Consider the following 288,358-nt stretch of genomic DNA (forward strand, 5'->3'; position numbering starts at 1 on the left):
ATTTCAGGTTCCTTGTGGCAGCTGCTTGGCCTCTCCCTGCCAATCGAGAAGGATGTGGCTCCCCTATAAGATTTTTGTTGTATCTCCTAGTGATGTTAAAATCTCAGACTCCCTACAGCATTTCATCTGGTGTCAGACAACTACATTTAGATAAATTAATTGAACACAGTAAAAACTAGAGGTCACAGCTGGCCAAAAGCCAGGTTGCCTAATCTAATCTAATCTAATCTAATCTAATCTAATCTAATCTAATCCCATTTGAAATATTTTATAGAATCTCAGCCAGGCTCCAGTTGGCACTGTCATACATCTCCCCATTGTTCTGTATCATCTGATAAGCAGCACATCTTGTGTGCCAGGAGATGCATATACATCATGCAAATGAGTCATGCCATAGATTTCTGCTCTCAGAGGAGCTGAATGCCTTTTTCATGTACTGTTAATTGTATTCTATCAAAATCTCTGTTGATAATGATGAGATCTTAGACACCTACTGAACATATAAAAGTCTGCATATATGTTCCTGAATTTAGACCCATTTTATACAACCAAAATCTGCACTACATTAAATTTCATTTATGCCAGTCTTTTGATAGTTATAAACAGCCCTGCAGAGGGACAGGCTTTCCACCTACCCTTGTCCAAATACACAGATCCAGGAGAATAGCTGGAGGTGTATCCATGTGAGTCAGCAGAGGACAGTGGTAGCTGGTAGCACTCCACACTCACACCCTTGAGAACAGCTGACCCGTGGTTTGGCTTTGTGCTCCACAGTCAGAAAACATCCCTGAAGGTGCTCAGTGCAAAAGTGCTGTGTTTTGTGCCTAAAGACTTGTTAGGCAGCAGTTCCAAGTGGAATGCTGTCCATGATGGGAGTCTGGACTTAGTCTGATGGAAGTAATAGCAGGTGTGGAGAGATCCCTTTGGAAACAAAATGGGCCAGCACAATTTCTGTGTTAATGCAACATGTGTTCTTAGTTTCATTTGCATGAAACCTTTTCTGTCCATGTGCATTTATGCAACTGAAGAGAAAAGCTAACATTATATAAAAGAACACAATGCAGCTTTTGGAAAGCAAAGTGTGTATTTGGGACACAACTGTTCACATCAAGGCCCAGTTGGATTTTTTATAATATGAAGGCAACTCAGTGAAACCAATGAACAATCTTGTTGTTGTAACTGAACCAGATTTATCCCTCGCTGTTTCAATTTTACAGCTGCATGGGGTGCTTATAAGGGTCAGGATTCTGTCCTTTTTTTTTTCTTTACCCTATTCCCCAAAATCTCAGCATTCAATCAGCAAGGTCACAGAATCCTTTGGGGGAAAATACAGAAATTGGCCAAGAATTCATTCTTGCTCCTCTGTTTTTTTTATATTTAGGAGGTACAAGCTTTCTTTGAGCAGCATGAGCACAGTGTTTTTACTTTCTGACACTGAGAGGTTTTTGGAAATGCTTGATGTGATTTGAGTTTACTCTGAGCCTTTCTGTCTGCCTTGAAAGAGTGCTCGATATTTCCAATGAATGTACTTCTGGTGTTTGAAAACTGAATAGTGATAAACACAAACAAGCAAAAAAAAACCCCAAATAACCTACAAGCCAACAGTAGAACACATTCACAGAGAAGGAAAACAAAGCATGGAGGAACTCTGTTGGAATATAATGGTGAAGATGGGAACTACATTAACACCTCTGAGGAGAAACCTTGAATCTTGTTCAATTTGGATTTTTCTCGGGAATGTTTGGGAACATTTCTGTTTGAGTTAGCTTGTTGTAACCTGGAAGAAATCACAGCTTTAATAATATTCATCTGTGAAAATCTGAACAAACTAATTATGTTCGGGCATGCCTGGGCTGAGGTGTTGCCCCAATTTAAGGCAACATTTTGTGGCTTAGCAGTGCAATAGTCACAAACCATAAGGAAACATAGAGGAGACTATTAAGTCTCCTCCCACCAGGAAGAACTGTGTGTGGTCCTTCATCCTACAAATACTCTCAGTTATATGTAGAAATCACTGGAAAATAAAGATGATTAGTGGAGCAAGAGGACTCAGCACAGTGAATGGCAGCTCACATTTCTGGGTCAGCTGGATCTTAGATGTGCCCTTACTAAATTTCATGACTTGTCAAAGCCTTGGAAATTGTAAATTGTGAATGGAGCATTAATATAGAGTGTCTGGGAAGCAGCCAGTTGCCCATGCAGTTGCTTCCCAAGAAATTAAAGAAGACTTAAAATGTTTTCGGAAGTACTTTGGGCAAAGAATAACTTCTGATTGTATATAATGCTGGTTTTTATTGCTGTGCGTTTCTAAGTCCACATCCAAAAAATGGTGTATTTGTCTCCTTGGTTGCAGGAGCACCTAGACAGTTCACTATACTTTTACCAAGATACTCATTGGGAGATATAATTTGTTTTTATTAGTGGTCCTAGAAACCTAACCTGGCCCATAAAACTGTCTAGCTGAAGGATTACACATATATAACTTTATTTACTCTTTTCAACTCTACCTGGCAAACATTTCACAACTGCACACCGTGTTTCAGTGGAAAGTAATCATTGTGCTGCCAATGGCTTAGAAGAGGGTCTCCATGCTCAGCTGTAAATTTACCCATCTCCAGTGAGCAGTTCTGATTAATCCCAGATGAGTACGTGATTCTCCAAAGCCGTGGTCACAGCGTTGCAGATCTGGGACGGAAAACCAGGGGTCACATTTCTGTTTGGAGTGGCACATTCACATCCCTGGCTGCCTTGTGCTTTGCATACCTTAAAATCAACAAATTACTTACCTAACCTGGAAGGAATAAAGCAAAACAAAACAATACCCCACAAAACACTCTTGTGAAATGAGGAAGATTAGAAGCTTGCCCGTATGGCCTTTATATCGGTCATATCTTGCTGACTATTTTGCATTCCTATGCTATTGCAGCAATTTCTAAATATCAAACTTCCTTTTCAGTGGTGTGTGTGGTGGGAAGTTATAAATTAGACCTATAGACAAATACAAATCTGAGGCAGAACGTTAGTGTGGATTATTCACAGCAAAAGAAGGAGCTGTCTTTACCAGAGCTGTCAGTGACTCTGCTATCCCACCCAAAATACTAGATAATGATCTGTAGGAAAGAGATCTGTGCTGGCAACCAGCAGAAGTAGCATTAATAGGTCTTTTTTACTTCCATATTTTAAAAAAATCTTTCAACACAAGCATGGTTTAGTGGATATCTGGGGACTTAAATGAAATATGTCCATTTCACTCACATTGTGGTAAAACCATGTACATCTAAGCATGATCTTTTTCCACCTTGTAGAAGGAAAAGGGCTTAGGAAGCAAAATTCTGCTTTAAGGAGTTAAACCTCTGATCAAATACTTTGTTCCCACTCTGTGTGACACTTTAAGCTGCCTTTTCAGTTTTCCTCTCATTTGAAAATTCTCTTGCAAGTGGGGAGATGGTGCTCTGGTGATTAAACACAGATTTTAGTGGCTTGCTTTATTAACAATGTCTCTGTTTCTGCCAAATGTTGTTGTTGCTTCGGGATTCTCTGGTGTGTACCAAGAGCTGGCACATCTTCCTGCATTTGTTCTGGCACTTTTCAGTCCCCACAGTGCAGCAGTTTGCTGGGGGAATAATCCAGCAAAACGCCCCAGGGGCAGAAATGCCAACCAAGCAAAGCCTGACTTGAGTAATGCAGCCAGCATACTTGAACGGTCCTGGAAAATGGGAACTGGAGTAATGGAATTGAATTTTACAAAAGATACTATTAAAGAAAAAAAAGGTCTGAATTGAGTTCAGTTTTAAAGCCAATGTGAACCTGAGCAGGGAGCAGTGCAGAGCTGCTCCCAGGGCAGGGCAGGAACCAAACTGGCCCACATTTTCCCTGAGAGCATGAACATGATTGATGGCATCTTTCTCACAGGCATTGATCGCTTTCTGCTTAGCTCTGGCTAGTGGGGATGAGAGCTGCCTGCCATCCATTCCCACCCACCTGGGGATGAGGGAGGCAGATTTTGACCTTCCCTCACCACAAAGCCTGAACATCTTTCAGAAATGCAATTGTCCCCATGAGGGACACTGACCTGTGGAGAGCAGGAGGGGTCTGTGCCCATCACGAGTGAGGCAGGAGCACACAGAAGCTCAGGGATACAGACTCAGGTGTAAAGCTGAAAATGGAACAGCTCCATGACCAAGAACCCAAATTTGCCCCAAACACTCCAGAGCAGCAGTGTGGGAAGAGCCATGGAGCACCAGGCTGGGATTTGACGCTTTTGTAGTTTTCCATGTGGAACCTGAGGTCCGTGCTGTGATCTGCAGTGCAATGGGGACATCTCCAACCTGCAAGGTGCCTCAACCCAGAGATGTCCCTGTCAGAGAACACACACCTGGGTGCACTGAAAGCAGCTTTGTCAAGCTAGCTTGGCCTCATTCTCCTGGAGAGACCAAACATGTTCCAGTTCTGCTCCCACCCTAATGCTGGACTTGCAGAGAAGTTTCAATGAGGTCAATTTTCCCCACCTGCAGTATGGGAATTATGGTTCCTGTGCAAAGTGCTCTGTGATCTGCAGCCAACTGTGAACTATTGATTTCTTTGTTCCCTGCTCAAGAGAGCCCTTGCCTCCATTTAAGAATAAAACATTTTTTCTCAGAACAGTAATTTTTTTGCTCTATCTCCAACAAAATTATTTTTTAAATATTATTATATTAATTTTAATTTAACATGTGAATTTTAATTTAATTTTAACATTAATTTAATTTTAATTTAACATGTGAATTTTAATTCAAACGTGAATCATCTTATTAAATTTTTTACAACGCTTTTGCAAAAGCTTTTAAAAGAAATGTAATTTATCTGAAGAGTCACTTTTTAACACAGTATTTCTATAAAATGTAATTTATTTCTTTAGATAAGACAGTTAATATTTTCTTTCTGGTATCCCACTGACATTTTGACACTCTTCTGCTTCCCCCTGTTCTTGGATAACAGAAAACAACACTTAAGAAATTACAGGGGATTTATTTACAGTGAGACATTCATCAGTGAGGTGGCAACAGCCACTCTGGTACTCATTGCAATCACATGAGTTAAATAAATTCCCAAACAGCTGTGATGCCTCCTCTCTCCAGCTGTGCTGCCCATTACTATTGTAAAGATCATTAACAATACTCATGTAACAGCAGACTTGCAATCACCATGCAATGTAAAGTTCCCGGACTAAACTAGCAATTTTCCATCACAATTTAAAATTGTTATTAATGGCAGGGTTTTGCATATCTTAAAATATAATTTTATGCCTAATTTGTCTTCTAATGGCTCCAAACATGCAGTGCTTCAGTAATGACCCTTTGGACCGTGTTCTGCTCTCTTTCTGAATTAATCCTGACAGCTTTCTCACTGTAAGAAATCATTGATTTCATAGTAGTGCGGCACAGATTTCAATCACAGCCTTGAATCTGCATTTAGTTGTCATGACTGCAGCTGAACACTCTTCAAGTGTTTAAGCCCTTCGGCTACCTCAACACCTTGTTAGAAAAGGGCCCACCAGGAATGAGCCATCAAAGCAAAGGCAGTTGCCATGGTCTGGGGAATCACTGAAGCATCAATCAGGAAGCCTTTTTTTCTCCTTTATTTGCTTGTTACCTAGGAAGAAACCCCACTGTTTTTATGTTATTGATTCTTCCTTGATTGCTGTCTCGATAAGCAGATTAAACATTAGCACTCTGCAGGGTCAGGCCACTCCTGCTGCTCATAATTTCCAGTTCTGTTACAAAGATACTGTCAGTTTGCCTCCAACTCCCCGGCACATGTGTTTCACTTTAAAACTGAAATCATCTCACACAGATGCAGATCGCCTTGTTGCCTCCCCAGGGACTGTGTGAATTGGCATCCCCCATCACAACCTCTCCAGCCTGTGTGTTCCCTGAGAGCAGCCACTCAAATTCCACCTTACACCTGCAATACTGCTCCCTTTAGAAAGAACTGCTCTCACTCCACAGGGATATGTCAGAATATAGCTGGTGGAAGCCAAAGGAGTCTTTGAAAAAAGACTTATTATATTTGGAGTTGAATAATAAAGGCTTCTCTGCAAGACTGCAGATTACCAAAAGTCCACTTAAACCAAAATCTCTTTAGCATTCAAATAATCATTTAGACAGGAACTCAGCCACCTAAAGAAACTCCTTTCCACTTCATCATCATTCTGGGAATCAAGCCCTGAGACTTTTCCAACAGTCTACTGGTATAAGACTGGTGTAAGAGGAAAATCAGACACAGAATTTTCAATTTTTTCCAGCTATTAAGTGCCTTTCAGTAATTTCCTTTTTTTGCCATTAATACCGAAGAATGCCACTTCCTCAACCTTTTTAATTCCCCCCTTTTCCATTTGGGTAATGAAAATAGAAGGTAAGACTTATGGCAGCATTACAGCAATGAAATCATATTATCACTGCCTTCAGTTTCCCCTTCCTGAGCACCATGCTTCCTACTGAGTTTGTATATATCTATTTTTTCTGAGCATGGAACATTTTTCTTTTTTTTTTCCCTATTTTTAAACATTAAATATTAAAGGTCTTTACTTTCAAAGTTACTTGCTGGATAGATCTCTTATTCATTAAAGTTCTTTAGCAGTTTAACTGACTGCCAGTAAATTAAGGAAGAATGATTCAGGATTGGGTCAGATCTAAACTTACTACAGTTTAGTTGACTTATAGCATGTTCTTTTCAAGATTATTTTTAAATTGCATTTTTACATCATATCTTTGCTGTTGATGATATGCTGTGGGAGCAGCACAGGTTTTGACTTCTGCTTCATTGACACACAAGAAGCATTTTCCACCTCCTCAGGCCAATTATCTCATGCACTTTCCATTTCAAAACCTACCAACTGAATTCATTTGCAAGGAAATAATCCTACATTAAAGGATGTCCCATGGGTAAAGGCTACTTAGTCTGTGTAAAGCAATGAAAAAATCACAGTCCTTAAATTATAATGTTGGCATTTCAGCTCTTTAGTTTCAGACTCCCAAGAGCTGTTTCCACCTTTTTGAGGTGGAAATAGTAATTTCTATTAAGATGTGACAGCATCTTTCCATAGACAGTGTATCTCAGAGAATTTTTGAGAAATTTGTGCCAAACCTCTTATTTGGTTCAGTTGGTATTGGGAGACTCTCTGATGGTCAATTCTCATGGTTGCTTGGAATCCTCTGTGATAAAGAGTTATATATTTATTTCTTATTGCAAACCCATCCTGATGGGTTTTGCAGTGCACTCTACCCAGAATTCTTGTGCCAATTTAAAATTCCCTGCTGCCATGTGAACAGAATAAACTGTAGCAATGGCATGCAGACAAACGCGTCCCTTTGTTTATTGCAATCGCATAAATCTGTGCGTATTGATACCGGTGCAAAGGTCCCTGATGATCCTGAAAGAGAGAATTTGGGCAGGATATCAATCTCTTATGATCCTGAAATAATGCCATGAGATCTTTAACTTCCACTTGAACAAGCACTAAAGGCAGAGAGATGGAAACTTGGATTAACTTCTTAGCCAAGTGACACCTCTCGCAATGTTTTTGACCCTTACTTTAAAGCTGTCACCGGTTGCCTTGATTTATGGAAACCCTATCCTTTTAAATCCTCCTCCCTCTTATCTCTGCAGGCAGTTTCCTGATTTGCTTTTCTTTCTCTTAGATCATCCATATTATTCCTTGACAGAGGCTGTGTGGAGAGCCACACTTTCGATGGTACTCAGAAAGAAAAATGATTCTCTGTTTTCCAGCCGAACAGAAAATATTACAGATGGTTTTAGTAGTTTCACTCAAAAGACTCCAAGACTTTTTGTTTCAGGTTACAGAAAGAAAAATAATAATTTTTCAAAAAATGCAGGAAAATATCACTGCAAAGTCGTTTTCATCTTACTCTAATTTCACAAGCTAAGTTTCCCAGGAAAATCTGAAGTGCACTGTAGTAACAGGATACCTTTTCCATCATTCCAAAGAGCTTTCGTCAGTAATAAAGAACCTGTTGGGCTAACTCTGATTCACCAACAAAAATAAAAGCAGGCCCCAGCCCCAGAGATTGTCTATACACTAGCAGTGTACAGAACCATGATGAGGGAACAGGTTGGATCATGAACACCCCAATATCTCTGTTATTTAACAGCTGCCATGATCCCTGTTTTGCCTTGTGCCATTTGGTGTTATCCAGACAATACCTGGGCGCAGTTCAAGGGACTGCACATGCCTGTTTCCCATGGGCAGTTGGGGCGTTTTCACCCTGGTGTGTTTTTGGAGAGAAGCAAGAGCCAGTGTCTGAAGTCAGGCCATGCCATATCATCAGGGGTGAGTGGCACAGAATGGTCTTTGTCCATTTTTACAACTCAGACACAGGAGGGAGTGTGCAGATGGAACACAAGGAAAGTGGCAGAACAAGAAGACAGTGGAGTATCAGCCCAGGGGAAGGAAATTTTGTGAGGCATCACCTGGAGAAACATCATCTGTACTGGCATAGCCTCAACTGTACTTAAAAGGAGCTGTTGGTCTAGGTATAGAAATAAATAATGAAGTCTGGCTTAAATGCTGAGAATAGATAATACAGTAGGATTGTTAGGTTTTGCTTTTTAGGCAGAAATGCATATTAACTTTTAAAATTATATGAAACTACCATTGGCCACACAGTTATTATCCCCTGCCCATACTGGTGGCTTTCACAATTTCCTTTGGAGAGAGGATAATCAAGCTAATTTTGCTCTCATCCAAAAAAAAGAGTGATGAGGTGGGACACAAATGAAGCAGAGCACATTTCTGCTACTCCAGTGGTGGCTGATCTGCCTTGTGGAAGCCTGACCTTTCCCAGAGACTCATTGAAACACACCCCATAAAATGTTCAATACTCTCTATTATGTTCATTTTTCTGCCATGGGTTAGGAAAATCTAAAAAAAATGCCTAAAAGGTAATTTTGCAAAGATGACTACTGTTAAGTTAGTTACCATATAACAGCCCTACAGTTGAGATTGGTATCCCCTTTGGTATGTGAGAAACTGTAGAAATAGACTTATAAGAGTTTGAAAATATGGACAAGCAAGTTGTACTTGATGTCCTTCTGAAAAGGCATCCACAAAGGGAATAAAGCCAGAAAAAAAGAGTACAAAATAGAAAGTCAAATATGTCACTTGAATGTAGACAAGTGAGCTCAACAGAGTAATAACTTGAATGACAAAACCATTAAAGGATCAGATCTCCTCAATTTGAAAATAAATGTGAAATAAATCCACCTCCAGCAAAGTCACTTTCCTTGTGATATTAGTATTGCAATGTTTGACAAAGAGATCAAAACTGTCCCACCTTAATTATTTTATATGCAAAACAAACTGGGGAGTTGTGACCAAAAATCTCAAAGTGAACTCATACAGTTTTTAATCTTTCTCTTTCTCTTTTTCTTTCCCTTTTTCTTTTTTTTTTTTTTAACATGGACCTAAATTATATTTTCTTTCCTTTTTTTATTTTTTTAAGTTACTCTGGTGAAGAAGGCAGCTGTAACATGAATGCCAGAACTGTCTGCAGCACCATCTCCTGCTGCTCCAAACGAGCAGTGTGGGTAAGATCACAAACAAACAGCACAATCCCAGTTGGCTCCAAATATCCTGAACTTCCACTCATTAAAGTTGGGCCTTAAAACAATACAATATGGCTTCCCCTAGAGATACTTTTTCTGAGAAAAAAAGAATAATACACTGAATCTTTAAATTTTTTTGCTGTGTCTTGAGACTTCTGTGATGAAGCAGGGAAAGTACAGCATGATTTCATTATGTCTTGACTATATACATTGTGAATATTGACTTTTTTGTCAATTAAAATGTAAACATAGCTTGAAGATTCCACACAGCTTAATATACATGATCAGCACAGTTACTCAGACTGTGGGTATTTTAAGAACATGCCTAGATTTCAGCTATTAGAAGCAGATAATTTTATTTGATGTAATTATTGTGGCTTTCTTATGTGACTTAAAATGTGCAACGTTGAAGTTCTCTTTTTCCCAAACTCAATGACCACAAAGCTATGGGAGAAAAGCATTTTTTTCCACATGAAACCCAAGTTCTTAAGCTCTGTTCACACAGCTGGGCATGCAGAATCAGCAAAGCTCTTAAAAATTCCCCAGGGAATTAATGTGACTTAGTGGCAGGGTAACAATGGGATAGGACTTGTCACAGTCTTCCCAGAGACTTCCAAATAAAATAAAATGTAAAAAATAAATAAAATAAAAAAATAACCATTCAGCCTTCTCTGACAGAGATAGTTGCAATGGTATTAACCAGCAAATTTGTTCAGACTGAAACTGTGACCCTCACTGTGTTTATTGCAATGAGACAACTGCCACAGTCACTGGAAGTGTAGTATGTGAGAATTTTTCATTGTTTCTGCACTAGTTTGTTCTGCTACAGTAGCTGAGGTAATTTAAAGGCCAACTCATGGGAATTACTGCAGCATACATGTTAAATGTGAGCATTATGTTAATATCACAAGCCAGTCTGATTTAGCAGCTCCTTAAGGCACAGTACAAGATGGTCCCTTGTCTCCTTTGAACTGAATATATGTCTTTTCTTACCGTGGGGATGGTTTTTAACTGATCACTGAGAGACATTTTGAGCATTTTACATAATTTTACGGTCCTTATAATCTTGATTCTTTTTTAATAGAGAAAAATTGGCTGGCCTTCTCACGTGAATCATTCTGGTGTTTGGAAAGGGAAAACAGCCAGTAAATGTTACATAAAAACAGGAGGGGAATTGAGTTACAGGCATAACCCCAAAGCATCCAAACCAGTAAAACACATCACCATATTACTCTTGAACAGTGCAGCCTCTTCAGAGGTACTGGATTGCTTCTCCAAAGTCCTGTTTAATACATGATGGACAAGAAAATGACAATTCCTGTCTCGAAGCTGGCTTGACTGGCATCGGTGGAGGGGTCTCCTTTCATCCCACCAAGCCCGAGCACTGAGAGGTCATCCCATGCTTGGTATCTCTTTCCTGCTGTCACAGCATCAGCTTTGGGTTCCTGCAGCCTGTCACTGCAATCCTGAGTGACACAGCCCAGGGTGTTCTCTGTGCCACCCTTGTGTGCTGATGGACACAGCTAGTCCTTGTCCTCTCCTTCTTCCAGACTTTTCTGCAGTTGGCTCAAGTGTGAGGCCCACAAAAGGCTGATAGCAATTACTAAGCCTAGCAATTGCTAAGATTGTAAGGAGGCTGTGAAAAGAGTAGACCTGTAAATTTATTTGTTTTAGTTCCACAGCTGAATAAAAGGGAGAGAGGGAGAAAAAGAAGGTAGTGTTTGACAATGTGCAAATCCATTCAGGTCAAAAGGTTAAAAATTGAAAACCTATTCCTTTGTCCAGCAACCCAACCTAAAAGACAGCCCTGAAAAAAGCTGCTCCTGGAAAACAGCCTCATGTCATTCTGCCTCAATATCCTGTCAGAATAAGCAATCAAACCCTGGGCTGGATTCAAGGTATTTAGGACTTTACAGGATTTTAGAGTGAGGTTCAGTGCATTTCTCTCCTGAGGACATTTGAACCTACTTCGTCCCACTTACAGGAATGCCACAAGTGCAGCATTACTGTTCAACTCTTTCCATAGATTAATATTCAAAAAATTGGACCATAACTATCACTTCCCAAGTGAACACCTAAAAAAGTGTGTGGGATAACCAGTGCTGATGTTTTTATATGGAATGATGTATATTTAAATCAAAGTTCTCAAACAAGAGACTGGAGGAACCTCCAGCATTTCTGATATAAGATTGTCATACTCACTCGAAATCATACTTTGTTTTATTGAACAGTGATTAAGAGTGATGAGGGGATTGCTGTGGGAGGAGAGGGATTTAAATTATTTTTTGTTGGTAGAAACAAAATTTGATCCCATTTCCCAAATTCTGCATAAATTCTATTATTGCTAAGTAAAATGAAGACATTGTTTCTGTTTCTTTTTAAGGCAGACTTAAGAATCTAGCTTTTTTCCTTCCAAACTCATAGAATTTCCTGGACACAGAACTCAAGAGTGCTACCATTTTGCAGAAAAAAAGAAGGAAAAAAATACTCAAAATTACCCAGCTTTCAGAGTAAATCTTATTCTTAGATTTAATCTAAACCTAACCTAATCCAAGCTTCTCAATTTTCTCAGGTTCACCACACACTTCAGGGTCTTTTTACTGTGTTCACACATCAGTATTTTGCCATTTATTTATCCTGAAAATTGTCTTCATCTTCTAATTCTGATTGTATCTATTGATATATGGGCTTTCTGATACAGTGAGACAATAATTCCTATGGAAGGCACATGAGGATTTTTTGGGAACGCAAGAAGGGAGAAATCTGAGGAAGCCAAACCGGAGAGTGACAAAATAAATATTGGGTAGAAGATACTGTTTTTACTGCCTGGTGACATCACAGTCAGACTGTGTTCTGCACTGCATCTGCTGTGATATACTTTATTTGAAGAAATACAACTCCCATGGTACAGTGTTTCCTAAAGCCAAAATTGAATATACATGTAGAATTCACTAAAGAGAGAAGCTGAACAAAACAAATAACCTACAATAAGTAAGTGTTCCTAGACTAAATACTCGAACTGCTCATTTTGGAAATCACTTCTCAAACTAACAGAGACGCAGGTCATGTTTTCCAAAGAGAACAGTCTTGACCTCTCTTGGCTGGGCCATAAAATTGTTGTGGGATGCTATTGTGGAGCTCGTTCCTTAGGTGAGTGTGTTTCAGTTTAGGTCATTGGACTCTGAGATAAAACCTCTCCTTTGGCAGTTTGCAAAGGTTTGGGCTCTTCACAAAGTCCATGCAAGCCCAAAAAAAGACAAAAAAACCCCAAACCACAACCACAACAACAACAAAAACCAAACCAAACAACAACAACAAAACCCAAACAAACAAACAAACAAACAACCCACAAAACAAAACAAAAACCCAACAAAACAAGCAAACGAACAAAAAAAACCTCACCCCAACCTGGGGAAAGGCATTGGCCAAGGTTTAATAATTTCTTTTCCAACTCTTTTCCAATAATTTCTTTTATGAGGGGTAGAAAGGAAGGCTGGAGGCAGAGAGAGAGGGAAGCTTACTTGGGAGGAAGGGAGGCAACAGAGCTAAATGATGACTTATGAATAATAATTTCTTTTGTTGTCATGACATTTTATTGCATTTGGCACCAAATGGCTGTGTCGTTATAGGAATTTATGTTCATGCCTCATACAAATGGAAAAAAAAAGGAATTAACAATTTGTTTCTAAAATAAAAAGAACATACAGGAGCATCTGCAAGGAAAATGACCTCTTTCATTTAGTCCAGCTTTAATAATGTGTAAAAGTAGAAATTTACTGTCCAGCTGGTTTGGTCAAATTCTGTTTGGTTCCCCTGGGCCTTATGGTTAGTCAAGCAGAGGAAGAATCTGCTAGCCATGTTCAAAACTGAAAAAATATGGTTAAGATTTGAAAAGGTTGTTGTGCTTCCAGAGACTATCACTCAGGTTTTTGGTTCTGGTTCTTTATTAATTACAACAATTATCCATCCCTACCAGAATTCATCTAAGGACTCCCTGAGAGCTGAACACTGGGCAGGCTGTGTTAGGTCAGATACACTGATTTGAAGAGCTCCTCAAGTGAAACCAGTGTCTGTGGAGCCTGGGGTGAGAAAACAAGACACCCCACCTCTGTCTAAACTGCATGTTGTGTTTGCCTCTTTCCTGCCTCATCTCAGAGCTGGGCCTATGCAGTGCCTCCACATATTTCCTCCGAAGCTCCTAGGTTGCTCTCAAAGCTGAGTGACAGCAACATTGGCATAAAGAGAGCTGGAGCTGGGGTTTGCTGAAGCAGAGTTCAGTGTCTGTGGGTGTTCTCCCAGCTGGACACTTGTGTGCCCATGGCAACTGGCTCCTTGTGGTGTCCACTTTGTGGTGTTGCTCTTGGATGGCTGGAATAGAGAATGCTTTAACAGCTATTTGCTTCACTTGACTGAGGGCGGAACGGTTCCAGTTGTGTAAATAGCTCCTGGTGCTCTTCCAGTTTTTCTCCTCACTGCCCCATGGAGATGCTTTTGCTTAAGCAGGGCAGAGTAGGAGAAGAAGCTCTGCTGGATTTGTCCTCACAAACCTTCCAGCACATCTCAGGCCTGACCCGCAGCATCCCTGTCAGAACAGCCTGTGCCCCCTCCTTGAGCAAAAAGAACCAATTTTACCACATTAGGTCATGGTTTTGTCTAACAGCAAATTAAGAGGGATAACTTAACCCATGTGACTCCTGGTAGGACTTGGGCCTCCAGAGACAATCAGTGAATATCCCAATCGACTGCACATTTGTCTACCCTTATATGAATCCCATGAGATAACAGTTGCACAAAAAAGGAATATTATCTAATTAACACATGCAGTTGGAATTTGATCTTCCATTTTCCTTTGGAATATCCCAGCTGAAACTGCACTCACATCACTACAGGATTTATGAGGATTACACAAAGAGCTTTTTCCCATGCACATGGTGAGTATGAGTTTCATCCATCAATGCAAGCTTCCATAAGCCCTGTGAATGACTTTGAAATCCTATCTCAAGTGGATAGTGGAAAAAAATGGAAAGTGCACAGAATATAACATACAATGTGTGGATACGATTTTTTTTTTTCTCATGTATAGTTGTAATATGTAGTTTATGAGTGTTAAATTCAGGCTGGAAGGTATAACAACTTGTATAACAATTTTCCTTTGTTTGCTTGATAACTAAACAGCATGGGAATTAAAAATAATCTTTTGATATTCTATGTTGTAGGAATAACATCTGAAAGTTACTGTTTTTAACCAAGTTAAAGGCTTGCTTGCCTCCAAATACCCACAGTTGCAGAGGAGAAGAGTGAAAATTAGTGTTTATAATCCCCTGGCTCCTAGTTTTATAGCCACATGCCTAGATGCTTCTGGGAAAAATGATGGAGAATGGAGGATGCCTGAATTCTGCTCTGATATAAATTCCTGAAGTTACATTTGTTCCTAGAGTTGTGTTAAAATATATTTACAAAAACATTGAAAGCAGTCACTGGTGACTCACAGCAATTGCTCTCCTTCTCCACAGGTACTGGAGTTGGTACAGAGTGTTGGACAATGCAACCAGACAAAAAGTCCATCAGCCATTCCTGCCCAGGGACTATTGTCTGAAACACTTGGAAAAAACCTAAAAAATCACACAGAGAAACAGCCCAAAAACAAAGTGGCTTTTGTCCTTTCATGGCCTTTTAGCTTTGCCAGGGTCTCATTCAGGCCTTTGAAAGAAGTGGAAAATACTCAAAGCTTTAGAGTAGAGACCATCTTTCCTTTTTCTTTCTTTCTCAGCATTAACTTTCCTCTCAAGCCCTTCAGTATCCTTAAACTTCCTTCCTCCAGGAAGTAGCATTGGGAGCAGAGAAAGTGCAGGCAGAAAAAAGGAATATATTCCAGGGGCCACAGAGACAGGATAGGCAGTAGAAGAATAACAAATAGAAGACTATTCATGAAGAGCTGGTCTTTGGCATTCTCTGGCACATCCACAGAGGTGGAAATCACTCCAGTTCTTGGGTTCTGCTCACAACACTGCAAAAGAAAGGCCAGCAGCATCCTCACTATCTTTAGAGGAGCTATCCTAGGGCAGAGAAAGCTGCTAAAACCAAGATCACAAGAGAAGGAGGTTTTCAGTCCAGCTTGTGTCATTTTAATGGAGACATAATTTTAAGGAGTGGTGAGCACTGACCTGGAAAATCAGTTTCTAACTGAGATATCTGAGAGGTAGAACCAAAAATGTCCAGTTAGTTTTAGCAGCTGAGCCTACAAAATGCAAATTCAATTGCTCAGAGAATTCCTAATGGTTATAAAATATCTTGTCTTGTAGGCTAGATACTGATCAGGATGCTTTACTTGAGTAATTTCTGAAAAATAAGACCCTATAAAACATAATATATTTGCTGGTAAAGAGATATTAATTGCATTTGTACCTCATTCTGTCCAGCTGGATTAAGTTCTTGCTGAGCACATAAGACATCTTTTATTTGCTTCTTGTCATGGTAAGAAAGAAGGCATTTAATGCTAGAAAATAGCTTTAAAATTATATAAATCTTTGCAGCCGCAAAAGGACCCACTCAGACTGAAAATCCTTGCTTTTTAAAACAAACTCACTCTGTTAACATATTTCCAGTCCAAATATTCCAAGCAATATTTAACCCTTGTTGTCTTTTCTCCTCTCTTACATGATACCCTTGTTCACTTATTACAGTATCCTTGATTTAGATCACAGCTCTTCACTTTTGGCTCAATGCAATCTACATGTAAGCATGGTAAAGGCTCATTAAAGCAAATAAATGTAAACTTCAGGTCACTGTCTCAGTAACTTTGTATGGCAAGAGAACTGATGCATGTCTTTCATTACAGTGTGATGCATAATAATAAAAATCCCAGGAAAGTTAAATGGGCAAGCCTGGATCAGATATACCCTCAAAAATGTCATCATTCTGTAAACCTGAGAAGCTCAACAGGACACTCTGGATGCCAAAAAATTAATCATTTAAAAGTGGGAGCACAGCCTAGATTTAGCCAAGTCCAGGCTTTAGAATTTAGCAAAATATTCCAGGGCTTATGACAAGGTACCTGAAATATGGATTTTTATCTGTTCAGATTTGCCATATATAGATGTAGACTCTATATTATATTTTCATAATTAAGTTTTTGTAATAAAAATGTTTCTGGATCATATGAGTCACCTAGTTCAAATATCCTCTTAAAGAAATGTAACACCTCAATTTAGAAAATATGGAATATTTTCGTGTCTAAAAAGCTCATTAGTGCTAGAAATTTTTTTAGACTATTCACAAATTGAATTACAGACTATAATTTGAAGAAAAAAAAATAATGAAATGCGATGGAAAAGGATTGGTTTAGCAATTCACTCATACATACCAAATGAAAAAAGACAGGAGAGTGCTGCACCTGGAAACCACGTGTGTTAGAAAAGGATGCTCATTCCAACTCTGGCCTCCGGCTTAGCCCTCTCTGCTTAGTTCTGCTCATCCTTGAGGTGTAACAGCTATAAGCTCCATTGTTAACTCTAAATTCAGACATTACCAGCACTTGTATGATGTGTGGGCAAATTCTATTACCAAATGAGTTGTTTGCTCCACTCCTAGAAAGGATTTGATTATCTGAGTCCTTGCATGCAGTGATTTCCCATTCTCTGTTAGCAGAGGTCCATGACTGCAGATTTTAAGTTGATTTTCAGCCATCAACCAGTTTTGCTCCTTGAAGTCACAAGTTAGTTTTTCTGATATTAATCTGGGTGATATTAATTAAACTTAAACCTTTTAAGTAGGAGCCAAGATAACACGACTACATTCATCTTTGAATGTGAATTTAAGGAACTGTTTGAAAGTACCTCACTAAAACAAAAAAGGAAACATATCATAGGCACCTATACGCAGACTGAAAATTAACTGCCCTGCCAGCTTCTTGTTGGATTGGCCTAAATATTCTTGTATCACCAATTGCTTTTAATATAAACAATTGGATTGCATTTGAGTGGTGTTGCAATGTCACCTGCATAAATCTTTTTTCAGACACTCTTCATGTAATGTGTGCTTTGCTCAGTCAAGGCCTAGAAACAAAGAAGGATTTTTTAAAAACAAACAGGAACAAATTCCAAGGTTGAGGAGATATCCCTCAGGAGTTTCAAAGGAACATATATTGAGTAATATTATCAGGAATTCTGTAGGCAACATTAATTGTTACCATTCCCAAACACGAGAAAAAACAGTCATTGGCTTACAAGAGACTCAAAATCTATAATATTATTCAAGCATGGTTTTCAGCTATCTCCTATTTTCTTTTTATTGCTGAAGTTGCTATGGTTTGAATTTCCAAGCTTTTCTCTGCCACATCCTGTAGGCTGATGTTTTATCCATGTTCAATGGAAACTGATCTTATATGAGCATACAGCTTGGAGCTGAATTTTCAGAAATCTGTCAGCTATTTCAAGCCCTAAAATAATATGATGAGTCTTGGAGTTACAGGGGCAGGTAAGAAACCACCTTATGGCATTTTGCTTCTGTGAGTTGGAGATCCCTTCAGAGGTTCCCTTCCCAAAAGGCCCAAATGTGTTACTGCAAAACCTAAGACCTATTTCATAAAAATCTTGCTCCAAAGAGAGACCCATCCCAGTTTGTCAGGGCCCAAGAATTCATCCCTTGGGATCTTTTCATCACACCTGGGCAATTCCTCACTGTGTGGTGCAGTGAATCTGATAGACAGCTCCCCTTGCTGTCTCTCTGTCAGAGAAGAAATAAACCCCAAATGTGTGAAATAAACCCCAGAGCACAGCACTGCAAGACTGATGTTTGAAAAGCTCATTATCCATTAAATGCATTGCATGTCTTTCACTGGATTGTAAGAATTGGGAATCTAGAGTAATTGGTGTCTTCCTTATAACAGTTTCCAAGGAATTGGTGTTAGACTTTCCTATGAGCTGGGAGACAGGACACAGAGATAGATTACCTTGGACAAGCCTTCAAAAGAGCTGAACCTGGGCCATCACCAGACCACACACTTGTTCCTAACCCAAACAGGTGGAATTCACTCTTTGCTTCCCTTCCACAAAAACAGATCTCCTTATGGTTACACTTGGAGTTCAGCTGCACTGTTACCTCCTCCCAAGGAAGACAGAAGGGTTGTAGCAGATTAATCTGCCTTTTATTTCCATCAGACAAGTAGCTTGACTTTTCAACTGACCTGCTGTGATTTCTGAGTCTAGGAAAAACACAAAAGGTTTTTATTAAAAGCAAAATACTTAGCTTTTTTGAAACACCCTGCTTGGTATTTGCTTTCTACACACTAAACCTGTTTTTCTTTTATCCCTCCATAATGTTTTGATGAAACGGATCCTCAAGCCGTACTATTCAGAAATTGGGCCTTTAAAAACAAATTTTTGATAATATGAGTTTTTAGAACACATTTATATATTTATTTCTCGCATTAGTGTATTTAAGGGGGTGCTTTTTCTAAACCACATGGGGTTCTTTTGGCACTAGTGATGAAGCTGTTCTATGCCAGATAACTGAGGCTTATGAACAAAGCTACTCGATTTAAAAGTTCATGCACAGGTTACGGAAACACCGGTGGTGTGAGCAGGTTTTCTTCGCTTTTCTTTTAAACCTTTAAACACCTCTTTTCCCAGCTAGCTCCAGCTAAGGGGCTTACACATGCCTGGAGAAAGCAAAATGTCTGTGCTTCGGCTCCTCCAGCAGACCTGGCCACAGGTCCTGTGGCAAGCCCTCCTTTGCTACTTAATTCTTTTTACAGGCAGCAGGAATTGAAGGAAAGGAGCTCCTTGCAGCAGCTGTTCTGGGAAGCGCTGGCAGGGCTGTAATCCCCTGCTGAAAGGCTCCCAGGTATTCACTGACTCTGCTCAGCTGAGCAGCCTCCAGCCTCTGCAGCCACACTGAGTCTGCGCTCCTGGTGTTGGTAGCCAAATGCAAAAACAAATCAAAATATATGTCCAGGATCTGAGTGTTAGGCTAAGTAGGAAAAGCCCAGATCAAAAAACTCTACAGTGGGGCACCCAGGAAGGTTCTGTTCAGCTCTTGAGTCCTTTTCAAAACATGCTTGTTTTCTTTAAATTTAATTGCTCTTTTGAAATGTAGAATATAATTTCAAACTAGAATTAGAAACATATTTGCTTATGACTCAGATAGATAAATCAATGGGGTTTTTCCCCTCCAGTTTTTTGTTTAAGTTGAAATTACTTTTCAGCTTCTCTTTCCTAATTTGGTAGCTCTGAAGTTTGGGATTTTTAAAATTTTATTTATTTTTAAGCAATGTTAGAAATAAAGTATTTACTGAAAACCATCACCCAGCACTGGAAAATCACTCTGGAAGGAATTATAATGAAAAATGTTCTCAAAGAAAACACTGAAAAGGAACCAACAAACATCCTACTGCAAGATGAGCAGGAATATGAAAAAAAATTACAGACTTCATTAGACAGATCAGTTCCTCATAATAGCCTAATCTAATAATCAGGCTGACTAAGGGCTTTGTGTCCTTTAGTGAAAAGAAGGTTGTAAGAAATGCTGAAGTCCTGGCTCACTGTATTCTCTCAGACACTTAAGTTCTATATTACAGCCTCTGCTGTATTTTAGTATTGTTATTATTATCAATATTACTATTATTATTGTTATTTTTCATCCTAGGCTTCTTTAACTTCCTTATCCAGGGATGAGAGTTTTATGGATTGAGCAGACAGTGTACCAGCAGCTGAAGTTAAAATTATTCACTTCTTCTATTATAGAAAAAGCAGGTCATTTGGAATGGAAAGCTTTTACAGTCTCTGCAACTGAGATGGGCAAGGTGGCTCTCAACATTTTCCATCCACAGGATAACTAAGATGCTTGGATTTGTCTGTTTGGCTTGGGAATGAACTAGAAGCAGTTCTAATAGGGGCACAAAGATGGCTGAGCTTTCAGGCAATTCTGGAATGCACTGCTACCACATTAATTTACTCAATTTTATGGAGTCAGATCATAACAGAGCATGATGCTGTATATAGAAAACACACAGACACAATGAGGTTGTGAAGTAGCTTGTACAGAAAATATCCAGTCAAAGCTATTCAAACACTACCACTATTTTTTCAGCCTCCCCTGCTTGTTTTTCAGCACAATGTGAGATCTTGAAGAAATGTTCATGGTCAGGCTTTCTGTGCTATTGGAAGTGCTCTCACCTGGCCATGGCTCTGCAGAGGCAGCAAGGCTAAACCACAGGACAGCTCTGCCACAGTCAGTCACAATTGAGAACAAACCACAACTGTGTCCTTGTCAGGGGGGCTGGAGCTAGATGATCTTTAAGAAAAACCTTCCATCCCAAAGCTTTTGAGATTCTATTATTCTATAATTAGTACCTATAAGTATTCAAATTACTTCCACATTATGGTGCTGCCTGGCATTTTCCCCAATTTAATCCCTCTTTCCAGTGTCTGAGTGTCAGAATGTGGGCACGGCACCAGATGAAGTCTGGCCATGACTTGCACCCAGGCACTTTCCCCCATTCCCTGTGGAGCCCCTGTGCCCTCACACAGCTCTGCAGCACCAGCAGCTCTCAGTCCTGCTGTGGGTCTGCTCTGCAGTCTGCTTCTCTTCCTTGCTGCTTTCAAACCCTCAGCATCCAACCCCTCCAGCAGAAAGTTTTATTGCTGCCTAAACCAGTCCTCTCACATTTCGTGGCATGGAATTTTCTCCCATTCCTATCTCTCCAACAAAAGGCTTTCCAATTCTTCCTTTATGGCATCCCCATCTTTCCCCACAGTGACAATGACTTCAAATGCTGTGTTGTCGTGTTTCATTAGCTCACTTCTGGGTTTCTGTGCCAGAGTCATAATGAAAACATTACATTAAGTTAGCCCAGGTTTGATCCTTGAGAAATCCCACTGCAATGTCCATGAGATCCAAGGCTTCTTGTTTAGGTACAGCTTGTCATCTTCCATCTAAACAATGCTTTAGCCAAGTTCCAGTTCTTGTATTAGTTGTCTCCAGCCCAAGAAATTTCCTGTGACCCAGTCCCAAATACTTTACTGAAGTCCAGATATTTACTGCATTTTTCCTCATGGGAAGTTGAAGTGTTTTATCAAAGGAGATTGAGTATTTTTAATAGAAACATGTGGGACAATCTGTGGTTTTATCATATTTTCATTTGACTTTTTTCATTATTTTTTTTAATTTATTACTCCTTTTCTACAAAATTTTCTTCAAGCCTTAAGAAATGCCATTACGATTATAATGGCCTTTTCTTCTCTTTCCTTTTTTCTTTTTTTTACAGTAGAGAATGACAGTATTCCCAGACAACTAGTTTGTTTTAAAAAGGAATCAATACAACAAAATCTTTATGTGAAACCTTGGTTTGTTGGAAAACAAACTCTTTTTGTGACTTAGATTCCATTAGCCTTGGTATATCTTTGTTAAAGGGCATTCCTGAATTTCCAATCCACATCTGGTATAAGTAAGACTAAAATGATATTATAAATTGACAAAAAGCAAAAGACTACAATTAGTGAATTGGAAGATGAAGGATTCCTGTCATAAGAAACTGGAAGTTGTGTAGTCAGCTACATCACAAAAGAGATCATTAGATCAGTGTCAGAAGTGATGCAAAAGATGGCATAAATTAGATGTGGGCATTGGTGAAAATGCAAGATAAGCAAGTTATATTCAGAAGAAGACCACAGATATTCTGTTTTTACAATACCCAGTATAAAGCCCACTTGTGATATTTTTACTTTTGTTTACACTGACAGACCTCTGATGATTTAGCTATGGAATTAATTTTGACCATCACCTCTGATGGATGCTCTAACCATGACAGGCTGCACTCTTCTCATCAGATACTTCACCCTCCTTACAAATACATTGCTGAAAATTATACATGTTCACAAGCATTTGGTATCAATATAGAGCCATTTTTTCCCCCTCAAAACATCCTAAATTATTTTCTTAGAAAATTTCTGATACAGTTCTTTGAGCCCACTCAAAACCTTGAGGAAGATACAGATAAAACAGACCAGGGAGGCACTTTCCAAGCCATCACAATAGGAACTTTGATTTATTCAGTTTGTTTTTCTCCTGATGAGGGCTCATCTCCTGATCTGCACATCTTCTTGCACTGGGGAATCAAGAACTGCCACATACTCCTGGCCATTTTAACTCCTGTTAAGTTGTTTGGATCCCAGAGCCAGATTGGATGGATATCATCTTTCATTTCTCATTCTAAACATTACTGTTCATATGGAATAAGATTTGTTATAGGAGTCCATTTTAGTGGAAGACAGGCAGGAATTAAGGACATCCCCCACCTTCCCTGCCCTTGAAATGTGTGTGATGCCCAGTATGAGGTCACCTGGGTGGAACACAGAGATCCTTGGTTTCATAGGAGCCACATACAAGAATTAAAATGTGAACAAAGCCAGTGCTGCAGTGAAAATGAAATAATTACATTAATCTGCTTCAGGGCAACTGGTGTTGGATTAGAGCTAATCAATTGGCCACGCAGAACACATAATAGCCACTATAATAGGACATCATACAGAGGCAGCAGATGGGTTTCTGAAGAGTAACAAAGAGACTTAGACACCAGATAGATTGACTTTCTTTATCTCTTCACACTTTTTATAAGCACAGAGCAACTCCCTTGGCTGGCATACACTCACTCGGGTCAGCTGAGCTGAGTGGAACTAAAGAGATTTACAAGAGCTTACAGTCAATTCCTTACACCTCTTTTCCCCCTCATTCTGCTTGCACAACTTAGCTTTACTTGCAATTTCAGTCTTTTTGGGCAGCTTCCACAACTTATAAGAGGAAATCCTATGCAGAAGTAATTTATTAAAAATAAATCCTTCCACTGTAAAGGTTTTCTTGGTTGAACATCTCCTACCTCCCTTGCACCTACACTTGGTGATCTATAAATTTCTTCACATGTGAATATGTTGGGGAGGGGGCATTATTACTTCTCTATTTTCTTTTCACATCAAAATATGTCATTTTTTAACATTTTCTCTGGATGCTTGCACATATGAATAGTTCTGCTCACTCTGTTATTATGTGGAAGCAAGAAATGTTGGAGAGAACCAGTCCTATGTGAATAGTCAAAAATGCTTCAAAGTACATTACAGCCCCTAGACATTAGACTCAAATTTCTGAATGAGCCAGCTTGAAATCTAATGTGAACTCCCATAATTCTGCATCTAACTTTGATATTTTTAGCTTTTGTAGAAACTGTAGAAACTTTGATGTTTCTACAGTGACAGTTTGCATATTCAAATACTTTCATTGCCCATGAAATTGTTTTGGGTTTTTTTCATGCTTTTTTAGGAAATCAGGCAGAGACAAAGAAAAAGGATTTTAAATTTGTGATTTTTTTAATCTTTCCCAGAAGTCCTTTGCTACTTCTTTGTATTTCAATCCATCACTAGGAATAGTGAGAAAAGGTTAAAACAATTGAATGTGATTAAAGTCTTCATGGTAATGTAGAAATCACTTTTTATAAAGCTGTCAAAAAAGTACTGACATGCAAAATTTCAGTATTAATATTACAGCCTAAATAATTTTATTTTTTATTTTAACTCAAGCACATTCTGGATATACATATCTACCAAAAGAAAGGGCATCTCTAATATGCATTATGAGCAACAATATAGAGTTGTATACATTTTTGTAAGTTGAAGGCATCTCATCCTCCAGTGTTTAAGGCAAGTAAGAAAACTATTGGACAGTGAAGGGTTAATTCTGAGGAGGACTGAATTCTTTGGACATTAAAGCTGCCACTGGCTTGTACAAAGTGGTTTGTTTTAATTGTTCTTAGCAAGTATGTCCTGGATTGCTAAACATGATTTTAATTTATAATGGTATTAACACAGCAGTTTGTTGCATTGTCACTTTTGGGAAGCATGAAATGAGACATGAGAGTTACCGGATTTGTCTGTGGGCACATGGGAAAGTTTCATCACAAAAATCATTCTCTTGGGACTGAGCAGTTCATACTTGGATTTTTTTTTAAGTAAAACAGGACAGACACTAAATATATCAGTAAATTTCTGGTTTTTATTGGAGCTTCTGTTGGAAGAAGAGCCTAGGGAGGGTGAATTTGAATTTAAGTTCTACGTTTGTTGTTTGTGTTGCTACAGAAAATCCCAAGTGTGCATTGGGATCCCAGTGACAAACCCATGTCCTCACAGCAATCATTCTGTCTGCAAAGCACTTCTCCTTATTTCTCCACCTGTGGGAACAGACTGAAGAATAAATCAGGGAATTGCTCTAACTGCATCAGGAGTGTTGTGTGGAAGTACAAATCCATGAGCAGCATTTCCTGCAGCACAGGGATGCACACCTTGGGCGGGTCTGACCCTGGGTTCTCGTTGCACCCTGGGCATGGTGACAGTGTCCCCACACCTGCACTGCTGCTGTGGGGTGCAGAACTGCTCCAGGTTCCCCTGGACAGCCTTTCCAACACCTCTGGGTGCATCTCATGTCACCAGGGGCTGTGGGAAGGGAGCAAAGCTTCAGGAAAGGCTGAGGGAACTGGGCTTGTCCAGGCTGGAGACACAACCTCATCAGTGTCTGTATCTGAAGGGATGAAGAGGATGGAGTCAGGCTCTCCTCAGTGGTTCCAAACAATGGGACAAGAGGCAACAGGCAGAAACTGGAACACAGAAAGTTCCACCTGAACATGACAAACTTGATTTGTCATGTTCAGGTGGAACCTTCTGTGTTCTTTACTATGACATCACTTACTATGATATCACTACTACTTCTTTACTTTCAAACTTCTTTACTATGATATCACTTTTCTGTGATAGAGACTTCCTAATAGAAACATGATTTTTATGATTTTTTTCCCATTTGTTTAATTCCTGTATATTTCATTTTGACATCCACCACAGCATGCCACAGTCTACACCACAGTTAAACTCATCATTGTGTGAGCAGATGCTTTCCTGTGACCTAACATTGGGTAATTTTTTTGACACTTCACTGTTTCTTGCATCACAGGAAAAAACAAACAGCTGTTTCCAATATGATGTGATCAGGAGTAGCAGAGATGAACTGCATGAAGTACAGATGTGATAAAGAACCTTAAGGACTACTACTATCACAAAAGTAGCTAACAAAGAACACAGGCTACCCCAACACTTTGTATCAGCAACCTCTCCCAGAAATACTCTTTGTTTAAACTAGTCAGGATCTTTTATTCATAACCTCCACTTCCAATTGCTCTGTGAGTGCTTTTACTTGTCAGGAAAAGTCTGTTCTTTAGCATCAGCACTCTGAAATCGCATCACAGGGGCCAAAAGAGCTGGAATATTGGATCTTCTGCGCACTGAGAAGGAAAAGTTCTGTAAAACACATGGAGTGATTTTGAGGTGTGTGGCAGAGAAAAGGCAGGTGGGTGTTTTGGCATCCCACCTGGATGGTGTCAGGGATAGGGCTTGGGTATCCCACTCCAGAAACCCATGCCAGCTGGGTCAGCATGGCAGGCAGAGCACTCGTTCCTGTGGATGTGCTCTCAGAATTGTTTCCAGATTGTCCAGCCTGGCAAAGTGATGCTGAGTAGCATTCAGGCACAGCAAACATCTCCCTGCAATTTTCATTCTGAGAGTTTCGTGTGCCTGACAACAGCCCTGCTGTTCTTCAGGTGGATGTGTCTCACAGGTTTCCTGTGACAAATCTGCACATATGTGAACAGCAGCATTGGCTTTCCCTGGAAATGTTCAATATGTATCTGTTAATAGGATCAGATTTTCTTCACACATTTTACAATCTGTTTATTATACCCTGATCAGGCTACTTTGGCAACAGTGGTGTTCTTGCTAGCAAAACACCCTGCCATTGTGAAACGTGTAGAGATGCCAGTTTGCCATCAGAACGGTTACAAAATATTTTAATTAGGCATTATAGCCAAGAGCTAACCTATTATCTAAGCTGTTTCCCATTCCATGCTCTTGTTGAGTGCTGAGGAATCCACTGTTTTTTTCACTACAACTGAAAGTCTCCCCTTCTGTAGCAGAAAATTCAGTGGCAATTCTCTGTGATAAATAAAGAACATGACCACTTATGTGGTCTTATGTGCTGTCTGAACTGTTGTGATGCTTATTCAATATCCTTACTTCCTGTCCTATACTTAAGGGTTTAGGATAATTGGGTAATTATGTTTACAAGCTGGAAAACTTTGGATAAAATCGAGGCAAAGCTAATTGTTTTGTCTTTCAGAATGAGATTCAGCTCATGGACTAAACCTGAATTTGGACATCTCTGTGTATAACAATGTGCTGAGGTTGCCAGTGTAGTGGCAGCATATGCAGGTATGTATTAGAGCACCTCAAATAACACTTAAATTCCTACATTTGAGTTACTGCTTTGAGTCCAGAAAACTAAAAAAAAGAGAAATCCTAGAAAAGAGGCCTATATTTAATTGTACAAAACTAATACCATGAAACTTGTCAGTTCAAATGAGAAAGATTAGTAAGGTTAGCAGGAAGCATGAAAGCTCCCCAATTATAGCTTGTTTACAGCACAGTTTAAAAGAACATTCTAGGAAATAAGCATTGTTTCTCATTATTTTGATATTTCCTTTAGCATATCAAAATGCAAGTATGCCAGCACAGTGGTCCATTGGGACATAGCAACTCTTGGAGCATTTTAAGAATATTAAATCAAAAAAACACTAGGTTGAATAAGTAAAAACATGCCCTCCAATCTGTTTCAATGGTTTATTTTAAAGCACTGACAGACAGTACTAATTATAGACTTGAAACTTCTTGTGGAAAAAGTTAACAAAGGTATGTTCCTTTCATAAAAGGGCCCAGTTCCCTTTGCACATCAGTGTGCTCTCTGTCTGTGTGTGACACAGTGGGTTTGGACACACATAATCCTCTCCATGAAGATTTCAGGCTGTAGCAGTCATCCTCACTGAATTAGATAACCCTGCCATGCTGCAGCATGACTCCTGCATTTCACAGCTTTATCTGCATTCTCCCTTTATCTGATGGAAGCAGGCATTTTTGCATAACAAAGCTGTTAATTAGTTCTTGAAGAGATTGATAGGGACTTATTTTGTAATAATTAGAGTTAATGCCATTACTCCTGAGGCTAAGGCTGTGCTGGAACAGAGATTGACAAGCTTTGTAGTTAAACAGAGATTCAAAGGCACTCCATAAACAAACCTGTTTTATGAAGGCTTAATAGACATCTGCATGCAAAAGCTGTGTATACCAAGTGTGTTTTGCAAGAACACATCATGTGAAGGAAAAACAAATTTTCAGATGATGTAATGGAATATAATACAGTAATGTAGTTGTATTTCTTACAGGCATGTGAATTTCTCAACTGCATTCTCTCTCTCTCTAATTTTGCATATCTAGTGCTAGAAATAAAACAATTTAGCTTTTCTGTGGAACTCCTAAAATAAACACATTTCTAAGGCTAAAACTCTGCCTTCAAACCCCTAGGTAAAACTGTCATTTGCTTCACTGGGTTATTTGGATGATGAGCACATAACAGGAGGCATCAATAGGTAAGTCAGAAAGAAGAATAATTATCCATACCCTTTAAAACACAAAAATAGTTGTTTAGAACTTCCAATTACTTTTTTCAAGAATAAATGCAAGGCAGGCTTTTATTTAGCACATTTTGAACCACTGCCTATTCACTGGAGAAAACAGGGACCTCAGAATCATGGAATAGTTTGGGTTGGAACTGACCTTAAAGATAATCTCATTCCAGCCCCCTGCCATGGGCAGGGACACCTTTCACTAGACCAGGGTGCTCAAACCCTCATCCAACCTGGCCTCAGACACTTCCAGGATGATGCATCCACAACTTCTCCGGGCAACCTGTCACCACCCTCTCAGGAGATAATTTACTCCTAATATCTAGTCTGTATCTACCCTCTTTCATCTTAAAGCCATCTCCCCTTAACCTGTCAACACAGACCTGCACTAAGGTGTTCTCCTCCAGCTTTCTTCTCAGGAGAGGTGCTCCCTCCCTCTGACCATTCCATGGCTCTCCTCTGGACCATGTCTTGGTTGTACTGAGAGCCCCAGAGCTGGATGCAGCACTCCAGGTGGGGCCTCACAAGAGCACCCTAAGAGAACTGTGAATTAAATACAGAGAAATCATGGCCTCAGTACACACTGGATAGATTAAATTTGTATGACTTAAAAATAGATGTGGAGAGTAATAACCACTGTATCAGTTTAAATCTGATAAAAAATGTGCTCCTAAAATTTTATACTAGAAGAATAGATAATTAGGAATCTGGCCCAAACTTCTCTGACTTAAGAGAAATAAGCATCACTGAAAGTTTTACTGATATGACACTTTAATGTATTTCTTTACTATGTATGATTTGTTTTTTTAATATTTAAAAGTATCTCTGTCTTAAATCCATCTGCAAAGTGCACATTCTGCACATTTTAGATCCATTTGTAAACCTACCTTATCTGAAAAAAAATATTTTTAAGTGTTTTTTTAAGTTCCTTTTCCATGATCTCTGCTTACTTGCTCATAGTCTCTGATATATCATCTACTTGAAAATGGCTGAAACAATGCTTCATGTCTGTAAGGTGTAAATACCATAAAACCAAATTTTTTGGTGCTACACACCTGCTACTCATACAGTTAAAAACTGCAGAAAACCCCCAGAATAGAAGTAGTATGAGAAAAGGAGAACAGGGAGTGACTGCTGGCAAGTAATCACGATATATGAGCTTTGTGGGACATGGGCATCAAATACTGTGCAGGATAAGTGTTCCAGCAATCAAAGGGAGGTATCTATTAACATAAAATTAAACAATAGAACTCATGAAATGTTGTGGACAATCAGATCAAAAGGCACAACTGACCAATTCATGAAAGGAAGGGACTATGGGAGATTTTCTCACATGAAGACACCACCTCAAACTTGAGTAAGCCATTTTAGCTTCAAAGGAAGTCTTTGGCAAGGTTTGTTCAAGTGTGTTCCTGCATAAAAATACCACTTGCCTGCACTTATTTTGCTGTGATCACCACTGCTGGAGACCAGGCACTGATGCAGAAGGGCCCTTGGGCTGTTCCAGGACTGTTTGTGCTGAGGTCCTGTGTCACAGGCATCTTTTATGAAAAATCCTTTCCTTAGGATTTTTCCTCCTGAGAAGCTGAGAGGCCTCAGAAACAAAATGTAAACATTGATTATCTGCTGCTGTGGAATGCAACAGGTGGATCTGTGATTGGTCTCATGTTGGTTGTTTCTAATTAGTGGCCAATCACAGCCCAGCTGGCTTGGACTCTCTGTCTGAGACAGAAGCTTTTGTTATCATTCTTTCTTATTCTATTCTTAGCTAGCCTTCTGATGAAATCCTTTCTTCTATTCTTTTAGTATAGTTTTAATGTACTATATATAATAAAATAATTAATCAAGCCTTCTGAAACATGGAGTCAAATCCTCATCTCTTCCCTAAACCTGGGACCCCTGTGAACACCATCACAGTCCTGTAAAGTTGTTTTTTAAATTTGGATGTGGTTTTCAATGTCTCAAACCAGAAGGTGCCTTCCTGTTCAGATGAGGTATGAAGGATGAAACTTAAGCAGGAAAAATTCAAAAGCAGACTCCAAATGCTGACTCCCTGGTAGTTTGCATGGTGGTTTAAGCCAGCCTGTGAATTCACAGAGCTGTGGCTGTGGGTGCTTTGGGCAGGCTGCACAGATGGCCACTGAGCACTGGTGCCAGTGCAGGAAGCTGCTCATTTAGAAAAGTTTCCTCCTCTCCTTCCCAAACTGGCTAGCATGTGTCACAGGGAGCAGCCTTCTGAAGTCCCATTTTTGCATCCCTGGAACAACTGGCTTGCCCCGACCACTGAGCTATAATAGCTTATGGATCCAGTGCTCCAGCATGAGCCACCTCAAATCTGGTGTTTGAATCTTGGTGCTGGAACAGTGCTTTCAGCTTTGAAGGCAAGAACAAAAGAAAGAGTCTTGAGAGTGTGGAGCTATGAAGTACCCACATGTAACATTTCTGAAGTTAAGCACATTTGTAAAGCTGATCTGTTGCTCAAAGCAGATTGCATTCTTGTACAAGCAGCATTCCCTTCTCCTTTAACTTGAGTACAGCTGCCCCAGGTTTGACCTAATCCAGCTCTCTGGGAAGTTTTCTGTGTGATAAATATGACTTAATTTCAGATGTTAATAATTTCTTCTCTATTTTTTTCCAAGTCTTATTTCTAAGCAAATAATGAACCATTTAAGCTTCAAAATTTTATACCAAAATTCTAGGACCAGGTCATTTTATCATTAAATGAATATAAGGAAGCACATACTCAGATTGAAAAGCTGTGCCAGGAAAGTTCCTATGCCACTTGAAACAGGAAGAGTTTGCCTTAAATTAGTATTCACAGCTACAAAGAGATGGCAGGGATCTGCATTAGGGAACCCAAGCCATCTTTTAGGTGCCACTGACATTCATCAAAATGCCACCAAACCCTGTAGGTGATTTAAATGCCTAGATTAACAGATTAAGGTGTCAGTGACAAAATTACAGCATCATGCTGATTCTTCTGTTATTCATGGACAGAAAATAACTCCAGGCTGAGTCCAAGTGGCTGCATCAGGCTTTCGCTCTGCAATGCCCTTCAGGGCAGATCCTTTTTCTCAGCAGGGAATAAAAAGATGGACATTAGTCTCCCACATGTTATCCTTTGTGATTACTCCACATAACTCCCCATGTGACATCTGAACTGAGAAACTCCAGAGAAGAAGGTTCCTGAACTGAATGTAAATCTTGGCCTGTCCTAGCTCCACGTGAGTGAGAGTGGGATTTCAGCGCCCCCCAGACATCTCCCAAATCTTGTTTACTGGGGAGAGATAACTGGGGCCAGGCTGACTGTCATCCACGGTGAGCTGCTCAGGGGTCTTTGTTTGAAACACTGCAGCGTCCTCTGTGCTGCAGAGCCACAGGTCAGCCCAGGAGCAGCCCGAGAATCTGCATTCTGTGTCAGGAGATGTCTGCTTTGAGGATGTCCAGGAGCAAGGTGCTGAACTCAGGCTTCACCCTCCAGCATGACTTCATCCTCTGCCTTTGGCTGCCTCACCTGCATGGTCTGACCCAGCAGATTTGCTTTCAGCTTCTCTAACTCCATAACACATCAATAAGTGCAATACTGCTGCCTGCCCACACACTCCATATTTCCCAGGTGCAAATTCCCTTCTTCTGAGATTAAGACTGATTTTGTATGAAATACAGCACTATTCATTTGAGGAGCAAGTGGAATATAATTTTCCGTACAACCTGTTCTTGTTTTTGTTATAATTATCTATAAGGTTAATTAAATCATGGGGAGATGAATGCTAGAGGCTTTTCTTAAAGAAAATCTGTTATCTTTCTAAATCAAATGGAAAGATTTCTTTTCAAAACTTCCTGCCAATTGGGAACATGGAGAAAGTTTTACTAAAATTATTTGCAACAAAACCTAGCGTCTTTTTAATTATTTTCTTCCCAAAACAGAGAAAGTCTCCTGAAATCCTGAAACTACAATAAGAAATTAGAAGGAGCAAAACTAGCAGCCAACTCTCTCCCTTCCTTCACACTTTCTGGATGCCAGAGCTATTCCCACTACCCTCAAACCTCTCCCAAACACTTTCTCACAGAAATACTCCAATCTTAACCTGTTACTCCATCCAGAGACAACTCAGCTCCTGCTGTTACCAAGTGCAAACCTGGTGAGAAAAGAAGTGAGCAACACCACAAACACTGCTCGTTCTGAAAACGAAAACATTTTATTTACCTATTCAGCAAACAGAACAAGCAAAATCAATCCAAGAAATCACTTTGCAAAACATTGCACAGGGCAATTCATTCTCCTCCTTGACAGAAGAAAATGATGGAGATGATTTGCATATGAGAGCTGTTCATCATGTGTAGAAATGGTTATAAAAAATGTTGTCAGCACCCTTTCATCTGAAAAAAGGCTGTTTAGCAACAGTGATATATTTGAATACCATGTTGTGTTGCTTCCAGCAGGAGATTCTTTGATCTAAAGAAATTAACATTTCATTTATCAATGCATTAAAAAATGTCCTCTGTAAGCTGCTATGATTTTTCATCTTGCATGTTAGTTTTGGCACAGCATTTCAGAGAATTTTGTAACTAGCACATATGTAATCACATAAAAAATAATAATAAAAATGCAAGGAATCTGGAGACTGAATTCAGGGCTGCTCAAAGTTCTGTTCAGGTCCAACAACACCTTTAGCACATTTAGGGCATGGTTACCTCATAACTGTACCTATATGCAGGTAGATATACAGCTATCCTTACAATGATAGCCAAGCCTTCTACCATGGATTTTTCACCTTTCATTTATTGCTTGAACCTTAAAAACTTCAATTGAATTCATTTATATCAGGTTTCAGTCTTAAAAACAAACTTCCTGAAGAAGTTTATTCCATAGGACATCAACTCCTGTAATTATAGTGATTTAAACTCTATCTTTTATAGTTTTGTATATACAAAACTTCCTGCCTGATTTGCTCAGTTTCCCAAAGGCTGAAGAGCTTGCTTTGTCTTTTATCCCATAATTTTCCTATGGTTTATTTTAATGTAGTTGATATACTCAACAACTCATGCCCTAGAGTAAAATCCCTTCACAGATTCCTTTTCATATGGAGGAATTACATGTTTTTTATGTACATACATTTAAGATATTCAAAAATCATCTTTCTTACAGGCTTACATTGAGAAATAGTAGTCTTTTCTTTTTCCCTTTCAAGGTAAAAAATAAACTTATCTTTTATTAGCAGCGAGCCAAGAACTTGTCCTGTTCTCATTGTGCTCACACATAATGAATATTTTCAATAATAATCTTAATGAACAAGTCAGGGAATTAGTTGGCTGCATAAGTGATTACGATCAGGTCACTTAAAGGGTAAGACAATCTTAAAATTAGTGAGGCACTGGGGAGGGCTATTTAGAACATTTCAAAATGTATATGTTGAGATATTCAAGAAACCTTTTTAACTCCATTTTTTGCTATAAAGAAAAGATCTCCCACTGGCTGAAAAATGACAAACCATCCATATGTAATTTAATTTGTTTTGTATAATTTTACCCATTATTTTATTTGGAATGAAAGACACGAGTTTCCAAGGGTTCTCAGCAAGTCTCTACTTGAATTTCTGCGTTTTGCTAGTGCACAGCAGGATAAATATATGCAGTGTTTCTTTCTCCCTTTAAGTAATGGAGGCAAACAGTGGAATGGAAACATATCCATCTATGAAAAGGGCTTGGTGCAATTCCTTTAGTCAGGCAGGTCAGCAGTTGATAATCCCATTGTGGTTGTGATGACCACAATGTGCAATTTGTGTTGTGTGTGTCCTTCCCTCCCACAGCTGCTTGTCCAATCAGGATTATCAATCAGGACTGTGGTTTAAGTGCCATAAAATATTTTAGAAAATTTTTATATGTTACACAGAATTTTATTCTCATTAATTATCTCTTTCTATGTGACAACGTACAGCAGAAATTCTGAGCCTTACATGTGAGTGTTTGATAGTAGAAAAATAACGTGACAAAAGGCAAAACTGAGATGATGGTGTGGGTTTGTCTGACAAACCCAGAGGATCAAACTGGTATGGAACAAAAAAACATGATGCCTGTGAACACTTCAGAAATGCTTTTATAGGGAGAAGTAATATGTTGTAAATACTGCTGATATTTCACAATTGACTTTCTCTGCTCATAGCTCCGTGAGGGTCTGTGTAGAATTCCAATTCAATAATGAGGATGAAAAGCCAAAGGCAAAAAAATCATCCTGGGGAAATTAATGTTTGTCAAGGTAAAAATGCTTTTGAAGTTCGTGTTTTAATTTATTCTGAAGGCAGACCCCAAATGAACTCCAGCCAAAACCTCTCTCATTGCAAAATGTTGACACTTTTAAAGGATTTTTCTGCTTTCACTTGATATGTCAAGTGGGGTCTGCCCACACCTAGCACAAATTAACCAATCTGTATTGAAACCAAGTTTCTGAAGTTATGGCTGCTATACATGGAAGACCAACACGTATAATATACTTCAGCTCTAACCCACTCCTCCAATGGGAAATGAGTAATTTATAATTTTATTTTAATAAATTATTTCACCACTTGTCCCTTTTTGAGAAAACAGGCTGTATTACTTGGCCTAAGTGGGAGGATATTGTGCAATTCACAACAGAGTTCATATTTTCAGTCCATATTTGCAATGTTTCAGCACAGCTTCACCGAGGTCAGTGCTGCTGCATCAGCCAAGGATCTGCTATTGAGCTGAGCTGCAAATTTAGTGTGTAACACACAGAGACACGGAAAAAAAGCCCAATTCATAAAGAAAAAGCGGGAATAAAGGCTTGAGTCCTTAGTCAAAAAAACATCTCATAACCAAAAAATTTTACAGTTATTGTTAATTTCAATGGCTCACAATTCACTCTTCACTAAGCCACACCAGTGTTTGTTTTGGAGTATTTTGCTATACCAGATATAGAAAATAACACAGCTTAAGAGTCATGGGCAGGGCAAAGTGACACAATGAAACACAGACATAGAGAAATCAGCAGAACTACCTGGCATACCAAAAATACAACAAAAAACTATTGTGTATGTCAGCAGAAAGATTTGAGATGAAAAAAGAGGGACAAATTGCAAATATTTGCCTTTTTAAATTAAAAAGTATATTTGCTTTAATCAAATATGAGAATCTAAAGCACCCACTTAAAATCCCTCTTTCTGATTCCAGAAATGAAAAAAGAGCACAACCATTTAAAGCAAAATGAAATATTTTCCTTTTCTCCTCCTTGCTCCTGCAAATGCCACTTTTTTTCAAGTATTGAAGGAAGGTGCAAAGATTCCTCTAAAAGATACATGCAAAATAATCTGCTAGAAGAAGGGAAGACCTGCTTTGAGAAATATATGCCATTTTTGAATGGTGCTCTCCTTGAAAAATGGTAGAACTGAACCTTAAGTCTACTTTCACCCATTATCTTTCAATATATTTATTTTATATATATATATATATATATATGCACCTCTCATATACATCATATTATGAAAAATGTACGTGCCATTGTGGGGTATCAGTTAAGAAAAATAGGGGAGGTTTTTGTATCACAGTTTCCTTCACAAATTGGTGAGTTTATGTCTGCCAGAAGATTATCTGTTCTTTGGAGAACATATGTAATATGACAGTAGTAAATTCTATCACATTTTTCTTCTTGAGTGTTCATGGACAGGATGCTGCACTTTAAAGGAATTCTGTGGGACTAAAAATTTGAGGTCAGTGGGTCTGGATGTCTGTAACTGAGTAGATATTCTATATTTAATTAAGTGGCTGATCCTGAGAAAAGAATCTGCTGTTCCTCCTAACCTGAAGATGTGAATACTCAAAACTTTGGGAGTCATTCCCCAAAGCTGAGATTAGCAGCTGAAGAACCCATCCTGTGACTCATGGGATCTGAGATTCACAAGTCAAACCTCCCTTGTTTTGCAGGGGAGTAGTGGAATTTGGCTGGCCCTGGGGATTCTCCCTGGTGGTTTCTATCTTGCCTTAATTGCTTTGCAGATTTCTAACCTGCCCACGTCCCCCTTTGGGCTGCACAGGAATGACAGTGACACTCTGGGGCTTAAAAAAATATAAAATCTTGAGGCTTTTTGGTGAGTGAGTGCCATGTAGAGGTGCTGACACAGACAGATTTCTGCAGCAGCCCTGAGAGGTGCTCATGGTGGTGACTGCAGGCAGGAATTCCCACCTTCATCTCTGTCCAGCTGCTCCTTGCCACAGCTGGGCTCTTCAGCTACTCCTGAATGTGGCTGAGGTGTTTGTGCATCCCCAGCTTACCTCCTGTCCACTCAGTTTGTTCTCCCACACGTCCTCCTTCCTCACCTTCACTGCTATTTGTCACTTTTCCAGTTGCAGCCCCTGCTGCAGCATAAATCTTTCAGAAATTGAGTTAAGGAAAAAAAAAACCTATGTCCTAGATTGAAAAAACTACAGATTGCTGAAGATTGCATCTCTGTAATTGTTCTGGCTTTCTGGTGGTTTTTCCTGTGGATTAGAATGAAAATCTGGATCTCCTGATTGTCTCCAGATGAAAGTAAAACATAAAATTCTGTTTCCAGAGTGATCTTCCTTTGATATTTTTGTGCATGTTTGCTTTTGCATTGAAATATCATTATAATAACTTCTGCTGCTATTTTTTTTTTGTGTGTGTGTAGGGTTTGCAAAACCTCTCATTGTTCTATCCCAGAAATAAGTCTGACGTGCATGAGCTGCTTCTCTTGATGCACAGGACTTGATTCTGATGGCCACACATGAAAGGAGCAGAACTAATGGGCATTGTCCATTACAAAAATACCATTTTGATTCATGGTTTGCATTTTGCCTCGTCACTGGTGTGGTATCACAAAACAAGGCTTAGATATTTTTCAGTGAATTACAAGCCAACAGTTTTGGAATATGAAGAATGTGTGCTTGCATAAGCATCCAAAGATCTGCCATAAAGCCATGAGCACAGAACCCATTCCTGCCACAAGCACCACAAAAACCGGGACTGAGTTGCTCCAAATCACTCCAGAAACCACCCAGATCCTTGCCAAGTCTGTTTGCCTTCATAGTTTAATTCTAGGGTCAATAAACACAAAGGAAAGGCCATCAAATGAACAGCATGCATGTAATTTACAATTAGAGCATGCAACTGGTATATCATCAAAATATGGATACAGTTATGTCTCTGGGCTGGATGGAAAGAACCACAAGTTTTGACAACTTGCACCTGCAATATAAATTTGCTGGGTTTTTAGAAAAGTAAAATACTGCATTACATGTACACAAAGTACATATTCCTTAGCTATGGTCCTCTTTTGAAACTGAGATCCTGAACAATGTTGCCAAAAGAAACAGCTTTTGTGCTTTCAGACAGCCAACATCTTATAAAACCAGGCAGATGAATGATGTTATGTGTAAGGGATGAATAAAAATATCAAAGACTGAAGTTCCAAACAGGCTTTGCAGGCCAAGAAAATGGTATTAAAATTCATTCCATAGAAAATAAAAGCAAATAACATCGGGACCAACCTGGGCATTTAGTTCTGCTCCAGAAGTAAAGGCTTGTGAATATTCCTGAGGCAGATTCATCCCTCTTTTTGAGGTGAAACTTCCTAAAGTTTTAGACACAAAACTGCTCTGGGTTTGTTCATTGATAATAAAGGTGTGAGCCTATGGTTTATGAAAGTTTTTTGGTGAGTGGGTATCCTTATTGCTCTTTGATGTTGGTAGTATTCAGAGTCATGCTGTTGTATTCTGGCTTTTGAATTTGGGATGAATCTTTTGCCATCAATGTCAGAAGACTGTATTTCATTCTGACTAAAACCAGAAGAAAGATTTTGATAAGTTAGACTGACAGCCTTCACAATTTAAATGATAGAATTGCATTAACCCCCCTCAACTTATGCTTGAGTTACCACCTAATAATGAAACAGCATGAATGTAATTCCTTAGTGATCTCCAAAGTTATATATTAGTGTACCATTTAAATAAAAAAAATTCCTGATTTATGTTAATGAAAGAATTGAACACAATATTCATCAACAAAGGCAGACACTGCTTTTTAACTTTCTCATGCCAGTAAAATATGCAGGTGAAAATTTCCTCTCTGTTCAGTTATCTACATAAAAAATGAATATTGGTAAAACATTAATATGGTACCATAACTAAAGACTTCAGAAAGAGCTAGATCTATTTATCAGATACTATACAAAAGCACAGAAAAACCCATTCTTTTCCTAGGCTACACCAGATTTTAATCAGAAACTATCAACTGACCACCAAAGGTGCTAAGAGGAATGGCACTACACAGACAGACATCCCCTGTGGGTCAGTTATGGGTGAGAGTCACCTCACCTGGCTTGACACATCTGCAGATTAAAGTTCAGACAATGAGCTGGCACACCATGCTCTGCCTTTGGGGGCTTCCCCAGAGGAGAAGCCATCTGACCTTCCCAGAGCAGGATCACGTATCCTTTGGAGGTGCCTGCTTCCCTTCTTGGACTAATTGGGAGCCTCAGGTGACTGGATCATAATTAATGTCTTACTTTTGGCTTGTACTTGCATGGCTGATCTTTCTGCATGACCAAGGCATATCCCAAAGAGAGGAACAGAAGGGGTCACAAGCTGAAAAATAGGAAGCAAGGAAACAAAAGTGTACTTTTACCAGTATTTTTTTAAATGCCTCATTTAATGAAAATATTCCTCCTTTATCTTATTTTTGGTCTTCTCTAGAAGAGGGCTGCTGTAATACAGAGGGATTCTGGCAGCAATCCTCAGTGTTACAAGATACATCTTGGAAGAATGTAGGAAGCTGGATCAGCCTCTGTCCCTTGGTCACATAAGTTACAGCTCAGTTGTATATTTGAGCTTTTTATGGCCTTGCAGATGCTTCTATTGTGACCAGTCACTTCATTTGTCTCCCTCATTCTATTTTATTGGTGTTTTATTATTTTCTATTGAAATAAATTTTTAATCATGGGGGTTTTTTTTAATTTCTCAACCAAGAGCTTCACAAACACAACAGTGTGATTCTTTGATCCCTTATGACATCCAAATATAGAATAGATGTAAGTACTCCCATGTAATTAGTCCCAGGTAAACTCCAAAGTTATCAGGTATTTTTAGCCTGTTTAGACATAACCCAGAAATCCCTAACATACATCTGGATCTGTTCTGCTTTTCAGTTTTGCCAACAATACATTTATGTCTGGTAAATGGTCTATTGGATCTTATGTACTTCAAGTACCAAAATAATTTGCTGTTGAACCTTTGCCTTCCAAAAATCAGGATGATGAAACATACTGCTACAAAGGGATTTGCTCTAACACTACCTAAAAATCAGTTATCTTGATAATGATCATGGTTTTTAGCTATGGGAATGGTTTCTCCTGAGATTTATCTTCTTTCTAGTTACTTGGCTATTTCTCTTCCTCCCAGTTACTCAGCTCAGGACTGGCACTTTTTCTTATGTATCTGTTCTAGCTCAGCCTGAGGTTGAAGGTTGAACTTGGGGATCATTCACTGAAATTCCTGAGTCAAGTCAGAGATAAGTGATCAAATCACTGTTTTGGCCTTAAAGTACTTCTCTACATAAATGAAGCCTTCTCATCAAACCGACATTATTGTGTAGCTGCCAAGTATCTGAGACTGAAATAATTAATAAATAAATGAATTTCCTTTTTTTTTTCTACTTCCAATATAATTATTTAGCTAGGAAAAAAATAAGCTGATAATATATTTCTGTGCTGAACAAAACTGTTGAAAAGTACCCAATTTGTAGAAATTGCAGTCTTCCTTTTTAATATAAAGCTCTGGTTTATTTAAGTTTGTCAGTAACCTGAAAGCACCTGGAGCTTTGTACTGACTTGGTACATGCAGCATCTTTCTCATGTAAACACCCTTGCTGTAAATGAATGTTTCCAAAAGTGTTTTGGGAGTGCAACAATTGCAGTGCAGCTTCTTTTCTATGGCCTCAGGTTCTGTTTCCATTGCAATCAATGTCCCAAGTCTTCATTTACTAAAAGAAGAAAATTTGAAAGAGATAGTGCTAAAATCCAGCAAACCAAACCAATTCCACATTGCAGTTCTTGTCTGTAGCTTGCTAAGACAGAAGTTATCTCTCCAAACCAAAGTATCAAATGCTGGCTCTTGAATGCATTGGGATCCTTCCCATTTTGGGTCATGTTACAGTCTTCTCAGCTGATAGAGCCACAGAATATATCAGCATTTTATATAGATGCACATGGTTTCAATGATGCTAAACTTTTAAGATATTTTTTGGTTGTTGTTGTTATTTTATTTTTTTAAACCCTAGCCCTGAAGACTGAATGGCAGCCAGGCACAGCCACATCTAGAAATGCTGCTGATGTAAACTGAATAAAATCTAGTATAAAGCTGTATCAATGGTTCATCCTGAAAGTAGAAATATGCAAAATCAATTAACAATCTGTGAGTTCAGTTTGAATAAAATAACTTTCCATCAGACTCTGACGGCAATTTCGTTCAACGAGGAGCACCAACATGTGGCAGGTCTGTTTCCAGGTTGTAATGCTCAGATGAATAGCACCTTTCATAACAGAGTCCTCAATAACCTCTGGACTTGATCCTAAAAACACTTTGTATGTAATTATGTTGGCTTCAGCTGCACTACTTCAGGGTGGGTTTCACTCATTTAACATCAGACATTTAGAAGCAGACATGGAGGCTCCCTCTGCAGTCAAGGGAGAGATATGGAAAACACTGAGGAACAGGTTGTGCTCCTTGCCTGAAGTATTTTTAATTATTTTTTTAAATGATTGGGTAGCTCATCACAGAGGGAGATTGGCACCAACTTCTGTTGACTACATAAAGAACAGCTACAATTCAAAATCTCATTTTTATTTAATAAGCTTATCTGAACATTTCAGTGCATTTGTTTTTGGTGAGGAAGTCTGGGGTCCTTATAGCAATCAGCTGAGCTACACATGAAGACACCCAATCAGTGCAACATTTATCACTGCATTTAGTGCAAACCTTGTTGGTGATGACTGATGTCTCCTGTGGCAGGAAAGTGCCACTCTGCAGGCTGTAGATGCTGCAGGACAATCAGACCTGGATGAGGTTGTAACGCAAATGGGAGTAGCGTGCAAGAAGAATAACCAGCTCATCAAATGGACCAGAAGCACAGCTGATGGGGTGATGGGCTCATGTGCTATAAATCCACATCTGGACATGTGGGAAGAATGGGAGCTGCTCATGTAAAAAGTTCTATTGAATTGTAAATAAATTAAAAATAAAAGCAAAAAAAATAAATTAGTAGTGGTGTTTTTCCCAACAGCTCCCCACAAAATACTTTTCTAATTCAAAATGTAGCTTGCTGTGGATGGTTGAGATACTCAAAATACGATGATGCAGGGATTTTGCTAAGCTTTTGGGATTTGGCTTCCATTCACTGGGATTCAGATGTCTCACTAACCTCCTTTGGCTAGGCTAGGTTTCTTACACAGAGAAACACAAACTTAAACCTTTGAAATTCTCTTCTAGATCTCTCAAAATCCACAACTTCTATAAATATAGGCCTGCCTACATTAGAAGTGGTGATCTTCAAGTTAAGAGCTCCTTTCCTTCAAACTTGTTGAAGATATTGAATAAAAGGATTTAAACAAAATACCAACATAGAACAGAGGAAGCATAGAAACAAACCTGCTATACCAACTTACTGTTTTCACCCTTCTGAAAGTGCTGAAAATTCCCATCTTCCAGACAAATTTCATATTGACTTGGCCAGTAGCATACTGTCTTCAGCTACTGACAGCAATCTGTTCTCACTGAGGAGGCTGTAACAAATTCAATGTTTAAGAGTTTAAGGGAGGTGATCTTATAATACAATCAAAATAGTTATTTATTGAGGACAGTGAACATGAGCCCACATAATGTATGCTGCAAATCACTAAGGCATGTGGTTCCATTTAACACTATTTTGCTTGAAAAGTGATCACTCAGAGGTAAGGTTTGCCCTAAGTTGGGTAGGAAACAAAAATATTCAAGAATAAGTAATAAATAGGGTGTGTTTTGGACAAAGCTATCTTTTAGAGCCATTCAGAGGAAAGAACATTTCTATCTATAGAATCATTGCTTGGATGTTTGTCTTCTGTTAACCACAAGTACATATTTTCACTGGAAAAATGCGACTTTCAGGCATTCACAAAGATTTGTTCATGCTAAGGATAAACAGAACTAGATATCCTGTGTTCTGAGATAAGAAAATGCATGGTACTATTTCATGTCATAGCACTCATGTTTTATTAAAATGAGGGTTTTATAATTCCTATTTCTACAGCCACCACTGAGGGGAAGTGGAGTTCTCTGGACACGGCTCAGAGCTGATTTTATTCTTACCCTCCCCTGCTTGGTGCTGAAGCCCATAAATCAGTACAGCAGTCATTGCCATTTAGGGAGACCAGGATAATGCCTTAAACCAATTAGTTCAACAGCTGATTTCATTGGAAGTAGAAATACAGAAGTTTAATTTATACAAAGCAGAAAAATGAGCTTCAGTTAATTTTTTTTTCATAGAACTGTGGGCTCTCAGAAGCTGATTTTCTTTCTTATCCTAGACATAAGTGAAAATGCAACAAACTTTATTCTTGACATACTATTTGTGATCTGTACTAGAAATTTTTATTCTTCTCACCATATTTGGGACAGATCCCACATGCACCTCATGCTTGTCAAGGTCCTGGCTAAGACAGGGTTAATTTTTGCAGCAGTCAGGAAGGACATGGCCAGGACCCTGGGACTATTGATACCACCTCTTTAATGAAGTTGATTAAAGTCACATACTTTTCTTGTGCCATAGGCCTTTCATTATAAAATGGGCTACTATTCCCTTACTTGACATCTCTGCATCTCTCAAGACAGATATCCATTCCTGACTGAAAAGAGGAAGCCCTGCGAGCACCCACTTGTATAATGAGGCAGGTTATTTTTCAAGGTACAAATTTATCAAAAAGCTGCAACAGTGGGAATTCCATTCTCTTCTCTGGGGCAATTTTAGAAGCTGTTTCTTATATTAAAATTAGAGTCCAAAAATAACTAATGCTTCATTATGGATGATTAGGGATAGGGTAGGGTGTTTTCCAGGTTGTTTTTTTTTTTTTTTTCCCAGAGACACAAAATCAGCATTACTGTGCAGGTGTTACATTATGATTACCAACACTGCAGTAAAGCAGATTCTCCTCTTCCCAAAGTGGTGGAACAGGAAGAGAGTAAAACCCTTTGTCTTTCTTTGGAGACCCTCAAGTGTCAGCCTAGCTGCATCAGCAAAGGGCAATGGACAAACTCTGGCTATTCCTGTGGAGAAAGAGTGCAGAAAAAGAGCCTTTATCCCTGATAGACTGCAAGGTGGAAATTCAATACCTTACTATTCTTTTTCTTACTTATCCTCTTTAAAACACCTGCCTTCTAGTAACTCTCTGGTATGCGTGTGTGTGTATATATATATATATATATATATATATGTGTGTGTATATATATAGTCTTCTCTATACAGTCCATTAATCAATGTAGGTGCCATTATTGGAAGTGGAAATACGACTTATTGTCTTCAGAGAATATTGATCCAGGTTCTTGGACAGCATTTGATTTGAATTTGACTTTATTGCAAGTATGCAACTCCGTCTGCCAATGTGCTTGCACAGTAACCATAGGAATCTAGTGACCCAAGCCTCCCCAGGGAAGCAGATTTGGTGGCTGAGTCACAAACAGGCACTTGAGGCTGACTGGATGAGGTGATTTCTGTATTTCTGTGCCCAGCTGATTGCTCCCTCTTCATCCTTGCAAAGGCTGCTCCACCTCTGGATCCTTCCCTGCTCATCTGGCTTTCCAGCAGATGAAGGTAAATCAGTTCTGGTCTTTAGTGGCTTTATCTGCCACGTTTAACATTTTCTTGTTTTGCTGGAAGCAAATGCAGGGATGGATGGCTGGGAACAAGCAGTGTAAATTGACATTTTATTCCTTGGGCTTGTAAAGAGTGGGAGGTTCCTTGGAAAATTTTCATAGTTGGACATGAATGATGGGACCTTCTCATGAAGGACCTCAGAGTCACCAAATGCAGAGTAGTTCCACTTGAAGTGATTCAGTAGGCACAATTTAGCCCAACATTTTGGAAAACAACCCCTCTCCTTCAGAGATTTAGGCAACACCATTGCATCATGCTGCAGGCATTTCTGTCACTGCTTACAGAAGGAATAATAGTACTCAGCATAAGGATAAACACTTAGAGTGTGGCAGCAGGCTGCTGTCTCGTGTTTCTCACACAGTCTTTACTAAAGGACTGTCTACTTTACCATGACAATTAATTTCACATGAAAATGGTTTTGCCTGACATAAGCCAGTTTGGCATTGCAATGTCTGGACATTGTTCAGATTAATGATTGAGCACAAAATTAAGCAAATGGGAAGTAACAAAAATAGCTGACCTCTCTTCCTCATTTTAGTTATTTATGAAATATCTGCTTGGCCATTTATTTAATTCATGCTTGTATTATTGCCTGATGAGAAAACAAAAATGCAGGTATCTGATGTTCAGCTTCTGGTCTTTCATGCACCAGGTAATTTGAACAGTTGCTCTGGGCACTGGGTGTGGAATTTGACCTAAGGGAAGCCCCAAATTAGCTACTAAAGAAAAAAAAAAAATAGAGAGAAAACCCCCTCACTTTTTAAATTCATGTTTAAAATGAGCTGTATAATGCTTCTTCCATCCAATAGTCAGTGTCCTTTCTGCACAAAAAATAATGGCATCATCCTCACCGTCATTATAATCATCACATCTTCAAAGCATGAGAAGGAACCTTTCTCTTCCTATGGAAACTTTAGACCATTTCTGTAAATTTGGCAGAAATTCCTATTTCAGGAGGCATTTCTAACACCCTGTTAAGAGCAAATGCAGTCCTGACCAAAAAGATCACTCAGAGGGGTGGCAATAACACAGATGCTGAGAAAGGTAAAATTCCCTCTGAGTCTCCCAGTAAAGCTGCGCTTATCTGCTCTGGGAATTTCTGAGCAGTGGTTTAAAATACAATGCCAAGGAATGCATGGAGTGATCATTTATAATGATGTTGTGCAGATGGGGAATGCCTGCTCAGCCTGTGTCCATGGCATGACCTCGTGTAACCTTGTCTCAGAGCTCACAAAAGCGCTCCTTCCCCGCTGTCTGCAGAGAAAAGTTATTTTATCGGCTTTCCTTTAGCCAGCGGCCACAAGAGGGCGGATTTTTTCCTGCTTTCATCCACTTCAGGAAGAGCTTCTATTTAACAAATTAGGTTTTATAACTCTTGAAAGACAAATATTCTCCTATTTATTACACCCCCCCCAACTGCTAAAATAAAACCATTTCCAAAACATTTCTTTTTCTCCCCTACATTTCACAGAGTCTGTAGACTTGTTCCACAAATGAGAAAAGGAAACATTCATGCTGATTGATTTCTTTTTCACAGGAGTCTGAAACATCTCCAGAACACGAAAAAACCAAAATTTTGCAGCATATTTTCTTTTTATCAGGATTCATGTTCTCAGAGGACCTCCAACCCCTATTCTGTAGTTCTAATGTTTGAAAAACACCAAAAAACCCACAAAGATTTTTCTTCCACCAATCTGCTCCTCATTTTCTATTTGTTGAGCTTCTACACTTGCAGAAGGGGGTTATCAGCAGAGTGCCTGTGATCTTCAGTGAATGGGAACAAGGTAAAGCGCAAGAATTATTCTGCAGAAATTCAAAACACAAACTGGGCTCAAATCTGCATCATACTCATCCCAATTATGTTTGTACTAAGCAGTGCCATGTGGACATTCAAGCAATGGAAACTTTTACCAGTGATAATGATGCAAATGTGGAAATTCAGTATAAAATCTCCTTTCACTTTTTCTTAAGGCCTTAAACAGCAGAAGCCAACAGTAAACCTATCTCCAAATTCCTCCCTTTGTCTTTTTGGAATATAAAACTCATGTAGATATGTACAGTCTGTATTTGCATGTGTGGAATTTATAAAAAACAATGTCAGTTTGCTACTGTAGTAACAAACTGTTTAAAAAACGTAGGTAAAAAAGGTGTGAAGTGGACTTTTGGTGAACCTGAAAACCTCTTATTTAGCTCCTGTCCCTGTACACCCAGACCACCCATCTGACTTGTGTGTGAATGGTGGGTGAGGATGAAGTTCTGCTGAGGTGAGTTACGCGATGGAAACTCCAATATGTTTCTCTGGGCTCCCTCGGTTATTTCACGGGAGCAACAGTCGGGGTCTGTTCCACAGCTGAGCTGCCAGCTGAAGCCTTTCAATCTGAGCCCTTCACTGAGGGAAACGCAGCTCTTGAAAGGAGCCCAGTGTGTGTTGTCTGGAAGGGTCTGACACTGCCTGTGCCATGTGTGCAGCGGCGCTCGGCCTGCGGGCAGCACGGCTCTTCCTCGGGCAGCCACAGGAGGAAATGCGCTGGAGAGAATGGTTTGGTGTGGGAGTGGGCTGGTCCAGCAGAGAAATCCTCTCTTAGGAAGTGGTCTGCAGCCTGCGAAAGCTGGAGAACCACCAGTGTAGCACATTCCGGGGGCAAAGCAAATAAATGCGAATGCAGATGTGCCCCTGGCAGCCACAGTTTTGCACACGGGCAAACTCTTAAACGCGCACCAGCCCTGAGCTCCGGGCCACTTATCGTGAGTGTGGCGAGCTGGCTTTGTTTACTCAAAGCCAGTCCCGTCCTGGAGGGAATGTGTCATGGGAACACCGTGAGCGGACCTGGGGCTGCTCCATCCACGTGGGTGAGGAGCAGCAGCCGCGCACGGCGATCCCAGAGACAGCTCGGGATGCTCCTGTGCAGGTGTGTGATCCGGAGCGGGCTGTGGCCCAGGGAAGGCACACGGGCTGGGGGTCCCCGGGTGGGCACAAGGCTGCCAGGATCGGTGTCGGGGCGCTCACCTCGGCGCTGCTCGGGAGCCCCGTCCGGCGGGCCGGGAGCGGGACCTGCGGCGATCGGGAGGTGTGCCTGCGGCGGCTGACAGACACCCGGACACACAGGCGCACTCCCAGGCGGCAGCCCATTTGCTGGAGGGGTGTGCATGTGCGTGCGAGGGAGTGGAAAGGGGTGGCGGGATGGAGGGAGGGCGGCCGAGGGAAAGTCTGACACTCGGCGCAGAAGGAGCGAGACCCTCCGCTGCCGCCGCCGCCGCCGGGGAGGAGCTGCCGCGCTCGCAACGCCTCCGACACCCGGCCCCGGCCCCGGCCCCGGCCCCGGCCCCGGCGCTGTCCGGCCCCGGCAGGTACCGGCCGACCCGCGGCTCCGCGGCCGCTGGGGCACTTTCCGCGCCGCGGGGAACGGGAGGAGGGCGGTGTGGGAAGGTGCCTGCGCTCCCCCTGCCTGTCCCGGACGCTCCGCTCGGCTCTGTCCCGGGGCTGCCCCGGCAGGAGCGGAGCGGTGCCGGCACCTGGCGGTCCCCGGGCCACCTGCCCCGCTGTCAGCGGGAGATGGGGCTGGCTTAGGAAAGGGCTAGGCTCTGCCGGGGTGGGCTTGGGGGTGAAGGGAGAGAAGGAGTTAGTTTTGGGAAGCGGGTGAGGCTGCGAGATGGGAGAGGAGTTGGTGCGCTCAGCCCGGCACCCCTGCTCCTGCTCCGCAGCGGTGGCTCCGGGCTCTGGGAAGGCAGCAGGGCATGCTCAGCCCATGCTCCTCAGCAGAACTGTTGCTTGCTGGAGCGGTGGCAGAATTCTTTCCTTTCTGCACTGTCCTCCAGCATCGCCGTGAGCGCGGCTGCTGAGCGCGCCCATGCCCGGAGCGCAGAGCACCTGGCTGGCCGGTACAGCCCAAAGGAGAGCATTCCCCTGCTCACAGGGACCACCTCCGCTTCACTTTGGGAGTGAGGGAACTCCCAGGGTGGGGAAGCTCCTTGTTTTGCAGCAAATATTGCAAAATGAAAGCTGTTGCTTGTAGAAGGGAAACATTCCTGAGCGCGTTAGGTAATCGGTGACTGTGCTGGTGGAGCGCAGAGCAGCCACCTATGTTTCCTCAAAGAGAGCTTCACTTTGATTTGAACTGGCGCAGCTTGTCCAAGAATAATAGAGATAAATGGGACCAGAAGCTGAGAGAGCAGCAGTTCACACTGTGTCTGTGTCTTTGACAGACCCAGGAAGATGCAGGCAAGCACTTGAAGAATTGTAGCATGTCACTTTCTCTCTTTTACTTGCAAATCTGGGGCACAAGTAAAGAGACTTGATTTTGCTGTTCACCATTTGGAGGTGTTTAATGCTAATGACACGCCGCCTCTCTACCGTTTTTCAAGTCCTCATTAGTTTAATTGATGTGACTTTTCATCTTTGCCTTTTAATTAGTTTATTTAGGTTATTATGGGCTTCATGCAGAAAAGCACATCATCTCCTGCAAAGTGTAAGGGCCAAAGTCTTCTGTCAAAGTTGGGTGTCTAAATAGTCTTTTAAAGAGAAATTGGGGTATTTTAGTCCATAATTGTAAACCTGCTGCCAAACAGAGATACCCAAATTCTGCAGGTGCCACACCTCTTTTTCTTAAAATTTCCAAGACAAGTCCTGCTCTGAGATATCTCATAAATTGAAGCATTTTCGCCTTGATCAGGCTGAGCAGCTTGGCTTCACTTTTAGTTGAACTTTATTTTGGCTTAGACATCCAGACTAGCCTGAGATCCAGGAACTGAATTTGCTTTCCCTCTCCTTAGGACTGGATTGATCCAGCAGGGATTCTCAGGGTGTGGGCAGCAGAACAGGCTCCCATTAGGTGCAGTGCTGAAGCACTGAGAGTTGTGCTCTAGACCGGTGCTGTGATTCCAAGTCTCCTACAGTCAGTGTGTGGGCTCTGCCCTTTGAGTGCTTTAACCAGAAATGGAAATAGCAGCTTCACCAGTCTCTGGTGCGTCTGAAGATACAAGAATGGCTTCTATTACAAAGGCTGGTAGGTGCTTTCAGGACAATAATGCCAAGAAGCGAGAAGTGCCACTCAGTAGTACTGAGTAAGGTGACTGATAATATGAGAAAGATATAATTTCAAGTTATATTCCTGCCCTCATCTTTGTCTTGGTGAGTGGCTACAGTCAGATCCCCAGAATACTGATTCATCTTTTTGACCCCATTCCCAAGTACTGGCCTCTGCCTGCTTCTTTCCCAGCTGCAGGTTATGCCATCAACCAACCTTCCAAAACACTGTAATTGCTCTGATTTTACTCTGCTTTCCAAGGTTTTGGGTTTTTTTCTTGTTTTCTGAGAGGTGATGTTTTTACTGCAGATACCGCTGTGTTCATTACGCAGATTGTGCTGCTGCCTGGACATTCTGCTCATTCTGCTGGGATTTTGCAATTGAATTAAATGAAACAAGGCCCTGGGGGGGACAAAGTTTTAATTAAGCTTGAGTGTTAAATGGAAATAGATGCTGTTCATTGGGAAAGAGTCCTTTAAATTGTTTGAGGATGTTGCATCTTTATTACTCAGAGATTAAGCTGTGATAATTAAGCAGCTAACCATGTAAACAGCAAGATATTGAAAAGCAAAGGCAAAGGATGAAATGCTCCCAGCAGCACCTGTCCTTATTTTGATCCTAGCAGAAGGGATGTATATGCTCAGCCTTTTTTCCATGTCACAAAACAAGCAGAGGAGTGAATGTCCCACACAGTCAGGATCTTTACAGTTTGACTGGCAGAAAGCCATAAACATTGGAGTCACCCTGCGAGCCTGCTGTTAGCTCAGGGTGGCCAAAATAATGATGTCTTTCTGAATTCTTTTTTAATCCCTGCTCTGCTTTCCCTCTCATTCTTTTTTGCTGTTAAAAGTCCAGCAGCTGTAATCTCAGATGTCGCATCGCTGTGTGCCGCTGACACGCTGGTCACCTGTGGATGCAGAGAGCCTGATTCATCAGCTGGGAATCAGCTGAATTCCCAGCACATGCCAGGATTTCTTTGGCTGAAACCCCTGGAGCTGGGATTGGCCAGTGAGCCACCTCTGTGCTCTTTGAGGTTTCCTCCACGAGGGAATCCTTTGGGGCTGGTTAAGCAGGCTTTCCCACCGCGCTCTCTTGGCAGGGCAGCCTGCGGGACTGCCGGAGCTGTGCTTGGCCCTTTGTCTTTTTAACCCCTGCAAAGAGCCAAAGGTGTGTGCTGAATGCCGCTGAATGAGATGGATGCAGGGAACGTGCCCTGTGTTTGTTTTCCTTGCTTTCTGGATTCCCTCCAGCTGCAAACAAGCAACAGAGAGGCTCACAGTACAGCCATGTGCATGAGATGTGAAGTGTAGTGGCTGTACTTAGGTGTGAAGGAAATTTTGCTCTGTGGGTGTGCTATTTTTAACTTTTTTATAGTCCTGCACCTCTGTCACACTTCTCAACAGCTTCCCCCTGCCCCAACATTTCTGTCTGGGTTTTATGTATTTTATAAACTTAGCAATGGCAGTGAGTCATTATTTAAATAATCCCTATGTATAAATCTTTAGTCCTTTTATCTTATTCTTTATATCCTTATGTATTCAGAAAGGCCCCTCTCTGGTATTGTTGGTCTTTTTCCACGTTCTGGAGACACACTGCGAGAACATGCACATGTTATCTGACAGTGGGTGATAGAAAAAAAGAAAAAATCAAAAAGAAAAAAAAAAAAGCACAGCCCTTCTATTCTGCTCTCAGTTTAGATGGATCCAACGTCACATGGAGGGGATCCAGGATGAGTCAGGAAACAGCACTGTGGTCCAAAATTCCACTTTGCATTGCAGCTGGGAGGCAGCGTTTAGCATCATGTGGATTTATTTTCTTTTGACGGGAACTGCAAAATAACTCATGGAAGTCACATAACCTAATGGGCAGAAGAGATAACAGTAAGCCAAGAAGAACCTGGATTCCCATCTGGGTTGAATCATTGACTCAATTGACTATCAGTGTGATGGGTGTGGTAGTTTAAGCTGGGACATTTTACTGGCCTTAACTAAGTCATTGCACTTCCCCACAACGTAACTGGAAAATGTGATTAATGTTCAGAGCTCTGTTGGTACCTGAGTTTCCCTAACAGTTTCCCTGGTCACACTCAGCACAGGACACCGTAGACATTTATTTTCAAACCTAATTTTTCAGGACAAATCCTAAATAGCTCAGAACATATGTGACTAAAGACAATTCATGCTTTAGAGCTTATATGTGCATGGAGACCTGTAATTCTGCACTGCATGAATTTCACACTGTGTTTGTTACTCAGCTTTCAGTAACACTTATCCTTTTTTGTACATCTTTGCATATTTTTCTTCCTGTGCTACTATAAACAGAAGAGTTGCGTGAGCTTTGTCTTATAATGTGGTCAGTTTAAAAGCAAAATAAATAACCATAATTAAACTGTTTCCAATTTAGATGGTCAGAGAATCAGGAGACTTGCAGGAAGCAGATGTTATGCAGCAGAAGAGAGGCTGAAACCTCTGTAACGTCTAAACATACTCCAGTGACGTGCTGGGGTGTTGTTGCTTTCTTATTTTTTTTTTCTCCAAGGGGGTGGACAGAAGAGAAGTTACCAATTTTCCTGGAACATCCTCTTCCAAAAATTCCTGAAGACACTGCAGCACCAAGTCTGATCTCATCTTGTGTCAGCATAACTCATGCCTAAATGCACTGGGAACAGAAAGCCCAGGATTAACTAAAATTATACAAATGTGAGGCTGTCACAAAATGAAAGACTTGGGCCTGTTCTCAGTCTGTCTGTACTTAGTGACTTCAAGAGACTTAAGCACATGTTTAAAGATAGGCTGCTGTGTAAAATGCTCTCTTGAAAGAGTTACTTGCTTAAAGCCTAAGCCTAGAGTGAGATCAAGCCTTTTAAAAATTAAGTGCAGTCTTGAGGGCTGGTGTGGTCAAATAGTCCAGCTTAATCTTGGCTAGAATTTTAAGATTTTGAACAGCTAGATCTAATGGTATGTGCCTACCTAGCCTGTTGTATTCCCCTGGAATTTATCAATGACACACTCCATATAATTGTGGTTACTTTTTGTCTGTCTAAAATCCTTTTTTGGTTTTGCAAGGGGCAGACTGCAAAGAGGGAGTATGTAAAAAATTCTTTCTTAAACAAAAGCAAAAAGTAGATTTTTTTCCCCTTCCACAATGAAGAATTAAAACAATGTCTGTTGCTCTCATGCTTAATGTCAGAATCTCTGCTAAAAAATAGAAAGAAGAAATATGATGAATTTTTCATATGGAACTTATTCCCTGTAATTTTATAATGCATATATGTGAGGTTTTATGAAGGCTTATACTAAAAGGGTTTAGAATAGTGCAATAAAGGAAAAATGCTCATAACGTTCTTGGGTACCTAGAGAGCTCCAGTTTGAGAGAGGGAAATAAAGGGCAATGACAAGTAGTAATAGGCTGCTGCAAGTGCAGTTCCTTTTCTCCAAGATTTACAGTAAGAACAGCTCTAACTGTAAAATTCTCTGTACTGTCATAATCTGTAGCTTTGTAGAATGTAGCATTCTCATATCCATTCTCTCACCTTGTGAAAGAAAGGTTCCACCTGCATATAAATCACCCTTAAATAAATCCTTTACTTAATTTCAGGCGTTATTTCCTTTTTTTTAAGCGGGTGCTTGAAAACCTTTATTAAGAACATAAATAAATCTTAAAAGCTGGTACTATATTGTGTCCTAGTAATACAGTGATCATTTGTTATATCTCTCTGAAGGTCCATTTTTGTTCAATGGAAATCATAGAAGACACAGGAACAAATTGGGCGCTTGTGTTCATTAGTTACAAGCAGTGGGCCTTTTCTCATTCAGAGGAGCTTTTATTAATTTATTAGCTATGTTTTAATAGCATTGGGAGGGGCCTGTGAGACATAATAGTATCATAAAGTGGTTTGGGTTGTAAGGAACCTTGAAGATCATCAATTTCCAAGCCCCTTTCCATGGGACTCCTTTGGGATCCTCAGCAATGAGCTCTCACAGCAGACTGGTATGAGTAAGGGCCAGTCTTTTACTTCTGCCAGTATTTAAAATAAGAACTAAACTGTAAAAGGGTATTCCAGTGGCTCAGGTGCTGAGGTGGCCTGGCAGGGTTTCCAGGTGTGGATCAGAGCAGTGGTGCTGCTGGTGTTCTGGAGCTGGGCTTTCTCAGCCACCTCAGTTCCATTTTTGCGGCGCTCCCTTGCCAGGCCCAGCTGAAGGAGTCTGGCTTTGCGCAGCTGCTGCACCATCTTCAGGGATGAGACTTCTTTTTCTGGATCTGCCCCAGTTATTGTTTTGCTATCAGTGTTGGTGTTTCTTGCCTGGTACTGAGCTACACCATGGAATGAATCATGAGGAGACCAATCCTGCCTGTTCGCAGAGGAGCGTGCCAACCCCGGAGCTGCTGGCTGAAGGGTGTGGGAGAGGTGGATCTGCTCCTTTCAGTATGTGGGGAGAGCTGGGCACACCTGGAGCCCACCCCAGCTCTGCAGGTGTTTCTGAGCCTGTTTTTGAGCTCCTTTGCCTGTTTTTGAGCACCACAGGCACCGAGCACACACAACTCTCTTGTGTGCGCACCTTGTGGCCCAGGTGGTGTGGGCAGGGGTGGCTGCATGTAAAAGCTGAAAACAACAAAAGACAGTTTTATCCTGATCTGTAAGGGTGAACTTGGCTGGCTGAATAGTCAGGTAATATAATAAATCTCTGTTATTAATCTGATTTTTCCCTAAAACTATTTTAATAGGCAAGGATGCTTTACATAACTACAGTCTGAATCACTGTGGTCAGTTGATGTGATGTTTTGTACAAGCTGTAATCTTGTCAGAAGTGAGGTCTTCTCAGACCTCGTGAAATCCAAGGTGTTTATTTTAATTTTGCAAATTGAACTCAAAGCTTTGAAGGCTTTAAGGACAAGCTGACTTGATGTAATTTTTGGAATGTCACCCCCACCTAACTGAGGGGAAAAAAGTAAGAGAATGGGTGCATCTAAGGAAGTTATACTAACATTATTCAGACCCAAGGATCTCTTAGGTGCTCTTTCTAGGAAAAAAAAAAAAAAGGTGCATTTAGCTGTGCTCCTCTGTGCTGTCTATCTTTCTAAGATGAATGTCCTGGGTAATACTGTTTGCAGTGTACAGGTTTGTTTTGGAGTTACGATTCGGTGTTTAGAGTCCTCTAGTGACATCTACAAAAAGCAGATTTATTTCATCTCATAAAGCTACCTCAGCTTGAAAAAAAAGTAAAAATTGGATTTATGGCAAAGAAATACCTTCCCCAGTATAACATCCAAACAACCTGTGCAGCTTCCAGTGAAGTTAAGGGAGTTTTCACATGGAAAGATTTTCCATCCTTAGATAAAATAATTATAAACTGCCTAGGCTGAAGATTGAATAAACTTACATAATAAAATTTAAATTTATGTGAAGAGGGAGATGGGCTGATTTTCTTAAGGTGTCTGTCTACAAATTCATGTCTGTTATTTGGATTTTAGGTGGGTGAGGGTTTTTTTTTTTAAATCCTATTATTTCCCTAAAGAGTTTTACATGTCTAGGTACAGATAATTTGCTGTGCTGTCCTCAGGAGACTGAAGCTGCTGTGTCCTTTGCTTCCTGTGACTTTGCTACAGCTCATTACTTTCCTAAATGGCAACACGAGCACCATTATGGAGCTCGTAACACAGACAGTTATCTCCTCAATGGTACTTAAAATCAAATCCTTCCTACTTGGTGAGAGATGAGTTACTGTGCTTTGGCTCCTTAACTGATGCAATGATGGAAGGATTGGTTTTTTTCTCTATTTGTTGCTGTTGTACATTGATGTGTAAGGATGAAGAATGAGTACTAAGGCACAATACTGAAAGCTCCAGTGCCAATTTCTCTGGTTTTTCACAGCCTGACAGAAAAGCAGAAGGTGTGTGCAGCAAACAGTGCAGGGAGTTCATCTCAATTCAAACATCTGCTTTCAAAGCAAGAGGAAAAAAAAAAAAAAAGCAGAATGCAATTGTTGTCTTTCATTTAAAAGCCAAGGTGAGATTCTGTGGGGTTTATCCTATTTTCCATTTAAAAGCCAAGGTGAGATTCTGTAGGGTTTATCCTTTTTTTTTTTTTTTTTTTTTTCCCTAGTGTGTTGTATCTGTGGTACTGCCAGCATGTCCTGTGGCCCAAGGACCTGGTCTTTCCTTAGAGGAATTGTCCATCCTTACCTTTTAGAGGCAGCAGTTCTCCAGGTGGTTTCAAGTCACAGGACAATCTGCTCCTGCTTCCAAACTCCCCTCTGAAATTTAATCTCAGTTAAACTCTCTCTTGTGCTTTTGGAAAAGCTTCAGGCATGGTTTTCCTATATCGTGTCAATTCCCAGAAATGGCCCTGACAAGATGAAAATCTCTCACTCCCCAGGGGTACTCTGCTCTAGCAATCTGACATGTGGGGTGTTAAACTGTTAAAGGGAGAGAATTCAGACAGATTTCGGGTCTTGTGCCAGGTTTTCAAGACAATGGTAGAAATTCCTTTGTGATAACACTGATATCACAGTCACAGCTGTTCTGCAGTTGGTCAGTGATGAAATATAGATAGCCATTTTCTTAGTGAAGACAGGCTTTACTTCTATTTTTATCTTAGGTTACCACCGTTATTTATGGCTAATAAAATCTGTTCTAGTAAATGGTGTTAAAAAAAAAAAAGTACTTTCCATCCTTTCTGTGCTTCCTTCCTTTCCCTACAAACAAGGTAAATGCCACTGAAGTGGTGTGAGAAAAGCATTTTGGAATGTGTGTGGATTTGTTGTGTTTTATTTTCCATCCAGGAATTCAACATGACACAATGGAAAGTGGGATTTGACATCTCCAAGATAAACTATTAGACAGTCTATAAAGTGCTGCACTCATCTTTATAAGATAAATAGTGTGTAAGGCCAGAATAACTGGGACACAGTGGCTTTGATAACAGGCAGCATTGTTATCTTCAGTGCAAGCATCAGCAGAGATTACAGTGGTCTGTTGTGGTGGCCCTGGGGGAATCTCACAAGGCCTTGCAGTAGGCAGTGTACAATTTGTTTTCATTCATTTCTCAGCAAAATACTGGTTTGATGCTTGGAAAGCATGACCCTGTTTAAATTGTGCTGACTCTCCTCATTCTGGTTTGAGCCACATGGGAGGGGAGGTGTGAGCACAGGCAGTTAGAAAAGGTGAAAAGGTGCTGATGGAGGATGGATAAATTAGCGATTGACAGTGAGCAGACAGTTTGTTCTGAAGAGCCCAGACTCTCTGAGCCTTGTGCTCGGGTTCAGGATCCTCAGTCCGTGTTTCCAGTTTTCTCTCCTAGGTCAGTAGCTTTTGTCCAGCTTGTTTTACTAAATCTCACTGATGGGATCTGGTCTGAGCTGCCCTGACATTATATTATGGAAATAGCACATTATATTATGGCTTAGCCTGTGTGTGCCACTGCTCAGCAGGAAAACCCAGGTATGCTGTAGAGGCTGCAGCAATTGCTCAGAGCTCTTTTTGGACATCTCGTGTTGAAGATGTGACCTCAGTCCCATGGGTGTCTTTTCTTGTCTAGCAGTCATTTCCACCTCCTGCTTTTCTGTTAGCCTGGGAGAAGGTTCCAAAATAGGCATTTGAGATTTTGGCAGTGTTTGCTGCCTAAGCTCTTACCCTTCATTCCCCTACAGATATGGTGCTGTGTGGGATTCTCTGGTGTGTGTAAAACTCTGAAGTAATTTGTTCTTCTGGTGGTTTGCAAGACAGGTTGGAAACCCTGACACAGAACAAACATGTTTCCTTGTTCTGAAGCTGGCTGATTGGGCAGAACTTTCTCATATTGGTGTAGGAGATTTAAATTTTTCTGTTTCAGAAGATGGACAAGGCAGTCCCATGCAAAGGATGTTGCAGAATCTTGTTTTCTTGATATCCCCAGAAACTGAATCTTTTTAGATAATAAGAGCTAGTCCACAAACAAGCTACTCGATTCAATCTAGGGGTAACTGTGTAAGGCTTTGGGGGTCTGGTTAATACCGGAGATGATCAAATATCCCTCTAATAATCAGAAGTCTGAAAAACCTTTTATAATTATTTCAATATCTTTGAATTAATACCTTATTATCTTTCTTGAAAGATGGATGATACTTTACCTGTGTTTCCCACAAGCTGCCCATACTCTGTGCTCATGGTTTCTGAAAACAGAACATGGTTAGACTTTGATAATTCAGGGTTGATACAGGATTGTTTTGATTAGTTAGGGATCAAGGCAGCTATCCTAGAAGGGGGGAACTGCACTTGTATAGTACCAGAAACTGTTTTTATCTTGTCATTTGCTTGAATAATACAGGGCTGACATCTCTTTCTCTACAGAAACTGGCTTTTCTGTTTCACTTTAATGAGATAATTGCCAAAAAAGTCTTTCCAGATGAAAGGAACAGAGTCTGTTTTATAAATTGACCCATATTACAGGCCCGGTGCAAGTTCTGGGCAAGTCAGAGGACATGCTCAGCATCCAGCAGTTCTCCCCAAGATTATTCTGAGAAGCACGTATCACCCAGGGCTGGAGCCTGCTCTGGGCTGATAAAGGTTGTCTGCATGTGGGAGTCAGCTACTGCTCCACTGGAATAACAGTGTGCACAGTGGTATCTGCCCCACACTGACTCTGCATGGCCTGTCTGCCCTAAGGCTGTTGTTCAAATTGAGTAAGTTGCTTCCAAATTAAGTAAGTTGCTTCCTTCTAATACACACTTCTGTGTGATGTGATTGCAGAGCAGCCAGTGTGCTGCTAATTCACATCTTACTGTGTCTGGACTCTCATGTTGACATGCTCCAAATATTTAAATTTTAAGATCTTGGTCATTTGCTTCTCTAAGTGCAAGAGACGTGGTGTCAGTGCTCTGTGCTGTGATGCAGAGTGCTCAGAAGCTGCATACCAGACCAGAACTGTGAAATGAATGTTGCATTTTTACTGATTTTAGTGCAAGATCCGACTCTGTGCTGGTGTTCCTGTGTTTAGTTCACAGTAACACCTGAGAAATCCTGGAATTTTGGTCTCACTGTGCTCTTACTGCTAAGTTAAGATCTATGGATAGCTTAGGGAAGATCAGTTAAGGTGAGAAGGGAGTCTTGGAGTCAGGTTTGATTTATGAGGAAGAATGAAAGGCTTTGAGTGTGCATAACTTGTTAGAGTTTGACAAAGAAGAAGACATGACTGTAAATACTTCAAAAGTTTTATTCAAAAAAACAGCAGAGGATTTGCTTGATGTTAAGGACATTCCAGAGGTTAGGACAGCAGCTCAGGAGACCTGGGGTTAATTCCATGACATATGTCCTTAAGGCAAGTCAATTCTGCTTACATCCCAGCAAATTCCTGAGGGCACCCAACTGCCTCTGCTTTGTCTACATCACTGAGTATTTGTCAGCTGATTGAAAAACACCTAATTTAGACAATTAACTTGGTAAATACCTTTGCAGGGTTAGAACTTGGCCTCTACCTGCCTCAGCTGTATGTGTAAATGAGTCAGAGTTACCATTTATCATAGAAAAAGTGTGAGAATTACAGGTTTGGAAAATATGGATGTTCAGATATTGTGACAATGCAAGTACAGTGAGTGGAAAAGCTAATTAAGATGGGATTTATTTCAGTTGTCTGAAGTGTGAGGTGGTCACCTAATCTTCTTCTGTTTTCTGTATGGGATGAGGTGCTCCCAGGGGCAAAGCAGTGTCTGAGCCAGGGGATGAATTAACTTGGCAGTGCCTGTCTCTACCCTCCCTGGAGGGAGCCAAGACAATGCCTGAATTTTAGATGGTTGGAATTAGGCAAGATGAATGTTATCTTAAGAATATAAAGATCAAATAAAATCAACTCAGCTTGATTTTAAGGAGGAAAAATGTCTTTACTGAATGTGTTTGCTGAAATGTTCTTTTAAAACAATTATATAAACCACCTCAAAGAACTTGTGATTTCTTCCTTTTATTTCTTGTGAAACATTCAGGAAATGCTTTTATTAATATCTAATTACACGATAGAGCTGCCATTTCTCCTGTTTCCTTGAAGCAGTCCTTACACACACTAGCAACATCTCAAGAAGTGCTAGTGTGCTATGCATTACTAAAAATGTTGTATTAATTACAGCCTATGTGTCCCATGTTACCTAACACTACACCTGGAAATCCAGGCATTAATAACTAAATGAGAGCTGAGCTCTTTTGGCAACCCACTTCTGATGGCTCTTGCTTTCTTACTGCAGCCTAAGTGGTTGGAGATACTGTGTTAGCTCTGGGTGGTTGCTGTCTCCTTGAAAAGGACTGATCCTCAGAAGAAATGCAGTTATGGACATTGTGAATTTAAAAAAAAAAAAGTTGGAAAATTGAAGTTGCTCAGAGAAGAGTTACAATAATTTTGAGAGCTCCTATGGGCACCACTGGAGGCCCCTGTGTAAAGCAGCTGTAGGATGCCAGGCATCTGAGGGAAAGTTAGGAAAGTCAGATTCATGAGAAAGACCAGCATGACCTATCTGAGGTCTCTGCTGACCCATGCAGTGGCACAAGTTCTCATTTCAAAGAAAGAGGACCTTAATTAGTTTATCTTGTTTGTGTGACTCGATGTCAGAATCCTTCCCCCCTCTTCGATCACATTCATTATTACCCTGCAGTGACTTTGTGAGTAGTTTACTCTTTTTGATTTGCACTCCTGAAAGAAGAGGGCTGCTGTCAGGCTTTGTCCCTCTTGCTTTGGGATCTCCCACGTCCAGCCTCTCCGGAGCTCACCTTCACAGAGCTGGATTCTGACTTCCCTCACAGCTGCTGGTCACTGGGATGTGTGAGCAATCAGTCACTTCAGGGACAGGGACCTGGTGTCAGAGAGCCCGTGGATTTCCAGTATGGTCCTGGACCAGACTTACACATGGGAATGTCTAAATGTGCTCAATTCGGAAGTGTTTGCAGGAATTTGTATTTATTGTTTTTGCTTGACCTTGCAGACCCAACACTATTGCTTTGGAAATCAGAGCTGAGCAGTCCTAAGAACATAGAGGGACATTCAGGGTTTGCACAGAGGACCTAAACACAGTGGGGATTTTATCTGTGTATAAAGCAGTTGTGACTCTGATCAGGAGGTGAAATAAGTACTCCCTAATGTAAGAAATGCATTTGGGTCTCAAGACTATGAGCTTAAAAGCCCATGTTCAACTGAAGTGAGACTTAGTGAGTTAGGTGGGAGGTGCACCCATTGGTGGCTCCCCAGACAGCCTGGGCTTGAATTAAGACTTGTGTTCCTGGACACCATAAGGACTCAGGCAATGTGTAAGGGAATAAACACACAGATTATGTGAATTGCACTGAGATCAGCTGCCTTCTGGGCTCCCTTGACAGCTCAAAGCCATAATCCTCCTGTGGGTCACTCCAAACCTGTGATTTCACATCACCCACTCTGTGCCCTTATTCAGCGGGCAGTGAAAGATGTTTTCAAGTGCCCAGAGCTTCAGAGATGCAGAGGACGAGTCTGTATGTGAGTGTTTGTCCACAGGTCACTGCAGGTTGTAAAACATGGTACCAAGCACAGAAAGAAACAACAGTGACAGGAGCTGTACATTGCCTGTATATTGCCAAGTAGCTGTTGAGCTCTGCCTGCCACTCTTACTAAGAACTGCCTCACTTTTTCCTCCCTCTGACTGTTTTCTCCATCTGGTCTCATTCAGGATGTATTTAGACTCCAGGCTGCAAGGAGGAGAGGCCCTTGCATCCTACTTGATAGTATGTGCAGCATTATGGGGTCCTGGCCTGGCTGGGGCCTCCAGGCACTGTCCCAGTGTAAATAATGCATAAAAATAGATCAGCAGTGAAACATCGATCAAGGAAACCGTACAGAGACTTAACAGTGATTTAGTATTGAATTGCTCTACTGTCTGCCATAGCATTCCTTCACTAACTTGCTGTAGTTTTCTGAATTAAATGACAGACAATACAAAGCCTTGTATCTGTGGGCAGTGTGCAGGGAGCTGGGGGAACCTGTAATTGCTAAAATCAGGAAGTGGGCCAAAGATGATCTACAGGTATGTGGAAGAACACATCTTTTGTGATGTTCAGGGTTTTATCATTTTTGTTTTGGAGGCTTTCCAAGATTTAATAGCAACCAAAAATTTGGAAGTGAAGCAATCAGAACAACTTTCAGCTGCAGCAATAACTGCGGTAGCCTGAGCCTTTGCAGAAATTTCTTCTCTTGGGAACAGCACCAACTGCTCATGTTGCACCAAGTGAGATTACATTAAGCAAAACAACTAAGTGATGCAGGCAGCTTTTGAGGTGATCAAGTGTAATACACAACAAAAGTAACTATTATTATCACCTGCTAAAGTTAATCTACACTCAGAGCTAGACTATTTGCTATGTATAAAGAACATGAGTTGAAACTGATGAATGAAATTAGGAAGTATGTTAGAGACCAAAGGTATACGTCAGAAATGAGGTAGAACTGTTTCCATTCATTCATGAAGGTGCAGTGATTTGCTCTTGCACAGTTAGAGGTAAATAACAGTTCCTTGCAATCAGTTTGATGGGATTGCAGAGAGGGGTTTGGAAGGAGGGAAGTGACAAGTCCATGGCTACTGAGGATATGTTTCTTGTGAGAGCAAAGCACTGGACCTGTAGCAAGAATTCTCAGATGCTTTTTAAGAGGAATGGAAAGCATTTTCAAACTGTTGATCCACTTAAATTTGATAGATCATTTTGTGTAAGTCCTTTTCTATTTAAAGCATCCTGGAGGTGCAAGCGCCAAGAACTGTGCAAGTGAGATTCCCGATTCTTTCTGTATCAGACAAACTGGTGGCTCCTGATTTCAGTTTCTGCATACTAAATAAAGTCCTTCTGTTCTGCAGAAGTCTTTATAAATACATGTAGGGAGGCTGAGTCTTTGGTTTCCACATAAACCCATGGAAAAGTTTCTGCCATTGCTTTCAGGAAGAGTTAGGCAAACAGCAAGTAGCAGTAGAAGTTGTGTATTTTCTATTCATATCATTCACACTCACACATTGGGAAAAGAATTCCCAGCTCATAAGTGGACTGAAAATTAGAAGAGAAACATCCCCAAGGTATCTGGAGTAGAAAAAAGAAAAGAAGCTGCAGAAGCTCCACTCTAAAAATTTGTTAAAAAAACCCCAACAGCTGGTTGGCAGAAGGGCTTTTCTTTGACATAAAATGCTTCCTGAAATTCTTTCTTCCAAGATCTATACTGATTCTTTTTTTGTTTTAGTTTTTCTTTCACATGAATTAATAAAAAAAAAATTAGCCATCTCATCTGAATGTGACAGGAGATGCTGGCAGTAATTTTGCTAGTTTCTCAACTGATCAATTATTAATCCCTTCTTCTGTGCATGTGGTGGAAGAGAACAGGAGACTCATGATGCACCTTTCTTTGTCTGTAAGCCGCCATCTTAAAAGGTTATTTCCCATTTCCACTCTCATTTCATCATAAGCCTTCTGTCCTCAGTCCTGCAGATCCATTTCCAGCAGGCACAGCAGCACTGAATGCCAGGTGTTTATAATATATAAGCCAGTGCTGACTGGCTTATATATATTATAAAGCTGAGACAGTGTCCATGAATGGGTTCTCTGGCAAAGGAAGAGGTGGTGACGTGTGGCATGAGGGCTGTGACAAAAGCACTGGAGATCAGCAGTGTCCCCCTGTCACAGTCCTGTCTGCAGGGCTTTTATCCCCTCTCTTTGAGGCTGGTATCTCGTGGGAGGTGAGCTAAGCACAGCTGTGAGGAAGTCAGTGAAGTTCTGCTCTAAAGCCAGCAGCACCTTGTGGGATGACACTTGTGTGCACTGTAGTGGGTATCAGCTCTCTGCTGGTTCTTTCCAGTTTTGTCAAAGCTTTTCTGAAAATGCCTTCAGTGATCATTAAAAACCAGCTGATATTTTAGCCTAGCACTGCCTTTAAAAAAAAAAAAAGTTACATTTTCAAAGAGTTCACCTGTAATTTATCTGTCCACACACTAATAAAACCTAGAACCTTCTTCCTTTTTTTATTCCTACCTGATGGCTGTGTTAACCTCATTCTGATGTGTATTCACACTGTTGGAGTATTTTGCAAGGTTTTGCCACGTCTTGTATTTTCCACAGGAATTGCACAATGAAAGGCAGTATTTTCTAGGTGCCAAAACTCGATGGGATGTTTTTCCGGCTGTGTCACTGGCTGATGGCTTTAGTGGCACATTTCCCTTGTGAGTACAGGGACTCTGAAGGCGATCACAGGGGAGGCAGATGAGTTACATCTGTATTTGCAAGTTAAACAAGGTCAGGAGACTGTGCTGGCCTGCTCTGGCCTGTGGTGTCTGTCAGTGTGCTCACTGGACTGGTTTTTGCTCTTGTCAGCTTGCACATTTCCAAACTGCCTGGCTGTGAGCTGGGGGATGCAGGGCTCCCAGGAGACAATAAGGATGAGCCCACTTGGTTTTGAAGGGATGAGTGCTTAGCTGTATAGACAGAGGCTGTGCCAGGCTGCTTTGTCTCAGAGTCTGCAAATAGTGTCTGGCCCATTTTATTTATTGCTTCAAACTTAGACTTGGGGTCTGGAAAGCTCAAGTCCGAGCAGCTCTAGGGGTGATTGTACCATATTCCTGTAATTGGACAGACTTTTCCTCTACTCCTCTTCTGTTTGTTTTATCTTCCTAGATGTAAGCTCATCAGGGAAGGTATTGATACTTGCTCTTTATTTGTAGAGTATTTAGTGCCATGTGGTCCTGACCTGCACAGATTTCAGTTCAAATAAAGGCAGTTGAATCTGCTCTTGCCTGTTTGCTTTCAGCTTGGAAAGTTTTCCCTGGCTATAATGTACTGTTAAGGAAGGAACAAAGGATAGCCTCTTAAGAACTGTAAAACCTGCCTCACTTTAGTCCTGGCTATTTAATTTTGTAGGCTTATGTCAGACCCTTAAGGTTAAAAATGTTTCTTTTCTTGTCTTGGCTTGAAAAGCAAATGGAATGTTTCAAAGGAAAAAAAAAAAAGAGTCCATATGAGGCAGGCCAGAGTGATGCAGCCTTGCCTGTTTTTCTTGATCTGAAATACTGTATTAGCTGGAGCACAAAATGGTCTGGCTACCTCAGTTTCCATCCCATTTTTGGATGGAAAGTTGCTCACCAAACAAGAGCAGAAGCAGTCATTTACTTCTGAAAGGGAAGGTTTTTGCTCATTTTCTTTGCAGGATAAAGTTTTCTTGGTTAGACTTTTCTTCGTCTCTTCCTTCGCCATGAACGCCCCCGAAGCAGCAGAGTAAATAATTTTGGCTTACAATGAACAAGTCCCTGAGATGATAATGAGAAGTGGTGAATAAACTTTCCCTGTCTTGCACGGGGCAGACTTGAACTCTGCTGAGGGGCCGCATGCAGCAAGGTCAGGACTGTGATGAAGTATAAGTTTGGAAGGAGAATCTGCTGGAAAGATAGAATAACCCACTGAGTGATAAGTGCTGACAGACTGGCACCCTGGTGTTTGAAGTGCTTTTCCTTGCGGAGAAGTATGTCTCTGATCCTGTTGTGTTATGGCCAGGCTCAGTCTGTTTTGAAAGCCTATCCTTTCTTCACACGGAGACTCAGAAAGATTCAGGCTGAATGTGTTTAACAGAACTCTGAATTTTGGGCCATGGTTAAAGCCTGGTTTTATAAATTTGATATGGCTTTCCCAAAAGGTATTTATAACAATAATCATAAGCACATGTCAGTACATTTACATTATTATTATATGTTTACAATAATGTTTTTCTAATACTTCACCATTAAGTAACTGTGTTTAGTGTACTAGTTCACAGAGAATAAAAGTATTAAGTTATGATTTCAAAGGAATGATAAAACAATAACACTGGGGAAGTTCAGTCATCTTAACAAATTGGGAGCATTATTCAATCTGTCCAGGCAGGCTCTTGCATGGTTCCTGTTCTTCTCTGTTTCTTTCCTGTGGGTTTAGCTTGAGAATTCTCGCAGTATGGCCACACAGGGAGATAAACTGAAATATGTGAGTGAGACCCAGGGTGGGAGGCAGAAGATTAAGTGAAATGTCCTGGGACCTTCCAGGAGAAAGCTGCTCTGCTCTTTACCCAAACCACAGTGACAGAAGCAGTATCACAAGCTAGTCGGATGGTTTGACTAATATGAGCTTTAAAAAAAACAGTAGTGATGTGTTTTCAGTTCCTTGAATCAGTTCATGTCAGTTACATTTGCAAATGTATGTATATAAAAAGAACAGAATTACAAATTTTGTAAATTAAAAAGGTTGGGAGAAAGAAAAAGTGAGATTTTTCTTTTTTTTACCTTCTTTTTTTAATTTAGGAGTGGGGCATGATCCCCATCCCATTTCCTGTATATCCAGGACAGCAATATTCTGCCACTTTTCAGAAGACTTCTGGTACCTAACACGTTCTGTTCTCTAGTCTGATTCTTTGACAAGCACTGCTTAGAACACTTGGATGCTTTGGAAGACAAGAGCAGGCAGGGGTGGAACCCTCAATAATATACAGGACTAATCAAGCCTCTTTTAACTACTTGAGCACAGAGGGTATATCTATATAGATAATGGAATAAAACTGTTAATATTTTCAACAGTAATAATAATAAATCACTAGACTTGTAGATCTATCATGTTTCAGTGATTTGCAGCCATTCTCCCCTCCATTGGAAACAATCAGATATAATTTATAATTTACAAGTGCTTTTATTATTAGCATCCCAGAAGATCAGTGTCTGCAATTCCATCCCTTCACACTCTCTGGTGTATATGCACTGGGCTGTACTTTTGGATCATGCAATCATGCAAATCAGAAAGCTTGTGTTCCTCAGGACTCCTGAGTTATTCCTGCAGAGGGTGGGCACTGATGAAGAAAGACACCAAGGAAGGAGAAATATTGTCTTGTTATTTTTAGATGAGCTGAGCTAAACATTGTCTTTATTTTTTCTCTGCTTCACAGTTTTACTGTAAGAGGCAGGATCACTTTGTTTTCCATCACATTCATTCCAGCTCTAATTTTTGCAGCTTCTCAGTTCTTCGCCATGTGATCTTCTCAATTCATTTGTGATAGAATCCCTGTTGTGCAAACTGACTTTTTTGTTCATTTCCTCTCTAGTGAGAATACAGGAAGGACATGAACACTAACATCACTGACATAATTTTCTGACAGAGTAGCAGGAGGATAAGAACCTATTACACAACTATTGGAGGGATTCTTTACCTCCTGCAGCAGAGGACCATGCTCAGATATGTCAGAAGTGTTTGTGATTGTTCAGCAAATGGCATTATGTAGTAACAAAGTGACTACATGTAGATTTGGAACTGGAGAAACAAAAGAAATTGTTCTAGTAATGTTTTTATTGACTTAGGAAGCATTTATTTGGTCTGGATATTAAAATATATAACAAGTGTCAGCATAGACCTACATTTTTTTTTGCTGTATAGAATCTGAACCTTAATAGATTAATGAGAAGGTTCTGCCCAGCTCAGGTTGGTAGTTTCACTTCCAGTGGTTACTGTTCCTCTCTGTTGGTTATGTGTGTAGCTTCAAGTTACCAGGCTGCCACCTTCTATTTTTCAGGTACCTGAATTGAATGGAGGTGAGTCTGAGCCTTTGTGATATTATCAAATATTTTTACACTAAAGTAACTAAAGACAAACTCTACTTTGATTCAAATTATCTGAATGAATGTGCTCGCTAATTGTTCTGTCAAAAGAATTTACAACTGGAACTAAGATAAGAAGTGGACTATTTGTGTACTAGTGACCACAAATGTCACCGGTATTAAAGGGTCATCATGGTCATGATCCTTTTCTATCTAATTTAGTGCAGCTTCAGTGAAATCAGTGGACACACACGAACACACACCTTATTGATTCCTTTCTGCATTGCTCTGATAGGGCTCCATAGTGGAGACCTCGTTATGAATATTTATTGTAAATCACTTCTGCTTTCATTAAAAGTATGAAGGTATTCACAAAGTTAATTCCTGGGAAAAGAAGAAGGAAAATGAGAATGAGTAATTGGATAATTGCTGTTTGTAACTGTAAGCTTTGTAAAGTATTGAACATCATTACTGATGCAAAATTATTGCATTTTCATTTTATCATGTTTAGAAATTGCATGATCTTAAGAGGCTTGAAAACCTTCAAAGATACTGAACATGGTCAATATTATTACCATGGGTAATAGTACTCATACCATTCATACCATTTATATATATATGATCTAAGTAGGCATCTCACTTGGAGAAGATAAATTAGTCTTCATTTTTAATGTCATGTGTGGGTCTTCAGAATTTATTTATCTAAATTAGATTCAGTACAAAGCTTTCATGTTTACTTCTGCAACTCATTTGCTCATGAGAATCAGTTTACCTGATGGACACCTCTGGTGTGATGCCACAGCTCTGTGCCTTTGTGGAGATCCAGTTCATCTTTGTAAAAACAGTGAGGCTGTCAGCGTGTAGTTGTTTAAAATAAGCTCCACAGTACACCGATGTGGTGGGTAAGATCATAGTTTACAGATCCACACTGGATTTTAGACGGAATTCATAGGGATTCCTATGGGGCCTGACCTTGGTGACAGTGTTATTGACATAACTCATTTTCTTCTCTGTTGCATAACGGAAATATAAATTACAGCCCTACTAAATAGTCTTTAATGAGGCTAAACAGTCATTGTTAAGTTGTACAACTGTAACTACTACTTTCAAACTTTTTTTAAAATTTACATGCCATTTATTAACAAAATTCCTATTAGGGTAATTTTCCGTGCAAAGAAATGAAACAACTACCATCATGTGCAATTAAGAAATATTTCTAACAGGAGATTATGGAATAAATTTCCAACTTTTGCTTGATGAGGAGTGTGAAAAGGGGAAAAGTAATGTGGGGGAAATTCTGTTTTTTATTCAGACACTTCTGCTTTCACAATTGATATAAAAATTATAAAAAGCTCTATAGAAACTGGAAACTACAATATGGTTTTGCATTGTGACTCATGTTTTCTCAGTATTACACAGCACAAATTTAGGCATCATTTAAACAACAAATAGATTGCTAGTTAGTGACACTGCTTTTGTTTTTCTATTCTTGTAATTCTGAAGAATCACTAACTATTATGGACATTATTTTGCAACAAACTTTGCAGGTTTCTAATTGATCACTATTTTGCTGACTTCTTCCTTTTACACCAAAAAAAAGAGCCATGATCTTTCATTAAAAAAAAAAAGGAAAGAAAAAATACATAGCATGTTCTATTGGCTGATTGTATTGAATGTGTTCCCAGAGATATGTCCAAGAATTCATGTTATTGTACAGTGATAGTTTATAATTAAACTTCTCGTTCCCTGGAGGGCCCTAGTTTTGGCTTCTGCAGAGGAAAAATGCAACGTGATAGATGTGTCGCTTTTTTTCACTTCAGATGAGTGAACAAATGTCCAGATTTGCCTAAATTACTGCCCACATGTAGTCTTTAAAAATCAAAAAACTCAAAACAAACAAAAAACCTGGCAGCTTGTTTATTTGAAGGAATTCTGCCAGTATTTGAAAGCAACATAAATGCAAGAACAAATGGTTCTTAATTATTTTAAAGCACTAATGTTGTATTTATTGGCCTATTGTTTGTGCTAAATTCAGCTGTTTTCATGATGTTTAGTCTTCTTAATACAAAACATAAATACACAGTTAATATCCTGAGGATTTTTAAAATAGATGTTGCCTTGTCAGATGTCTTTCAGAACTGACTTTGTTTTGACAGTTGTGTCACACTGTCTTTTGTTTGGGTATTGTTCCTTAGTTCACACAGGGCAATCACCTCAGCTCTTTCCAACTCTAATAACCTATTTTACCCAGCCCAAAGTGTTCCTCCCTTCCCCTCCTTCTGCAGGTGCTTCTTGCAGGGATGCTCTGCAAAGCCCAGCCCATTAGGGCAGAACGGGGCTGGCAGGTGGGTAAATCAAGATCCACAGCTTGGCTGATGGGGTCACTTCTTGGTTTTTGGAGACACGTTAGCTTAGTACCTCAGTCACACATGAGCTCCCAGCCTGGGCTGTGGCTGACAGCACATCTCTGTCAGAAAGGCAGTGCTGCCTTTTGGTCCCCCTCAGAAAGCTCTGCTTTTATTTTGAATGCTCTAATTTGTGGGATTAGTGCAAAAGCATTTTATAGGCAACATCCTGCTTGGAACCACATGTTGGACAAGGCTGAGCTCAGAGATACACTCTGGGTCGGGGTTAGTCTGACACACAGGAAAGAAGAGAAGGGTTGTTGCAGTTTCGAAATTTTCTGTCCTCCAGCTTGGAAATGAGGCCGAGCCAGCTCCCAGTGAATGTACCCGTCAGTTCATTATTTGCTCCTAGAATAGGCTCTTTGAGAGTTCAGGTGACTTTTTTTTGGTTGTTCTTTTGCTTTTTGGGGTTTTTTTCCCCCCCCCTCTGTCTTTGGGTACACCAGGGAGTCATAACTAGCTACCTCACTTTCTAAATTCAATCACTTTAGAATTAGGTGCTTAACATGAGCACAGAGGTTTTGGCTCTCCTGTGACAGAGTCTGGTAGTGTCCTTGGTTAAGGCAGTGTGCCAGCTGCAGGTATGCCTAGTCCCATTCAGCTCTGGCTTTCTAAATTCAACATCACTTTAGAATTAGGTGCTTAACATGAGCACAGAGGTTTTGGCTCTCCTGTGACAGAGTTTGGTGATGTCCATGGGTAAGGCAGGCTGCCAGCTGCAGGTATGCCTATTCCCATTCAACTCTGGCTGTTTAGATAATGAATAATTGCAGTGTAATCGAAGTGTTCCTCCAGTTTTGAGGAAGACCCATCCCAATCTCTGTGGTATCCCCATCTTAGTCTTGCACCAGCCCATCTGGCCACAGCTGAACACAGACACAGTGATGGTTTGGGGCAGCTCTTGCAGGAGCAGGTGCTGGCCTCGTTTGCTCAGGAGCCATCATCCTTCCTTGGTGTCACCTGCCCTTCCTGTCCCTATTCTCAGCCCCAGCCGTCCCCCAGACCAGGGCTCAGCCTTGCAGTGGCTCGCTGCAGCTTCCGGGCAGCCCCTGTCCTTGCTGCCTGCCTCTTGCTGTCGGGGGTGCTCGTGACAGATGACAGCATTGTTTCCTAGCCTGTTTTCTGGGATTCCTGGCCCTGATCCTGCCCCAGAGTTTGGCAGTTGCCCTTGCTCAGCGTGCTGAACTCTCCATGACCAGCGCGAGGTTTCTGGGCTGCGGCGTTCCCGTGGCACGGCACAAGGATCTGCCTCCAATTAGCACAGCTCCAGACACATGTGCTGGGTTCAGCAAACGCTGTCTGTTTGCTGGGTGATGATGTTTTTCTAGGCTTATGCTTTATTCATAGCATGAGTGACATTTCTGCAAGAGGTGGTGATGTGTCTCTGGGTCTTAGTTGTGTTCTGGTTTTGGCGATACACTTCAAACAGCTATAGCAGTGCACATAAGATAACCTACATATGAGTAAAATTAGAGTGATAACCAGGGACTTTTGTATTAAATTAAATAAATATAGACACTAGGTTTTAAAAACAACAGGGGTTTACTGTGATGAAAGGAATAATTTCCATTCAAAGATGGAATTGATCTTGTTTTTAATTATAATTATATGTTACAGTTTTGCAATTACCATTGTTGGATTACTCATGGGATTAAAATGCACACCTTTTAAAATGAAAGGTAGAAATACAGCTTTTTAAACATTTCATTTCAAGATCATTAGGTATATTATTGCCTCAGCTACAAGACAATTTCATATTTGCTCTGATCCTCTTTGATCTCTAACAGATAGGAAACAGCCTTTAGTAGTCTCTCTTCATAATGTTTCTTTTTCAATATTCCCATATCTTGGACTAAATTGCTTCTGTGGAAGATCTGCAATGGCCCAAATGACCATATTTGAGCTCTGAATTTGTTGTATCTCTCTTCCTGTTTTTTCTTTTGGCCTGTTTTCAGATTAATAATGTGGGACTAGATAAGCTTCATGGAAAAAAAAAAGAAAGTTTATTTCAACATGTTAACCCAATAATACTATCAGGCAGCATCAAACAAAAAAACTGTGTGTTTCTCCAGAGCCTTGAGACATTCGTCCTTTTTTGAAACCTGGAGATTTATATTCCTGTGGGAATGTAAGTGATATGAAGGTCAGCAGATTTTGAGTGCAGCTGTAGTTATCATTAACAGGGGTAAGTATTTGAAGGAATTTTGATATTTCAGCCATGATTTATTACCAAGGGTCTCTTGTGTGAAATATGCCAACCAGAACATAGATGATCATTGATTACTACTTTTGGCAAAAGAGAAGAGAAGAGAAGAGAAAAAAGAAAAGAAAAGAAAAGAAAAGAAAAGAAAAGAAAAGAAAAGAAAAGAAAAGAAAAGAAAAGAAAAGAAAAGAAAAGAAAAGAAAAGAGGAAAAGAAAAAAGAAAAGAAAAGAAAAGAAAAAAGAAAAGAAAAGAAAAGAGAAAAGAAGAGAAGAGGAAAAGAAAAGAAAAGAAAAGAAAAGAAAAGAAAAGAAAAGAAAAGAAAAGAAAAGAAAAGAAAAGAAAAGAAAAGAAAAGAAAAGAAAAAAGAAAAGAAAAGAAAAGAAAAGAAAAGAAAAGAAAAGAAAAGAAAAAAGAAAAGAAAAGAAAAGAGAAAAGAAGAGAAGAGGAAAAGAAAAGAAAAGAAAAAAGAAAAGAAAAAAAGAAAAGAAAAGAGAAAAGAAAAAAGAAAAGAAAAGAAAAGAAAAGAAAAGAAAAGAAAAGAAAAGAAAAGAAAAGAAAAGAAGAAAAGGAAGAAGAATTCTTAAATGCATTATGTTTTTAATATATAGGAAATAAGTTCATAGAAACCTAGAAACTCATACTCAGGTGCTGTGAATCGTAAGAGTTTCTTGTGGAACAAAGCACAGCTATCTATACTGTGTATGTATCTGAGTGTGCATGGGTTGCTTTTCTATGAATCATGCATATTTTATATCTTTAGATTGTTATAAATAGAAGAACATTAAAACCATTTTAAAATTCCTTTACATTGACAACTAGAGGATCAAATACATAGAAAGAAATATAGAAGTGTGGGCACTTTGAGATTCTAGAGTTCTCCTTATTACCAAGCACTAGAGTTTATAATCTCTGTGTTTTAACTTTCCTTGTCCAGTAATACGGACTAGAAAAATAAAATTTTTATGTAGTGTCTAAAAGTGTAGAAAATTAACAGTTTGAAGTACTGCCTTCAGCTTTCACAAATTTCATGGAGAAGTGAAGATTAAGGACATTGAAGGACAGGTGTTCAATAGCTGTGTGTGATTGACCAAAGCAGTTCCATTAGATTTTCTTTTTCCTCTCTCTTTTTTTTTTTTTTTAATAATTTAAGCTGTGCTTTTGCCAAATACCAGTCTCAGAACTTTGCACCCTACACTCTGACAAGAGGCAGCAGTAAAAAAGTGGTGGGAAGAGAGCCTTTAGTAATATATTTTCTTCTTTTGCTGTTCTCCCAAGGCAAAACTTGGAGTCTCTCTGAAACCATTTGCCAGCATTTACTATTCATCTCCAGCCTACATATACATATTAAAATTCTTTTTGAATTGTATTCAATGGGTCATGTAAATAAGTCTGCTGTCCAGCCATTATTCATGCAAGACTCAATGCAACCAAATTGTATTGTGGTTTTCCTATTGCAAAATCTCTTCCTTTTTTTTTTTTTTTTTTTTTAATTTACTAATATTGTGTTTTTCTGAAGGCAGAGTGGATGCAGACAATGTACCTGCCAAAGTCAGAGAGGCTGCAGACAGAGGTTCCAGTTTTAAGTTTTCAGGGCTTTGTGTATTCAGATTCAGGCATTCCAACTTTGAATATGCAGATATATTACAGCCTTTAATCTTGCAAAGACAAAGGTTGTATTGGCATGGAAGAAAATACAGAAATGCACTCTGTAAGGCCATGAAAGAATGTCACTGCATTACAGCAGCCTAACAATTTATCATACATCAGCTGAAGCATTGTAATTGTCTGTCTATGCATTTGAGCTTGCCCTGAGTGAGGTAAACATCCATATGCTCCAGGGATTACTCATTAAATGAAGCATTATGGTTTAGTAATGAGAAATCTCTGCTATCCTTCCATTATTTTCTACTTAAATTACAAATTTCTTCTTCATAAAAGTCTTAATTATGTGATTTGTTGTGTGTGTATGTTGGATGTTTTTCAATTGCTCATGCAGACTGTAGACAAACACATACATGTGTGCACACACAACATTTTCCCTGCTATAATTTGGTATTTCTGGCGCTTTTCAATAGTAGGGTCAAAGCCAAACTGTAGCTACCTCTGGAAAATCTTAAAATAGCTGTAATTGAAAAAGGCAGTGTAACTTTTTTGTATTAAAACCTAGTGAAGACTTTTTTTCAGAAAGTGTAATACTTTTCATCATTGCTTCAACATTAGTTTTTGATAAAGTCATGCAACTTTAGAATGTGTGTATTTTTAGAAACAATTCTGAAACTCATTAGGCAGTAACAGAAATGCCTTTGCATTATTGTGATCCACTGCAGACACTAACTTAACTTGAAATTTGACTTTTGACAGATGTAGTAAAAAGAATGAAATTATTCTGAATTCTAAGTAAGTAAATATAACTAATTTGATCCTCCAGAATAATTACAGTTTAAAATACTGACTTGAAAAGTTTGTTGTTGTAAAATGAAAGGAAGTTTTTCTGATAGCGCTTACTGTTCTAGTTCTGTGAGATGTAACCCTTTTGCACATTTCCTACCCCTCATGATTCACTCTGTTGCTAATGAAGTTATGTTCTGACAGGCCTTTAAATTAATGCCTATGCCTGTATGAAGCACAAGTATGGAGTACGTAAAATACAGTTTTAAGTTTTTATAGTATTAAGTTTTTTAAAATTTGTTTTAAGTATTTATATTTGTCTACTGTTGCACTAGAATCTAACAAACTCAAAGGATGAATCCCTTTTGTGAGCTGTAAATTTCAAAAGTTCTGACCTATTCACTTCATGAGAGTAAAAATTCTCCAGTGGGAGTAAGATGTTCATCATGGCTTAACATAAAGTCCAGGAGTCAGGGAAGTGCCTGGCTGGAATAAACAAGCAGCTCATCCCGTCTGGCATTCTGGCACCAAGGGTGGGTAAGACCAGATGTTTCAGCAGAAGGCATAAATCTTCACAATTTTACCGGTCTGTATTGCAAGGTGGTGTCTCTTACATCACTCACACCCTAAAACATGAAGATTAATGGAGCTTATAGCTCTATTTCCTCATAGTCAGTTTATAGCATAAATCTTAAAGCACATTTCTTAAATTATTCAGTAATTTTGAAAGCAGAAGGTTTTAAAGATACATCATCAACTGATGCAAAAGCAAAACCCTTCACGCCCATGCCGCCTTTATCAAAGTAAAAGATGTGAATATGAGAAAACCTGGCTGTTTCAGTAAAGTAGAAGTGAATTTTACTGCAGTGTGAGAGAGGCAGAGTGAGTGCTTTGTCAAGGAGAGGTGTGACAGATCTCCCCAGCTGCTGGGTGCTGGGGTGCCTTTTCCATCCTACCTGCTGCAGGTATTCACCAGTTCCTGTGTGGGATCCCTGCTGCTGCCCGTGTGGAGCCACTGGTGGCTGTGGAACTGAAGGGTTTGTCTTTCACTGATCTCAGCTCTGGTTTTGCCCCCCCCCACATATTTGCCAACCTTGGCAAATGCCTACTCTGTTGAATTGAACTTTGTTCAAAGCTGATCCTGGATTCTCACCAAAGGTTTCATTGTGAAATGTTATATCTCATCTTGTGCAGTGTCCATAGCAAGATATTTTTCTTTGGCAGCGAACACTTGTTAGAGCTGATGACTGCTATCACCTTCTTAACTTTCTCTTGACCAATTTTCACTTAATTTCCCACTCAATTTGTGAAACAATTATACAAAATAAAGAGGTAGCATGTGTAATGCAACTATATTGAAACTGTTGGATGATCATCACAACTAAATCAGACCTTTCTTTTATTTTTATTACCCAGTGACATCTACTTTCTTGCTAATATGAAGGTGGTGGTGTATGAGGTGAAATTAATACATTATCACATTGCACTGTTGGTATTGGAAGTAGTTCTTCACACTTTGGGCAGCAGACATATAAATTTGCTTGCCAGATGGTGTTGCAGATGCAAGAATTTTACAAGGGCTCAGAGGGATACTGGACAAGTACTTGAAAGTGATATCTACTTGGGGGTTGCAAAATAGACAGGCCACAATAGGCTCAGGAAATCTCCTGGGCTGAAAATAGATGGAGAGGAGGGGGAGCACTAAGGGTGGGGAAATATCGTGTATAAATGTTCTGTAATTATTCCTCTTGCTGTTGGAAAGAGACTACTAGACTGGATGAGCCTTCAGTCTTGCCATTACAAACATTTTTATATTCTTATTTAAGTAACAAGTTGTTGTGTGAGAGGATTTTTCTGGAACAGGAAATGGATGTTGAAGGTGGAGAAAACCCAGAACCGCTTAAATGTAGAAAATTAGTGATATGTTTCATGATCCATATTGCTAAGGAAAGAAAATTGAGAGACGACTTTAATGCTGAAAGAAGATCAAATGTGATTACTTTCTCAGTTACTGACTGCATAGGTTTTGCCTTTTTAGCTTTTATGTTTCACCTTACATTACCACGAGGAATAGATCTTCATTGTTTTGTAGTGATTTTTACTGGTAGTTCTCCAGGTACATCAAGAAGGCATTTTCTGGTCTAGCTGCATATCTCCTACATCCTACCTGCTTCTTTCTGTAGCAGAACTTCAGTTCCAAAACTTGCACTACAGTACACATATACTATTAATAAAGGAAAAAAAGGCTGTAGCTCTATGTCTGCTGAAGATACTCTTCTTTTTCAGAGAGTGAATCCTTATGTGGAACAATTAAAAGAGGCATGGTCAAGTTATAGTTCCTGGGTCAGTTTAGTGACTCATAATATTGAAATTTATTATGCATGTAAGGCATTTATTTTAATCTTGTTTTTTGTCTCATCCTTCGCTGGGGTTGGCCTTGCCTGCTGGATTCTTATCTTTTTATTGTTTTGTGGTTTTTAATGTTTACTCAAGCACTTCTGAAAAACAAGAGTGTGGCTGAGGTGCCTCTAAAGAAACAGAGATGCCAGGGCTTGAGTGGGCTTTTTGAATTCACTCACTCTGCATGTCCTGACTACCAGAACTGAGTTATAACTTGTAAAACTCACCAGAAACAGCTGAATTCCTTATCATCCATAAAATTTAAATTTGCATCTGGCAGATTTTTTGTTGCCAAAAAAGTTTAGGAAAAAAAGTTACGGTTATCATTGTTAGTATTGCTGTTCTTAATATTAATAGGATTAATTAAGAAGATGAAAACTCTGCTGCAGTGGTTTCTTTTGCATATTTTAATGTTTTCATAGATAATATCAGCTCCAGAATTTTATCAGCTGTCTGAAGTTACTGCTTGCTGATCATTAGCATGACTACAACTCATGAGCTTGGAGATACTCTAAAACTACTTAAGAATAAGTTCTGTGAGAAGGCATTTTTCCAGAAAGTCTATCAGTAAAAAAACCTGCTTTTTACATCCTCCCAGCATATTAGTGGTGTGAGACAATAGCAATTTAACAATCATTTTCTTGGTACAAGTTATTAGTCATCTTTGTTCTTTTGAGGAGTTTTTTTCAGGGTTTTTTTTAATTTTTTTTTTGCATTAATGGCACTTCTGTCACCATCTGGCTTAGTCAATTACAGATCTCCAGAATAACACAACTCACAGTTTGCATGTATGTCTCTGTGTTTTTCTAGGGGTGCAGAGAAATGTGACTTCTGTTTCCTAGAAAGGGAGCTGTGAGCCCTCAGCCTGCATTGCACACTACACAGGGAGAATCTGTAATGAGGTTTTCCTGTGCCTCAGGAGGAGCACAAAGCAGCTGGAGTGGGACTAAGGGTCCAGACAGCTGAGCTCAGTGGCGATGGAGGATGGTCAGCACTACAGAGAAAATGTTCGATAGCTTGTCAATTCATGACCCTGAGGTCTGAGAGGCTTCCATTGCCTCAGACAAATGCTGATCCCCATTAATATGAATGGTTGAACTTCATTTGACATCAGTCAGTCCAGGGTCTGAGTGCAAGTACATTATTCCCCGTGCCATTAATGCAAGTCACATACCCCAGCAAGGCAGACAAGGGAAATAGAATTTTCAGTGGTCATTGTTGTTTTGCTTTGCAGTACTGTGTGGAGGTGGTCAATTCCTCATGCTTGATTATCTTCAAGATATTTGTTGCATTTTATAAAGTTCATCTGCAAACTTGTGCTTGTTTCTTAAAAGTGGTGTGCTGTATCATGTAGCCTGTTTGACTGGGTAGAAAGAAGCATGTCATGTTTAAGATAGTGACAGTGATAATCAGCTGTTAGTATCTAATTCCACTTCTTTTTTCATTTCAGTTCATCCCAGAATATCTAGTGAGTACATTTAGCATCAGCTTCCCCAGCAGAAATAGTAGGGACACATTTCCCTACTCAATGTATGTACTCAATGGGGGTACTATGACTCAATGTATGACTCAATGTATGTACTAGTTACTGTATATTCTAAGTTGAATGTATGAAAGGTATTATATAAGTTCTGAAAACTACCTTAGTAGTGTTTTATTCTTCTCTAGACACAGGAATTTTGATTTTGTATTGTGATTTAAATAGACAATAACTAAAAATCAAGGCTCTAGTTGCTTAATTGGTTGTCACATATCTCATTTTAGGGGTGGTCACCATTTAGTTTGCTAAAGGACCCAAAGACTCAGATTCTTTTTGAACAGCCAATATCTAGTTTTTCTGATGATTTATTCATAGCAGTTTGGTTTTTGCAATTCCTTGTGAGGAAATTACCCTTCACAAGATCTGTCTATGTAAGGTTGTTGTATAATGCGTGCTCATTTGCTTAGTTATATTTGTAAGCTCCAGCTGTGCCCATCACTTGCTAAATCTGTCATTGAAGGATTTTGTTTTAAAGTCTGCCTGGCTTTGTTTTCAGATGTCTCTGAATTCCTTCCTGTGTTGAGTCACAGCTGTGAAAAGAGAAATCTCCCTCTTTAATTCAAGGGGTCAGTGGTTTAAAAGCACTAAAGCCTGGTGGGGAATGGCTTAAGGAACGTACTCAATCATTATGATCCTGAGGCTTCATAAACTTACACAAGGCTCATCTGACAGGAAGAGTCCTGGATCTCTTCAAGCCCTGGTTTCTTTGAGGAGTAGCTATTTTACCAGGGAGTGGAATCCTCTGTGGAACAAGCACCTGTGGTGGGACTTTGCCACCTGCTCAGCCATGGCTATAGAAACACAACTTAATCTTCTCCACCACATTTCTTTTTCTAGCTAAGCCAGCGTGGAGCCCAATTCCTTTCTAGTCATTTTTTCCCCCCCCACAACTTAGAGAAATATTTAATGTGGTGTAACTACAATGGCTTCCACTTCTTGGTGCCACTGGGAGATAATAGACTGGCAGGAAGGAGTTCTGGTGTGGATAGAAAAGAGAGGTCAGCCTGGAACATGCAGATGGTCTTGTGTGCTGGCTGAGCCAAAGTCATTGGCATGGTTTGGGTGTCAGTAGTTCATCCAGTGGCATTTTTCACACATCTTGTTCAGACTCCAGTGGGGGAGTCCTGGAATAAATCCCCTTCTTGTCTCACCAGTGCAGCCAAAAGCCTTATTTCACATACTGTGTTAATAATTTTGACACTCAGTTCCGTGCTTAGTTTTCAAACCAGGACCTTGTGGGTGAACTGTACCTGGAAGCTGTGAGATACTGAATTAAGTGGTACAGCTAATGCAATACCTGAGCTTTGCTGTGTGTACTCCACTTGCCCTATGCACACATTGCTATTCTTGATACAGGGCTTTTATTATCTGCCTGTGAATCAGTTCTTGAATTGCTTCAGCTTTTGGACAGTTTCATAAAAGAAAAGTCATATCGTTTTCAATCAGATTTTAATAGTGTGGTAGTTACTTCATAAGCAGTTCAGGTAGATATTGCCCTTACCAGAAGAGTCTTTGGGAAGATAAGATCATTAGAGAATAGAAAAAGTCAGTTGATGGCTTTCAGAAATCCAAGTATAGGCAGAAGGGTGTTGGATGTTGAGCAAGACCTTCAGTGTATGATTCAAAGTTCGATTTTTCATTTGTCCATTAACTGCTAAAGGAAGTAGTAGAAAAATTAGGGTTGAAGGAGACATGAGGAAGTGATATGGTTTAGTTTGTATTTCAAAGGATGGATAACTCCAGCTTTGGATTAGATTGCTTAATAGCTATGTCCAGCCAAGCTTCAAATATCTGCAAAGATGGAGAATCCATGACTTCTCTGAGTTCCTGTTCCAGTGCTGACAATCCTTTTAGGGAATAAAACCTCAGAACTCCCTCGAGATTGAGACTGCCTCATAATCTTAGGGGACAAATGACTGCTGGGGAAAAGGAAATGAGAAGTGGTGTTTTACATCCTGCCATTTTAATATTGGTCTTCTGGTTATGGAAACTAATTGGTTAACCATCTAAAAATCATTCCTTTTTTCAGTTAAATACTGATTCAGCCTTGCACACTGTGTCCTCACTTTGTCTTCACAAGACAAAGGAAAATTATTGTGATTTTAAACTAAAGTGGAAGTATTTCTGTGTTGAATGGGTTAGGTGATGCCTGAATTCTTGGTTTCTTTTTTAATATGGCTGTTTCAGATTCCAGGAACTGTCATGATAACACCCTTCACAAAGCTGCTTAAAAATAGACCAGCAAAACAACTATTGCACCAAATATAAATTGATTTCTGCTGTGACACAAACAGAAAGTTTTTTGAGGGTCTGAATAGATAGCAGCATGTTGTAACCCTTGAAAATGGTAAAACTGATGATCAGAGAACACAGGACTGTTAAAGCTTTGATAACCTGCTGTCTGAACCCACACTGGCAGTGTGTTTTTCCTTACACAGCTCTGTGAAGTTCTTTATAGAAAATGAAACTGTGATTGCTTGTAATTTTCTGCAGTTTGCACAGGCACTTAAATTTAACAAATAAAGCGCTGGAAGAAGTGATGTGTGAGCCATGGATCTCACTGGGGAGCTACAGGTCTGGTGTCCCTGTGGAGAAGGTTGGCTGTGTCACTAGGGGCATGTGGGTACTGGTCCTGCTAGTGTGACCTTATCCAAGGGATGTCATCTCCTTTGGCAGCATTAAAGGAAATCCAGCTAACTCCTAATGACAAGGATAGAAGGTAGAGGATAGAGACATTAAAGCTTTCAAAATGTTTGGATGCTGTGATGGTGAGTACCTGAGAAAAACCCATCAAGAGGAACAGGTCCCCATTGAGTCAGTGACTTGTGTAAGCTCACAAGTGGGATTTTTTATAGAGATTCTGCTGATTCTATCACATATACTCCAAATTTAAATGAAATCAAATCTTAAAAAAAAAAAAACAGGAAGAAAGCAAATGTGTTCAGTCTAACAATAAAATAACTGGGTTATTGGGCCAACAGAGATCACTGCTCTGCAGTGTACACATTCATAATTGTATCACTTTACACTTTGGCTGTACAAAATGTTGATCCAAAATCAGTTGGACAATGGAGTAAAAAAACCCTTCTCCAATAGACTGCAGGCATGTAGTCATGAATTATTAAATCAATTTGTTGGAAGTGGAAATTAAAATCCTTCCGGCATGTCTTTCCCTGTAGTGCAGTTTATACATTAAATTCTGCAGACTGTGCTGTACAGAGTTCACTGACAGTGCATCAAGTAATGAGGCCATACATTGATGAAAGGAATTTTAGGGAAATATGCCATTGGATATACAGCAAACAGATTTGATCAAAGCCCAGCTGCCATATGAAGTACACATTTTTTAACCATTGCTAAACTGTATTAGCCTGAATTCTTTTGAAAATTATGATTTGACTTTTACACAGCTGACAATAAACTAAATAATACTGGCAGTTAAGGAAACATCCTATCAGGATTTGTAAAATAGAAATAATAAAAAAAATGTTTCATTATATTAAAATGGGAACTACAACATGCAGTTGCCTCTGCTTAACATTTGTAACATTCTGTTTTTATCTGAGTGTCTCACAGACTTTAGATACAGCTGTGAGTGCCTGCAAGCATTTACACAAAATTACAAACTATTTGGCAATACATTAATGCTTACAACAGATAATCTAACTAGAAATTTTAGTACAATAAAGCATTGGCTGTGAAATGAAATTTACATTTTAAATATTTATGTAAACGTAAATCTTTGTTCCTTTATTTCTTTCTGCTTTGGGGAGGGTTTGTTTTGGTTGAGTTTTTGATTTAGTAGTGTCTGCTGGGCTGTGATTGTGTGCATGATCTGCAGGCTGTGTTCCTGCACACAGAGTTGGCTGCCTGGTGATGCCTCAGATGTATGTATGGCTGAAATATGTAACATATTGCTGTACAGTGTGCAATAATGGAGCCATACAGCACTGGGAGCTGGCTGAGGTCTGGACTGCTTGGATCAAGGACATGGGAGCCTCACCTACTCCCATCTGTAGATGAATCCATGCAGACGCTCGCTGGCTGTTCCTTTCGGAGTGTGCGCTGTTATCCACCTTGCTGCTGTGTCCTGCAGAGCTGAAAGTCTGGATTTGATTTATCACAGATTTCACCAGAGTGCTGCACTGCCTTCCCGTCAAGCTGGGTTTTTCACAAATCTACAAAAGTCATGGCAGGTCAAGTTCTAGTAACTAACCTGTAGAATACCCCATTGCCACTAGTTACTGGTAATGCCCCAAAAAATCAGCCAGTTCAGACTTCTGGTCCCTGCTAGAGGACTGGTGCTTCACTCCTGCATATGTTGGAAGGTCTCCTATGAAAGGAAATAACAGAGAACGGTTTTTCCATAGCAAAACACTGGCAAGAATTCCTGGAGGTGAAAATGAGACTGTAATCCTTCCTTTGTGTTGGCCAATGTAGGTTTATGTTTCTTCCAGCAGCAGAATGGTGGTTGCAGGGTCAGTGGTTTAGGTGGCTTGACAATGCTGCCTGGGGTTAGTTGAGGCTGCAGCAGCACAAATGCAATCTGCTAGAGTTCAAATGCTCAGGTCTCCCCAAAATGAGCATTTATTTTCTCTGATGGCCATCGTGACATTTTTCTGGCTTTCCAGTGTTTTCTCAAGAGCAGGCCAAGGCTGTTCCACAGGCAGAGCTTCCTGCAAGTGTTGTCTCCCTGTCTCCTTCACTCAAAGCTGAGCCAAACCACCCCAAGTGCTGCAGGTGGTGACAGACATTTCAGAGGAAAATTCTCTGTCTCTCTTTGAAACCCTTCAGACGTCACAGTACTTGGCAGAAAGTGGTTTTCCATCTAGTCTACCTTTTCATTAATGTCTCTAGGAATTTTCATGCTACTGCCTTTTTCTTTTCTTGGATACCAGAGTTACAAAACTCATCATAGAATCACTTTTCATAGCGTTAGTGGTTTTTTTGGTCTGCTGGGGAAACATGCTGTACTTAAAATAATGTAACACTGAGGTTTGGCTTAGGGCTCCTTTTGATTCTTATGTGTTGCTAAATCGTGCCTTACACTGCTTTCTTCTTTGGCTTGTGTTTGGGTTTTGTTGTTTGGGGTTTTTTTTGGGTTTGTTTTTTTATTTTTTGGATGATCAGACTTGTAGGACATTCTCATGTCCTTCTTAATAAAGAGCCTATGGAAAGCTGTTATTATGGACTTAATACCTGAAGTCATAGTTCCTACCCCAAAGAAAACAAGAGGAAACAAGAGGAAAAAGAACCCATAAGAGACACATATATACACCTAACTTTAGAATTAAAGGAATGTTGATATTTCTGTGCGAATATCCCAGCTTCACATCTGACTGGTGGGGCATTTTATTTATGTGCCTACCTCCTTTTGGAAATATCATTTTCAGATGACAAATTGCTTTCCATCCCATCCTTTTTCTTGAACAATAGATAGTGTTTTTGAGAAAAAGACTACAGAATGTAAAAAGCTATGAGTCTGGGGTTTTTAGGGGGGGGTGTTTGGGTGGTTTTGTTTTTTTTTTGTTTTTTTTTTTTTTTTTTTTTTTTTTTTGTTTTGTTTTGTTTTGTTTTGTTTGTTTTTTTGGGTTTTTTTGTTTTTGTTTTTGTTTTTTTTTTTTTTGGAGGAGACACAATCTACAAATAATTAGTGTTAGAGAATAGCATTTGATTTATCATCAGTCTTGGATTTATGTGTTACATGTCTGAAAAATACAATGCCACAGATAAAATTTCTCAGAATCAGTGTTTGTAATGATAGATAACATGTCTGTGTGCGTGGCTGTCTATTTGCCACCTTCTGACAAGATTACTTCTGTGTCTGTGTGAAATCTTTGGGTGTAATCCTGACCTCACTGATATTGACCTGAAAAATATCCTGATATCTTTTGAGGATGAAGTGCTCATTTCCCATGAGTATAATATTAGGTGCCCAACAGTAAATTTAATGGTCAGATAAGTTCTTCAGAGCAATGTGACACAGACCATTCTGTAAAGATTCTACCATTTCTACCAGTGTTTATCTCCAAACAGACCACATGCCTGTTAGGAATGATTCCACCAGTACATTCCCTTCAGAAAGATGCTGAAAAGTATGAAAAAGCTGACAAAATAAGGGAATACCTTCCTTCTTCTCTCTTTTCACTTCGTTAGTCACCATTTTTACTTGAGCTTGAGTTCATCTCAACAAAACATCCAGTGTAATCCTCAAATGTATTTTTTCTCTCTATTGGAGAGCTTTATTTATTATCAGATGGTTCTCTACAATAAGATTTTTTGCTGACTCTGTTCCCTCAATTACATCCTCATTGTCTCTCAGACCCTTCATTTTTCTTTGCTCTATTTGGTTCTTCTCGAGTGGGAATCACAGTAGTGATTTTTCTTGCTAAGTTATTGGTGTTGAATGGATGGTGTGTAAATCCTATGAGGAGCTCAGTAAAAGTTAAAGCCTTTATAGTTTTGCAAACCTCATTGTAAGCTGGGTTATGCTTCTTAGGAGTCTTTGCTAATTGCTTGGGTAATTAACAATCGCGAAGACTCCTCTATGGCAAAACCTCATCTAAACCAGGTACTCTAAGCCCAGTGATTTATGCAACACAAAATGAAAGAAAAAATCACTTACTGCAGGCTCACATAATGTTTTTTTGATTGTACCATTTTCTTTTTGTCCATTAATTTCTCCAGGTGTTGGGAAGTGAGGAAATGCTGATCTGGGGTTTGTGTAAAAAGCGGTATTTTTCTGAATCCTGAAAGAGAACATTTTCTGGACTATAAACAGCACAAAACCTACTTAATAAGTAGGAGAATAGTGATGAATAATACTGTTTACCAGTTCTTGGATGGAGTTACCTTTAACTGAGATTTCACAATGAAGAGAAAAGCATCTTCTGCCAAATAACAAACAGACCATCTAAAGGGTACAAGAACATAGTTTCATTGTGCTCTGGATAAATGTCATCTTTGTTATTGCAGAACTCAGTTAAGAATGTTAACTAAGTCTAAAGATGTAATTTTATTTTTAGTCTATTTGTTTTTCTAAGTTACTAATCTGAGCCATGTATGCTTACAGTTTTCCCTCTTATTAACAAAGACAATTCAATGTCCAGTTTATGATTATAGTACAGTTTTGAACCACACAGTAGACAACTGCAGTAATTTTTCTTTTGGAATCTTTTGGAATTTGTACGATCATTTCAAGGTGAAATATCTACATAATGCATTGGACACACGTATCTGTATACTTGTGGTTAAAATAATGTGCTTTAAATTTCTGTGCATATAGATTTTCCACTTATAATAGTAGAAAATAATCTATTGAAATAAATAGATATTTATCTCTTAAAAAAGAGATGATAAAGCCATAATGTACCTTTCAATAAATATGAATCATAGGTGGGGTGATTTTTGTTTATTCTTGTAGCTGATTAGTTTAAATCTTTTAAAGCAATATATTTTTCTGAAAGGCCACTCATGCTATTTTGTTGATGTCTGGAAGGGACATAATGAACATCTTTTTCTCTCTTCTGACTCCATAGACCAAAATAAAATAAAACCTCAAGATGTCAAACAAGAATAGATGAGGACAAGAAAGAAAAACTCTTTCATCAGTGATAGAAAATTACACATTGAAGCTACATGGCCTAGGCAACTTACTCATTAGGTTTATAATGAATTTATAAGCTGATAGTGACTAGGTTGTTCTAGATTTTCAGTTGTCACAATCTGCAACATTGCTATTAGATTCACTAACACCGAGCCATACCTCTTTATTGGAATATAGAATTCTGAATTTTAAAATGGCTGTGGAAAGCTAGTGCCGGAAACAGGTTTTAAATTATCCTCCAATTCCATAAAGCCTTTTTTAACAGAATTAATTGAGATTTTCATGAATACAGTTTAAAAAGTGTGTGTTTGCAGATGGGTCACAGTCATTTCAGCTCTGGACTTCGTGACGCCAGGAGAAGTGGGAAACTACACAGTATTTGTGCATGCAAGATTTTGCATTTAGATAGGTTTGAGCTGAACGATCTGAAAAAGCTCCCATAAGCACAGAGCTCCTCACTGTCTGTGTGTTTGAGAAGGCTGAAGAGCTCTGTTTATTGCCACAAAGGGCCTGGAATAAATTATGTTTAGCAAATTGGCTCCAGGTTTTCTTGTTTCAGACAGTAGCTTTGGAGCAATCTGCTTTATGGGCTCCACTAGATGTGACCGATTGCGGGGAGGTGACACCTCGTTTTTGGGACGTTTTTGGGACGTGACATGGCACGTGTGCCAGGCAGGTCTGGCCCTTCTCTCCGTCAGGATGGCAGCACACTTGCAGCTCCACTTTGTGTCTTCTGACACTTTAACCCATTGCCCAGTCCCAATTTATGGGCCCCGCTGGGAGGTCCGAGCAGGATGGAGCCAGGCTGCTCAGCCCCTCTCAGCCTTGTGCCTCCCGCCCCTACATGGGGCAAATAAAAGCTCCTTTATTCCGCTGGAAGTGCCCCCGTTTCAGCGAGGTGTGTGCATGGCTTCCTTCCCTGCCAGGTCTTGCAGGTGATAATTAACACAGTGCAGTGCCATTTCCTAGCTGAAGCCAAGGTGGGGAAGCAGCTTTAGCCTCAGTATTTTTCTTTTCAGAGTCTTTTTCCTCATTTATTTTGGATCCGTTCATGGTGAGGAAGTTTTAGAAGGTGTTGGTCCTTAGCTGAAGTATCAAAGAATTAAACAAACCAGTAATTTTTTCCTTCTCTGACCAAATTTGTCTTACTTTTGAGGGGAGGAAGGAATAGGGGAGTCAAATTTGCTTTTAGGTTTTATGTTTTATTTCTGCTCATGGGACTGTTTGCTTCTGCTCTGTGTGACTGTGGGTCTTTTCAGCACAGGACCCTGATTGACATTGCATGTGTTACAGAGAGGAAGGATATTTCGTCAAGATTAATGGCAAGTGAGTTGGCCTCAAGTTCATTAACCTGAGCTAGATTGTTGGAAGGACTCTGTGTGGAAGCTGGAATTGTATTAGAGGATCATCATAAACTAAAAATATATGTGACAATCTGGCCAGATTGCAATGAATCTAAAGACAGGACAGGGTTGGCTCGAGCTCACAGACCAGCTGCCTCCAGTGTAAACTAACTGCCTTGTGAAAGCAAATGGTTTTTCACAGACATTATTCAAATAAAAGGGAAAAGGGAAAAAAGAAAAAAACCCAACCAAAAAACCCCAAAGGTTCACATTAGCAAAAAATGCCTAATTGAAAAAGTGAGGTTGTGAGCTGGGGCCAAAGGCCCGAGTTTGGTGCTGATTCTCAATCAGTTCAGCAAATGACAGTGCATTGACACAACTGGTTTTTTAGTCAAATTTAGTCTTGATTCTTCACAATAATTTGCCTCAAGTAAATGAGCCCCAAATCCTTTGGTGAATTCCCTGTTGGCTGAGGCCCAGACCTTCAGGCCATGACTTCTCAACATACTTGCAGTGAGACTGGCTCCCACTTAATTGCTTCTTTTTGAAGTATGGTTTGTCACTATCATCCTGCTGAAGATGAACAGGACTGGTGTCTCATCTTCATATATTCTTTCCCCTCCTCCCCTCCCCTTCTTTTCCCCTTCTTCCCCCTAAATAGATTTCTTAAAGGCAGTTTAACCCTATGATAGTCTAATCCACATCAGTTCCTTCGTGGTCCACGCTCAAATAGATGTGTTGGCACAGAAGTAAAGGCCTTCTCTTTGGATCTCATACTGTAATAAAGGGAAGGGAAAGATGAAACAGGCATTTCATATTTGTCTGTTTTCTCTCCATGTCATCTCATGAACATGCACTCCCCTTGGCCAAGACCAGTGCATTCAGACACAATGTGAGTGTTGAAGAGGGGACTGGGAAGAAAGAAGCTCAGTGTTCTGCAATAGGAGCTATGCTTTGGGCATTTTACAAATTATTTCCCTTTTTCACCATCATGCTCTTGCACACTTCCTTGTCTTTTACTATTGACAGGTCTGGAGGCTCAGAAAGGCCAAGTTTCATCTGAGACAGATTTCCTCTGTCACAGCTGTTTCCATCCTTTCATGCCAGGAAGGATGAGCTGCGTGCATCAGGAGGTGTTGAATTGGTTCTGGGTGCTGCTGTGGCTCAGAGTTGCCTGACCCAGAGCTGCAGGAGCTTGAATGCCAGACCAGGGGCCCCAAGCTGTGCTGCATCTCTCATGGGCTTGTAAGGAACCTCTCCTTTGATGTCCGTGCAAGTGCTGGCTGATGTGGGCACTAGGATTGCTCTTTTAATCAGGCAGTTCCAGTACCTTTCAGAAAAGAATTTTCATGGCAAGTCATGAGCCATTAATCTCTTGACTAACCATAACATTTCTTTACTCCTTGGTTTTACAGCATTACTCAAACACTGATATTTGTCATTTCACCAGCTGTCCCCCTTGACCTCTAGCATCATGCACTTGCAGGAGGAAGTATCTGGTCTTACAAGTATTTTCATACTCTGACGTCTGTGATTTATTAACCATCAAGTTTTGCCTTCAGAACTCAAGATGCTGTTTAAAATAATTTCATGTGCAAAAGTGGAGTTATTGGGCAAAAGGGATCCTTGATAGCTGGGTACAAAGGACACCAGGATTGCTGTTGCTGTTTTCTTTTCAACTACTGTGCTGTATGGCCTTGAGGAAATAGGTTCACTGCAGCTTTATGGTTCTGTTTTTGCATAGGGAAAATAAGGACAGTGATAATTGCTTTCATTTGTAAAACACTTCAAGATTTATGGAATAAGAATGACACTTACTAAGTGAAAAGTGCTGCAAAGCTGGCTTAGTTGCACAGTGTGCTAACAAAATCTCATATCAGCCTATTGACCCAGCCTGAAACACTCATTAAAGTTTATAGGACATTTTGGTGGATGAGTTGCAGTTATTCTGCTGGAAATATCATACTGAAAGCACTTTTAAATACATCATCTGCATTGACTGTTTTTTTTCTATTAAAACTAAACACAGCTGCCTGTTCCATCCAGTTTTCTTAGTTTATTTATGAAAATTTTGATGGGTATGTACTCACTGTTAACTCTGCTTGTACCCCCATGGCATCTGAGACATTACAGTTCATTCTAGTCACAGCATAAACATAAAATAGCTGTTGTACTGAGATAAAAAGAGTTATAGAACATTAAGATATCCAGTGGACTGGTATGAACTAAGTTGTGTGGTCACTTTAGAATGGCAAATGTTCTTTTTGTGGATACTGTGTTGATTTAATTTGTGCTTGAACTTCAGCTGTGCTAGACGCTGGTGTTTTAAAAGTTTGCATATTTTTCCAATGTCAAAATGTGTAAATTTAGTATTAAAGAAACAAAACATTTTTACTTGTACTGGAGAAAAAAATACTTTTGTAGCAAAGAAATTAAATTAACTGCTCTTTAAAGATAGATCTGGCTTGCTTACAGAATTATTATTTATGCAGTAATGCAGGTCTACAGATGTTTTCCTTTTTTTCTTTCAGATAAAACTTGGGTTGTTTGAAAATTGGAGAGATATTTCACCGTGGTGAAAAAGAAGATACAGAAGAGGAGAGCAGAATGAGAGCTTTGCAAGTGCCACATGCCTGCAGCTTGCTGTCTTTAGTGATGCTGTTCCTTCCAGTCACTGGAACGTCAAAACAAAATATCCCAAGACTGAAGCTTTCCTATAAAGGTAAACTTTTCAGCATTTTTTTCTGATTCTGCTGCTTTTGTTTTGATGTGATATTGCCAGCAGTTCATTTGTATTACTTACCAGGAAAGCAAAACATAGTCCCAGAAATACATAATAGAAGCCTTAAGGATGGATGAATTCTGCCTAGTGATGGTATTAAATTCTGGGGGGGTTTTTCATGTTGAGGCCCATGTTTCTGAAATATAATTTTCTTTTTAAACTATTATTTCTGTTTGGTCCAAGAGGATATTAACAGACTAAATAAACTAGAGGGGAGTGGTACTTGAAACACTCTGTGGTCCATTGGAGACATTTCCATGTGGCTGATGGGAGATTTGTGAGACATGGAGGACATTCACACCTTCCTAGAGTATTAGAGAAAGTCGAGAGCTGCCTCAAGTGTTTCAAGGGGGCTGACATTTATTTTTGTAATTCTTTTTCTATCACTACATTGGTATGTTAAACTCGGCATATGTGGTTTTCTTTGTCCTTGCCTCTTTGGATCACAAAAGCATGTTTTCTCTGTGGAATTTCTTAGTCTTGTGTGTAGTTCTTGTTGAGAATGGTACCATCTGGGGAGTTTCAACACAGACATATTTATGTATTAATGGACAATTTTTAAAAGAAGGTGGATTTCTCATTCCTTTGAATGCAGAGTACACCTCCATAGGCACAGAGATGTGTCAGTGATGCTGTCTTCTTTAGCTAAAGCAAATGCTCTCCAGTTAGTTATGTTTCAACTATGTCAGCACCCTGCCCTTATGGGAGCTATTTCTGCTCTGTTTTTCAAACTTATGTCTTCCTATGCCTTGCAGAATTGCACTCAGGATGGTGTGATGGGGCAGGCTGTAAAGCCTTCATCAGGGCTTATGATACATTTACCATGAGTTTAACACCCAGAGGAATTTACTGAGTAAGCAGAATGACATGCTATTTATTTACAAGCTTCTCTTTTGCTAGATTTGCATGCCACTGTGCATGCTATTCCACTGTGTATAGATGTTTTTGGATGTGTTCGTGTGTGAGAGACGGAGGAAGTGAGATCAAGGGATCTTGACAACATTTTTATAAATTCAGGAAACAGTTGCACTCTCTGAAGCCAATGAATACAGAAACTGAAAGACATGACATGAGTTATGAAAGTTAGCAGTAAAACCCTCCTAACATACAGCCAGCCTTCTCACAGCTAGGCCTGTTGAGATAATTCCCAAAAGCAGCATATACCATATGGCAGTGGCATTTATTGTGGATTTGACACTCACGATTAGTGAATTCCTCTCAACTTCAAAAGCAGATAGCCTTTGGCAAAATCCTGATGGATGCATTTGGCAGGTAAAGAGGGGGAGAAAGAAAAATTATTGAGGTCAACACAGGGAAAAAAAGAAATGGCTGAAATCTTAGTTTGAAATAGTGGCAGAGACCTGCTGGGAGCGGTTGGGAAAATGCCTGAGCTCGTTTAAAAAGACAATGAGCAGATGATTGATATTTAGGCCCTGACCCAAACTTTTATTAGCAACTTTATAAACCTTTCAGTTTGGCTTGAGGGATACCGTTTCCTGTCTGAACTTATCCACCTATATCCCTGTAGGGGGAGAAAATGAACAACAGATACAGATGCAAAATAGCACATAAATCTTAATTTGGACAGGTGTGATGGAACTGAAAAGCCAGAATTTATGAGAATTTATTGTGCCTTGTCTTACTTTTATGGGAGGGTGGAAGGTGTGTATTTTTCCACATGGAGCAAGAAAATATTCACTGCTGTTTTTTCACACTGGTGTATTGTAAATGATACCAGTAAGGCTTATCATAATTAAACCATATTTTTGTTGTTGATAACAGGATGTCAGATGTACTGAATATTTAATAAAGTTGTCAGAATTAAGTCTACCTTCCTTCCCCCAAGTGTTTCAGATAAAGTAATTCCACAGTTTCTGTGAGTAAGATATAGGAGAAATGAACTGTCTTGCCAGTTCTGATAAAATTGTTAGTCATGTCACTGACAAGTCCTGGCACCTCTGTTCTTTGGAATTAAGACTTGAAATATCATTAGGAGGAGAATACAGGATTCTTTCCTTTCTTTGTGGAAAACAGATGAAAAATGGCCACACCAGGCAGCTCCAAAAACCTGCTCACATGCATGTCTGAAGGGAAGGTTTAATTCCATTCAAGGTGCAGTGTGTTTATGGCATATGTCCATCTTCCAGAAGAGCTGAGCATTTGCTGGGGCAGGAAAGCTGAAAGTAAGCAAGATTTTCCTCTGTAGTTACTGAATGTCCCAGCTGCATCAGTCAGTGGTGGATGAGGAAGAGGGGAGAGGGTGGGGTAGTTACAGATATGTCAGGATAACTGCAGGAGTGCTTCAAGAAACCACAGCATGTCACAGCTCCTTTGTGTTCAGACAGCAATTAAAATTTTAGACCTTCTCTTAATGGCAGTTACGGATTTTCATCTTCTCTGGGTTTTCATCTTAAGAACTGGCAATCTGTGCTGGAAATGTTAAGATATTCCAGTGAGTGATGTGGGGATCAATGCAATATCATGTGATGGATTTTCTTTGTTGTGTGCCCCAGTCTAAAAATATGTTCTAAAAAATCATGAATGTATAAAACTAAAACTACACACAATTCAATTGAAATATGTTGTAATACAGAATCAAAGTCATATATTCTCCACCTGTGTTAATGTAATATACTATAATCTTTAAATGACATATCTCATCCTTTATTCCCACATTTTCCCTGATCCGTTAGTTGAAAAATTCTCTTCTTCACTTAGACTTAACTTCTAGATATTGGTTCATGTCATTACTATCCTAGAAGTTGTCTCTGCTCTTGTGATGTTTTTTAGAGTGCTCTCACTGCATAGACCTTACTTAATCTATGTTTCTTAGATACTTCTACAAGTTTGAGGTGCTTTTATTGTTATGTTATAGATTTAATATATGGAGGAGCTAAGAAACTGTCTTCTAATAGAAGAGTCCCATGTTTAGAAAACCAGGGGATGATTTTTGAATAATAGTCCTTATTTTAATACTCTTTGTCTAGCACTGCCTTCGGTCTAAGAGAAACTGTGTATTTATCACTAATGTTCATGCAGCTGAAGATAACCTGTGACCTTCATCCAAACTGTAGAACTCCTCAAACACAGAAGTGATGTTCAGCTTCCCTAAGCAGCACATGCTTCTTTTCTGCTGCCTCATTTAATATCCTCATTCCAACCTCTAGAGCAGATGCAGAAGGTTTTCATATACCAGTCTCATTCATTAATGTCACTTTTAGGACAGCATCACTTACTAAAGAATGGAAGGCTCTGTGTCCTAATTCATATATGTTTAATTCATACAGTGTAGACAGTCTTGTTTCTGTCTACCTTCTGAATAATAATATTTTTTTAATTAATTGAAAGGTACTTGCATACATATTTTCTGAGTGTTTCTCTAGGTTCTGCTTTATAAGGAAGAGTAGAGCACAGCCAAACCAGGAGGTTGATTGCCTTCTAAGGAAAAGAAAACAAAAATTAAACATTTTTCAATTTGTGGCTATCCTAAAATTTCCTTGCAGAATTGCAGATTCCTAATTGCAAATTTAACCCTATTGATTTCATTTACTTTGCTGCTTTTCATGGACATCTTAGTTAGTGTAGTCTTTGCTATCAGTGAATGCATTTATTTTACAAAAGTGTGCACCCTGGTTTATTAGCTGAAGGGGATGCCCCAGCCCAGATTTGGATGTTGGCACCAGTGGCATCCACAAACATATATCATTCCTGTGTGGGAATGTGGCCATGCCCCAGAGCAAGCCTTGCTTGCTGTGAACGGTGGTGACGTGGTCAGATGACCAGGAATCCTGCATTGTGACACAATACATAGGGAAAAGCATGCCTGAAGGTAACCTTTGGCTTTTAAAACAGGATTTACTTAGCACTGTTAAAAACTACTATGGTAGTGATTTAAATCTAATAAACAAGAACATTATTCTCAGCTGATTTGTTTTTCTCCACATTGAATGAATTAAGTCTCAGTCTCACTCCCACTGAAGTCATGGCAAGTGTTTGGCCACTGAAGTAAATTGAAGCAAGATCAAATTCACACTCCTCACTTTTTTCATCTTACATAAGTAAACTAAAGACAGGCAGTTCTTTCTCCTCTGCTGAAGGATGACAGTGCTAAATCATCAGCTCCACATGGAAATTAGCCATGTTTAAGGATTGTTTAGTTTCATGCAGTGTTTTGCACACAGGATTTTCTTCCCCCTAAGAGTGATCCATTCTTTAAACATGGTGAAAAAGCAAACAGAGAACATTATGGTGCCAGGAATTCTTTTGAAAATTTGACTGGATGAGTACACTTGCTTAATGTTCAAAAATGGTCATTGAACATGCTACTTTACAATGTCAGGCATTCCATTCTCTATATTGTTTTTGCTTTAAACCTGTTTCATTTTATAACTGATGAGATGCTTGACTGTTGCATCAGAGCAGTTAGTTTGCTAAGTTTCAGTACAGCTGGCTTATTTCCATGTCATGCATTATTTAATTATCCATATAAAACATAGTTAAAGCTGTACAGCTCCTTGAGCCTCACTTAAACTGTCTGTGACATTGCAGTAATCCCAGTACTGTGATGGGGTGTTGCACAACTATGACTGGTTGGAATGTGGTAAACTGGTGATATGCAAGAGAGCCTAGAAATGAGTTTGCATTTTGCAGCTGTGCTTGCTCTGCTGGAAGAGGAAGTAAAAACAGAAAAATCCCTGCTCCTGTGGTAGTACCAGTAGGTGTAAATCTGAATGCTTATGAAAATCAAGGAAAATGTGCTGAGTGAAGAAGTGATGTTTTCCTCTTCTTTGTTATTTAATTGATTTTTGATGGCTTGTTATGTCTCAGAAAAATCTCTCAGATTCCTTTGCGGAAAAACGTGAAGTGTTTATGTGAGAGTGAAGACCCTACTACTGGAACATTGTATAGTTGCGCAAAAGACTTTGCCTGTTTTGTCTCAAAAATGCTCTCTGGAGGCAGTGATCATTGAGACTTAAAATATACCCTAGCTTGACAGTGGATGGGCACTGCTGTCCATGCAAAGAAAGTCTCTTGTATATGCAGTAAACTAAATATAAATGTGAAGGCATTTAGTAATAGGAAAACCAGAAAATTTCTTACAGACATTTTTTTCTTTTTTTAAGCTAGTGAACTTGAAGGTCAGATCCAACTATATGTTGCATTTTCTGCCATATAATTATCATATATATATAATGTCATGGAGAGCAGCTTCCAGTCACTGACATCAACAGTTTACACAGCAGTTGAACTAAGAATAACCTTGAAGAACTGACCCATATCAACCTTTTAAGTGTAAACTGTAGCTCACTACAGTTTTTATGATTTCATAGTCACAGAAGGGCCTCAATTGGATAAAAGAAGAATTGTGTTCAGAAAATATAGAACTATTCTGCTGAGTGTTCACTTGATTAAATCTTGGAAAATGAGAGGAAACAAAACTGAAAGAGTAATGCTTGGCAAATAATTTTTGCTCCATTGTAAAAAGAAGGAAGGGACAGCATCAAAAACAGTTTCCCTAGAAGAACAGGGGAAGATACATGATAAGTGGCATCAGCTGGAAGGAGGGCTGAAAACTCTTTCTTTGACTGCTTTTACTAATGACATCTGTTAAGCAAACCCAATTCAAAGCAATTTGAGCAATCCCAGCATTGTTCTCATTCTACCCATTATGGGATGGCGTGATCCGCCTGACATCAGTCAGTGTAGCAGTGGACGTCTGTGGTCACTGTTCAGGTTTTCAAGTCACATCCTGTTTCCCTTTCCTCCCTCCCCATTTCTGCAGTTCCATTTATAGATGAATCCCCCAAAGACAGGCTGAGAAATATAATCTCTCCTGTATTCACAGTCCTTTGGAGATAAATACAAAAAGAGACAGCAGAAAGAGACAGAAGTTCCCGTATCAGTCAGAAAGATTGACTAACTCTGAGTGAGACAATTTTGAGGATGGTGGGAGTTACAGAGGTACATCTTTGCACAAATTTGAAAAAACAGACATCCTACTTTCTGAAAATCCTGTCAATAGCAGAATTTCCCACGGTATTGAACCAAAGATTTTGAGAGCTAAGAGGATATTGAAGGGACCCAAATATTGAAATTTAGTTAGTTGGCATTTTTAGGATGGTATTAAATATTCATGTTCATCAACCAAGCAACCTGGATTTCTTTGAGAAAGATTTCTCACTAAATCTGAAACAGAGCATTAGCCTACATGACATCCTGCCCCAAAAGGAATAAGTATAAATACAAAATGATAAAAAATGTCCCCCACCAATATTAACTAAGAGCCTGCACTTATATACCGAGTACATCCATGGGTCGTGTCACCCAAATTTATATTTGCCAAGAGTTGCGTGGCGGGGCCTTTTTGCCTGCTTTGTCAAGGGAAGCTCTGGGGTTGCCAGGTTCCTGAGTGATGGGTCTGCACTTGGTGTCTGTTGGGGCTTTGGGTGGCCAGGGCCATGATGAGTTCCCTGAGCGGGCTGGGGAGGGCGGGCGGGGCAGGCCTGTGATGCGCTCTGGGTTCTGTGACAGCACAGGGGCCGTGTCACAATGGGGGCAGGTATAAAAGACCCCAGCGGGTGCCGCTGCCCCAGTAGAGCCTGGGCAAGCGGTGAGCGCACAGCAGTGAGGAGACAGGGCTGGGGGAGGGCAGGGGCTGCAGAAGGCCTGGGGCAGAAGCTCCGGTACCGGGCCGTGCATTCTGCCCCCGCACCCAGGGCCCGGCCCCGGCGGCAGCGCCTCGCTGAGGGCGCGGTGCTTGCTGGGGCAGCGGTGCAGGCCTGGCCGCCTGCCAGCTGCCGGGGCCCTGTCCTTCCTTCTGCCACATCCCTGCGGCTCCTGCGCCCCATGTCTGTCTCCATTCCGGCCCCACTGAACCCCTTCTGTGTGTCCTCCTGCAGACCATGGCTTTACTGCCAATGATCTTCGTGCTGGTGCAAAGCCTGATCCAGTACCCCCAGCCAGCTGGGGATGGGCTGGATGAGGCCACGCACCGGCGAATGAAGGAGCGTCAGGAGCTGCTGGACCACGAGATGGCTCGGCTGCTACAGGAGCTGGAGGAGCAGGACAAGGGCTGGGGAGCTGTGCTCTCTGGTGCCCTTCAGCAGTGGCCATTTTGGGTCATTGCTGGAGTCCTGCTCCTTTTGGCCCTGTGGTTTACTTGCAGGAGAAGGAGCGGTGAGGCCAGCAACAATGATGTAAATGAAGGTGAAGACAGCGTAGATGGACGGGAAGAATGTATGGAGGTGAAGGTGCAGGAAAGCAGCGATGCCAGTGAACACAGAAGCAGAGAAAAAGACCATGATGGTGGCAAGGGAGAAAGTGGCAGTGATGGAATGGAAGACAGAGAAAAGACCCGATATGCTGGGCATGAGCAAGGAATCCTTTTAGTGGACCGCATAGAGTGGCCTGTGGAGGACCTGGAGAGAGGCTGCTCAGTAATAGCTGAGCTGATGGAGAGCTTGACGCGTGTCTTTGTGGACAGCGTGAGCAATACCCCCTACCCAGTGCCTCAAGAAGCCATCGGGGTGGGCAGTGCCTTTGAGGGTTGGAGTCCCCGTGACTGGGATGGGGTGTACCGTGTGCTGGTCCCACTGAATCCCCCACCAGGGCACACCTTCCACCTGGAGCCGAAAAGTGCAGGGCAGGTGGCAGCAAGGACCTTCAACGTCTGTGTGGAGCTGGTGTGCACGTGCGAGAAGGAGCAGGTGGAAGAGAAGCCGTTGTGCTTCTTGCACCACTCGCGGGAGGAGCTGCGGCGGAAGCAGAAGCGCAGCCTCCTAGAGACGCTCTGCACCAGCTCCTACCTGGACGTGGAAAAAACCTCCCGCTGGTTCTGCCAGTTGGTGAGAAGCTCGTGGCTGCAAGTGCCTCAGTGGCACTCATGGCACGTGGTGTTTCAGCCCTGCCGCCGGTCCTGCCGATTGGAGCTAAGCAAAGGCAGGGAGAGCCTGACAGTGGAGATGCTCTTTGGGGTGTGCCGAGGGGACTCTGACATCTTTGTGAGCAGCCAGCCCACCAAGGCCACCATCACTGCAAGCACAGCGTGGGCAGAGACGTACGCTGTGGCAGAGGCGAAATTCTTCCGGCACATCGCCAGGCAGCTGCCGTGTGAGAGCTTGCACCTGAAATGCCTGCAGCTCTTCACCTGCATCCTGAGGGACACAGGTTTTTCCAGCTCTACCTGGAAGACTGTGGTCATGCACGTGCTGACCACAGTACCTCTGTCCCGGTGGCACAGGAGAGCATTTGCATGGCGGCTGTGGGACATCATGGCGTACCTGGACCGCTGCCTGCAGCTGAAACACCTGAGGCACTTTGTGCTGGGCAATGAGAGGCTTCCTGCCGAGATCAGCTTGCCGCCAGCAATGCGAGGGGTTGTGCCGCCCAACCTCTTTGAGCACCTGGCCCGAGATCCGGCCGCCCACAGAGAGGCAAGGCAAGCTTATGATCGGCTGCGATTTCGCCTCGGGGTGCTGCTCTCCAGCCACTGAGAGGAGTTCCCTGCACAGAGCTGTGCTGGGGTGTCACACCCGATGGCAGCCACCTGAACTCTGCATAGCTGATACATTTGTCACTGGCCATGCTGAAGCTGCTTTCCTGCTCCTGAGGAAGGAAGATGCAGCACATGGATTCGCTGTGCAGACACATCTCTGGATGGCCTTGCCCTTCACCTTCCAGTTCCAACAGTGCTGCTGACCTAGTCTGTGAGGCAGAAACCTGCTCCACCTGCACATCCTAACAGAAGACAGTGAAGGTGATAGAGGTTGCTTGGAAGACCTTGAAGACAGCAACCTAGACAGCTGTGGTTTTAATGTAGTTAATTTGTTTTAGCTGTAGCATTAGTTGTAGTTGTAGTTGTGCATGTAACTGTAGCTGTAGCTTTAGTTTTAGTTCTAACTATAGCTGTAGCTGTAGCATTACTTGTGCATGTAACTGTACCTGTATCTTTAGTTTTAGTTCTAACTCTTGCTGTAGCTGTAGCATTAGTTGTGCATGTAACTGTAGCTGTAGCTTTCCTTGTAGTTGTAGCTGTAGCTTTAATTAGACTTGTTTATTAGCATTTCTTCTAAAGGACCTTTAGTGTTGTTAGTTTTGCCGCGTTACCCTTAGTTTAGAGAACTGAACTGCAGTTGAATAGTGCCATGTCTCCTTTTGGATATTTGGATATCTATGTTTGAAAAATTAATAAAAAGTGATAAATTTCGCAAATGGCCTGAAATGCGTCATTCTTTGTATTTAACTCTCTGCATCTTAGAGAATGTCCTTCCTATATCCTTAAATGAAATAAAGACTTTTTGCAAACAGGGATGTTGTATATATTAAGTATGCGGTCTCTACATGACATCCTGCCCGAAAAGGAATAAGTAGAAATACAAATGATAAAAAATGTCCCCCACCAATACTAACTAAGAGCCTGCACTTATATACCGAGTACATCCATGGGTCGTGTCACCCAAATTTATATTTGCCAAGAGTTGCGTGGCAGGGCCCTTGTGCCTGCTCTGTCAAGGGAACTTCTGGGGTTGCCAGGTTCCCAAGTGATGGGTCTGCACTTGGTGTCTGTTGGGGCTTTGGGTGGCCAGGGCCATGATGAGTTCCCTGAGCGGGCTGGGGAGGGCGGGCGGGGCAGGCCTGTGATGCGCTCTGGGTTCTGTGACAGCACAGGGGCCGTGTCACAATGGGGGCAGGTATAAAAGGCCCCAGCGGGTGCCGCTGCCCCAGTAGAGCCTGGGCAAGCGGTGAGTGCACAGCAGTGAGGAGACAGGGCTGCGGGAGGGCAGGGGCTGCGGAAGGCCTGGGGCAGGAGCTCCGGTACCGGGCCGTGCATTCTGCCCCCGCACCCAGGGCCCGGCCCCGGCGGCAGCGCCTCGCTGAGGGCGCGGTGCTTGCTGGGGCAGCGGTGCAGGCCTGGCCGCCCGCCAGCTGCCGGGGCCCTGTCCTTCCTTCTGCCACATCCCTGCGGCTCCTGCGCCCCATGTCTGTCTCCATTCCGGCCCCACTGAACCCCTTCTGTGTGTCCTCCTGCAGACCATGGCTTTACTACCAATGATCTTCGTGCTGGTGCAAAGCCTGATCCAGTACCCCCAGCCAGCTGGGGATGGGCTGGATGAGGCCACGCACCGGCGAATGAAGGAGCGTCAGGAGCTGCTGGACCACGAGATGGCTCGGCTGCTACAGGAGCTGGAGGAGCAGGACAAGGGCTGGGGAGCTGTGCTCTCTGGTGCCCTTCAGCAGTGGCCATTTTGGGTCGTTGCTGGAGTCCTGCTCCTTTTGGCCCTGTGGTTTACTTGCAGGAGAAGGAGCTGTGAGGCCAGCAACAATGATGTAAATGAAGGTGAAGACAGTGTAGATGGACGGGAAGAATGTATGGAGGTGAAGGTGCAGGAAAGCAGCGATGCCAGTGAACACAGAAGCAGAGAAAAAGACCATGATGGTGGCAAGGGAGAAAGTGGCAGTGATGGAATGGAAGACAGAGAAAAGACCCGATATGCTGGGCATGAGCAAGGAATCCTTTTAGTGGACCGCATAGAGTGGCCTGTGGAGGACCTGGAGAGAGGCTGCTCAGTAATAGCTGAGCTGATGGAGAGCTTGACGCGTGTCTTTGTGGACAGCGTGAGCAATACCCCCTACCCAGTGCCTCAAGAAGCCATCGGGGTGGGCAGTGCCTTTGAGGGTTGGAGTCCCCGTGACTGGGATGGGGTGTACCGTGTGCTGGTCCCACTGAATCCCCCACCAGGGCACACCTTCCACCTGGAGCCGAAAAGTGCAGGGCAGGTGGCAGCAAGGACCTTCAACGTCTGTGTGGAGCTGGTGTGCACGTGCGAGAAGGAGCAGGTGGAAGAGAAGCCGTTGTGCTTCTTGCACCACTCGCGGGAGGAGCTGCGGCGGAAGCAGAAGCGCAGCCTCCTAGAGACGCTCTGCACCAGCTCCTACCTGGACGTGGAAAAAACCTCCCGCTGGTTCTGCCAGTTGGTGAGAAGCTCGTGGCTGCAAGTGCCTCAGTGGCACTCATGGCACGTGGTGTTTCAGCCCTGCCGCCAGTCCTGCCGATTGGAGCTAAGCAAAGGCAGGGAGAGCCTGACAGTGGAGATGCTCTTTGGGGTGCGCCGAGGGGACTCTGACATCTTTGTGAGCAGCCAGCCCACCAAGGCCACCATCACTGCAAGCACAGCGTGGGCAGAGACGTACGCTGTGGCAGAGGCAAAATTCTTCCGGCACATCGCCAGGCAGCTGCCGTGTGAGAGCTTGCACCTGAAATGCCTGCAGCTCTTCACCTGCATCCTGAGGGACACAGGTTTTTCCAGCTCTACCTGGAAGACTGTGGTCATGCACGTGCTGACCACAGTACCTCTGTCCCGGTGGCACAGGAGAGCATTTGCATGGCGGCTGTGGGACATCATGGCGTACCTGGACCGCTGCCTGCAGCTGACACACCTGAGGCACTTTGTGCTGGGCAATGAGAGGCTTCCTGCCGAGATCAGCTTGCCGCCAGCAATGCGAGGGGTTGTGCCGCCCAACCTCTTTGAGCACCTGGCCCGAGATCCGGCCGCCCACAGAGAGGCAAGGCAAGCTTATGGTCGGCTGCGATTTCGCCTCGGGGTGCTGCTCTCCAGCCACTGAGAGGAGTTCCCTGCACAGAGCTGTGCTGGGGTGTCACACCCGATGGCAGCCACCTGAACTCTGCATAGCTGATACATTTGTCACTGGCCATGCTGAAGCTGCTTTCCTGCTCCTGAGGAAGGAAGATGCAGCACATGGATTCGCTGTGCAGACACATCTCTGGATGGCCTTGCCCTTCACCTTCCAGTTCCAACAGTGCTGCTGACCTAGTCTGTGAGGCAGAAACCTGCTCCACCTGCACATCCTAACAGAAGACAGTGAAGGTGATAGAGGTTGCTTGGAAGACCTTGAAGACAGCAACCTAGACAGCTGTGGTTTTAATGTAGTTAATTTGTTTTAGCTGTAGCATTAGTTGTAGTTGTAGTTGTGCATGTAACTGTAGCTGTAGCTTTAGTTTTAGTTCTAACTATAGCTGTAGCTGTAGCATTACTTGTGCATGTAACTGTACCTGTATCTTTAGTTTTAGTTCTAACTCTTGCTGTAGCTGTAGCATTAGTTGTGCATGTAACTGTAGCTGTAGCTTTCCTTGTAGTTGTAGCTGTAGCTTTAATTAGACTTGTTTATTAGCATTTCTTCTAAAGGACCTTTAGTGTTGTTAGTTTTGCCGCGTTACCCTTAGTTTAGAGAACTGAACTGCAGTTGAATAGTGCCATGTCTCCTTTTGGATATTTGGATATCTATGTTTGAAAAATTAATAAAAAGTGATAAATTTCGCAAATGGCCTGAAATGCGTCATTCTTTGTATTTAACTCTCTGCATCTTAGAGAATGTCCTTCCTATATCCTTAAATGAAATAAAGACTTTTTGCAAACAGGGATGTTGTATATATTAAGTATGCGGTCTCTACATGACATCCTGCCCGAAAAGGAATAAGTAGAAATACAAATGATAAAAAATGTCCCCCACCAATACTAACTAAGAGCCTGCACTTATATACCGAGTACATCCATGGGTCGTGTCACCCAAATTTATATTTGCCAAGAGTTGCGTGGCAGGGCCCTTGTGCCTGCTCTGTCAAGGGAACTTCTGGGGTTGCCAGGTTCCCAAGTGATGGGTCTGCACTTGGTGTCTGTTGGGGCTTTGGGTGGCCAGGGCCATGATGAGTTCCCTGAGCGGGCTGGGGAGGGCGGGCGGGGCAGGCCTGTGATGCGCTCTGGGTTCTGTGACAGCACAGGGGCCGTGTCACAATGGGGGCAGGTATAAAAGGCCCCAGCGGGTGCCGCTGCCCCAGTAGAGCCTGGGCAAGCGGTGAGTGCACAGCAGTGAGGAGACAGGGCTGCGGGAGGGCAGGGGCTGCGGAAGGCCTGGGGCAGGAGCTCCGGTACCGGGCCGTGCATTCTGCCCCCGCACCCAGGGCCCGGCCCCGGCGGCAGCGCCTCGCTGAGGGCGCGGTGCTTGCTGGGGCAGCGGTGCAGGCCTGGCCGCCCGCCAGCTGCCGGGGCCCTGTCCTTCCTTCTGCCACATCCCTGCGGCTCCTGCGCCCCATGTCTGTCTCCATTCCGGCCCCACTGAACCCCTTCTGTGTGTCCTCCTGCAGACCATGGCTTTACTACCAATGATCTTCGTGCTGGTGCAAAGCCTGATCCAGTACCCCCAGCCAGCTGGGGATGGGCTGGATGAGGCCACGCACCGGCGAATGAAGGAGCGTCAGGAGCTGCTGGACCACGAGATGGCTCGGCTGCTACAGGAGCTGGAGGAGCAGGACAAGGGCTGGGGAGCTGTGCTCTCTGGTGCCCTTCAGCAGTGGCCATTTTGGGTCGTTGCTGGAGTCCTGCTCCTTTTGGCCCTGTGGTTTACTTGCAGGAGAAGGAGCTGTGAGGCCAGCAACAATGATGTAAATGAAGGTGAAGACAGTGTAGATGGACGGGAAGAATGTATGGAGGTGAAGGTGCAGGAAAGCAGCGATGCCAGTGAACACAGAAGCAGAGAAAAAGACCATGATGGTGGCAAGGGAGAAAGTGGCAGTGATGGAATGGAAGACAGAGAAAAGACCCGATATGCTGGGCATGAGCAAGGAATCCTTTTAGTGGACCGCATAGAGTGGCCTGTGGAGGACCTGGAGAGAGGCTGCTCAGTAATAGCTGAGCTGATGGAGAGCTTGACGCGTGTCTTTGTGGACAGCGTGAGCAATACCCCCTACCCAGTGCCTCAAGAAGCCATCGGGGTGGGCAGTGCCTTTGAGGGTTGGAGTCCCCGTGACTGGGATGGGGTGTACCGTGTGCTGGTCCCACTGAATCCCCCACCAGGGCACACCTTCCACCTGGAGCCGAAAAGTGCAGGGCAGGTGGCAGCAAGGACCTTCAACGTCTGTGTGGAGCTGGTGTGCACGTGCGAGAAGGAGCAGGTGGAAGAGAAGCCGTTGTGCTTCTTGCACCACTCGCGGGAGGAGCTGCGGCGGAAGCAGAAGCGCAGCCTCCTAGAGACGCTCTGCACCAGCTCCTACCTGGACGTGGAAAAAACCTCCCGCTGGTTCTGCCAGTTGGTGAGAAGCTCGTGGCTGCAAGTGCCTCAGTGGCACTCATGGCACGTGGTGTTTCAGCCCTGCCGCCAGTCCTGCCGATTGGAGCTAAGCAAAGGCAGGGAGAGCCTGACAGTGGAGATGCTCTTTGGGGTGCGCCGAGGGGACTCTGACATCTTTGTGAGCAGCCAGCCCACCAAGGCCACCATCACTGCAAGCACAGCGTGGGCAGAGACGTACGCTGTGGCAGAGGCAAAATTCTTCCGGCACATCGCCAGGCAGCTGCCGTGTGAGAGCTTGCACCTGAAATGCCTGCAGCTCTTCACCTGCATCCTGAGGGACACAGGTTTTTCCAGCTCTACCTGGAAGACTGTGGTCATGCACGTGCTGACCACAGTACCTCTGTCCCGGTGGCACAGGAGAGCATTTGCATGGCGGCTGTGGGACATCATGGCGTACCTGGACCGCTGCCTGCAGCTGACACACCTGAGGCACTTTGTGCTGGGCAATGAGAGGCTTCCTGCCGAGATCAGCTTGCCGCCAGCAATGCGAGGGGTTGTGCCGCCCAACCTCTTTGAGCACCTGGCCCGAGATCCGGCCGCCCACAGAGAGGCAAGGCAAGCTTATGGTCGGCTGCGATTTCGCCTCGGGGTGCTGCTCTCCAGCCACTGAGAGGAGTTCCCTGCACAGAGCTGTGCTGGGGTGTCACACCCGATGGCAGCCACCTGAACTCTGCATAGCTGATACATTTGTCACTGGCCATGCTGAAGCTGCTTTCCTGCTCCTGAGGAAGGAAGATGCAGCACATGGATTCGCTGTGCAGACACATCTCTGGATGGCCTTGCCCTTCACCTTCCAGTTCCAACAGTGCTGCTGACCTAGTCTGTGAGGCAGAAACCTGCTCCACCTGCACATCCTAACAGAAGACAGTGAAGGTGATAGAGGTTGCTTGGAAGACCTTGAAGACAGCAACCTAGACAGCTGTGGTTTTAATGTAGTTAATTTGTTTTAGCTGTAGCATTAGTTGTAGTTGTAGTTGTGCATGTAACTGTAGCTGTAGCTTTAGTTTTAGTTCTAACTATAGCTGTAGCTGTAGCATTACTTGTGCATGTAACTGTACCTGTATCTTTAGTTTTAGTTCTAACTCTTGCTGTAGCTGTAGCATTAGTTGTGCATGTAACTGTAGCTGTAGCTTTCCTTGTAGTTGTAGCTGTAGCTTTAATTAGACTTGTTTATTAGCATTTCTTCTAAAGGACCTTTAGTGTTGTTAGTTTTGCCGCGTTACCCTTAGTTTAGAGAACTGAACTGCAGTTGAATAGTGCCATGTCTCCTTTTCAATAATATTTGGATATCTATGTTTGAAAAATTAATAAAAAGTGATAAATTTCGCAAATGGCCTGAAATGCGTCATTCTTTGTATTTAACTCTCTGCATCTTAGAGAATGTCCTTCCTATATCCTTAAATGAAATAAAGACTTTTTGCAAACAGGGATGTTGTATATATTAAGTATGCGGTCTCTACATGACATCCTGCCCGAAAAGGAATAAGTAGAAATACAAATGATAAAAAATGTCCCCCACCAATACTAACTAAGAGCCTGCACTTATATACCGAGTACATCCATGGGTCGTGTCACCCAAATTTATATTTGCCAAGAGTTGCGTGGCAGGGCCCTTGTGCCTGCTCTGTCAAGGGAACTTCTGGGGTTGCCAGGTTCCCAAGTGATGGGTCTGCACTTGGTGTCTGTTGGGGCTTTGGGTGGCCAGGGCCATGATGAGTTCCCTGAGCGGGCTGGGGAGGGCGGGCGGGGCAGGCCTGTGATGCGCTCTGGGTTCTGTGACAGCACAGGGGCCGTGTCACAATGGGGGCAGGTATAAAAGACCCCAGCGGGTGCCGCTGCCCCAGTAGAGCCTGGGCAAGCGGTGAGTGCACAGCAGTGAGGAGACAGGGCTGCGGGAGGGCAGGGGCTGCGGAAGGCCTGGGGCAGGAGCTCCGGTACCGGGCCGTGCATTCTGCCCCCGCACCCAGGGCCCGGCCCCGGCGGCAGCGCCTCGCTGAGGGCGCGGTGCTTGCTGGGGCAGCGGTGCAGGCCTGGCCGCCCGCCAGCTGCCGGGGCCCTCTCCTTCCTTCTGCCACATCCCTGCGGCTCCTGCGCCCCATGTCTGTCTCCATTCCGGCCCCACTGAACCCCTTCTGTGTGTCCTCCTGCAGACCATGGCTTTACTACCAATGATCTTCGTGCTGGTGCAAAGCCTGATCCAGTACCCCCAGCCAGCTGGGGATGGGCTGGATGAGGCCACGCACCGGTGAATGAAGGAGCGTCAGGAGCTGCTGGACCACGAGATGGCTCGGCTGCTACAGGAGCTGGAGGAGCAGGACAAGGGCTGGGGAGCTGTGCTCTCTGGTGCCCTTCAGCAGTGGCCATTTTGGGTCGTTGCTGGAGTCCTGCTCCTTTTGGCCCTGTGGTTTACTTGCAGGAGAAGGAGCTGTGAGGCCAGCAACAATGATGTAAATGAAGGTGAAGACAGTGTAGATGGACGGGAAGAATGTATGGAGGTGAAGGTGCAGGAAAGCAGCGATGCCAGTGAACACAGAAGCAGAGAAAAAGACCATGATGGTGGCAAGGGAGAAAGTGGCAGTGATGGAATGGAAGACAGAGAAAAGACCCGATATGCTGGGCATGAGCAAGGAATCCTTTTAGTGGACCGCATAGAGTGGCCTGTGGAGGACCTGGAGAGAGGCTGCTCAGTAATAGCTGAGCTGATGGAGAGCTTGACGCGTGTCTTTGTGGACAGCGTGAGCAATACCCCCTACCCAGTGCCTCAAGAAGCCATCGGGGTGGGCAGTGCCTTTGAGGGTTGGAGTCCCCGTGACTGGGATGGGGTGTACCGTGTGCTGGTCCCACTGAATCCCCCACCAGGGCACACCTTCCACCTGGAGCCGAACAGTGCAGGGCAGGTGGCAGCAAGGACCTTCAACGTCTGTGTGGAGCTGGTGTGCACGTGCGAGAAGGAGCAGGTGGAAGAGAAGCCGTTGTGCTTCTTGCACCACTCGCGGGAGGAGCTGCGGCGGAAGCAGAAGCGCAGCCTCCTAGAGACGCTCTGCACCAGCTCCTACCTGGACGTGGAAAAAACCTCCCGCTGGTTCTGCCAGTTGGTGAGAAGCTCGTGGCTGCAAGTGCCTCAGTGGCACTCATGGCACGTGGTGTTTCAGCCCTGCCGCCAGTCCTGCCGATTGGAGCTAAGCAAAGGCAGGGAGAGCCTGACAGTGGAGATGCTCTTTGGGGTGCGCCGAGGGGACTCTGACATCTTTGTGAGCAGCCAGCCCACCAAGGCCACCATCACTGCAAGCACAGCGTGGGCAGAGACGTACGCTGTGGCAGAGGCAAAATTCTTCCGGCACATCGCCAGGCAGCTGCCGTGTGAGAGCTTGCACCTGAAATGCCTGCAGCTCTTCACCTGCATCCTGAGGGACACAGGTTTTTCCAGCTCTACCTGGAAGACTGTGGTCATGCACGTGCTGACCACAGTACCTCTGTCCCGGTGGCACAGGAGAGCATTTGCATGGCGGCTGTGGGACATCATGGCGTACCTGGACCGCTGCCTGCAGCTGACACACCTGAGGCACTTTGTGCTGGGCAATGAGAGGCTTCCTGCCGAGATCAGCTTGCCGCCAGCAATGCGAGGGGTTGTGCCGCCCAACCTCTTTGAGCACCTGGCCCGAGATCCGGCCGCCCACAGAGAGGCAAGGCAAGCTTATGGTCGGCTGCGATTTCGCCTCGGGGTGCTGCTCTCCAGCCACTGAGAGGAGTTCCCTGCACAGAGCTGTGCTGGGGTGTCACACCCGATGGCAGCCACCTGAACTCTGCATAGCTGATACATTTGTCACTGGCCATGCTGAAGCTGCTTTCCTGCTCCTGAGGAAGGAAGATGCAGCACATGGATTCGCTGTGCAGACACATCTCTGGATGGCCTTGCCCTTCACCTTCCAGTTCCAACAGTGCTGCTGACCTAGTCTGTGAGGCAGAAACCTGCTCCACCTGCACATCCTAACAGAAGACAGTGAAGGTGATAGAGGTTGCTTGGAAGACCTTGAAGACAGCAACCTAGACAGCTGTGGTTTTAATGTAGTTAATTTGTTTTAGCTGTAGCATTAGTTGTAGTTGTAGTTGTGCATGTAACTGTAGCTGTAGCTTTAGTTTTAGTTCTAACTATAGCTGTAGCTGTAGCATTACTTGTGCATGTAACTGTACCTGTATCTTTAGTTTTAGTTCTAACTCTTGCTGTAGCTGTAGCATTAGTTGTGCATGTAACTGTAGCTGTAGCTTTCCTTGTAGTTGTAGCTGTAGCTTTAATTAGACTTGTTTATTAGCATTTCTTCTAAAGGACCTTTAGTGTTGTTAGTTTTGCCGCGTTACCCTTAGTTTAGAGAACTGAACTGCAGTTGAATAGTGCCATGTCTCCTTTTCAATAATATTTGGATATCTATGTTTGAAAAATTAATAAAAAGTGATAAATTTCGCAAATGGCCTGAAATGCGTCATTCTTTGTATTTAACTCTCTGCATCTTAGAGAATGTCCTTCCTATATCCTTAAATGAAATAAAGACTTTTTGCAAACAGGGATGTTGTATATATTAAGTATGCGGTCTCTACATGACATCCTGCCCGAAAAGGAATAAGTAGAAATACAAATGATAAAAAATGTCCCCCACCAATACTAACTAAGAGCCTGCACTTATATACCGAGTACATCCATGGGTCGTGTCACCCAAATTTATATTTGCCAAGAGTTGCGTGGCAGGGCCCTTGTGCCTGCTCTGTCAAGGGAACTTCTGGGGTTGCCAGGTTCCCAAGTGATGGGTCTGCACTTGGTGTCTGTTGGGGCTTTGGGTGGCCAGGGCCATGATGAGTTCCCTGAGCGGGCTGGGGAGGGCGGGCGGGGCAGGCCTGTGATGCGCTCTGGGTTCTGTGACAGCACAGGGGCCGTGTCACAATGGGGGCAGGTATAAAAGGCCCCAGCGGGTGCCGCTGCCCCAGTAGAGCCTGGGCAAGCGGTGAGCGCACAGCAGTGAGGAGACAGGGCTGCGGGAGGGCAGGGGCTGCGGAAGGCCTGGGGCAGGAGCTCCGGTACCGGGCCGTGCATTCTGCCCCCGCACCCAGGGCCCGGCCCCGGCGGCAGCGCCTCGCTGAGGGCGCGGTGCTTGCTGGGGCAGCGGTGCAGGCCTGGCCGCCCGCCAGCTGCCGGGGCCCTCTCCTTCCTTCTGCCACATCCCTGCGGCTCCTGCGCCCCATGTCTGTCTCCATTCCGGCCCCACTGAACCCCTTCTGTGTGTCCTCCTGCAGACCATGGCTTTACTGCCAATGATCTTCGTGCTGGTGCAAAGCCTGATCCAGTACCCCCAGCCAGCTGGGGATGGGCTGGATGAGGCCACGCACCAGCGAATGAAGGAGCGTCAGGAGCTGCTGGACCACGAGATGGCTCGGCTGCTACAGGAGCTGGAGGAGCAGGACAAGGGCTGGGGAGCTGTGCTCTCTGGTGCCCTTCAGCAGTGGCCATTTTGGGTCATTGCTGGAGTCCTGCTCCTTTTGGCCCTGTGGTTTACTTGCAGGAGAAGGAGCGGTGAGGCCAGCAACAATGATGTAAATGAAGGTGAAGACAGCGTAGATGGACGGGAAGAATGTATGGAGGTGAAGGTGCAGGAAAGCAGCGATGCCAGTGAACACAGAAGCAGAGAAAAAGACCATGATGGTGGCAAGGGAGAAAGTGGCAGTGATGGAATGGAAGACAGAGAAAAGACCCGATATGCTGGGCATGAGCAAGGAATCCTTTTAGTGGACCGCATAGAGTGGCCTGTGGAGGACCTGGAGAGAGGCTGCTCAGTAATAGCTGAGCTGATGGAGAGCTTGACGCGTGTCTTTGTGGACAGCGTGAGCAATACCCCCTACCCAGTGCCTCAAGAAGCCATCGGGGTGGGCAGTGCCTTTGAGGGTTGGAGTCCCCGTGACTGGGATGGGGTGTACCGTGTGCTGGTCCCACTGAATCCCCCACCAGGGCACACCTTCCACCTGGAGCCGAACAGTGCAGGGCAGGTGGCAGCAAGGACCTTCAACGTCTGTGTGGAGCTGGTGTGCACGTGCGAGAAGGAGCAGGTGGAAGAGAAGCCGTTGTGCTTCTTGCACCACTCGCGGGAGGAGCTGCGGCGGAAGCAGAAGCGCAGCCTCCTAGAGACGCTCTGCACCAGCTCCTACCTGGACGTGGAAAAAACCTCCCGCTGGTTCTGCCAGTTGGTGAGAAGCTCGTGGCTGCAAGTGCCTCAGTGGCACTCATGGCACGTGGTGTTTCAGCCCTGCCGCCGGTCCTGCCGATTGGAGCTAAGCAAAGGCAGGGAGAGCCTGACGGTGGAGATGCTCTTTGGGGTGCGCCGAGGGGACTCTGACATCTTTGTGAGCAGCCAGCCCACCAAGGCCACCATCACTGCAAGCACAGCGTGGGCAGAGACGTACGCTGTGGCAGAGGCAAAATTCTTCCGGCACATCGCCAGGCAGCTGCCGTGTGAGAGCTTGCACCTGAAATGCCTGCAGCTCTTCACCTGCATCCTGAGGGACACAGGTTTTTCCAGCTCTACCTGGAAGACTGTGGTCATGCACGTGCTGACCACAGTACCTCTGTCCCGGTGGCACAGGAGAGCATTTGCATGGCGGCTGTGGGACATCATGGCGTACCTGGACCGCTGCCTGCAGCTGACACACCTGAGGCACTTTGTGCTGGGCAATGAGAGGCTTCCTGCCGAGATCAGCTTGCCGCCAGCAATGCGAGGGGTTGTGCCGCCCAACCTCTTTGAGCACCTGGCCCGAGATCCGGCCGCCCACAGAGAGGCAAGGCAAGCTTATGGTCGGCTGCGATTTCGCCTCGGGGTGCTGCTCTCCAGCCACTGAGAGGAGTTCCCTGCACAGAGCTGTGCTGGGGTGTCACACCCGATGGCAGCCACCTGAACTCTGCATAGCTGATACATTTGTCACTGGCCATGCTGAAGCTGCTTTCCTGCTCCTGAGGAAGGAAGATGCAGCACATGGATTCGCTGTGCAGACACATCTCTGGATGGCCTTGCCCTTCACCTTCCAGTTCCAACAGTGCTGCTGACCTAGTCTGTGAGGCAGAAACCTGCTCCACCTGCACATCCTAACAGAAGACAGTGAAGGTGATAGAGGTTGCTTGGAAGACCTTGAAGACAGCAACCTAGACAGCTGTGGTTTTAATGTAGTTAATTTGTTTTAGCTGTAGCATTAGTTGCAGTTGTAGTTGTGCATGTAACTGTAGCTGTAGCTTTAGTTTTAGTTCTAACTATAGCTGTAGCTGTAGCATTACTTGTGCATGTAACTGTACCTGTATCTTTAGTTTTAGTTCTAACTCTTGCTGTAGCTGTAGCATTAGTTGTGCATGTAACTGTAGCTGTAGCTTTCCTTGTAGTTGTAGCTGTAGCTTTAATTAGACTTGTTTATTAGCATTTCTTCTAAAGGACCTTTAGTGTTGTTAGTTTTGCCACGTTACCCTTAGTTTAGAGAACTGAACTGCAGTTGAATAGTGCCATGTCTCCTTTTGGATATTTGGATATCTATGTTTGAAAAATTAATAAAAAGTGATAAATTTCGCAAATGGCCTGAAATGCGTCATTCTTTGTATTTAACTCTCTGCATCTTAGAGAATGTCCTTCCTATATCCTTAAATGAAATAAAGACTTTTTGCAAACAGGGATGTTGTATATATTAAGTATGCCGTCTTTCGAGCATTCCCATAGAAATGTTGGAATATTGAAGTGAAAATGCCCTGAAACACCTGAAATTTTTCAGCAGAAATTTTTAGGAATCTTTGGAAAAATTTTCTTTACACCATTACTTTTATACCCTCTTGGGGAGCATATCAGTCCTAAGGCATGAAGGTAGCCAAGTCTGTAACTGCAAATCATGTAGTTTAATACATCTTTTTTTGTCTTCTTATGACTAGTGTTCTGGCAGAAAATTTTGACAGCAAAAATCATGCTTTCTATATACCCGGTTATCTGTGGTTTTGGAGTGCTCTGCTTGTCTACGAATATAAGCTTTTCCACCAGGCTTGTATAATACTGTGTAGCAGTGAGAGGCACTTCACTTGCACAGCTTTATCCTTTATTAGATGCAGCTGAACAGAAGATAATTTACTTCTTGCAGGACATAGTAGAAATTTGTAGTAGTTTAAAAGTATTTATTCTCTTTGCCTGTGTACCAATACATCTGGGGTCAACTGGTCAATTTTAAACTTAGAATTCCTTGGGAGTTGGATAAATTGCTGCAGTCATGCTATAAATACTTTATCTCAGAAGTTTGGTTGGGGATTTCTACAATTTCCATGTAAATTTTCATGTGTACTCTCCAGCATGAGAAAGGACTTGTTCCTACATAAAGGAAAGTAAGGTGACCTCTGTTTTGTGGTACATATGAAAATTATACAGCCTTTAATTTCAGAGGCCTTCAAAGGTGTCATTAGGTGTGACTGTTTTGAAAGACTGTTTTGAGATGTTCCCTTTCTGCTAATTTTGGTGTGGTTTGTCATTAAAAAATTGTGTAACTGGTCACAAAGGGAATTCTGAGTCTCAACCAAGTTGGCTGCACATTGCTGCATACTTACACCGTGCTGGAAATGAGGAGTGGTAGCTTCGTCACCACAGATGTGACTTGATGCTAAGAAGCCTAAATATGTTTTATAAATGCAAATACATATTATCAGAACAGAATGACATTTTTACTTTTGAAGCCTTTTTGCTGTGGCTCTGCTGCTGGAGAATTTTTGAGTTTTTTTAAGTAAGCAATGATCATGCTGCTGTAAGCCAACTCCACTGAGATACTGTGCTAAATGAGTAAAACCCAGTCACTATTCCAGATTCTACCACTCAGCAGTAAAATATTAGCAGAAGGGAGTTAGCTGGATGCTTTCTAAATCACCAAGCTGGAAAAAAACTATTTAATTTTGAGGAAAACAGCAAATAGAGACTATAAAACTGAGTGTTGAACATGTACTCATGAAAGACCATCCCTGTAACTAACTTTGTTACTGTGCCTTGTGAGAATGCTATTTCTATGTTAGCCAGGCTACAGAGATGCAGTGATTCAAATTGACAGCTTGCTCTAAGCTTCAAAATCATTGGGAAATGTGCTTTTCACAGTAAATTTTTCCAGTGTAATGTCCTTGGTGATAGTGAATGTGTCTCACTGTGAAGGGAAATTTCAACGCATAAGATTGGATTGTGTTGTTTTATGGAGTGAGAACAGTGATTAATTCGGCTGCAATTTATTCAATCCTCTGGTAATGTTTACTTGTGAAGTTTTATTAGGTCATGTTACAGTTATAATCTTATCAATGGTCATGCTCAGAGTCTTACTTCCAAGCTGTTTTCAGTTGTAAATGACTGGCCAAACCTGATTCTTCATTACTTTGCAGCTTGTGTTGTCATCTGCGTCAGTAAGAAAGGAGTGTGCAGTGTTGTCATTTCAATCTGGAATATTCTACGGATGTTTTCCTTATGATGTAATGAAATAAATGATAGTACAAGGCATCAGACAGGGCTCGCTCCCACTTGGGCATTTCAGTCGTGAGGCAGCATTTTCCCGTCAATGTTGTAGCTCTTCTAGGTAGGGGTTTTTTTACTGAGAAATTCTAAAACTACTGAAATTCTAGAACAGATGAGAAATATCCATTTGGAATGGTTTCTTCAGAGATAATTCCTTTCTAATAAGAAGGAAATGGGAAGAAGAGAGGACTCTCAGTCATCATCCTTCGTGTATGTGGAGAATCAAATCCACATATTTTTGCAATTGACACTTTTGCAAAGGCCCATGCTTTAATTTGCACATATAAGCATATAATTGATAATTCCTTAGATCAAATTCCTGTGGCTGCAGATGGGAAGGAATTTTCCCTGATATTCTGTATGTTAGTTACTTATGTCCTGCAGGTGAGGACTGAGGTTTTTATAGTACCATGTTAACCATGAGCTGTTCCTAAGTGATCTTGGTGGCAGTTAATAAACAGATCTTTTAAAGTGTAACTAGTTTAGAAAAACCCTGACATCTTTGTCTTCACAGAAAATATGAGAGAAAGGACAGTGCTGATGTATAGCAGTGTAATGCCCAGCATTTGCTATAATTTTTCAATGTGAAGCAGGATTTTTTTTCCAAAGAGCTCCCAAATAAATCTCACCTAGTGGAATAGGAGTGGCAATACACGGCAATTTGTTTTCAGATTGTACCTTAACAACACCATGCACAGACAAACTCACATAAACTTAAATAGAAGTGACTGAGCCAAAAAATAATTGTCTTAATTATATTCTAGTTAGTCAAATTAGTAATGATAAAATATTTTTCCTCCCAGAGTGCTGTTTGTTAGCTGGCACCAGAACTTAATTTTTTTTGCCTGTCATATGGTTTGTGAGAGACCTTGGAGAAAAATATTTGGGTGGGGTTTTATTCAGGACTTTTTCTCCAGAACACTGGCCCTTATTTTCTTCATTATCAGGATGTGCAAATGACTTTTGCAGTAAGTCTGGCTTTTCTAGCAGGAATGCTACATTGTCCATCCAGTGCCAGGAAGGTGGAAATATCCTTAATTTTATGTTCAGTTAAATACAGGATTTGTCTTTCTATCTGATGATTTTCAAATAGTTTAGTTTGGAGAGTTTGCTTGTGGAAGACCTGATTCACATGTTTATTTTCTTTTCCCCAAAGTAATAACTACCAAACAAGACTTAACTATCCTTGTGCTCTTTTCTATATGTTGTTTGTGTCCTCATCCAGAATTACACCCAGAGTATTCATTAGGCAGAATGTTACAGATTTTTTATTTTAGAGCCCTTTAGCTTTTTTGCAGCTTTATAGATTCTTTCATTAGTTTTACAGAGCATTTTGTTCCTAATTACGTTTTTAAAGAGATTCAAAGCTACTGTTAATTCACAGTAAAACTTTATTGTCAAATTTTTGATTTTAATAGGATCTTAGAGGTGTTGCTACTGGATATTCCCCTTACTATACCATTCTCACTGAATTGGAATAAATTATCTTTGAAGATCCCTTGACTGGCTAGAGAAGGAGGCCTGTGTAAACCACGTGAAGTTCAACAAGGCCAAGTACAAGATCCTACACTTGGGTCAGGGCAGTACTTGATATCAACACAGACTGGATGGTGGATAGATAGACTGTGTGATGAATAGGTTGAGTGCAGCCCTGCAAAGAAAGACTTGGGGATACTGGTAAATAAAAAAAAAAAAAAAAAAGGATTTGAGCCAGCAGTGTGTGCTCACAGCCTGAAAAGCCACCCTGGGCTGTTCCACAAGAAGTGCATACAGCAGGTAGAGGGAGGGGATTCTGCCTCTGCAGTCTGCTCTGGTGAGACCTCACCTGCAGTCCTACATTCAATTCTGGGGCACTCAGGTCAAGAAAATCGTGAACCTTGGAATGAATCTTGAGAAGAGCCATGGTCATGGTCAGAGGGCTGTAACACCTTCCATTTAAGGACAGGCTGAGAGGTTTGGGGTTGTTCCACCAGGAGTCAGGATGGCTCTGAGGAGACCTTATTGTAGCTTTTCAGTATATGAAGGGGGCTTGTAAAAAAGACGAGCAAGGACTTTTACCAAAGCCTTTAGTCACAGGACAAGGGGCAGTAGTTTTAAACTGGAAGAGAGTAGATAGAAACTGGATATAAGAAAGACATTTTCTATTATGGGAGTGGTGAGAAACTGGCACAGGTTGCCCAGAGAAGTTCCAGGGATGCCCCATCCCTGGAAGTGTTCATGACCATGTTAGATGGGGCTTTGACCAAGCTGATCTAGTGAAAGATTTTTCTCCTCATACTGAGGGAGGTGAACTGGATGGTCTTCAAATGTTCCTGCCCACTATTTCTTGCTCCTAATTATTCTTGGCTGGCATTCACCTTATTTGCTGCTTTATATTTGGAGCACCAAATATGGTGAGGTATTGATCCTTGAGCATGTGTATGCATGAGTATGGTAGTATAAACATAATTAGTTTTCTTAGAATGAAGGAAAGATACAGCACACATTTTGCAAAGATCTGTCTTCTGTGGTTTCTAATTTATGTTTAATTTCTGATTCTTCTATGCCATACAGATAATTTGTTCAGAAAGTTTTACATAGAAAAATATTTTGTGAAAGTAACTATTACCCAATTTGGAAGTATAAACCCCTCCAGAGAACCCCAAAGTTAACAGGAACTGTATTATGGCTTTGGAAAGACATGCTCCAAGACTGCACTTATCTCACTGGTATACTCCATGCTGGTTGCATATATTTACGAAAGACACTGATGAGTCATATATAAACATTTTGATTATAAAGATTTTCTTCATTTTCCCACAGACTTGCTGCTTTCAAACAGCTGCATCCCATTCCTGGGCTCAGCAGAGGGGCTTGATTTTCGAACCCTGCTGCTAGATGAGGAGAGGGGCCGGCTGCTAGTCGGGACAAAGGACCACATCTTCCTGCTCAACTTGATTGATGTAAACAAAAATGTAAAAAAGGTCAGTGTGCTTTCCATGGAGTTTACCTCCTAAGTTAAATTTTGTTAAATTCGTTTTTTGTTTGTTTGGGTTTGTGTTTTTATTTATTTATTTCTTCACTGGGTAACTGCAGATTTGTTGTGCAATGCAATTTACCAAGATTTGATAATCTCACCTCCCACAGTTATACATATTATCTTTAATCAATTGAATTTCTCATGCTATGTGATCTCCTGTGTGACTGATGACCTGCAAGAGATTAGTTATGTGGAAGAGCTCTGCAGTGCATGAAAATAGCATCAAAATATCAGCAAACTGGAAAAATGTAGCTTAGAGTGTTCACCTCTCAACTCCTCTGGTCATGGTTACCCTCTTCATTTAAAAGCATTTGGAAGGAAATAACTGAAGACAGCTCTTTCATTGCTTCCTGGCATCACTGGGATTGCTTTACTGTAATACTGAACAGAGCAGAAGCAATTTGAATGGTTTAAATTATAGTAAAATGTAAGTGGCAATTTTAGCATTTTTGTGAATATCTGGAATTACTAGTGATAGGAAAAGCTTCCACTGGGATCTGCTGTAGTCCCTTGCCTATGCCCAGTGACAATGTGTTAAATTGAGATAATGAGATGACAATTTAGCCTTCAATATTTCTATCAGACATGGTGAACTGGAGCTTTTGTAAGCACAGTTGACTGCTATGAGTGAAAACCAGATGCTTGCACAGGAACACATGAAAACTGGTTTCCTTCTTCCAGATATGAAGAAAATTTGAATTCTCAGCTGTGTTTGGTATTTTCTTTAGGCACCAGAGGGGAGTTTTAAATTACTGGGTTCTGCTGCCAGCTCTGAAGCGGTAACTGACCCTGAATTAATGGCATTGCAGGCAGGGACTGAACAGGTGGAACAAGATACTATTTTGCTCACATGTTTGAGAGCAACACTTGCTGCCATTGTATAGAAGAGATACAGTACTAGGCAGAATATCTTGTTCCCTATCTTGACTTCAGCAATGCTGCACATGCCAGTTTTTGTAAAACTCAGATTCTGAGTATTTCAGAAAATTTCTTCTTGGGATGCTTTATCAAGCACTTAACTTGCTTCTGTCGTCTCAGTAACTGACTCAAAATCCACTACTCCCTCAGGATATTGCATTAATAACAGCACTGCTAATTATAATTGCAAATTTTCAGAGTACAAATTGATTTTTGGTGTAGGCTTTCTGTAGAAAACAAGTTTTGTTTGTGTGAAAAGCAGACTTTTGTTTCTGTGGGATGCTGCTTGCCTCCTGAGAGATGCTGAGTGCTGTCACTTCCCATTATGTTCAGCGGGGCTTTATGAGCCCAGACCTTGCTGGAGGTGGCAGCCCCCTGCGTGAGCCACCCCTCAGTCCAAGCTGGTGACATTTTGCCTTTGGCCAAGCCCCCACTGATCATTATGGACCTTGTGCCTTCCAGGAAGAGCAGAACACAGAGCCAGGAGAGCTAACCTGCAGTTGGACAGTGGTATAGATGTTACAGAGAAAAGACTCTGTATTTGGAAGGAAAATTTGCATTTCCTAAGATGAATAGAGAATGTATGCTTACATATCTGTGGTAACCTGAAAGGAGGGAATAAAATTCCTAACCACTTGCATATCTAGACTAAATATGTGTGCAGGTTCAAATACTTATACTCCTTTTAGTAGTAGACTAATAACAGTTTAACTATTCAGATAATATTTAACTTCTCAGAAAAAAATTTATCTAAGTGGGAAGAACTGACTTGAGAAGCCTTGCAGAGCATCCTGGTGTTATGATTTCCAAGGCCTCCATCGGCATTCAGCAACTTTATAAATGTATCTTCTTGCCTAAACACCCAGGAAACACAAGGCAATGTCACACAAGTGTTTCTCTTTAATTCCCCTGCTCTTGGCTAGTTGAATCTTCTCAGTGGAGGGAAGGAATGAGGTGAAGGAAGTAGCGTGAGGAGCTGTGTGTAAATCTCAGTGCTGAGGAGGATGCTGGAGGATTCTCTACAGTAGCAGGGAAGTGTCAGAAAGTAGCATTTGCCGGTGCTGTGTTTAGACTGACCCTAGTTTGGGTTGGCTCCGGGCCAGGCAGCTCGCTTCCAGGCTTTCCCAGCGTGAGGAAACCACACATGTTGGGACTACAAGGGTCTGAAGTGTGTCCTTTGTACTCCTCTGGAGCACGAGTCGTCTGGAAAAAATAATCTGCTTATACCCAGCAACTAAAATGAGTAGAAATTGATTAGAATAGTACGTTTCTGCCTGTAAATGATGTGTTTATTAATGACTTTGAGGAAGGAGTGTTAAAAGCAAGCTGCGGGGGCAAGAGAGGTATAACAACTTTGAGACTAGAATGCAAGATTGTTCATAGTTTAGGGTTTCCATTATTTAAAACAAAGCTGAACATTTACTTTAGAATGCTCTGTGCTGGGTAGATTCATCTTATTTTAATAAAGCTCTCAGTTTCAGATATTTGTTTTGTTAGGAGCTACTGATACCTCCAAAAGCCAAGTCAGAATCCCCAACAATTTATTCTCATATGTGGATATAATTACTTGGCAAGATTATATTTTAGAGTCTGAAGCTCTGTATTAAGACATTTCTGGAATAGTATTCAAAGAAGCATTCAAAGCCTTGCATCCTGCTCCCTTCTCTAATGTATACTTATATATAATTTAATAACTTCCTTTTTAAAACCTATTTATTTACCTAAATTAGTTAATTTGACTTACATGTATTAAGTTATGGCTTTATTTCCTGGTGTATTTTTCCTTATGAAATAAACCAATAGTTCTGCTGGAGTCCCAATAACTTAAATCATTGTAGTTGTTATTCAATTTATTGTGTAATAGGTTGAAAACTTCCTTAGCTGGCAGCTTAAAAAAAAGTCTGTCCGGTTTCCAGTGCTTGCAAACCTCATTATAAAACAGCAGTAAGTACCACAGTGTAATAAGCAAGTCTTCCAGAATGACAGGCAAATGCAGAAAGCTAAAGTGATTATAGTCAATAAATATATAAAGTTTAGCAACAGATAATCATCTTTCTGTAACAGGGATATATTTTCTCTGAAGTTTTCCTGTACAGAAGCCTTTAGCTTCTGTTGCTGCAGTGGCATTATCAAGTGCCATAGTCTTTTTTTGAAAGATCCTCACATGCCTGACAAATTCTGCAAGCTGTTTGCAAACTGAAAGAATTGTGATTTCTTCCTACGAGTAAAATAAAGATGATCAGTGAAAGAAAGCAGTTCTGCTGAAGGCCTCTGTGGCATTACCATCAGAAGTGCTGTGTAAAACAAAAGGATGTTTAACAGCATGAGAGGCTGGAAAGCTAGAGAAGAAATTTGGAACACCAGGCTCTGGGATCCTGCTGGAAACATTACTTTAGTGCATCGAATTTCTTGTGAGTTTGCTTAAAGCCTTTTCTATTTTACTCCCAAAGCTAAATAAATAGGAAATACAGCATGTTGTCAGCTGGGTAAACAGTGGATAAATAGCTGCAGAGCAGGGGTGCCCCTCTCTGTGGCTGTGCTAACAGTGCACACGGGGTTACACGTCAGCGCGATTATCACGCTGCGATCCGCAGCGCGGCCCGCCCAGCTCCGCGGGAATAGGAATGCTATCAAGGCCTGACAAGCTTTTGAAAAGCTGCCAGACTGCAGGAGCTGTCAGTGCTAGAAGACACAGCCCCATGTGGGCCAAATAGATAAACATGTCAGATCCCCAATAGCAGCTTTGGAGCAAGCTGTTTTCATCTGTCCCAGTGTGCACTGGCTCTGGGTCACAAATTATCTTCGCTTGGAGCATCCTTGGTTTGTAGTTGCTACTGTTTTTCTGGCATGTGCAGCCGTCTTGTGACATCCTTGAATGCCCTCTTGTATTGACTATTTTCTGTATTTCACAGGAAAAAATATACATATCCAAAAATATATATATATTTCTCTGCTGGGTAAATGCTTATGAAATAGCTGCACATAATTTTTTTCTGTAACTCCAGTGCTTGTCAACAGTTCAAGTGGGCTTGTATTTCAGCACTGTTTGCAGTGTGACCCACCCATCTCTGCAGGAAGGGGAACATGTATGCAAATACATATGCATATTTATGTAAAACAGCACCCTTGAGATGCAGGAGCAGAATTTTACATTCATTGCTCTGAGAAACTTTCTGTCAGTCTATATAAGCGTGGTCTCAATTAGGAATGAGCCCAGTGGGAATTTAGCCAGTACTGAAAGGAGGCTTTGGTTCTTGCCATCAGGCCTGAGCCTCAGGAATACATACAGTCTCAGGTGTTTATTGCAGCCTTGAAACACAGTAATACCAAGTTGGTCCTTCTTAAAAAATATGTGCTGCTTATTCTAAAGCTCAAAGGAAGTTAGCTTCCTGCCTGTCAGCAAAACTTCAGACAGTCTGAGTGAAGTTTTCTTGACCTGTCAGAAGAAAAAGTTAGCCAGGAAATATTATTGAAGGCCAGAGAGTCATGTGGAAGCCACTGGAGATATCTAAACTTAGGAGAGTGGGGCAGCAGGATGATCTAGGATAAACCCAGTGAAACTTCAGGTTAGGGACTTCCAGAGGCAGAGGTGATACCTTTGTGCTTGTGAACCCTTGGAGGGGTGGTGGACTCCCCAGGAACCATAAACAAACTGCAGCAGAGGGGTCTTATAAAGAGGAGTTAATAAACCTCAGAGCTGTTTATTCTATGAAGTTGTTTGACAGACTTAAATTTAGGCACCTGTGTAGACAAAGTGAAAGCGTTTGAAAAGTGTTTACAGACACAAAAGCACAGATGGAGCAAAACGTGAAGAAAGCAGTATGAATCCAGAATGACAGCAGTCCTAGGTGGAAGAGAGTGTCTCTGTTATTTCCTTTTGCATTGTTGCCATAAATTATGTTTCCATAAACATCCGCTGTCATTTTTGTGTTTTACCCCTGTGTTTAGCTGTAAAGAATGGCCAGTATCCTGCTCTCTGAAAACATTTGGTTATGTTGATCATTGACTTTTTCAAAGGTAGGATTTGTTTTTAGTCTGAAGTGATAAACATGTCAGGAGCAATGCCATTTACCCTAAAAATCCTGGTGTTTGGTTTTCTTTTAGGAGAAACAGACAGTAGTCAGAAGTCTGCTGTGGTCACACTGTGGAAAATTAAGTGTAGAAGCACTGAAACCTTTTAAGATTTCGTACCGTGTAAATGAAATCAGCATCTGGTCTATTTTCTTTAAGCTTTCACATGTGCTCATAACATACACATGAAAATGCACTTTTCAGAAAATCGCTGAGGATGGAAGTATTGGCTGCTACTTAAGTTGTGTTGGAGATCACATTTTAAGAGGAGAACTAGGGCATGTGGAGATGTTGCTTTGTCATAGACAGATGCAATATTAAAGCCCATTTGGTTCTAATATGAGGTTTCACTCTTAACAGCCACCTGCCAAAATAAAGTTAATAAAATCTTGTGAATGTGTCTTCCAAATATACAACTTTTATTTTCCTCTGACTTCCAGTGCATTTTACTCAGTTTGACAGCACCATGAAAATAAAGAATGCTGTGCACTGACACTGGCATTCCTGCTGTGTTGTAAATCACTTTGAAACAAGCCTCATGTTCTCTCTTTCCCCCTTCCTGCTGCATCAGATTATATCTATCAGAGATCAAATTTTCTCTTACTATGAAATAATTGGAGATGGAAATTCTGGTCAGTTTATTTCCTGGATGCGTGTTGCAGGTATGGGAAATAGTACCACAGGTGAAGATCTGTGGCAGATGTAAAAAATATTAAGGATACATTCTTGGCTTTTGAGTATCTCTTTAAATATTTCTGGGAGTTAGCTAAACCTTGATGAAAATACTATAAAGAAAACTGGATGAAAAACCTTTAAGGAGAGCCTGGCTAGTTTTCAAATACAGGGAGAAGTTCAGATGAGGAACTTAGATGTTTCAGCTTCTCTTGTTTGCTGATCACTTTAAAATATTGAATTCCAGAGTACAGCAGTTACAGTGGGAGTCAGTACCAAGACCTGCTTGGGGCAACCTTCCTGTTAGGATTTGTGTGTGGGAACAATCTGTCCAGTTCCCCAGGCTGTGGACTTCCATGCTGCCCACATTAATGCAGCAGATGTGAGATATTTAGAGCACAACTGGTGTACGAATATGGTGTGCTAAAATCCGATAATTTTCTCATTAATTAGTTCAGTTGGTTAGAGCATGGTGCTAATAATGTCAAGGTCACAGGGTCAGTCCCTGTACAGGCCATTCATTTAAGAGCTGAACCCAATGATGCCTGTAGGTCCCTTCCAACTCAGAATATTCTGTGATTCTGTCATAATTGTAACACTCTGTTTTCCACAAAATAATACAGAGAATGCATTAAATTCTTTCCAGTGTTTGCTGGGAAATTCAGTAAATTTTTAGTGCTTGGAGTAATTTTCAGTGAAGTGACCTGGGGTCAGTATACAGCAGTGACAAATGTCCTAGTTCTCAGGATGCAATCCATGAACACCCACTCTTATTGCATTGGGGCATGACATTTGTGATATTGTCTTGTGCAGCAGGGTGACATTCTTACTGGATCACTCTTGTATGTTTTCTCAGTGCTCCTTGATCTTTTTGTTTTTCTTTGCTTATGATTTTTGAGCTATGAATTACAAAGTTCTTCAGAAAATCAAGAAAATAAATTTAAAAAAAGAAAGTCACATTATTGTCATTTTACTGGTGGGAAAATTGAGACCTGACTGTCACATATAGTAAGGCAATAACAAAACTAGGATTAGACTGTCTCCTAGTTTACTTCAGTCTCTTTGGCTCATGTTGCCTTCTTTACTGTACTCATTTTATGGTCCCATTGAGCTAAGTCATGAATCCTTTTTTTTCACACAGAGGGGTAGTTTTTCATGGAGAAGAGTTTCTCAGGGGGAGTGTATTGCATATGCCAACGTGACAAAGGGTTTACAACTCAATCTGGCTTTGTTCTTCGAAAACTGCAGTTGGGACTGTCATATGGAGAATTTATCCATACCAATGAGCCCTAGCTTCTGAGTTATAGTGTACATGCTTCACAAAGCCTTAATAAGACATTTTGATGCCCAGAAAGCTGCAATTTTATTGCATACCTTCCTTGAAACATCAGTATGGTGAATATCTAGTACATAGAATGAAACAACGGAAGAAAGCTGGCCTGCTTTTGCTGCATCAAGCAGCTGTTTAAAATCTGTATTTTCATCTAAATGCTTTTATCACTTTTAATTCCTTTAAAATAGGAAGGGAGCAATCTCTCTCTTCCCAAGCCCCAGATTTGGTGTGTGTTTTGAGACATGCCAATCAGCTGATGTCCCTCACTCCTGGTGGGGACACGCCCTGCTGGAGCTCCATGCCCCACTAGCAGAGCCCTTTGGGGTGTGTGGTACCCAGGGCTGCACTGATAGAGAAGCGCCGCAGTACGTGCTCACCATCAGGCACAGGAGAGGCTCCAGTGAGAGCCCCGGGGCTGCTGGAAGCCAAGAGCCTCAACGGGACACTCAAGTGCTGGCTGCTGGCATGAGCGTGGCTGTCCTGGGGACCTGAAACTGGAGGGAGTCACGTTGGTCAGTGGGTCTCGCTCGCTGCTATCAGCACCACCTACCTCATGGAGCAGCTATTCCTTTCATAACCCAGCTGCTCTAAGTGGCCCTTTGGGATACTTCATGCAACTTCTTTAGGAATGTTGTTGCCGTGGAATGGATCCTTGTTACTCCAGTGTTTCAGATTTAATTTTTGTTAAAATCCACAATCTGATATACATTTATTTATGAGCAGTTTATACCTGTTTTCCTCTGGCTGTTTATAATTCTGGTCTTAAGAGCCCTTTGATTCTTTCTGTGTAATTTAACTCCACGTGTATTAATAGTGCCTCTCAACTTTCTTTCAGAAAAGTTGTGGCAGAGTTCTGGGTTTTTACCAAGGCTATTGAAGAGTACATGAAAGAGGATGAGCTCTGTTCCTTGAGGGACTTCATGAGTAACTTTATACCTCAAGTTCTTTACTTATCAGATCTTTTTTTTTTCTTGTACTAGTGCCTTGTACTAGTTTTTTGCAGCTGAGCTAATCAGTTTCCATGAGACAATTTAGTAAATAAATACTTAAGTGGAGCCATGGGGAAGAGCAGCTCTAGCACCTTAAACTCAGCACTCAGTACTTCAGCTGAGTTACTAAAGTGCAATATTAGAGTGAACCAATTCCTGTTTACCAAGTTATATTGTCTTCTCTACCACACTCCATTTTCGTTGGAAACTTGTGTTATTTCTTCCCTAGCTAAAAACTTGTTCTGAAACCTTACAAGCACATGAAGTAAGACCAATGGGTTTTTTAATTGTTTAGGTAGCTTGTGATCTTCTTTTGTATTGTGACATCATATAGCATTTTCCACTCATTTTATGAAGTCCTGAACCATGCCAGATTTAGAAGATTAATTAGAAGTGATTCTTGAAAAAGCTGAAATTTCACACAATGGTTTTTTTTGTAATCAGACTTTACTGTTTTATTTTTCAGAATCCCTTCTCCTAAGGATTTATAGTCTGAAATGTTAGCTTAGGAACAAAATCTGATAGAGAAAGATAGATACTGAAAAATGAGTAAAATACCAATATTATAAATTCATGACAGATAGGATAGCAGCTGAAATTAAGCTCTTTTGGAATGAGAATGGTGGATCCATATATTTTTTATACATACATATATATATATATATATATATTTATCATCCACATACATACATACATACATACATACATATATATATATATCTATATCTATCTATATATATATATAAAAAATACACATTTCAAAAAAATTTTTGCTTTCCTTTTCATTCCTTTCTTATTCTAAAAATGTGTATTCAGTGGACAGGAAAATGTTACTTTTAGAAACCTGCTGCTCCTGATTTGGAAAAGACCTTTGTGGTTTTAAATGTTTTGTTTTAATCAGAAATCAATTTCCAGGTACCCTTTAAAGTGATACCTTATCTGTCCTATGCTTATGTACTGCTTAATTTTGTACTCCTGGGAGGTATTCTTTCTCTCTGATAGAAGAGAGCTTATTAAATTTCATTTATTAGGAGAATTTAATTTCTTTCCTGTTGCTAAATTTAAGAAAATATTTGAAGAATGATTTAAAAGTAATGGTAAGATTGTTTTTTGTTTTAATTGGGCAATAGAAGATAAAAGCTGGAAATCATGACAGTAGCCAACCTTTGGAATTTTGATACGGTTATTTTAAAAGGAAAATAAACTGAAGATTAAGAAAAGGATCCTATTTAAGTATATAGTTCACATATTCCAAGTGGTTGCATTCTTGTCTTCAATTCAGTAACTCCACTAAGTTATTCTAAGATTTCTCCATACATTTCAAATACAGATGCAACTATAAAATATATTAAATATATAATTTGTACTGCTGGTAACACAAAAGGATTATAACATAAGTCAAGATTGTTGTCACCTTTAATATATAGTGCCTGGTTATCTGGTTTTCGTTCCCATTCCTTGAAGTTTTTGCTTATTGAGGAATTTGGAAAAAAAAAAAGAATTTGTTAATAAGCTGTTAGTTTTGTGAATAAAGCATGTAAATAGGGGAAAAAAAAAGCCAATTTAAAAGCTTCAAACCATTTAAAAGCTCAGTTATTTTAAATCTAACAGAAACTACAGGAGCATGTGTTCTTACTTTTTCGGGAAATTGTAAAACTAAGTAGCTCATCAGAATAAAATATAATAGTAAAACTTAATTTCACCCCCTACAGAAAAGTCAATGCAGATGTGTAACATTATTTGTGTCAGTGTTTGAGGGACCCAGACCTGTGGTACTGTTACACAGCATGTCCTGTAATAAAAAATGAGGCTTATGCTTTCTTGCTCAGCACATCGACTCATTATTTATTATGTCATTTTCATGATCTATTACAATTTAGAACTGACAGTTTCTGGGAACCTCTCATTTCTCATATATAAAGCAAATAAATATCACTTTTACTACCCCATATATAATTGCAAATTGATTTTCAAGTTGGATCACTTAGCTTCACTTTTCATTGTCTAATGTGGTCTTATATAATGCTAAATACTGAGGCTGTTGAGTAACTAGAGAGTAAAACAATTGATTTTTTAATATAATTATCTGTGGTCAATTACCGTAGAAGTGGGAGTGTGTGTATTTCAGCCTTGTAGGACAAGCACTAATTCCCATGAAGGAATTTGTAGAAGAATTGGGGTAAGTCAAGTCCATTAACTCTTCTGATGCCTTGAAGCAGATGTCTCTGTTTTCAACTCCTCCAGTTCTTCTGTGTATTTGACAAGGAGAGCTGGGCATGTTCAAAAGTCTACAAAGGGATGTCTTGTCTGCCTAACTGGATAATTAAACCTTGGCCAAACATCTCCCAAGCCCCTTGGCCTCCAGGCTTCCCTGTAAATGATTCAGGGATCTTGGGCAGAATTGGGCATAAAGTTTATGTACAAGAGAGCTGACAGCTCAGACAAATCTCCTTGGCCAGATGTGTTTGGAGATCCATGATCTTACATTCCTCTCTCTGTTCCTTCTCATCAGCTTTTCTTCACTGGTAGCTTCTCATCAGCTTTTCTTCTTAAACTTGACCTGTGTTGCTATTGAGGCTCATTCCACTCTGCCCAGGCAGAGACCAGACTGGACCTACCTTCAGCCCTTCCTGATATTCCCAGTATTTTCTGTGCTTCGTGGCACTGTGCCCTGTGCCACCCACACACCCTGGCACAGCTGATTTCAGATTGCATTTTCATACCTGGATGCTATGACCACATCATTCTGAGAAAATGCTCTGGGAAAGCAGAGTTATGCTGTAATGCTGTTACACTGTCTTATCTCTGACTCCATGTAAATATTGTTGTAGAGGGTTAAGTTTTAAGTAACTTAAACTACTTTATCTATACTAAGAGGTTTTTATCAGAAAGGTGACTAAATTCACGTGAGAGGAAATTAATTGGCTTGCAGAAATCCAGTACATCCATTTTCACTGGGAATGAAAGAGGGAGAAGTAGAATCAAAAGTGTTTCCAGACTGAGAGAAACAGTGACTGTGGGTTCTTGGGAAGTGATAAAGGTACTTGACACAGGACACTGGCTGTTTTCTTTCCTTACCCTTGTGGGACTGAGCCTGTTTATGTCAAACCCCTTCCTACAAGGTGCCAACAGCTGGGTGAAAGGGAATATGACAGCAGTCAACTCTTCTTGTATGCCAGTGGCTTGTGCACCCTTCCTTGATGATGTTTTTATTTCTGATGCATTTTACAATAATTCTTCATTCTTATATATTTGCTATTTAAGATTTTGTATAGAGTGATTGGAGACTACTCTAAAGCATTTGTGACTAATAATGACCTGCTGACTGGTGCCTGAGACTTGAGGCAATGTATAATCAATATTTGCTTAAAAATTAGTGTGATTTGTGGTGTTTTTACTGTTAGTTATGAGAAATAACAATAGTTTCATCTTGTCATAATTAGAAGTACAAAATAACCATTTTTATCTGATTGGTTGTAGAAGAATTTGTATTTAGCTTCTATTTTAAATTTAATAGAATCAAACCCTAAATCATATCCAGTCTTGACTGCTTAATTGAAGTCAATGAAACAGAACCTGAACTGTTGTTCATTGATATTTCTTCACTAACATAATTTGGATTACAGTAACTGATAGTATTTTGCCATCTGGATTCATCTACATCAAAACCTATTTTAAAGAATTCTTCAGGGCAGATTAAAAAAGAAAGAGAAACTGTGTCAATATTTAATGCTACTTATCCAAGGTCCATGATTCTACTCTAAACTTCTGTTTCATTTTCTCAGTAAACTCAGTTAATTTTGATGGGTGACATTTTTAAACCATGCACTGTTGATTTCTGTCAAATGTACTTTTTGTTCTACAATTTCCCTGTAACTATCCTTAGTTTTTTGAACTTAATTATTTTCATCTGAAAATTGGCAAAAAGAGCTAAGTATTATTTATAACAGTTATGCCAAGTCCACTGGTCTAAATTCTTCACAAATGTAATTTGCCTGGCTTTGCAATCAGCTTAGTTTCCAGATGATTTGGCTCATCATAACTTTTAGGGAAACATAATGGTGACAAGATGCCCTGGCCAGATCAACTGAATGCTTTTTAAAAGTACATGTAGCCAATGAAGAAATAAATATAGATGAGGGGGTTGATTTAAAACCTCTTAACTTTTTGCAATGGAATCTTGTATTTGAAGTCATGTTCATTTCAACTTACAGGCAAGGTCTTTCAACATGCATAAATCTGTTTTAACTGTTTATTCGTGTAATAATTATTCTGTCAGTCATAGGACAGGTTATAATCTTCATAATCTTTGTTTTATTTTTACTGTGTTACAGATTTACTGGCCTGCAGCAAAAGAGAAGGTAGAATTATGCAAATTAGCTGGGAAAGATGCCCAGGTAAGTATGATATATATTTTTTATTACTGCTGTGGTTTATGAATATCTGTGTGTTTGTTACTAAATGCACAAAATGCATTAGTAAGCTCTTGTTACACTTCTTCTGAATTAATGGTGTTTTTTCTTAATTAAAAAAATTACATTTCTGTTGTTTTTCAAATATTAATACTTTAAAAAATTTCAATATTGCAGGCAGCAATCATGCTAGATTTTTCTTTGATGTAATAAATGCAGCTGAGAGATGAATGGACTTACCTCAGAAATGTATACCAGGCAATACTCCCATAAAATCCTCTTTTTTCACATTAAAATGCCTCTTTTCATTTTGGGAGTGTCCTGAGTGTAACTTCACTATAATTCTTTAAAGAAACAGACAAGTAGAGCAGTGTATGAATCAACTTAATTTGCAGACAGCTTCAGTTGGGGTTAAAAGAAAATCTCAGACTCAATGGCTTTTCCCTGGAACCACAAATTTTCTTTAGGAAGTATATTTAAGGTACATACGTGTACACAATACAACTTTTATATGTTTTGCTTAGCACAGATTACATCATGTGTCTAGAGCCTAGCCCCATAAATGTAAACATTTCCTGGCTGTAAAATAAAATTTCCTCATTTTGTCTCAAAAAAATCTCCTAATTTCTGTCCAGCACATTGATTATCGAGGTAGATTCCAGCTCAAAACACTCTCAGCTTGAAGAATTTCAATTTCTTATTCTAACTTGTTGCTAGCATTATATTTACAGCAGTCAATACCTAAACAACACCTTTGCTGAGCACTGGGAATATTCTTATACTGGTATAAGAATATTCTTATACTAGTGTATATGGAGGATTTGTGCTGTTCTATTTCTATCCTAAGAGAAGAAGGAAAGGGTTCTGGGAGGGAAATATTTGTTTTGGACTTTTACTTAGGTGTAGGATGATGTCTAGAAAGTATGAACTGATCTTGTGTTTCTCTGGAGTACCTCTGGAGTACTTGTTTTGTGTTTCTGTATTAATTTCATTTTGGGGAAAGATAGAGCAAGCCTTTTCCTCCAGCCCATGTACCATCCTTGGAGCATGTAGCATCTGCCTGTGCTTCCCAGCAAGGAGCAAGCCCAGACAGAGCCAGGACAGCCCACTGGACTCAGAAATGACCAAGTAAAACTCACCAGTAAGATGTGCTTGGTGCAGAGACAAAGCATATCCTTGGAAGTGTGCTGAAGCCTTTCAGCCAACCACAGTTACTTTAATCATGCAATCTTTGGTGTTAAAACACCCTGAGCTGGGAAGCAAAGGCAGGAGGACTGGTAGCCACACAAACCCAGTGGCTCTGCGACCTCTGCCCAGTTGTTGGCAGGTGTTGTTTGCTGCAGCACAGGCTGAACAGATGCCCTCCAAACCATGCTGTGAGCACACAGCTTCTTGTGGCTGTAAGCCTTACAGTAGAATTAGGTTTGCAAGTCGGATTGATGAACTGCCTCGTAGATAGCCACTGTCAAATTGTAGTTGTTGCAGCTTTGAACTGCTTCATAAACAGTCTCTGCTACAGTAGTTTTAAACATAACAGTGCTATGGCTGAAACTTAGTAGAATGTATAATGTGGAAAAGAAGAATACAAAAAGTAACCTTTATCTTTCTTTTCCCAACAGACAGAATGTGCCAATTTTATCCGCGTTCTTCAGCCGTACAACCGGACCCATGTTTATGTCTGTGGCACAGGAGCGTTTCACCCTCTCTGTGGATACATTGAACTTGGAACTCACAAAGAGGTAATTTAATTTTCTCACTAGTGTGACATGTCAAGGAATAGCCCTCATCTTGTTTAGCATTCATCATAGATTGGAAAATACTATGTGAGTGTGTAAAAAATGACCTGACAGCAGCTTGCATAAATAACAGGATAAATGGTGGATTCTGCAGGTCAGACAGGAACTCTCGTTCTCACATTCGGTATGTGCATATCACTTCTGAACAAAGCACTTTCCTCAGGCTTAATACACAAAGTTCTTTGGAATGACACTTCCATGTGATTAACTAAGTGAAGAGAACATCTAACCCAGATGTCTTCCTTTCTAGTAAGTCATTTCTGCACATACTTTCCTTACGCACATACATTCAGAGTTCAAGATGAAACTTGTAGTTCTGTCTTTTAATGTACATATTCCCTTGGTCCACAGAGGGATTCCTGTGCCCTGTGCGTGAGAGTAATGAGCACTTTGAAAAGGGTCTCTGAGCCTGAATGCAGGGACAGCGTCTCAGGACTTTGCAATGTGTTGCAGTCTGGTCACTGAGGAGGTGTTGGTTGTCATCCATCACTTGTGGCATATTCCTGAGCTGGAGTTTAGCAGCTGATTGGTCTTCATTGGCTGGTGACAAAGAAATCTCTATCCTAAGTGGTAAATGTTTGCGGCCTAACCCCCAAAACATAAGAATTCTGGTGTTGTGTCAAGCAGCCACTTAGTACACAAGTCTCTTTTTAACTCCTATATGCATCACACCTTGGCTATATTTATCCCACTGGCGCTGTTCTCAGACAGTGTTGAGATGTGACCTGTCTGGCTGATTGCCTGTGGTGCAGGCTTCCTATGCTGCTTTAGAAATAGCTTTCTCTTTTCTTCAAGGCTGGGTAAAATTCTGGAGTATAAGAAATGACATCTAAAGTTACTAAATGGATTAACCTGAAACAGAATAAGAATCACATAACAGTTTGGGTAGAAAGGGCTCTAAAAGACCACCCAATTCCAACACCCCTGCCACGGGCAGGGACACCTTCCACTAGAGTAGGTTGCTGAAAGCCCAATCCAGCCTGTCCTTGAACAATTCTGGGGATGGAGCATCCACATCTGGGATGGAGCTTCTTTGGGTAACCTGTGCTGGTGCCTCACCACCCTCACAGAGAATATTTTCTTTCCAATATCTAATGTAAACCTACCCTCTTTCATTTAAAGTTGTTCTACCTTGTTCTATCACTGATACGTGGAATCAAGGGAAGATCCTCATGGAAGAAAAAAGGAATTAATGCTTGCCCAGACTGAGATCTCTCATTGTGTACCCCACAATCTGTGGGTTGGATGACCAACCCAGAGGAGCTGCTTATGCAAAAGAAAACTGAAACTCAGAGAAAACTACACAGCAGTGTTCTTTGCCTAATAAACCATTCATGCTCCTGGTATTGTCTGGTATATGGTGTATAATTCGGCTTACAATGAAATAATTCTGTAGACTTCTTTGCTTTGCTACCTTAAATATTCTGGTTGAAGCAACTGAAATTTTAGATCCCTTGTATCATGCTGATTTCTTAGCTGAATGATCAAATACACAGCTGAATAGACCAGAACAGCTCTCAGCAAGAGTATAAATAAGGCTCTGATTTACCTCTGGGTCATTAGCAAGATTCTTTATTCACTCTATCATTGCCCTACTTCATTTCATCTACTTCATTTGTGAAGGTTGTTTTCACCAGACCTTATGAAGTTATGGATTTGGTCTGACTGTTCAGTCCAGCCAGTCTAGACAAGGGGTCTGTCTCAGCTAGACATGACCAATTACCTTGTGAGAGGAAATGGAAGAAGAATCCTGGTATTGTATTTCCTAATCCCCTCCCTGTCCCCCAGTCCTGCCTCTCCCACATTCCTCCTGGTTGCTCAGCTGCAGGGGTAGGTTGGACAGTGTTCAGCACTTCTCCTGCCTCCTCTGGCAGAGCAGCTCTTCTACAGCCTCCTACTCACTTAGCAGCCTTGAATGGCATCAAGCATATTTTCCCTTTCCTTCTTGGAGGCCCAAACACTCTTCAGCCACCATCCTTCCACCACCTCTCCAGATAAATGTGACAAGGCAGGAGGGTGCTGGGGATAGGCACAGTGATACGAATTTGACAGGCAGTTGAAAATGTCTCCTTGTAGGAACTGAAGCCAGGAAATCCGTTCTCTTAGATTTTTTTTTCTTCTTTCCGTCCCTCACCATTTTAAAATTAAAAAAAAATAAATTAAATCTCTGGGTTTTAATAACAGATAATGAGTGTCTGGTAATTAGCAGCCTCTCCAGGAAGATGTGGGATGCTTGGGAGAGCCAGGCCCTGAGACAGCCTCATGGAGGCTGGGAAGCCAGGCAGTGCTCTGCTGACCTTTGAAAGCTGCTGGTGGATCTGCACAGTGCTCTCCTGGCCAGTGCCAGTGCTGTGAAAACAGAGAGGAAAACACTGTGGATCAGGTGACTCAAAACCACAGCAGCCACTGCTTTTGAAGCAGTACAAATCCCCAACGGAATCACACAATTAAAGGGGATTAAAGTCCTCGTCTTGTTATTGCTCGAGTCGCTGCCAAAACTTCTCTTGGCTGGTGGAGAAGAGGCTTGGCCTGGTTGATGCTGTTAGCCACAGCTCTCCAAGGGATGCTCTTTTCTTTGAAAGCTTTGCCTGAAGTGAAAGCAGGAGGTAAATTCTGTGTGAATGCCTGGTAGTGTCCATTAGTTTGTCTGGGGGAAGTCTGAAATATTTGATGTTGATCTGTAACTCCCTTGGTCCCCTGAGTACTGCTGGGCTTGCAGACAGCCTCTTCCCATGTGATAAGGCAAGGGTTCTCTGAGCTGCTCAGGCTTCCACATCCTAGAACAAAGAACAATGGGACACCAGCATTGTCAGGAAAAAAAATGCCTAATTTTTAGTTTAGTTTTATCCTTGCTGTGCTCGCTTCAGCAGCCTGAGAATTTGGTTTGCCTGATTTTCCACAGGTTTGGTAAGGTAACAAGTATTTTGATGATCAAATTCCGCTCCCTATGAGCTAGGATTGCTGGAGGAAATTGAATTTATGTTCCCAGATTGGAATTGATTTTTCTTTTCTCTTAAGGAGCTTAATTATTCAATATCCTGTGCTTTTGTCTTCTGAGCCTAGAGAGTTTAGGAGGCACCTCAATAACATAGAAAGGTTTGGTCATTTATAATCTGATGTGCATTAAGGATGAATTGAATTAATGTGTTGTGAAGTCTTATTCTATGTGGCCATCTTTGGACATACTTGCTTGTCATTTGTACTCTTCTGGTCTCTTGCAAGGTAGAGATATGGAATAATTAAAGTAATTAAAATCACTTAATCAATTTTTAATTGTTGAAGTCATGGAGATGTTTTGATTCCTTTTTAAACTAGCTTCTTAATTTTTTGTTTCTATAATACATTGATTAGACTTCTGAGCACTTCTGGGATTTTAAATATCACTGTAGATAGGAAAACATGTTAAAGGAAAACATGTTAAAGGAAAACATGTTAAAAGCACTTCTGTAGGAAGTGCTCTCCTCTTATAAAGCTCCCCTCTCATAAAGTCAGCACAATTCTGAAGAGTCCCTATACCTGCAGAAAATTCACTTTACTCCTCTGAGCTATCAATTTGCCTTCAGCAGGACTCACTATGGATTTCAGGTTAACTGTACTTTCAGGAAACCATTGAAAGGGGCAAGTAAAAGAATCCCTGCTGGCAATTCAAAACTATAATAAAGCTTCAAATGGATGCCTACAGGAATAGAGTTGTTGATTGCCCACTGAAAACATTGGCAATAATTTTTAAATAACTTATTTTCTTTATATTCCTCTCTGCTCTTGTTCTGTCACCCAGGAATTAATCATACTGTATTTGGAAACTACAAGGAAGAAACTATTCTGATATCTCTTGTATCTTTAGCCTTGTTAAAAATAATAAGAGAGAGCATATGCTGCTTTCATTTTAAAAGGGTCTGAACTGTGTCTGTTGTGAACATTATTCAGCAGTCCCTGGAGAAATTTCAGAGTCAGCCAGAATCCCTTCAGGGTCTCCTGTTGCAATACAGTCTATCAGCACTTTCCCAAATAGAAGCCAGTGCCTTTTAAGTACAATCCAGCTTTTAATTGGAGTAGAAATGAACAATGCATCTCTTCTTTTCTGAAAAGAATTGAATTTTTTTTAAGATTTGTGTTTCACTACAGAGTGACCAGGATACAGTAAAACACTGAGTGAAAAAATCCAGATATAAAACAGACACAGACTGTAAACATCAATGCTGAGATGGCAGCTGCATGGTCTAACACACCTTCACTTTGTGCACTAGCAGAACAGGCTGTCTAAGTAAGTTTTTCCCTGTAGCCACGCCAGGATAATGAATTTGTGTTTATTCTCAGGAGATGGTGTTCCGTTTGGATACCCAGAACCTGGAGTCTGGCAGGTTGAAGTGCCCCTTCGATCCCCAGCAGCCATTTGCTTCAGTGATGGCAGGTAAGGAGCCACCAGAGCCAGGTGCTGCCCTCGGACCTGCGATGGCTCTGGGTGAGCCCAGGGGCTCAGCAGATGCCACTGCTGGAGCTCCTCTGGCACTGGTCATGTTCCCATTGTGCTCTCAGAGCTGGGGCAGCCTTCAGGCTGAGACACCGGAGAGCTGGAAGGCAGCAGTGCAAATAGAGGCATTAGAATGGCAGTGAAGCCTCTGTCAGCTGGGTGGGAAGGCAGTTTCACCCTCACCCAGTCATTGCTCCTTTAAGAGGACAACAAAAAAACCCACATGGACAGAGAGTGTTTGAAGCCCTTGTGGGCCTCTTTCTGCAATTATCAATATGTTCTGCCCTTTGAAGTCTGCTGACATGCACTATTTCCATAAATACGTTTCTGAGGTTTCTATTTACTCGAGCAGCCACTTCTGAAGCCGGGAGCCGGGGAGCAGATAGTGCACTCTGCCTGCTGCGTGCATCGCAGCACTGTGTGGTCTGACATTTGGAATGTCAGCTTGACCTCTGCATTTCAAATCACTATAAGAGCTACTTTTGTCATGGTTTGGTTCATAGCTTTGGACAATTTTCATTTAACTTGTCCGTCGAGCATATGAATACAAGATAAGAGTGAAGCACCATGACGTTTTCATTTGCAGCCAAAGAGCAGTGGTGACAGTGCTTTGAAGTATCGGTCACTCTGTGTTATAAAAAGAATATGACTAATGTTCAGTCTTTATTCTCAGATAATAAGATAGATGATTTGTGATTCTGACCCTACAGATGGGGCAGGACTTCCTTTATTAAAAACAATAGATTAAAGCCTGTGCTTATTCTTCTCAGAGACCCCTAGTCCTCTTTAATGACCGTGAAGTCTATTTTTAAAATGGGGTTCCAGAAACTTTAACTTTTTTTTAAACTTTTTTTTTAATGCAAGCAGTAGAACTCTGTGATTTATTACAGCATTGCCTAATTTCAGTAGCATGTCATGCTCTGACTGTTCTATTAAATCTTGTGAAATGAAGAGGCTGCTGTCTTTTAGCTAGCTAAGACATGAACTTTGCTGCATAACAATTTTTGAGCTAGATAAAATTAATGATCAGGGTATTCTAGTACTCTTTTTTGACTGTTACTGGTGTCAAGTGCTTCACAATAATGCACAAGAAGCATTGTAAGGAGTTACAGGCCTGACCAGAGAATGTGTTTTGGTCTGTCTTTGGATGCTTACCTTATTCCCAAGTGAACTAGGAGAGCAGTATAGCTCATGGGTAAGATGCTGCTCTTGAGCTCAGGTGAGATCATTTCCCATCTCTGCCATTAATGAGCAGAGTAACCTTGGCATGTGACTTCTCTCCATCTACTTTTATTAATCTGCCAAATGGCAGTAAAGATTACTTACTTCAGAGAACACTTTTTATTCAGTTACACATTTACGAGCTGTCATATCTAACTATATTTTCACTCATATATGTAAGTTAATGCAACTGAGTAATTTTCATTCTTCGTAGAAATAGGTAGTCTAGTACTAGATGGCATATCACTTCAAGTAGACTTATAGATAAATTTGAAAAAGTAGTTTTTTGACTGAAAAATCACCTGTTCATCATCCATCCTCACAAATTACCACTCACCAAAACTGTTCAGGTTGCTACAGAAACTTGGAATGAGAGATACCAAATGCTGAGAGAAGTGCTGAAAATGACTTGTCAGCAGAGCCTGAGCAAGGAGGGAGAATTTCTGTTGGCCCTTCAGATGTATTGATCACAGAGTGCCTGTCACTTAGCAAACACCAATTACCCTGCCCATCCCTCATTATGACAAATACCTTTCAGAATGCACGATTGTTTCTTTACAAAGGGAACATGCTGTCTGAAAGATGTGCTTTCCACAACTGTCATGGAAATAATACAGAAGTAACAATAATAATGAGGTAAAAAGAAAGATGATAGATCTTTTTTGGACAAATAAAGTGCTTGTGGATCATGGGTTGTGGGTTGGTTTGTTGATTTTTTTTCCCTCCCTTGATCTTATTTTTTTAAGTGCATTTACATCTTTCTCAAATGAAAGCACAAACATCAGAGTTGAATGGTATTTATTCTGCATTCACACTCAACAAAGGCTTCTCTCTGAAAGACCTTGTGAAATGTTTCAACCCAGGAGTATCAGAAAACCTGGATGAAGAACTTATGGAAGGGGATTTTTATGTATCATATAGCTTTTTGTAAAATTATAATTTATGAACATGAACTTTTTTGTTTTTATGAATAAGAGATTTATTTCTGCAGGTCATCAAACAAAACAAAAAACCCTCTCCCACAAATAAAGCTTGTTATTTTACAGAAGAAAGAGTATTTAAAAATGCACTATGTGGTAAAAAAGCAAAAAAAAGGTTTACAGTGATACTGTTTCTTTGCTTCTTTTTGAAAAGTACTGAGATATGAAGGGAAACAGAAAATACTGTGCATTCCTTAGTATTTTCATTGCCCACAAAAGGGGCAGAAGACCAAATAGTGACTGCAGTTGCAGCAAGCTCAGGGCACTGTGTTACAGATGTAGTGTCCTTGTGAGGCAAATTCTGGCTGCCTTATTTATGCAAAATGTGTCCTTTATTTCAGGGAGAGCACTCTGTGTTAAAATGATGATTTGTGTCTGTAGCCATATTCCTGCCATTATCACAAATTCCCTGGATTGTGCCTGAATTAGTCTTTGTGAATTAAGTGTTGGATGGAGATCCTTGCTCCAGGAATGGGCCAGGCTGCAGCATTCCAGTGGGGAAGCATCCATCCCATTTTTCTGTCTCAGGAGCAGCAAAGCCACTGGGGCCATGGCAGTCCTGGGGCACAGGAGTAGCTGGGATGGACAGGTGGCCATGCCCTCACCCTGGCTCCCAGGTGCATGGGACAGGGTGTTCTGATTAAATAGACCTTTATACCCTTAAGAGCCCAATTCCCATTAAAGCCTGGGAAATTTACTTTCCTGAGTGCCTAAAAGATCTGAAAATTAGGCGTTGACTGCATTATTTCTCAGACATATAGTTACAAATATCACTCTCATTTAAAAGTATATAAATTCACAGAACTGAAAAACCCATTAAAATATGACCCAATAATATTTTAAAGCATTAAATTAGTTTATAGACCAATTAAACACAGGTGTTGTTCACCCAACAAAATGTAAATAGTCTTTTTTTTTTTTATGCCACAGCTGTAGGAACCCTATTTCTTTTTCATTTGCAGATGAGTATCTTTATGCTGGAACAGCTTCTGATTTCCTTGGCAAAGACACTGCTCTGACACGTTCTCTGGGCCCTTCTCACGACCACCATTACATCAGAACTGACATTTCTGAACATTACTGGCTTACTGGTAAGATCCCAAACATATGCTGTTGTCATTTGCATTGTGCCTGCCTCTGAAGTTAATAGCTCCTTCCTTATATAAATATATGTCCAGTAACTATAAATATAGATATTGTACCATGGAGGCTTTGGATTACATAGGCTTTTTTAAAAAAGCTTAGTGGAACAGAAATGCACTTGAGAAGAGTCACAGAGGTGAAAATGCTAATTAAGGGAAGAGTGGGAGCATAAGACTTAATCATAGTTTCCGTCTTTGATGTGTATATCTGTGTATAATCCTACCACTGAAGTAATATCATGACTGAAATGCTTCTATATCCAGTCTTGTCAGAATCATGTTTTAAACTGTATTTTCCAGTCACTTGTTAGAAGCTGTTCTGTATAGCATGTTGAAACAACAGACTAGAAATCCCACATTTTTTGCTAGGAGGTTTTTTTCTTTTTTTTTTTTTCCCTTTTTTAGGGGGAAAAATACCCTTTGTTGCTGTGAGGATCATTTTAAAACCACTAAGGGCACACTAAAATAGCTTCCCAAGCAAAACACTGCTTTTTCTTGCCTGTTAAAAAACATTGGGAGCTAGTAAACCCTCTGAAAAACTGGCTGCATTTGCACCCAGCCAGTCTCAAACCACACACAGAGTAACATGGAAAACTTCACTCACAAGCTAACCCTGCTCAATTAAAGCATCCCCCTTTTAGCTGTCAACTGTCCTTAAAGATGTGGCAACATTGGTCCTGGCTCAGGATGCCTGTGTGACTGTTATGGGTGCAGTGTAAGGCCAGGGCCTGCTGACCACAGGGTTAAGTTGTCTTCCCAGCAGACACTTCTAAAAAGGATAATTGTGCCTCTTAACTCCTTGAGACTTCAACAAGAGGACATGTTCTTTTTTTTCGTAATAATTTTTCCCTATCCCTTCTCTTCATTCTGTATTGTTGCCTTAAATTTCTATCTAGATGCAACTCCATAACTCCAGGATTTCTACTGCGAGATAAGGAGAGAAAGCCACTTGAAAGTCATGTTTACCTTTCCAAATAGGAGATTGAAGAATCTCACTCCACTGACCTATCCCACTTTCATTTCTTGTGCTGAAAGTCTTTCTTGTCCCACCTCTCCCATCTCATCTCTGATTTCCACACACCTCTTGTGCAGTGCAGAGCAGAAATGGACTGATATGAACAGCAATGGGTCCATCCAGGAGTCAGTTCTCTAATTCTAATTAACCATGCAACTGCATATCCAGTTTTATCACTGATGGCCTGCAGATGCTCAGCATGGAAAGGTGGCTGGGCAGCTGCTTTCCTAAGGGATGCAGTAATAAGGTAAAAACAAAGGTTTACTGTGGTTTGGCCCTGAGGAGCATCTGGTGCAATCATTAGTATAGATCCACATTGATGAGCATTACAGGGTTCAGCTGCCAGTCCAAAAGAACTTGTAGCTTAAAAATACATTTTCAAACATTTCTTTCTCTTATTATTGTTTCTTCATGAGCAGTTTGAGGCAAGGGAACAGTACAAGAAAACAGAATAAACTATAGGTTTGAGAAATGTTTAAATGTTTTAGGGGGGGGGAGTTGTCTGCCTTTCCGCTCTCATTTAGATTGATTCACAGTTTATTCTGTTTTCACTTAAAGCATCTGTATTTGTGAAACTTTTCTAAGGAGAACAGTATATTAATATGTCTGGGTCTGAAAAACAGCTTTAGTGTGCTAGACTGTGAGGTGAAAATTGCCCCACACTATATAAACACTGAAGACCCTATATATTCTTCAGGTTTACCTTGTTTCCAGCCATATAAAACCCTACAGCCACAATTCTGTCTAAGACTTCACAAACACAATCCATTCAGTGTTATACTAAGAGGCATAGACATAAACTAGGTGCTTTTAATATTTTGAAACAGTCCTTTTAAGGTTGGAGAAAATTTGAAGTGCAACTTGAAATGACGGCATCATTTTTGCAATAAGCCGTAGGGTGGCCAATGTATTTCTAGTTTATTGTGTAATGTTACCAATTACATACTTCTGTGCTTTCACCCAATATTGGTATAAAGAAAATATTTACTTGATTTCAGATTTAAAACTCCCATCTCATGTAAATCCCCTCTTCTACTGCCCATTTACCAAGCATGTGTTAGACCTCCAGTAAAAGTTGTACATACTTGGATAATTGTACAATTGGAAATAAATTATTACCATGCATGACTCATGTTTTACTTAGGATAAGCATAAAATGTACAGCTTGTTTTTTTCCAGAGGGCCAAGGAAGTTTTGCTATAATGCACCTTAATATTTTTAAAGTTTAGTCTTATTCTGATTCTGGAAACAAAATTATCCTTCCCTGAGGGAAGGGAGGTAAAGACAAAGCACGAGGGAAAAATGCGTGGGATACCTTCCAGTTCCTTGAAGGGCATCTCTATCTTGGCTAATTAAGACATGTCCTAATCTCAGTGAGTGAATAGCAGCTCTGCAGAGGGGGAAGGAGGAAGGCAGCTAATCTTTCCCATGACTCAGGCCCACACGTGCTCGTCCTCCCGCAAGGGTGGCACTGGAGCAGAGGGGAGCAGGGCTGGGCCATCTGGGGTTCCCACAGCTGCTCACTGGAGCTGTCTCACCCGGGGATGAGGCACGTGGGGCTGGTGGCCCCTCTCCGGATGGCAGAGCCACCCACTGGAACCGAGTCTGCCCCGTGCCAGCCCCGTGGGCAGAGAGCACCCACAGCCCCACACACAGGCACCCAGTGAGCAGCTGCACATTCCTCCCTCCTCCGTAGGAAGGGAAGGCCATAGCTGGAACCAGGGCTTCCTTGAATTGCATTCATCTATTTTTTTTTCCTTTTCATTTTTTTCATAGCAATTTAGTCGTCTTTTCCAGGGCAAAGTCTTGGAGGCAGAGTTCTTTATATCCTGCGAACTTTGGATGGGATTCAACTCCCTTAGCTCTAAAAGGCAAATGTAGCATCCTGTCTGAGCTCAGTCCTTTTGCTTGCCTCTGTAATTTACTGAGTGAGGTGACACTTCCAGAGGGTGACTCACCCCACCTATTGTAGGAATCTGTCTTAAAATAGGATTATTCATTGTCACTTTGTCCCTCCCTGAGAGAGGACCTGGCTGAGAATGGGTTAGGAGCTTGATTTCTAGGTGGTTATAGTAAATGAGGTAAGCACTGTCCTTTGTATTCTGTCATGCCATGTATTTCTGGCAGCCCAACTACACAGAGGTGCTGCTTCCCACTGTTTTGGGCTGCTTTTTCATTTCTTTGTGCTCTGGGACAGCCACTGCTTTGTGCTTCTCTTTTTCTGAGCCTAAGTTCTCCATAGGTTGCACTGCTAAAAATCACTGCTGGTTTCAGAAGAGATGATGGCCAGCAGGTAACCAACAGCCACCCCAGCAGTGAAGAACCAGCTGTATCAGCTTTTCCCATCAGACCACATGAAAAAAGCACAAGCAGGACATGTACCATCTATTGCCAGAGCTCATGAAGCCATTAATCCCTGGGCTGGTTACATGCAATCTAGCCATGGACTTCATATGTGGGAAGATCTGCTGCTGAAGACAATAGTAGGGGGGATAGATCTGTCTGTGGGAAAACAGCCATTTAAAATCATCATAATTAGTTTTTTCTCCCATGAAAAGAATCCAAAAGCCTAATTCACAGTTAGTTTAAATGCACTTTTATATTTTGGATAGATGGGTTAGAAAAGATGAGACAAAAATCTCAATTACAGAACATTACGTGCTTTTGAGGTCATAATCTCTTCCATTTAATTATTTTTACTTCATCTTCATATCTTTTACAATGTATTTCTGCTCGAATTTAACTTTCAATTTCAATGTTTTCAGTTGTGATTTAAAATCGTTAAATATTGGTGTTCCTTTAATTAGTTAGTGATTCTTCTAAATGTGTTCCAGGAATTGGTATTGAGACATTTATTTTTGCATTTGGCTCGCCAAGGAAAGCAATGAAGTTTAATCTTCAACCCCCCATACATTCAGTGTTTTGTTCTGTGAATGTGGATTAAGGAAAAAAAAGGATGTGACTTTCAAAAACATGGAACAGAAGAATTTCACAGGTTTCCTCTTTAATGGCTATTTTGCTAACCACACATTTAAGAAACCATACTAGAAGCATATTTATGAATTTATTCATGCCTAGAGATATAATCTTCAAAGTAGCCTTACAGGCCCTGAGGGGTAAGGAATATTTTCCTCAAGCTCGTTTTGAAATCCTGACTTAAATTTATAGATCTTGGTGCCTGCATCATTTCATGTTTTCTGCTGACACCATTCTCTAGTGACAGAAAGGTTTAAAATGGAAGCAGCACTGTGACTATTTTCACCCATAAATTTACTCTTCTGTCACAAAGGTGCACACTGAGCACTTAAACACATCCCATTTTGTCTCAGGCCCTTTGTCTCAGACTGAAAACTTTTGAATCAAGGGCTCCCTTTTTCTTCTATGTGTACTGTGGAGTTCATGGTGAAAATTCCTCAAGGCTAATATAAAGCAACAATCATTATGAAAAGGACAAAGGCATGAAGATATATTGAAAGCTGATAATAGTATTCCCCCATATAAACAGTGTGCTCTGTTTGCTCTGCATTCTTACACCACCCTCCTTATTGCTTTCTACTGCAGCCTACCTGATACTGGGGGACAAAGACTGTGTATTTTATTGCTGAAAGAATGTATTTTAGAGTCAAGGGTCTCTTTGCACTGTATTTGTATAGCCACTTCTGTTTAAATAAAAGCACCATTGATCCAAGTGCCCTCAGAAGAGCTCATCTATTGCAGCACACTGGGGAATGTCTTAAGAACCCCTGCCCCAAGCAGCTGATTCATTTGTGCAAGGCAGGGTTGTTGGCTGCTCTGCTGCAGTCATGGACCCTGGAATTGCTCCAGTTTCTGATTTTAGTGCAAAAGTAAAAGGAAAACAAACAAACAAGAAACCCCAACACTGAAAACAAAAGCCCTCAACTAGTGGGCAGGTTGAGCAGGATGGGAGGCCATGGATGAGGGATCTTGGGAGCAGTGAGGAGCATCTTGGCCCTGTAAGCATGCCTGCAAGATGCAGGCAGACACCCACGCTTGCCTTGGAGGGAACCTGGAATAATGCAATGGCCCAGCATGCCACAACAAGGCTTTTTTTGCAAAAAGCAGATTTAAATAACCCAAACAAATCATTACATTGATACAGCCAGTCTGTTTCCAAGAACATCCAAGAGCTGGGTCCTTAAGAGAGACCAACCAGTTTTGGAGTTTGCTGTGCCAACTGGGGAATCCCGGCATGGCACTGTGTTGGAGCCCTGGTTACTGAGAATTTTAGACTTTCTGTGCTGACAAACATTGACCCCCAAGAGAACACTACCTTTGACCTCAGGCCATAGAGAAAATTTCCAAAATGGAATGATAAAACTAAGATTATTAGTGTATAGTTTGAATAGAAGTGTGTAATATCACATAGTGAAAAACTTAGAATTTAAAGCTTTAGAAATAGTAATATAATAAAACAAGATAGAAGTTTTAAAGCAGAAGCTAGTCCTTCTTCACCTTCTTCCTGGATTTGGGTGATATTGTATAATTAAATAAAAAGTCCACATTACAAACTACAAGTAGTTAGTTATTGAGCTAAAAAGTAAAAATAATTTAAGTATCATTTCTCAATTAAATAGTTTATCCTTAAAAGGCCTCATAGAGGGAGAGATATGGCTCCACTTTTTAGGTTGTTAAAATGAAGTACTACAGAACTCACAGTTTGTGAGACTATAATATAAAAAAGAACTAATAAACATCTAAATCAAAACAAAAAGTACCATCTCACACATTTAATCCCAACCCTGACAAAAAAAAAAGTTAAAAACTCCACAGATTTGGTAGATACAGTCAGTAAGATTGCTGTATCACAGATATGTGGGAAACATTCCTTTGCAAGCTATCTCTAGTAAACAGTAGTATAGTTCTGTACTGATAACTGCTGCCATGAGTTAATTAAATATATTCAAATTCTACCAGGTGATTTAAAAAAATCTACTTAGCTTCATTTTGGAGGAAAAAGCAGTGAGGTAGATCTGTGTAGGCAGTACTTTGTACTGGGACTTACTCTATTTCCAAACAAAGAATGATAACCAGTGCTGCATACTTTTGCAAGTGGTAGTAAGATCTACACACAAAAACACTAGCCTGAGAGCAAATACTTCAGACTTCATTATGATTTTCACTTTGAGTTAGTAAGAAAGTTGCTGCTACATATTTATATAATATTTTTATTTCACCTAAAGAGGTAATGTAAATGCAGAGTTTAGCAGCAAGTACTAAGGCTTTTCTTCAAATTTTTAACCCCCTTTTTCTTTTAATTTCCAGGAGCAAAATTCATTGGGACTTTTCCTATCCCAGATACCTATAACCCAGATGATGATAAAATCTACTTCTTTTTTCGAGAAATATCTCAAGATAGTGGCACATCTGACAAGACAATCCTTTCCAGAGTTGGGAGAGTTTGTAAGGTGAGGAATCTGCCTTTTTGATAAAAATTAAGCAAGTGTTGTTTATTCTGTGAGAAACGTATTTTCCCCTTTGTTACCCAATGAGCCGCTGTAGTAATTTTTGTGAGCATTGATTATTAACGCCATCAGAAATTTACTTGGCATAAAATAGACTTGATATTGACTGTGCACCTCTTTTAAAAAGCTAATAGGTTTATAAATTATAATCCTGTGTCCAAACAGTAAAGTATTGACCTTCAGTGCAACAATGCTATGTTTTATTTCATGAGCTTCCAGTGAGGGTTGATGAGTCAAAGTGAGCACAGTGCCAAGGTATTTGGGATTTTGTGGAAAGCGTCCATTGATGCATGGATGTACAAACCCATTCCTTAGCTTGGCTCTGTACACCATTCCTGGGCATTGCTGAGAGCTGGGGTCAGTCATTTGTTTCTGCACATTCCTGATAACCCACTAGGGTGAGGGGAGGCTAAGGAAATACGCAGTTTCTGAGATACACCCACATGTGCCTGGAGGTTTCCTCCTTTTGGAAGAAGAGCAATCCTTGACCCATTCACCAGGAGGAACGAGACCCTGAGTCTCCTGCAATGTAAAAAGTTCATTTGGCTGATGCCTGACCTCCTTTGAATGATTACTCCTTCACTTTCCCCTTCATTCTGCTTGGGTTTGGCCTTTATGAAAGATTTGTGCCTCAGTGGTATATACAGACTCATGCTTTCGTGAACTTCAGTCTTTTTAGAGAAGCATCTCTGTCAAGGGCAGAATCCTCCTCAAAAGATGAGAAGAAAACCACAATTCCTGCCCATGAAGACAGTATTCAGTGTAGTTTGCTGTTTAGCAGCCTGATGGTTTCACTGAGATCTCTGCCCACAGTAGCAGAAGGGTTTGTAGGCTTCTGTGTCAGATGCACACTCTATCCAGTCCATTGTCCCCTAGAACATTCTGTCCCTCTATTCTGTAGTAACAGAAGCAGTTAGTAGAAGTGCTCCCATCCTGTCTTTGGGCCCTCAGGAATCACTGGTGAAAATCAGGAAAATGGAACTTGAAAGCTGCCTTCATATCAGTAACATAGTAAACATAAGCTTTGAGCAAATGTTTATCTCGTGATAAATTAGATATCAGCAGCACCACAGAAGTCACACAAGTAGGCACATTTCTATGATTTTGTTCAGAATCATTAACAGACTTGCAATTTCTGAGCAGTGTGAGTCTGCTGGCAGTTTTTTGAGAAACTTGAAAATTAGTACATGAACAAAAGTGTTTGTGATTTGCAATAAGATGTGTGTGGGAGAAGAGCACTCATTCAGCTATGGACACACACTGGAACAAAACAAAGAGTGGACAAGTGTATGGATGTGTAGATCTGCAGCTGCTCTGCAGTCCAGCAAACTCCCAGCTCCACCTGAGATTTCAGTGGCCACAGCCATTTCACACTTCTGTCCTTCACCTAAAGTGTTAAGATAACAAAACCCTCATTCATAAATCAGTTCTCTAGTAGGTTTTTAGCCAGACGAAAGAATGGATAATCTTTAGCTGGGTATTTCACAGCAGAGTGATTAATGACAGAATGGAAATGCAAACATTTATGATTTGCTGCTAGACATGGCATTTGCTGATTATGAGAGAGCACTTAATGCATTAGGAGAAATTGATAGACAACATTTGCAAGCCAAGGCACATGAGAGTGTGTAGTAAACTAAGATATATTGGCTAGAGAAAACCAGCATCCTTTACCTAGAGAAAAAGGGAGATAAGCTATCAGAATAAAAGCAAATGTATTGTAAGGAAATCCTAATGACTGTGTATAATCATACCTCAAATGAGAATGAATTTGTAGACTAATCATGTTAACGGGAAAAATGTCATGAATTTTATTTTTAGTAGTCAAACCAAAACAATGAAAACTGATAAGCAAGGTGATTATTATTAATAGTTCTACACTGTCTTCTTTATTTACTGAGCACTGGTTGCAGAATTCTTTTGATAATCCAGACTCCTGCTTTTTTATATTTGTCTTAATTACCAACAAATTAAAAAAATATATTTCTAATTATTATAATAAAAATAGAATTATTATGGACATTTGATATAAATTAAATATGCAAATAGACTTTGTTCATGGATTGAGATATTTTTGATCTGTGCTGTGGTATGAAACATCTGCTGTGCTTAATTGTCTCTGACATAGGAACAATGCCTTTGATTGCAACAATTGATAACAATTTCTAATTGCACTGTCTCATTAATGTGATCTGTACTGCACAGAGTTAAGCCTTTCCTCCTTTCCCTCTTAAGCAGAGAATAACAGCATTTGGGAGGAGCTCAGCAACTTCTGAAGTAGTTTGCTTGGTGTAAACACAGTTTTTTTCTACTAGAACTTGATTGCTCTCTACCTCGCCTTGCCTTAGGGCTCCAGTCCATTAATGCCAGGAACACATGCTGAAATTAGAACAGGCTTTGTTTTTAGTAAGGAGCTCAGTCAATGCAGCCTATTCTTTGGCTAATTTCCAAGGGTTCAACAATACAATCTCTCAGTGATCCCCTCCCTTAGGGGAAATCTCAGGAAAGAATTCCCCTTTCCCAGCTACTTTCAGAGCCAGAAGACTGCAGTGCTCTTGCTGGCAGCTCCTTGCCCAGAGTCCAGCAGCTGTCCCTTGTCCTGCACAGCAGAGCACCTGCCCCCAGTGCCCTGCAGCCTGTGCTGCAGCTCTGCTCAGCCCCACTCAGCTCTGCATCATCTCTGCTGTGTCACTGGCACTGGGGAGGAGCTGCTTTCAGCAGCCACTTTCAGAGCCAGTTGTGTCGTTTGTCATGGCAAATGGCATTTCCTGTTTTTGGTTTGAGCAAGGCAGTGAAAGTATCATTGCCTTATCTGCAATACCTGATCCAATTTCTGGTGCGTTCATACTTACATAAATTGCAATATTTGGGGTTATTGGTTTTCTTTTCATATGAGGCCACAACCAAAAAGAAAAATAACTATTTTAGCCAGCAAAATTTATTTATTTTTTAAAATGCATGCAGTTAGACATATGTATATTAATTGATCACACAAACCTTAACTTCTTAAGAGCATGGATCCACTTATTCCTATTTCTATAAACACAGGCATAAGATTTTACAGCTACATTGTCTTCAAGCCCACAATCCTGAACCACTTTGCCTCAGATGAAAACAGTACAGAGTCATTACACATTGAGGAAGATTTTGAAAAAAAATACAATTTCAGCATCCATACACTGTGTCGTATGCAGTCCAGTAGCAAGTCAGCTTCATTTTTGTGCATATTCACTGCTAAATGATGGTAGAATTCTAATTCTATTTATTGACAGCCTTGTATATGTACAAGTATAGCCCTAGAAAAGAACAGTTTTCCCTCCTATTTTCCCCACTCAAATAAAGGGAGAAATAGAAATCTAACATAGAGGAGTCACAGAAAAAGTTTTGAAGAGGGAGGAAAGTTGTTGGACCTTTGTTTGTTTGTTATCTATATAGAAACACATCTTTTCATAGTTACAACCTCATCCTATTGGAATGAAGTGGAAATTAGCCAAAAGCAGTAGTCTCTCTGCTGCAGTATGAAAATCCTGTTTATTATTACAGCGGTTTGCATTTGCTGTGTTACAAGCTTCTCTTTAATGGTTTTGGTGATGTATTGCAAAAGTTAAAGCTTGCAGTCTTAGAGGCTGGTTTCCGAGACCTCAACTGCCAAGAAATCAGACTTCAGCCCCTGATGTTTTCCCATATTTCCCCAAGTGTTTGGTATCCAGAAGCAGCCTTTGTTCTAGCGGGAACAAGTGAGCTCTTTGTCTTTTTTTTTTTCTTTTTTTCTTTTTTTCCCCTTTTTTCTTTTTTTAAATACCGTTCCACCCCTATATATACCAAGCTGTACCTGGGGAAAAGCATACTGCAATTAGGCACAGCCCTCTTGGTTAAACTGTACTTTCTAAGCACACTGGAATGTAATCATTTTAAGAGCTCTTGAGTCAAGGGCCCTGGACACACCCTGCATTCCACCTTTGGGTAATGTAATTTATTTCCAAAGCCATGAACATCAGCAAAGTTCAAGGCTGTGACCTTGCCTCCTGTCTGGTGCTTAGAGCAATTTGTATTCCCAGAATGGCAGGAGGGAGCTGTTCCTCTGTGGCTCCGAGTCCAGACTCTCCACGGGCTTTGCCACAGGGCTGCTGGTGTGTGGAAGTTAAATTTTTCTTGTCCTGGATGTAGTCTAGCCATGCCTTTACTGTGACTGGGGATAACTGGCTCATGGTCATTGTTGGTATTTCTGTGTTGTGTGGATAATTGATCTCTCCCCAAAGCCCTTGGAGCTGTCCTGGCAGCGTCCTGCTTTCCCGTTCAGCTGCACCAGCCAGGTCCCGGAAGCCAAACAGCCATGTTCACATGTTCTCAGCAGGGCTCATGGATCTGGGCTCACAGCCATGCTCGTGCAGCCATCCTGCTTCCAGTTCTGGAGGCAACTCATTCCAGACGAGGTTTAACTTCCTGTGTGTTACATGCTTACATACCTCCTTTGTCACCGTAATACTGCCTACCCACAACTCCAGCCATGGGAAATATTTTTTTTCTTGATTTCTCAATAATAATGATTAAGAACTCTCTGAAAAAGCCGTCCCTTGGACAACCTCGGCCCTTATTTGCCTACTGAGTGTCCTTGCAGCTGTGAGTCCTTTGGCAGCCAACTCCTCTTGGACTTCCAAATATGGTATTTGCACATTATATGCCATTTGAAAGTTTTCAAATTATGTAGAAAAGCAGATGCTCATCATGATGATTTCATTTTTACAGGCTGATGTGTTGGAGATTGTCCAGTTCCATAGAGTATCTGCTTCTAACTGTGATGGATTAAGAGATATAACATCAGGCTTTGTCAGGTCTTTTGGTCCAACTTTCCTTATTGGCAAGGGTTATATAAGTATAGGAAGTTGCATAAATTTCTGTCCCTCATGGGTGTGTTTCAATAATTGGTGTTTTGAAAGGGGAAATCATGATTTACAGATGAGGCAAAAATATGTTAGATATGCTTATATGTAAAGAGGTGTAACTAAATTTTACTAAGCCTCAGGGAAAGTGAGAAATAAGTTGAAGTGTCAAGATAGATCTTTAAAAACTGGATTATGGAAATGCAGCTGCACAACCTCCAAAGCAAATTTTGGAAGCCATCCTAGTTGCCAGAGAGACATTGCATAAGATACTGCCAGTACACCTTGGCTCAGAAGTGGAAACCTCTAGAGTTAATTGAAGTTCCTATGGCTAATCCCAAATCCCTGACTTGTGAGTGCTTTGGCTCAGATGTTCAAATATCTGTAAGAGTACAAATAATGACTTTCTGATTTTTAAGTTTTCCTCACATGATTGCATTATCTTCCTATCTTTTTTTTTTTCCCTGTCAGTACATTTACTATAAAAATGTACCATGGTTTACAGCTTTGCTGTTGTTGATTGAGTACAGTGCTGTAAATGCAGATGTTTCAGGATTCCAGACTCTAAAGGACTCTTTAAGACGATGACCAACCTTTGTGCTTTGGTCTCATGCCCTTCCCAGCTCTCAGCCTGTGGTTATCCATGCTGAGTCACAATATCAAATGCAAGTGACTTCAGGTACTTGTATACGTCCAAGTGAAGAAACTAATTATCAGGAATTCCTGTTTTTATTCTTTTATTTGTCCCAAGCCATCCTTGTCTTTACCTGAGCCTGTTAGTTTCTGGATTTGGGGGATTTTTTCATGGTATGTTTAGTAACAGTCCAGAATTTTTATTTTTTTTTTGCTGTCTTGTTAGGTTTTCCAGTCTGGATCCCATCTAAAGATAATTTGGTAGAAACTTCTGGGTGTGATGTTTAAATATTTTCAAAAATAAAAATTAACATTTTCCATGGTGAACCAAACAGTTGTGCATTGTCAGTGTACTTTCTCAATAAAAACAAGACTGGTTGATGAGCAGAAACTAGAGAGTCCCCAACTCATTGTCAGATGGGAACTGCAGACACAGAGAAGTTACTTCCCCAAGTTTTCTTGATGTATCCATAGGAGAGCAAAGTTGTGAAGTCTCATGTGCCTTCTTTCTCTTGCTTATAATTCAAGTACTATTATAAATTATTATAACTTATAATAATTATGTAATTATTGTAATTACAATAACTTATATAATCTAATTATTATAACTTATAATTCAAGTGTGCTTTTATTCTTTCTCAAGTCACACTCCATGTGTAGCTTGATGTTTTCACCTGCAGCCTGATGAAATCACGGGAGGAATCTTCATCTACATTCATATGGTTTTGACAAGAAATTTTGCACCTGAATTCCAGAAGGAGCAATTTAACTTTCCTGTGTTAGGTTGGTACCTAACAGAGTTGAGTGGGGACAGAATATGTAAAGTAAAACAAAATAATTATAGAAAGATCTGTGAACCTGAAGACAGAAGTTGAAAGGATGCTGTTGGCTGTTCCTCCATTTATAGAGTCAGCCACAAGGTTGGAGGTTTTTTCCTCCATAATATAAGGCTTTGCTTCAGGGGATGCCATTTGTTTCTGGTAGCTTTGTCACATAGCTCAGCTTCAATTAGAGAAAGGCTCCAGGGCCTTTTGCAGTTTCAGCACTTTTCCTCTCTGTTCCCAACATTTCCTTTTATTCAGGCCAGGAATTCTCTTTGGGTAGTCCTTTTGCACATCTTGCCACTGGCTGTAATTAATAACCTGCTTCTAGAAATTCCACTCATTGTCTTTTTTCTTTTTTCTTCCCCCCTTTTTTTTTTTCTTCCTTTTAGAGGCTGTTCAGGATAATTACTGTCTTTAAAGTTTTATGAATCACAGTGTTTGACATCTTTGATGTAGACTGATTTTTCAGATAACTGCACTTTTTGTTCTAATGTTCAATTTGTCACTGTTACTTACAAGCAAATAAGAGATTTAAATCCCCAAAGATGCAGATGTTCTTTAGTTTTGTTGCCATCTGTTTTCCTGCCTACTGGATTCCAAGACTAACATTTGTTCATTTTAATGAAGCTATATTTATATAGTATACAAGATACAACAGAATAGGAAATAGATACAACAGAAAGTCTTTAATATAAGTTGATTTTTAAATAATTTGATCATAGAGCAGTTTCTTTTCTGATGGCTTTTATTCTCATGTGAACTTCTCTTTAGCTAGATGGTTTGAAAAAACTTAATCTGCAATTAAATTGTTTTGCTTAATTGCACATAAATTGCAGATCAGAAAACTGTAATTTCCTTGGAAGATTCCCAAGAGAGGTGCATGACATGACCTTAAATTACTTCACAAAATTTACACTGTGCCATTTAAGCAGCAGTCTTCCTGAATGTCAGAAAGCCATACAATTACCTATGCTCATGGAAGCAGGAGATCTGATACTTGAATTCTCAATGTAATTTGGTAGAAACCTGATTTCTCACTCCAACAAATTGTTTTTTGCAACCAGCTCAATGAAAAGGGATGAAATTTTAGGATTTCTGTAAATAAGAGTCTGCCTGATTTATTAAAGTCCTATTGTATTACTTCCCCATTTATCTAAGTAATTTGTAGTTACAATTTTTTGTGATATTTTGGGATAGTATTTCCCCAACAGGTGACAGGTTGAACAACCCTCCTTCTACTTGGCAATTATCTACAATTCTAACTCAGGCGAGCACAAGTAACCAAGATTTTGCAGGCACTTCTTTCTGTTAAAAAGAAGGTATTTCAGGCAGAAGTGTTGGTATTCGTTACAGCTTGTGAGATTACAAAGCAGTAAGTGCTAATTAAAGCTTTATTTATATTCAAAATGAAATATGCAGTCCCTAAGTGCCTTCATCTGTCCAGTAACAAAGTTTATAGTAAACACAGCTAATCCGGTGTGCTTAGAAGTGATATTTTGGGAGATAAGATTTCAGATACTCAAGGCTGGTTGGCTGTTAAAGGATTAGCCATATTTTTGGAATGAAAGGTTTGTTCTGCTGCCTTCCCCTTCTCTCAGCACTTAAATTTATCTTGTCTTCTTGTCCAATCTCCCTGAAATATTTGGAGTTCTTTGTATTCAGACCACATCTCTTGTCAAAAATAATTTCAGTTAATTACTCAAACAGGCTTGAGGCAAATCTTTGCTTGGTATAAATCAGCTGAATGGGCTTCTTAGGAGCCTATGACGTTGTGTTTAATCCTAACTTCTGTCCACCTGAGCACTAACTGGACGTTGCTTTGGTGATTTTCCCTCTTCCATGCATTTCTTCTAATCCACTGAGTACCCAGCCTGTGCATCCTGCTGTGTTTATGTCCTGCCCTAGAGCCAGCTCACAGCATTTGAGCACATCAGTGATTCATTCGGGACTGCTACTACTAAATAATCTCTTTGGCAAAAGAGGCTGTCTTCTTTCTGTAGCAGCCCAGTCCCAAAAATAACTTGGGCCAGCATTTCCTTTGTGCAGCCTCTCAGAGGCCAATAATCAGGAATGATGAGGGTCCAAGGAATCTCCACCAGAGTGGGCAGATACAATGCAAAGTGAGTGAGTACACATCAATATATAGGTCTGAAGGAAGGAAGAAAACTGCATGTTCTCCAGCACCTGAAGCCTCAAGATGGGTCAAAGGCTGACCTAATATGCACCAAAAAAATAGTATGAGGAAGGAAGGGATGCCTTTACTTAAAAAAATAGACATTTGCAGAGCTTAGTAAGATAAATTCTACTTGAGACTTGAGGAGCAAAGACATACCTAGACTATTTATAGCTTCTGAACCTCCTTAGTCTGAGCTGAACTAATTCTGTATGTAGATAAAATCATCATAGCCTTTGTCAGTTCCTGCACTTTCTCAGTCAATCTCCATGAATCCTGGGCATGTTGTAGGAAAGGAAAGGCACCATATTAAACAGAGATGACATATAGAATTGAGCAGTACTATATGTCTACTGATCCAAAAAATCCCCCAAAACCACAAGCAAAAATATCTTCATAGTAAAATGTGCTTTTTATTTCACTCAGCCATGTCAGTAGGAAGAGGCATGTTGAAGGATATGGCAGCATGTTATATGTGCAACTGTCTCAATCAGTGAAAGGTCTTTTCAGTCTCTCTGCAGCATAAATTTGTCATTCTCTGGCTTCAGAAGGACTTGGTAGCTGTTGGAATGCTGACTGGTCACTGAATCCCCTTTGCTCCATTGTAAAGTGCACAGTGTTACTTTGGCAGCTTTTGGATATGTAAAGCACACCAAGTGAATGTCTGTTCTAATGCCTCTTAAATTCAAATAACGTGGTTAACATCATGTCCTGGCTTGAAAGCAAGCAAATATAAATGGTTCTTAAATCCATATATTTTATACTTTAATGCACATAGCACTTGCTAAGATTGCTTCCTTTGAGCACAGTGTTTGGTTCACACTGCTCTCTAGCAACTCGTTGGAGCTAATGATACATTTAAAATAAGCATTTGTGAAAATGCTGTGGTGGGTCACAAGTTAAGGTTGGTAAAACACAAATACATATCTTCCCATCTCTTGCAGAAGCTGAATGCTGCAGTGACAGGAGTAGGAACTAGGCAAGGATCCTTCTTCTCTTCCAGCCCCATCACTTGCTCCATGCTTTCTTCCTGTTCTCAGATTTTAGTCAGGTAGTTAGAGACATCTCTTCTCCTGTGATGCTGCTCTGCATTCACCAGAAATCAAAGTGGAAGCCCTGCAATGTGAGATTTGCTTAGCTAATCTGAATTGCCAGAGGAAGGAAAACCTTAACACTCCTTGCTTTTTAACATTCTTTGTTGCATCTTTGTAGTCGTTTGGTTTCAGCTGCAGCACAAAGTCTGTTTGCTCTGCCTTTGAACAGAACACACACATGCAGAGGGTTTTTTTGCTTCAGGCTGCTAATTTTGACACCTTTGTAATAAATCTGTTGGGTAGATGCAAAGCTTCAGGCTTGGCAGAACCTCAGGAAATCAAGAGAGGAGTCAGCAATTCTTGTAAGAGCAGGAGTTCCAAAGGCCATACATTAACAGGAATCATTTCCAACTGAGCTAACCTATTTGAAAGTAGCAGGTACATGAAAAGGAAAAGCAGTTAGAGTGCATTACCAGAGAAGTGTTACTCCTTGTGAAGTGATATCAGCACTTAAAACCATCTTTCTGAATGCCTGTAGTATGATACAGCCCTGAAGGGCCAAATACAAATGTGGTGATGACATGTAATTCCCACCCCTCGGTATTTCCTACTCTGGCTGGTTCTGTGCCTTCAGATTGCAAAGTGAATTAACAAAAAAGTGATTTCTCCTTATGAATCTGAAGGGGCTGAATATTTATTGCTAAATTCGTGGTCCTTAAACTTACAGCACAGACCCCTTAAGCTTCAGAGTTTATAACTGAGGGGAGGAGGCACCTTCCTGGAATCATTGAGAACCTACAGCTGGGAGGCTACAGCTGGTGAAGACATTTCTTTTAAGTGTTTCAATTCTTGGTTCCTGCTGGTATATCATTACCCTTACCATTTTTAGGGTAAAGAGTTCTGGGGGCCAAATAGCTTTGCAGAACCTAAATAGTTCTGCTGCTTGGAACCAGCAGGGTCCTTCATGTACTCCATGGAAGAAGTACATGAGCAAACTCCCAATTTGGCTTCTTAAAATTTAAATCTTCTAAAATCTACTATCCATACACCTCTGCTGATCCAAGTCAGTAGAAGGTCACTTACCCCTCAGAGACGTAATTCCAATTTCAAGAGATCATTTATAGATTATTTCTTTCTCCAGTGGCTAATAGAAATTTGGGCAAGCATGCTTATGTTTTGGAAACCCATAGTAAAATAAATGAAAAAAATCCCTGTTGAAGGACGACAGACTGATATTCCTGTAACAATGATTATCAGAATAATATGACTTTGGTTTTGTCTGGAATGCATTTTTCTCTGTACTGTGTACACAAAAAAAAAAACCCAGTCCTGTATTTGCATTGTAAGCTGTTGATGAATATAGTTTTCATTTTTCTTTTGCAAAATCTATCAAAAATATTCTGTTCTGTTATTTGGTTTGTAAAGAATTTTGAAGAACAACTAATTATAAAGATTAGCCTCACAGAGATCAGGAAGTCATGTGATATGAGTATTCCAGTTAAAAACCCGGGGAAGGAACTTCGCAATCAGTTTTGGGTATAATGAGAAAATTTGAGTTGCCCTCTCTCTGAAGGGCAGTATCTTCTGCAGTTACTGATAAGTAACTGCAGAAGATACTTAGACAAAGCTCTCCTACACTTCTAGGAAAAAGAAAATGAAAAAAAAAATATTTTTATGTTGTTTTCGGAGTCAACTGTGGAATCAGAGGATGCCAGTCAATACTGTGCTGTCATGTGTTAAAGCCCTTACTTTTTTAATATTCCAGAATTTCATTTTATTTTTGTTAGAATGATATGGGAGGCCAAAGAAGCCTAATAAACAAGTGGACAACTTTTCTGAAAGCCAGGCTTGTGTGTTCCATACCTGGTCCTGAAGGGACAGACACACATTTCGATGAGCTGCGTAAGTTGATTTCTCTTTAATGTTTATTTTGACGTTACTAATACCTGCTTTTGTTGGAATTTTTCCCCCTCTGGTTTATAGAAGCAATATGTCTTGTTTTGATTTGAATTTTCTTCCAAACAGGGCTAGTAATACCTCTGACTTTGATCAGAAGTTCCTCGTTATAACTAATACTTATCTGATCAGAATTACAGTCTTCTTCCCTTTCCCTCAAAAGCTGGAAAGTAAAAATCTGATTTGATATAAAACCCACACTATCTGCAAATGAACACATTTCAGAATATTGCTACAAATTCACACGGCAGAAACTAAAATTCCAACAAAAATATAACTTGGTTATATTTTTACGAATTTCCTAGTTACAGATGGTTAATGTAGAAATAGTCAGTGGATGTTTAACTAAAAAATTTAAATCCCCAAATATATTTTTCTCATTGCAGAAGATACATTCTTACTTTCTACAAGAGATGAGAGGAACCCTCTTGTTTATGGAGTCTTCACTACAACAAGGTATGTGTTGGGATTGTATTTGCCTCTGAAAACAAATGATGAAGATCTTGCTCAGAACTTTTATACTTTTGTATATTCTCAGGTCTTCTAGACTAGATCCTCATTCCTGAGAGTAGGAAGTGCTGGAATTTGGTGTCCAGTGTCAGGGTTGTAGTCATTGAGGACAATATTTTTCAGTACTGGAAATAATAAATTATGTCTAAATTTGTTTGTGTGCCTATCTTTTGAGAGTGATTATAAAAAGTAATGTAATTGTAACAATCAAAAGCAAACTAGATTATTTCAGCTTCATCCAGTGAATTTGTAAATTTCTATAATATTTATTGAGCAACCAATAGTTACAATTTTAGGCAAATGATTGTTGTGAAGCGTCATTTCTGTAAGCAACACTGACATTGCTATTTCTTAGTATCAAAATTATTCTTTAAACTGATAGTTGAATGATTTTATAGTTCAGAGTTAATGAAAGGATAACCCAGCTTTATCTTAGGAGGTTGCACTAATTAATTAATGATCTTTCAGATCAATAGTGAGGTGCTCTCTATAAAAAGTCAGAAAGAAAATTAAAAATTCTTTATTTTGTCTCCAGAATCTTTGAATTTAGTGTAAATAATGACTAGCCAAATGCTGAGGAGTATGAGTACAATGAGGAATTGCCAAGACACTCCTTAATTCAGAAGCAGTAACCACAGTAGCTGTCTAGAATATATACCACAAAAAATACTTTAAAACTGAAGTAAATATTGCACAATAAGTGAAATGGTCTGTCAAGCAACTAAAGTACATGCTACTCAGCAACTTGGCATGGTGTTCTTTGGAAAACTGAACTGTTTTAGATTTTTTTAGACAAATACATTTTTAAAAGGGAAAATGCATGAAAATTCAATAAGTGTTTATTTTTATATCTTGTTTTTTTGGTCTTTCCAATGCAACTTTTAATTCTCAGGGACCTCACCTATATCACTAATATATGGGCTTCTAGATGTGAACACAATGTAAATGAATATCCTTCATTGGATAAAATTCTAATTAAAATAGCTAGTAAAAATAAAGCTAGTGAATGATAGCTGGAGACTGTCAGCCACTAGAAGAAAAAACACTCTATCAAGTAGTCCCAAAGGCCAAACTAGGTTTCAACCGAGCAAAGCTTAAAACTGTAACAATGATGCCTTAAGTTCTAGCTTTCATATTTTCCAGATTCTGTACTGCTTTAATGTATAACTCTGAACTTCATATAAAGTGTTAGCAACTTCTCTTCACAGTTCAGTTATACAAAAAGAATAATTTTCCAGCCTGAGAACCAGGGACAGCATTGCAGCTTCAGGCCCAAAAAGGATAAACAGCAGGGAATTGAGGAGAGCAATCTGTGAGGATGGGACTGCATAAGCTAAAGCTGTAATGGGACAATTAATCCCAGTATGTAAATGGACCAAAATTTATAAAAGTGAGAAGACTTGTGACTGGTCCATCTTGGGTAGAGCCCCAGCTAGGCTCTTGCACTGCCCAAGATGTATCCTTTGAAGGCCTTTTAATAAATACCTACTTTATTCCTTTAACACTGTCTAGCCTCTGTTCCAGGTCAGCCTCTCTAGGCATCAACAACAGTGGCATTAAATGTCTGTAGTTAGCAGACCTGTGGTCATTGATGTTCAGCAGCACATCAGCTGCCAGGTGTGGGGTTGATCCCAGCCCCATTGGGGACTCCCTGGCTGAGATACCGGGGGTGTTTGCAGCCTGCCCACGTTAAATGAGTGCCCTTACAACCCCTCAGGTTTTCCTGTAATCATGGAATCTTAGAATCACAGAATCCACTGAGCTGGAAGAGACCCATTTGGATCATGGAGTTCAACTCCTGGGCCTGCGCAAGACACCGAGGAGTCGTGGGATGTACATGGGAACATTGTCCAGAGCCTGTTCCAGTGCCCCACCACCCTCTGGGTGAATAACCTTTTCCTGATACCCAACCTAAACCTCTCCTGACTCAGTTTCATCCTTCTTCACGTTGCAGCTCGGTGTTCAAGGGCTCTGCAGTGTGTGTGTACAGCATGGCCGAGATCAGGGCCGTGTTCAATGGCCCCTACGCGCACAAGGAGAGCGCCGATCACCGCTGGGTGCAGTACGAGGGCCGCATCCCCTACCCCAGGCCTGGCACAGTGAGTCTCTCCTTAATTACACACTCTGGTTGTACTCAGAAAGCAATCATGTTTCACACCAGTCCCTCCCCAGGCTGGTAATTTGTATTTTCCGCTCAGGATGTTTCAAATTATCCTCTCAACTCTTCCCCCTCTGTTGATAGCTCAGACTTCTACCTACACTGTAAGTGTATAAATATACATTTTTCCATGTCTCTGAGATAACACTGTGTCCAGACTCTTTCCTGATTGTTTCTCATATTGTGGTCTCCCACTGTACAGCTATATTTCTGTCTGTTGGGATCACCTCTAAGGCATCAATGCTTCATAAAAAGCCAAAAGTATTTATTTATATAGTTATCACAGGTTTTTTATCTGTATTTCTGTTACCTTCATGTCTGTTAAAATCATTGTGGTAGTGTCACTAATTCTGTTGTGTCTATCTGTGCATATGCTGTGTTTTAAAGTAAAATAAGGAGCTAACTGCTGGACATGTTATGTGATAAAAAGTAAGTGACAGGAAGAAGAGAGAAATTTGGTATCTGGAAATACTTTTAACCCCAGTCTCTCAGTTGTAGCAGTTAAAAGCAAGGAAGAAAACTGAAAAACTCATTAAAGTTTTCTTTTCCCACTTCTGTCACAGTATTAAATTTCGAAAGCACAGGCCGACATTACAGATGAGGAAGAAATGGTATTTTCAAAAAATACTTCAACTTTAAAAACATCATCACAACTTTAGGCAACTCTTTGTACATAAAACAGTAAAAGAGCAACAATTTTATCTGGAATAGCTCTTCGTCCTCTTGGTCGGTATTCAGTGAACAAATATTAGGCAGCCAGCCGTGAGCTGTCAGTGTTGGATGTGGCCTAGAAGCCATGTGGCCATTTCTGTGCTATTTCTCTGACCTCAGCAGTGGAGTAAGCCACATTATCTAGTTAATTTAGTTCATATTTTCACACATTTCACTGTGTCTCTGTGTTTCCTGCTTCATCCTTCCACTGGGCTGAACTGCATGGTCGTCCCAGCGCTCGGCAGGTCCGGCCCCAGGTGCTGATTCCTTCTTTCAGCTGAGGATGAGCCTCAGAGCAGCTCTCTCTCCAAAGACCAGGACAGCTCATAATTTGGCCTGCCCATGATCTGCCCTGATAGAGCAAATCTCAACTTATTTGGACAATTTTGGCATTGCCAGCTTACGCATCTCTCTGTCATGTGAAATACACAGTGCCCGCATAAAGAAGATTAAATTTAATTTTTTTTTGTGTGTGTGCAACTTCCACGGCTGGTTAAGAAGATCCGATTAATTTAATTTTAGCTACAAAAATGGTGCCAAGGAGAACAATAGCTGGTCCCATGGCATCTAAAGAGATTAAAATAACTCTCTTGAAAAACTCAGAGTGCTCCATAAGGATGAACACTTTGCACAGATAGACGGGTCATAAGCTCATTGCATTTTTGAGTGTATTAGCCATCACATGGTTGAGCTGGGATTCTCAAGGAAGGAAACGTGCCATGCTGAAGCATGTCAGTGCTGATCTTTATCGCTGATTTGAATATCCATGGTTGCAAGTTTTGTAGAAGCTGGAAAGTTTAAAGATAAATATTTTCTGTAAGCCAGCCCTTAGCTCTCCAACTGCTTCGTTTAAGCACCTGATAACAGCTGTGAGGAAACAGTATCTTAAAGTCCTCCAAACCTTCATAGTCTGTAGGAGTTTGTCTGACCAAGGACTGAGAAAGGAAGTGGAATTACTGAGGAAAGCTGTCAGGAGAAAGATACCTATCTATTTACTATGTAGATGAGGTAAATTATTTCTGCATAACTTTTTATCTGTTCCCTTAGTGAGCTGGATTGCAAAATACTTGAGGCTCAGTAGTTTGATGTAGGGAATCCAAATAAGTAGATTCATGCCATGCTCTTGGCTCATGATGGGCTCTGCCAAACTTGGATATGAACGGATTTAGGGTGGGATCTGGACAAGCAGTACTGTGCTAAAAGGCAAGGAAAAGAAGCAGCTTGAACCTTGAAGACCATTGCAGTGTGAATGCTGAAATGCTTTCCTTAAAGATTAATTTTGTCATATTTGTCAGCTGTGAGGTGGTTCAGGAATGCTCAGAACAAAGCCAGAGGGATATTCTACCCTTTTTTGAGTTGCTAGAACATTTTTGAAATTTAAGCTCCTTGTAAGTGTTGCCTACAGTTGGCATAGCTTACACTGCTCTGATTCTATATTTCCTATACTTTAAGTTACTGCCAAAGTCTAAAAATGGAAATGCATTTCTTTTGGTGGTTGGCTTTGAGAAATGCATTGACTTCCTTTCAGCATTTATACAGAAGCAGGAGACTGCATACCCTAATTTAACTTTCTGCTCCGCTGCCTTTATCTCCTAAGTAAATAAAGCTGCTCACTATAGAGACTGTGACTACTTTGATTTTGAAATTTTGACAAAATGCTTCCTGTGGCAATTTGTGTGTGAGATAAACTCCCAGCATGACCATGATATCATGCCTTCGCAATGCTGAGTGGGTTCAGGCAGCAGCACTCTGCCCATGTCCCTGGGCTGTGGCAGGCTCTGTCTGCCCTCTGCTGTCATCAAAACACCCCTGGACATGGTGGCAGGGCCTTCTGGCACACTCCACACCACTCACACTGCAGAGCATACAGCTCTTTAACTTCTCTCAGCGGTATTAAAGTGCAAGTGGAAATAATGGGAATTAAACAGTGGCAAGGCTTCAAATCTGTTTCCATTTGGAAGGTGAAAATAAAAAGAGACAGAAAGAAGAGCATGAAGCAGACAGCCCCGACACAAAGAGTGAGTTGAAAACCAAGGGAGCTTTTGCTCTATCTGCTTTGGCTGTTTAAAAAATTGGACTTGTATATCTGCAGCTGTCCCCAGATAACAAATCCAGTTTTATTCCAGTCTTTTAGGGTTTCTCTCAGGAAAATGTCCATTAATAAAGAAACCATGGAGAATTTCCGTTAAAATGTGTTCTGTATTCTGAAGCAGAGTTTTCATAATGCCATCCCAGAAATCACAGACTGCATTTGAACAAGATTTTCAGTGAATTAGGAGCAAGAAAACTTTTCTCGTTTATTTATTGAGCTGTAGGAATTGCAGTATCGCAGCAACTCATAGTGCCCATTTGGAAATTCTGATGGGGTACACAGGAGTCATACTCATTTCATTGATGATGAGTAAATATTGTTAAGATCAGACTTTTAGAGAAATGTCAGTATTTAAAGATGCAGATTAACACTCATTGGGATCTACTGCAGAATGCAGGACTGTTAAATGCTAGCCAGGACAACAGCAAGTGTTTTGGTGGGTCTGATCTGATTTGTCAAAAGATCAAAACAAACATCTGAATGAGCAAAATAAGAACCTGGCAGTCTGTGTCATTTAGGTGCAAGAAGAAGCAGCAGCCCAACACATTGCTCTTGTCCATTTACAGAGTTTTATGTCTCACCTCTTTCTACTCCAGATCTGAATATGGTCCTGGTCTCTTGAAGTCTTTGTGTTTTCTTTTTATTAAATGAGTTCCCTTACAACCCCTCAGATTTTCCTGTAATCATGGAATCTTAGAATCATAGAATCCACTGAGCTGGAAGACACCCATTTGGATCATGGAGTTCAACTTCTGGGCTTGTGCAGGGCGCCCAGGAGTCACAGGATGTCCATGAGAACATTGTCCAAATGCTTCCAGAGCTCCGTCAGGCTGTGACCTCTTCTCTGGGGAGCCTGTTCCAGTGCCCAGCCACCCTGTGGGTGAATAAACTTTTCCATCAGGTTTCCATCACCCAGACCTAAACCTCCCCTGACTCAGCTTCATCCTTCTTCATCTTCTTTTCTCTCAGTTGTTTTCTCTTCCTTTCTTCAGTGGAACCCCTTCCTTTATTTCTTCTCGTAGTCCAGTGTGCAGGCTGATCAAGATGTGGTGTGCACTGGGACTTGGCTGTGCCACAGAGAAATACTGCCTGCCAAAAGCCTCCCTTGTCCTCCCTTCTGGTTAGTTTTGCTGCTTTAATAAGCTTGTTCATAAAACATTTAAGGTTGCCCTTGTTATTTTTAGGCTTATCTTCCCCTTTCACCTATCTTTTATGGGACAGACAGCATTCTTTGCTTCTCCAATTCCTCTCTCCTTTGATCTCCCTACTGTAAAATAGGGCAGCTTAATTAAGTGAAATGTTTCACTTCATGGTTTTATTTTCCTCAGAAAGCCTCCTACACCTCCTGTTACTTACCAACCTGTTTTCCACAACATGAATCACCTTCCAGCTTGTAACAGCCTTTTGCAACGTTGCAAACCTTGTCACCTTTCCTCATGTTGGAGGTCAGCAGAGAATTGCAAAGTGCCACCTGCAAAGTCAAGTTCACTCATCCTGCTGGTCTCAGCTCAGCTAGTCTCAGATTAATGCTCAATTTTCTCAGCTTTTTCTATCAAGGGCACAGGTGTGTTAAATGGAAAAGCAATACAAAGTGCTCAAGAAAAAACCCAGAAACAAATCTTGCACAAACAATGGGATACAACCATTTAAAAAATAATAGGGGACTTAAAATTTTTGTTTGTTTTGTTTGTGCTTTTTGTTGCAAGGGAAGAGTGACTTTGATTCCATTTAAAATTGGCGCTGTTTTTTTTCTCCTACAAGCCTAATTTGTTCCCCTCACCCCAGCCTTCCTCCAGGCTCACTGAGGAGCTTCAAGGTTACTGTGAAAGTCTCCCCACGGAGTGTTCAGTCCTCCTGGCACTCATCTTGTAGAGAGCATTTAGGGATTTTGTAGACATTACAGACTAATGCAGAATGGAGTGAGAAGCTCTGATCAGTCTACAGAAAAGAAGCCACATGGTGTTTAGGCCTCTCAGGAGCCCAAGTTCCATCTTCAGTGCATTGGCTGTGTTGGAGGTCCCCATTTATCACAGAAGTGAGAGGATGAAGGTAATTCCTCTATTTTATCTGCTGTTTGCTTGATGAATCAGTGATAAGACAACTTATACAGAGCCTGGAAGACTTAAGTTACTAGTTTTGTTAGTTACTAGTTTTGGCTAAGATAAGAGATAATTAACCTATGAAAAGTAAAACACCTTCAATTAATGAAGGAGCAAGGAGTTCCCAGGACAAGGGACGCCTGCTCAAGGAGGGAAGCCCAGACTAAGACATCTAATTCCCTGCTATGGGGGAGATTTAAGAAATACTTCACTCTTTCATATTTCATACTGGGTACTTCCAGTACTCACAAGAGTGATTTGCTGGCATGGTTCTCAGTTGTCCTTGTGAAATCCATAAATATTCCCAGCCTGGACATCATAAAAGCAAGCAGATGCCTGCTTCACTCAGTATAATCAATCTACCCTACCCTGAAGCTGCTTGAGTCACAGTGTTAAGTGGGTCTCAGGATACATGTGACAAGACATATTTAAACTGGGATTTTCAACACACTTGTAATAGAAACCCTTTTGAGGTTCCCAGGGAACAACATTCTCTTTTTAGTTTGTCAGGAGACACCAGCACTGCTGAACTTCAGATGCATCATTAATGAAAAGGATATGTGTTGACATACCTTGTAGCTAGATTCCCAAATAATTGCCACCATTTTAATAGATGTTAGATCCAGCAGCTCTTACTGAGTTCACTAGATGGTGTGAAGCACTATCCAGTTTGGCAAATTGGAGGTTTATTTAGGAGCCCAGCTTCTGGCACCAGCTTTTGAGAAACTTGGCCACGTTTCCCACATAATGTTAACACAGTCACACTGTATGTCTCAGCATTGTGTGAGATCCACACATCCAGCACTCTGCTAAGCTGCAAATTTAATAAGACAAGTGAAAAAAGGAGAAAAGCTTACAAATGTGTGGTGGTGTTAATTTAGTGTGTATTTGCTTTTATTTAAGAAAGATTAGTCTTAACTTGCCACTGTGTGACCACATTCATACAAATAACAGGTGAGGGAAGAGAAGGCATCTTTGTAGATCACGTGGGATCAGGACGTAGTCCAGAGTGATTACTGTCAAACTGAGCTCACACAGAAGGCATTTCAATAAATTTAAGTAACTATTGATTTTTCAAAAGGTTTATGCCCATAGAGTTTATACAACAGTTGAATAGAGATGCCTTTAGCACTTCCAACTCTGTTTCTGTTGGGTTTGGGGGTGTTTGTTTGTTTGTTTGTTTGTTTGTTTTGGGTGGTTGTCTAGTTTTGTTTTATCCTTCTGACACATACATTTTATTTATTTTTTGTATTTATATATTATATTTTATATATTGATTATATTTCTGTCACATATATTTTTATCAATTTATTATTTATGGCAGCAAAGGCCTAAGCAACCTCTGAAGAATAGATTACATGGTGAACAAGCTTCTTGCAAAACTCTTGTCTAGTGGTAGGAACTTGACTGATATCATATGATTAATTTTGTTTGATATCAGCTATCTAGATGAAGAGCATCAAATCTGAGCTGCTTGTTTAGAATTCTCTAGAAAGAGAAAGATAGGCTTCTATGAGAAGAGAAGCTGCTCTTTTGCACAGTTCACATGCAGCCAAGATTAAAATCTAGATCAGGTGAGATGAATCCCACCCTACAGCAAAAGCTGAAGGTGCTGAGAGAGCACAGTGATAGTGTTATGAGAACTTTTATGAAGCCAGATTCTCTTGTAGTCCACATGAAACAACTCTGCCAACCTACTCCTGTGACATTTGATATAAAAACCAGTATCTTATTGTTCCCAGTGGGAGATGTCACATATCTGAGACAGCATCTGGTGCTGATGATGTGAATAAATGAACTATGAACTGGGCAGAGAACCCAGTACTGCTGTCATGAGACCTGCAACAGGATGTGAACTCACATTTTCAGACATGAAAGGTTGTTTCACTCACCCACTTGACCATCCTACATCCTACTGATTGCTAGGAAAGGAAGCACAAGCCTACAGGAATTGTTCTGCAGTGATGGGTGGACACAGCTTTAAAAAACTGCCTGAGAACTTTGCCAAAGGGTGGCCAAAATGACTCTCTGATTCCCCTGTTCCATCCATCATGCCACAGTGAGTGATGCCTCTGGAAATAACTCCCCTGGCCAAGGATAACAGTCACACCTGCCCAGCTGTTCTTGGTGGTCATGCTGTCTTAGGATAGGGTCCAAAGCCCACTGAAATCATTGGAAAAGACCCTGTTGACTGAAGCAGATCTCTGGATCAAACCCTTAGTCCTTATTTTTACTAAATTAACTATGCAAGCTGGCAGAAGATTTCCCTGTATCGTGCATGGCAGGGTTTGGGCCTTTGGGATTACTGTAGCAGCTCTGTAGTTCCATATTGTCAGAAATTTCATCCCAGTGGTTTTTGGTGAGTGATGTCACTGCTCTCATCTTCTTCCGATGATGGATTTTTGGCAAAAATCTAGGAGATCTTTAAGACTGAAGGGGCTACTCCCATTTCTATTTTTCACATAGAAATGGGCTTCTGGAATTGAGTTGTTAATAGGTGAGCAGTCAGCACATTTCCAGTAGTTGTAGATGGTCACTCTGAGTAATGAGTGAGAGCATAACCACAGAAAAGGAACATATGGGGAAAATCAACCTGTAGTCCACTGTGAGGGGAAGAGAGTTACTGCATGGTTGGGAAGCTGAAGAGGTGAATTTGTTTCTCATCCTTTACAAGAATAAATCCATGCAAAACTCTGATTCAAAGACAATTAAAGTTATCAAATTTCTCTGCATTTATCCAAAAAAACATTTTTTCCACACCTCTAAAGATAAACATAATTTTTGAATCCCAAAGTCTAATTTTTGTCCCAAAGTAATATTTCTTTGTGAAATTATTTTAACAAGAACTGATCTTGTTCTCTTCAAAAGCCAAGCTGAATACAGCCCAATGCAAGGATGTAGCCTTGCAAAGACTGTGTAAAAGCACAGCAGAAAACAGAATGTGGGAGATGATACCCAGCAAGCCAGAGGGTGAATTTCCTATAGGAGTGCTGGCACAAAGCCCCTAGGGATTGCTGCCTGCAATATGTGTTTCCAGTGGAACTGTTTTTTTCAACAGGACTTTCCTTTTCTTCTTTCTTACTTGTATTGGACTGTATCTTCAAGGAATGTTTTTTGGGTGGTTATTACATGACAATGCAACCCTTTTTTTTCTTTTTCTTGTCTGTTCTTTCACAGCTATAAATGGAATTGTACAATGAAACAGAAATGACTGTGTGATGGAATTTATCTTAATTCAAATTGGCACAGGTTTGCTGTCCACGGGGAAATTGCCAAAAGCTATTAGGTGATCCAGGGGCTTAAGATGCTTTTCAATCAGTTATTTCAGATCCATTATGAAGATGGGCATGCAGAGACTTAACTCCCACAGTCTGAAACAGCACTAAGTAAATGGACACTTGCACAAAGTCTGTTAGCTCTCTAGATAGCCATAACATTCAGTTCAAGCAAGGAATGGAAATAAGCTACAGACTCTTAAATCACTGGGGCTACAGCTCTGTTAACTAAAAGCAGAGGTCAGGTTCAAGTGCAGACCCCTGGTTAGTCTTTTGTTTAATGTTGAGTTGGGCTTTGCTGTAGTTTAGGCATGCTCCAAGTGTCACCTTCCCCGTGGCAGTGCTGTGGCAGTGTTTGGGGTTTAAGACAGACCAGGAACTGACCCCAACAGACATTTCAGATGTGGCCATAGATGTGGATGTATAACATCAGCTGGTCTGTGCTTTGCTGGCCTGTTTTGTTTCTGAATATGCACATAGTCTCAGATACTTCTGTGAAGCTTTTCCCTCAGTCAGAAATTAGTGTTTAGTTGTTACTCTACCTTACATAGTGGAAGAAATTCTAACCACAAGCCCTTAACTGGCACCATAGGTTCAATACATGTCAAACTGGGTTGTTGGGAATGTGAACTAAAGTCTTCTCTCAAACATTGCTATGAAGGAGAACTGTGGAGCAACTTCACCACACAACTTACTCTTGATAGAGTACAGAGGTATTAGCACATCCCATTTCTTTCTTCACAGGCTGTGTTAGAGCTCCACCTGGCAGTAAATACAGGCATTGCTTCACCAAGAACAATTAAAAAGCAGCAATGAATAGTTCCTATGTGAAAAGTTGTCACCAACTGGAATAATGTGTCCAGTTCATCTCACCCAGAATTTTAATTCCCTAGTGACATATCTAGATGCATCCAGATTCAAAACAGAAGTTTTCTCAGGCTTGGATTTGAGACTGATTGTAAAAGAAGGCACAGAAAAGAGATGCAAACAGTTGTGGAAAGAAAACAAAGACAGGTGATGAGAGATTGTGGGTCACCAAAATAAGCCACCTTGCACATATGTACTTGGGCTTACCCCAAAAAAAGGCTCAGAAGGGAAAAATCTGAAGGAGGTGAAGAGGTAGGTTTGTGAGTGGTCTTCAGGCAAGATGTGTTGGAACCAACTTTGTGTAAGCAAAAGAAACAGGTGGAGTGACCAGTTTGTCAGTAGGGGTCTATTAGGGATGGGAGTGAACCCCAGCATGAAGAAGTGTCTAAAGGAGCAGAAGAGGATGAGACTGTGCTGTTAAAATCTAGAGAAAAGGATGCTGCAGCAGCTAAGCCATGGGCCTGAGTGTCAGCTCAGTGAATGAGTAAGGAAGTAAATTTTGAGAAATAATGAGCCACAGGGATTTTCTGGTGTCTGGACAATACACCTTTTTTGGAAAAAAATAAATGTGATGTGTAGGAAGTATAGTTCACTGAAAAGGAATTTATTTCAGGCCATATACAGGGAAAAGCTGTGGCCTCTGATTTCAGGCCAAAAGCAGAAACTCAGGCAGCTTTGGAAAAAGGAACAGAAACACTAAAAGCAGAAAAACCTTTAGATGCTGCACTTCAAGTACATGTGCTCCTCCTGCAGCAGCCACGGGAGGGCAGCCCAGGCTTGCTGTTGGCTCTGCTCTGGTACCAGCACAAATTTAACAATGCTGCTAGTACGGTTAAAGTGAATCCTACAGAGCATGACAGGTCTCCTTTCCTCTCCTTGTCTCTGTAAAACACCAAACATGGTGTTATGGCTCTGAGTGTGGCAGGGGACAAGGGGGTGAAATTCTCTGCACCCATATTCAGCCCATCATGGGAATTTCTCTGGTTTTAAAGCAGTTCTTTCAAAAAATGAGGTATTGGTGACCAAGTGCTGCTTTGGGATGAGAAGAACCACTCAAAAATACGATCATTACCAGCTTTGCAAATGTTATTGTGGAAACCTTGATCTCTAATTGCACTTCTTCCCTAAAATTCCTCTCATCTCCTTTTCTGTGTCCCTCAGTGTCCCAGTAAAACCTACGACCCGCTCATAAAGTCCACCAGGGACTTCCCTGATGAGGTGATCAGCTTCATCCGGCGGCACCCGCTGATGCACAAGGCCGTGTACCCGGTGACGGGCGCGCCCGTGTTCACGCGCATCAACGTGGACTATCGCCTCACGCAGATCGTGGTGGACCACGTCATGGCAGAGGATGGCCAGTACGATGTCATTTTCCTAGGAACAGGTATGAGAGAGAGCTTCCAGTGTCATTCTGCACAGACCCTGTCCTTTTAGAGCAGCTTTAGTCCAGTAGGTCCTGAATAAACTCTAGATTAACATCTTTTTCCTATGCATACAGCTTCAGGAAGCATGTAGGTGCTCCTGGTTCTGATCCAGCTCTCCTTGCAAATGCTTAAATTAAATTAATTTGTCAGTTCAGGATATTACTGCTGTTGGGATTTAAATGCCTCCTGCTGCCTGGGTGATTAACCATTTAGGGGTCAGAGTACCTGAACTTCCTTGCCCTCCAAGTGCTACCTGTCTTTACATTACATGGTAGTCTCACATCCTGCTGAAAGCACATCAATAAAACTATTAAAAGTAAAAGAAATTACCTTGATAGCTTCAAGGAGCATTTCCTATTATCAATAGTGACATGATGCTTCAGCATTTTATCTCATGTGATGCTGAGCAGTTAAGGATTTCAAATTGAGCCTAAGGCAACAGTTCTACTCAACTAATTTTAAAGATACAAATTAGCAACATGATAGCTCCAAATGTGACAACCAGGATTGAACAGAGAGAGGTTAAACTGTTCTGTCAGGGAAAAAAACTGCTTTGCTGTTTTTCTATGGATAATTATTTGTCTATTTACATTTTTATAATAGACAAATGCCTTAAGGAAAAGGCTTAGTTTTCCCATAGTAATTAAATTTAGAATCACTGGATGAATCACCCTACAGCAAGGTGTACTAAGGAATATGAATATACCTATTCATAACATTTCTGAAGTAATAATCTACCACATTACTCCACTGGGATTTTTTGTTCTAATTTCATAATCCAACATTGTCTCACTCTCATTCTGTATAGGTATTACAAGGCACTTTCCACTGGTAGATCTGAGTGCTTTAGTAAGGAGGTCATTGCCATTATGCCCCACTCAGAGAAGGTGAAACTGAGGTACATAGAGGTGGCAAGGTTTATCCAAGTGCATTGGATGAACTACTGCCATGAGCTGCAGGGAAATTAGGATTTCAGTTTGAATCCCACCCCAGTGCTATTGGATTGCCCAGCATTTTATCTGGCTTGTTAGCAAATTCTATCATATAGCACAATTCTGAAGTAACTTGAGGAAAGGAGTGAATTGTCAGAGGGCATCATCTCTTGTAACGTGGGTTGGCTCAGCCTTGAAGTTTTCTACCTGTGCTACCCTACACAGGAGTCTGGAGATAGCCTCTCTTTCAAAACTTTTATGTCTTTCTGCAAAATTGGTTTCACAACCCTTGTCTTCCAAAACCAGAGAATGTCACAGACCCTCTGTGGTCCCAAGTTAGTACAGTGGTGTCAGAGAAAAAAGCACAGTTTCATTCAAAAAGACCATTAAAGTGGCTGAAAGGGCTGGGGATGAGCTTTAGGCATGATGAAGATGGAAAATCCTTGTTGCTTTCTGAGAGCAGTATTAATATAGTCAACAAAGTAAAAGGAACTCCTTCCCAAACGGTGTGATGCCTGGGATTTGGGAATGCTCACTGCAACTTACTTTCCTTGTGATAAGAGTGAGAAGAAATAATTTGAAATTTAGCTGTCTGAGAAGATGAGTTCACTTGTAAAAATGTACAAAATATTCTTTAAGTGGCCGTAGAGGCTGCTTTCACGTGTTTGGTGTCCTCCATTTTAAAGTTTTTTGTAGAAATAAAATTATATTGAGAGACCTGCAATTGAATACTCCGAGGTTAACTGTTCCTACCTGGCACTAAGAGAAACACTTGAAGTGTAAGTAGTCTGGTTTAGAGGTGTCAAGGCCAGCAAGTACCATGCAGTCACTAGATGGCACTCCACAATATGCAGACATTTATTTTTCTGCAATGCCTTCTTTAAAAGTGAGTTTTCTTTTCTATAGGTGCGTGGTTTTCTTCTGTTTTATCCTCTAAACTCATTGTAAGGAAAGAAATTAACTCAAAGATAAAATTTCAATTATATAGAGAGACTGAATAGGGATATAACAAATAACCCTGGAGATGTTGAGCAGCAGAAGATCAGTAGCTTATTATATGTTTGAATGTACACAGCCAACTTGTACATGTGCACTTTGGCAATTATGTCAAACAAACTCTGGAAAGAACCTCTAATTCATAAGGCAAACTGTAATAATTTTACTTTGATTGGTAATATGAACTTCAGTAGTTTGGGAAAAGAAGAATGAAAATCTCATTCTTTCCTTTATAATGTATTATTTTTCATTATTTCACTGCTATGTGTAGAGCTTAGGGCTCAGCTGCACTGCATCATTCCCACATCCCAGCACCCAACCCACTTCCCCTGAGCAATTTCTGAGCTCTTTTTCAGGCCATTCAAGGTTCACTAATGTGTAATGCTCTGACATGAAATGAGCAGCTATTTTTTTCACCAAGCAAGAATCCAGGTTAAAATTGATGAATAGATTTAACTTTAAAAAAATCTCTAGATGACTCCTAAGAAGTAATGAATGAATTAAAATTTTGATGCTGAATGAAGTTGGGTTCTTAAAAAAAAATCCTTAAATGAAAAAATAAATTTCAAAAGTACATTGCTTAACTCATTGCATTAAAATGAAGTTTACTTCCGATTAAGGAGCTCTACTGGAAACAAATGAATTCTACAAAAAAGAGGAAATAATTTTCTGCCAGTTTAGTCCCCTGAGCCAGTTCTCTTTGGGGTCAGGTGGGCCCCAGTTCTGGCTCAGGGAAATGTGCAGAAGCTTGTAGCTGGCAGCATGGACATGCTGGTCTGTGTTTGTGCGTTTGTGCAGCAGGAGAGCTGGACCATCCCTGCCAGGAGCCGGCTGTGACTGTGTGGGCTCAGCCATGCAGTGAAACCATAACTGCCCTGTATGGAGAGAGCTCTGCAGGCAGCAGGGGATGCAGTGGTTGGAAAGCAGCATCCTTCATGGATTAGCTTTATCTCCAGGGCAGGAAATGGAGTGGCCTACACCTATTGAAACATACCTGAGGGTTTTACATGAGGTTTCACATTTGTTTCAGATGTAGGCACAGTCCTGAAGGTTGTGAGTATCACAAAGGAGAAGTGGACCAAGGAGGAGGTGGTCCTGGAAGAGCTGCAGATATTCAAGGTAAGCATGAATAGCCACAACATCAATTAAATATTGTTCAGGGGACTTGGTGGCCCAAACTGGCTTTGTCTGTCTGCTTGCTTGTTTACTGGAGCTCATTCAAGTTTCCAGAGGGACACTACGTAAATTTTTAAATGCCTTGGTATTCTTTGGGCAAGTCAATTGAAAAATGTCCAAAACCAAACAGACCGTGATTTTTCAAATAGAAAGTGTCATTTAGCCTGCTTTGTTCTAGTTTGAAATCTTATTATGAGTCCACATTTTTTATTATTTATACATATTAAAATAGTAGTATTCTATTTTTAATGTAAAATTTTCTATGACCCAATTGGCATTGACAGTATTCTAGGTACAATCATAATTTTTAAAAGACAAGCACACAAAATTCCATGGTGCAGAGAAATCCTTTCAAATAGCAACATTGGGAATTGAAAGCATAAGGAAAATAAAAATAAGTTAGTTTTGATTATCAGTGTGCCTTTATTTATTGGTGAAGACTGACTCAGTATTTTTGACTATTTTGATTTGGTTATTCTGTAACTGGAACCCTGCTAACACCAATGAACTTCTTCATAAATACAGCTTGTGAAAAGCCCAAGATTCTTTTGTTGCACAGGCACAATTTCTGACTAACTTTAGTGCTGGTAAAGGAGCTGACATCAACATACTTTTAGATCAGAAAATTGGAAACCTTTGTCTTCCCTACTGATTTTCTTTTTCCATTTATTAGTTTCTTCTTAGTTCTTTGCATTCTCACTTTGCTTTCTTCTCATGCTGCGCAGCTCTTCTTCAGTTTTCACTTTGCTTTTCCATCAAAGTTTGTCTGCATCCACAGCATTTTGATTAATTTCCACACATCCTCTCTGCTATGTGCTGTCCAGCCCAAATTGTTGTCCATTTACTGAATAAATGAATTTGAAACTTTTCCAAGTGTAAGCACAGGATCATTAACAATTATTTCAAAGAGTTCATTTCATCATATGCCTTTTGATATGTCATGTGTATGATGAAACTTTGATTTAAAGGATCTCTATGTCTTCTTCCCACTGTCTTGGACACCAATTATAAATATCACTCAGAAAATACCAAGGTTACTCAGTGGCCTGCCAAATAATGAGCAGTTCCAGTATGTGCACCAATTTGCTGCATTCTTAAAACATAACGTCAAGGGAAAATGTGCCATATCATATTTAAAGCAAAAAAGAGGTCATTTTTTTCTACTCAGTAGACATTCCTTCACATTTTTATTGGTAATGTTTGTAACTGCTATCTCCACATTTTTGAATCCAGAAAATTGAAGGGGGTAATGGCTGAAAAAATGTGCTTTATTTCCTCAAACTGCATTAATATTAAACAATGGGCTTAGATCAATCTTCTGTTGGGTGATGGCTAATACCCTGAGCTTTGTGCTGTTCTTACATCAGTTACAGGCAAAAATTTCTCATAGCCATGAAATATATCCTGGTGCAGAGGTCTGCCTATGTATCCCTTAAATGGCAACTAAGCCTTTTAAATAGTGCTTAATATGAACTAAAGTTGATGTAAAGGCTCATTGCCCAGGATGGAGTAGATAGCAAACTCTGAGAAGCTAATTGCCTCCTTCCAGCGGGGGAAATTGATGGGAGTTCTTTTGGGCAGCATTAATTTCTTGATTTTCTATTGTTTGGGTTTTTTTTTTTTTCATATTTGTTTAAACCTTGCAAACGAACCTGTAATTTTATTTGCTTATAGTTGTGCTTATTATTAAGTTTTGCTCTCTTTTTCACTAAGAGCAAGGAATTTGTAAACTAATACACTTTGCTGTTTTATTTTTCAGCATCCTTCAGTTATCTCGACCATGGAGATTTCTCAGAAACAGGTAATCATAATCTTGTTTACCTACTGGAGGATATGGGGTGCACTGAACACCTATTTTCAGGTGACACCTGTTGCTTAGTGGCCTAGCTTTCCATGGATGGCTCTTAAAATGTAACTGGAAGGAAGGAGATATGTTTGAAATTGTTTCCCTGCCTAATTCCTACTTGCTTACAAACAGTAATTTGTGTACCCAGGCTGGTAATTATTCAGGGAAACAAATCTTTAGTCATATGGTAGTGGGATTTCTAAGCGAAGCCAATGCACATTCTTTTTCCAGCCTCCAGAAATACTTGTCTCTTTACAATCTAGCAATAAATTATTATTACTATTTTTGTTTTTATTTTTATTAGTAGCACAGGGCCTCACTGTGCTAAAATTTGTATGCACACAACCAGTCCCCCTCCTCTAAAGTTGCAGCCTGAATGTGGGTGGTCCAACCCTGGCAGCGCAGGGGCTGGTCCCAGCACGGTGTCTCCTGATGGGAAAGGATTTTATGGCAGCTCCAAGCTCTGGGATGGCTCCTTGCATGTTCAGGAGGCAGTGTGACACCATATCCACCCCTCCCTGACCCACAGAAGTGGCCAGAGCAGCTCTGGCACAACACGGCTCACTCACACGGGAGGAGGCATTTTGGCGTTCAGGCACGCACAGCACAGCTGGGTCCCATCTCCCATGAAAAAAGGTGGCAGGCCAGAGGGAAGTGCTGCATGAGCCAGCTCCAGCTTGGACCACCCTTGGCTCCACAGGCGACCCACTCACACACTGGGAGAGGGCAGTAACATTATCCCCGTCCCACCTCAGGATCAGAAGCAGAACATGAAATTCATTCACACAAGGTCACCCCTAGTTCCCAGATTGTTAACATCATGACTATCCAGCCCTTGTTATAAATGTGTTATTAAGCCATTCTTTCCGTGGTTTGGTTCTGATCTTTTACTGCAGCACACATCTAAAGGTGTGAGGGTGTTGAGTGCTGGTGTCTTTCCAGGACTGCAGTCCCCTTTCCTCTCTGCTGGGATGGATGGGCACTGGCCAATTCACACTGAGCCCTGAGAAACATTTCACACTAAAGGAGGAATTTTTTTCCCTTGCTTTACAAAATCTGGGATAAGGTTAAAAGTCTGTAACTGTGGCACTGAAAAGGGAACTTCTTACACTGGCTACTTGGAGAACACTTCTAATTAATTCGCTTTGCCTGATTTGCAGCAACAATTGTACATTGGTTCCAGGGATGGATTGGTTCAGCTCTCTCTGCACAGATGTCACACGTATGGGAAGGCTTGTGCAGACTGCTGCCTTGCCAGAGACCCATACTGTGCCTGGGATGGAAACTCTTGTTCCAGATATGCCCCCACTTCTAAAAGGTAAGAAAAAACTGCGATGTGCTGAAAAAGATCTTGCTGCTTGCAAGAATTTTAGATGTTCCAATTCATAACTTGTTGCCTTTTTACTTAGCATATCATTTGCCTTAAAATGTGATCATACTCTGGCCATGTTTCACATTTCTGCTCGAAGAGCTGTGAAGACAACATAGCTTTGTTTAAGTGTGTGTGACAGTAACTTGGCTATGGCAGCTAAGATCATAAATCCATCACTTTCCTTTTTTATGCTGAATGCTTTAAGTCACAAGATGCTCAGATGGAGGTCCAGGTTGTGGCTAACACAGCCCAAGAGGCAAGAGCCTCTCTTAAGCTTCTGACTTTTTCAGAGTAGTTAGAAAGCAGAGTTTAACATAGCATCCCAGAGTGGTCAATAATAAAATATATTTAATTCCCTGACCTAACCCAACAATTGTATTTGTGGTCTAGCCATGAGAGGGAGACAGAGAGACAGAGATTTAAGTACCATGATTTAACCACATTGGCAGCAGTTTTTCCACAGTGAAAGAAGCTTCATCTGAGTTTTCTGTACCCATCAGCTAGGACAACACCTTGGATCTGGACGGAGGGAGAGCACACTGCAGGCTCTAGCAGTGCAGTGCCTAAGCTGCTGGATGTGTCTCCTGAAGTTTTTGGCTGAGTTAGCTGGAACCAGAGTTCTTCACAGCCTCTTTATTCTGCTTTGGACAAAGTCCTCCTGACAGTAATTCTTGCAGTGGGGCTGCAGTTAGAGCCCAGGCTCTGGAATGACACTTTCTACCTTAGGGGTCACAGGGCTGGGTCCTGAGCCATTGAAGTTAATGACTCATAAGTTATCATGTCATGGTGTCAAGAAACTTTATGTGTTCTCCCTCATAGCCAAAGCAAACTAAATTCAGAGAAGCATAAAAGCAAGGAGAAAAGCAAGTGTTCAGGCTCACTGCAAAGTTAGTGACACATGAGGCCTGCTGAAGTCTGGGGTGGGCTGGGACACGGAGATGGATGGTCCGTGCTTTTTAACAGATGTGCAGCTTGGAGGGAAGGCCAAAAGTCTGTGTCTCCAAAACAAAGGATGGGTGACTGGCCCTGGGAATCCTGCAGCAGATCAGTTACTTGAATGTTTTCCTTCTGTGCTGAAGGCTGTGCTTCCAGCATGTTTGCAGCTTTTGCTCAGTGAACACATCAGCCTTAGCAACCTGCTCTCCTTCCGGGGCCATGCTCTGCACATGGGAGGTCCCACTGCTGCTGCTTGTGAAGAAAGAACCAGTTCTTTCCTGGGTCTCCAATTCTTTGACTGAAAAATTGAAAAAGTTTCCACTTTTTTCCATAGTTCTTGTGAAATAAATGCAATAATACACAGAGGAAGATTTTACTCTTTTTTTTAGTGCTATTACACTGAAATGGCAGTAAATCATGGTGAGTTCATGTAACACACACAGAGATTGGTGGGCAAGTTAGTAGATCATCTCAGACCATTGCCTTATGTTTTTTCTGTCCATTAAGATGAAAGATAACAAGATTTGTCAATTGTTTTTTAACAAACTAAAATACATGCTCTTCTCTCTGCATTTTAATAATTGGTTTATTAGTCAGCATTACCTTGGGCTAATACTGAGCTTAATTTTGAATATCACCTGTTGAACTTCAGACCTTTTTCATGATCTACAACATGAAATTTTTTTAGATATTTGCAACACAGTCCACCACACCATTAGACCTGTGCTCCTAAAGCAAGTTTAGACACTTTCTGTCACTGCTTTACACACTCTTTATTTTAGGCAGATATTTTTCTCTTGCTTTTTCCCTTTTCCCTCCCAGTGGTTTTCCCAAATCACAGGCTCTTCTCTTGATGTCAGTTATACAAATCTCTCTAGGCCACATGCTGCTTTGAGGGTGAGACTGGTTTTAGTTAAGACTGTAATTGTCAGCAGTAGGATGGGAGCAATGCAAGTCCACATCTGCTGAGCTCCTCTGTATTTTGTTGTTGCATTCCAGCAATTATGTCTGAAGTGTTACAAGTTTGCATGCTCTTCCCATAGGCGAGCCAGAAGGCAGGATGTCAAGTATGGAGACCCAGTTGCACAGTGCTGGGATGTGGAAGACAGTGAGTATTTTTCACCTTTCTTGCTCTTTTGTTGCTTAGGCAGCAGATTTTGCTGTGACTGTCTCTGTCTCCAAAAACTTGCTAAGCTCAACAGAACAGTTGTCTTTGCCACACTCCATATCCATTAGCCCTCACACATTTAAATTTTCAGAGCTGGAGCTGGTAAGGAACAGGCAGCATGGGATGTCACCCTTGCATCCCTTATGGGGAACCCTTCACACCAGGCAGGGAGAAATACCCCTGACACCAAAACATCACACATGTCCCTGAAGGTAGCTAGTGGGGTGTGCATGATGTTCCATCCAGAAACTGGGCAGTAAGTCCCACAGAGAAGCTTGCAGGATTGGGTGGGGAGCATGCCATCTCCCCTCTGCCACTTGACACAGGCCCAAAGGCGGAGCTGCAGCTGCCAAACCAGCCCCTTCCCCTTCCCACAGCTACTTAAATACCCCTGTTATTAACAAGAACCCCCTTCCCCCTGCCTGCTTCCCCCTCCCTTTCCCACACCCTCTTTTCAGATGCCAAAGGGTCTGGCTGCTCCTCTGGCATCTGCAGCCCTTCTCTCTCAGCGAGCACTGTCAGTGTGAAACCCTGCGGTTACACAGCAATCCCTGTGGCAGCACAAAATAAATGAATAGCATTCAAACCCAAGCTTGGCTTTGTCTGGGGCTCTTCTAGCTGCTTATTAAAGTGAACAATCCAGACAAAACAGTATTGATTGTATCACCACGTTGAACACTGGCTTTGGGACAAGCCACCCCTTCCCATTGATCTCTGGTTATTCCGTGCTGCTGTGGTGCTGGGTTCCTGCTGCAGACCTCAGTGGGAGGCAGTGCAGAAATCAGAGCTGCTTGCCATGGGATCAAAGCCTCAAGTCTGTTGCACAGTCTAGAGGGCTCTGACTGTACATGTGTGCTTGCAGACATAGTTAAAAAGTCAGGGTAGGATCTCATTTCCATCAAAGTCAGCGACAAACCTCCTGTTCATCCCAAGGGCCAGAATTTCCCTGCTTGCTGCTTGCCACGACTCTCCAAACACTGATATCTGAGACTGTGCAAAGCTCAAGGTTATAGAAACCCTAGCAGAAAGGCTGACACTGTCACATTTTCCTGGAAGGATAAAGAGATACTGGAAGAGTTACCTTTATTAGACAAATCTACAGTCTTGTAGCACAGAAATTGGTATTAATTCTTTGCCCTGACATGGTGCCACCAAATAGCAATTTCATCCACCTGGGAGTGACTTCTATGTGCCCCAAACCCATGAAGCTGACCTTTGTCCCTCCAGGCTCTTGGCCTATTTAGGCCATTTGTGATAATCAGTAATATTATGGCCCCCAAACTTACTTAAATCCACTGCTCCACTGTGTGAGATTCTCTCCCAGAGACTTTGTTGGCTGAATGAAGTTTTTTGGCTCTACCGAAATCTTAGTGGTACGGGGAAATGATGCAGAGAGCTTGAATTTCTATAGATCTCATACAGGTAGTTGTTATATTGAAAGCATGATCCAAAATCCACCTTCCTTTCTGTTACTCACAGGGCATAAGAAACAGCTTCAGTCTCTTGCTAAGCTAGATAAGACAGAGATAAGACAGACTAGAAGAAAAAATGAAGATGCAGCGATTAGAAATTATTTGCTCAGATTTACAGAAGACCAAGAAAGGACTTCAGATCTCCTCATGGCTCCTTCAGTGTCTGTTCTGAAACTACAGAGCATTTCAAAATACAGTGAAGGGAAGCAAACTTCAGTTTACTTTAGCCCTGTGACTCCTTTGGGTGACCAAATCAGACCATACAATCTAACTTAACAGATTTAGCTCAGGTTTAGTGGATGCATTACTTAAAGGAAAAATACAGGTCAGCTTTTAAATTCCTCATAGGCGAAAGCCCCAAGTTTAAAATGGAGCAAGCTCATGATACAGATTTTATTGACCTCCTTAAAAACCAGTTGCACTGAAGGAAGGTTAGCAGCCGCCTCTAAATCCTCATAGTTATAGTTTAAGCTAAAAGTTAAGTTTCCTTTTGCGTTTTTATAATTCACTCACTCTTATAGCATCTGTTCTGAATCAGGCTGTTTTCCCATTGCTTTAAAAAGCAGGTCAGGGTTAATCTCCTGTACCATGTTTACTTTCCAGGCATTAGTCATGAAACTGCTGATGAAAAGGTGATTTTTGGCATTGAATTTAATTCCACTTTTCTGGAATGTACTCCTAAGTCCCAGCAAGCCTCTATTAGGTGGTATGTTCAACGCTCTGGAGAAGAACATCGAGAAGAGGTAAGTTATAATCATCAAGGCAGGTTTCCTCCATAGAGAATTCAGCTGAGCACTGAGAGGCAGGAGTTACTGGGGCCAGTCAGTGTTTTACTTTTCCCTGCCTCACCTTAGGTATCACATAGCATTCTGCTATCACCATTTGGGGCATGCAAAGGGGAAGAGAGAAGCCATTTGCACCGTATCATAAGCAGATTTTGATATTTATTTTGACTTAACCTGCCCATCCTATTAAAAAATGAAAAGAGAGATAATATAGATAAATATAGAGAGATAATAATCTCTATAAATATTTAGAGATAATATAGATAAATGATTAAAAAGTCAAAGCTGTTTTGTCCAATAATTAACTCATCTGCTTCTGTAGGTAAAAGTATGTTCAAAACATTATGTTTCAGTAAAGTCTCAGCTCTATTTAGTGTCTGATTGCTTTCCCTTACCATGTTGAGCAGTGTAGCTAAGAATTGTATGTATGGTTTGCTGCTTCTCTCCATCTCTCCCCGGAGGAGGAATGGTCTGTGGTTAAAAGGCTTTTATTTGCTTTTTTTCTTGTTAGTGGAGTCTGAGATTTTTGCTTAAATGGCATTTAGAGAATTCACGTTAAGGATTGTGCCTTGCATCTGGTGTAGAAAGCAGTGAGATTTGTGTTGGCCCTTAATTCCTTTGGGATGGAGCTTTGGGGTCCTCACTGATGGAGAAGCTCTGGAGAAGCCGCCAGGTTGCTGCAAACCCCCTGCACAATTTCCTGATGATTCCTCCTTGAGCTAGTGACAAAGGGGCTCTCCAACATGACTAAAAGGTCACTGTGCTGGGACTGGTTTGGACAGGGTTTGTGAGTGAGTTTCAAACCTCAGGAGTTTTCATAGCCTTTCTCTTACATGAGTGATTTTGTGTCTGAGGCCAAGTCCTGCTGTGATGGCAGCCATGGCAACAGGGAGGGAGAAGGGAAATGAACTGCCCTTTCAAAGGACCTGGTCCCAGGTGCTAGATATGCTTTTCTGTTAGATGTTCATCCAAGACAAAAATCAGTTTAAATGACAGGAACTATCAAACATACAACTGGTGTTCCACTCTCGGTGATAATTCGTCCTATGAGACTTCCTGAGTGCAGAGGACGTGCTGGTCCTTTCCAAAGGCTGGGGAATTGCAGGCCAGGGCAGGTGTCTGGGAGGGAATCACCTCTGGGTAAGATGTGACTCATGGTACTCACCCCAAGGTTGCAACCCCAGTTATGTCATGGCCCAGAAAGCCAGAGGTAGGGGATACTTCTGATTTTCTACCAGATGAAACAAAAGCATACAATAATGTATATTGACTGTAACACTCCAATACTTTTAATTTATTCCCCTTCTCTTACACATGTTTTGGATTGACAAAACTTTTTTCCTCTGCTAGGGGAAAAAAAAGTGAAATTAACTTTTAGACAGGTGCATTAACACCAAAAAAAAAGAGATTGCCACTTTTAAATACTACCTGCAACCCTCATTATAGCCTGTATGTGGAAAAAAATAAAGGAAAGCCTTCTGATCAGATGGTCAAGCACTCTCTCAGCCACAGGAGGTTGAAGTACACACCAGCTAGAAGTGTATTGGCATTTAAAGACCTACAGTCATTGATTTTACTGAAATGGAATTACCTTTACTCTCCTGTACAGGAGACTCTGCTCACCTTCCCTAAGGCAGCAGTTTGTAAATGCATTCATATATTTGATCAGGGAAACAAGGAAAGCACTTTCTTAATTCTTACTGTGTATTTAAGACTGATTTTAAAGTAAATTTAAGCAGATAGTTAACAGGTTTCTGACTTGGGGGCAGGGGGAGAGGGGGTGTTTCTTCTTGTTGTTTTTCTTTCCTTTTGTGTGGTTTTCTTTCTTTTTTTTATGAGAATGAGAAGTCAGTTTTGAGAAGACTCAGTCTTTTTAAAAATAATGTATAGCAGCTACACCATGAGCTATAAACTTTGCATAAAGGAGCCAGTTCCCTGTGAAGAATGTAATATTTCTATATCATAAGAGATTACACTTTCAAGACTTAAAAGCCTCTTTTGAAGGGCTGCTTTTGAGTCTTTATCTGTGTCAATTTAAGGAAAAAGATATTATCAGTTATTTGCTCATAAATCACAGGTTCAGCTAGGCCTCTGAAGGTCATGGAACCAAGCTCAAGCTGTCTTTCTTGTTTGATCATAGAACAAACTGCAGGTGAAACCAACTTTTGAGTGAATTTACAGCAGGCTGACATTTATGGCATAGCCTAAATTAAGGCTATACTCTTCTTGATACACATTGTATTTCCAAGAGGTTTGCTGTGGCACTGGCTTGGCCCCTCCTGTTTTTCTGATCCAAATGCCCATTACCCAGGCCTGATCATGTCCAAATACAGCAGGACTGCCCAGCATGCCAAGGATGTGCACCTTGGGAGGGATTTAGGGAATTGTGTGCACATGTGTGGTGGCATTAGAAGCCCCAGCAAGCACACAGAATTCATCTTTGCACATTAACAGCAATGTTTACTGGGGTGGCTCTCTGTAAACAGTCTGACATCTGTTTGCATGAGAAAAGTAAATCTTTCCTAAAAGGCTGGATTAACCTCTGAGGCAAATTTAGTAGAAAATTTGAAGGAGAAATGTGCACAGATTTTCTACAATATGAATGTTAAAAGAAGGCAAAGAGCTTTTTGTCACATGTTGTGCCTTAATCCACAGCAGTGCCTCTGTGATCTAGTTTTGGTAAAAATCAGCTCTTGGGGTGGTTTTGGGGGTTTTTTTTGTTGGGGTTTTGGTGGGTTTTTTGGTTGTTTGGTTTTTTCAGTCTGAAGATAATAACCTATAGGAATGCACATGCACACATTGATGGTTAGAGGATAAGGTCTTCCCTTAAAGACAGTGTATAGATATTAGTTCTGCTTGAAGCTTGCCAGAAAATTCTAATAATAACAATTTATAGTATTTTGACCCAGCTTAGTTTCAGGATCCTAAGAAATTGAATTCCTGAAAAAACTCTGTTTGCTTATATTATATTGATAGGCATCGTTTCTAGAAGAAACAAAAAAAAAGAAACTTTTTGTTGACTTTTTTAGATAACTATATTAATATAGAAATTACATGTTTTCAAATGCAGAAACTTAAATTCCTAAGTAATTTATGGATCCCTAAATGATTGACCAGATCTATAGAGATGCTGAACAATCATTCCTTCTATTTGATGGAATAAGGGTGAAATGGTTAAAATGTTAATCCCTTAATAATTTGCAGATCCAGAAATTGAGGTTTCCAGGTTTTCTAACTTGACTTACCAGTGAAAATGAGTTCCTCAGTATAAAAACCTGATTGCACACCTTCCTAGAAAATCTGAAGAGCAGAGTAATTGACTTTCTTTTCAAAGTACTTCAGTTTGACAAAAATACCATATGTGACAGAAACACTGAGGTCATATTTAATATATAGCTTGATCTTTGCTCAACCAATGCATTACCATAACTTTTCCCATTACAATTATATTTTCTGCTCTCTCTGTCTCCCTTCCTGCAGCAGATTTCTCAAATAACACTGTGCATTCTTTTGGTGCATGTCTCAGCAGTGTAAGTTATTGTGATGACGATACCATGCTTTGCAAATGACTCCACGCACCTGGAACTTAGGTTACGGACTTTTAGTTCCAGGGCTGGAGCTGTAATGTCTTAGCAAGTCTTTAAACTTGGCTTTACAAAGAGATGGCTTTGCACTGTCCCAGAAAGGCACTGCAGCTTCCTGAGGGAAGGGAAAGGGCAAAATCCAGACTAGATGGGAAGCATTTGGCCCAGCAGGATGTCCCCGACATTTCACCCTTGAGGTCATGGTTCAGAATGTGACTTCCAGGCAGAGCAACCTGCAGGGAGGGACAGGATCTCCTGTGGCACAGTAGCTGTCACCAGGTCATTTTGCTGCCAGTGGGAGTACATTTCCCTGTAGTTTAGGGCTGTTTTAAGGTCAGGAGTCAAATATCTAGTGCTTTTGTGGTTAGCGTTGCTCACGCAATTGATCATGTTTGTTCCTGTGCGTGCAGCGTTACTCACTGGGATGACGGGGAGTGTTTCAGTGCCTGGAGTTCATAAAAAACTCTGGGGACGTCATCTGTTCATAGTGTCTTGAACTGCTGGAGTTCTCTGAAGCTTTAAACAGATACTAGTTGTTTCTCAGAAAAACTCCTGTGTTATTTTATGTATATAATAGGCATCAGGACTGCAAAAAGCAAATGTGTGGCTCCCTACAAAGGCATTAGTTTTGGTGCCTCGTTGCTCTGAAAAGCTTCAGCCCCTGTGCTTTAGGCTGCACTTCACCCTCAGTCCCCTGTGGCTCCCTGTCTGCCAAGCTGCCACCTCAGCAGCAGGGGACAGAACAAACCATATGGTCTAAAGTGACAAAATAGGTGCAGATCACTTTAACTTTCTTCTTTCTGCTCTGCTTAGACCTGGTGGTGAAAATAAATCCACCAAAATGCCTGGGGACGTTCCAGGCTCTCCTTCAGCAATTCTCATCCTTTCCACATTCCTGCCCCACAGCTCACACTGTGTTTTCCCGGTGGACCAAACTTAAGGACTGTCTGATACTTTGGTAGATACAAGAGCTGGATCCATTTTTGTGCAGGACATTGCAAGGCTCAACATTGTGACCTAGCTCCCCCATCAGAGCAGGGAGATGTTGTTTCATTCCACATTTTAGGCATTTTTTTCAATTTATCCAAGAGATAAGTTCCAGTATCTTTTTGCATCTGGAGGTTTTTTCCATCATGATGACAACTTTGTTGCAAACATCTGGTCTAGCAGAATTGTAAGGAAAAAAGCCACAGATTCAGTGCCAGCCCTGAAATCCAAAAGTTGGATAATGGCTGAGTCAGGCACAGGACACACAGCAAGGACTGAATTTCCAGTAGTACCTTCTGTCAGGGGAGTGTAATTCAGTGTTTGAATCTTTAGGTGAATGAAAAGAAGGTCAAGAGAGTTGGGAAAAAGAAAAATAAAAATATATATATTCTGCAGCCTAAGGACTACTTATCATTCTCAAGCTTTCGTACTTTTATTTTACTATATAACTCATTGCCTTTTTTTTCGTCTAATACCTTGAGTGTCTTAAGTAAGACTAATATTTTTGACAGTTTCATTGGGAAAGAGGAGAAGTAGTAACTCTGTACTGAGTGACATTTCTGATTTGATTTGGATATATTGGAGAAGTAATAGGAATGGAGGATTTTAAAGTTTAGTCTCAGAGTAAGAAGTAAACTTCACCTTGAAACTAATAGGAATCATGCGTGTCCATAATGCCATTTTACCAGCAACACATTCTTCATTTTTCCTGAGGCTGTTGGATTAATTAAAAAAAAGATGTTTTAAAAAAAAACTAACTTTACAGCTGTGTTGTAGCTAAATTATTATTTTCCCATACACGAGAAACAGTCGTGTATAACAATAATGTCAGAAAAACCCTAGAGTGATCTTTATTTCCAGTCAAACGATGAGGATGAAGAAAACAATAGAAAAACAAAGATGAATGTGAATTCTCTGCAAATGTTCCTCATTTTCTTTTCTCCCTCTCTCAATTTGTTCAGGGGCTGCAGCTAACCCATGATTAGTCCAGCTTTAGCTCTAACATTTTTTCACATGTTGATTAATGAGGAAAGGCAGGCTTTGAAGCCACTTTCTTCTCCCAGACAGGTGCAGTGTTTTAACTGTGAAAGAGCTGACATGTGAATTATTTGTAAAGAGGGAGCTATCTAAACACATCATTAGCAAAGGACAAAAAGCATTGACCTAACCTGGTGCCACAGCACTTTCAAATCCTTGGTTGTTTTCCAGTTTACTGATTGTTTAAAGATTTGCCATCATTATTGACAATTTTCTTTTTCTTCATTGCTAAATTCAGATTGTGAAAATCAAGTGTTAGATTTGCATGGAGTTCTTTTCCCTTTATCAGGCATTGCTAGAATCTATGGCATGTGCCGTAATTCAGTTAATGTAAATTTTGGAAAACTTATATGATAATCATGAAAGATGAAAGTACAATTTGTTGATACAATCTCATAAAAATTCTGCTTCCACTTCACTAAGAAAGCAATTGGTAATCAATTGCTTCATTTTTAATGATTTTAAGTTGTTTCCTATGGAACAAAGCTGTCTTTCATGTTAAAGTTTTATTGTATGCTCAAATTTAAGGACATGTCAGCAAGCTTTTATGAATTTAAGTCTGTGTACTTCTGAATTGCTAAATCTTATTTAGAAATATTTTGGAAGAGTTACTGATTTTGACATGGTGGGGGGTAAAACAGTGAATCCACAGTTGAACACAGCAAAATTTCTTTTATCTAAGTAATCTTTTCACTTTCCTCAGAATTTAATAAAATATATTTTACATCTATAGATCAGAAACCAAAGACCGCATTAAACATTCAAGTGAAAGGTTAAAGATCTACTACCAAGTAATGAAATGCCAGGTGTTTATGAAACTCCAGAGCCCTGTGGGGAGGAAAGCAGAGAGGAAGGACAGGAGGAGTTCTGAACCTGTGGGTAAAACAACATAAACAGGATACCAAAAAGAGAAGTGAGAGGGGAAAGCAGTAATGAAGTGTTGCTCAATATGTGTGAAATCAGAGCCATAATTTTATCCTGCCAGAGGATAAGAAAGGAATGAACAATGAAGGCACAGAGGAGGAGGTGACAGTCACCCTAAATCAATGTCCAAGGTTAACACAGGACGCTGTGTAGGAGCACTGCTGCATTAAAAATAGGAGTCATGATGGGCTGGATTAAAGGACGTAACCAATTTAGACTTTTACCTTTCTCTGCAGTATCTTAAGGCAGAGTGGGGGACAGCTCCATCAGTTAACACATTTATGACTAAAAAATGATGGCTGTTACACAAATGGCAAATAGTTATGAGTAGCAGGGTGCTGGGCTTGGGGGTCCAGTGATCTTTTCAAGTCTAGATCAGCCCTTATTCTGCCTTTCTTTCACTGAAAAGAGGCAAAGCCCTGGAGAGGGCACTTTGGAGTGGCACCCAGCCAGCCCAAACAGCCAGCTGGAGCCCTTCCAAGGGTGGGAGGTGCACAGCTGTCAAGAGCTCTAGACTACAATACTGGCAGAGCCACCGGCAGGCAGATGCTACTGCTGAGATTGCATCAAGCCCCGAGCTCAAAGACATCAGTCCTGTTTTCACTCAGGCAATGTGGGAACTGGGTCTTTGCACATGCCTTATGAAACCCAAATGTCTGGAAGTTAGCTGCTTCTTCCCAGGCTTCTCCCTCAGTTTCACAAACTTGGATCTTCATGTTGACATGAAGCCTGGGCAGAAAAAAGGGATTTCCTTGTTGTCTTGGAAAAGCCAGGCCTCCAAGCACTTCCACCTGGCCCCTGCGCCTGCTGCTCTCTGTGGAGCACAGCACCTCAAGGAAACACCTGTCCTAGACATATTTCTGCCTACAGCTCCTTATTTGTGGATTCTTTTGTAAATTTTATGCTCCTGTTTTTACTGTAAAAAAAGAGGATTTACTTGGAGTGAAGTGTCACTAGATGATCCAGTTGAGGACTAGTGCCCTGTGCCATGGGTTCTGCAAAAGAAAAGCAGCCTTTTCTAGTTTGTCTCCCTGTTATCTTCTGTGCATGTGGCTTGACCGTAATTTATCTGGTTTAAACTCAGTGTGGTGAATCAGAAGTAGCTTGTGCTCATGTAGCACCTGTTGTCAGGGCAATCGATTTTCCAGGAATTTCCTGAAATTTGTACCATTTCACCCTCTGGGTACTGAGTAGACATGCTTATATACAGTTTACAAACAGTGAAAATAAAGCTCCCAACACCAACAACTGGGGGCAGGAGCCAAAAAATACTTGGCCAGAGAAGCAGGCAACTAAAATCTTCACTGCATTTGTAGCAGCTTATTTCTTGTGTCTGCTGTTCTCCTGTCTGTGGCAGTACACAGGGCCTGTATCCATCCATCCATATGATTTTCCTACATACCTGTCTAATGCATATGTTACTGAAGACTGTTACAGCTGAAGTAGTAGGAAACAAAAATCTCTGTCTCTGGTTGTATTATATTTATGTGTATTGCTTTTTCTGGTGATCTCAACATGGTCTCTCAAACTTTTTTTAATGGTTTCAAAGTAATTGTCATAGAAACTTAGAAAAGGGTAAAGCTAAAAGCCCTGTAAGGTCATCTCATCCATCTCTTTGCTCCAAGAGACTTTATTATGATAAAGTACTAGTGAGTTAGAATCATAACAGATGGAGGATCATATGTATGTATAAATTTTTTCCCATGGAGTAGCAGAGGGAGTCGTGTGCAGATTTTTTACATAAAGAAACAGTGTGTAGCTTACCCACTGTGAATAAATCTAATTTAGTCATCTTTATGCCTCCCTGATCTTCACCCTCTGAAGTTTGCTGGAGGGTCAGATGTGCACTCTGGGAAAATTTGCAGATTCTGTGTTGGTTCTTTCCACCCCCAGCCCCCCTTTTTCAAACTCACTGCCCAAGTTGAGCAGAATTTTCCCCGTTGGCAGTGATGCCAGCAGCAGAGCTGAGGCTGCCTCCAGCAGCAGTCCAGGTCTGTGGGTGCCAGCTGTGCTGCAGCCTCTGTGTGGCAGCAGAACACAGCACGCCTGGGAGGGAACAGCCTGGGACAAACCAGCATCATTTTCAAAGGAAATGCTGGTGCTGGATGTCGGGAGTTAGGGCTCTGCTTTCTACTTCCACCTCTGCTACTAATCTTTATATGGTCTTTGGCAAACCACTTACCTTCTGTGTTTCCCAGATGCAAAAATACTTAGTTGCCCAGTGCCCCATCCTGGTTTTTGGTTTAGTTTTGGCCCGGGCTTTTTTTGTTCTTTTTTGGCTTTTTTTGAGGGGGGAGCTATTTTTTGATTTAGGTTGGTTTAGAAATAATCTTCAAATTACCAGATATATAACTTACCTGACAGTTTTACTAGTCTAAGGTACACCTTACTTTTAACATGTGAGACCTTGTATTTTTAAATATTTCTATTCGCAAATGACATTACACCTCTGTGCTGTTAGACATTAGGTCCCACTTGCAATCTTATTCTTTTGTTTGGCATCTTGGTTTCTTTAAATTCTTATTTTTCTCGAAGTTATTCTCCACAGATCTTAGCAATAAAAGTACTTTGTTGTATCCATCCAGCCTTATTGCCTGCTTTTAATCACATCTCAGTGATTCAAAGCCAGGATCAATTTCCTTTTGTAAAACTTGGTTGAAGAAGATCAGAAACACAACATTTCACTGTAAAGATCAGTAGTAGCATTCATATTCATTGTAACAGGGCCTCGGCACTGCAAGCACTCTGGTATTTTGGGTGTATTACAGTTACCTCAGAAAGAACAGTTAAATGATGGGATTTGTGGCAGTCAGTAGCTCCCCTTCCTTGGAGAATGCAGCCTCACTGACTGCACTGTGCTGTGATGAGTGTTGCTGTCTGTCCTGTCAGCTGTACAGCATGTGTCTTTTGCTACTGCATGCTGAGTGTCCGTGATCCAGATGTTGCAGTTAGGAACAGCACTCAGGCCTTGAGGGAGCTGCTGGTTTCTGTCCCAGCTGCACCATGGGGATGGGACACTCCATGTGCCAGCCAGGCCGTGCCTCCACCTCATTGCATAGCATTGACACACATCTCAATTTGACAGTGAGACTCACCTCCTGTGCTCTTTTCTTGTCCACCCCCACAGCTGAAGGCTGATGAAAGGATCATTAAAACGGAGCATGGGCTGCTGATCCGCAGCTTGCAGAGGAGGGACGCGGGAGCCTATTTCTGCAAAGCCCAGGAGCACACCTTCGTGCACACCATCGTGAAGCTGAACTTGAACGTCATCGAGAATGGACAGATGGAGAGCACCCAGAAGACTGAGGACGAGGAGGGCCGCGTGAGGGATTTGCTGACGGAGTCCCGGCTGAGGTACAAGGACTACATCCAGCTGGTCAGCAGCCCCAGCTTTAGCCTGGATGAGTACTGTGAACAGATGTGGCACCGCGAGAAGCGGCGGCAGCGGAACAAAGGTGGTGCCAAGTGGAAGCATGTGCAGGAGATGAAAAAAAAGCGAAACCGAAGGCACCACGAGCCAGCCAGGCCACCCTCGACGTAGTTTGTAAATGCTATTTAAAGAAAGGACATTTTCCATAAGAAAAAAGAAATACTGTGTTCTGGTTTTGTGCATCTTGCCTATGAGTTAGTACTGCTTCTTCTTGAAATCGGAAAATTTACCATCACTGTTAATCTGTGTGAGAATGTACAGTGGGATTCAATGCCAAATGAGATGTTCCTTAGTGGAGTGCTGCAAACCAGGCAATCATTTCAAATGCATTCATTAAAAAAGAAAGTGTGTACACTTTTAGCTAATTTCTGGGTAGCCTTAGACTGCGTGAGCTGTGTTCTTTACTTCCTTTGTAATTTTCACATAGTGTTTAGTGTTTGTGTTCCCATATTAACATTTGCTGCCACATTCCACCCCAGAGGTGGCTACATTTCAGGGGAAGGCAGATATACTTCCAGTTCTTTGGCATCTTTCTGAATAAGAAGCATGATAGAAATGTGTGACAGATCTGCAAAAATACCCCTGATTTACCCACTGGGCCTGTATACAGGCACACGGGTGGGGTTTGCTAGCACAGAGAGGCCCAGCAAAAAATCAAATTAAGTTTTGGCTTAGGGACAGCATTCATTCTGCCCATAAAAAAGAGAAAGCATAATCAGAGTTTAAGAGAGGGGAATTATCAAGTGTTACTCGTTAGTGTTTGAGTAGCCACCAGTTTGCAGTCCATCTGCTGAAATGAAATGCTGACTCTAATTGAAATTGCCACCGAGATGCTTGGGAGCAAATTTCCTAAGTGGTCCATGGGAGGTATGTGCACAAATCCTATTAACAAATAATGGGACTCCTGCCTGCACCTCTTCTACGACTCTAAAGGTTTGACTTCGACTGTTTCTCTGGCCCTTTGCTGGCTTTGTTTTATGCAGAGGAAAAGAAAATTAAAAGACAACAACAAGGCTAAAATGAAAGACGATGAGGGAAATATGTAGTGGCTGAGACCAGTGCTCTTGACACAGAGCTGACATTCCTCAGATGTGTGTATTCTTTGGGATTTTTTCTCAAAGGTCTTATGTATTTTTAAGTTGAAAATTTGCATTGTTGGAATTAATACTTTTATTATAATTAAATAAGAGATGTCCACGTGTAAATAAAACTTGTAAGTTAGAAATTTACTGTATACCATAATTTCATTTGTAAAGTGTTCCTTGTTCTTCGGTTTATATTTTGGGTTTAATAATGTAAATTTTTACACATAAGCAAGAAATACTGGCCTCATCCTTGTCTGTTTTACATCAGTATCATTCAGTTGATTTTATTCCTGATATGCAGCAACAAACACAAGCTCAAAATCAGGCCTACTGTCTCCTCTGATGGCTGAGTCACAGCCCCCCTCTCCTCTGTTCCATCTAACCTCCCTCCGTTTTGCCTTTCACGCCTTTTTGAGTGTGAAATGAAAAATTAGCCACTTCCTCACATGGAAGACAGCTTTGATGGATACCAAAATGACAGACTTTACTTGTTTCTCATGCATTCTACAGATCTTGAGAGCAAAGTCTGTGGGAAAGGCGTGCAATTGATGTGCACCTCATTAAGGGACCAAAACTGTTGGCTCTGGAGCCCTCGCCCGTGCTGGTGTTTGTGTGCGCATTCAGTCACAGATCTAAAATTGTGAAGGTCCAATTTGCATCGTTGTTTATTTCTTCTCTGTTGAAAGTCGGATATGGCAAAGTGTTTGTCAGATTTCAGAAAGGAATCTCAGCTTACCCACGTTTCTTGTAAAACCCAAAAGCTGCGTTTGCATGCGTTGTACAAAAGCCAGCGATACCATATGTCATTAATTTTAGATGCTTTTTTAATAGGAGATGTATGAGTTAATTAGGAGATATTAGATAGCATGCCTACAATGCTTTGATAGTGTAAAGCACTGAGTGCTAAATATTATAAAATACATCTGTGGGGAGGAGGGAATTTCTCAGCGCAGGACCTTTAATCAGCAGAAAGACTGATGCTAAAGATGCTAACCAGTCGTACAGTACTTTGAGAACATGCAGAGAACTTTTTGGCATTTTTGCTGCAAAATAATGTAGACCAGGCATTTCACAAGAGGCTCATCAATTTGGGTACCTTGATTTTAAGGCCAATTAAGACTACTTAGGGAAGGTATGGGGGTATTAAACTACTACATATAAAGCACAGGGATACTTAATATTCTTGGCTGGAAGATTATGCTGTCACCACACAGAACCTGCCTAGTTATTATTCCTTATTAGATTTTTATCAGTCCACAAAGTCCCAGTTCTCTGGCTTGGGCATTAAGTAAATGAGTGGAACCACAGCAAGGCTATGGAATGGCAGGTGGGCTGCATTTGCAGGCACTGGCAGAGGATCCACTCTTCTCATCAGTGGTGACATGGTGCTTTGATTGACAACTCTCATCACACGTTTGCCTACTTCATAAAGAAGCAAAGCAGGCTCCTTTTTCATACTTTTTCTCCTCCATGAAAACTAAATCATCTGATTTATGTTTGGGTATGATTGGAGGTTTGTATTCTACAAATGAAACCCCCCCAACTGACTTTAGTAGAAATATGGGGTAAGGGTCTCAGTACTGGGAACATTAGATTTAAATGGTTGAATTAAAATGTTATTGCTCTTAAAAACTACTTCCATTTCTTTTATTTCAAATGTTCTTGCAATGTGATTCTTCTTAAAGAAATGACCTCATCAGTCTGGGGTACAGTGGTAGCATAAAACCCCAAGTGAGAGATATAAGACCTCTTCCATCATGGGAAATAAATTCAATATCCTCCAAACCAGTGTGTTGCATTGGGTTCATGCCACCCAAGGGAACATATGTAATAATCCCACATAGATAAAAGTCTGTGGTTTGATACACTGGGTAAGATGAATGCTGTAGCTGGCAGGGGTAGCACACCTCATACATTGCAGGTAATATGCATGCAAGGAATCCACAGGACCTTGGAGACCAAGGAATGAGAGGGATACATTGAGAATCACTGCTGGAAGTAAGGCAGGGCTTTGTTAGGTGGGACTCAGCGGTGCAAGCCCTGGAACAGGAACAGGAGGAGCCGTGGGTCTTTTCTACACCCTACAGTCCCAGAGGGAGGTTCAGAAGATGAGCTAGACCAGAAATTGTAACAGAGGAGTAGCCCCTACTTTTCAAAGGGGTTTAATCTTTAGTGTAATTTAGAGGCTCAACTTGAAGCTTGAATTTCAGTTTGATGACTTGGGGGTCAGCTGGGCTGCTGTGAGCTGTACTATGAGCCACAACAGGCCCGTAGTTAAAATGAAACTGAGCCCTGCCTCTTTCAAGAGTGCCATAAAAATTTAAATTGAATTTTTGGTACAGAGTGGAAAAAAAAAAGTTGCTTCCGCATTAATAACTGTAGCTTTTAAACAGATCCCTTAGTGCATTGTTTCAAATGTCATGAGGTTCAACAAGGCCAAGTGCCAGGCCTTGGCCACAAAAAAACCCTGCAGTGCTACAGGCCGAGGTAGAGGAGTTGGATAGTGCCCAATGGAAAAGGACCTGGGAGTGCTGGTTCATTGTGGCTGAACATGAGCCAGCATGTCCCCAGGTGGCCAAGGAGGCCAATGGCACATGGCCTGCGTCAGGAATAGTGTAGTCAGCAAGACAGGGAGGAGATTCTCCCCCATTCTCAGCACTGGTGAGGCCGCACCTCGAGTACTGCATCCACTTCTGTCCCCCCCCAGTTTGAAAAGGACAAGGAGATGCTCGTGTGCGTCCAGCAAAGGGCAGAAATGACCCAGAACCTCTTCTGGGGAATGACTGAGGGAGCTGGGAGTGTTTGGTCTTGAGGAGACTCGTGTGGGACCTCATCACTCTCCGCAGCTCCTGAAAGGAGGGAGTGGTGAGGTGTGGGCCAGCCTTTTATGCTGTGCCTGCCATGAGGGGATGAGAGGAAATGGCCTTGAGCTGAGGCAGGAACGATTCAAATTAGATATTAGAAAAAATGCTTTGGCTGCCTGGGTGGTCAGGCATTGGAATGGGCTTCCCAGAGAGGTGGTGGAGTCGCCATCCCTGGAGGTGCTTAAGAGGCACCTGGATCTGGCACTGGGGGAGGTGGTTTAGTGGTTCAAGGGTTACAAGGGCAGTGCTGGGCTGACAGCTGGACTAAATGGTCTAAAAGGGCTCTTCCAATTTTATGGTTCTGTGATTCTAATCTTTGCTTCTATGTGATATATTTATTTCAATATGCATTCAATAGGGATTACAGTTATTAATACATTATCTTTTTCTTCAACAAAACCTTTCTATTGACCGTACTTCAGCAACAGGTCAGTGCTTGACTGAACCAAAGGGGTTTCAAGCAGACTCTTAGAATAACCAATACAATGTGAGCTGTAGTTATAAAAATGCTGAAAACTGATATAAGCCTTAAAGCCCAGCAGGGCTCTAAACTTTGCAGCAATCTTACAGTCAGTTAAAATAAAACAGAAAATGGGATTAGCAGAAAAAGGACTAAAGTATTAACACTTACTCTGATAAACTGGTTCTGTTACTGGAAACCATTCCAACAACAGGTGTGAATGTGTGTTCATGCCATAAGCAAATGCTTTCCCCTCTAAGCAGTTAAGCTGCTTGAGGTATAAAAGAACCTGAGGACTTTCCAGTTCATATGTAGATTTTGTCCCCAGTTCTTATGTCACTCATAATTAAGTAATTAGGCTAAATGCAACAGATATCCACTTGTTCATGTGTTTTTGAGATCAGAAGATTCCTTCAGTTCAAATGGTATGAACCTCTTATTCGAACCACTATGGGTATTGATCTTCATTTAACATTTCAGATAATGAATAATTATTTGTTATCATTACTCATTGATACTGTAATCAGCCTGCGTCCCATAATAATGTTTCAATATTTAATGCCAGCTAATGGAAATTGAGTTGTCTGACAGTTTTTCGTCAAGCTGATGTGCACAGGAGTGCATGTACAAATGTCTTATTTTCTATTTATTTTGTAACAGAGGTTAATTTGCAAAAAGCAAACATGATTTCAAGTGTCAGGGTTCATCTCAGCCTCCACTGACAGCAGAGATTAAAATCTTTCTGGAACTGAACTGAAGCCTAAGTACTCTATAATCTATTTATAGTCTGGTAGTCAAATCCCAGATCTGTGTGTTGCTCCATGGAGTATATTGGCCTGGTTCTTTTTGCACACAGTTATAGAGGAGACATGGAGGTCTAAGGAATTACATCTACATGAATGGAGAATTAAGCCCACATGTCTCTCTAATATATTCTGTTACATTTTATAAACTTTAAATGGTCTCTCTTGTAATATTTCACCGTAGTGTTGCTAATGTTACCCTGAACTAGGCTGCTGTCACTAGCTGAAGTGTGACATTCTTTGTAGCTGTAATCCAGATTTCAAGGTTGGTGAAGTGAGTTCATTACAGCAGAAAAAATGAAGTCATGTGAAAAAAAAGTTTAATTATTAATTCTACAAAACAGATTTATAATATTTTATTTCCACATAACAAAATAGTGGTTATACTAGAATGTGTGAGGAACACCAGTATTTGTTTTCTGTGCAGGTAAGGATACATAACAAATTGTAATCTTGAGGGTCTCACTTGCCAATGCGTGTCTGAAACAGCTGGTGTGACAGCTGTGGCAAGACTCATTTTTTACTTGCTTGATCTTTTCTTTTCCCAGTAAGCCCATTGCCTTTCAGACTCTGCTCTAGCAGATAACCCCACTTTTACATGGAAAGGACTTTGGAATCAGGTATTTTGTGACATACACAAATCCCTACACAATCATGGTATCACAGTCTGCCTTCAGGTGAGGACTTCCCTTAGCATTAACTCCAGCATTCAGTTGCAGATGCAAATCAGACACTGTGAGGTGAATTGGAGGCCAGATGGAGTTTTTGTTCATAAAGAAAAATTTTGGGACTGGTGCTGAAAGGTCTCCTTTCTCTTTTTTCTCATGTGGTTGCTGTGCAAAATTTAAAATTAAAGTGGTTTGTGCTTAAAAGCATAAGATTTTCCACATGATGTAAAAAAATGAACAACCAAACATTTCCGTGTGATTGTTTTTTTATTTTAATATGGACTGCTGGTCCAATGTCAATGCGTTAGTCCAGATAGTACAAGACATGAAAATAATGTGTCCAAACAGTTTTCTGTGACATCTGTAAGAACCCCAGACACATCTCAGTTTCAGTGGTATTTCACATTCTTGTCTCTTCCCTCTATGGTATAGAAGTGGTTTTGGCTGGATTTTTGGGATTTTTTTTTTTTGGTGGTGGAGTGGTTTTTGTCAGTTTAATTTTTTTAGGAGGGCATCTTTTGGTGGTCTGGGTTTTTCAGACTTTTTTGGGTTTTTTGGATGGTTGGGCTTTGTTTGCTTTGTTTTGTGTGCATGTGTGTGTTTAGTTTGCTTTTTGTGTTCTACTCTTCTGTTCTTTCATGTTATTTCTCCTACTAAAAGGGGCCATGCCCAATCCCGGATGCTTTCTGGTGGTGTAATGTATGAGAAAGCAATAAGAGGAACAGAAGGCTTGGCAGGTATTTTGGTATGGAGACAGCACAAACTGCAAGACACAAAATCTTAAAGCTTAAATGACCATGCTGAAAGTTCAGAGACCATAGTGGACTTCTCTGGCCTAAGTTGAAAATTCAGTTAAATTTATAGAAGGTATATTTTTTACTTTATGAAAATTTTTTCTTAAAATATGTTTCAAATCTTCACTCTCAAACCTCTTTTTGAAAAAAAAAAAAAAAAAAAGTAAAAAGAAACCCAAGCCAAACAGACTAAAAAATCCCCAGAAGTCCAAAGAAATATCACCATCAGAGGTTTTTCATATCCTCCTTCAGAGACTTCATGTAACTTACTCCCAGGATGCTTTTTGTTGAAATTAATTGTAATAATCACATATTAAGCCTGCCTGTGAACATGTCTTGGCTGTAAAAACTGGATGCAGAGCATACGTGTCTATGAAAATACAAATGAAAAAAATGAGAAAAACCCTGTGTCTAAATATTTATATTATTTTTTGGTTTTGATGATGATGCATCTCCATCCCTCTTCCCCAGTGACTGTCTCAGAATGTCACTTGCCTGGGAAGAAAGGAGGCGATTACAAAATCATATTATCTCCAAATTATAAATTCCAAAATGAAAGGTCACATTAAATGGACTGGCTGCAAGGATTGTGATTAATACCTCACTTTTGACCAAGAAAGACTATTTTTTCTCTTAAAGTGAAATTTATCACTCTGTCCAGTACAGGAACTGTATGCCATTTGGCTTCTTTTTTAATTTGTAAGGCATGAGTGGTTCTCAGGTTGATTTTGAGAGTTGGGGTGATTTTCCCTCTATAATACAACTATTTATACAGCAGTAAGACTGAAGTATCTTTTTGTACATGTTGCAACTCATTGAGTTGCTATTATTACAGAAGTAGAGCCTAAATTATCTAGATTTTTGCCTGGCTTTCTGAGTTATTACATATTTAAATTTTATATGCAAAGGTAACTGAAACAAATGAATATTTCATCAGTACTATAATAAACAGAAAAATCTGAGGTTTTGCCTCTTTTTTAAACCCATGTAAATCTACAGCATAAAACATAAGATTTCAGAGAAACAGAGTCCACAGCACACCACAGAAATAGCAAGGGTGTTAAGGCAAGGTTTAGTAATCTGAAGTGTCTTTTTTAGAAGTCTTTCCTAAGTGAGGGTTGACTGAGATTCACCACTCCAGTGAGAATGTGCTTAGGGCCAACAGAGTGAGTTTACAGAGAGCTTAGAGAAGCTGTGGGCTGCACAGTGGTTGATGCAGAGCAATACACAGTAGGTAGCTCTATGCTTATTAATTTAAATTCAATAATAGCTTTTTAATGCCTGCATTTCTAGATGATTAGCAACAACCATTTTCCTGAAAGTCTATGCTGACATTGTGCTTTAAAGTTACCCTCAAACCAAATTGCCCACCCATCCATCTTGGGCTGTCTCTGGAGTACCTTTGGCTCTAGAGCGTGATTGTCTCTCTCAAAGTGTTTTCAGGACAGGGGTAACTGGGGAGAAGGAAGATTTGTTAATTTTTTTTAGTCAGGCATTGCTGCATCTGTCCACAGTTACAGGGTGAAAGTAATTTTTTGAGAAAAAAATATCTCTAGTCAGGAAAATAAATGGGCTGACTGGTCCACCTCCTGTTCTAGCCTTCAGCACAGCACCCTGGGTTTCTGAGGATTTATGGAAGGTTAAAGAGGCTAATTTGTTAACAGACGGTCAGCGTGTTCCTTCCAAGGACAGCCGCATCGCTGCTCTCAGGGATGCCTGTTTCCCACTCCCATGCTGTGTCCATTAGACCACTGTGCTCCTGACCCTTTGCTGGGAAAGGTCTCGGGGCACTGCTGGCCTGAAAGCTGATGCCAAGTCCCAACTGCGGCAGTGGCGTTCTGCTCACCTAAATTCCACCTGCAGCTGCAATTGGATACGGCGTTCCTCATTTCCGAGCCTGAACTCTCGTTTCTGCCTCACCCTGAGCCGCTAAACAGCTGCTGTGCTCCCCCTCTCCCTCCCCGCAGGTGGCTGCCGTTGATAATGTCTCATGTAGGATCAATCTTGGTCCCATTGAAGTGAGTGGGAATTCTGCCAGCGTGTCCCAGATCTGGCTCTGCATCCAGCTGGTAAAGCACTTGCAGCTCCTGCAGGAGAAGAGGTGCTCGGCTGATTAGCCACGTTCATTAGCAGAGGCGGGTGTCAGAGGGAGAGAAGGAACCAGAGAAACTCTTCAGCTTCCTTCTGACACCACAGGCTAGGGAAGAGCTTAAATGCAGCACTGCTTTGTGTGTACTCAAGGAAACAAAAGCTAATTAAGCTGAAATCTGTCATTTTCTCTGAAAGAGTTTAGCAGGGTCAGACTTCGAGACAATTAGTGATGAGTCTCAGGAACATGCACACAAGCTCTTCTGTAGCTGCTCAGAAACATTTTTAGCACTGATTGGCTTCCTGAGCTCCCCCTGCTCCACATTTTTTCCCACCTGTGATGCCTCTTTTCAGGCCCTTGGAATCCAGGAGGGCTGTTAGCTGAGGAAATCTGTGCTTAAAGTAAGAGCCATGAGGTAAAATCTGGCCCTTCATGACCCAAATGGCGGGAAGTGTTCTGGGACGTGCTCACACACAAAGTCCATGTGCACTGTGAAAGCAGGCTAGCAGGCTGTTCATAATCATTTCTATTTCTGCAGTGTAAAACACAGTCCAGGGGATACTTAGGGGTTCATATATTTTGCACCACTGCGTCCATGTAGTTAGTGTGCAGAGTAACAAGGGATGGAGTTGCAGAGTGAGAGAATCTGCAGTTCCCAAGCACATTTCTGCAGGAATGCTCATCAAATACTGAACAAAAGTGCACACCAGCTTAGACAGGACAATTTATGAATTGCTAATACACATTACCTCCCTCTCTGGTTTTGCTTTAAATTCTTTATAACAATTTGTAACTGAATATATAAACGGAAAAAGTTAGCAAGCAGTTTTAAGAGTTGCTAGGTGAAACTGAAGTGTTGTTAGGACAGGAAATGACAAATCTTGACTCTTTGGCCAAAGTTTGATTCTTTCCCTTGCAATAAAAGTGTTAATGGCTATCCTCCTTAACATCTTCCAGTGTTGCAATTAGATGTCATTACAATTACATCTTCCAGTGTTTGGTGCATTTCCACATGAAGGAAGGAGCAAGCTGCTTCTTCTCTGCTTCTCTCATGGGTAGGTGGGGTTCTTAATTTTCTCCCAAGAAAATTGGCTGTTGTTTTTTTCCTTCATGAAGAAAACAACCATAAACACTCAGTGTTTATGGACTGTATCTACTAACACGTACTAGACTTGATTGTCTCTGTTGATGGATCAATGTCAGGGATTTCAAGTTGAGCACAGGTGTTGCCATGTGCAGCCCTGAAGCTGTTGTTTTAGCTTTGGAAGTTGACAGCTTGGCCATACAGGAATGTTTAAAAAGACTCACAGGAGAGTCATTGTCATTAAGGTTTATTAGTTAAAGAAACACAGTGTTTTTTTATTAAATCTAAGTAAAATAGATTTTGGGTGATGCTTCCATGCAGGGAAGATGGGTAGCAGAATGAAATTGTTGCTGTCCTTTAAGGAAAAGCCCTCAGATGTCAACAGCTAAGGTAAGCTGCTCCATTTCCCAAAGCACAGCTGTGGACTGAAGATTTTTGAAGAAAAGTTTTCCAGATTAGAAATAAGAAAGTTGAGGGAAACATGAAAAATTCTCCTTTGATGAAGAGAAGACTAGAAATTCCCTGTTTCTTAATGTGATTCAAGTCAGATATTTGCTGCCAGGTCAGGAAATCATAATCATACTCTAAAGGAATGTACTTTTAGTGAAGTATGTTGCATGAAACCAGGCTGTGCTGGTTTCATCTGGGGCATATTGCATCTTTCACTTCATATTATTTTTGTTGTAAAAAGACATAGTAGGAGGACAGGAACAGGCAACAATCAACCTGCATCTGCATATTGTTTTCTTTGTATCTTTCCCTTCCACCTGGTAAGTATTTTTACTTCTTGTTGTATTTTTATCTTACTTGTTCCTGAGAAGATGTCATATTCTCTCATGGGTATATTTCAATGTGCATTCCTGATTGTAGGACTTAAAATGTCCTGAAGAAGGTAACAATGTTTTCACTTAATACTGTCTAAACTCCATTTTGTAGAGGTGCCTTTATCTCAGGAACTCATAATTCACTTGTTGCATACTTTACCTTCCCTCCTTTTCCATGTCACTAAAATGGCCTGTGAAGGTCCTCTTTGACAAATGAAAATGCTCTGGAATACAAGCAGTAGGAAGCACATGCTATTTCATGCACCAATGCAACTCCATTCTGTTCCTATTAAAAGAATTTTTTCATCATAAGTGTTCTTGTCCTTTTTCTCCACACACAACACTAAAACTTCTGGGTCTTATTTTCTAGCTTTTGTTGTTTGTGATATATGTTCTGCTTTTGTTTAGACTGGAAGGAGACCTTTTTTATTTATAATGGAATGTAGGATTACATAATTGCATAGAAGTTTTTTGAAAGATGAAAATAAAACTAAGAAACTGCCAAAATTTCAGACATAAGCTTGTTTTATGCAATGTGCAACCAGTTGGTTAAATGAAGAGAGAGGAGCTCAAAGACCAGGAAAGCATGTGAGGAAGGCAGCTCATGTCTCACTATTTTGCACTGTGTCATCCACCATGGTTTCTCAAGGATGAATATTTTCATTGGCATAATACATTGAATCACAAATCTGAACTTGGCCGAGGCACACATATAAATAATTACAATTAGGAAAGTTGAGAAGATTTAAGATTTAGTGTTCTGACAGTGATTTGATATATGACACTTGCAGGAGAGAGAAATCCAAAATGTGGACCCTTGATCATAGCTTTTGGGGAACAATGAGAGATAATGTGTGATGCACTTTTAATGACAGATCCTAAAATATATTAGGACAAGTTAAGTCCTAAATTAGCTGAGTGGCTAGGACTGTGTTGTAAGGAGTGTCAGAAGCATTAGCGTTTCAAGGATGGCAGAATGGATAATAATTTTACACTGAAATTAAAATGATAGATTATTTTCCTTTCTCTTGATAAAGAACTAATGGAAATGATAATGTGTTTTCTGGTTTATATTATTTGAGGGAAAATACATCTGTGAATGTGCCAAGTGTCTGCTCAAAATAAGAAATAAGATATACAGATGTTGAGTATTTGGCCTATGTCTTTGTAGATATTGTTTCAGAAGCACATTATTTAAAAGAAAAAAATAAAAATCTTTCAAAGCCTTTTCTGAAATGCTGTTTTATAGACCATACACAAGGATCTTATTTTATTACAAAATATATTCTATCAAAGGCTATTGACAAAAGCCATCATTATTTGGCTGTGTCATTTGTAGCTTTACTTCCTATTGAAATATGGGATCCATCTGCTCACTGATCACAGGATAACAGCCGTCATTCCCACTTGCTTATCATAAATGATAGATCTGAAAGTACCAGAAATGTGATGGAGTACAATCCCAACCCCTGGTCAGTTTCTTAAATCATTCATAGTTATCTTAATTTAGGCCAGGCTGATATGCCTCCAGCAGATTGACTGAATTCCAGCTTCACTAAATTCAGTTTGATCCATTTGAAATTTCCAAGGCATGCCTAAAATTCCCATCCTGCTTTATTTTTTTTTTTAATAGCCTATTTGCATTGATGCTCCATTCTGGTGCTGTGTTGGTACATGTGAATCTGGCTCATGTTTTAGCTTACTGCTGTGCTGTAAAGACTGCTTTGTTTTATCTTAAAATGAGTGTGTCACAGAGTTTGAAGAGTCATAGCTATGAAATCTGGCACACTAAGCACCAAATCCATCCCTAAAAAGCTACATGGGAGTTGGTGGCAGACTAGAAGAATCTGAATGTCACTAAAAAGTGTAAGTTATTTGTCTGTTGCTATGTTGATCTGTTCTCAAATTCCAAGATGCCTTTATATAGCATTTTCTAAATAAGAAAATTTTATTTAGAGTTTGGCTTGGGAATGTGGAGTCAGCACCAAAAATTTGGTCTTTTGCACTCTGATTGGTGTGAGTGATACAGTACAAAGCCAGAATTCAAACTGCAGGAAGGAAAGTTTCCCAATCCCTGGTGTGATTCATTGGTTATCTGAAACTTTATCCTATAAATGGATCTCATTCAACAGCCATTAACTCTCTGTCCCTCTCCACAACCACTTGTCCAACCTTTTAGTTATCCTAACCTCCCAGAATTTAAAATGGTGTTTTGGAGCTTTGTAGAATTTTTTTCATATACCTGTCACCAGCTTTGCTTCTGATAACTGCTATCAATATTGATTTATTTGCTCTGCTTAGCCAGAATTGTTATTCAAAGTTTTTTCACTCAAAAACCTTCTGATGAGGCCACCCCTGAGGTGCCAGTGAACATTATTAATACATGAATGATGCAGAAATCTGCTGAGAATGGCCAAGTTGTGCTGCCTGTGGTTCCCTGTTAACTGCACACGACCAGTGATCTCTCAAACCCCACACCAAAATTGCCTAAATCATGTGTTGAGGACAAATGACCAAAGAAATGTCCCTTTTTTATTCAAAATTCCTTCCAAATTAATTGTTTGAAGTGATTTAAGAGAGCTTGCAAGATATAATACACCTGGAGCCCTTATCAGCTAAGAGAACATTGTCCTTCCACTTTTAAGCAGTATGTGTCAGCAAAGGACAGAATTATTTGTGCTACTGAGAGATTGCTGCTTGTTGCATTCATTTAACACATAACCCAGCGCATGGGCATGGCCATAAATTCATTTTTCTTGAAAATGGAAGAAAAAAGCCCCAGAGCTGCACATCTATTCCATGTGACTTGACCAAAGACACACTTGGACTGCATAACTTTAGAATCCCATTTTGCTGTCTGACCTGTGCTAATAGGACTCTATTAAGTCAGTTGTCTTCTTGAAATCTTTTGACCTCTCAATGATTAGTTATGAGATGATGTAAGTGGTGCTGAAGAAACGGGTTATAAGTCACAATCTGACATTATTCCTCACTAAGAAGCTTCTGCATCAGAAAATAGTTCTAATGAGGCAGTTTCTCTTCTATAGCAGCATCTGAAAAGGCTTGGGTAAATTTCAGCTGAACTTAAACCTAGAGTTAGCATGGTTACTTCACAGACTGTGGATACATCCAATTTTAGTTTAAAAGCTTCAAATTGAACCATGTAGCCAGAAAATTTTTCAAAAATTATTTCCTGCCAATTAATTAAAAATATATTATAACAATTTACATTTGAGGCTCCTCCTATGGAATTTTAAAATGTGGTATGTTTCATTATTTCATTGTTTTAAATGTCAAGAAGTCTAAAAATCAAACAGCTTCTGTGTTTGCTGAGATGAGTTGGGGAAGAAAATAACAAAGCTAAGCTCTCATTTGCTGATCAAAATGTAGCCTGCTCTGAAGCACTTTTTCAAGTGTTTGTTTATTTTTAACTGAAAGCAGTGATTTAGTATTGAACACAGAATATTTCTATTTGCTTTGGAGTGCAAGACTAAGAATCCAGTAGAATGATTTGTTGATTTACATTAAGACATTGCCACAAACTGTGAATTCAGTGCTTCCAGGGAGTCTGACTTCAAAGAAAAGATTTTCAGAACCATGGCATTAAAAAATTGCTAGCATGATCATGGGGATTTGAGAGAAATACTTTCCTTTTTCTTACTTCCAGCTAGGAAAACATGGCTAAGCATCATTCCAACTCTTTGTGGAAACAGATGGTTTGCGATAGCGAAAGACTATTTCAGACTGAAATATGCTCACTTTTCCCCCTTATCATTCTTATCATTTTTGCCAACTGTCCTTCATTATAGTAATTTGTGTGCATATTTTCTATGGAGTCTTCTTTCAAAAACATAACCCAGACCTTTAACATTTTCTGTGCTTCTGTGCTGAATCAAATCAAGCCTGGGTCAGCAAAGGAAAGATGCTTGTATTTTCTGTGTGTGCATTTTGCCACCCTGTTCATATCATTTCAAAAATCTAGTTAAATCCACACAGGCTGGTTTCATTTGTGCATTTAACCTCTGAAAAGGTAAGACCAATAAAGATTATATCCAACTGTCACTGTGTTAGATCAAAATCTCAGGCTAAACATATGGTACAGAAAGGTTTGGGGATATAACCCTTGAATCTGGATTTGTGGCGTAGAATTTCTGCTCTTACTTGGTAAAAGATGTGACTGTCAACAGTGCAATTTTCTCAGCTTATGTAGCTGTGAGTCTGGCATGGTGATATATCAGTACAGATTATAAATAGAAAAAGACCAGGCTTTAGTGTGCACTCTTTCCAAATGTCCACCAGTAACAGTGAATAATTTAGTAATTAGACATGTCTTTATCCAATACAGAACAATTTCACTAATTCCAACTATCCTTGCAGGATAAATGGCGGCTGACAGAAGAAGCCTTTTTGTTGTTTGTTTTCTATAGGAAAATATGGAATTATAAAGTGCATTTCTAATGAGTTCCTTTCATTAAACCCCTCAGCTTCTCCAGATGAAGAACAATGTCAGGATGAGGGGCTAATCAATTTAGTATAGCAATTTCTGTGAGAATAAAAATCTCCCTTGAGTTAGTTATAAAAGTAATTTAAAAAACAAATCTTAAAAGGACACTTTTAAAGTTATTTTTCTTTCTTCTGCCTTCTTTACCAAAATCCAGCTCTGTGGCTATAATGACAATGAAAAAGAAAAAACTAAGGAACAGATCAGGTAAAAGCATGGAAGCAGAAGAAGGACAAAAATATTTTTTAAAAAGGTTGTTTGTTTTTTTTCTCTGCGCTGGATTTTACCCTTGATTTCTTCTCTCTAGTAAGTTTCTTGAGCGGGGAGGAATTGAGGGGCAGAGAAAGTGCTAGAACTAAGTAAGGTACTCAGAAATTCAGCATTTCAGAGAAAAAAAAGGAAAATTCTGATTTCCAAAAGGAATAAAATTTAACATTCATTATATTTGTGTCATAATAAATGTTAAATCTTTCCATTACTGATATATGTATGGCTTTCAAGGCTGATTTTTATAACAAGGGAAAGCTTCTTAGTTGAGGATAGTTAATCTCACTCAAAGATTTTTTTATAGATCACAGGCAGGGTTTTTTTTCATAATTCATGTTATTAATGCAGATTCCATCTTCCACTGTGAACTTATACTAAGCTGGATAACTATTTAGATAACCCTCAAAGGCAACATTTTCCTGCAGACATTTGACTATTGTGGAATGAATCATTAAAGCAATTTACTTTAGCAAAAAAGAAAAAAATAAAGACTATTTCTGAAAGAGACGTTTTCATTCCCATGCTGTTTCAGAATTTATTTGCCTATTATGATTCCATAATAACTTAACTGGTCCCATTCCATTCCTGATTCATCCAATAACTTCTTTGAAAGTTGGAAAGCTAATTGCAAAAGTGATTATTTATAATATCTGAGTGCTTTATTCAGGGGGCCCATTAAGAGCATAAACACTGGGGACAGAGAAAGGTTACAACTGTTTTAATAAAAAGAAACATATGAAAGTTTTATACAAATATCACTCCTAGACTTTCCCAGATTTTAAATAAAAACTTCTAATGAAAGTCATGTTTTCCTTCAGAGTATCCAGTATGTTCTATTCTAACCAAACCTGATTATTTTACTCCCAATACAGTTATTGCACTTTACTTGACAGTGTTGTTGTCAAGATTTTCTTGTGGTATTCCCAAAATCAAATGTTTTCTTAAAGTCATGATGTTTAATGAAGTACTGAGAATTTCAGCTTGTACTTTTGAAAAAAAAGAAGGGCCTCAAAACACACTACTTCATCTTCAAGTGATTGTTGTTTGGTTTGTGGTTTGGCCTTCTGTTTTTAAAGAATCATACCACTAGCAAATCAATGTGGTGACTGTCTGAGATCAGAATATTTTACATTTGCACTGTTACCAATCTGCTTTTAGATGAATATGGCACCTCTGAGGGCCAGCAGGACAAGTGACATTCTACACCATCTGCTGTTCCCTTGGACAGACTGGATCATCCAGAAGTATTTTATTTATCACAGCCACAATTCATCTGTGAAATTATGAACTGTTTAAAAATGATGGGTTTTACTTTCATATGTTTCACTTTTTTTCATGGTGTTTAAAAAACCAAACCAAAACAACCCTTGGGTTCTCATGCCAATTGTTCACAAAGACATAGGCAACACTTTTGGTTAGCTTTTTGTTGTTAAAATATCATATTTTGTTAAGACAGAAAAGCCTTGCTATTCAGTTTCAAACTATTTCAGTTTTAGTTTCACAAAAGATGATTTTGGATGGAAAAAGAAAAGAAAGCAGAAGTTTGTAAAACCTTCCTTTCTTTCAGCATGTTGGTCTTATGTGTTAATGCCCAATGACACAGAGGAGGGATGAGACCTCAGTTTAATCCATCATCAACTGGCAGATTTTGCATGTGTGCAGAGCCAAAAAGATGATTTGGAAATCTGAATATTTCATATCCTGTGCCCTGTGTGCATATTCAACTCAGACTAACATTTGAAATCATCCTCCAGGACAAGGTCATAAAGATTTAATTTCCAAAGTGTTGTTGTCATACAACTTGGAGTTTTGCAGCTTCTGTGAGCATTGTTTTTCTTTTGAATATAGAATAAACTGTTGTGAGCAATATCATGAGAGGAAATTCCAATCTCCCATATAGGCCCAACCCTGAATATTTCCTACCTCCACTGGAATCAATTTTATTTTGGAGTATTCAGTGACTTTAAGGTATTATTATAGTGAATTAATATTTTCCTAATAGATGCAAACATGCTAGTATAGTTTATTACATCTTTTCTTCAATTTAACTAGCACGCTAATTTTTATATCATTTGCTGTTCTAACGCATGGCATTTCTCTCTTCTTTCTTTTGCTTCCCAGCCTTTGGACAAAACCTGAGGCATTGTACAAGCCAGTCATTATTTTATTTTGTAGTGCCAGGTCTCTGCTGTGTCAATAGACAGAAGTGTGGGGCATGTGAAGGCAGTGAGGGAATAGAAACTTCTGTGGATGAACTTGGAAGGACAAGGATGTTGCCTGAGGACAAAGACAAGGACATCCTTGAAATTGTGAGGCAACCCCTCCTTTCAGTATATCTGTTTACTGCTACATCCCTCAGGCTACAACTGAGAAATAGTCAAGACTATGCCAGTATGATGTGAACAGGATCCACATCTGGAATGTAGATGGCCTCCTGCAGAGTTAGGTAGCCCAGACATCTGTATCAGGATACATCCTGGAGCAAAAACAGAGCCTTACATAGGGAACAGTGCAATGTCTTGACCTTGGAAACATTCATTATGGCTGGAGAGGGATTTTTTTTAGACAGCGTGTTCTTACCAACTCTAATTTTTGAGTTGATGGGTAGGCCAGGGGATAGATTGTGTTTGATGTGGGGAAGAGGAAGCCATGGCAAAACTCTCCAGTGAGCTCCTCCTGGGAGACCAGAAATGAATTGCATGTGAGCCATGTTAGTTACTCGATGAATAATTGGAAGGGCTTCAGATACAACAGCGATGAGAGCACTGTAAGAACCCATGGAGAGTGTAATCATGAAGGTAACAAAAGATGGGGGGTGTTCAGCTTCAGAGCAACATGCCAGGAACATGATATAAGATGTTAAACTGGCTAAAATATCAACAGATCAAACTGAGCGAGGCTGAGACATAATGTCATCCTTCAAACTGCAGATTTGGGACTGAATTTACACTGAACAGTTTGAGACTCTTCCCACTGAAGTCTGTGGCAAGCTGCCAGCTGACCTCAGTGGGAACAGACTTAGGCCAGAAGCTACTGTGCAAGCAGAATTCACAAATGAATCGATGCATTACAAATAAAACTCACGGTTTGCGTGCCAGAGAAAAGGGAGAAGGGCAGGGAGAAACCCACGGAGATTTAAACCAAAGGAAAAAGGACAGCATACCATCCAGGATGGAGAGTCAGTGGCCCCAGGTAGTTGCAGAAGATAAGGTAATAAAAGAAGGACTAGAGAGTGAAACCAGCATCAACATCCACTTGTAAGAGAGGGTTCAGGTTCTGCAGCCAGTCAAGGGGCACAGCAAAGGTGTCCTGGCTCCTGACAGTGGCAATGTGGTGCTGTGTGGGAATCCATAAAATCAGAGGTTTGGGAAAGCTGCAAAAGGCAGGCCTCAGAGACAGCAGAACTGTGATTAGAGATAAGCACTAGCCATAAAATAAGTCAGCAAAAAAAAATATGTAAGAAGTAGAAAAGTAAGGACAAATAGAACAATGGTCTGTGTATTAATGCTTGTCTAGAATAACTCCCTAAGATACAGAACAGTTTATCTAGTGAGATATTAGGAAGTTTTAAGCTTAATAATGGAGCTCTCTGCATTGTGTTTTAAGGCTTACAAGCAGGTATTGTATTTGAAATAAGCAAGCATTGTTTTAACCAAAGGTACATGTGCTTATAGTGATTGGATAGAACTACTGTCAATGTGCTTTTTCTTTGTGTGATTGGTCAAAAAACTTACAAAGTGAGTTATAACGTTAGGTTTTTGGTCTGCTGCCTGGGATGTGAGCTGGTGGCATCTTCCCATTGTCATAACCATGTAATGAGACTGATTCTGGAAAATAAAACAGCTAAAGGCATATTCCACAGCAGTCCTGTCCATTTGGCCAGTGATAGTGCTGGATCAGCCCTACAGAGGAGAGATTCAATGGAATACTGAAACCAATTCTATTTTTTTCTGTTAGTGTGTGCATGATTGGGAATTAAAAATGTGCTGATTTGGTAGGGAGCTCTTTACTCTTGTGAACACTGGGTAACCACATTAATCAGATGCAAATTCTGAATAAAAGACCTCCTTACCTGAAAGGAAGGATAGAGCAATGCAGGTTTGAAAGCAACTATAATACTGAAGGAAACACTGGTATAAAAGCAAAGGAATAAATCCATTTTTTTTCAAAAATAAGTGCTAATGTAAAATAGAGCTGCTGCACCAATGTCAGCTAATGCTGTGACCTGCACTTGGGGGAAATCAGCAATGATAGAAACAACCTCAGTGCTCTGACCAAACAGCAAATGACATGTAATGTGATTTGATTGAACAGATTAAATTGAAATGTCACATTACCAACAACCTATGCTTCTCTGAGTGAATGCATTAGGAAATTGTCACAATGGATCTGCCTTGGAACACGGCACAACAAATGGAAATCACCACAAATGGAAATCACCAAGGACACTGCCATTGTTGTCACTAATTCCAGGCATTAGCTTCTTGACTTTGATGTGTGTTTGAGCTCTTCAGCCCATTAGCTTCCATTTCCTACAAGTGCCCAAGCATTCCTAACAGCAGCTTTTCATGGAAATCTCCCTGGTATGTGCAGTCACTGGAGCATGGATCCCCCATCACTGGAGCATGTAATGGGGCTGCTGGAGCTGGTGGTGATCCACACTGTCCCTGCTGGGACACCAGGGTGGCACAAGGTCACCAGCTCTGGCAGCAGGACTGTGACAGCTCTATTTACTCCACTGTGGGGGCCAGAGTCTTTGCTCTGGGTCTCCTCTTTCATCAGAAGTGGGCTAGCACAGAATTTTGCCTACATAGAAACCACATGTTCCTAGTGAGCTGTATTTTTATTAGCAACCAAAATTGCTAGTTGTTTGTGTTGTTACTTTTGAACTTTGCTTTAGAAGCAAGTTTGTCAGCATTTTTGGTTCAGAGGATTGAAAAATACAGTGACTTCAAAATAAAAGCAAATCATTCATAAAGAATGCTTAATTTCTAAGGTATGTGCTTACCTAAGGTGAGCACAAGCACATTACCCTAAGGTAGGACATATACATTGACTTCACTTTGGTTAACATATACATCTGAAATCAAATGTGTCAGTGAAACTTGACAAATGAAAATTAAAAATAAATAAATGACAAATGAACTTGACTTGAAAAATAGAAGCTTTTCTTTGAAACCAATGTTTTCAATGCTTAAATGCTAGACTTTTTTTCATTACTTAGGACAGCACAAATCCGTAATATGCTTTAATTAGAAGATATTTTCAATTTTTTTTTCTATCTGAATCTAAGTGTGACAAGCAATAGCAGAATTCTCATTAACAGAGTTTGTTCTATGGAGGTGAACTGAACTCTACAGGCTTCAAATTTGTGACTATTTGACTTCCATGGACTGTATGGTCTTTTTGCCTTTTATCAGTTTTTCTGGGCAAATAGGGGGGAAAAAACAACAAAAAAAGCATTATTAGCTCTTCTACATTGTGGATGAGCTAATATCAGTTGAAACTGAGGCACATTTCTATAGTTATTGGAATAGTAAATCTGTCTTTATAAATCTGAATACAGAAGCATGATGGACATCTATAAGAACAGCAGATAACAAGATGAAGGATCAGAGGCTTAACCAATTGCTCCCTGATGTCAAACTGAGAACCAGCAGAAATAATCATTTTGGCATCAGACAGGAAAAGTGAAAGGTCAGGATTTAATGTCATCACAGAAGGATTCTTCAAATAGGCCAAGCAGGTGCTTACTAAAGCATGATTATTTGTTGTGTTTAGGGATTCAGAGAAAAGCGTGTTGTGAATGGGAATGCAAGGTCTGTGTAAAAACAGGGAAACCTGTCTTATCTGGGAAATCTTTCCCACAATAAGTTTTTACTTGAACAATTCCACAGAAAGTAGGTGAGTAGGCTTCTCATCTTTCCTTCTTTTCTTCTCAGCAAATAAGATCTGCATTTCAAGGATTTTACTTTTTACAATGAAATAAAACCAGTGTCCTACTTCTCTGAAAGCTGGATGTGCTATTGAACAGGAAGTGCAAAACTGCTCAAGTTCCAGCTTATCAGATCAGAAACAAAGTCTTAGTTTTGTTCCAGCACAGAACACCAACTGTGACTCCAATTGCCAAGGATGTTCTGACATGGAACACCAGCAAACCCTTGGCTGCACTGATATCCCCCAACTCAAGAAGGTGCCTGTTTGTGCAGTCCTGCTTCTTATCAGTCAACACATCAGTGCCAAGCTGAATGGAATCTTGGATGAAGTTCTTGGATGTACAGATCTGTGCTTTGGATGCTGGTTTCCACAGAACCTCAGAATCTCAGTTGTTAACTCACGGACAAATAGTCACCTTTATAAAGTCCTCTAAGTATCCAAATTCTATTGATAGTTGAAATGTGAGCTTGCTACATCTGCTTAATTCAAAAAACTCCTATCACACATTCCTCAGCAGCTCCTAATGTATTTATCTGTCAGAACTACTGAGAGAAATGGAACAGAAGGGGGGAAATGAACAGTTCAAGTAGTACAATTTACCTGTGTCTGATATCAGTCCTCCTTCTGGCTTTTGAATAAAAATAAAGCAGTCCTAGAGACATTCCATTGCTTGGGGGTTAGGGGTAATGAGAAAGCAGATCTAGCTCAGGTTAAAAATGGTTGGAGTATTAAACATCAAATCTGATACTGAAACAATGTTGTTCAGTGATGAAACTTTGAATTTGAATTACTTTTGCCGTTATCCCTCATTCCACAGGGTGATTTAGGAAGGAGGGGTGGGATTGGAGCAACCTCAGACTGCTTCTGCTGGACATGATAAACTTTTGAGGTCAGACTAAAAAGCTTTGCTCAAGCTGTTGATTGTGTCTTCAGAGTTCACTTGATTCCCCTCCCCAGCCTTACAACACAAATTAATGTGTATATGTATATGCAAAATGCATAATCAGCTGGAGGTTTCAGAGGTTGAATGTTTCGCCGAGTCTTGGGGAATGCCTCAAGTTCATTGTTATTCAAACTCTAATGCCATCAGAAGCAATAAAACAAATTCCCTGTGCATATAATAGGAGCAAAATACATGCTCAGGATGGCTCAACATGGAGTGCATTGGCAGCCAAGAGAATAAGGCAGAAAATGAGACTATAGACACAGCAACTGGAAAGATAAAGAGTGAGACTGCTACAGGTGGCATTGACCATGCCATCAACCTTGTTCTCAAATTTTGTATGAATTGCCATTAGGGATATAAACTTTTAGATCCTTGAGAAGATCTTATTTCTGATTTCTTAGATGCCCATATGATGTCCATGTGGACCCCATCTTTGAGTATATACAAGTTCTCCATTTCTATCTTTTTTAAAAATGTGTTCTCTTATTTTTTCTTCATCTTTCTCCCCCCACCCCCTTAGAGGATATTTAGCACACACTGCAAACCAAGGGATGAATCTCCAGAAGGACTTGGACACCTGCTGCTTCTGTTGACACTGGCTGGAGGCTTTAAATGTTCTGCTAATTAAATTCCTAATGGTTTCTAAAATTATCAAATAAAGTAGCAGTTTCCCATTTGAAGTAAGCAAGGAAGTTTCCTGACCCTTTTCCATGGCTCACTGCGCTGTCTATTTAAGACACCCTAGTTGCTGGATTCCATTGCATGAAATGAGTCATTGGGGTGAGGAATATAATAGCAGAGGAACTGTTTTAGCAGAATAGATCAAAAACCCATCTTATCCAGCATCTTGTCTCAATTCAGAATACTTCAGAAGGTGTTAAACCCACTTAGTGCATGTGATATTATGTGATATTATTCAACAGGGGATATTTCCTCCTTACCCCATCTGGTGATCAATTTATACCCTGAGGCTTGTGGATTGAATTCAGATTGGAACCATTAAATTCTTTAATTTTCAAGATCCAGAAAGAGGACTTGTGGAGCATTTCTAAATGCTGCTACATCTGACTGCTAGACACAGCAAGTCTGTAGTTTCAAGCAAAGAGCCTGTAGCATTTTGTTAAAACAAAAAACAAAAACAAAACCCAAAACCTAATCAAAATAAAAATACAAGCAGGCAAATAAAAAGAAAACATACCACCAAAAAATCCAGCCTCAAAGCAGAAATAAGATCATGGAGGAAAATAATCTAATAACCTTTTAATCAAAAATTTTACTAGTTTCTTCAATTATATTATAAAAAACCCAAAAAACTTGAAACTACTCTGAAATATGCTTTTTTTTGAGTAATTCCAGGATTAACTTATTATCATTTCAAGCTGAAGTTCTGAATCATGTTCTTTTAACTAATGTTGTGACACTGTGAAATTACGCATGTTTCCACTACTTGAAAGAAGAATAAAGGTTAAATGTCAATGAAGTTGTTCTACTTACTGGGTGGAATCAGTACATTAAAAGTTTTTGGTTTTTTCTCCTCATGATTCTAGGGCCAAAACTTCAGCAAACTGTTGTAGTTGAGGGTGCAACCTACTCTAAGCTCTTCCTTCCTTTGTCCTTTGTTGCTCAGAGTTTCAAAGGAGTGGATGATTGAGATTGTGGTTACATTCAATTCTGTACGTGGTTCCCAGGTCCCAGCACCACTTTGGTGCTCATTAGTTTATCCAGAAGGATGTGTTCCCAAACTGCACTTTACTCTTCATTTTTACAAGTTACTGCTTGTCCAAAGAGTGGTCTCTAAAATAGCATCCCAACCCACAGGAAATTCTGACATTTTGAGATTTGTTTTCCTTCTGAATTGTTACATCAATATATCAAACAGTTTGAAACTTTATGTCAAACAAACTGCTGAAATATTTCTGTCCTGACATTATTAAAATGTTTTAAGGTAGATTGTGTTTTAAAGGTTATTTAACCAGATAAAGCAAGCATTCTGATGTGATCCTCAAAAAAAAAAAAAAGTTTATAAAAATGTCATGTTCTTATGAAATTTTCAAGCTCATTTAATCAATGTTGTTGCTGGAAAACTGTTCCTTCAGGAAAATAAAAATGTCTACCTCTTCTGTAGCTGATCACTCTAGAATTGGACTATCAAACTATGGTGAAAAAGAGTAAGTTTATATTCCTAATATCATGGATATTCTTATTAAGATACAGATCACTTGAAATTATAAATTAATTGTAAATATGAACAGCCATTTTAAGTAATATAGGCAGGACTTGATTGTTCTTGCTTAACTCTTTTATAAAGTAGCAATGTTGCTGATATCCAGTGTGGTTTGCAACGAAAAAGCATTCTGCATTTATCTGAATTGTTGAAATGTTAGTCCAAATTCCACTGAAAAAGAAACTATGCCAAAACATAAAGCCTTTCAGCTAGTCGCAGAAGGGGTTTTTCATTATTTTTCTTCAAGTGACATGTGAAAATTTACTTATTTTTAAGACTTCTGTTCTGTATGGTGTAATGCATTTGCCTCATCCCATTACAACCTCCATGGCATCACCAGAAATCAGGAAAGTGTGAAAAGATTAGATTTGTTCTCAAGCCCTACAGTTAGGCTTTAATCAACATGTAAAAAGTATATGTGGTGCCACTGCAATGAAAAGAACGACACAAATGGGAGCACTTTACCCTCCAGAACTAAATACCATGAAGGTGGGTGTTAAAGGAGGCAGAATATTCAGGAGCAGTCAGCACAGGGCTAACACAACTTCTGCTGAAAGCAAAACAAGCAGGTTTGACCATAATCTCTTGTGTCCTGTCCGAATAGCAAAGTGTCAAAACTGAAAAACACGATCGTCAGGTCTCCGTATTTCCCCGAGTAAAGTTTATCTTTGCATTCTAGCAGTAATTTAGAGCAAGCCTTCTAAAATTGCAGTGCAATTTCTTGAAGGGGAATGAGTTACAGATGATGTGTTACATGCTGGAGCATTCCCACATGGGGTTAAATGATACCCTCCATGGCACCCACTTATGCCACGAGCAGTTGGTGTTATTTCAAAAACGCAGCCTGCTTGCCAGCAGGCATTCCTGGCCATTCAAGTCTGGGCAAAATTGAACACCACAGAGAGGGCACATGCTTTGATTTATGTCTGAGACACTCTAATACTCCATTACTCACACACTGTAATAGCAAAACGCTGCATGAGCACATGTGCTGGAGGACGGAACTCATTCACTGCACAGTCCAAAGGGGAAGCATCAGGTTTTCCGGGCTGATATTTACTGATATTACTGAACAATGTAAAATCTTGTGCCAAAGCCAAGGAGCTGGAATGATTGTCAACTGGTGTCATTTTGCTCTGGCTTTCAGGCCCTTTCAGTAATTAGATATTTTTTGTGCAGGATACACTTGATGCTGCAGACATGTCACCTCTGTTAAGTTAAATCCAGGAGATAAGGCAAAAAGCCTAGGAGTTTTGGCCAGCCCTGAAATCAAATGTTTAGCTAAAAGTCTTCCTTTTTTTTTTTTAAATTTGTAAAGGTTGAAAGTCAAACAGCTGACACATTCCTGGGGACTGCTGAGTCAGTCGGAATGTTACTGAATTATGTTCTTGAGTCCAGTGAATTAGAAAATGTGGATTAATGGCACCCTAAGATCTTCAAAGACTGATTTACAGCTAACAGTTTATAGCTGTATCTGCTGATTCAGCTTAAAGAAAGTTTCCTGGTTTGAGTCAGAGTAAGATATTTAAATATGCATTTTAAATTAATTCAATTTAGAGTCTGTTGCTTCCCTGTGACTATAAACTTGCAATTTAGAATCTTTATACTATAAAGCTAAAGTGAGATCAGATCAAATCCCTTTGCTGTCCTAGTGTCTAAAGTAGTTCTTTAACTTTTTTACTAGTCTGAAGTTGGGTGCTCAAATCTGCCACTTAAATATTTTTAATAATATTCTGCCTGTAGTATACTTTTATATGATATATCTGTACTCTACCATAGATCACATTAAAAAAAAATATAAAAGAAGTAAACTCGATCATTTCTGGTGAAGATATTTCATGCTTAACATGAGTTATTGACTCTTATAAAATCTATAAAAGACTGCTGTATTCATTTGCTTTCTGAAACTTCTCTGGACATAGCAAAGCTTTAGGTATATATAGCTTCTAACTGACCTAGCAGTATTTCAGCAGCTAGAAAAATAATGGAACAGAGACAGAGAAAACTGAGATTAAATTTACCATAAATCCAATTGTGAATCAAAGACAAAAGCAGAGCTAATAAAGTGTTGGAGACAAAATCCATGAAAAAAGGAGAGTTTACACCACTTCAAAATCTGACCCTTCATCTATTTCATTAAATAGTGTGCAGTTTGCACCATTGGTTCCACGTTACAATCACCTTTTTCTTCCCATCTAATTTGCTATTATGATTATTGCTACTGCTTCAGTTATTAAGTATTTATTAAACATAAATAGATCTTAAGTGAACTCCAGGAAGTGAAGCTGAAACTCGCTCTTAGTGTAATGAAGTGGTATTTTCTTGCTTGCATGCTTTCCAGAGTTATTTCACTTTATCAAATAGTTTGAATGTATCTTTCTATCTATCTATCTATCTATCTATCTATCTATCTATCTATCTATCTATCTATCTGTCTATATATCACCTACCTGTCTATCTATCTTTCTAATCTAAATGAGGGTTCATTCCATGATGCTTATCTTTTCATTTCTCAAATAAATAAGAAGGAAAGAAGAGGAAGGAAGAGAGAGAAAGCACCACAACTTTGCAGTGGTTATTCAGCCTTCCTACTCTATTACTTAGAAGTAAATATACAAGCTAAGCTTGCTTTATGTTTTAAATACCCATGAAAAATATCATAACTGCCACAATAGTCATAAAATTTTTTTGTCAATACACAGGACATGTGGGGAAAGACAATGGAAAAGGTGAGAGAGAACTGCAGAGAAAGACTGAGACACAGTTCTTACTTTTTAATAAGCCTCACAAATCACTTAATATCCTTTAAACAATGGTCACACCTTGGACTCCTGTTGAGCCCCCTCCCCACTGATATTTCCAGTGCGACACCTCTTATCCCTTTATTAACCCCACATTTTATGATCTGTGAGTCAGGGAGGCACAATTGCTTCACAGGCCATAACCACAGCACCTGCCCAAGCATGTGAAACCCAAGATATCCGAGAGCAGAGCAGGACATGAGCTGCCTGCATGGGGATCCCAGCATGCAGGAACAGCCCCACTGCTCAAGTGGTGCTCACTTGTGGTCAGCTGGCACAGGGCTGGGCAGAAGAGAGAGCAGCTCCTGGGTTCAAACGGTTGCAAATTATCTAAAGGGAATAGAGGTGTGAATTTGTTATGTGATCATGTAATGGAGGAGCCTCTCATGGTACAAATGTGCGAGCCACGGGGTCAGGGTTGTTAATACTAAGCCTAAATCCCTGTTTCATGGAGCAGTGCTGCAGCTTTTCACTCAGTAAAAATAAACTGTGAAAGTTCAAATGAGTCCTCTTATTTAAAGTTCAGGTGAGAGAGCTTTGATATCCTGAATATTCTAGCCACCAACCAGATCTGCAAAGGAATATGTTCTAGCTTTGAATTTGTCTGTCCCATCTCTCCTTTCTCAGATGTTTCAGAAACTCCAGCTATTGCTGAGATGTTGAATGAATATTCCTGCTAGAAGACAAGTTATAGGGAATAGCTTCTTGGTGGCCATACATTGGAAAGAACCTGTCTGCTGTCTTTTAATTTTTTTTTCATTAGTACGTGTCCTCTGAAATAGCATCATTATTCTCTCATACAAGATAATTTTAAATAATGTTGTGAATGTGAAGCATACTTCTGTCCATATTCCTATTTTTAGACACAAGTTTTGATAAAGGGACAGAGAATGAGGGCAGAAAAGCTGAACAAGCTCCATCATTGGTGTTTGTGTTGTACAAAATTGCAAGCCCCCCTGACCCAGCCATGGTTTATAATGGTCTAACTGGTGAGACAAGACTGTGTTAATGTTTGGAGCAGGAGAAAGCTGGACTCTGCTCGGTGTATCCATGAGAAATCAGTGTCTGAGAGCAGGGACTGGTGCTTCCTGCTGGCAGGGCAGCCTGCACCAGGAACAGCAGCCTGGAGACAGAGCAGTGCCCTTGCATCACCCTTCATCTGGAATGAGAGGCAGCCTGGCACCGACCCTGCAATCTGAGAGCTTGTTTGCCCCATGCAACTGTTCCAGCGTTCTGCTCATAAGCTGCTGTGTGCTTCCTGCTCTCAGCATGGATTCCTCCTTACCTGTCCCTATTCTGCCCAGAATGCCCAATGCCAAATTGTACAATGCAGAAATTTTACAGTCATTCTTTCTTGTGGATGAAACCAAGATGATTTTTAATAGAATCACGGTTTAGTTGATGTCATTTCCTTGTTTAGAAATTACAAACATGTGAAGAAGACAAAGGTTTTCCAGAAGAAATGTTTTGGATGGTTTTCAGTGGAAAACTAATGCCCTGTAACCAACAAAACAGTTCATTTAGTTTCTGTCTTTTTGACAATCCCTTACCTGACTTCACTTACTAAAACACCCTGAAGGAAATCCTGGTCTTTCCTAAAGCTGTTAGCAGCCCTCCCCTGGATTCCTCCAGGGCCAGGATTCCACCCTCTTCCTCACATTCTTACTTTGGCCTCCAAGCTTTGTAGCTGAGAAATTCATAACTGAGCTGCTCATCTCAGCCCAGAGGGCATGGCTGCTGACCCCATTTTACACAGCTGGTGTGGAATACAAGGACATTTCCGGAAATTTCATCTGCCAGGAGGTGCTTTCTGCCACACTATCTATCACCTTAACAACTGCAGGGGAGTGAGTACATAATGTGCTTGACATTAGCACCTGTTTTTATAACACTCCAGTTAAATACCAGAGGCCAAGACTACTGGGTTTTATTCAAAATACTGCTTTACCCTCAAAACCAGACTGTTTCCTGGATGCTGGAGAAGGAAATGACTCTCAAAGAGAGTCAGCCTCCTTAATCTACTGGTGTGATTGCTTGTGAAAAACTACTGATTGCACATCGAAGTTGAAATTAGTCGTGTTTAAATGTCACTGATTGGAATACATGATTCTGTAAACCTAGATGAAGGAAAGATTGACAAAATATTCTAATCAGGAAAGCAGAGCACTACATTAACTTAATATTCTAATGTACTTTATGAATTATACAAAGGATAATTAATTCAACTCTAAACCAAATCAGTAGTGACAGACAGTGGATTTTTTTAGTTCTTACTTTAGTGTCTACTTAGAAGTCTGTGTGGCAATGGTAAAATCCTTGTTCAGTTCTTCATGTCAAGATATCCAAACCAGCTAATTACTTCAGTAAAAAACAAACAAACTATCCTATTTTCACCAAGCAGTGAAGGCAGAATCCTCATCTCAGAGCAGGCTGTCTACTGTCTTCACCTATGATCAGAAAGAGGAGTTATCATCATGTGTTTCTATTGTTCACTTACAAATTGCCCTGCAAAGTCCACCACGTCCATCCCAAGGACATGTTTTTCTTGTCATACCTTATATTTAATGTTCTGGTAACTACACCTCAACCCTAGGGAAATTTTTACAGTGACAAATAACCTTAGTGTTTGTACTGTATCCTAGTGTCTAGCCTCTGTGTAATGGCATTCATGCTCTTGCCTTATAAATAGAATACCTTAATTTAAAGCTCTGATTGCATTGATAATTATGGATCATAGCAACACATAAGTTTTTCAGTTATTAAGTCAGATAGGCCTTGCATTCCTAATGCTGTTTCAGTATCAAATTGCAATGAAAGAACCTTCACCACTCCATAACTGCCCTGCAAGCAAAAGTTTGATACATCTATGCTAGTGAGGTCGTTTATGTGCTATGTCCTTCCCACCATTAAATAACAGAAATATAACAAAGTCAGCTTACTGCCATTGTTTCATTTCTTTTTTTAAATGTTAACCTTACACTTTCTTTTGTATATCTACTCATGCATTATAGAGCAGAAAAAGATTAGATAGAAATCTAATTTGTTCCTTACTAAAACATGTGACATGAGTGATCCTGGGCACTAACCCCAGGATTTTTATGAATAGTCAAACTGCCCTTGTCCCCACTGACAAATGTCTCTGAATTCACAGCCACTGATGGTTGTTTATTTGTCTACATAGGCTGCCATGTTTGATTTTTTAAATTTCCTTTCCTATTTTTCAAGTCAAATGCAATACTAGGAAGCTACCATATCTCTGCAGGTGAAAACAAACATGTAATTTTGGTGTCACAGATTAATAAAACTGATATAAGATGACCCTCTTCTTTGTCTGGCCAGGTTCACCCAGTCTTGTGATTAAAATATCACAGAGAATTAAACTGTCAGGGAGTTCAGCAGAAAGGATATGATTTGTTGCCTCTTCATTGCTTCACATAATTCTTACGATGACTATTGGCTTAAATACAGGTGTTTGTGGTTATCAATCACCTTGGAAAATAAACCTCCAGGCCAGTTTTCACTGGTTTGTTGATGGGGTGAGCACATCTGCCTGCAGCCACCAGTTAGCAAACACATGTAATTCAGAAGAAACAGTTGCTATTGTCTATGTTGGAGCATTAAAATTACAAGTGTTTGCACTGTTGGAAAGGTTTATGGGCAGAGGAGAGAGGTTCAGCAAATTATTTCCCAGAGAAAACACTTTAATGGTATTTTTAATAAATTCTGATTTTTTTCCCTAAGGTATATAGTTCATTATTTTGTGTTTCAGAGGTCTCAGAGACCTGAAATCCTGTAAACACAGAAAGTTTTACAATACCTTAGATATGGAACAATATTGGAGAGAATAGCAAGCTGCTGCATGAGACAGGGGAACTTGATTTCTGCTTCTGGAGCAGGACTACCTATAAGTCAGGGAGCAGGGACCAAAGTTCGGGTTTCCACTTTGCCCAGTGACTGTCCAATCACTCTTGTTCACTGGGTCATGAGTCTTTTTCTAAGTAGAGCAAAGCCAATATTTTCACCTGAAACACAGTTTTACCGTTCTTATCTGGGTGACTGAGAGGTGTGGATTTGAAATTAATAATTTTTGAGAGAAGATGAGCTTTGAGCACAGGTTTTCTGATTCTCCCCTGAATTATCTGTATAGAGGAGATTACTTTGTGCTTTGAGAAACTGACAACTTAGGTGTCTAGCCCCAGAAAACAAATCCAAACTCTAACTCTTACTGAACATTATAATGAACTTCACTATGAACATAGAATATGAGCCTCCTTAGGAGGCTCTGGTGGTCTCTGTCTAAATTGTCTCTTTTGGTTGGTGATCTCAGGTGTATTTTGCACTTACCTCTAGGAGCACTATACACAGAACTCGAAGATCTGCCCAAAGTCCTGCCACAGACTGCATCATGGGCACGCACTTAGAAGTTAAATATGGTACCAATAAATGCAGTGTATCAGCACATATAGGATTGCTAAATTCCTTTACAGATTCAGATTTTACCTTAATTTCTCAATTTTAACATTGATTTCTGAAAACTGGTCACCTAGAGCTCTTCAGGTTATCACTGGAGACAGGCAGCTCCAGGGACAGTGACCTCATCCCATGATAGCTGCGCTATGCCACAGTCACTTCCTTAAGGAAATTCTTCCTCTTTAAACCAGGCTTCTTTCTGTTTATATATTATTGGTTGTTTCTTTATTGTTATTCTTATTGTTGTTATTATTTTTATTTTTTTAAGATTATCACTGAAAGGAAAAATCTAGTTCTGTTGACTAGAGCAGCATAAGCGATCAGTTTAGACTAAGTACGTAATTATTGGTAGGTGGGACCAGTTAACTGAATCCTTCATGACTTACTTCCCATCTGTAAAATCAACACTGTTCTCTGCCTCTCCAGGAGGCTGAAAAGCTAAATAAGTAGAAGATTGAGAAATGTTGGAAAATTGAGGTTGTGCATGATCTATGAACCCAGAAGTCAGTGGGAATTTTGCTACTGACTTCTTTTGTGCCAGGATTTAGCCTGAATAATTTCCCTTTTATTTGGAGGAAGGTTTTATTGGTTTTTTTTTAATGTTCTAGTATACATGCAACAGGTAAAAAAACTGAGTATTTGATGGCTTTGAGAAAAGCAGTATTTCTTATTATGAACTGCTTATTAAAGATAATAGTAGAACTCTGAATAACAAGGAAGGCTTAAATAACCCCTTGACCATATAGCCTGCATTATATTTTATAACATTTTTAAGTATGATCACTTTTGCAGATGCTGGCTGTGTGGTTCTCACATGGGGACTCCGGCTATTGGGAGATGTATGGATGTATATAGCATATTGTTTCCCTGAGTGTCAGCTACTGCGCCACCTTCTCCACACAACTGGAGAAAAAATGGTTTCACCACTGTACAGGAGTGTGATAAATTCACAGAAGAGTTTTGGTCTTGATAATCTCAAAACAATAACAGCCTTAAAACCATTCTGTCTTTCCTTAAGCAGTAAACATGCAGAGCAGACACGGTTGTGTTCTGCCTAATATCATCAGGTGCTGGAGCAGTTCCAGTCTCCAGAATGGGAGAACATCCATTTCTCTCCCCTACCTTGTGCCTAGGCAGAGCAATGGGCCAGCAAAGGCTTTTTGCATGCTAAAAAGTTGTTTGGCCAATGGCAGAAGTACCCAGACTTTTGTGTCAGAGGTTGTTTTCTTTGTACTAAAAGTCAAGTTTTTGCAGACAGGCCAAATTGGGCGCTGTTGACTGATGACAACGGATGACTTCTCAAGAAGTTTCCTGTCAACCTTTTTCTGAAGTTTCTGGAGAACTCGAAAACAAACAAGTATTTAAAAGAGCAGGGCGCATGAAAATGCCTCCATATGCAGATTTAGGTATGCACTCAATGTGTAAAACCAGACTCTGCTGAGCTGTAGGAATACCCTATCCAGTCACTCTTTCTATGGCTATGGCAGTGTTTGTTCTCTGCACTTGAAGGTAAGAATTCTTCTTACTGAGAATATGTGTGGTAGACCCTTGCAAGGAATCTAGAGATAGTCTAAGTATTAATTATGCATTTTAGCAGGTAATTTAAATTTTCTGGGGGAATAATATGAGTACTTTATAAAATTACAAAAAAAAAAAAAGTGTTCCTTTTACCTTGAAACATTTCCCAAAAGACCTTTTGAGATAACAAGATTTTGCTTTCACAAAGAGGAGAAGAAAATAAATGTTTACATTTTTCCAAATACAGAGAAATTACTTGTCTCCCTACAAAACTCAGCAGAACTCAAGGAATTTAAAAGGCAAACTCCTCTCCTTCTGGAGTTCTGGAAAAAATATAATTCCCAGCTGACTGCAGTTTGTCAGCTCTGACCTCCAGGCTTTTGAATGTTGTGTGTTTTGAAGCCCTCACCATCCACAAGAGAAAGCCTGGCAGAGGTGGAAGTGGGGTTGCTAAGGGAGTTCTATGGTAAAAAAAAGACCACATGCAATCTGTGAGTGAGAGGGTAACCCCTAAATCACACACTGGAGTGGGACCAAATTTCAGCTACTTATGGGTCACTAGAGCAGAATAACACTGGCAGCTTCAGGGAAATCTCTGGTGCTTGAGTGGATGTGAAGTGGAAATGGCACTAATTTAAGGACTGAAAAGATTTTATCTTTGACCTCTTGTTTACTGTTGCAGTAAGTCCAAATCTTACCCAAGCTGAAAGAAGACCTTGATGTAAAACATATGCAGTTATTGGAGGATGATGGTCAGTATCACCATGATAGAAACCCCTATACATGACTCAGTGAAGTATTAAACCTGCCTGAGCTGTTCAGGCTGAGCCCATTTGCCTGGAGTACCCAGAAATTCTTTGTTCAGCCATAAATTAAGTAAATATTTCTGTAATTGCCTATGCCTGTCATGTGAAAGCCTCTAATCCCCTGCACCCCTCTTTTGCAGAACCTTCCCCTTTCTCCAGACTTACGAAATGTCTGCAATGTAGAACTGGAGAGCATTCCCAGAGTTATGTGTGAGCCTTGGATACATCTCCCCTCTGATTTATACAGTGCAGGAATATATTCTGAAATGCCTATGGCTTGTGATGTTTTCTAAACTGAAAAATTCTTTTTTTAATGTGGTAAGGCTAACCTAGTTGAATTTTTATGCTGACATCTGTCAGTGACATGAGTCTAGACTGTCTGGTAGCCATCCATTATGGATACATGTTGGTAATAATAAAAAATGATCTGTGTGCTTGGCCAAGGAATGAATGCACATATGGAGTCTGTGGGCTTAAACTTCGGTCTTATGTATTCTGAAAAGAAAGGAAAATTCAAATATTCATGAAGATTGTCTAAGCTTTCCAATGTTGCTGGGGGAGAGCATCTTTTTTGTTAAGATAAAAAAAAAAAAACTGAAACAGAAATATTGGATGTGAAAAACTGTTTTAAATGGTATTTTATTTCCTTCATGTCATATTCCTAGAGAGTTGTTTATACTAAGGCAGCTCCCTTCTTTCTGTAACCCTATAACGATTTTGGACTTTCAACCAGGTTTAAATAGTAGCCACTATTCCCTTCTAGTAATTGAAAAGAAATGGAGTCACAATACATAGATCAGGGTAAAAGAATTGTGCAATGACTCAACAAAGAGGAGTAGAATCCTCTTTTACTTAGTGGAAAACCGATTTAAAAGTTGTCTGTTTCACATCAAAATGTCGTCCACAAAACTGATTCATTCCACTTTCTAAATTAAACAACAGAACTAAGGAGTTTGGGATTTTTTTCTTTTTTCTCTTTTTTTTTTTTTTTTTGCTTTTTACAATATCCTAGCTACTCACACAGAATGCTTTACAATGGTGATCAAATCTGATGCCCAGAAAAAGCTGTGGGAATTGAGGCCCATGAAATCTTGTTTCAACTGCTTTTATATTTGCTGTCGGAGATGGATATCATTCTCAAAAGGAGAAGGGCGTTACTTTGGCTCCTGGTATATTGCTGATCCCTCCCTTGTGTGCTTGCCTCAGGAGAAGCAGGAATAATTGTACAGCTCAGCTCTCAACCAGTGATCAGTAAAACCATTTATTGGCCATCCCTCTATAGGCAGGAACAGAGCAGTTTGGGAGCCTCTTAAAGTAGGACTTTCCCAAACTGGGGAAAAAAGGGTCAGTTATCTGCCCCAAGACCCTTATTATTGTGCTTTTTAAGAATTAAATAGGTTGTTGGAGCTTTCAATCACTATCCTCTAGCACTTTGCTGGGACTCCAGATGGTGGAAATAGAGGTAATAATTCAGCAGTTTTAGGAAGGCATAAAGCATTTGGCTGGTAACAGATCTGTCTGCTATGCACAGCTCTGCTGCTCACCAGCAACCTGCAGCCAGCACTTGAAATTAGGGAAGAGAGCACATACCTAAAAGCAGGAGGTGCAAGAGCTCTTTGCATTATTTAGGGCTTGTGACTTGTGCTGAGCACTTGTTTCTCTAAAAGTAGGCCACTGAAACCATGAGGTCTGTTACTGGAGCATGGTATTACCTCTCGTGAAGAAGAGTCTGACTCATATGGTTGAATTTTTGATTGCTTACAATAAAAAGAAATGATCCTCTGATAAGTCCTCTGATTATTCTATTTCAAAGCCCTATATTCCATAAAGAGGATTAGAAATGTTTTTTTATGTTTAATTAAGTATTTTATTGTGTTTATTTTTGCTTATAGGGATGTTCCTCCTCTACACTGGCTGCATGTAGCTTTTCCTTAGTTTTCTATTTTTGAGCTGACATGGGATACCTTTTATAATTCTCATCAAAAAGCTGTAGAACTGATTTAAAAGTAACTTTCTAAAAGTATAATATAGAAATATAGTGCAAATATAGTGCAAAAAGCTGTGATTGCACAAACTGAGTCTATCACATACTCTGCTGGCAGAAGCTCCAAAGGAAGGTTGTGTTGTAGAAAAGCAAAAGTTAAGCCACCTATTAGGATAAGGGCTTTTCTAGCAAACTCACTGAGAGCTGTGTCTTGGAACTTGGGAATGTTTACATTTAAAGAAAGCGCTGTGGTCACTGTCAACAAAACTTGGAGCAATAGTCACTGTGTGAACCAGCACAAAGGAAGCAGCCAGATAACCCTGGAACACATGGCCTGGCCCAGATGGGTGGTCTTGCAGATTGTCACTTGCTTTGCCCTTTCTGTTTACACCACTTGGTTATTTTTTCCATTAGAGAAGACCTTCAGATGCGGGGCTGATGGGTGTGTTTTCTTAGCTTGGTGCACATTCATCATGTTCTAAATATTGATTCTGCAGCTACGGCCCCGTGTCACTGAAGTGCTGGTTAATCACAGAATCAATGAAGGATATTTTTGTTACTAGGCTGAGAGGATTTGGATGTCTCTGACAAGACTTTGATTTTCAGTGCTATGGCCATTGCTATGTGAGACAAACTTTCATGTGAAGGACCTTGTTTTTAAGATAGTGCACACTCAAAGTGAATGTACTGTGCACAGAGTTGAGGGAGAAACACCTTTTTTGCCCCTCAATCTGAAATCTCTTCCATCTGTTTCATGCTACTGCAAATTTCACGGAGATTTTGGGGAACAAAGGGACTACAGCTCAGATCCTGCAATAGACAGCAACCTAGGACAGCAGACACACACACACACACACACATATTCACTCATCTAACATTACATTTAGGAAAGACTGCTTCCAGCTTGGACCCCCAAATGCTTCCACTGGGAGACAAAAGATACTCCATTTGTGTAGCATGAGAATTTGGTGTATTTGCAACCACTGTCTAATGAGATAAAATACAAGCTGAAGGTCCGAGTGGGTCTTGGATATACTTACAGGATAAACACTGATCCATATGTCTGCAAAAATCAGCAAAACTTCACTGTACTGGAGGAGAAATAAGGCAAGAAAAATATGACAAATCTGTGTGTCTGTTCTCTAGTGAATGCTGCCTGGTAAACTCTATTTCATTTAAAATTAGGATACCAGTGCAGATAAATGCAAAGATAAAGTTTTACCTCTAAAAGAATGTTCACACCAAGAAGCTGAGAGATTTGGTCATGTTAAACTGCAGAATAAATAACAAAGAAACCCATCTTTTAGGTACTTTGAGTTTTTACTATTTTCAGCTGAAATATCTGGCTATTGTTTGAGGCACAGACTCCTTTTGAGTAGCAGGGCAAGGAGGGGACCAGTTTGCACTGCTGGACTTGCTGAGTGCAAAGATGTCACTTACCAGAGAGCAGGGAGGAAAGAGAAATTTTCTAACTGGTCTTAACAGTTAACATTTATCTTTGTGTGTGAAAGTCAATTGCTTTTATAAAAAAAGTATGCAAACTTTTCAGCCAGTGATCAGGACTTTTTTCCTCGAATCCAGTGGCAAAATTTCTCATTAAATGAAAAATCATTTCACCTTGAAAGATTTTCCTGTTGAAAATACCACATTTTATTAAAATTCGTATTTCTTGGTATGTGTGTATATATATATATATATATATATATAAAGAAACTTTAGATTTTCAAAAAAAAATTTTAAATCATTTTTCTGAAAGGAAAAATCCCCACGAGGGAATGTGATGTCGAATAAGGGGCTACAACCAAGGTTTAGAAAAAGGCAGAAAGAGAGGATGTAGAGAAGCTTTTTGTTAGAGTTCAAATGCTGGACTGGAGCCTTGGTTTGGGTGTTTTGTCTGAATCAGTTCACTTGTCACTAACTCATTTCCGTATCGTGAGCAAATGAATACATTTGCTTTTGAGCCTGGTATGGTCAATATGTGATCATTCTTGTTGATAAATGGACTCTTAAAACTGAAGTGAAGAAGTTATAAGTAAGAGCTGAGTGTTTAAGAATTCAAATAAATAATTTGTCAGGAAACTGTAACCATCTGTCTGTTCTCTGCACTGTTAGGCTTTTCCTTCTTTTTTCCCAGGCCACTAGAGAGGATGGCCAAACTGCCTAAGACAAATAAAGAACATACCTTTTAGGCTTTTGATCAAAACAAGTGAGAAGATGATCAGTCTCATAAAGGAAAAAAAAATTAGGATCATGAAAGGATTACTTAGATTGTCAAAATGAATCACACATTTACACTATAAAATGGAGGCCAAAAGCACATTCCTGAGTTATTCTATGTCAACAGCCATTTCAGCTGGCATGAAACTTATTCTCTATTTCTATTTCACAATCTGTTTGAAAGAACTAAGGCCAAGATGGAAATGATAACTATTTGATATGAAACAGCTATTTGAAAATACTGGTATCTTGTTAAAAATATCCTGACTTTCTAAGGTGTAAAGTTGCATGAGAAACCACTCAGTCTCTGCCTCCTTTTGAATTTAGATGCCATGTGCTGCTGGGAACGTACACGTACCCCTGACAGGTTGAGGCTGATTCTTCACCTTCACAGAATCATAAAATCATTAAGCTTGAAAAGCACCTCTGAGCACATTGAGCACAACCATCAACCCAGCACTGCCAGGTCCACCCCTGAATCCTCTCTCCAAGTACCACATCTATGTGGGTTTTAAACATTTCTAGGAAGGGTGATTCCATTACTCCCTGGCCAGTCTCTTCCAATGACCGATCACCTTTTTTGTCATTAATTTTTTCCTAATATTGACTCCAGACCTCCCGTACTGCTACCTGAGGCAATTTCCTCTTGTCCTATCAGGTTTTACCTGGGAGAAAAGACCTATCCTTTTTTTTTTTACTCACAGAAATTATAAAAACAATCCATGATGTAAATAAACAGGCAGTGTAGACCAGCTCAGCTTTATTGGTGTTAACTCAAATACCAGAAGCAGTATTATTACCAAAAAACAGTATTATGTGTAGGTCTCTCTCACAAGTGGACTTTGCTACCCAGAGTAGGATCAGTCTCATCTACTACAGACAGCCATAGCTCCTCTTGAGTCAAGATCATGTGAGAGAACAGAAATATGCTTTTTTAGGGACTAATTCATCTGCTTCCTTGTTAACATCGATTTTCAAGAGGAATCAGGGAATTCTGTGCAAGGGGAATGCACTGGGGTTTCTTAAGACTTGCACTGAATACACTGCATGATGGTTCAGTGAACAAGGAATTCTCTCCTTGCCTGTAGGCCATTCACACATCTAAGGAAAAGGCTGCTAATTACAGTGAGTCACTGTTACAATTAGAAGTTTCTTGAATTAAAATGGTAGTTGAGATGTTATTTTTCTGCTTTCATGGTTTCTTCTTTTTTTTACAGACAGATCCACAAAATTACCTATATGCTGGATATTTCCCCAGCAATGTATGATGACTGGCAAATTAAAAAAAAAATCAGAGTTGCCAGAGACAAGACAGTAATTACAGACTTTGTGTGGTCTCCTCTGCTTGGCACATACTGAGACTCCCTAAAGACATGAAGCTGCTATTTGTAATAGTGCAGACCTCTAGTACTCTACAATCTCTCCCATCCTCAGTGTAAGCATGAAATGTTCTTAGATTTTCAGCATTTTGAAATCTTTTTAGCAATAATACAACTTTTACAGTCATTTTTCAGGGTATGCATAAATGTGTTGCCTGATTTTTGAGTCTTTGATGCTTGTTTCTGATCAAGAAGGAGGGAAAATTATCTCTCCTTTTTCTCTACTTCTCAGTGAAAAGTGAGTTAATTGCATACCTCTGTTTTAGGAGCAGGCAAATTGACTGACCAACAATTAAAATGAGAAATGAAGCAAAATCGCAAGAACTTTAAAGACTGTTTTCCACAATACAACAAATTTGCAGTAAGAAATTTTAAAAAAAACTTTTGTTTTCTGAAATCTTTGCTGTGAACAACTTAAGTATGCTAATATAAATTATGTACAGAACTTCCTTGTCATCCATGTGTTAGAATACTTTCAGCACAGTCTTAATGTTCATTAGGAAGCCATAAATAGAAAGAATAGTGCAGAGCCAGCTATTTAGCTTAGAACATTTTCAGTAAAATATTTATTCTAATTGTCTCCCCTAGCTTGTTGAAATGAGATACGTGGTTGAAGATACAGGTATAATGTATTGTGGAGCTTCTGCCAGTTAGACCATTAAGATCTTCAAAAGCATACTCCAGGATAATTCATGGCTCAAGGATGGGTCTAACTAAAATGGAGAAAATTTTTAAGCTGGCCTCTTGACTGCCCATGATTTTACTTAGAAGTATTTCAAAGAGGAGGCAAGAGGCTTGCTTTATCCTCTCTGAGCTTCAGGGCATCACATCAGAGAAAATCACCCCATACCTATTTAATTTGCATTCTAACTCTGAGATCATTGTATATGGACACCTTTTGATCCTATAAATAATGACTTCACTTTCAAATGTGCCATTTCCAAACATTGACACAACCATTATTTTTCATGATCTGCTATTGTGATGAAATATTGTCCAGGGCTGGCCTAAGTCCCATGGATAGGAAAATATTATAAATTTCTAGGCTGGCTGAAAAAATAAATATAGGAAAAGAGAGAAATAGTTTGTGGAAATCTATGTGGAATGAGTCCGAGTTCTTATACCAGGCAATACTTAAACAGCTGAAAATATGGCAAAATATGAGATACAGAAGACTTTACTATACAGTATCCATCAGGTACTTGTCTTATGTAGCAGGTTGTGTAACTCCATTGAAAGTATCCTGATTGTCCCATGGAGAACATATTTCAGAAATATTTATGGATTTTAAGGAAAAAATATTATTTAGGTAGCAAACAGATGTATTGACTGAGATAAAAATTCTTGACTCTGCCTCAAGCTTCACATGCAATGTAGGGAAAATTCAGAAAATAATGTTGCTGCTCTTGGGGATTTTTTTCTCTTGAGATCCTTGACTTGCTCATGGCTGTGGCTGCAAAAACACCTCAGAGCTGCACTTAGCAACCAGGTGTGGGAGTGCTGGTGTCTGTGAGAGCTAGCCAAGTCCTCCTGTTCTCACAAGGTAGAAAATTAATTAATTTTCATGGACATGCTTAATGGCTGCAGTGGTCCAGTCTCTAGATTTAATTTTTCAATATTTAAATAAAATGTTCTGTCCTTTCATTTTCCTATCTATATTTGTTTTGACTTTTCTAGTAAGACAGATTAGATGTTCTCATTGATTTGCAAAGGGCTTTTTGGTACTTTTCTTACTTAAATATTGCTGTTAAAGTTCTACATATTACTAAAAATTGGTGGAAAATCAGTTCAAGGACAAGCTAAATATAGTAGATTTTCTTCATATTATGACTATTGAAAAACAGTACAAAAGATGTCTGCTGAACTCCTCAAAAAACCCTCTGCAAGCCATGGCTGCATAGACAGCGATGTCCTAGTAAATTCTAAGCTGTGAATCCTTTTCTATATTTTGTTACAAGGTCTAAAAACTGTAGTTTTGTTAGAGCACAGCAAGATTCCAATGCATTGACATGGAGAAACATCATAATTTCTGTTTCCTTTTAGTGTGCTACTGATGTCTGCCTGGCAATCTGACAGGAGCAAAAATTGTAACAAACTTGAACTGATTTGTTTCCTGTCACATAATCACCAACATTTCTCCACTGTCACTCTGCCCTGAAGACTTTCTCTCTCCTGGAAATATCATTAAAATTCTCTGTACTGTTCAGCATCTCTACAAGCCTTGTGCAGGAATAGGGAATTGCCACATACCCAGCAGTGCACCATTGGCTCAGCTCTGCATCAGACTGAAACTGCATCTCCACCTTCCCCAGGGGCAAAGTAAAGTTTTAAAAAGGGAGGGAGGGAGGGAGGGAAGGAGGGAGGGAGGGAGGGAAGGAAGGAAGGAAGGAAGGAAGGAAGGAAGGAAGGAAGGAAGGAAGGAAGGAAGGAAGGAAGGAAGGAAGGAAGGAAGGAAGGAAGGAAGGAAGGAAGGAAGGAAGGAAGGAAGGAAGGAAGGAAGGAAGGAAGGAAGGAAGGAAGGAAGGAAGGAAGGAAGGAAGGAAGGAAGGAAGGAAGGAAGGAAGGAAGGAAGGAAGGAAGGAAGGAAGGAAGGAAGGAAGGAAGGAAGGAAGGAAGGAAGGAAGGAAGGAAGGAAGGAAGGAAGGAAGGAAGGAAGGAAGGAAGGAAGGAAGGAAGGAAGGAAGGAAGGAAGGAAGGAAGGAAGGAAGGAAGTATTCAATGAATTTCCCAGTGCTACCTGGAGAACTGACTCATGATAAAATTGGTAGAAGAGTGTGAGTCCTTCCTGTCAATGCTACTGAATACCTGAAAAAGGCATTTTCCATCTGCCAGTACTTTTCCAAAGTAGAGACTATAATATCTGGAGGAAAAAAGGCAAGAAGAAGCTGAGGAAATATCCAAAGGAACATGGGAAAACTCCCTGATGATGGAAGGGACAGGCTGTAGCAAGAGATTCTGCTTCACCTCAGAGCATTCTGCCTAGCTACAGGACACTCCTTTGGGGCTTATGTCCTTCAGCTCTCTGGAAATCTGGAATCCCTGTCTGCCCTCCAGCATGAGCAATATCACTGAAGATGATTAGCAAGGTGTGGAGCAGGCAGTGGAGCTGGCCAGCCAGGAGCCATGGATGTAACTCAGTGCTGAGTGGTATCACCAGCGGGGGTCTCTGTACAAATCACAAACAGGACAGGATTGCTGAGGAACGCGCCTCGGGCTGTTAAATTTTTCTGCATCACTCTCATTACATGGCTATGACAATGGGAAGATGCCAGCAGCTCACATCCCAGGCAGCAGACCAAAAACCTAATGTTACAACTCACTTTGTAAGTTTTTTGACCAATCACACAAAGCAAAAGCACATTGACAGCAGTTCTATCCAACCACTATAAGCACATGTACCTTTGGTTAAAACAATGCTTGCTTATTTCAAATACAATACCTGCTTGTAAGCCTTAAAACTCAATGCACAGAGCTCCATTTTTAAGCTTCAAACTTCTTAATATCTTCCTAGATAAACTTTTCTGTAGCTTAGTGAGTTATTCTAGACAAACATTAATACACAGACCATTGTTCTATTTGTCCTTGCTTTTCTACTTTTTAAATAATTTTTCTGCTGACCTATCTCATGGCTGCTGCTTATCTCTAATCACAGTTCTGCTGTCTCTGAGGCTGCCTTTTGCAGCTTTCCCAAAACCCTCTGATTTTGTGGATTCCCACAATTCTCTCTTGGGAGAGAAGTGTGTGTGTGAGTGTGTCTGTGTGTGTGTGTGTGCATCTGTGTGTGTGTGTGCAGCTCACCCCTGAGAGAGCACGGCTCATCACTTTTGGAACAAAACAGTGAAATTCCCCTACTTAATTTATGGCTTGTCTCTTCTACAGGCCACACTGGAGGGGAGGATCAGCCCAAGGTGGCTGTAAAGGAACCAATTCATGCTTGAGACAGCGTGGCCACAGCAGGATGCAACTCAGAGGTATGAGCTTTGCTCCTCAGGAGTGCATAACAGCATCCAGCTTGTTTAAAAACTAGTTTGGGTTTCTCTAAATTATTCTTCAGAAAGAGCATATTTTCTTTTTTTTTTTCCTTGAGTTTTTATTCAAGCAGAATAAAAAAAAAATTAAAAGAAAAGATAAAAACCAAACAAATGAATCAAACCATGTTCTCTAGACTGGAAAGGCAGGAAATAAGAAAGAGAGATTTATGGGTTTTAATTTTTAAATCTTGGGTGGTGCTCAAAACCTGCGCTGATGGGACCATACTAGTAGCTAGAGAGAGACAGTAAATATCAGGAGAATCAATGATAAATCTCCTTCATGTTTTTATTGGGTGAAATCCTGAGTTTATATAGTTGAATTACATGCCAAAAAAATTCAAAGTTGTGTGTCCAGAAATAAGTACCTATATCCATGTGGGAATCAGTGAGAACTGTGAATTCTCAGTACCTCTGAAAATTGCTTTCACATAGATACAATTTATAGGGCTACCTTCAGACATCAAGCTTTGAAAAAAATTGGCCAGGATTTCTACCTATTTATTGTTTCCTGGGCCAAAAAGAGTGATGAAAGTAGCTGGGTTTTTCTGTTATTATTTCCATATGCATTATATTTATAAGAATATTTATGCAAGGAATGTTACAGAAATTCCATGCTTTGTTTCCTTTGTGAAAGATACCTTCCTCATAAGAAACACATTATGCTTGGTCAAATATTTCTCTCTATGGGAGGATTAGATCCACAGTACTGCAGGGTTCTCATTTATCAGAAGCACTTACTTTATCACCTGGCTTTTATTAAAAAAAAAAAAAAAAGAGAGAGAGATCTATTCTGTTTGGACAGCCACTGTACACTGGATTTAGGAGATTAAGGTTTACGCTAGAAAAGTGTTATTGTGAGATATGATATGAATAGCATGACATCATTTCTGGCAATACAGTATCAGTGAGTGAAAGGGAAAAAACCTAACATGCAGACAACTTTCTGATAAGAGGAAAGAGTTCTATACTCTTTTCAAAATTTACTGTGTTTTAAGGTTGTGTATGTTATATACCAGTCTAGAAATGAGAATAGACAAAACAGCAATAAATTCTTCTGGGGGCATTATTTGAAAATATATTGAAGTTTCTAACTGTGAGAGAAAGTGGAGTTTAGGGCAGATTAATGAGGAGCCAGTGGGTTTGGTTATATTTTGTTACTTACCAGAAAGCTAAGGATTTCCAACTTCTACTTCAAATCTTTATATGGATATGGTAGTTTAGATTTTGAAGCAGCATTATATGGTTTTTTTGATAAGCTGCATGACCTTTTAATAACTTGCATGATGTAATGGGAAGACATATTTACTCAAAAATTAGTTCATTATAATAACTGAATTCTTCCCCAAAACAGGACAAACTTTTATTATATCATTTTGGTTATTGCATTCAATAGGTCAATTTCTACGGAATTACTAAATATGAATGACCTATATCAAAGTGTATTTAGTTGTACAAGATTTTACTCTAGTTAACAGAATTTTGGTTTACTTGCTTTTGTCTTTGCTATACAATTTCTAGAACACATTTTCCCTACTTTTAAAACCATCTAGAATCACTTCAGAAACGTGTCAGAATATTATCTGGAGTCTCAATACTAAATTCCCACCAGAATGGTTTTTAATATTCACTGGATTCAAGGTGAATATAAAAGGGTCATAAACAGTAATGTTACTGCATGGTCTTAAAAACCATAGAATAGTGGGTGCATATAAGGGAAATAAACATATATAGTTTTTCCTAAGATTTTGGACTGGACATATATCAAAATTTAAAGTTTATTTTATTGGTTCTGATGCTGGTGGCTCAGAACCCATTCTAACCCAGAAAGCCTTTAGCAGAAAGATATGAGGCTATGTCTTCAAATGCAAACACAGACTACTTTTGCCAATTTCCTAATTTCAATGTCTTAATTACTAGGTCACAGTGCTGTGTAACAACACCAAGTTTTTGTTTAGTTTGTGATACATTCATAGATTTAGGTACTAAATTTAGCCTTATGTGTCTTTTGCCTACCCTCTAAATAAACCTTCCTTAACAATAATGCATTCTTTGCCATCTTTGAGCTTAACAACAGCCATGTAGATGCCTCTAAAGTATAATTATTTTTTGCAAGAAAGAAGTTGTAGATATAACTCAATTTTTGCAGTTTAATTGTAACTGATTAATTATATAATTTCTGTATCAAGTAATTCTCAAAATTAAACATGTCCTGTGGTTTATTTATCATTTTATTCATCCTGTATTTTAACAATCTTTGACAACTTCCTTACATTCCTAGGATTAGTTTATATATTGCTTTGTCTTATGTTAATATTTGCAATCCTTTCTGTTATGTCAATTAACTGCCAGAACATCCATCTAGACACAGTGTACTAAAGTATAATAAAGAAAAGAAAAATACTTCAAGATGCTAACAAATTATAACCATGCCCAGATATAAACCAGATGTATGAGTGATAAACACAGAGATACAAAATTGTCACCACCCTTCAAAATCACAATTTTAAATGTCTCCACCTTTGACCTGTGGCAATAAGCTTCACTAGGGCGTGAGACAGAAATCTGTCCTTGCATTTTCTTGCATTGAATTTTTGAAAACTTTTTGTTGTTTTCTTTCTTCTCCCTTTGTTGTTTCTTTAGTAAGTTACATCTCTCAGACATCCCTTAAAAAACCTAACAAGCATGGGGAAAAAAGAAGTGGCAAATGGAGCTGTGGTTGCCTGTGAGCAGCGCTCAGTGCAAACATGTGCTTTGGGTTAGGAAAGGGAGAAGTGCTCTCAGTACCACACAGCCTTCTTCCTTCACTCACTGCTTCACAGCTGTGTTTAGTGCTGCAGAATATATGTGCTGATATAAACCAAGAGCACACGTAGGCCAAATGCATTTTGTCCATGCCATGTAGTAACAGCACAGTGCCTTAAAATAAAATTGGTCACTTTTGATTTGGGAATCATGGAAGCACATTCACTTTTCTTTAGCAATCTGAAGAAAATACATATAATTTTAGAAGAGATTTGATTTTTCTTTTTAGTATTTCTGAAGCAGCTTTTGTGAAAAGTGAACTCAGGCAGCATCCTCTGTATTTCAGGGATTATTTTTTAATAACTGAAAAATGAAAGCAGATTCTTTAAGTCAAGGCTGATTCATATTTTGATTTGCTTTCACCTTGAAGATTCATTTTAGTATAATGGCATTCATCCTGTCCCTCATGTGCCCCTGTTGTTCCAAGGAGAACTCATAAGGGTTTAGAAAAGGTGACTAAGGAGAGCAAAACCAGTTCTCAAAGGGCTTCACTTCATACTCCAGCTGTGGTTACTGGGGGTTGAGTCAGAAGAGATGTCAAAGTTTTCGTTAAATGATAGCCAGGAGTCTTCAGGTTTCTGCTGAGCAGGACGGAGACTCAGCCTGACCTTCTGGCCCTGCAGGCTGTGAGACTTGGCTGTGCCTCACATCACCTTGGACCCAATTTCAAGCATCACAGTTCATACATCTGTAAGGAAATCATGAAATGGACTCATCCAATATAGGTTTTCTCAAAAGTGAGAAAACAATAAAAGCTTTTATTTTCCTATCAGAGTTTAGCAATGGGATAGTCTGGTTGTACTTCTGAATGCATCTGTGAAGGATCAGCATTGATATAAAAGCTGAGAGGAAAAATAACAACAAAAAATCAAAATAAAAACCCTACTGAGAACTGAAGACAATATGACTAAAGATGTGTCATTCATCCAGTCAGTGCTATAAATAAATAGAGTACAATATAATTCTACACAGATAAAAAAGCAGAGCACAATTTTCCTTGAAAAAATTGGTCTTTGTCCAACTCTTTGTTGCACAAAATCACCAAACTAAATCCCAAACTGTACTTTGAATTTTGGAGAAAATAAGTAAATTTAAGTCTCAGTCTAACAGTGAGTATGTTTTATATGCAATGCAAAGAAAGAACTAAACCATTGATAATATCCAGGGAAAATTGCTAGAGTACTGGCCAAATATGTTATTAGCCAGTCACATTTAAAGGAAGTAACTAATTTTGGACAGGAGGCACCAAAAGCCAGGAGGGAATCCCCTTTCTTATTCCTGGTATTATACAGGAGCATTTATATTTAGAACTGAAATCCATGAGAGACAAAGGGAGCATTTCAGATGCATGACTCACCTTAGCATTTCTAATTTAAATACCCACTGCTCTACAGGCATTGTACCCTGTTTTATTTACCAGCAGAGACATCACCATGGTGCCTGGTGCCTCCAAGTCTGCATGGAGCATCAGATTTAAGCTGGAGTTCCTGAACTGAGTCTAGATGCTGTCAGCATCAAGAGCCTGCCAACACAGGCGTTGCATATCAAAGACAGAATTAGCTGTCATTTAAAAAATCAACAAAAATGCTACAATTTTTAATCCTCTAAAGGATGGCTGTATCATTTCACCCAGTGCAGGCTGCACATATCTATTGTTCCAAGGATGTTATGTAAACTGCCAAAGTCCCCATAACACCAGGGATAGTTAAACGTGTAAACAGAAATAATTCTATATTTAAACATTATAGTTCTTCTGGTTGTTAAACTATCATTAGAACAGGATGGAAGCTGGTTTACAAGCTTCACTGTTGTATTTCTACACTGTGGGTGGTAGAAGCCAAGCCATGTTAAGACAATAAAATTTCTTTGTCAAATATATTGTAGATGACTGTTTATACATAGCAAGATTTGCCTCTCACCTCCTGAACCTTCAGGATAGAGCATGGGTGAAATGGATATGTTGTTTTTAGTTGTTGCAGCAGCCTGGAAAGTTAGGGCTTGAATCTGCTGACATGGCTGTGGTTGTTTGCCAGTTCTTTCCCTCTGTTGGCGAATTAGCCCTGCTTTCTGCCTGGCTCCAGAAGACATGCTGGAAATGCCCCCTTTGATGAAAACATACAAAGTTTGAGCCTACCCAGACATACAGGTGCTCTAATCTCTAATAGTAGTACCAGTTATTGAGGAAACAATCTCTTGCTGTGTAAAAGAAGTTATAAACTTACTGAAAGTACCCAAGTGGGGTGACAGCCTTTAGCACATTTCTTTGGTCCCCAAACAGAAGTGACATTTACCACATAATTCACGCTTCAATGGAAAGCAATATGGATTAATATCTATTGACAAAATTTAATCCTATTAGCAGGATATTAGGTCTTAAAACCAACAAAATTTCAGCTACCATAAATCAATACTTAGTAGGCTGAAACCCTTAGAAGTGGGGTCCCAAATCTGCAGAAGGATTCAATCATTTTATCATCATTTAAAACAGTTGTTTTTTAATGGGAATCAAACCAATAGCATTGTACATTTGGGCCAAACAATCTTCACAGTGAGTTGCAGCAGCATAATCTCAAATTCATAGAGGTGTTACTTCCACTTTGCTGTTTCATCCTAGCAGAGCTGCCTTTAAAGATCATTCATGACAAGAGAAACATCAAAAATGCCCACAGCATCAATGTGCCTTGATTCTTGATTCCTTCCCCCTTGGTCATGCAGCCTAACAGGATATGGGAGACAAGAGCAGGGAAATTTCTCCAGAGGAAGGAGAATTGCAATTAAGTTTTGAAAGTGCAGGCCAGGATGTTTATTTTAAAACATGTTATCAACCCACTACTTTACTCCATAATAGCTTGGTGTTTAGTGTCCTTATCCAGCACTGAGACAAGGCACTGATGCCCTCCTGACCAAATCCATGTCAAATGTGCTGACTTTAAGGGTTGTTCTGAATAGGGACACTCTGCAGGGTCCCATTCTGGGTGGAATGCTCTGCAGGAAGGACTACGGGATTTGTGATGTCAGAAGAAGAGCTAAAAGGTCACTGACATGGGAAAAAGCAATTTTGGACACTTGCTTCTACTCAAACATTTATCTCTGCTCTTTTCCTGCTCTCAACTCCCCTCAATCCGCGATAACTGAAATGTAAAATAGCAGCAATTATTAGTTATAAAGCATTTGGGGAGATTATAATATTTCTGGGTCTAGTTGCTGGATTCAATGGACAAATGTGGAAATTCTCGTTTTGGAGTTTTTTAAATAAAAAAAGGAAAGAAAGTTGTATTTTAATTAATGTTTTGGGAAAACACATAATAAATCATGTATTTGTTTTATAGGCATAATTCTGCTTGCCTGAGATGAACAGTATTATTCAGACAGGCTGCTGTTCAAAATAGCATTTGCAGTACAGTTCATTTTATTCCAGTGCTTCTTTATTTTTGATAGATTTAAATATAAAACTGACATAATTCTAATTTAGACCTTACCCTAGCAAATTCAATCCTTGGAAATCTTTTGTGATCTATTCAAGCCTATTTATAGAAGACAAATATCTATTCCACTGCATTATCTAAGATAACGTAAATACCACCATTAAATAAAATTTAAAAAGGAAGAGCTAGGTTTTGAAGAAAGCACATCATCTCCTTTCCTAATACCTATATTGGAAGACACACATAGTCACTGAATCAAAACACAGTGTCCTTCAAACACATATTTTATATCTGTTTTTTGTGAAGTCTTTTGAAAATGTTGAATTTTTTTGAAAAATCAACTTACTTCTCATATGAAGAATGAAATCAGGTCAGGGCTTAGTGGAGTGAAACATGAATTAGAGTATTTGTGATCTGATGTGGGCAATTAAGTGAAGCTTTTTATCTGTTTTCAGCTCTGTCATGATGCATTCTCATTTGCATCTAATTTATGACCTGATCATATGTCAATAGTTCAGTATTGAGATTTCTATTTATTGAATTCATTATCTCAAAAAGTTCAACACATGTACAATCAGATTGCTCTCATTTTAACACTGCATTGTTAAAACTTTTAAACAGAGTTGAAAGAAAATTACATCATATTCAGTCTTTGAATGATCTTCTTTGTCATTTCCATCTTAGCTTTCTGAATAATTTGTTCATTACATCTAGTCACTTATCTGATGTACAATAGCAAGTTTTAGTTGTTGAAAACATTACCAGGTTTTCAGCTATTGGTATGTAGATGTCTGTTTAGACAGGTGAACATCCTCCACATTTGCACCAATTTGAAACTGATTTTTGTGTCATGAATTTTTTATTTGCTTGGTTGAGGTAATTTTTTTTCAGCTTGGTTTTTTTTTTTTGTTTTTTTTGTTTTTTTGGGGTTTGTTTTGTTTTGGTTTTTTTGTTTTTCTTTTTCGTTTTTTTTTTTTTTTTTGAGAGGGTTGTCAGAAGGGTTCTTATGAATGCTTTTATAAAAGAAAAGTAGAATGAAAAAGTGGTTATCAAATGACCTACCAACCTATCTGATCGATCTCAGCATAACTTGTTGGCTGTGCAGTGTACAAAGGGACAAAACTAGCTGGATTAACATATTTGTTTGTACTGTTCCATTAATTTGTAGTAAATCTAACACCTCCCAAAGTCAACAACCACAGGCTTTCAGGCCTGCAATCTCTCTGAGGAGGAGATGGAGTTGCCCTGCACCAGAATCAGCTGAACCCAGTCAGCTCCAATGGACCCAGCAGAGCACAGCTGAGCCCCTCGGCCAAACAGGGAAAACATAGTTAAGAAAAGTTAAAAAAAAAAAAAAAAAAAGGAAAGAAAAGAAAAATAAAGTAAAGAAAAAAGATCCGGGAGGAGCTAAAAGAGTAAGAAACAGCAGAGGGAACACCATGGTCAAATCAGAGATGGTGCTCCATGGCATCAGAGGAGGTGTCCATCATGGTCCACAAGGATCCCACACAGAAGCAGCTGATGTTTCCTGAGGGACTGGAGCCCAGGGATGAGCAGAGAACAGGTAAGAAAAAGCTTTTTGTACTGACCATAACCCCATTTCTCATTTCCCTATGCTGTTCAGAGAGGCTAAGAGAAAACAAGAATGGAGTGAAATTGAGACTAGGAAAAGGGGAAGGAAAGATCAGTATCAAGTTAAATGATTGTCTTTTTTATCTATCTATTTTAATTGTCAATAAAGTTAATTTTCCCCAAATTGATCTCTTTTGCCTTGATAGTAATTGGTAAGTGACCTCCCTATCTTTATCTCAATTCATGGATTTGCTTTTCCATGCTCTTCCCATTTTTCCCTGCTCCTGCTGAGGGAGAAAATGAGAGAGCAACTGCTTGGGAGTGTGTTAGCCAGAGTCAGCCCAGCACATGCAGGAAAAGATGACTCACTTTTAAGCACAGTCAGCATCTGAGAGGTGAAAATGTAAGTCTGATGTAACTGAAAGATGCTGTGGACATTGTGGAAAGATTAATGTCAATAACAGTGGAAGGTCTCAGATTATTAAAAGGCTTTGCTCCTACAAGAGCGTATTTGCTTAATATTTCAGTGCTTATCACCAGAACAGTAATTTGTCAAAGCTGGGACGACATTAATAAAAATAGAGCTCCAGAAAATTCAGCCTTATTCCCAATTGTTGCAGGGAGCTGCTTTAGCATCTTGGAAAAATCTCTTGATTCTGCTTTCAAACAGTTTTCTGACAGTAGTCAGACTGCTTTAGACCAATGCTGAAAAATTCTTAAGAAAAACAAGTTAAGCTTTCATACATGGAAGTGCAGCAATGTTATAAGCTAAATACAAGTTGTTATGCCTCTGATTCCCCTCCAAGACTGTCTGTTTAGTCTGTTTGGCTTATATACCCTTGAGGAGGACTTGCCTGTAGAGTGTTTAGAAAAATGATATTTAATCCAACTGCATTACCATGCACAGTTTTAAAAATAGGAATGGTTTCAGAGAGGCCATTTACAAACCCATTTGCAGAATGCTACACATGAGCATAGATGTTTATGGGACTTGAGCCTCCCAATGCCTGAAAAGGCAACATAAAATGAGCAAAATGTGGAATGCTAGGCTGAGGTTATCTGGAAGCTGGTTCTGTGCTAAAGCAAGGATAAGCATGGTTTTATAATGAGCCAAAAATAAGGTCTATCTTGGATCCTCAGTGACATGAATGTTTTTATAACTCATGGGTTTGTGATTCTGCAGAATCATATGGAGGTTTATGAATGTGTTTGCTTTTCAAAAACATAACAAAAGTGGAGCACCATTTTCATTATGGAGTTTAAGGTAAATTCCTCCAAGATCCAACATGGATCAATTCATCCACATGACTTTACAATTAACACACCTCTGCAGGCTCAGACACCTTTGAAAATGAAGTTTGCCTAGGGTTTATCATCACTTTTTAGTTTCCTTCAACATACTGCCACTGATTAATCCTGGAACATTAATTCACTGGCAATTTCCATTTGCTTGTATTTAACTCAGCTGTTACATTTTAAAAGTTTTACTGCTGAAGCAAAGTTGATTCTGAAGCATGGCATTTACAGAAAGTTATTCTATCTTTGATTTCTGACACTTGGTTACACAGAGATGTGTAACAGAAACCATCCACTTTAGGAAAGCGTGCCTTATAATTTTGGGGAGATAAGATTCCATTTAAGCCGAGAATGATGATCCAGTGCATTTTTTTCATTTGCCTGAATAAAATTGCTGATAAGCCCTTATCAGAAGAGGTGTGGCTGATTAGGTTGGAGCTGGGCAGGAGGATCTGCAGATGATGAGGGATCGGCCCATGGGGTGAGAAGTGTGGCACTGCTGCTAACAGGCCCTTGCATGGAGGGATTGTTCCCTGAGTGTCAGAGGTGAAAACAAATCTTGTGCTGAGAAATGTAAACCAGATTTCCTTTTGCTGGCCTGAGGATAGGAAGGGGAGACAAGAAGAGAGAAGGGGAATACTGTAAATTGAGTCTGAAGTGAACTTTCCACAATAAGACTACTATATGAGCTAGTATACACTCCCTGAGGGTGAAATTCACTCTTCTGTACTGGGATAACACATATTTGGGGTTGAATTTAAGATTTCTTTTGAAGAGTTTAGGGCAGCTAAACAGTTCTGTTCATGCAATCCACCAGCTAGTAGCCCTTGCTTTTCTCTCTGGGCCTGATTTACAATGGTGAATCCCCATGTGCTTGACAGGCACCACTCAAGGCAGCAAACTCAGCACATTATGAGCTGGAAAAAAAACAAAAGCTCTATAGCTTGAGTGCCAAATACTGAATCTTTATTTGCTGAGATGTTACAAATCCTTGTTCTTTGTGAATAGTGAAGAGGGGTTGCAGAGTTTGCTTTCTCAGCAAACTCTATCAGCGTTTTCAAAGACCAAAAAAATAATGGAAAAGGCACAACTAAAATACTAGTAATACAAAAGCACAACAAGAGGGAGAAGGGAAGGAAATTTCTATCATTCATTAATGTAATGCATTAAAGTCTGTCTCTTGCAGCAGAACCCCCACTAGAATCAGTTGTGTGGAGTCAGTGTGACAGACAAAAAAATTTTGTCAAATATTTATTTTTGTGCCTATTTTTCATTACTATGAACCATTAGAGACATATTTTTTTTTATTTAAAAAATGTAAATTAAAAATTGCTTTAATAGTGAAATTTATGTATGTTTTTGCAACACTGTTATGTTACAAAAAGGTTTCTGTGCCACTCCTTGAGTAAAAATAACAGTTTTATTTAGTTTTTATTGGATCAGATTCTAAAAACATATATGACAATTCCTAATAGCTCTACAGATTTCAATGAGACAATATTAATCAGCCTGAATAAGAAGATCCATAATCTACATCTTTAACTCATCCAATGTAAGATGCTCTGTGATCTGAACTGTGGCATAAATCCTTAAATCAGGTCTAAAAATATTGGTTTCCTTTCACTGCTTTCCTGGCAGTTGTAATTCATTATCTATTCTTCCTGTGAAAGGCTAATGGATGTTTCAAATTCCTTAAACACCAAACCTGCAATTTGAGAAATAAATGCTAGTGGGTGGAATGATTCTTAATGCTTCCTTCCTCCTCCCAAGGTGTTAACATACCTCTACCTACATGGTCCCATAATGTCTTTATTTCTTGCTTTTCTTGTTTTATCTCTTCCTCCTCACTTGTGCAACCTCTCATCCTCTTGTCATTTTCTTTGAATTTATTACATAATTGAAGAGAAGTTCTCCTGCTTTGTAGCTGCTGTTTGCTCTTCCCTTCATTTTTTCAGACAGCTCAATTCCAGAATGCAGGTGTGTGGGTTTTATATTTTCCTTATCTCCCTTTTCACAGTAAGATTAATGAGAGAATCACTTAGAGAGGTTTTCCAGGTAGCAAAGTAGTTGCTAAAAGGGAATAACAAATATTTTAATTCAATTGTCTATTATTTAATGTCACAATACCATTCAGCTGCAACAACTGCCATCAATACATTATTTTTCCAGAAGATGTATGTGTGTTTGAGTGATGTGAAGCCACCTTTTGTCACAGTGAATCACCTCTGTTTTAAACTAAGCTGTTTTAGACCTTCCTAACCTCAAACAAACTGAGGTCTCGCTAAAAACTAATGTCAAGGGATTTGTACTACTGCTTTATTTCTCATCCTACTGAGACCTTTATTTGCTATATATATATATATATATACACACTATATTGTTCTGGCTTATGTTTTAGTGATTATTTATTAATATGTTTTATTATTTATTCTGGATTTAAAAGATATAAACAAGAAAATAGTTGCGTAAACAACACCATATCAAAGTGGTTCTTTCCCAAGGAAGCTAAAGATGATATAGGAGCATGTTCTCTTTGTTTTCTTCCAGGTCCTGTTTTAGGCTCATCTCTCTGCCTTCTCTGCCCTTTTTTTTTTTTCCTTTTTCTTAATACAGTGATTAATCACCAACTGGAGATATCCAGTTAGCACATTCAGAAAACTAAACTCATAAACCTGCAGAACACCCTCATTGTAAAATAAATGTAATTCATTTTTGGAGGTTGATAAAGCCCAAAGCAAGCTGAGTACCCATTTCCTACAGCACTGATAAAACCTCACCTTGCTAAAGAGAAGCAAAACTCTCATTGCCATTCTGTGCATGTCTGAATATGAGAGAAATGATCCTGCTACTGTCCTGTGCTTGCTGCTGTTGATGCAGAATGGGTTTACTTTGTGCACAGGTATTTAAAGCAGTTTAGGAACTAGGTCTGTAATGTCGAATATCTGAGCAGTTAAACAGATCTTTCGGTTCTATTGTAGTACTTTTTAGTAATTTAGGTTGTTTTGGTGAAGAAAGAGGTATTTTTTTTCTGAAATGGTTTAAACATAATAATTTCTCAAGGCATTTTATATATTTGAAGGCATAAGTTATGTTCATTCTTTTCAGTAGTCTGGTGAGCACTTAAATGACAACACTTAACTTTTTTCTGTTGACTGACACTCAGTAAATGATTCTGAGTGTCCCCAAATTAGTTCCCAAAACTTCTATGGCACCACTGGGTGTTCTCTATGAGAAAATTCTAAAATCTTTTTGCATGTGTGGTAGTGCTTCAGGTGTTTAATTTAATATCACTACCACAATCACCTTAGTTCTAGAGTATATTTATTTCTTAAAATTTTAATTTAAAAGTCACAAGTGTGCTGCAAAATTTCTAGTACTTTGGGGTCTACCTAAATGAATTGAAACTGTTTAACAGTTTGCTCATAGATGCCCACTCATTTGTACAATTTTTTATATTTACTCATAATTTGTCCAGAACTTTTTAACTACTAATCCCATATACTTAGAGATTGTTCTGAATGATTTTGTGAAGCAGATGGCTTAGGACTACTAATGAAATCTAATTTACCATGTATTAATTTCATATTTTCTGAAAATAGGTTGGATATCAAAGTTACCAGAGAACTCTAAGGAAATTTTCAAATTCATTGTGATTCTATTTCATATTAAAAATGTCTAAGTTATTCATTTGCAATAATTGGAAGTTTTTTTCTGTTTTTTTAACTGCATATTTTTATAGAGTAATTGGAAGTTTTGAAAGGTTAACAATACCAGACACTAAAAAGTGATTTAAAGATAAAAATATCAATTAGAGATGTATGTGTAATAGCTGGAAACAGTTTCTCAGGTGCTGTATGAGTCTTTTGAGTTTTTCATTCCTTAAGTGTTTGCTGGCAAGCTTATCTCTGGATATGCAACCTTTGTCTAATGGCCATTTTATGGCCCAGGCAAGTCATAATTGTAATTAGCTTAAAATTCAAGGCTGAAAGAATTGTATTGTTTTTGTGAGGAGCCCAAGAATCAAAGTAACTGCTTTTAAAATACGATGTTTTTTCAAACACTGAGTTCTGCTAAATACTGTGCTGTGAGAATGATACAGGTCTCATTCTGAATGCCCAGAGAGAATTAACACTGAGAACCTGACCCTCTGTGATGTTGATTATTTGGAGCTGGGGAATGCAGTTGAAAGGATATAGCTGCAATTTAATGCGATTAGCCTGCCATACCAAGTCATTGGGTAATTGTAGACCTTGCAAGACACTGCCCTGGTGGTGTTGATGTGCTCTGGCCTTTGGGAGCACTGATTGAAGAAGCATGATGAGAGTGAAATAGATTCAGATAAAATTAGAGACAACCAGAGCAAATAGATGTGGATTTTCTCATTTTAGCACAAAGGAAACCCGGATTAGGTGAAATGGAATCTGGCTGTAATATGCAAAAGCTACTTATCTCAACTCCCTCTGGAATATGCAACAAACATATGGAATAAGCTTGAGATTTAACCTCTCTACTCAAGTTCATATGACAGATTCATTATTTTCTGCATTAGAGAGAGAACATCAAGGTCAAAATCTCCATTCTGATTAGCTGGCAAATGGGCACTCCTCTAGCAGAGAGCATGCGTTCATGTACAACCACTTTGCTGTATTTGAACATCAATTAGTTCCATTCCTGCTGAGGAAGTACCATAGTATCAATTCACAAGAATTAAAGGCCTCAGTTTAATTTATGGTGAAAAAATTCTGAACTCTTGTTCCTCACCCAAACCTCCCACAAAGCAAATGTTGATTTCACTGCTGTAATTCTGGCTTTGTCAGAGATTAGGCCAGTTTTGATTCACACACATTCTATCTCCATGCATTCATTTATCTAAGGATGGAATAATGAAAAGTTCATCCCAGTACATCCTTAATTAGATGGTGTAGATGTTACCCACTGGTGTAGTTACATATGCACAGCCCTAGCTGAGTTAATGGAAGGTGTGGTTTGGAAGTAAAAGCAAATTAAATTTACGTAGGCATTCAAAGTTTACAATTATTTATGCAACACTATAAAAGGAATAGCAATTCCTCCTACAATCCAGAAGATTTAACTTGCATAAGTGCTTTTAAGAATCTGTGTCCAAGTCATTAATGGATTCTATTTATGTAACACATTATGAATTGCTTAGAGTCAATTAATGATGATGAATTGAGATGATAACAGCATACAAACTTCTCAGTGTTAAAGAACAAAATCACATTCTTATGATAATCAGAAATTATACCTTGCTACTTTTTCCTTTTCCAAATCCCTGCATGTGAGAGAATTATTTCACAGTGAACCAGAATCAGGGTTTGTCCTGATTTTGTAATGAGGTGTCATAGCATTATTTCATTCAATGTGCAGATCATTTGAATTGAGACTGAGGTATAGAATCATTGGTTCATTTGGGTTGGAAAGGACCTTTCAGGTCATTGAGTCCAACCACGTGCAAGCACAGTAAACTGTCATGGTAAATTTTAAAGTATAGATAGATTCAAGGAAGACACCTTTGCTTACACTTGCTTAATTAAAATTAATAGTGATTAAATGCTTCATTTTCTTATTTCAACTCAGAATAAAAGTCAAGATTTCATTCTCATTTGCATTATGCATAGCGCCTTCAGCGGCAAATGTTATAGATCATTAGTTGGCAGTATCATATATTGTATTAAATGTTCTAATATGAAAATATTCCTTGCAAGGTGGAATTTTGTATGGAAGGATTGTAGGAAGCTCCTTCTTGAAGTCGGTGTTGATAGTCTAGGATGCAGAAAGAAAACATGGGAAATTCAGCCCAATTTCTTACAACAAGAAATTGACTGTGCAGCAAGATGGTTTTTCTTGAGAATATATATATATATATATATATATATATATATATATACATATTTTTTTTTATGGGCAGACACAAACATTCATTCACACACAAACACTCATTCACCCAGAGATTTTTAAAAAACATCACCTTAAAATTAATAAAAATAAATAAAAATAAAGGTAATGTCTGGAACCATCTACAAGTTTCTAAAAGCTGTGAACTCTATCTAGTGGTCATGGATTTCTGTCAGAGGAGTCCTCAACAGCCTGCACAAAGGCAGGGGATGCTACATCTGGCAGCTGATTGCAGTTCCCCGCCCTGTCAGAAGCACTCTCAGCTAACACAGCTATAACCAAACTCCAGCCCTGGGAAAAATTCTCTAAACTGATGATGGCCACAAGCTGGGAGACTGCAAAGGGAAAGGTCACGTCATAGTTTACATATTTTCCATGATATTTTTTGTTTCTTTGATGGACATACAATGACCCTTTAGACGGTGATTGGAAGCCTTAATTGATTTTAACATTTTCAATGCTTTTAACTGACAGTCATCTTTTTGGGGTGGATTTTCTCTCTATGCAGCACATTTTTCACTTTCTGTTGGATCCTAAATGCCAGTTTTGCTTTTTAAAAACCTACACATGGAATTTCTGTCTGTTCAAAAATTCTTATTGTATACCTGAAAATTACCCAGATCATTCAAACTCTTGACAGTGACTGTAAAAACAAGGTTTATTAATAGATTCATAATAAAATTTGGAGCCTAGGGAAAATATTTTGTTTCATATTGAGCCTGCTAATAATTTATTTCATGTAGAGTCTGTTTCTCCAAAAGACATTCCTGATTATTTACTTAGAACTAGAAAAAACAACATTTGTACATTGTGGTTCCATTTGGTATGTAGTTACATTATCCCTTGCTGTACCATCCCATTTTATTTTGTTAAATTTTTTTGACATTGTATTTATTTTGTTAAATTTTTTGGACATTGTTCCATCAATGTAGAATAGACTGCTAGTTTTACTTTTGCATCAGTTTTTTTTTACTATATTCCTTTTGCAGCTGAAACCATTGGTGTTAAGACTCTCTGTGTCAGCTCTCTCTATATCAGCATATTAAATATAGAGAGATGATTCTCTAGTCCTGAGTCTAAGCTGCATCAAAATACTTCCATCAATACTAAGAAAAAAATCTCATTATCTTAAGGTTCTTGACTCTAAAATACTAACTAGAAATATTGCATTATCTTGTTGTCTTCTGAGCTATGCTCAGGAGACATTTGGGACAGTTCTAATTTTTCCATGTCAAATTTTGAAAATTTAACAGTAGAAATAATGGAGCTTCCCAGTGCTTGGAAATGGTTTTTAGTACCATTTAATTTATCAGTATAGTTTTAGCTTTGGAAACATTCTGTGGGTTGCATTTCAGGGTCTGCAAAAGGTAAGGGGGAAAAACAATGCTGTGCAGTATTCACTGTGCATGAAACTCCTAAAATAAAAGAGCTCACTCTTGCCTTCAAAAAAACCCTCATTGGTCCATATATAACAAAGGCTTGCAAATTTGAATAGTTACTAAATTGTCTGGAGGTTTTCCTAATCTCAAATTCTTTATTTTTTTAATGCACTATATATTAGCTACATATAGTACTTTTGAACATTAAAAATCAATTGCCTTGCTATAAATATGTAGAAAATCTAAACTTTTTTTTACATTATTTTCAAACTTTTACTTGTTTCTCCTTTAAAATCTTGGACTACTACCTTAATTTTTTCAATTTTCATATTTGAATGTGAAACCTCAAATTTAAGCTTGGTCAAATCAGAAGGGTTTCTTCTGGTGTTGACTCAGATCTGTGATTCTCTAATTATTTTCTTGCAGTTTAGAAACCAGAAACTATATCCCACTGCAAAACAAGAGAGCATTTAGATTTTACACCATTTGATAAATTTTGTGCTTTTTGGAAAAGCAAACAAAAAAAAAAAGAAACAACCCAGGGACAGGATTTTTTTTTTCTTTTTTTGCATAAGCATTTGAAGATCAAAAGCTTATTGTTGTAGACAGTTCTCCAAAACCCAGATAGGAATGATTAAAATGAATTTAACAAATAAACCTTTGCATTTTCTTCACAAAACATGATTTTTCAGTTAAAATGTTATGCTATTTTTATTCTCTCTTCTCTTTATTTGTGACACACATAGACATTTGTAAAAGGTCTGATATTAAATTCTTACCTTCTGAATCCAAATACAAAAGTCCTCAGCAAGACTGGGCTTTACTCTATATCTTACCAGACTTCAAAATGTTACCTTATGACTTTAAAAGAGTTCCTATAATTGTTTCTGGTATTCTGCTTCTCTTCACTCTTATTGCAAGGAAAGATGAAAGGAGAACTTTGCTTACATATGACTGTAGAAAGAAGAACATCAGCAGTAAAGGTTATTGAGGTTAAATATAAAACTCCTGTACATTTTGCTTTACCAGTGCTTATCTACAATAGTTATAATCTCAATGAATTAATTCAGGTACAACTAGAATGTGAAATATTTTTTTTAAAAAGTGCTTATTTTATACAACAAATAAGGTTCACAAATTTTCATCTTCGGTTTTGCATTTCCTTCAGATGATAGCACTAAATTAATATAGAAAAAGGTTTGTAGATCTAGATGGAAGCATGTTTTTCTGTGGGAAGGAAAAGGGCAGTAAACCTGGTGTGTCTTAGGAGCTATTCTAAAACAATTAAAACTTTATTTCTAATTCCAAAGTCACATTTCTTAACTCTAACTTCACAAAACCGAATTATTGTTCATAATTTTATTGTTACTGCTTTTTATCTGTTTCAGCAAAGTGCCATTGTCAATTATGTAAATTGAGAACAGATACAAATAAAGCCTCTCACATCACCATATATTTAATCTAAATGTACTGTAAATATAAATGGTACTTAATTTGGGTTCACACTATACTCATGGCTGAAAGACATCTTGGTAATGATTGAAGAGGTGCAGCACATATTCTCTACCCACCTGAGCATAAAGACTTTTTCTGTCCTTGGAGGGTCTCTGGGGAGCCAAGGTTCTCGTGAACTCTGAGAAGCCTCTCCAAATACAGGAGAGAATGGGCCAAAGTCTCACAGGGTCAGCAAACACAACATGGACACGTCCAAAATTATTTGCACTCTTCTAACAGATTTTTAAAATATTTAGTAAAAAGAAAGTAATTTCAGGGTAAAATGAAAAGATTAGTGTATGTACTGAGTCCTAAATGCCAAGGCTCATAGTGAAATTGGTAGAGATGTTGAAGACCTTCACATTGTCCCTGGATTTTAATGGGTTTTCTCTATAAAAATCTATTCTTCCAATAGTTCTCTGATGAGGTGGTACCCCAATCAGATGCACAGAGTAATGATTTCTCTCTCTGGAATCCAGAATGCAGGGTGAATATGGTGATTAGGTTTTTTAACTCTCCTATTCTGTGTCAATTTTAACACCTGTGCTACCCTTCATTGTCCTAAAATTACACATTTTTACTGTTGGTGTTTACTTTTTCCTGATTCAGGGCACTGACCCTGAAATTATTCAATGGCTTGATGGAGGGCAATATCGCTCACCCGATGGCCAGGCTGTAGGTAAATTTCCTGAACAATATCACTGATGATATTTCCTTTTGTCCTGTTCCTTTATCCCACTTAAATGCTGAATACACCAGGTCTGGAAGTAACGCATTAAATTTGGCCTCTGAGGTTGATGGATTTGGAAGTATACTAATCCAAAGGGAGTTAAAGCACACTGTAAATCATAAATATCTTGAAAAAGAGGAGAAATGTGTAAAATTTGTGGAAGACATGAGTTATAGCACAGTTATCCTCATAGAATCAAGTCCTCTTGAGTATATTTTTTTGCATTATTTTGGTGTGAAAACAGCACTACCCACATCTAATCTGAAATGCATGTAGTTATGTTTCAGTTTTATTTGTATTTCACCCACCAAAAGAGGAATAAATGAAATTTTGAGAGGGCCAAGAATTGAGAAATATATTCAAATTGAAAGCAATAGCCTATATCCATAGTAAATTTAGATGCACAATTGAAATATATATGTAGTTATTTTCAGTATAACTATTATCTAACTATTATCTATAGTGTTAATATTTCATTAACTGCTGTAGTGTGAGTGTACATATATATATATATATATATATATATATAAACATTTACATATAAATATGGGAAATATGGGCAGAACTAAATCATAAACCTACGGCATGAATTTGCCTGCACTGAACCTATATTATTGAATGAGACTTTTGTTACCTTGCTTTGCTAGATTAAAGATGTCTAAAATGCTTAATGCACTGATTTCATGCTTCCTCAACTGGATTATGACCAGGTAAGAAAATGTAGAAGAAAAAATAACGTGATTCTCTTGCAATCTGTTTCACAAGAAAAAAGTCACTTATTGATGCTTGTGCGATTTTATCTCACGATTTAGGAACAGTAAAGATGTTTTAACTAAAATTAATTCACTGTATGTAGCATGTCATGTGGAAATAATCTGGGGGCATTGCTGTCTGGGTAAGGCTTCATTGCAGAGGTGGGAAAGTGTTACAAGGTAGAGTCAAGAACAATTAATCTTAAAATTTTGCATAAATTCCACAAGCAAAGCATGCAATGGTCACCAGAAGATGTTGAATTCTCAGCATTCACATAATTTTAGAAAAGTATTACTCCCTTAAGTCATTAAGGAAGGTTATTAACTCAGATCTCATGAATTTCACCTTTTTTTTTAAGGTTTCAGGCAGTGATTCTTTTATTCACAGCCCCAGAAGGGTAAATAAAAATCAGAAAAAAAGTGATCAAGTGTACAAAAAGAATTTAATTCCCTGCCTGAAGTGTCCTCTCATGCCTTAAAGCACATATATAAACAGACAAACATGAGTCATGGCTGATGGGTTTTTTTCCATATAGTAAAGATAAGGTAGTAATGATTATATTTCTATTTTAAATAAGGACTCACCCTATAGGACAGAAAAAGAGTCACTATGATTATCCAGGGCCTCTTTCTTTTCAGTATTCTGTAACCTTTTCTGCTGCTCAGATTTTTCTTCCTTTAAAAAAATCAAAGCCTGTCAAAAATACTCTCTAAACTAATTCTTTCTTTTTGTTCCATGTGTTTGCCCTGTTGGCAACATGGTTCTATTAATTAACCTTTACCAACCTTTCATAGATCTCTTTTCTGAACCTAAACACCAAATAAGAGAACTGTTCATGGACCATTTAAGGGAGAATTGACTGAGACAAAAGCTTGACGTTGTTTTCAGTAATGAATTTTACACTGGAGTATTTAACTGAACTTGGGGAGATTTAAAGCACATTCTAAGCTGTGTTGCTGAGATGCACTGAAATGCTTTGCTTTAGCAGCTGTTGTTTACACCTGAAGCTATTGTTCAAATCTAGGATTTCATCAGTTTGAGGGTTTTCTCCCATCATTTTCTGATTTCTTTTTTTTTTTTTTTCCTCCTTCTGACAAATGAGGCTTTTATAAATTAACTCAGCTGGTGCACGTTTGACCCCAATTTTTGAATGTGTTCCCTGGGTCAAGTACTTTTGTGTGTGAGAATGGAGTCATTCACCCCACCCTGAGGCAACCAGAGTACTCATGCATTTAACTTACCATCAACACGTTTTTAATCGTAAATAATTTTCTACATGTTTAATCTAGGCAAACAAATCATGCTAAAAACAATTACAGGCAATTACACTTTATTTTCTAGCCTCTGCTCACCATGTTTAACTATGTACTGACTAATAAATTGCAAATTAAAATCTGTAGAATATCTGGTATGTGGGTGTTTCAGCCTGTTTAAGTGAAAAGTTATTTTACTCTGAAAAATCCAATGAATCTTACCCCCTGACCTTTATGTAAATTTAAGAATGATATTCTTGTATCTTTACATCTCTGTCTTCCCCCCTTTGTCTTATCAGTTCCTTCCACGGCTGGAAGTTTTGCTTCCCCAACCTGAGTGCCAACATATGGTTGCATTCTGTAACGTGAACTCGTGGCTAAATCCATGAACTCCATCCCTTGGTCTCCACCTTTGGGACATCAGTAGGTGGTAATCTCAGCAACCTGGAGGTGATATCACCATTGTGGCATTTCCATTGACACTGCTCTGCTGCACAGACCCCCTCTGCCCCCCAAGTATAATTCCTGAAGAATTAGCCTCTCATTACACACCATTAAATCTCTTGTCACTCAATCCTGTGGGTTGATGGAAGCACAGGATGTGCTGTGGGGGCAAAAGCTCCCCTAAGAGGTAAACTTGGCACTTTTCTGCTAGGTGATACAGACCCTGGATGGGTGGTCCCTCTGGATCTCCTTTCAATAACAGGTTCACAGGTAGACAGCAGCTATAGATAGGATTAGAAAGCTGGAATTCAACAACTCCCAAATTTTATGAGACTTGAAGAGCCAACTCTGTTATTCTTATGCTTTGTAAGTTTGGCAAGGTGAAAGAATTGCATTTGATAAGAGTGTAGTTCTTTATTTATTATTTTAAAATATCTAAGGAAAGCTTCCCTCCTGGGTGGTTTTGCCTTTTCCTAACTTAAATTTCCAGTCAATGTTTGAGTTGCCCCTTCTATCCTTCTTGTGGTGATTTAGGTTTGGTGAAATCTAAACAATGTGTTTCATATTTCTTATATGCCAAGAGGGACTTTCAGGGCAAGGCTGAAAGAAAGCAGTGCTTTTGGTTAACATCTCCCATGAAGGCAATATATCTAGAATAATTGTCCTGGGAAAAGCAAGCCAAAGAAATTTGCTCAGCTGTAGACTGACTGAAGAGCTCAGCAAAGTGATAAATGGTTTACCTTATCTGAGTACTGAATAATGTCAACCTGGATATAGGAGCTTTGATAGTCATGCAAATTGTTATCACATTTAGGTAAAGAAGAAAGTTCTTCTAGGAATGTAAATGGTAAAAATGTTCCCTCTCCCTACAACACACTGGGGATTAGGGTTGGATGCTAAGAAACAATCATGTTATTAATTCCTTCTGGACCTAAATTTTTTAAAAGAAATTTAAAAATTTCAACAAATGTTTTCGTCCATGTTTTAGACACTAAATGATCAAATAGTAATAAGATAGTTAACATAGGAATTACCAGGGAGAGGTGAGACAAAAGATACAATGCTTTGTTCATGTTATCATCAGGAGATGGTAATTTAGGACTGCAGTCAGACAGTCCTCAAGGATTTTTCAGAAATCCTAGTAAAAATCATTGTTATCTCATAATTTGAAATAAACCACAAATTTTGAAAGCAAAAAAAATTACTTACTATTGCATTTGACTGGCAAACTATAATGACATTAACAAAACAGCTCTGCATTTTTGAAATCTGTTTTTACAGACATATTGTATTTAAACTGTGTTTAAAGTCTGCAATAAATCACCAAAGAAGCTGAAGAGAAATAAGAATCCCAGTTTAAATAAAACAATCCAAGGATCCAGTATCTAACTGACCATGCCATGGGTGGATTGACTTTGCTATATCATCAGTATTTGAATGCATAATTTATAAAAATGAGTAAGAGAGATATTTATTCACCTTAAAGGACATAAAATAACTTGATAAGCTACATTCAGTTTTTTAATACTGATTCCTGAAGTGGAAGGACACTCCTTATCATATCCTGACTTGCAGTTTGAATTGAAGGTCACACAGACTACAGAAACCCTCCAATCCCCCATGCAAAATAAGCCCAAAAATCCATATACACCCCTGTATTTCCAGGTTCTGTTGCCTGTTGGCCACCCCAGTTGGAATCAGCCTTTGGAAGAGATTCTTTCCCTTGAGGAATCACAATAATTTTTCAAGCACAACCACTGGCTCTCTCTGGAGGCTCTTTGATTCCCTTCCAGCCTATCAGCCACAGATGTAAGGCACCTTCTCAAAGCGTGTATCAGCAAAATTCTTCTCCTGCCTTTTCACCTACTAATTGCAAGCAGGGAGCAAGTTCTCCTTTTTCAAACAAAGCCACAATTTTTGGATCTTCCCCTCAGTACAACTGTGGCTGTAGAGCCGTGTACTGCATAAATTGTGATCGTGATAATGTGACACTTTCATCTTAGCTTGAAATAGCATCTGTCTGCTGCAGCATCTTTGAGATCTTGACTGATAAAGGATTTAGACCTGGTTTTAATTATCATCTTATGTACTTGGCAAAGGTTAATATTTTGCATGGGGGAAAAGATCAGGCTATAATTCCTGGATTTAAAGCAAGAACTCCAGAATTTTGATTAACTGTGACTTTCAAGGCTAGAGAAAACTTAAATTTTTGAAATGAATAATTTTACTGTTTGCTTGAGAAATATGAAATGGATTTTCCATGGCTTCTTCAGTTTATAAACAGAGGTTATTATTGTTATGAAAATAGGAACAAAAATAATTCCATGATAAACACAAACTTTTTTGTTTCAAATGTATTTCAAATTCATTAATGACCTAAAGTCATGGTCCCAAAGTTAGAAAAATTACACTAGCTCTCATTTGACCATATTTTTCTGGCAATCCTAACTTGGTCAGTCCCAAGCATACAAAAAATCAAAGAAAATTGTAAACTCACTTTTGTTTCTTCAACTGCTGCCAATTATAGGAAACAGGCAATTAAATCTTACTGTGTCATATTAATGCTGGTCATGTCCTAAAATATAGCTTCTCAAGACAAATTTCTTCTTATTTTAGCTTTCAACATGCCTTAAGTATTAGGGTTTGGGATTTTTTAAGTATGATTATTTTTTGCTAGATGGATCTAGATCAAATACATATATATGGCCTGGATAGGCATTACATGGCATTAGTATTTTAAAAAAATAACAAACCATAAGTAAGAAAATATGAGTTTATATTACAGAAATGTACTTTTCATAGAGTTGAAATTGAGTTAATTTCGCTGTACAAAGATTTTTTTAAAGTTTATAAAAATCATGTACCATGGTTTTAAAATGTTTCTTGAATTCTTGTGGCTAAGAGGGCTAATAAAGTGAGTGTCTGATGTTAAATTCATAGGTTTCTGTTGTGAGTATTTGGTTTTTTGATTTTTTTGTGTACAGGTTTGGCTTGGGTTGGGGTTTTTTCCTTTGCTTGTTTGTTTCTTGTGGAGTTTTTTGTTTTGTTTAGTTGGTTTTGATTTGTTTGTTTTATTTTAATCAATATTTCTCAATACTCAAAGTCATCATCCAGACAATATGGCTTTCATAATCCCTTTCTTTAATCTTCAAAAGGAACCAAATGGGAGCTAAATGGAAGTAGACACTGCTATCATTTTCCCAGTCTGAGCACAGAGCAAGAAACAACTGACAGAGAAAACGAGGCATCTTTTGTTCTTTAAAGATGATCTGTCCTCATTTGAAAAGAAGATTCTTAAGAGTTTAGTGTGATCAAATTGGAATAATCATCAAATTGCTTGTAGAGAAAAAAATTAATTACTACAATATGGAGTGGGTGGAAGTACTACTTCTTACACAATTTAGTGTGTAATATGATGTCTTCACTCCAAACCTTCAAACTGACTTGCACAAGGGAGTGATATCACTCAGAGAATATGGACTATTTTTAGATGATTATAGTAGGAATGCTTGTGATCTGTTTGCTAAAGAGCTGTGTCTCTACTAGGGTTAGTTTATTCTGAACATGGGAAAAGCTCTCTAATTGAGCAAATATCAAAGTTTTTCAGATGCTTTTTTAACTCTTCAGAACTTACAAAACAGGCTTATTCACTGTGGCAATTACCCAGTCTTTGTGGTGTAGAACACTGGGTTGATGAAGTCTTTGGTTCCCAGATTTAGCTTGCTTCATTTTTGTGTTTGTTTCAGTCTTCTAGATGGGCAAACTCATATAATTCAGTGATTTTAATTATTTAGCTTTTGATTTTCATTAATCCATTTTGTGTGATATCATGCAGAACACACCCATGGAGTAATTTTTTGTTTTATTTAAAATGGTGTAGGTGTTTTTTGTGTTTCCACGGAAGATGTCCTTGGCTGGCTGACAGTTTAGTTGAACTGTTTTAACTACTGTGTTAATAAACAGTGCTACTTGCAGATCATGGCAATATGCTTTGCATTTTCATTCCCTGTTTTTGTATTATTGAGACATGTAATGAAAACAGTATATGGGGCTGGGTTTTAAGCATTTATTTTTAACTACTGTTTATGGCTCCAAATCCATTCCTTGTGTAAGATGTGCCCAGAAAAGCAATGAATATGGATGAGACTGACCCATGTTCCTATGTTTTCACATAATTTCTGCAAAAGACAGTTGTCTGTGCTGGTCTCTGTGGGAGAACTGTATCATGTGCTAACTTTGAAAGAGGATTAAAGAGATGATATAATAGTTTTTCTAACTCTAGTTCAATGATGCTTTATGATGTGATTATGAAGTGAGCTGCCAAAAGATAAATAAATAAGGGATGAGCTTTTAAAGGAATAGCTCTTGTTCATTTAGTTTTCCAAGGAATATGGAAAAAGAAATCATCATTTCATACATACACATCAATTCAGGAGAACACAAGTTTCTCTTAAATGCTGAAGAGATTTATAGATTTTACACAATCTATATTTGTTGTGGATGCATCCTTTGCTTAAACTTGCATTTTTCCAAATACTAGGGCAAGAAAAGTCTCTCTCATATATTAACATCTGTTTCACTGCATCTCAAGAGTTTTTACCCATGAGCTATTAAAGAATTAATTTTTTTATCCATAGAACGTAGTTATAAATGATTGAAGTCTGGGAAACAGGGACTTGCTTAGAATAAAACCCAAACGCAGGTAAAAAGGAGCATAATTTGATTGGTTTTTACAGTGATTCATTTTTTTATTTTTGAAGATTCTCCTCCATACTCCCTTTTAAATGTTGAATCATTTTCCATGAAGCATCTTTCATTTGTCCAGTTTCCTCTAAGGTTAGCTGCCACCATTCTAAATGTAAGCTGCTTATGCAAAGAAAAATGATCATTCCAATTGTGTGGTCTTCTGCAACCTCTGCTGTGAGGCCAATAAACCTGAAATAAGCATTTGAAAAAATGTGCTGCAAAACACTCCCCAAAGCCACTGGTGCCAGCTAAAAAGACATTTTTTAGTCTCACAGATAAAGAAAAGCCCTTAAGGAATGAAAGGTTTAGTTTGCTGGTTTTGTGCTAACTAAAGCTTGGCTCTAATGGTGAATATTTCAGCATTAGCCTGAGCAGTAGAAAGACATTTGACACTTAAACTTCCATAATAGAGCTATTTCAGGGATGAAGCTATTTTGTTTATTGCACAGTATGAAAATCATACGGAAATAGCTCTTCAGGAAAATAACAATAAACAAAATATCCATATGCCATCAATAATTCTTTACTATATTGTGGAAGTAGAACCACTCCACAATTATCACAGGCTTGCAGAATTCCTAAAAAGTAATCCTTAGTTATAATAGAGTTGGCTTGTGTGATGATGTCGTGCAATATGGTCTAATTACAGCTAGAATAAACAAAATGATGGTTAATCCGGGCAAAATGTCCAACAGTTTATAGGCTTTGGCTTCAGCCTTGCATTCTGAAAGAGCAGAAGCTTTCAACAAAGTCCAATGCTGCTGCATTTGCCCACAATTCTGCTCTACCCCAGTGTGTATACAGTGACCTACTCTGCGCAGTAAAACTGCTTCTGCTGGCAGAGCCTGCATTTGGGGGATGTTCTGCCTTTTATGGGAAAAAGCAACAATTTTTATGTGACTCACGAGGAGAAAGTAAAATAGAGAGCTCCTGCAATGTGGTTTTTCCTCTCTGGGTTTCCTGGGTTGACAAACCAACACTTCCCTGAAGTTGCTGAGGTGATGTCCAAAGACAGCAGGCACAGTACCACCAATGCAGGTGAAATCTCCCTTAACCTCATCCAGAGATGAGTAGGGTTCACAACAGCAAAGATGCATTTGAAAAACTTTTTATTACTATTTTAGTTTATGTTTCTGTGTGTTTGTTTGTATTTTTGTTGTTTTATTTTGAAAAATTTTTTGTGTCTTCATAGTATTATTATTCTAACAGATTCTTCTGGTCAAACATGCAATGGAAAAATGGTAGAAGACACAAAATTAGACTTTTGAATGCCATGCCTCTTCTCTGGATTTCATTAGGTAATAGATTTTAATGGGCAGTGGTTTATATTGTTTTAAATTAATAGAACTTACTGTTTAAAAGAGTGCACTTTTACTCCATAACCTATGCTGAAAACACAAATAAAGCTTTACATCTGAAGATTTGCCAGGCCCCGGTATTTTTGATTACCTCAATCACTAGTAGCTTACTTTTATTAATAGAAATATTTGAGAAAACCAACAAGTAATAACTTACAAATGTAGACTTCTTTTCATTCCTACTTACAAAGTAGTTAGAATTCATTCAAGCCATCTATAGTTACAGGGATAGTATGTAAGATTATCCATCCTGTCGCTGTGTTGGCACAAAAAAATAAGTTCAGAATATAATGAGCTTAATAATTTTGATGATAAGCAGCTGGTGATTTTTGCCATAAATACAAGAAGAAGTATCAGAGGGAAAACAAATGGGAAAAGAAGGAAAAACTAAAAGAGAAAATTAAGATAAAGAGTTGAATTATTTTTTTTATACATGTCTGTTCTTTTTATCGCATCTTTTAAGTGGTTTATACCCTGAGTGTTGAGAAAGTAGCATACTTAACTGATTCTTTGACCTCTTCAAAAATAATTTGTAGTTGTCATTGAGGTCTGTTCTTATTATAACATCAATTGGTACAGGCTTACAAGTAAAAAGAGTTTTATGTTCTTGCACCATTTTCATAATTTTTCACCTTTTCCCACCATGATTTTCACATTGTTGGATTTTGGGTTAAGATTAAAGGCTGATCCTCTGATGAACCTGAAGAAGACTCAGCCATTTTGCTCACTACACGCAAAAGAAATTATAAATAAGAAAAAACAAACCAAAATAGATTGGAAAAGGGTAAAAAAAACCCCAAGCAATGAATGAAGTCCTCCCTCACCAAAACAAAGTGATGTAAAAAAAGACCATCTTATTTGCCAAATAATGACAGAGATTGGTTACCAGGTGTTTGTAGAAGAAACTGTTGTGTACAAGGAGGTTGTGAAAACATAAATCCCCCTAAAACCTAAGAAATTTCCTATATTATTTAAATATTTTTATTTATTAAGATTGATAGGGGTAAAATATATGTAATTGAAAAATGATGAAATTGAAATCTGTGTAAGAGAGCAGACTAGATCTGCTGAAAGAGAATAATCATGTGCTGTTTTAAAAAAGTGATATTGCAAACACCAAAAAGGTAATAAAAATAGTCAAAAATAGAATGATGGAAATTTAAGATGCATATATTTATTCAAACACTGGCCATTGAAAGGATATTTTATGATGAATGCTAGATTACTTGAAAAAATAGTAAGCAATGGAATAATAATAATTTCTGATTTTAGTACAGTGGGGTTTTGTGTTTTTATACTAATTTAAAGAAATTATCTAGAATGAGAGTAAGCCCCCTCAGGAACTGAATAAGCTGAAGCTGCTTAGCAAACCTACAGATCAGATCCTGAGCAGGGAAATAGGTCGTAATCCTATAATTATACATGAACGCAGCCTTTTTTTACGTGTGGTGGGAGTCCCAACTTATTTTAGCAATTTAAAATTTATCTTCTGATAGCACCTTGGGAGATTTTAATGGTCAGTAATGGAGCCAAAACCCAAAGTATCTTAGTCCTCACTCTGCTGTATTCTCATTAGTGCTCATGATTTACTCTGACCGTAGTTTACAGCAGAGAGGAGCTGAGATAGCGTACCATTAAGGAAAATAATTAACGTTTACTTTTTTAGCTTGTCATGAATATGTCTTTTGAATACATGAAGAGATTCCTTCCACCACATGTGACCTCCTCATCTTTCATGACCCCACTGCAGCTTTGAACAGAAACCAGCACTTGGATGATTTAGAGAGTGTGAGGGGGAGATGGAAAAAGAACAACTACTGTAAATATAACTCAAAAAATCATGACAAACTGGGAAGTTTAATGGTTCTGTGGTTTCAGTAGACAATGTTCTGTCTGGCAAAAAGCTTTGTCAGAAGAAAGCTGTTACCACGTAGCTTGTGGTAATGCCTTTCAACCAACGTTGGGTTTTTTTGCTTGTTTGCTGGGGTTTTTTGGGGGGATGTGGTGTTGAAATCAGTTCGGGTTTTTTTTTCCCCAAAGATTATGTGGGCAATATTTGTAGGCTGTCCTTCCTAAAGGCAGATGTCACTGTTGTGTACAACAAAGCTGGCCCAGACAATGGGAATACTCTTCCTGAATCAGATGTTGGCTTCAGCTGCAGGTTGGCTCAGTTCTCACAGAGTTCATGGAAAATTGGGGAATCTGCTCAAGGCGTTGGTTTAAGTGCATATTAGCCACAGCAGGGACACTGCTCTTGTCCTTACAAAGGTACCTTTAAGTGCTAACAAAATTAGATTTATGTGGAGCTAAGGAATTCCCATTTCCACATCGCATGTGGCATTTCTTCCCAGTCACTTCCCAGAGAAACAACAGCATTCTACATGCTGGTCTTACCATCATCACAAGGTCAGTCATGCACATGTTGAAAAATTACAGCAGAATACTAAATTCTGTCGACGTGAACCTTGTTTTCTGATGCTGTTATTTTCTGATTGAATATTTTAATGAAAATCCATCTTGCTCCCATCCACAACACACTAAAAATCCCAAAACCTAAATTTCTCAGTCACTACTCTCTATAATCTATTGCACACTTTTGTGGATTCCAGTCTATCTTGAAGTCTAGGAAACTTTCTCCATGGATGAGGGTCAAAGTCAGTGCTCCCCTGGGGGTCAGGGCAGCCCAGAGCAGACAGAGAAATATTCCCAGTGCTCTGGGTTTCCACAATTTATATTGATGGTTAGAATAAAAAGATGCTTATTGTAGACTATTTTCAAAATTACCACAAATGTCATATTCACTCTACAAATATCATTGTTTAAATTTTTCAAAGTATGAAATATTGTATATGTTATAAAAATAGATTTCACTCAATTACTTGAATAGGATTATTCAGCTAAGGAAATGTGATTAATTGCATTGACTGATTTGAACTATTTACATGAAGTAAAACTTGCAAGACTGGAGCAACATCCTGAATATTGTCAGACATAGCTGCTCTGGATGCTGTGTTTTGCTACCATGGATGGGTGGAGGCAGTTGAATTTTGCTCAGGGTGATGTCAGACTGATGATGACTGATCCAGTGTACAACCATTTCTACAAAAGAATCCAATGAAAACCTTCCTTGATCTAACTCATAATTAGAAGCATGGACTCCTTTGCACTGCACTGCAGCAAAGATAATTAAATAGTCTTTTTTGCTACTGTCATTCCTCCTACAGAACTGAAAACTAACCTTAGAGTTCAAATGCAGCAGTGTCTTTTTCCTCATTATCGCAAATGAGTGTAGGCACAAAGCTGATAATTTTACTGACACACGTGCTTGCATGCAGTACCCCATCGGTTTCATTACTCTCTGTACAGGAGGGGACAAGCATGATCAAAGCAAGGGATCAGTAACTTGCTCTGAGTTATTTACGTTCTTTGAAACAAGACACTGTACTTGGAACAGATTTTTGTGGGAGCAAGGAAAGCCATTTTTAAAAGTACATAGTAGAGGGTAGAAAGAGGAGTTGTCTTTCTCTATTTACTGTTTAAATAATTTTAATCTCTGTATAACCAAGAAAGATAACATAGTTAAGCTTTGGATGGTGATGACTGGAGCAGAAAATTTCAGTTACATTCAAGTTACTGATCCTAAACTTTGAGACTAAATCTACCTACAGATAGCAGTTTAAAGGAATTCAACTTTTCTAAATTTCAGGTGTATGTAATATTTTAATAGACGTAGAGTGCATGGTGACATGCAGTCTAACCACAGATTAGCCCATCATGCTTTAGGATAAAAAAATTTATTATACTTTTTTTTGTTAACCTGAACCTGGAAGAGAACACACTTGCCACAGATTTTGAACTATTAACAGTAACCATAGCCTAGAATGAATTGTATTCCCTATGTACTTTTATGGTGTTTTTTCCCTAATTAAAAGTACACGCTTGATTAACCTAAATTAACATACCAACATTTTCTAAATACAGGCTGATGTAATTTCATCCTGGGAAGGTGAACTAGGAAAACTCTATAAAATAATACATGTAGGCATAGATGAAACATGTACCAAACAAATCTCTGTGTGCCCCTTGGTATCCAACCAAGTCCTAAGGAATGAAGTTGGAATCTTCAAGTCTTTCACTCCTTGTAACTTATATAAATGTAGCAGGTTCAGCCTATAGCAGCATATAATTTTTATATTTTAAATCAATTGTAAATTTATTTTCATGTTTCTTCAAAACATCTGTAACTTTCAGGTATTTTTTTTTATTCCTGACTTGACAACAAATGCTGTGAAAAGGCCTTCTTTGGAGAGCTCTTCTCTAAACTAATGTTTATAACTCCTTGGTTCATTTTGCTGTGATGTACTTCCCCATCCATGCTAAGAATTGTACCTCTGGAAGGAAAATGAAATTGCACATGTGTGTGCCATACTACATGAAAGAAAATACAGAAAAATGCTGCACATAAACTAAAGATCCTTTTTTGCATGAGATAGCTAATAATTCATATAAGGAATAATGATTTTTTTTAATATATATGGAAATTGAAAAATCAAAGATCTAGGGTTTGAAAATGCATTCTAACTTATGCCAGTTATACAAGACTGGATAAAGAATGTATTTACTTACTAAAAAAATGTGACTGGTGTTGAAAATGTAAAATTAGCTGGCTAGGTTCAAACCAAATTAAAACCAGCAAGCAAAGAACCAAAATTCTTAAGAACAGGGTACCTTGATATCAATATCAGGGTAAGTAGATAAATAATTTTGAAGAAAACATTCTTTTGAGTTTGTAGAAAATTAACTTAAAAAAAAAATATGTCATTCTGATTCATTGTGGCAGAAGGCAGAGAGTGCTGGAGAAGAGGATGAGGAAAGAGATTTTCTCTATTGCTTGTAATGGCCTTTAGAAATCTACTGGGAGCAATTTTGTTTTCTTAACTAACTGCTCCAAACTGCCTGACTGCAATCCTGACCTATCATCATAGTAACAGATAATGTCATAACACAGATCCATCACAATTTATTATCTAAATATATTACATATCTTTTACTCTTTTCTCTCGGTGTTCTCCAGCAGTCTGAAGCTGCTTTTGACGACAGTTCTGGAAAATGAAAAAGTCGTGGAATGTGTGGGAACCAAGAGCCTGGGACACTACTAAACTGTCATAACTTGAAAACTGTGTCATCCGTGAAATAACACATGCCCCAGTTTATATTGCACTGTTTAGATTAAAACATAAACTGTAGCACATGGAAATTTCTTCCTATGCAGTGTGTGCCAGTGCCTGGGATTAAAGCTGGAGCCTCAACTCTCCAAGTCTGGGACTATGAACCTCAAAATCCCACTCAGACATCACTTAGCTCTCCTCTTGAAATTAAATAACTAATTTTTTTTTTTTTTTACACTGAGGTTCTCCCATTGCTTTAAGTTCCTTCTCTGCATAATTCAGAAATTGGATAGCCCACGGTGCTTACCTTGTGCCTTTTTTAAATTATATCCTTTTATTTTGTTTGACTAACTAAATTTTGAATTGAAGACTGTGGAGTTCTGAATAGGAAATCAGAGTCTGTAAATACTGTAATGTGGATATAGTGAAGAAACTGATAATAGCTATATATTATCAGGAAAGTCTAGTGATAACTTGAACAGGAATTAGAAAGAGAAATACCAGTTTTGTATTCTTATGACCAGTCACTTTGTGTCTCTGGATAAACTTTATTTGTGTCTCTGGATAAACTGCAGAGACACAATTTTTAACAGGAGCCAAGTTATAAAATGGAGATGAGAGCACTGCTTCACTTTTAAGAAACTCTATGAGGTCAAAACTGCAAAACGACAAGAAATTTGCAAGTAGTTTGGAAGGTGACACCTCAGGTCAGGATTGTGCATTGTGCACTCTCTAGATGCTAAGAAGGCAGCCTGATTTTAAGTACTTCTCATTGTCAGGCCTCAAGGTAAAGTTTTCAACAGATAATTATGGCAAAAATTGCCCAGCTCTTTCTCATTCTGTGACTTATTAGAATCATGTGGAGACCAGAAGTTACCTTTAGGAAAGGATTTTGAGGCATTAAAATGTATATCACTGGGAATCAGAATCATCCCACAGAAATGCTGGTGTCTTTAGAATGAATAATAAGAAGGGATTATTGTCCTTATGTTTTCTGGTTGAGAAGCTCTCTGTTATCACATTTCATCAGGAAAGTATGTTTAATCACTGATCATGTCACTGCTTAACTTTCAATTTTGGGAAACTAAACTAGTCTTCTGATTTTTTTTTTCCCTCAGTAAGAGATGTTCTCCAGTCCTTTAATCATATTCTTGGACTTCTCTAAGCCATTTATAATTTTTCATCATCTTTCTTTAAACACATAATTGGACACAATAATCTAGCACTTATGGCTTCATTGCCAGTACAGATGTAACATTCTCTCTTCACATATACTTGGCATTTCTCTGCTAAAACTTTCAAGGACTTTTGTATTCCACAATGAAAACTCATGTTCAAGTAATTATCCATGCTGACCTCCAAGTCACTCAATATTTCTCTCATTCCTCAGAATTCCCAATCCTGAAGAATGGCTTACATTCCTTATTCATAACTGTGTTCTTTCCACTTGGCAATGTTGGAAAACACATCATTTTCCCACAGTGTTTACCAAGAAACTGAGTTCATTCTGCATATGGGATATAGTCTTTTTGCTGCTACTGATTCTCTTGATCATTAAGTCATTAGAAAATTCTATAATAACACATTTATACTGTCTTTTCTCAAGTGATTAATTAAAAAGGTTAAATAGTATGTATTCATGAATCACAATCTACAGGCTGACATTAAAATTATTACTTTATGACAGTACTTCTTAATTTAAAACATATTTAATTTGTCTAAACATTTTAAATGTGTAATACTATCAGTTATCAACATGTGTCATCATATATGTTTTAATTTTTTTGCTAAATATTTATCACTTTCAGATCTTCCTCTTTTCTGTCATAATTATTAGTTAATTAACCGATGCTCTCAGCTTCCTTGCATGCCTGTTATAGCTAACACAGTTTTGTTCCTCAGCAGAAATTTTGACATTTTTGGCACTTTAGGAATTCCCAATTATCCATCACATTTAATTACTTTCTCCCAGTAGACTTTGCTCATAATTGTTATCATGTTCATGAAGCTAGCTTATGAAATTTAAATGAACTGTAAATACGGTGGAGGTTGGGATGCTTCAGACATAATTGACTCCTTATATCTTGTGCTCCACCAGTTGTTAATTTTTCCCTGAGATTAATGGTTCTTTCCATGTGAAGACAATGTACATTGGTCATCACATTCTTTTCAGATAAAATTTTATAATTTTATAAAGTGTGAAATTATCGAGGGGCTCCTTGCATTTGGCTTCTGACGTGTCTCGGTAAAAGCTGAAATCCCTGACAATAATACATCTTCAACCTGCACATGATGTATTGGTCTTCAAGAAGTTGATCATCCCATTCTTTAATGTGATTTGGTGATCTGCAGCCCCACATTTACTGCTTTATTCATTACCTCAGTAACTCCTAATTAGTAAAGTTTGTTTCATAATGCTGGTAACTTTGAAACAATTCAAATTATTTTTAACATATTGTATCTTTCCCTTCTTTTTTTCCCACGGATTTCTTCCTGTATAGGTTATAATCATCAGTGGAAAGACTCCAGTAATGTGAATTTTATAGCATGATTTAATTTATGAATGAGTGAGATATTACAACCCAAATTCAGAAATTTTGAGGTAGGACAAACTCATCTCACACATGAGAAATTCCATTTTCACTTGTTTATTACCAAAAATAGTTTCTCCTGTGTGTCCATTTGAGGCTTGGTGGTGCAGGATCTTATTTCATGGTTTAGATCTAAGTACATAGGTGTACATTTATATTTTTTCACCTCTTTCTTATGTTTATCCCTCCTGGCTACTTTAACCATACCATTCATGGAAGATTGATTCCAGGAAGCTCTAACAAGAGCACATCCTTCTTTTGCTGTACAAGGAGGTTATAACTTCTTCTGACCCCTGACTGCTCCTGCTCATCACGTGGGATGAATCTCTGGGAAATGCTTTAATGTTTTTCCCCTTCAATCCCCTTGGAGGTCTCCAGAGTCTTTTGCAATTAGTCATGTATCCTGCTATCATTTGTGGCCATGATCATGTTTTTAGGACCACTCAGGGCTGCAAGAGCTTTTCCTGGCTACCTCCAAAGCAAACTGGAGTAATTCCACTCTCGTGATTGCATCTTCTGTCCTGGCTCCAAGGGAAAGCACAACATTCTTTTTTTGGCCAGATCCTCACAGTGCACTCATTATCTTCTTTGTAGGAGAAAACACCAATGTTGGGTGTTTTCTCTCCATGGGTCATTGATGACCTTTCTGTGTCCTTTAAAAACAGCTTCATGCCTGTTTGTAACCCCCATATTCCAGCGGTGGAGAAGGTCTAGAAAATTCTACCTTCAAGGTAAAATACAGCATTCTTTGATGGTGTGTTTTAGCAAGGCCCAGGGACACAGGTTTAACTGAGGCATAGCAACTGATAAATGAACAGTGCAACACATGAGGTGAGTTCTGTGGTAAAAATAAAAAGTGACAGAAAACTGTACATAACTGTAAAAGAATGTGGGTAAATGTGGGTCATACTAAAGAGTGAAAAACACATGCACATAAATAAATAGTACTTGAAGGATCAAATTAATATAATCTTGCTTCTTCAGTTTGAAATTCTGTATTCCCTTGTTTAATAATACTAGTGTTGCTAAACAGTAAATTTTACTTTTTTTAATAAAAAAAATTAAATGTAGCTATTAAAATAAATGGTTGTCATAGTTGGTATAGCTTTAATCAGGGTCACACCTAGTAATTTTCTCCTGGAATCATTCCTTACTTCTGTGGAGGGAGGTCAAAACTATGAAAAGTACTAACCACCTTGAGATCATTAAAACAAAAAAAAAAAAAAAGGAAAAAGAAATTAAATATTTTCACACATGAACAATTCTCTGCAGACTTCAGAACTCCCTTTCACCATATAGAGTCTCTAAGGCCTAGCATTTCATACCCTTTTCTTTCATTTTTGTATGGCTAAAACAGTGCATTGCACTAGAGAATACCCTGTGATTTATCATTGCTGGTTTAATCAGGGAACTGCTCTTTCAGATAAACTGTTTGCCTGAAATGCTGTCCCTGATGTACTATTTAGTTAGATGGGAAAAACAGTGGCAGATTCTGTGGCCCTTTTCAGGTTAAAAACCTGATAATTTTCCATTTCTTTCTAAGTACTTTTCTAATAAATTTCTGTGTCTGCTTCTCACATTACTCACCACCTTCACATTTTGTCCTAGAAGGCAGTTTAATTAGTTGAGGAGTAACAAGCTGAATAGGTGCCTAAACACTCAGCTATTAAATGTTTCTCCAACAATATCGAATTTTACAGTCAGTTCCAGAATGCTCTCTAAAAGTAGGCTTGCCATGCCTAGTCTTGCCTGAAAATGCAGGGCATGAAGAAAAAGATGAAACTTAAGGGTACAGGTTTTTAAAACTTTTGCTTTGTTCCATAGATATGTAAATATAAATGTAAATATTTTTACCATCTTAGTGCATGCCCTGTCACCTTCTTAGCCAACTACTGACTATATAAAGTCAACAGAATACAAACTTTGATTTGTGCTGTTTTTCTTTATGCCCAAATTTGATTTGCTGATACACACTCACTAAAGTTTTATATTGAACTTAGTTCTGATTTCCCTTTTCCTCAAAAGAGTATCAAGAGTGGGTTAAACTTCCCATATAGCCTTATTTTTCTAAAATTCAAAAGCCCTTGTAAACATATAAGTTTTCTACTTTTACTGCTGTAAGTGCTTACAAAAATCTCAGTTAAATGGCTAAGTAAGCATTGGACCTAAAATGATTGGTGAGTTAAATGGTGCAAGGGAGAGATTGGAGAATTTCCCTTACTGCTTTTGAGCTGTATCTTGGTTCTGAAGGCTGGCTTAGTAACAAGAAAATTGATGTGATCCTCTAGGTAATGAAGCTTTTAAGCCAAATTGTTGTCCACTGAAGCCTGGGAAACAACTTGTGAAGTCAAATAAAGCTGACGTCCAATTGCACGCCCATATTCTCGCTTTCACTGGGACTGACTTTGTTGTTAGAATTTAAACAAGTCCTTCTTTCCTATCTCAGCTTTTAAAAATTTCTTTCAAATTGGTGCAAGTCCCTTATGCAGACATTTTTCATAAGTTTTAACTCTTAGCTAAATTGGTTTAGTTTGAGGCGGTAAATTAGGAAATGATTGCTTAAAGGAATAAGAAACTCTTTAAAATATATTTTCTTATAGAATTTCCTGTGAAGGTGGACATTAAGCTATTAGAGAGCATCCAAAGGAGGGTCATGAGGACAGTGAATGGTCTGGAGGGGAAGCTTTAGGAAGAGTAGCTGAGATCACTTGGTTTGTTCATCCTGGAGGAGATGAGCAGAGAACTCATGGTGATTTTCAACATCCCCATGAGGGAAAGCAGAGAAACAGGGTCAGGAATGGGACTTGATGATCCTGATGGGTCCCATCCAACTCAAAATATTCTATGATTCTATGAAATGTAGTTTAAAATGATCCAGCTCTTGCTGAATGAACAACAGCTAAATGAGGTGTAACTTTGTGGCACCTAGACTTAGTCACATATGTGAATGATTTAGGATCATGATGAAAAACATTTGAATCCACTATTATTTTTGTTTTAGACAGTCCAGAAAATACAGAAAATATGCATCAAGTCAGAAGCACAAAACACGTGCCAGATCTTTCATGCTGTGTTGAGAAGAAAACAAGCGCTAATATCAGGCAGTGTGGCTTTCCCTAAACCTCCAGTAGCATGTCTGCCACCCAAATTGAAAAAATGTGTGTGGTGATATCATTTCAGACAGCAAGGCTTTGCCTGTGAAACATTACTGCCTGGGAATTTATTTCAGTGATACAAATAGAAGAAGTTATAATAATAGTAAATTAAGGGGGGATTTTAATTTTTCTAGGAAAGTATCTAAGAGATGCTTAGGTCTCTTGTGTCATCTCCTTCATTAATTTTCAGTGAAATAGTTTTTCTTGAATGCAAATTACTCTTATCAGCAAATTAAGTTGTTACTAAGGAATGACAAAGGTGCATAGAAAGGAACATAAAGGCAAGAAAATAAGAGTTTAGTCATCTGTCCTAATAAGAGGTCATTGAAACTGGTGTAAAGGAAAATTACTATGATGAAGTCAAAATTTTATAAATATATCAAAAAACATATTCTGAATTATGTGCAGGGATCTCACACTGAAATTCTGCATGGAAATTAAAGTAGGACAATATTTTGTAGGACTCAGTTCAGATAGAGATGGCGCTCACTAATCTAAACAGAATTACACCAGATCTGAAAACCGTGACAGACCAGAAGTTATCAGCAGAGTATTTTGTAAGCACATAGATTCTTATAAAATTTTAGTACTATGCACAAGAGGAAATTTACATTTTCCTTAGCATAGTGTTCTCTGAAAGCCTAAGTATCCTCATTGTGCTATTACCTATAGAATGAACCTTAGACACCAGAGTGAAAATAATTAGGAAACTCCTTTTCTTCTCTGGGCTTTGGGTTTTCATTTCAGTATCTTTGTTCCCTTTGACACTGCACTGAGGAATGTTGTGAGACCTCAATGAGCTGTGAATCTGGTGCACCAATTCTAATACCCTCAGAAGCATATTCTTTGCATTAACCTCCATAATCCCCTCTGAATAGGTTTTTTTTTAGTCTTTGCCTCCTACACATTCCCTATCTGTTCCAGCAGCACCAGAAATACACCACTTGTCAAAGTGATCTGTCAGAGTAATGGTAATGTAATCATGGACTAATAATTTGAGATTGCTACAAGTAAAACTGTTTACTGGAAGTCTTCAAAACACAAAGAAAAAAAATTAAAAATGGGTAGTTAGGTAATATGATAAAAATGGGTGATGATAAGTTCCTTCCTAGCCTACATACAGCTCTGCTCCTTGTCAGAGAAAGTGCTTTCCTCAAGCTCCCTCACCTGGATTTGCTGGCATCTCACTCACTTTCCTGCGGGATGTGTGGGAGTTGTGTCCTGCTTTCTGCAGAGAAGCTCAATACAGCTGGTGAATTTTGTCTCCATGGACAAGCAAGGCATTCTATGCCTTAGAGTTGTGCCTCAACAAGAAAAAAAGAATTCAAACACTCTACCAAGCAGAATGACCTAATGTACTTGTAATATTGTTGGTTTTCTCTTCTGCTCGGGTGTGCTGTTATTCAGATGCTGAGGGGCGCTGGGTGCCTCAGCCTCCAGGGAAGTATGCATGAGTTTCACACCTGCTCTTAAGGCAGCAAAGTAAAAAGTGATCTTGTTGCCTTCTGCTCCCATTTCTCTCACTTCCTATTTCTCTTTCTCACTCATTTAATTTCCTCCTGCTTCTTTCAGCTTGATAGGGCATGACTGACTGGGAAGTGTACATGAAGGATGGACATGAGGTGCTGAATGTCCCGTGCATAGATCACTGCATGTCAGTGAGCAAAACTCACTTCTGCATGGGAACAAGATCTTTGCACGACAGAAATAATGCAGCAGACATACTTTTAAATAGATTTGTCATGTTGATAAAAACATTAAAATATACCCAAACTATATTTCAACAAGAAAAACATATGGTTTTATAGTCTTAACGTAATAGTGAAATACAACTTCTGTGCTTTTAAGTCAGTTCAGTTCTGCAATTCCTGCTAATGTTGTGTAGTTATGTGTTGTTAATTTTTAGTGTGCTTCCAGCTGTAATCACTCTCACATAAAAAGTCAATTTCTACAAAGCTGGCATGCTTCTGTTGTTAGTATTATGAATTCTAACACACTCCACATGGACTGCTCCCATGCCATTGTCAAATATTTGCTCACATCAGAGCTGTGTGTTTAATTATTTTTCCAGTACATCCATAAAGCTTGAAAAGAAATTCTTCTGGAATGAACTAGTGTGAGTTTTTCATTGCCATGACCAAACCAAACAACTTCTAGCTCAGATTCTGTACTTGGACAAAAAAAAAATTAAAAAATAAATTCTAATTTGAGACAGAAAAGAAGCTCATTTGAGTATATTTGATTAAAAAAATAGTTGGTGGACTTACACAGAACTCAAAAAATAACTATAATTTCAAGTTACAAAATAACATATTTGTAGCATTTCCCTATGCTTATGGAAGAACACAGGTTCAACATCCTGCTCTGCTTCAGGAATTTTAAATCAAATATGAGAATGTTCTCAATCATCCTGCTTTATATCTGAGATTGAGCTATTTTAGGTCTTTTCTGTTTAAATTATTTCATTTTGTGTAAACTACTTGGATATTCTCTAAATCTGTGACTGTATATCACATCTCTAGGATAAGTACCCTAAACACTGTGTGCCAGATGAATTATCTCACAGTCCTGTTTTGTGCTTCAGTGAACATCTGAATGTTCTGTATGGATGAGCTGAGGTAAACAGCTTAAAAGTGTTACCCATACAGTCTTGAGAGTTAAGAGTTCAAATGACTGCTCTTACATGGATATTAAATCTGTAATTGGTATTTTTGCAGCGTATTTTAGCACTTTAGCATAAATTCCTCTTAGTGGGAAGGTATTCAGATTGCGCATGAAAATCTGCTGACTTTGGTGTCCACCTGAAATATAGGAAACCAGGTTTCCACTCTATATTTCAGCAATGAAGAAATGTCAGCAGAAAAAGCTGAAACTGAGTTTTTGCCTCTAGTATAGAGCCCATAACTCAGCCCTATGTACATTCTCTTTTTTCCCTCATATGGTTACAAATTGTACAGCAATGTCATGGAGAACAGACAGCACACAGGCTCCATTCCTGCTCATGAATCCCCCTATGAAACCCTTGAAACAAATATAGAACGGTTTCTTTTTTCAAATGTAGAGACACAACAGTGAAAGTTTACACTCTGTTCCTCCACACTTTCACTACAGAAATCCATGTGGACTTAATCTTATCTGCCCATGGGGATGAAGGGGATGATACAGTTTACTTTACTTCTTTTTTTTATAGGTTCTCATAAAAGTAAGCACTGTGTCAAATGTTTGAAAAACTTGGGATGCAATCCTGTTGTAACCTATATTGGTGCAGATTTGGAACCACTTTGCTGGAGTTTCAATGACAGAACTGTGCCTATAAATTTCTCTAAGTGCCTGAAAAAGTATGTTGCTTAAGAAAGAAAAATACAGTCTAGTCAGCTAATCCTCCACTGTTGTCTCTTCTAAAAGAATTCTTTGTTTGCCTATGTTATAGTAATAATTTAGGTAATATGCAGAAACATTCTTAGACAGTTGAACATGACAGTCTCTATTTTCAAGATCTTAGAATATTTCCTGAGATTATTTTGAGAGGTGTCAATTGTCCACTCAGAGAATTTCCAGGCTTGTTCAGAAGCTGGAACTTCTTGTGGACTAATTTCATTAGTTTTCATAGAGCCAGCCTATTTATAGGGGGAGACATGGATGAACTGTTCTGGATCATGCAATCTCGGCTTCAAAAATAATTTCAGAATGTTTAATTTATTACCTAAATGAACATGGTAAAGTCACATTCTATGTTCAGAAGTCAGTTAAAAATTTTCCTTCCTTCATTGTCAGAAAAGTCGAAAAGAAAAAACAGAATAAAAGCAACTCCCAAAAGTTTGGTGTGTATCATTTATTTTTTAAAGAAAAATGATTGGAGGTTTTATAACTGTGTGGCATGCAACAGTTCTTTGTCTACACAAAAAAAAAAGCAGGGTCCATCCATTTGCAAAGCAATTGACATCACAGCACATCCTATGGTCAGCCTGTGCTGCTGCTGCCTACAGAGGTCTGAGGGTCTTCAGACTTCCACATGTTGGTGTCTGAATGGAAAAAACCCTCTCACAGTGATCTCATGAATGAATCTCAGTAAATGTGCATGATAAGGTCTGAAGGATAACAGTTCCTTGTCATTGTATGAGATAAATTTAAGAGAAGTATGTACAAATGTGTTTTTTCTGGTTTGGCACCTTTTGTTGGGTTTCCTTACAGCCTTCCACTGGTAAGGCAATAGGGGAAGTGGAGGGAAGGCCACTGACAGAAGTGTTAACAGAAACACTCCTGTAATGCTTCAGTCCTACAAAAACACATAAACAGCTCATGACTCCATGATTCATTCACCTGTTCCCTTTAGCGTTGTAACGGTCAGAGAAAAAGTCTTAATTTTGTGCTAACAACTTTGCTTATACCAACCAGGAGAGGATGTTGATGTATTGTTAGGACTGAAGCTGCATTTTGATTCCCACAAGATGAGTATGAAATATCTATATGGACATTAAATGCCTGATTTAGAGAACTCGGGATCTGTTGTAAAAGTGAATCTTTTCCTCTGATGGGTGGGGTGTCCCTGCACTGCCAGGACATCAGCAAACTTCAGCACTGCCTGGTTATTCCACCTGTCCCCACACAAATGCTGTAGCTATAGGAGTACATCACTTTGTGATTCCAAGGCTCTGCCATTGTGGCCTTGCCTGAAGGTACAGATGCCTTTTATAGAGAAGGTAGGACTTTTATATATGATGTTTTCTGATACTGGTCATGATACAAATAATTTTAAATATTGGAGCAGTGATAAGATCATAGTGATCTTTTTGAAACATTATATGAATGTGTTTGAAAAATGGTTTTTAGTCCTTCTCTGAGTATCAAAGCCCAGGACAGCAAAAAATTAAACAAATAGCATATATTTGAAAAATGTGCATTCAGGATTCATTAAAATTACCTAAAATTCTGAGTATGCAGTTCCAATTGGCTTAATTGGGAACTTAACCCTAACCTTAAATCCATTTATATTTCATTGCTGTTGGTTTTATCTTTAAAGAAGATACTGCCTAAATCCATAATACCTCCCAACCCCCACCAGAAAATAAAATAAAAAATTGGATGTAACAAGCAAAAAAGGCTGTAGTTACAACACAAAATAAGACAGTGTAATAACTTTCCCTGTTGCAAGATTGTCTTTGTTTTTATGCTATTTTTGACAAGGCAATAAATGCTTCTAAGCACTTACTAAAATTAGTAAAATTGTAAGATTATAAAGGGATGTGAAACAATGGTGCTGAGAGATCTTTGCAGTTTTTTCTCTTTACAGCCTTTATCAACCTCCAATTTTCCAAGCTGTATGGGAATGCCAAAAACGAACTGAACTATTCTCTTTTGTACTTTATTTCCACTTGTCTTTTCATATGGCACTTAATTTTCCCTAGAAAGCCAAAAAATTCCAGATGACAGACAGAAAAGCTGGACATTAACATAGATCATTCCTAAGACAACTGATTGGGGTACATTTTTAGCCAGTTCTAATGAAAGCCACAGCAGTTACAAATAGAGATCTATGTTTAAACAATAATTTATGGTTCTAATAATGCCACTTATATGAATAACATGTTTCTTATAAAATGGATAATAAACTATATGCTAAGACCATAGCAGGCCGATGGCACATCAGTTCCTGCATTTTTAATCAAATGTGACTCCAGGGACTAGGCACCACAATCCTGATTTTACATCCTTTCATGGCTGGGCAGGGGCTGGGGGAGGCAAATCACCCCAAATCATAACGAGAAAGTGTCGAGCAATATTTCTTAGCCTGGAAGCTCACTGAACCTTTCATTTCTATGTCTTTGCATCACAGGAAGGAGAATATAAAGGGACTGTCATTTAGAAATGAATGACCTTTGCATTGAAGTAATAAAAGCAAAGTTTCTCAGAATCCTTCCAGATGAAAGCTGCTGTGTAAAAGTAGGATTGTTAGTGGTGGTTTGCAGTTGCAGTGACACTGCTTAGTTATGAACTGTAGAGAAACTGGGGGGAGATTTAGAGTACTTGTGAACTGGTTTGCCACAAGCATTTTTGGATATTGTTGCTTTGCACATCCAAACACATTAAATCCATTAATAAAGTCTTCAGAAAATATTTCTGGAAAATAATTACTCTGGAATTTATTTATTATTCTATAAGCCCGTGTATACCTGGAAGGGAAAGATATGAATCATGTAGAAATGGAACACATGTTTTATGGTAATTTTCATATGGAAACAAAGAAAAAGTACTTTGCTCTAAAATAGTTGTAATTCCAGTCCTAAGTTACATTTTTACAAATGTAAACTGATGTAAATAATTAATCTATAAAGTTTAATGTATTTTCTTTACAGATTGTTAACTTAAAAAACATTTTTATCAACTAATTTCCCCATTGTTTTACAAAGCTCATTGAAAAGAGTCAGTTTGAACTGATAAAAAATTCTCCAAGAAGACCTTGATTCTGATGAAGATTTATTGAAAAGAGGAAGGATTAAAAACAAATTGCTTTCAAAATATTGCATTAGCAATTTCTGCATTATTATTTTCATTTTTTAAATTTCAAAACAAATGAGGCAAGCAAGGCTTTGAAAATATTTTGGGGTATACTGAATAGAAGGTGGCAGCTAAATTTGTTGCAAGTGTATAATACACAGGGATACGTGCGTTTTAGGGTAAAAAGTAATATCCATAGGTAAAATAAACCTGTTTTAGCATTTTTGTAGCATTTTGTAGCTCTAAACTAAGGCTAGAAACATGTGACTGTAATGCAAATTGCTTCTAGAAATTTCTTGCCTGACCTCTTAATGTCATTTCATTGTAGTTCGCAGGACCTGACAGATTGTGCAAGACAGAGAGTACCTCAGAAATAGTCAAAAATTAACATTGCGTTTTCTTAAAAAATGGAAAATGTGTTTTGTGCTTTATTTGACTTTTAATTGAAAACTAATTTTTTAATCAGTTGCTGGCTATGCAAGAATTCTTAAAAATTTCCAAATTGCTGTGGATAATCTGTCATCCTCCATCTAAAGAGCTTTCTGAACATATGAATTTTTTAAATCAAGATTGTCTCTTGGAATCTCAGGATTTTACATCAGAAAAATGTAATTTTAATTGTTTCTCAGTTTTTACTTGATTAAATTGTTCACTTCTTCCTGGCAAGTAACTGTTGTACATATCAGTAGGTTGATATCTTCTGAGCTCTCATGCCCCACAGAGGCATAATTCAGTTAATTATTTTTATTCTTTTCTATCTAGATACCTGCTGTTCTTTCCCAGCATCTTTCCTCTGCTTCATTACCCAAGCAACACTATGAAATCTGTTTAGAGACAATAAAGTCAATTGGTCAGAAAATGGCTCTTGGTTTGCCTAATGCTGCAGGTAAGACAAGAATATTTAATGACAGGATTGTCAAAGTGCCATTCTAGAAGGACTGGAAAACCCAAAAAGAAAAAAAAATGTTTTCAAAATTTAAACTGAAATAAGCTTAAATATTACCTCTAGACTTCCATTACCAACTTATTCTTAAACCAAATTATTTTACCCTAGTTCATTCATGACTGTTTCAGATATTTTTGCAAGAGTAAATAGCATCCCCACAGCTGACCTAATCATGTCAGCAAGTGAAGTATATTATTGCATCAATTAGAAAAGATAATTTATGCGAAATGAAAATCCAGAAATAGTGAAATTTTCTGTTTCAGCGGGATGCCTTCCACCATGAAGTAGGTTATAGTTTGTAGGCTGAAGCAAGGCTGAACACATGGGTTTGGATTGAATTCATGCACCAATAATTGTCATCCTATGTTACTGAAAACTCCTTGACTGAAGATAATCACTGATTTGCCATTATTTTTCTTCTCTTTTGTGTGTGACACATCATTACTGGAAGCCTATTCCCTTTGCCTCATAATTCAGATTCTTGGCACACCATGCTGAAATTTATGGTTAAGGGTAGTGCAAATCATTCACAGCTGTCTGTTGGTTAGGTGTTCTCTGGGCTTAAAAATAGACATCTTGGTGTTGCTTCAACCCAAAATTGAGAATTGCAAGTCTCTGAATTAAACATGACAATTTTCATACCAAATTTTCCTCTTTCTTTATAATTTTGGATGTGTGGCAGACACTTAGCAGGAAGTGTTGTCCAAACACTGATGCCTGGAGCCAAACTGGATCTGAATTAGTAGTCAACAGTCATTGCCCCAATGGGAATATTAGTTTAATTTTCCATTATTGTACTCTTTCTTCAACAATATAGGGTTTAATTTCCAATCAAGGTAATAAGCGTAACAAAAGATTTGAATTAATGGTATTTAAAATTTGGAATGGCGCAGTTACAATGGTTAGCTGTAAATCCTTTGAGCTTAAATTTTGAAATTTGTCTGAGCTCCACTGGCAGCACTTATCCAAACAGATGATTACTTTTCTTTTCCTTGTGTTGGCAAATTGTAAGCTCTATTTCTAAGCAGAGATATGACAACATAGCACCCATTTACCATCTATTAATATTTTGGCATCTGTCTGGGCGTTGAGGAGTCCATTTGGACTTACATATGCAGGATATTTTGTTAGGCCTTATTAAACACATTCCAGCTTGTCCTTTCTCTGATGTTCAGTGGAGCTGCCAGTTCCCCATTCTGAGATCCAACATCAGAGGCTGTAAAGCTGTGGATCATTTGGCAATAATCCACAGCATGCAGGATGCCAGCTGAGCGTAGCCAGCCTGGACTGTGGCTAGAGCTATTAAGAATAAAACCTGCTTAGGGGTGGCTCTGTGAGGTCTGTGCCTGCTGCAAAATCTGAACTAGTAGCAATCTGAATGGAGATTTATAGCTAATAGCTGCCTTGACACACTTCAGGAAGTGCAAAGGAAATTACATGAGGCCAGAAATGACTTCTCAGTCAATGAAAAGAGGTCCCATGTTCACTGTTTCTTGGTGGCTCCTGGTCAAGCTTGCTCAGATTACATGTTAAAGGACAGGCTGAGTGGTTTTGTGGGTTGTATTTTAAACTTTGTGCTCTACCAGCATTGATCTGTGATGTAAAAGTCAACTTGTGGTCTCTCTGATTCTTGTGTCTTCTGGAGTTATGAAGATTCTTGGGCTGAAACTTAGTTGCTTGGGGTTTCTGTGCCAGCAGAAAAGTCTGACTTGTACATTCTTTTTAGAGAATCTCTGAAAAATTTGCATTCTGGGGGACTTCTGCACAATTTGAGAATGGTGAAATATCTTCACTTTTGAATGCTTTGTCAATTAGCCCAAATTAACGAGGTTTCTTTCAGGAACCTAAATGAGAGCAGTATATGCTGTCTGAAGAACTGATTACCAAGTCATTTGGTGTGCAAAGCAACTCCTACAGAAACAGAGTGAATTATAGTAAATGTGTTTTTAAGCTCTTCTGCTCATAAAACCCATTATAGTCAGAGCAAATATTTATCGACAGCATGATTTTTTTTGCACACGATTTATAAAAAAGACAAATTTCAATACCAGAAGAAAACAGTGCCTATGTATATAAAGTAAGGAGAAAGATGTATATCACTCTAGGACCATGCCTATTAATTTTCTCAAGGGTACCTTTTATCATGGCTTTTCAGTACCTGCATTTGAACCAAATAAATCACTAGAAAAATTTCTAAGATGGAAAAGTTATTCCACTGTTCCCTCTGTGTGTGCCTAGCTTGCATCAATGACGGCTCATGCTTCAGTGGATTTCTTATTGAACTCTTCAGTTGGTAGTTGCCATGATTTAGAAAGCCATCCTTTTATTTAACAAAGCACATTTCAAATATGCTACGGTCTTCAAGATCATTATTAAAGACGTTGACATCCTGCTTTTCTTTCTCAGCAGATTGCTGACCTCTTAATGCCTGACAAGCTCTTTTGCTTTCACGGGTATGAGCATCTTGCTTTAGACCATAAAGTGTAAAATATTCTGAACAGATGGACATAGCAGTACAATGGTCTATTGAAGTCCAAAATTATTTAAGATACTTGAGATTTAGTCTTATTCATCTGCATTGGAAAGTATTTCCCAATTTAATCACAACTCAGTAAAAAGCAAGATAATCTGGCTGCCATTAGTCTAGGCAATTTACAGATAATTCAGCTCATAGAAATTAATGAAAGAGAAGGAAATAATAAATTTGCAAAAATATTAAAAGTCAGTATTGAAGAAAAATGCAGAACTAGTTTGAAAAAAAAAGGAAATGTATCAAAATACAATTTTAAGGTAAAAGACTCACAGAAGCTTTCTTGATTGAAAATAGCTTTAGGGATTTCCAGAACAGTTGTTATCACATTTATATTTAGTCCAAATATATTGCAAAGAGTCTATTTAATTTTTAAGAATAAAAACTCACTATATCTCTCTGACAAAATAATTTTTTTTCATAGAAAATAGGTTATGGTGTATATATGGCAAACAGGTGTCACTGTTACCAATTCAGTCTCAACATATCATATGCACACTTAGAACTCTGGCCAAGAGGTCAAAGAGGGCTGCTAAGTATTGTAGACCCAGGATCTCATGCTGCTTTTTCTTGTAAGTGCAAGTCAGAGCAATGTACAGAAACAAGCAAACATTCAAAAGTGAAAAAAAAAAGGAAAAAAAAAGAAAGAAAGAAAGGAAGAGAGGGGGTAAAAAGGAACAGCTTTGAAGCATTTTCTTTCATCCCCAAGAGTATCAGGACCACTCTCATGAAATTATCCTTTTCAGGCTGCACTCTTACTCAAAGCAGCTGGATAAACAAACTGTTGAGTCATGAAAAAGGAGGAGAAGGTATATCAGCAAAATTCTTTAATCAATAGAGTTGAAATTACCTCCCCAATAATCAGAGACAAAAGAGGATACAAGAAAAAAATTGTAATCCTATTCCCTTTATTTCTTGTTAAAATCTTGATAGGCAAGTCATTGTTCCTCTCTATTGCTTGCAACTGGAACTGAGGATTGGCATTGAAAATTCAGTGAAATTTTGGAAAGAAATATTGCAATACTTTCAGAATTTAGATGAAATCAACATGGGGCTTAAAGTTTACATTCTCATAAATCCTAACAAAAATTTATGTATTTCTTTTATACAGAACAAATAATTTCAAGTTCTCAACACCATCCCCAAAAAGGAGAGAAATAATCAATGGTGCCCTCAATGAAAAAAATATTTTGGGACTGTTGAAAAATCTCTGCTTCTTAAAAGGGTGTGCTGGCCCAGCCCTCAGCTGATTCACAGTGTTTTTTACTGCTGCCATAAATATGGAAGTGCACAAAAGAAAAGTTCAAAGAACAGCTGCATATTTGTGCTCTAATCCAGTGATGGGGCAAAGGCAGTCAACAATCACAGCAAATGAAGGATGGCTAGTATATTCTACAGGACCTGCTCACATTCTTGGAGCATCAGTCTTCAAATAAATTACTGTGATAAACCTGTAACAGGGACCCTCCTTAACAGTTACATCTCTGTGAACAGCAGAGAGAATGGCAGAGCATTAAGCTAACAAATGTTCCACATTAAAGCTTCAGGATCAATAACATTTTTAAGATGTTATCAAACAAAGCATTCAGTGTTGGAAGTAACAGCCTCAGTCTTGTGCAGATAAAAACTGTAGCAGCCTCAGTGTCTCTGCAGAAATGCTGCTGCAGAGCCAAAATTCCCATTGTTCCTTAATGCTTGTATTGCACTATAATGAGAAGATGCTCAATAGGAACTAAAATTAATTGCAGATGGAATTACGAGGAAGAAAAGATGGATATAGATCCTATAATAACCCTTTTCTGCTTTGTGGAATGAGGCAGTCTTCCAAGTGTGGAATACACGTCTTTCTACTTGGTGCTCCAAAGGGAAGGAGGAGATTCTTCCATGGCAAGGTTGGATGGGTCACTGGAATGCTGAAGTGTGGGTGACACGTGCCATCACTGCCTACCAGCTGCAAAGATCCAGTATTGTCAGATCAGTGAAGCATTGCTGCTTCAGTTCTCAGAAGGAAAACCCTTTCCAGCTGCTGGGATGAACTGATGGAATAAGATTAATTAGAAGCAGAGAACAGCGTCAGCTTCCTGAGACAGAGACAGCTGAGCTGCTCTGGAGATGAGATTATGTCCTTGTCTGAATGAATTAGAGGTCTACACGGAAATGGCACAAAAGATTAAATCTGTGTACAGTGCACAGAAATGCCATACAAAGTGTGTGTGCAATCATTTGGGGTGGGATTCAGCTCTGGATTTAGGCACCTAACTGGAGACATCTCGTGTTCCTCAGGGATGTTTCCATATATGGCTAAAATGTCTCAGTTCCCTTTGTAGTCAGTGCAGACTCGTTGATGCACTTATAGTCTGAAGAACAATAGTATTGTGGAAATCCAGCTTCTATCCTCAGTCAACATTTCTTCCCTATTCAGTGCACAAAATTTATCTCCTTACTTAAAAAGATAGAAGCTACTGTAGCATTAGACTCTCTCTGTATGTTCCTTTTTTAACAACAACAACAAAAGAATGTTTCAAAAACAACAGCAAAAACAAAATCTCTATGTTTATCTGAAATTTTACCTGCAATCAGGAAAATCATGACAGTATCTGGAAAACTACAAGCAACTATTTGCGAAAAAATGATTGTAACAGAAAAGAAATCCATCTTTGCTTTATCTTCTTTCCTTCTCTTCCACTTTCCTGCCTTCCTTTCTCCCTTTAGTCTTTCCATTCATAGTTAATTTTTTCACTTCTTTGGAAAAAGATAAAAACTTATTTGTCCAGACCTCAGTTTTCAGTAGTCTGGTAATATTTCTGGAAAATGTTACCATCTCAGTCTTATTGAAAAGGCCTTCATCTGATTAAAAATTCAGGATAGTGCCATGCAAAACTAGTCCGATAAACTAACTCATCCACTGACTGATAAGAGATCCTGGTGATTTTCCTTGTCCAAGGGTTAGTATACAGGAAGAAGGGCAAAATACAACATCTGAGCAAAACATGTTCTGAGGAGCAGAATGGTTCAGTAGTAAAATTTTAAAAATGCATAAATTCACATTTGTTTTTCTAGACTGAAGAGTAAGAAGCTAATAAATTTTAGAGGGTAAAATTAGAATCCATTTTGTTTCTCAGGTACAGTGCTAGAAACATATTTTTACTTTGGCCATTGATTCACACTCCTGACTGCAGATCATTTTCCTCATCTTTGAAATGGAGGTAGTGAAACCCTCTCACCCCATGGAGTCCAACTTTAAATAGAATGAGAAATCTTTTGATGTGTTTATTATTGCTGTTTCCAACATTAAAAAAAATAAATGCAATATTTAATTTTTTCTCACATTTCTCAAGTCTAATACTAATAGATACTCTGGTGTTGTATAAATTAAAAATGGATAAATGTAAAAAGTGAAATTCACAAACTTCAGTCGACTCCCTTTTTTCTGGGCGGTATCACTTTAGATCAGAAGGTAGGCACTTAGTGTTTCTTATTATAAAGAAATATAACTTTTGCTTGACAGTAAAGAATGAGATTTAGAAAACTGCAGTCTCTCAAAAGTCTGTGTTAATTTTCTTAATTAAATTCTGTCTCACTTTAAAGGTTACAATGTCTCTTTATTTACAGAACAGCTTATTCATTCAGCTCTTTTTTCCCCTCTTGAGCTTGTCAGTAGCTGTTAATGTTGATACAGTTTGACATTTTGCCCAGACTGCATCAAACCACAAACCTGAGAATAGAATGTACCCATTAACAATTTAATAACCTGTTGCAATACTTAATTTTTTTCCACATCAACAGTGTCACACTTGATAATAGTATGTTTTTTTACCTTTACTGAATGAGAGGAGACTATTTTCTTCACATGCCATGGTTTTTAAATGTGCTTCAGAACCGTAACTAGTCAGAGGTTGCATTTTTGAGTGCTGGCCCGTTGGAAATGTCAGAATCCATAAAGAAACTTGAGTTGAGATTTTGAAAGGCGAAAGTTTTGTCTGAGGAGTAGATATAAAAGTCTTGATTCAATACAGTAGATAAGCACAGGCATAATCTGGGTAATATAAAAGCCTTTGACATCAGTGGAAATGCTTTCACACATAATATTGGGGTATGATAACATGGTTAAATATAAAACTTCTATTCATATCCTAGTCTTGGTAAAAATCATTAAGGCCTACAGAACTATTTCATTGATTTCAGCAATTTTCCATTGTAATTATAAACATGAAAATTTTGTGTAGAACAAGGTTTTTAGAGCAGTTTCCATTATTAGTGTGCAGCAGTAGCTTTTGGCTACAACGATAAGTATCTCAGGCAAACCATGGCTGAAATAAAGTTCATGTTATTTCTAATGGTAGATTTGCCAAAAAAGATTGAAGCTGACATGAATATTTTCAAAATATTTTGCACTCCAGGAGTGCGTAGGGGGAGCAGAAATGTCTGTAGAGGCTGTCCAATGTTTTATCAGTGCTTAATATAGCCATGCTGTAGCAGGCAATAGTGGAGCTTTCTCCTGCTTTTGGAGTGTTTTCTTTCTATGATGATACTTATGGGAAACTTTTATAGATTATTTGTAGTCCAGCACAGCCTGTTGCACACAAACAAAACCCAGTGATCACAGTCCATTTTCCAAATATTAAAACTGCTGTAGTCTGAAGGAGCTCATGACTCTGCATTGTTACAAATGCATTTCCATAGACTAACATCTGATCTTGGTTATACCTTTGTAAATTCACAATAACTTAATTGGTTTTCATGGAACTCTTGCTAGTTTATATTGGTCTCAGTGCATGCTTAGGCCACACCAGAAGCAAATCTAAAAGCTCTTCTTCCCTTTAAGGCTGGGAAAAGCTTTAAATACAGCTTTTTAGGTACACTTAAAAATTCTACTCCTTTCAAGTCACTGGGTCTTAGTGTGATGCTGACTGCTGCATTAAAGTTTGTCATGATATCCCTATTTTCTCTAACTACATATTTGTTCCTTTGCAACTTTCTGTTATGTATGCTGGTTGATAATCTACTTCCTTGTGTCTTTTTTTTTTTTTTTAAATCAATATAAAAAATATCAGAAATTTTCTTTTGGATTCTGCTGACTGGGCATCCTTCCTATACAAAGAAATCTTGCTTCTTTGAGAAGTAAAGAGTGCTGATACTTCTACAGAGAAATAAGTTTTCTTTCTTTCCTAGAAGAAACTAGGAAAAAACCCTTTCAACCTGACAGATAATAATTGTCATGGTTTAGCACAATAATATAATAAATTGTCTATTTAGAATACTTTTTTAAGCTTTCAAAGTGGAATAATTTTTGACTTTTATTTTATTGTCAGTCTGTTCTTTTATATTTTTGCGCTTATTTTTGGTAGAGGTCTTTGAAATTCTCTGTAGAAAATCTTTGCACTGTTCATTGCAGGATCGTTTTCTTAGATGTGAGATATGCAGAAGGGCATGCTGGTTTCAAATTTTTCTTGGGTTTTACAGACTTGCACTCTTGTGGACTGGCATCACTGCTGGAATTCTTGTACTTTCCATTTGCAATTAGTATTTTTAGGGGTATTTAACATAGAAATAGACAGTGGAATAAAATCTCCCAAGAGATAAAATAACTCTGGATTATATTATTTAAAGAACGAAAGATGAAAGTCATAATTTCTTTCAGTAGCTTCCTTACAAACTTAAGTATTAACAAAATACTCATTTCCTTTGTGCAAAAATATATACTGCATGCTGCCACAACAGGCTTTTTTCTATGAAACACTTTCCCAACTTCTGAAATGAGATGTTAAGATGAGACTGCATGAGTGTGTCTCTGTGTTTATCCCAAAAAGGCAGTTCTAGATAGAAGCTTAAACTCATGACTAAAAATAGGTAGCAGATTAAAATTAGACTAAAATTCTTCCATTCACTTCTTTAATTACTACTTTCCCACCTTGTGAAAATCTTATCAAAATTTGTCCCAAAATGTCTTTTAGTTTAGAGGACAGCTAAAATCAGCTGCGAAAACTATGAAGCTTCAGTATAAAGATATTTCTTTTCTTTGTTTGTTAGTTTTCTTGTGGTGGCTTTGTTCCCATGTTTTCCTTTTAGATTCAATGTGATTTGCCTTGTATACCTGTTTCAAAAATATATAATTCAGCAAGCAGGTGCTGTAAACATTTGGATGATGTGCCTGGAATGGCATTCAAGAATGCACAGTGCAGTTCTGGCATTTTAGGACCATTGTATTTGTTGTTCAGTACGAACCCCTTCAATAACTGTTCACAAATTTGAACCTTATTTTACAACTCCATTTTGTCTGAGAGACATGGGATCCCATTCAAGGCTGTAGCCGAGTTGATGGCTGCTGCAGGACCAATAAAATATGATGTGTGCTTTAGATGTGTTTCTCTGACAGAGCATTCCTTCAGGATTTGGCAAATTTGTCCATTGTTTTACAACTCAGTTTCGTGTAACACACAGGACCTTGGCCTGAAATGGCATGAACATTCTCAGGCTGCTTTTTAGATTTGTAAATTTGTATTTGCCTTTATAGTACCTTGATGAGATTATAGAGATGCTGTATTCTGATGTCAAGAGGAATTTTTTGTGTCAGTTGAGAAACAGCAACACCTCCAGAACATTAGGAGAAATAGACAATATGATGTATCTCCCCTTGTATAAACCATGACAGCTAGAGTTGCCATTAGTATTCCCTAATACACAACAAAGTTAAAGGTTATCATCTGCTGCAGATTTAATGGATTGCATTAGAA

The 288,358-nt window shown here is 39.6% G+C and overlaps 5 protein-coding genes across 5 annotated transcripts; all 5 read left to right on the top strand.

The window, feature by feature from the left end:
• Positions 1 to 47,243: 47,243 nt before the first annotated feature.
• SEMA3D (semaphorin 3D) lies at positions 47,244 to 192,689 on the top strand. The gene is made up of 18 exons (XM_059471939.1): positions 47,244 to 47,426; positions 89,081 to 89,271; positions 115,818 to 115,978; positions 128,352 to 128,414; positions 130,049 to 130,168; positions 134,543 to 134,636; positions 137,860 to 137,988; positions 144,338 to 144,480; positions 155,869 to 155,983; positions 156,424 to 156,493; positions 158,502 to 158,646; positions 168,911 to 169,133; positions 172,132 to 172,220; positions 174,037 to 174,078; positions 175,284 to 175,441; positions 177,475 to 177,539; positions 179,675 to 179,814; positions 189,517 to 192,689. Exons 2-18 carry the CDS (start codon positions 89,157 to 89,159, stop codon positions 189,928 to 189,930), a joined length of 2,286 nt encoding a protein of 761 aa, XP_059327922.1. The 5' UTR covers positions 47,244 to 47,426; positions 89,081 to 89,156; the 3' UTR covers positions 189,931 to 192,689.
• Positions 99,364 to 101,599, top strand: LOC132073883 (inositol 1,4,5-trisphosphate receptor-interacting protein-like 1). The gene has a single exon (XM_059473179.1). The coding sequence runs from the start codon at positions 99,364 to 99,366 to the stop codon at positions 100,951 to 100,953; it is 1,590 nt and encodes a 529-aa protein (XP_059329162.1). The 3' UTR covers positions 100,954 to 101,599.
• On the top strand, positions 102,494 to 104,118 carry LOC132073021 (inositol 1,4,5-trisphosphate receptor-interacting protein-like 1). Its single transcript, XM_059471693.1, has one exon. It carries the CDS (start codon positions 102,494 to 102,496, stop codon positions 104,081 to 104,083), a length of 1,590 nt encoding a protein of 529 aa, XP_059327676.1. The 3' UTR covers positions 104,084 to 104,118.
• LOC132073022 (inositol 1,4,5-trisphosphate receptor-interacting protein-like 1) lies at positions 105,723 to 107,251 on the top strand. Its single transcript, XM_059471694.1, has one exon. The coding sequence runs from the start codon at positions 105,723 to 105,725 to the stop codon at positions 107,214 to 107,216; it is 1,494 nt and encodes a 497-aa protein (XP_059327677.1). The 3' UTR covers positions 107,217 to 107,251.
• On the top strand, positions 108,760 to 110,384 carry LOC132073026 (inositol 1,4,5-trisphosphate receptor-interacting protein-like 1). Its single transcript, XM_059471701.1, has one exon. The coding sequence runs from the start codon at positions 108,760 to 108,762 to the stop codon at positions 110,347 to 110,349; it is 1,590 nt and encodes a 529-aa protein (XP_059327684.1). The 3' UTR covers positions 110,350 to 110,384.
• Positions 192,690 to 288,358: the final 95,669 nt, after the last annotated feature.

The sequence above is a fragment of the Ammospiza nelsoni genome, chromosome 5 (genome assembly GCF_027579445.1).
Source record: "Ammospiza nelsoni isolate bAmmNel1 chromosome 5, bAmmNel1.pri, whole genome shotgun sequence".
NCBI classification, from domain to species: domain Eukaryota; kingdom Metazoa; phylum Chordata; class Aves; order Passeriformes; family Passerellidae; genus Ammospiza; species Ammospiza nelsoni.

Excerpts from the sequence above, each read along its gene's own strand:
- SEMA3D (XM_059471939.1), top strand. The coding sequence starts at position 89,157 with ATGAGAGCTTTGCAAGTGCCACATGCCTGCAGCTTGCTGTCTTTAGTG. Across the intron at positions 115,979-128,351 it reads TAAACAAAAATGTAAAAAAG|ATTTACTGGCCTGCAGCAAA; the intron begins GTCAGTGTGCTT and ends ACTGTGTTACAG. Across the intron at positions 179,815-189,516 it reads GAGAAGAACATCGAGAAGAG|CTGAAGGCTGATGAAAGGAT; the intron begins GTAAGTTATAAT and ends CCACCCCCACAG.
- LOC132073883 (XM_059473179.1), top strand. The coding sequence starts at position 99,364 with ATGGCTTTACTACCAATGATCTTCGTGCTGGTGCAAAGCCTGATCCAG.
- LOC132073021 (XM_059471693.1), top strand. The coding sequence starts at position 102,494 with ATGGCTTTACTACCAATGATCTTCGTGCTGGTGCAAAGCCTGATCCAG.
- LOC132073022 (XM_059471694.1), top strand. The coding sequence starts at position 105,723 with ATGAAGGAGCGTCAGGAGCTGCTGGACCACGAGATGGCTCGGCTGCTA.
- LOC132073026 (XM_059471701.1), top strand. The coding sequence starts at position 108,760 with ATGGCTTTACTGCCAATGATCTTCGTGCTGGTGCAAAGCCTGATCCAG.